The 288,358-nt window shown below is 40.6% G+C and overlaps 1 protein-coding gene and 1 pseudogene across 1 annotated transcript; one reads left to right on the top strand and one right to left on the bottom strand.

The window, feature by feature from the left end:
- Positions 1 to 68,502: 68,502 nt before the first annotated feature.
- On the bottom strand, positions 68,503 to 183,420 carry LYPD6 (LY6/PLAUR domain containing 6). The gene is made up of 5 exons (XM_058664201.1): positions 183,243 to 183,420; positions 94,392 to 94,560; positions 86,341 to 86,439; positions 70,820 to 70,950; positions 68,503 to 68,924 (listed from the first exon to the last, which is right to left on the bottom strand). Exons 2-5 carry the CDS (start codon positions 94,525 to 94,527, stop codon positions 68,757 to 68,759), a joined length of 534 nt encoding a protein of 177 aa, XP_058520184.1. The 5' UTR covers positions 94,528 to 94,560; positions 183,243 to 183,420; the 3' UTR covers positions 68,503 to 68,756.
- Positions 183,421 to 184,692: 1,272 nt separating this feature from the next.
- Positions 184,693 to 224,235, top strand: LOC105942238 (RNA-binding protein Raly-like; annotated as a pseudogene).
- Positions 224,236 to 288,358: the final 64,123 nt, after the last annotated feature.

Genomic DNA, 288,358 nt, shown 5'->3' with positions numbered 1-288,358 from the left:
TTTTTAGATTTATTGATGATTTGAAAGGCAGAGTTACAGAGAGAGGCAGAGGTCTTCATCTACTGGTTCCCTTCCCAAATATCCACAGCAAGTGACCCTGGGATGGGCCAAGATTAGAAGCCTGGTGCTTCTTCAGGGACTCCCGCATGGATACAGATGCCCAGGCACTGAGCCAGCCAGATGCAGCTTTCCCCGGACACGTTAGGGGAGCTGAGTCAGAACAAGAACTAGTGTCCATAGTGCCAGCTTCACAGCAGTAACCCTGGGTCTGGAGACAGTTTTGACTACCCTAACTGGGGAACAGTGTGTGGGGGGAATAAATAATGTCGCAACGTTAGTTGAGTGGACGCCAGTAGCTGCCAGAACATCCCAGGATACAAAGTTCACAGGGCCATGATTGGTCTCAGTGTTTCTGGCATGCAGATTTCTTAGGTGTTTCCTACCTTGTATATTCTGAGCTACATTCCTTTGAAAATTCAGCATTTACATTAACAATTCAGAAGTGCCTTTTCCCTCTAAGTGACCATTCTGTCTGGAGGGTAAGATACATAATGGTGTAACTCCTCATTTTGCTTTCTAACAGTATCTAGAAACAACATGATAAATAGTAAATGACAAATATAACAGTAGAAATTAGTGTGCCACTGTATACTGCAATGTAAAAAAAAACCACAAATATCAGTTTCATCATGTTCACTTGGTCAAATCCCTATAAGCAAGAAAATATTTACCAAGTTAACCATCTTAAATATACTACCTTTTAATATAGGACTGAACCGTGAAAGTGATACTAGGCTTGTCACTGAGACAAAAACAGGTCTTACTATGTCAGTTAAAAAGTTTAAAATTTTGGGCCCGGCATGATAGCGTAGCAGTTAAGGTCCTTACCTTGCACACGCGGGGATCCCATATGATCACCAGTTCTAATCCCAGCAGCCCACTTCCCATCCAACTCCCTGCTTGTGGCCTGGGAAAGCAGTTGAGGATGGCCAAAGGCCTTGGACCCTGCACCCACGTGGGAGACCTGGAGGAAATTCCTGGCTCCTGGCTTCGGATTGGTTCAACTCCAGCTGTTGTGGCCGCTTGGGGAGTGAACCGGTGGACGGAAGAGTTTGTCTTCCAATAAAAATAAATAAATCTTTAAAAAAAAACTTTAAATTTTGAATGAAAGTGTTGAAAGGTGTTTTTCATATCAGCTGATCCACATCCCTCGTTTTAGCCCTCATTTTATAGGGAAACAGGAACATGCATGAAGACATGCAGCTAGTATTGAAACCCGCCACTTAGATGTGGCTGTGATGTGTGTTTGCTGTTTATGCTCATTAGAAATACTGCTGTGTGTCTGACTGAAAATGTCAAAGTTGCAGAATTTAAAGTCGAGGAATGTTAGGGTTAACTAAAACCATGTTTTAAGACAGAAATTCATTCCACTGAACTCTGTGTGCTCTCAATTTCCTTGAAAATTTACTAAGACATGTATTTAAAAATTTAGTTGTAGCATGTCACTTCATGCAATAATTCTCTGACCCAAATGTAAAACCTTGGGACAGGCAAAATCAGAATATTTCAAACATTTGTTGGTTTGGGTTTTTTATTTGATCTGCCCATCCCACTCTTTGTCGATAGAAAAAGTTGTAAATTATACGGAAGATGTAAAGCTTTGTGTGTTTGACGTCCAGTGATTACTCAAAGTTGTAATCACTTAAAACCAAGTCCCTTTTATAGAGAGCATGGAACTAATTGATTTATGACAAAGTTTACATTACAATGAGGAAAGGATTTTTTTTCAGATGTACTATGGGGACAATGGACATTCATACAGGAAAATAATGCATTTTTATTCCTTGTACCTTACACAAAAATAATTTCCAAAGTCTTTATGACTTTGAAGTAGACTTTGTTTTCCACTTATATTTGGCAGATTTTCCATCTGCTGGCTCACTCCCACAGATGCCAGCATATGGTTGGGCCAGACCAAAACCAAGAGCCCAGAACCCAATTTATGTGTCCCATGTGGGTGTCAGGGATCCAATTCCTTGAGCTGTCACCTGCTGCCTAAGTAGGAGGCATGTTAGCAGAAAGCTGGATGGGAAGAGGAGCCAAGACTGAAGCCATATGCTTTCATGTGGATTGTTAATGTCCCATGTGGCGTCTTAGCCCTAGCTTACCTCAATAAGTGTAATATTTTTTTTTCTCGTAATAGCGACCATGTAAGAGGGAACAATTGTCAAATTGCAACATACTGAAACAACTACAAGTGAAAAATAATTAACAAGTGTAAGTATACGTATATCCAGCAATTCAGTAATATACTGTACCCCACAAAGGACTAATTAAAAATACATAAAAACTAGAATCAGAAAATAAAACCAGCAAAAATGAAACCAGAAATTTAGAAAGAATGCTATTGAAAAGGCCAACCAACATGAAATGGTGATATACTGCATCACCAAAAATGTAAATTAAACCCAGAATACCATATCCATTAGAATGACTAAAATGATTTTTAAAAATGCAAGTATTGACAAATACAGAGCAATTTATAATTAGTGTATAATTATATATTATATATAAGTATATGTTATATAGTCATATAAACAATATATGCAAATATAATTATAAAATATAATTGTGTGATTATATATAATTACACAAATATAGATGTATAATATGTAAGTTAGATATGTAAATATATATAATTATGAGATAAGAAGTTATAAATATATAGTTATAAAATATTTTATTGCAATGTAAAATGTTAGAAATATTTCGGAGAACTCAGTTCTAAGGCCTAACATACACTTGTAGACTAAACAAAAATGCAGACATATGTTCGCCAAAAGATTTTAAAATTCTATACTACAGTTAAAAGCAGTAGCCAAAGTAGGAAACTGCTTAAATCCACACTGACTCTTAAATGGATCTCTCAGTTGTGACAGACTCACATAACAGAATGCTACACAGTAATGAATATAAATGTCTTGTGACTGCTTACAACAAGTGAATTAAACCCATGAAAAGCATGCACAAGAGGCCAGATACAAGAGTCCTTCATATATAATTAATATTTACTTAATATAGAATATGAGATGCAAAGAGAAACCTGCTGTGGGAAATTGGGGTAGTGAATTCCGGAATGTGGGTAATTTTTTTTTCTGAATTTCTCAACTGGCCAATTTAGTTGTGCAAACTTACACATTCATTATGACTTGCTTTAATAACAAGCTTTTAAACACACAGCCAAAATCTTACAACATAGCACTGGAAGCTATTCAAAGATAACTGCTATCAGTACAGTCTTTCAACTGAATTCATTTTTAAAAAGAGGCTAAAATATATAGTCAATTGAGGCATTGATGAAACAGTAACAGGTTTTTTTAAATATTTAATTTCAGCTATATGTTAATGCTTCATTAAACAAAACATCAAGTTGGCAAAGTATTTCATTTTTGTTACTATGTTACATTTTATAGCATAATAAAATTTCCAAGAATTTTGAGTCTTCCTGTTAACCCTGATAGGTAAGCCATTCTTTCTTATAGTTCCCAACACTGAGTCATTCTTGTTGATTTCCCCCTTTAATCATTAACTAATTAACAGTTTTTTCCATCTTTTCAATTAATTGGTGAAATGTTACACACATTCACAAGTTTATTTCAGTGTATTTCTATGAATTGTGTAGTCCTTAAATTTGCTTTACTAAAATTAAAACAACCTAACCAGGTAAGATTGCAATGCCATAGCCTTTGGTTTATGTTCTGCATGAAAGTAGATTCCTACTACTTCCATTTTGTGCTATGTAAGATTATACTTAAATTACAACTTCTTACAAATTCCATTATAAAGATTATGTATCATCATCGTGTATCATTAAACTGACACTCGATTTAAGCTGAGTGACAATTTAGTGATACAAAAATAGCCATTAAACTTAAACACTGGCTTTGTACTCATAGACTATCTTGTTAGTATATAGGCCATTTTGCTGCAAATTGAATATTTTACAAGTTGAGTTATTGAACAGTACAAAGCCATTATTTTCACAGAATTTCATGAAAAGGTACCAAATGGTCTTACTTTGTAACTGAAAGGATATCCAAGTGTATTTTCTGTTACATGGATGTTCAGTGGTAGATGCTATGAACAGATGCTGATTAGCTTAATACAGGTTAGAAGCAGAAAATCCAGATAACAGGACCAAACTGAAGGATGTTCTTGGTATCCATTTTAAAACAAAAAGCTGATACAGATCTCCAGTTTGTTTCAGATTAGTTCAACCTGTTCCCAATTTTAGCACATTTAGAACAGTGTATTAATGAAATATGCTCTCCCAAATACTCACACTAAAGAATGTACTCTCCCAAATACTCATACTAAATAATTATTTTTCTGATTTCAATTATATCTTATGATCTGCTATTTTTGTTTGCCAGCAATCTACTGATGCTATGTAAATTACGTCACTGTTAAACAATAATTTTTCAGTGATAAGACTGTAGAAGGACTTTATAGAACTACCAAACTCATTATTAAAAGAGTTCTAAATACCTAGTAAAGTTGAGAAAGTCACAAGCTACTAATATGCCGAACAGTTGGGTTAAACAATGTCTTCCCCTGGCAGGAAGTCAGTCTGTAACCCCAGAATTTTCCCTTTGAATGTTCGTGGTTACTGCTGATTGACTGCTATTATATTTTCTTGATTACTTTAAAAGTGTGTCAAAAATCCTCGAATTTCATTCTCACAATCTCAGTTGACTGCAGAAGGTTTTAAATCCACTTGCATTTGCATACAGAGCATGTGACATCATTTACTTTGAACATTATTTTAAATACTAAGTATTCCAAGTCATGTAATCTTAAATGCCAATTTGCAGGCTGTACAGCCATTCAGACTGAGTTGAAATGGTAGAAAGGTCAAAAGGAAGACTTAGTTCGGCAACTGAAAACAAGCTGGGAAAAAAAGGGAAACTATGTTTACTGCAGTGTAACTAAGTTATAATAATAAGATTAGTTTTATATTAAGCTCAGATGAATAGAAATACTTTTTCAGAGTCAAGTGATCACTCATGGGAAACAGATTAACTTTCCTGGGTGCATGAAATAGTGATCTGGAAGACATAATTAATTTCAAAACAGTGAGCACATGGTTTTTAGGTTACTCTAGTATAGCTTCTTTGGAACAAAAAAGTACATGATTCCACAGTATTTTTTATGTAGATAAGCCAAAGTTCTACACTGATTATTTGATAATAATATCTGCAAGTGGAAAAAATATATCTTAGCATATTGGGAAAAAAAATGGCAGTTTTGTGGTCGTTGAAACAATCACGCTCCTGGGTGAACCAACAATTAGAAGATTCCCTCTTCTTTCCTTCTCTCCTTCCTTAGTTTCCTTCTTTCTCACTCTGTCTCTGTCACCCCACCATTCAGAGAAATAGATTGCTTAAATGAAGGAAGTTAAAGTTGTATGCTTTTGATTTTGCAATCTTATTTATAACTACTCACAGATGTTTGAGAAAATTGGCAGCAGTTAAACATTTGGCCGATAGGTGTCACCATCTAATTACCTAGAAAAGTCTTCACATTAAGGACATAAATGGAAGCAACTGATTTTATCAAGCATGGTTGAACTTTTTCAATTCCACAAGTTTGTTTTGTACATTGCTAATGACCATTTTTCTCTCCTATTGCTATTGCCCAAACACCATTATTTAAACTACTTATAGTCTCTTCAAAATAGGAAATGAATTTACTTACATTTTATTTTTTAAAATTTGAACTCTGGAAAGTATTGGCACAGAGCAATCTAGCATCTTGAACCATGAGAGAAATACTCTCAGCTACTATTATTTTTTTAAAAAAGAGCAGCAAAATCAATATAATAAAATGCTAAATACAAAAATGAAAATAGACATGAGACAGCTGAATAGTATCCTATAGCCATTTTAAGGTGGATAGAAGCCATTTGTATCTAAACTAAAATTGAAATGTCAATGAAGTAGTCACAGGATGTGGTTAAGAACTTGCATTTTCTAACATATCAGTCACTCAATACCATGTCAATTAACTTCATAATTATAATTGTAAACTGTTGTTGACGTTATGTTGTGGCTTTTAATTGGTTGGAACGATATTCTGCCAGTTCTGCCTTCAGACCAGAGATGGTCTCCCCAAGAAACTGTTGAATTGATCTGACCAATAAGATGCTGCACTCTATGCATGGTACATGCTTGCAATGAAGGAATCATGACTGGATTTGAACTGTACTACTGCAACAATGTGGAGGAATCCACTATGAGGGGAGGGTACGGGGAGGGGTTGGGGGAACCTCAGAGCCTATGAAACGATGTCATAAAATGAAATGCAATTTAAAAAGGGGGGCAGCAAAAAAATACACTGTGAGGTAGCCAAATTTTTGTTTAACAGGAAGATAGTCAAGAAATCCTGGAATGGCAGTCATTTTGCCTACTGGTTAAGATGCTGCTTAAAATGTCCATCCCCATCACATAGTGGAATGACTGTGTTCAAGTCCCAGCTCTGCTTGCAATTCCAGCTTCCTACTGATGCACATCCTGTAAGGCAACAGGTGATGATTCAAGCAGTTGGGTCTTTACCACCGAAGTGGGAGAAGAGACTTGAGTTCTAGCTCCAGTCTTCAGCCTAGCCCAGTCCAGCCCAGATTTTGTGGGTAATGAGGAATGAACCAGTTGATAGGAGCTTTGTCTGTCCCTCTCTCCCAGCCTCGCTGTTTCTCAAATAAATATAACTTATTAATTTAAAAAATCCTGAAAGTCAGAGTGTCATCCTTAGTGGGAAGAACCGATATGACCTCAGATTTAAAATTAATTGCCAGCTAATTATGTATTTTTTGGTACCTCTGTCTTTCCAAAATCAAACTGGGTATTTGAAATATTATGAAAACAAAAAGCTAGCCAATTGGGATTTAGAAGTAGTGTATGATGGATTTATAGTCATTAATAATATGTGATACATGAAATACAGAGAAAATTTTAAGAAGAAAAAAAGTCAATTATGAATGTTCAGGGCCGGGCACAATGGTTCAGTGGCTAAATTGTCACCTGAATGTGTCGGAATCCCACATGGGCACCAGTTCCACTTTCCATCCAGCTCCCTGCCTGTGACCTGGGAAAACAACAGACAATGACCAAAAGCCTTGGGACCCTGCACCTGCATGGGAGACACAGACGCTCCTGGCTCTTGGCTTAGGATCGGCTTAGCTCCAGCCATTGCAGCCACTTGGGGACTGAACCAGCGGACGGGAAATCTTGCTATCTGTCTCTCCTTCTCTCTGAAAATCTGCCTTCCCAATAAAAGTAAGTGCACCTAGAAAATTTGATTTACTATGTATAGAACAGGATCTAGAAGAAAATCCAAAATATATCATTATTTTACTAACAAAACCTTTATTCTAATGCTTTGAAAAATAATCTGTATGTGTGAATAGACACTTTCATTCAAGGCTATTGCTCAGTTAATAGCCTTGTAGGCGAGAAAAGGAGAGAAAAATACATTTTGAGGACTCTCAGATATCATCTTATTTTGCCCTTCATTTTCAGAAAACTTCAGTGAACTGGTCTGGTATATGCAGACTAGCTGTGTTCAGTCTTTGAATCTCATCTCTAACTGGCTATTTGTGGTGATTCAATGAGGTGATCCAATAAGATATTCAAAATATCTTATTTTCTATGTAAAGGTAGATTTTTTTTTTAGTACAGGACCTTATAATGTCATCAGTTTCCATTACATGATCATGAATTTGCAATGCATCCTTAATTGGGAGCCTTCCTCACCCCCAGAAGGGGCAATTCACAGTGCTTCTGCTGTATTTGAACAGCTCTGCTTCATTGGTGGTGGCAGGAATGGTAAGAGGTTCTGCTTAATGAAGCTACAAAAAAGTAAACAGAGAAAGGCTAATACCCTTGATACAAGGCTTAAATTTTAAACTTACACATTCACACATATAAGAAACACCTTTTATTGAAATTCCTTAGAAACAACATTATGAATCTGAAACTTCTGTTTATTTTTCTTTATTTATTTATTTATTTTTATTGGAAAGGCAGATATACAGAGAGGAGGAGAGACAGGGAGAAAGATCTTCCGATGGTTCTCTCCCCACGTGGCCATAATGACTGGAACTAAGCCGATCCAAAGCCAGGAGCCAGGAGCTTCTTTCGGGTCTCCCATGCAGGTGCAGGGTCCCAAAGCTTTGCGCCATCCTCAACTGCTTTCCCAGGCCACAGGCAGGGAGCTGGATGGGAAGTGGGGCCGGCAGGATTAGAACTGGTGCCCATATGGGATCCCGGCACGTGCAAGGCAAGGACTTTAACCGCTACGCTATTGCACCAGATCCCTGTTTATTTTTCATTGACTTTCTTTTCTGATCATGCAAAATATTGAAATGACAGGGCTACTAATTTGATGTTGACCAATTATTCAATAGCTCTCTCATATGCAATACAACCCAAGTTAAAAATTATATTGAAACAAACTCTAGTTATTTTAATCATTGTGCCATCTCTATATGCGATGGTCTGAATGTGTGCATGATGCAACTTCATCACCAAGGCAGTCACGTTAAGATGTGGAGTCTGTTTTTTTACAAGAAACTTCATGAATGAAACCATTGCCCACATGTAACAGTGGCTGCAGAGAGCTGCCTTTTCCTTCCATCCTTCCTGCCAAGTGAGGATAGTGGTGTTCCCTCCAGAAGATTCAGCAAGAAGGTACTTTCTTGGAAGTTGAGGCTAAGTCCTTAACAGACACTACATCTGTTGTGCCTTGATCTTAGGCCTTCCAGCTTCTAGAACTATTATAAATACGTTCAACTACTTACACATTCCCAGTTTATGGTATTCCATCACAGCAGCATCAATGGACTAAGACACTGTACAAATCTGAAAAAAAAATTGAATAGTGTTACAATATTTTTAAATCAAGCAGTATCTTTCAAGCGATGTATCCTTGGCTTTGCTCTTCTCAATCATACCAACCACCATTGTATGACCACTCTAAGTTAGTAAAGATTAACATTTTATTTCAATGCCTTTTGTGTCTGTGCCACTTCACAGAAACCAGCGCATTCCTAGAGGCTCTTTGAAAAGATGAAATTTGAACCAGCCTTTGGAGAGCAGGTAGCATTTGAACAGTGAGAAAAGGATATTCCAGGCCCTGGAAAGACCGTGTAAAGAACACAAAGAAGCAAGTGGACTGGTTTGCCTAGAGTTGTTTTGATATTCAAGGAAGTGGGAAATGAAGCTGGAAAGGTAGTTTGGAGTTGGATTCAGAGTTTTCAGTCATAAAAGAATTTTGCCTTATGTGCTTTGGCATGATACAAAATTTTTGAGCAGGAAAACCATTTCATTCGATCAACACTTTAGAAGATTTGCTGTTGGTGTGGAAATAAATTGTAGAAGTAACACGAAACAAGAGGGCTGCTGTTGTAATGGGGGAAGATTAGAAGCCTTCTTCGTAATAGGGTGGTGGCTCAGAGAATGTCACAGATATTCCATTGGATGACATGGAAGGATTTGGTGAGGGACTACCTCCAGTGCCTTGCCCTGACATCCTCCCAATTCCATCAAGCCAAACAAAAGAATACATTTTTCACCCTGGATGATGGGAAACCTGAAGCAGTTGAAGTAGATGTTGTATTCAAAGTCACACAGATAATTACTGGAGATTAGAACACAAGGAATTGAGTTCCAAAAACTAACACCTTTGCTGGTGATCTCATTCACAGTCAGTGGCATGCAACTCTCTTAAACCTCTATGTTTAAGTGGTGAATATGTAAGTGCAATTATGCAGCAAATATTGGAGGTGGGAAAGGAGAATTCTAAGAACAATTAGGCCTGAGTATATGAAATTGGATACCACATATACCTCACTCAACTCAAACATGTGAAGACATCAATTGCTGGATTTGACATTAGAATTCAGCCCAATGATTTTCCACAGCCCAGGAAATGAGGTCAAGTGGAATGGGATTAAAGCAATAGAGATTTTTTAGACCCATTGGAAAGTGTGTAGACAGACTTTTCACCAGAGCTCAGAAATTGTGTTCTTTTTTATCTTTGGTTCTTTGGTAGAGTCTAACAATTTGCTATCTAATCTTGTACTACATTCATTTTCATTTGGTTTTAGGAAATCAGGTGGTTTATTAATATCTTTATGTTCATTTTTTTTAAAGATTTATTTTATTTTTATTACAAAGTCAGATATACTGAGAGGAGGAGAGATAGGAAGTGGAGCTGCCAGGATTAGAACCAGCGGCCATATGGGATCAAGGCGAGGACCTTAGCCACTAGGCCACGCCGCCAAGCCCTTTATGTTCATTTATAAAGTTCCAAACATTACCTGCTGTTTTAGGATCCTGAAGATTTCAACATTACAGCATGCTGTGCAGTCTCATGGTGAGTGCAGGCATCAGAAAATCAAAGGACTGCACAGCATCATGACAGAGAATGGGCTTTCAAAGACACTTGGATTCGGATCTCAGCTCTGCCCTTCATGAATTTTCTTACCTTTGGCAAATTACTTTCCATCTCTGCAGCATATCTGTTGGGAAGTTTTCTCTTTTAGGAGGAATGACATATGCAAGTTTGTTGTTTCTATAGAGGCAGAACAAAATTTTGCTTGATCATAGTTTCACAAGGTACAGGAGGTTTGAGAATGCAGACCAGGATGGGTGTTTGGAATAGTGGTTAAGATGCTGTTGGGAATGCCTGCTTCTTTTATTGGAATCACTATGTTCCTAGAGTTTATGATGGAACTTTCTACAAATTTACTCCCTGGAAGACAACCAGGTGATGGTTCAAGTACTTGACCCCTGCCACCCACAAGAGAAGCTCTTGTACGTGGCTTTGTCTGGTCCCAGGCCAAGCTGTTGTAGGCCTTTGAGAATTGAACCAGTGGATCTTCGTTTATTTCTCTTTCAATCAAATAAACTTAAGAAAAAAAATCAATGACTCAGAGATCCAAGTTTAATTACTCCTTTCTCTGCTTGGGAACAAGGAAGCATGGATAATCACATAGAAGTGTGATTGAACCAAAAGGCAGTAGTAGTGGACAGCAGGTGGACGCCCAACCAGTCCTATCTTCAAATTCTTCTTGGTTCTCTATGCTGTAGTTCCTTCTCGCAAACTTCGGGGGTATACTCTTTCTGCAATGAGGTCTTATAAATTATACTCTAACATGGTAGGTCAAGGAAATATTTTCTTTGCTTGGCCATTAGAAAGGCAGGGGAATGGTAGTGTCATATTTGTAGGTTTTATGGCTGCCTTTCGGGAAAAAGAGGGCTGGTTTCTAAGACCCACCTTGGAAAATAGGAATTCTAGTTTTTGTGTCTTTTCTTGAAAGAGACTGAGCAGTGAGAGATAGCAAGGTCAGACAAGGTCTGAGAGAATGGCTGCTCCTGAGGCTGCTTCTGATGCCTTCACCATAGAATATTCAGACGTTAGTACTAACGGAAGAAATCAGTGAACCTCAACTACTGTTATTAAATGATCAATGAATGTACACAAATTTGGTGGACATTTAAATCGTAAAAGTTACCCCCTCCAAATGCATTTCTCCAAAATGACAGAACACATCTTCAGTGAGAAATATGTCCCTCTAGCATTTAATCTAACCACAACTTTGGAGAAGAAAATAATAACGCCATCACAAACAGTTCTTCATGTCCCAGACAAATGAAAGGAGCACTCCTACTAACTATTTAGATGAACAGCGCTACGCTGGGAAATCATGGGATTAACTGGCAGAGATTTTATTAGGTACTACATGCACAGAGTTGGTGCCAGAAATATTGGCATCTCACATAGTTTCTTTTTGGTAAAGCGGAGCAATTCCTCAACACCTCACACAGAAATGCTAAATCCGACAACACTGCCACTCTGAAGTATTTAGAAACACACAGGGTGAGAGAAGCACATTTTATAAGTACCACTACTAATAGTGACAGATGCTGTGTGTTTATATGGCCAAGTATACTTCCATAATGTGAAATAATTCCCTCAGTGGAGATTTGCCCAAGGTTTGTGGAGGTCAAACTGTTCACGTCTACTGACTACCATATTTGTAAGTTAGTAGGAGAAGAAAATTCAGCCTTTTTTGCACATATATTCCCTGTTGAAATTTGCTTAACTAATTCATTTAGTACTCACAATGGGTTCAGCTATTATATCTCAGGTTTATGCACTGGGAATTGCAACTCAGAGAAAAAGTAAATAGGGGCCAGCATTTGATACAGTGATTAAAATGCTGCTTAAGACAACTTTAGCCCATGTGGGAGTGCCTGGTTTGTGTCCTGACTCCCTTTCTAGTTCCAGATTTATGCTCATGTGCACCTGGTGATACAGCAGGAGATGACTCGAGCACCTGTGTGGGAGACCTGGATTGAGTTTGTGGCTCCTGGCTTCAGACTGGTCCAGTCCTGGATGTCACAGGCATTCGGGTGCTATGGAGGTTCTCTCTCCATCTGTTTGTCTTTTTCTCTCTGTCTCTCAAACTTTTAAATTAATTAATTAGTTAAAGGATAAATAAATAAATAAATGAGTGGCTTTTAAAAGAAAAATTATTTCAGGTGACTGATTTTAAGTAATAGGATAGGAATCCAACCATAGATATTTTCATATGAAAGTTTCACTTTCTTTCCTGTCCCTCCCCACTGCCTCATGCAAACACTGATTTAGTTCCTCACATAAGGAACAGATTGTGGCTGTTTTATTGGAAGGCAGAGCTGTCAATTACAGGGAAAAAATTTCAGTAAATGATTTCATACATACCCAGGAGTTCTAACTGATGAGACTTTACAATAGAAGGGCTCACAAGGAACATGCTCCAAGAATGTTCTCTGCTTTTGTCATTGAAAGTTCAAGAAGCCTTTGAGTTCTGGTGTTAGAAAAAGAATGTATTGGGGCTGGGATTGTGGCATGACAGGTTAAGCTGCCACTTGCGATGCCAGCATCCCACATGTGTGCTCATGGAGTCCTAGGTGCTTCACTTCATTTCTAGCTACCTGTTGAAAGCAGAGGAAAATGGCCCAAGTTCTTGGGCCCCTATACCCATATAGGAGACTATGATGAAGCTCCTGGCTCCTGGCATCAGCCTCCCCCAGCCCCAACTGTTTGCAGTCATTTGGGGGAGTGAACCAGCAAATCTAAGGTCTCTATTTCTCTGGTCTGCCTCTGTAACTTGGCCTCCCGCTTCACCCTTTTCTTTTTTTCATAAAGATGTATTTGATTTTTATTTGAATGACACACACACAGAGTGAAAGGGAGAAAATCTTCTATCAGGTGGCTCATTCCCCAAATGGCTGCAATGGCCAGAACTCTGCTAATCCGAAGCCAAAGCCAGAAGTTTTCTCCAGGTCTCTCCATCGGTGCAGCATCACAAGGACTTAAGCCATCCTCTGCTGTTTTTACTGGCCATTATTAGGGAGCAGGATTGGAAGTGGAGCATCCAGGATTTGAAATAGCATCCTTATGGGATACCAGCACTTCAGACACAGGCTTAGTTTAATATGCCACAGCACTGTCCCAACACATTTTAAATAAGCAAAATAAATCTTAAAAAGAAAAAGAACCAGTATTCTTATATTGACTAATAAAGCCTGGTTGAAATTAAAACTTTTAATATTGTAATCTCCAACATGATTCATGCATAAAATAATTCTTAGCATTTGCTTACATGCCTTAGTGAAATCATGGATATTGTAAGCTTTTTAACCTGCAGTTCACCATTTGTAAAGTGATCACATAAATAAATTAGAAAGAACACACTAAAAGAAATATTAACAGATATAAATGTCTACACTTGTCCTTAATAAAAAAAGATTTTAAAAAAATTATAAGCATTTAATGTCCAGGCATCCAAACATGGAAATACACACAGACTTGTTTATTCTTGGCATTATTTTATCACACTACACTGTTCATATTATTTCGATGCATAAGATTACACTGAGGGAGCCCAGCAGGATGGACTAGTGGCTAAATCCTCACATTGCATGCACTGGGATCCCATGTGGGAATTGATTCATGTCCTGGATGCTCCACTCATCCAGTTTCCTGCTTGTGGCCTGGGGAAGCATTAGAGGATGGCCCAAAGCGTTGGGACCCTGCACCCGCATGGGAGACCTGGAAGATGCTCCTGTCTTCTGGCTTCAGATCAGATGAGCTCTGGCCATTAATGCCACTTAGGGAGTTAACCAGCAGATAGAAGATCTTTCTCGCGGTCTCTCTTTCTCTCTCTGTTAATCTGCCTTTCCAATTAAAAAAAAAAAAAGAATAAATCTTTGAAAACAAGGTACTATGAGGATTTTCTAATTCTTTGAGTTATTTTCATTTTATTTGGGATGCTAAGAGAGACTGAGTGGTGTCGGGCTAAGCTGGGTGAGACCAAGGAGTTAACAACAACCATAGACGAAAGAACCCTCAACAGTCTGGACAGGTCAGGGCAGCGGCACCCGAATGTCCATCCTGAATGGGGTGTGGGGTGTGTCGGGCTGCTGCGTACGCCAACCCATGCAAGGCCAAAAGGAAGGTCGGTCTGCGCCGGGCACTGGCCCAAAACCCAACAGCAGGTGTGAGAATTCGGTCTGGGAAGGGATAAAGGGGAGAAACTTGGGAATTCTCCTGGTGATCTATAGCTCCCACTGGTGAACAGGAGGTCCAGACCTGGGGGTTGGGCAGGCTGGGCAAAGTAACTCCGATTGCTTGTCAATGTATGGAAAGGGGATGGATTGGGCGCCCCGGGCAGTACTGAGCAAACCTTAGCCCACAAGTTAAATTGGAAACCAGGATGGACCACAAGACATGCCCAGCTAGGTTCTTGCACCAATTGGTCTGTGTGAGCCAAGGATGATGAGCCACAGTGTCTAGGGCAGGGATTGCGACAGGTGACGGGCTGTGCCGAGCTGAGCCAGAGCAACCACTGGCACATTTAATACTGGCTGGGAACAGGCCTGGTTGGGGAGCTCGGGGGAGACCCTGGCTGGGTGGAGGTTCCCACCAAGGGGCGCACAGGCTGGAATGGGGCAGCATTCTGGTTGGGATACAGTTGTAGCCTCTCTTGGCACAAGTGTGGATTGGGACTTGGCGCACCGGGCCGGGTCAGACTGCAACACCTTCTGGTGTTCTGGAGGACCAGGGTAGATGCGGGACAGACTAGGCTGGGTTTCAACCCCAACTGAGCCATGTATGTGCTATATGTGGGTAGGGATGAGCCATGGCTGGGCTGAAATATCCAACAGCAAGAACCAGAATGGGTTGAAGATGAGTCAAGAATAGCCACTGCTCCTGCTAGGACAGGAGGTGAACGGAGTAGTGCTGGCACATAGACCCACTGGTAAGCGCGAAACCTGGCATCAGGAGGGGTTCTGACAGAGGAGCCTGAGCAACTCCTCTGACAGGACACGGATCCTACAAAAAAAGCGCAAGAAGCATGGAAGGAAACAGCCCAGAAGAGGTTATGGAAATTGTCCCACTGGCATACAGTTGGCATGCGTTGGGGGCGGACCTGGCTGAATCGGTTGGCGTTGTCCACTGGCAAATCCAAACGCCGGAGCAGAGTGTCGGGCCAGGTTCGCTTGCCACGAAAGCAGTACACAATACAGAATGCCAAGGTGAGGTTGCCTGTGCCAGATGAGACCACAGCACCCAACCAGTACACGTGGGAATCTGGAAGGGAGGGGCAGAGCCGACAGGGGAATAAGGGGTGGTTCCCTTGCTGGATAACTACTCCCACTAGACAGCATGAGCTGGGAGGGGGATGGACCAGACTAGGCAGGGCTGCAGCACCTGTGCGCCTCATGTGGACTAGAACTGGGAAGAGCCAGGATGGGTGGACTATTCCTACTAGTGCTAACAAAACTAGAGGGGATGAGAGCTGTCGGGGCTTAACCGTAGCAGAAGCTGGCACTAGGGGCTAATGCAGTCAAATCCAACCACAGGGCCACCTGGATAGAGCACAATTCGGGAGTGAGAGTGACCTGGGAGCGAAATAGTGGGCTCCTTCCTCTTGGGTCACCACTCCCATGGGAGGGCACAAAATAACTAGCACAGGGGCTGGGTGGCTAGACAGAGAGGAATTCGACAACATCCGTGAGGGCTGGACAGCTGAGCTGGTTGGAAGGAACTAAGCTCCAATACCCTTCGACAGTCACAAGAGCGCAATGGGATAAGGGGCATACTGAACTAGTCTGCTACACATGCTGGCAAATTAGGGCAGGGATGGGCCTGGTTGGGGTTATTGGGGGTCGCTCTGACTAGGTTGCAGCTCCCACTGGTTGTTGTGATGACTGAGTATGTGATGAGCAGAACCAGGACGTACTGCAACACCCATTGGTTCCAGTGGAAGTCGGGGCTGAAGACGAAACTAACCCAGCAATTGCAACCACCAGCTGATCCAGGGGATGGACTATGCCAGGTCCTGTACTTGCTAGTACATATAGGATTCTGGTCTGGCAACACCTCAGAGTTTCTTTAGGGATCCCCTCAACCGAAATGGCAGACTTAGAACCTTAATCAAGAAAAGACGGAAGATAGAACAGGTCGGTCAACCACCACAGCTATATGTTGGCAGCGAAACACTGGACAAAGGGAGACTCTATGATGGAGTATGTCAATCAGTAGATTATTCAACAGCCTCATCGTGTCTAGAGTGGCAAGACTGGCAGCAATGCATAACTGGTGAACTACCGGGACCATTTGAGCAAGGATCTCAGAGCATGCCATACATACGGGACCTGGGGTGGGTGGGAAACTGGGTGGGGTTTCTCCTCAATATTCCCTTTAGCCCTTACAATTTTTACCCTAATCAATAACATAAAGATTGTCAAAATATAATAATAATAAAAAGAGAGAGAGACTGAGACACAGAGATCTCCCTTCCATTCCCATTACTCGCATATGCCTGCCAAGATTGCAGCTGAACCAAGGCTAGACAGAGCTTGAAACTGGGACTGCAATCCAAGTTTCCCACTGAATGTGGCAGGAACCCAGTTCCCAGGACAATCACCTCTGCCCTCCAGCCTCTGTGTTGCCAGGAAGCTGGGGTCAGGAACTGGAGCTGGAGCTTGAACTGAGTCATTCTGACGATAGGACGGGGGGGTCTTTACTGCCAGGCAAAATATCTGCTCTCTATGTTTTTTTTTTAACTACGATTCTGTCTGTGTTTATTGCATCTTAGTATTCAAACTAAAAATGTAAAGACGGGTGAAGCAGATTTGTTCTTTTAAATTATATATTCATAGCTACGTTAATCACTACCTAAATTAGATGCGCATTGTTATACGATTACATGCTATGTTGCTGCACATAGGAGTTTTGATTTTTTTTTATGCCACGGGTCCCTTTTCTGAAAACTGTTTTAAATGCATGAAATACCTACAAAATTTTTAAAAGTCAATTATATTATATTTATTAAAATACCATTTAATTTGTGAGATTTGTCTGTCCTTTTTACTGATGCATTAAAACGTAAAATCTGATGTCAATTTAATAATTACTGTCATTCTGAATTAGTGATAAGGATAAACTATCCTTGGTATATGTGCAACACTAGAGAATGATATGAAAACAATCCATTTTCTTTTTTTTTTTTTTAAAGATTTGTTCATTTTATTACAGCCAGATATACATAGAGGAGGAGAGACAGAGAGGAAGATCTTCCGTCCGATGATTCGCTCCCCAAGTGAGCCGCAACAGGCCGATGCGCGCCAATCCGATGCCGGGAACCTGGAACCTCTTCCAGGTCTCCCACGCGGGTGCAGTGTCCCAATGCTTTGGGCCATCCTCAACTGCTTTCCCAGGCCACAAGCAGGGAGCTGGATGGGAAGTGGAGCTGCCGGGATTAGAACCGGCGCCCATACGGGATCCCGGGGCTTTCAAGGCGAGGACTTTAGCCGCTAGACCACGCCGCCAGGCCCAGCAATCCATTTTCTATTGGTGGTTAGTCTCTTGAGCTTCTAATAACACTTGATTTATTGCCTCTCTTCATATTGGGACAAAATGTTACATTTCAGTTGAATCCTAGTGAAAAAAATTACATTTTTTCACAAGCCAAATGTATTCATTGCCCGAATCCTATGGACTCCACCTTAAATGAACTGGTAATTACACAGAGTGATGGGTAGCCTGGTAATTACGACAGCCACATCCCATGAAGAGTATGTGAGGTTTTCAGACCTGGCTTCTCACTCCAGTTCCCCGATAATGCAGACCCTGGTTGGCAGCAGTGATGGCTCAAAGGGTTCATGATCAGCCCTGTGAGCATTCTGGATGGCAGTGGGGCCCTGGGCTTCAGTCTCAGTCTCAGCTCAGACCCAGCTATTGCAGTCATTTTCAGAACAAATCAGCAGTTGTCAGGGGGTTTTCTCCTTCGCTTCCTCTCAAATTAATTTAGTAATCATTTTGAAGATTTGAATCAGCAATAATCATGCACTGTTATCACATGCTTTAAGGAGTCTACTACAATCATCCTTGTAATATTTAGCATAAAGCAACAAATTGGGCTGACATGCAGCTGAGCTGAGACCCTCAGAAGGAGAGAGGGGATAGCCGCATAAAAGGAGTTCCATGTTTAAGCTGAGTGCGATCAGAAGCCATAACTCTTCTCTATATTCTCAAATGTATAAATTGAATGTGAACATCACGGGAACCTACAACTATCACCTTACAAAGGTACAAGAATGAAATTAGAAAGACAAGTTGCAAGGTTCATCCAGTAATGAGGGTGAGAGGAGACATTACACTTGAGACATTACAGAAAATTGAATGTGTGATACAGGACAAGAAATTTCTGTCTCCTTGCTTGTTTCTACATCCAAGTTTGACCAGAGTCTCAAAAGTGAATGGGAATATAGAATGGTGTAGTATTATGGAAAGCTGCTTGGCAACTCCTCAGTTAAACCTAAAATTGCTCAGACATCCCACAGCTCCACTATTAGGGACTGACACAAGGGAACTATACATTTATGTCCACTTATCCCACAAACCTATCGAACATTATTAGCAGCATCATAACTATAAGCAGCCCAAAGAAGAGCCAACTCAAATATCCATCACATGATGAACAAGAAAAGAAAATGCAGTACCTCCATAGACTGAAATATAACAGTATTCAAATAGAGGAGCATTCAAAATGAATAAAATACTAATTCATACTACAATAGGACTAAACCTTGAAAACATGCTAAGTGAATGAAATTGAATTCAAAAACCAGTTATCACAAGATTCTGTGCACCTGAAATGTCAATGGTAGGTAATGTCAAGGTGACAGAAAGCAAGTTTATAATTCTCAGGGGTTAGAAGGAGGGGGACAGGACTGCAAATGCTGTGAAGGCTGAAAACATTTTAAAATTAGATCATAAACATGATGATCCAACTTTGTGATTATGGCAAAACCACTGAATTGTAAATTTTAAAAGAGTAAATTTTGTGGTGTATGAATTATATCTCAATAAAGATGTTGTTTTTAAAAGTGAATGACCTCAACTCTCCTGATGCAATAATAAGAATAGATGGACATGCGAAGCAATGAACTTAGGAGGAAGATGAGTTTGGGGCATACTGAAGTTAAGGTGCTGATGAAACACGGAGCTGGAAATAGCCATTATGGGCAATACTCACCTGCGCTTTTTCTTTTTTTAATGGTAAACTTTAGTATCAATCATGTAGAAATGAATATAGGAACAATGGAGCTAGATGAGCCTCTGAGCGGGAAAGCAAAAGGCAAAGGGATCCAGGCAAGATACAGTTTTGGAAAAGATTACAGAAAGGAAGCAAGGGAAAGAACAGACTTTCAGAACGAAAGCTATTTGGGAAAAAAAAAAAAAAAAAACAGAAAAGAAAGAGCTCAGAATGTGTGAAAAACTGAAGTAGAAAACCGGTGTGGCAGAGCTCAGAGGTAAGGATGGGAAAAAGATGAGATTGAATGAGTCTTCACAAGAAAATTCATTCAAACTTTATAGTCAGGCCCCGGGAGGCTTGGTTCTTAGTCTAAAAGCAACATGAAATGTTTTAGAATAGCTTTTTGAGGGGTAGTGTGTGTGTGTGTGTGTGTGTGTGTGTGAGAGAGAGAGAGAGAGAGAGAGAGAAAGTCTTCCTCTGTTGATTCATTCCCCCAAATGAGTGCCATAGCCAAGACTGTGAGTCATGCTGAAGCCAGGAAACTGGACCATGCAACCCAACCTGGTTCTACCACGTGGGCAGCAAGGAACCAACCTCTTGAGCCAGCAGAATTACCACTGGGGTGTATTATCACGAATTTAGAAGTGTAACAGAGACCTAGACCCATGATTTTTGATACTGGGTATCATGTAGATGTAGAAAAAGTCCAAGTGGTGTTTTATACACTGGTTCAAATGCTCGCCCTGATACAGAACTACTAACTAGGGAAAATTACGATTTTTACTGTATTTCTAATCTATTACTGTAGCTTATGAACATGAATTAGAGTGGTAACAGTATAGCTAGAGAGATTTGATAAAGATTTCAGAGTTATGAACTTGGTGATGGTGAAATACGAATGATAAGGGAGAGGCACATGTCAAGGACAGATCCTGCTTTCTGCATTTGCTTAAATGATTTGATATGCCTGTAAGTGAATAGAAAAGGAATCAATGGTGAGGGAAAAATGGTGATTCTTCAAATCATAAGCAAATATTTAAGAAGGATGTTTATCACACAGGACTACTGCCCATCTAATAGCTATGAGCCAGACAGTAATTTCGGAATTATTATCGTACAGGCCCTCTTGAAGCCATGGATTAATTCCCCAAGCTCAAACTTTTGGGGGGTATTGTTGCATAATGGGTACAGATGCCACCTACAATGTCAGCATCCCATATGGGTGCTGGTTTGTACCCTGGCTGCTCCAGTTCCAATCCAGCTGGGGAAAGCAAGGGATGGCTCAAGGGTTTGAGCCTCTCCTGCCCACACTAGAGGCCTGGATGAATATCCTGGCTCCTGGCCTCACCCTGAACTCAAACCTCGCTGTTGCAAGAATCTGGTGTGGGGAATGAACAAGCAGGTGGATGGGCTCTCTTTCTCTCTCTCTGTCTCTCCTCTCTTTACAACTTTGACTTAAATAAACAAATACATGCTAGAATAAAAAACAGCATTCAAACCTTTTAATGAGGTAGCAACCCCAAATGATTTTTTATGAACATTTTTGCATGTTAAGAAGAGCTGCTGTTGATGATTAGGGAACTGAAACTTGGGGGCATTCCAAGGAGCTTTAGAAATGAGCCATGACTCAGCCACCTGGAGGGTGTTCCAGAGGTGAAATTTCCAAATCTTAAACCCTGGCTCCTCCCTGCCTAGAATCTTCACCCAAAGAAAGGAAGGAATGCAGAGATGAGCTGGAAATACCCTTAATTTCTGGTAGTTTTTTAAAGCAAAGAAAATAATCACTTATATTGAACGCATCAAACCTTTTGGTCACACACACATACAACTGCATTTCTCAAATGATGAGTTCATATTTTTCTCTTCTCACACACAAATTTCACTCCAACCTACAGAAGTATAAAATTTTATACTCTAAATCTTGTTTGCTAGAGATATAACTGGTCCCCTTTTTTGGGGGTGAGGAGCTGGTTATCAAAATGTGTCAAAATTATCAACGTGTATTACAGCATCACCCAACAATTTTTGCAAAGTTGGCATACCCAGTAATGACTTCAGTGTTGATGGTTATCAGTGAGGTAGGGTAATGTTTTTCTGTTATTTAAGGTAATTCAATCCAACACAACATAAACATTATGAAAATTTATACTTCCAGCTAGGTGTATTTTACATGCATTTGAAAGCTAGCTGTATTTAATCACTTTTTATTACATAAACTAATATTGAGGATAATGTTGTTGATTTTTTATTCTTCTCTTAATGGGTATTTTCAGAGTGAAGCCACATGATAGTCCTCCTAAAATGCTACTAAGTGATATGATCAAAGCCATATAGGCAGATGATAAATCATTCACCAGGAACCACAACCTAGTTATAAGGAAGAAAAAAAAGAGCTGAAAGATAGTTATAGGGTCTCTCAATTGTTCAAGAAACATTAAAACATCTTCTTGTTTGATTGCATATCATTTTAAAAACACTGTGGGTCAAAGTGAGCAACCTAACTAAACTCTTTCTCCAAGTACAATTAACTAAGTATGACTTTCAGGGTGTGTGTACATTCAAATTAATGTACAGTGGGCACTTCCTTTTTCAGAGGTCATAGCTTGGTACTGATGTTTTGAATCTTACAGGCCTTCTCCTTCTCTTTTTCTCCTTTAATGTTTGCACTCTTTTAGAGACATGCCACTCTTTGTTAGAACTTCCACTTGGCAAGGGAGTAGAGAAAAAAACTGAAATTTAATTCATTTTATTTCTTGCTAGCAGCAATGGCAGAAGATTTATTACAGAAAGAAGTTGAAAGCATTAGCTAAAATGCAGTTCAGCGAATGTAGTATATTTCAATAACTTGCACTCTCATTCTATTCTTCAGCCAAATAATCCAGTCTTGTGTGAGCAGTTAGCTCTTCAAGTATAATTGTTCCAAATGTGTGGTGTCCACAAATGCTGTTTTCCACAAATGCTGTTTTCCTCTCTTCTTTGCCTGCTCAATCATTCAAATATTTTTAAAAGTTTTATTTATGTACTTATTTGAAAGAGTTACAGGAGAGTGAGAAAGTAAATGAGAGAGAAAGAGAGAGGGAGAGATTTTCCATCTACTTATTCACTCCCCCAAATGGTTGGGATGGCCAGAGCTAGGCTAGTCCAAAGCAGAGATCCAGGAATTTCTCCTGGGTCTCCAAGCCCTTGGACCATCCTCCACTACTTTACCAGTCCATTAGCAGTGAACAGTGGAAAGTGAAGCAAGCGGAACCCAAACCTGTGCTCATATGAGATGCTGGTTTCACATGTGATGGCTACAATAAAACACAGGTTCCTCTATCCAACTTTGAAAGCTGGACTATGCATCACTACCTCTAGCTTCCCATTGGATTCACAGCACAGTCGAAAAAGTGGTAAATTATAGTCTAGAGGAGACTTACAATGAAACAAGAATTATGTTAATATGTAGGTTTTATATCTGTAGGTCTGGGATAGGGGATTATAGTCTACATTTCTGACAAGCTCTCATGGAATGTTATTATGGCTGATCTAGGAATACACACATTTACAGTACGCAAAGTTTCAGAAAAATACTGTGATAGATCTTGACAAGCAGCAGGAAAAACCCATTCTATTGTTACATAAGGTAAAGGTAGAGGTAATAAAAGCTCTCTATGGTACATTCTTAGTAAACTACAGAAAGACTTCGGGACATTTGGAAAGATGGAATTAAAATATTCATTTCAGTGTATTTTCATAGCCATTCATTTTTTTTCATAATATAGATCTTCCATGAATCTATCGAAGATACCTCATCTATAAAATATACTCTCATGTATTTCACTACACCTCAGTGGGATTCCAGCATGTTTTGTTAACAGAAGTACTTTTAAAAATACTTTTAAATATTCTTTTTTAAAAGAAATATTTTTAGGACTTCAATATATGTAGCAGGGGATGCGATTGAATGAAGGGTGTGCTACTAAATCTTGCTCATTTGGCCTCCCACTCAGCTTTCTACAGCTGGAAATCTCTGGGTGGAATTCTGTTTTCTACAGGACAGCTATGAAAAAGCCATTGTTTTAGGCTATGATTTAGTCACCTGACCAGTGTCATGGGGTAGACTATGCATATCCAATGCATTTTTATTAAGCATCTTTGGTGTAGCAGGCATTGATGGAGCTTATTTCCTCACAGGAAACACCAACAGTAAACCACAAACAGGATGAATACACCAATTATGTGACATATTAGGAAGAGACAAGCGCTACAGAAGAAAATGGAGACAGATTGAATGCAGTCAGGAGTCTTGATGAGGAATTGGACAGGTGAATACACAGATAGGGAATCAGAGGCAGCCTCACTGATACAAGCAAAGAATCCAAGGTGACTGACCCTGTGCTACAGTTGCAGTACATGAACTCATGGTAAATGGCTGCTGCTGAGACCCATGCTACAAGAGCTTGGCCTGGAGGCTAGCTGAAGATAATCCACTGATGGCAATTAACTTGCAGACCACTTTGCCTGACCCATATCTCTCAGATCAGAAGAGGCACGAAACCACACACTGATTTCTGTGCCCTAACACCTTGCAGAGACTAAGATCTGTCAGACAATATCAGTTATTCGTCTATTTATTCATGAGTTATGTGTCATCCATTATGTTGGAAATCAGCAGTCAGCTGGCCGGGAAACAAGACTCAACCAGCTGCAGTCCTATCTATACCTCAAAAAGATTGCCCTTAGCCAGACATATATGTGCATAATGTGGTGGTCTCAAAACAATGTGCTGAGTGCAAAAGAAAGTTATGCACCTGGGTAATGAGAATACAGAAGCTATCAGCCCAGGGCCTGGGGTCGCAGTAACTGTAGTTGCTTGACATAAAGCATGGGTAACCTTCAGTAATGGCAGCCCGCCCTCAATCCTAACAAAGGCACTGGCAGAGTAATTGCCCTCCACGAATCTGAAAGGCTTTATAAACAGCACATTGTGACTCACAAGAATTTTTTTGTCAAATAATTATTAATTGAAGTAAATTGTTACCTTCAGATATTCCTGGACTCCCACATTAGCAAAATGTTTTTCTTTGTTTATAGTATAATTTATTTTGCTATATTTTCATTGCATGTGTCATTGCATGACACTTCATCATACTGAAATGCGTTTTCTTGATTGTGGGTTTATCTAGGGGTAATATATGTATTGTGTATTGCTACATTTTGCAAACTGAAAAATCTCTTGATGGGAAAGACAGAAGACAGTGGGGGAGGTGGGACAAGAAGGAATTATTGGTATACTAAGGGAGGCAAAGAACAAACAAAAATAAGCCCCAGTAAAGGGAGAAGAGCATGCTTTGTTCATATGCTCTAGCATCCCAGCCATGCTTATGTCTAAATCACACAGCATCATTGGTGCCAGGAAACCCAGCAGTCAGCCTGCTTATAGTCATTTCTAACACCTTTGTCCCCACACACGCTGACTAGAAAGGGAACTGGATAAATGGGAAGATACCCAGCACAAGGGATTTGGATTTCACAGGAACCAGATTTCTGAGTTGGGAGATCAAAGAGGAAATCTCAGAACGGAAGCCAGATTTCAAAGGATGTCACCAGAGCTGTGCATGTGGACCGGGGTGATTCCTTTTATGTTCCTCAGTCCCAGCCTCCCTCTTGCAGGAGGTCACGCAGCCTTCCGTCTGCCTGGGGTCCTATGGCACTGTGAGGTTTGTGCTCTGTAGGCTGGCATGTTTTTCTCTCACTTTTAGGAAACACAGGACTCTCTGGCAAAGAAGCTGAGTGTACTGAGGGAAGCTCAAGGTGCCTGTTGTACTTCTTTGCTGTCCAGCTCCTGCTTCCCTGGCTGCTTCGCCTCCCACTCCAGACAGGCCCAGCAGCCAAAAATAGCTGGCAAAGGTCCAATCTTTCTGAACACATCTGAACACAACTTCATCCCTGCAGGCTGAAGAAACTCCATCCGAGTTATGTCTTGGACTGGATCTTGTGGCACAGCTGGTCATCCAACTGCTTCCTGAGTGGCCCCAGGCCTCCCTTATCTGAGATGTCTTTTTAGAGAAGCAGCAATCTATGTCACCATACCTCTGAGCACCTCCAAGCAGGCAGACCCCATCCAGGAGAGCAGAGGAGAGGAACAGATGCTCATTTCCCTAACTGGCCTCATGCTCAAAGCTTGTTTTCATGAAGGGACAATCATATCGGGACACAGTCCACTCATTCTGTATCCTCTTTCTTTTGACAGGGACAAGGAGAGGCAATTTGTGAAAGGCATGGTTTGAAAAACCTTCTCCAAGTTTCATTACATTTTAGCAATAGTCTTGAATGAGAACCCTCAAACGTCTCTTGCTTCCCTGATAATGCATTAGTGATATGTTGTCCATGCATTTCTCCATGCACTCTGTACTACTAATTTTTTAATATTCCACTGCTTCAGGAAACATGTTCCTTGGGATTACTATTCTTACGCTTTTCTTTCTTTGATCTGAGTGTTAAATGGATGTTTTTAATCCCAACTTCAGTATTTGGTGGGCAAAATAACTTTCCAGTTAACTTAACAGACACTATTTTTGAGAAAAATTTTGACTTTTTAATCATAGGTTGCCTTGACAGAGTTGCATTTGTCTTGCTGTTTGATTATCTACTTGTCCGTGACTGTGCTGTCTGACATGGGAGTACAGGTAGCACTTCCCACAGTATGCCAGTATTCTGTTGCAAAGGTGGAATCATAATGCTTGGTTTTTAGTGTTCCTTCTAAAGAGAGTGTTCGACTTTTCGTGATCGTGTGTATAACTGTTTCCCATGCATTGTCACTAGTCACCTTTTGAATTATCCTATAAGTAGGGCCAGATTAATTATAGTTATATCACACCTTTGGGATACTTTGACCCAGTGCCATTTTTTTCCCTTTGATTATGATGAAATAGATTTGACATTTTTGAAAACTGCAAAATCTAGAAAGATCTTACCAACAGGCATAAAATTATCTGAAAGATTTCATCCCATCTTCCCCCCTAAATTTAGGTCAATTCAAAGATCTTCCATCCACTGATTGCATCCCTGATTGGCCTCAATAGCCAGAGCTGAGTCAAGCACAAGCCAGGATTAAGGGGCTTCCTCGGGTCTCTTAAGCAGATTCAGGGTCCCAAGACTTGGGCCCTCCTCTATTGCTTCCCAGACCACCAGCAGGGAGCTGGATGAGAAGTGAAGCAGCCAGGACACTAACTGGTGCCCACATGGGATCCCAGAGCGTGCAAGGCAAGAATTTAGCCACTGAGCCATTGCTCCGGGCTCCAAATTCAACCCATTATTACATGTACCCATAGTTCATTCCTTTTTAATTGCTTAAAGTTGTCTGCTGTATGGATATGCACCTTCTTTTTGCTATTTATACATTAATCTATTGGCAAATATTTGGTTTGTACAGAAATAGTGGTTGTACTTAGCCCCTCAGTAGTTTATTGTTGCTATTGTTCTATTCTTGCAGGATCAATAATGATATGCCAATTTCCATGAGTCAAAAACAAATAAAAAATATATAAAATTGGAAGATAATCATTCTCTTAAGTAAGTGTAAGGAAAAAAATCTGATAAAGGTGGAAATTTTAGTCACAATTATTCTCATTCTGTGAAGTACAAAATTGGTGGTCAAGATGCTGCTCGGAATGCCCACACACCACATTGGAGCGCCTAGGTTTGATTTCCAGTCCCCATTACAGTGAACCCTGGAGGAGCAGGTGATGATGGTTCATGGACTTGGGTCCCTGCCACTTCTGGAAGGTTGCGTTTTGAGCTCCTAACTTTAGCCTAACTGAAACCTGACTGTGTGGGCACTTAAGGAGTGAAACAGGGGTTGAGAATGTCACTGTTTCTTTCCCCCTCTCCCTCTTTCCTTGTCTGTTTCTTTGCTTATAAAATAAAATGAAATTACAGAAATAAAAGTATAAGGTATAAAGACGGTGTTGCACAATATCAAAGAGCTAAAATGCCCTATGGTTTGGGATTGTTGTGTATTCAGATGCTGTGACTAATCTTGCATTAGTTTTTTGGTGAACAAACTCTATAATTATATCTCTAGGAGTGAAATTAACCAATGCAGGACTATTTGCACCTTTCACATTTTAAGAAATTCCTTCATCCACTTCCGTACACTTTCTTCTAGAGAGGACCTCCAAGACTCTGTAAGGGTCAAGGCAGAAAGCTGAATAGTTCCTGCAGACAAGATTTCAGTGAAGAGACTAGCACAAATTGTCATTCAGTGAGTCAAGTCAGAATGCTCGTGGCCATTGCAGGAGCCATCTGTCTTGCTTTCGTCAGAGTGTAGCAGCTTGTTGGAGTCTGTACTGACCAGAGCTGGGTGTGCAGCTCAGATGGTCTGTCCTGCAGCCAGCGCATCTAGATATCTGGAGAGAAGAGGCAGTTGCCCTGATAACTCTGTCAAGTCTTGTGCCCAGGACCTTGCCCCAGTGGACTGTCTGCCACTGCTACTCACTAGAGCACTAAATGCTTCCCTATCCCAGGCTGTGGCCTTGGGTCCTGTGGGTCAATTTGTTTCCCAATTCAGCTGGGTCACTTTGCACATGGTTCATTCTATAAAATGATCCAGTGATGAAAGACATGAAGTTCATCCATGGCTTATGGCTCTCCCCTCAGCACAAAGAGAACACTCACCCCACCGTGCGCTCCTAACAACACACCTCTCATGCTTTTGAACATGATTACCATGGTCTGATGAACTCACCAGGGATTCAGATGGATTTTTGTCAGTGCAAATTTACCTGGGCACTACTCTTTCAGTTAATCCTATCAAGGGTTGTTGGGCTGGGTGTGGGATGAGATTACAAATCCAAATATATTTACACAGATGTCTTTTTCAGTCCCTGCCACACAGAGAGGATTGCATTTACATCTGGTAACAAAATGATCAGAGAACAACCTTGTTAGAAAACTAAATTCAGGATATTGAAAGAGTAAGAGAAGTGGAAGGAAAAAGACAAAAAGTGGGCATTGTTTGACTTGGGGGAGGGAAGCTCCTGGGAAAAGGTCTCTCGAGCAATCTTCGGAGAACAGCCAGGATGCATTCAGCCTGTGTGGTTGCTTTCTGATTAGTCCTGCTTGTCATCTAATCAGATTTTCCGCTCCTCTGCTATCCATTTTATTAGGCTCTTTCTGTATGTGTGGCTTACAGTTCTGTCCCAGTCACAAGATGACTCAAAGTAATGACCAACAAAGCCACTTTCTGTGGTGTAGAATTTGTTAGCTTTATTCCAACTCAGGGCTGTGACTCTGAATAGGCAGGGGACTAAGCTGTCTTTGTCTCACAAAAGAGTCTCCTGACATGTCTTATTTTCATACAAATCTAATCATGAAAATAGTTTCTTGATGCATCAAATGACTTCCCCAAGGAAGAGCCTGCACTGGTATGATTCCTGCAACATAAACATTACTTAAAGCCTACTACACACCGAGCACAGGGACGGTGCATGTCTCTGGGATGATGGGAGGTGTGCCAGACAGATCACTTAGTCTGCAGCTGTTAGTGTTCATGATCTCAACCACAGAAATTTTCTTTCTCAAGTAGGACAGAGACAGGAGGTAATTTTTTGTTTGCCTTTGTTCTGCCAGAGGCAATGCGACATTAGAAAAATAATGCTTCATTTTCTAAAAGAGAATGGGTTACAGTGATCCCCACCTGCCCACTATTTGGAACAGAAGATTCTTGTGAAGTGTTCATGTAAATGACTTCTGTAGACAAAGTAGAAAGATACAAGCTCTTTGCACAATGTAAAATTTGACTATTTGGGGCCATGGGAATGATGCAAACCATCTATAAAAGTATTTTAAAGAAAATGGAATGAAGTCAAAGACAGCTGCTTTTTGCTGGGGTATAAAAGGTAATATTACTGCAGTTTCAATGATGAGCAAAAATATGGCTATTTAGCAGAGGAAAGGATCTCTATCCCAAGGCGAGGAAGAATTTAAGTCTAAATAAAACATGACAAGAGAATTCAACTTCTGCTTACATACCATCTATAAAAGCTTTCTAGCATGCCTTTGGCTATGTTGCAAAATCACATGTTGCATAAGACTTTCTGAAAGTAAGTATGTGTGAAAGCATCAGAAGCCCTTCTAAGAGAGACAGCCTTAGGCATATGTCTTCTGCTTGCTACTCAAACCAGCTCTTACCAGCACAGAATTTCTTGTGATTTATAAAGAAAAAAGATCATCTTTGATTACTAGCGAATTCTTTTTGTTTCTGCTTCTATGCTTCAAGGTACAGGTGTTGGGGTGCTGTGGGTTAAGCAATCGCCTGGAATGCCTTCATTCTATATTGGAGTGCCAGTTGTAGTCCTGACTACTCTGATTCTGACCCAGCTTCCTGTTAACACACCTGGCAAGCAGAGATGGTGTGCCTGCCACCCTCATGGGAGACTTTGTTGGAGCATATGGCTCCTACATTCAGCCTGTTCTGATTCCAGCCAGTTCAGTAATTAGAGGAGTGATCAAGCAGATGGAAGATCAATGTGTGTGTGTGTGTGTGTGTGTGTGTGTGTGTGTGTGTGTGTGTAATATTTCATTTAAAATAAATCTGGGGTTGGTGCCTTGGCAAGATAGTCTAGGCCTCCACTCGCATTCCATATGAGCACCGTTTCATATCCTGGTTACTCCACCCCCAATCCAGCAATCCAGCAAACTGATAATGGCCTGGGAAAACAAAAGAGGATGGTATTTTTCCTTGGGCATCAGGATCACTGTGGGAGCTCCTGGCTTCAGATATGCTCAGCTCTGGCTGTTATGGCTATTTGGGGATTAAATCAGTGGGTGCAAGTTCTGCCTTTCAAATAAGAAAGTAATAATTAAAAAAAACTTTATGCTTCAGGTATATTCCTTAGACACAGCATTTAAAGTTGTGGATTCCATATCTCTTTGCAGTAGAACAGGAAAGGGTAGGGTTAAAATAGCAAGAAACTGATCAGCTTTACAAATCAGCCTTCCAGGAATGGGAAGTTAACATGTCTGTCCAGTTGGCCATCAACCATATAACATCAGTCAAGGGTCTGCTATCACTGTGTGAAAGGCAATGGGCTAGCCTTGGAGCTGCTGGTGTGCACACAAACACTCTCCACTCTCAAAGGGTTCTAATGTCCTTTATAAAAGAGCTTGCATGGCTCTACAGGAGTATACTTCACATCTTCTACACCACTGAGAGGGGACTCCCAGCTTCTTTTTCTGCTCTAATGGGTCTAAAATCTTCTCTAGGTGGTGATCAGAATGCTGAACATTTATAGTGGGTTCAGTTCCACAAACAAAAGATTCAAAAAACAAGTATGACATCTGTCCAATAAGGAGGGAGGCTTATTAAGTCGATTTCTGATGTAGCATTTACAAGGGTCAAATATTCAAAGCATGCTACAAGCTGATGTGAAGTGGAACCCCACTTTTTGTTACATGAACAGTGAGGGTGAGAGTAGGGCAATGATGGGAAGGGGTCAGAAGGCATTTCTGTTCAGTACATCCTGCCTCTCAGCAGTTCTCACTTCTGGCCTGCATGACGCCCTAACTAGTCTTCCAACCCCTGCATTCTTAATTCTCACTCCCTGTGGTAGCTGCCCCAGTCCCAGTGCTTCTGCCGCCTGATTCAGGGCTCTCAGGTTTTTCAAGTAAGAGCCTATCTCCTTTCATCTCTTTCTGCTACCCACCTGCTTCCTATATCTCTATTCCGTTGCAGGGACCCACCATGTGGAAGAGTGGGCTGGTTTCCTCCTGCAGTGCCTGCGTCCGTGTTCATGTCAGTTGAAGCTCCAGCTGCTGCACTTCCAATTCAGCTCCCTGCTTGTGGCTTGGGAAAGCAGTAGCAGATGTCTCAAGTCCTTGGGTTCCTGAACCAACAAGGGAGGCCTAGAAGAGGCGCCTCACTCATGACCACAGGATGGGCTTAGCTGTACCCATTGTGGCCCACTTAGGGAGTGAACCAGCAGATGGAGGTAATTCTGCCTTTCAAATAAGAATATATCTTTAAAAAATTAAAAATCTGCAAACAGCCTGCTAGGTTACCTAACATTTCTTCAAATACTCATATGACTTCCTCTAAAATCTTCTCTGATTTTCATCCTCCATAATGGTGGGGAATCTCTTCAGGGACAAATGTCTCTCTGTTCTATCCTGGACCCTATCACCACGTCCTGAACCAGGATCTGCAAAGCCCTCCAGAAAGTCATCATCACATTGTCTTCCCTCCACAACTGGAGAAACTGCTGGTCTTTGATGTTCCCATCACCTACTGAGGACTTCTGCTCATCAGTTTCTCTTCTGAGCTTCCACTGAGCAAGCATGCCAACATGCTCAGTGATGTCAGTCTATGAATGAGAAATGACAAATCAAATGACCTGGCATATGGTCAAACTCCTAATCCAATCCTCAGTAGGGTAATATAAAACTCATGACAGCAAAGCCAGGCTTTCCATTTACTTTTGAACCCTGATTCTATTCTTTCATAAACTGAAGTCTGCATTCCTACAACTAGAATAACTGGCCTACCCTGCCTTTTGAAGCTGTGCAAAACAAAACAAAACCAAAAACTCAAACCAAACCAAACCAAACCAAACCAAATTGCTTTTCCCGTGTGATAGTTCTTGGCATCTTTGGAAACTTATTTTAAATATTTATCTGTTCTTATTTGAAAGGCAGTTACAGAGAAAGGAGAAACACAGAGAGATCTTCCCTTTGCTGTCTCACTCGCCAAATGGCTGCAATAGCTAATGCAGAGCAGATCTGAAGCCATTAGCCATGAGTTTCTTCCAGCTCTCTCACATGGGTGCAGAGTCCCAGGGAGTTGGGCTATCCTCTGGTGCTTTCCCAGGCCAGTAGCAGGGTGCTGAATCAGAAGCACAGCAGCTGGGACTTCAACAGTGCCCATATGGGTACCACAGACAGAGGCTTAACCTACTACACCACAGTGCCAGTTTCTGGAAACTTATACTGTTATCTGCCAGGACACTCTACTCCAGACTAACTGACTGCAGGGCATTACATTTTGTGAATATAACATACTTTGCAGTTTTTTCTCCCATCCGTATGAACCATCCTCTTGAACATCCCCTCTGTTATGTGAAACAGAACAGTTCACATTGCCCCCACCCCACAGTCTGTATGTGTCACAACACAAGATGTGGTGGGGATTGATGATGTTGAGATTGGTGATCATGGTGATGATGATGGTGATAGATATAATAGCTCTGGTGATGATGTCTATGGTGGTAATGGTAGTAATGGGATTGGTGGTTTTGGTGGTAGTGATGGTTGTGGTGGTAACATTGTTAGTGAAGATGATAATGGTGCTGATGGTACTAACAGTAAGAGTGGTGATTGTAATGGTGGTGTTTGTGATGATGATTGTGTTAGTGGAGGTGCTGATGATTTCAGTGATCATAGAATACTCTTAACTTATGACAATTAAGTGTCTAAAACTGGAAGCTTGTTTTGCTGTTGTTAGGATAAATCTTCATCAGTTTTTCACATGCAGTTGACATTGGGGCCACAATTAAAAACATTAAGGTTTAATGTTGGTAGATATGAAACATTGTATCTATGAAATGAAGATTATTTTATCCTGAATTTGTTGCTATTAGCATTCTTCTAACTCCACATATTTGCAGTTTAATGAATGTATCTTATGATACAAGCTTATGATAAATGTTAATCAAGCACTATTAAAGGTCTATGAAAAGACACCTAGGAGTACCACTAGTAAGATACAACTGTTCAATTCATCAAATTTGATGTTCATCAACTGTTTTTCTGTTTTGTTTCCAAAATTATTCTGAAATTATATTTTTGTTTATATACTGTATTTGTCATTTGTACCAATCTAAAAATGAAGACTGCCTCCTCTCAAAAAAAAAAAACCTTTAATGTGAGTTTTGTCTTAGTCCATTTTGTGCTGCTTCCCTAACATAAATTTCTTACTGAGCAATTAAGGAAAGATTTTTTTTTCCACTTACAGTTCTAGTGGATGAGGAATTTAAGTTCAAGGTTCTGGGATTTGAGAAGACTCCTTTCTGCATCTTGAAGGCTGGGCTCTGCAGAGAGAGGGAATATTGTATTCTCCTACAGCAGGAGGTAGACAGGCAAAGGGGGCAAACTTACTCTGTGCAGCTCTTAAATAAGGGCACAGAATTCCCAAGGGCAGAGAAGTGGAATTCCATCTCCAGACTGTCAACATTCCTCCTCTCCACAGTGCTCTCCCTGGGGAAACAATGCACCCATCCCTGGAACCTCAGAATTCATTAAAACCTCAAGGAATAGAACTTAATCTACCTTCTGTTAGCATTACTTGTATAGACATCACAGTCCCTCTGTCCCAGCCACCAAGACATGTATTTGATTATAAATTCCTTGGCAGCAGGGACATTGCTCCACTCTCCCCTGCGGCGCCGTATGCCATGTGTTTGAAGGGTTGAAATGAACCAAACTGCACAAAGGAAGAAAATTAGTTTGATCTATGCAGTCTGAAAAATCATTTTATGGTTACATCGGATTCTTTTCATTTATCTTAATATCTAATTTGTGCACAGTTGAATCAGTCTTGCAGTTAATCTGATGTGGTCATTAAGACTACTGAAGACAGCAAATTCATTTTTTTCTGATCTGGTGATTTTTAGTCGTATAGTCAGAGCTACTCACACAGAAAAATAAAACAGTAGATTAAATAGGAAACCAATAATGGAATGATGAATGGAATTATCCCTAAGCCCAAAGGCTGTTAGAGGTAATCTAGTTTTTGCCAAATTCATTCATGCAGCTTTGATCTAACACTCTTTTGTTAAGGGGCAATAATAGTTGCCAGTTTTTGAGTGCCCTCTTAGTGCTAAATACCTTATTAAGACAGAATAACCTGGTGGCTATGGATGTAGGATTTCCCTTGTGTCCTGACTACATCGGTCACTACTTATGTGACCTAAGTAAATCCTTTACATGTGAAAAACAAATGTTAACTACATACTTTTCATTCCAATGTATTGGCCTTTGAGTCCTCACAACAACCAAATAAATTTATTCTATTTTTTTCCCTATGTTTTGACTTTACAAAGTACAGATACAGGATGATGATGTAGAACTCCCAGAAATGACCATATGAGAAAAACGTAATGTTTGTCTCAAGGACTTCACACTGAAGGGAAAAAATAACAGGATTTTACATAATGATGAACTACAATTGAACACATAATAAATTAATTTCCATAGTGATGTGATGCAAAAAATGAGATATCCTTTTATTCAAGAGTACTTTAAAAATTCATGAAAAAGTGGAATTGAAAGTTAAGTTTATTTTGATTTAAATTTGTTTTAAATGCCATTCATAACTGCTTCTTAATACACATTTTCCATGAACTTTGGAAGAGTACTCCTAGGAAAGACTTTTACTTAGGACTGGAGAGATTGAATGCAACTTCCAGAATCATAGCAAAAAGAAAGAAAAATCCAGAAGGACAGAACCTATAAACAAAGATTAGCAGCATAATGAAGCATTAGTAGTAAGCAGACAGAGTGTTTCAACCTACCTACCAGTGAAAGAATCATTTTGCTGGTCCGATCATAATTTATGCAAGGAGCATATTATCTAGGAAATGTTAAAGGACATAACATGTGGAAGAACTAAACTTTGTATTGTGGAATGTCTTTTAAATGATGTATCTGGTGACTAGGCTACAATATAAAATGTATTTCTTAGTGTGAATCGTGGCCTGAAAAGTTTGCAAAGCACCCAGTGGATAGACTGCACACTGAAACGTGGAGAGGTGGAGTTTGAGATTGCGGTTGCTATTCTAGGAAACTAACAAGCACTCATGGAATGGTATATTCATATTCAAGGCGGAGTTGGAAGAAGGAAGACAAGTCAGGAAAAGCCACAGCAGTCTCTGCCAGCATACTGCAGTCCAACTCCTGGTAAGCTTACTTGGGGATTTATAGCAGCTAACAGCAGGAAAAATCTTCCCACGAATTCTTATATTAAACAAAAATGGGTTAACACTAAAACAAATGAAACTAAAGCTACAAGGATCTTCTTTCTCAAGGTCCCTTCCAAAACTCTGTTTTGTCTTATCAACTGATACATTTTATTATTTATTCATAAGTTTGTGTTCTTTGTTTTTTCAAGTTCTGTATTTTGGTATCTACCAGATTTGAATAAGCCACAGTTTGTAACTAGATTTGATTAGGTGTACCTTTTCCCCTCACCACAATGCAGATTAAGATATCACTGTGTTTGAATCCCAATGAGACAAAAATGTTATCCTTTCACTTGTCTCCAACTGGCACGTTTTTTTTCTTAACCCTTGGTATCCACTGGCAATTCCTCTTAATATTTCATGGGATAATGAAAGCTGCTTCATGCAACTTCATCATCTTGACACCAACGCATTGATATTTATACTACAGTCCATAGGCTTTAGTCAGTTTTTTTTTGTTTACAATAACAAAGCAGAGAAGAGTTTTATTTAGCACACAGTTGTGGACATTCAAGGGCAAGTCATCAGCACTGGTTTAGCTTTGGTAAAGACTTCCTGGCAAATGGCACATATGCTGTCAGTGTGGGTGGCACATGTGGAAGGAGGAGAGAACATCTCAAGATGGAAAACCAGAGGAATGTGGTGAGTCAGGCTCAGGCTTCCTTTTCCCCTTATTTTCCATTATTTCCTGTTTCCAGAACAGGGCTTCCCCTCTTTTTCTTCCTTTCCTCTTTTCTCTTTCTCCCTTTCCCAATGTCCTCTGCACAGTCCTACAACTGCAGCCATAACTCTAACGTTCTGCTCTTTACATGTGTTAGGACATCGTATGTGTAAGAAGTGGCACAGCATCTAATATCTTTTTTAAAAAGAATTATTTTTTTTGGAAAGTCATATTTACAGAGAAGGAAAGACAGAAAGAAAGATATTCCATCCACTGGTTTACTCCCCCAAGTGGCTGCAATGGCCAATACTGAGCTGATCTGAATCCTGGAGCCAGGAGCTTGTTCTGGCTTTGCGCCATGCTTGGCTGCTTTCCCAGGCAACAAGCAGGGAGCTGTATGTGAAGTGGAACAACTGAGACATCACCCGGCAACCTTATGCTATCCTGGCACATGCAAGGTTAGGACTTTAGCCACCAGTCTACCGTGCCACTAGTCTACCCAGCTTCTAGCTTCTTATTGTCAAGCTATATTGACAGTTTTATTGGGGGTCTTCTTTTCTTTGTTTCCCAGTACTCTGGTCTCCATTACACTGTTCACTTATGAGAATATACGTATGAACTTGTTTACCTAAATTTTTTTAAGATCATCAATCTCCATCCCTCTGTTGGGGTTTTTAGTGTTTTTTAACTTCTTTTTAAAAATTATTATTATCATTTTGTGATACAGTTCCGTAATATTTTTGTTTTGTATTTTGTATGAAGGTTGTCTTACATCATAGAGAACATATGGTATTTGTCCTTTTGGGATTGACTTATTTCACTGACAAAGACTTGCTTGTGAATTCCAACCAGGGTCCTGTGAGAAATACCTTAATCCTTGCTCAGGGCTGCACCTACAATGATTCCAGATCCTTCCTTCAAGACTATACCTCGTAAGGGCCGACCACCTTGAACACTACCATTCTACACACTAAGCCTCCAATATGTCAATGCTTGAAGGATCCTCAAATCATAGACAAACCATAACACCGTGTCTTGGGGGAAACCGGCCTTCTGAATTTTCTCTAATTGAGTTCCTCTTTCTCTGGTGCTCCTATTTCTAGCAGGAGTATGGGGAGGAACAAATAAGTTTATCATTGAATGTAATTTAGTTTCTTTCCATCTAAAAGAATTTTTAATAAAATGTTCTCTTTAGAGAATATAGTCGTGTTTCAAGTTATTTTCCTTTCCCTTGTTGCTTTGGGTAGCCTCTGGACATGTGGAAACTCTAGTGCATTTATAGCAGTGGCAGAGAGGTCTCCGGTCCAGTTACTGTCCTTTGATCCTCCATGGATCCTTGCTAGGGGACAAACACTGGTCGGCTCCTGGCTACCCCGCAGCATCTACAGATGACACCCTGGGTCTCTTGGCTCATCGGAATTCTCATTCCAATCTCAAGCTTCTCCTGAGGCTCTCAACACCTGCATTTCCCCCACTAGGGAGTTGGGAAATTGGCTTTCCACACCTGCAGGAGTAGGTAGTATTGGTGGAGAGCTCTGTGAGGCAGTTTCCAAGTATCTCTTCCAGCTAGATTTCTCTCCCATTCCTGTGCCTAGTTGGGTGAGATCCCTTGTTAAATGGAGGACTTCATTGATAAGATTTCAGTTGTCCCAGGCCATCCACTAGGAAAGTCAGCAGCAGTTCCTCTAGAATCTGTTTTCCGTCCATCTATAAGGGGCTTTCTAATGTGACATACTGCCAAGTCAGGCTTCAACAGGATTCATGTGGCTGATCCTTTTAAACTCTGGCTCATCACTGCTCTCTTGTTTTGCTTGCCTGATAAGAACTTCCTTCACATCACTCTATTCTTTATGGTTTACTCTAGGCAGTTGCATCCATTTCTACAATGGAACATGGTATTTGATACTTAGCCATACAGCAGAAAGTCAGCAAGGAACGAATACCCAGATAATACAAAATTTTAAAAATAGGTAGTAGGGTAAGTTCTTCATCTGCAATACCAGACTCTGTAAGGGCACTGGCTCATGCCCCACTTCCAATCCTGCTGCTTGAAGGATTGGCTTGGGAAAACAGCAGAAGAGCCCTGAATACTTGTACTCCTGCCACCCACATGGTGGACCTGAGTGAACTCCTGGCTCTTGGCTTTGATCTGACCCAGCCCTTGCTGGAAATAAAGGATACATTTCTCTCTCTCGCTCGCTCTCTTCTCTTCCCCCCTCCTCCTCCTCTTCATCCTTCTCCTCTCTGTGATTCAAATAAACTATTAAAAAAAATAAACATAAGTGTACATACATGTAAGCACATGCATACATACCTCCCAATGCTGTGCACTCAGAAAGTGTGGGGCAGTGACACCAGAACAGCAGTAAGGACAGCTCTTGGTTTTTAAACACCATTCTGTAAAAAAAGAAGAAGAAGAAGAAAAGAAAAAGAAAACATCTTAGTGAAATTCATGAGTCCAAGACTGAGATAAGAGAAGATGAAGAAGAAACATGTTTGGTGTCAAAAAGTAAGAAAGTATTCACAAAATGATGGAAATTTATCAGTAGAACTTAAAAGTAAATAGAAAGAGGTCCAGCTAATCAACCCTGGAACTGCTTTAAGATTGAAATAAGTAGCCATTGTAATAAGTAGTTTTCCATTAAATAGAATGAAACTCAATTTTCTGCTCTGAAGTATAACAATAAGTGGACAAACTGGATGTTTAATGAAGAAAGGAACATGTATAGTATAGTATAGTATAGTATAGTATAGTATAGTATAGTATAGTATAGTATAGAATAGTATAGTATAGTATAGTATAGTAAAGAAAACATGAAGATACAACTTGCATCCTTAAAAAGAAACCTTATCTATCTATCCATCTAATCTCTATAAAAGAGAGAGAGAAAGAGAGAGAGTCCATCTGCTGGTCTGGGCCAGGTTAAAGTCAGGAGCCTCCATCGGTACCTCTCTTGTGGGTGACACTTGAACAATTCTCCACTGCCTCCCACGTGTATTAACAGGAAGCTGGCTCAGAAGCAGAGGTGCTAGGACTTGAATCCAGATTCTCTAACTCCAAAAAGAAGGGATGTGGATATTCTAAGAGGCAGCTTAACTTGCTGTGTCACAACATCTACTTCACCCACAAGTAGAAATTTAAAATCTACAAAGGTAATTCAATTCAATCACTGTGGGCTTTCAAGTCAGATAACAAAATACACTATTTCTCATCATTAAAATTGCTTGTCAGGCTAGCATTGCGGTAGATCAGGTTAAGATGCTACCTGCAATGCCAGCATTCTAGATGGCTACCAGTTCATGCCCAGGTTACTTCATTTCTAATACAGCTCCCTGACAATGGCTTAAGAAAAGCAGTAGATGATGATACAAGATGGAATCTTAAACCCACAAAGGAGACCTCGGATGAAGGTTCTGGTTCCTGGTTTTGGCCTGGCTCAGTCCTGGCTGCCAGTGCCATCAAAGGATTGTACCAGCCATAGGAATGATTTCTCTCCAAGTCTGTCTCTCCATCTCTCCTATAGCTCTGACTTTCAAATAAATAAATACATCTTTGAAATAAATGACTGTGCATATTAAACCAAATATGCCAGTCCTGGCATCTTTTATGCATTCATTGCTTTCTTATTATCTTGGTTACCACATTCATTTGTGTCTACAGAATTGTTTTTCTCTCCTTTCAGTGCCAGTTTTGCAGATATCTGCACAAGTTTTTCCATGAATAATAAAATTCCACAGGCCGAGAATAACATCATCTCTCCCAAACCACCCATAAGCCCCATGAACACCCTCTGTACGGATTCCACAGGCTCTCGGCATCCGGGCTGGCTCTGCCGGTGGGTCTGGGGACCATTTTCTGACAACTACATGCCTTCCTGCTCCTCTGCGAGAGTTCAGCTGCGCTAGAGAGGGAAGGAAAAGGCAGAGGGAGTGAGCCTGAAATCTCCCAGCTTGTTCCTGTCAGAACTCATCAGTTCCAGGTCATGTTTCTGCAGCACGTGTGTCATGGGGGAGCCCAGGCTGTCAATATAGGGAACACAGAAGCTCGTTTGACAGTTCTACGTCTGCATTCCAGACCCATTACTTCAAGAGCGCCTGTTGTTACCCTTGAATGAGCTGCCTCTCCCTCAGCTGAGCCTCCCAGCTGAAGCCCGTATCTGTGTCGAGCCCTGGAGGAGACCGTGTCTCAGCTTGTCATGTGTGTTTATAGGACAGAGCTCGGATAGTCAGAGCTGGGATAGGAAAGAGAAAGGACAAACAGCCCAGCTCCCAGAGGGTGCCACCTGTCGTGCCACGTTCTCACCATGTAGCCATCTTCAGCTCAAACCTACATTCGTGAAGAGGTGAGCTTTTAAAGGCTCTGCCTTTTAAGAAGCATTGCCATCCTGCTGAAAGTTGCTGCCCGGATGGGACACAACCAATATTCAGTTGTGTCTCACAGCTCAGTACCCTTGGTTTCTAGTTTCTGGATATGACAGTGCAGAAGAAAGAGGAAAATTCTTTCTTCTTTTTCTTCTTCTTCTTCTTCTTTTATTCTTCTTTTTCTAAAATAAGATGAGAAAAAAATCCTATTTGACAGCAGAGTGCCCTTTGTGTGACCTGGTGTATTCTCCCTATTCTCTCCTATCATTGCAAATAAATGCCTAAAAATATGGGGGAAAATGTAAAATGTTTGCATTCGCTAAAGCTAATATTGATTGTCTCGTTTGCCCAAATCTAGGGGGAATTTTCATAAGGATGATGGAATTGGATGTTTTAGAAATGTTTAAGGGGCTCAGAGTGGTAGTCTAGCAGCTAAAGCCTTCAGCTTACACATACCAGGATTTTATATGTGCTCCAGTTTTAATCCCGGAGGCCCCGCTTCCCATCCAGCTCCCTGCTTGTGGCCTGGGAAGGCAGTCGAGAATGGCCCAAAGCCTTCGAAGCCTGCACCCACATCGGAGACTGGGAAGAGGCTCCAAGCTCCTGGTTTCGTGTTGGTTCAGCTCCAGTGGTTGCGGCTGCTTGGGGAGTAAATCAGCAGATGGAAGATCTTCCTCTGTGTTTCTCCTCCTCTCTGTATATCTGACTTTCCAATTAAAAAAATAAAATAAATGTTTAAAACAAACTTTTTTTTTTAAGATTTATTTATTTTTATTACAAAGTCAGATATACAGAGAGGAGGAGAGACAGAGAGAAAGATCCTCCGTCTGATAATTCACTTCCCAAGTGACCCCAATGGCCGGTGCTACGCCGATCCAAAGCCGGGAACCTGGAACCTCCTCCAGGTCTCCCACGCGGATGCAGGGTCCCAATGCATTGGGCCATCCTCAACTGCTCTCCCAGGCCACAAGCAGGGAGCTGGATGGGAAGTGGAGCTGCCAGGATCAGAACCGGCGCCCACATGGGATCCCGGGGCGTTCAAGGTGAGGACTTTAGCCACTAGGCCACGCCGCCTGGCCCAACAAACATTTAAGGAGAGCCCAGTGCGATGGCCTGGTAGCTAAACCCTTACCTTACATGCAGTGGAATCCCATAAGAGTGCAAGTTCATGCCCCAGCTGCTCCACTTCCCATTCAGCTTCCTGCATGTCATCTAGGAAGGCAATAGAGGATGGCCTAATGCCTTGTAACACTGCAACCACATGGGAGCCGCAGAAGAAGCTCCTGGCTTTGATTCCAGCCGTTGAGTCCATTGGGGAGTGAACCAGTAGATAGAAGATCTTAAAATAAAATAAAATAAAATAAATACAATACAATAAAATAAAATATTAAAATCCTTCTAAGCCTCTACCTGTAAATCTGGCAGCCCCTTTCCCCTACCAGTTTTCACTGTGGCAGCAGATAAGTTCTGAACCAGCCACAGAGAATGTGGGGCTGTCTGTGTGAAGTGGGCCATAGTAGGAATGAGTGACAGCGGGATAGGCCCAAGGACATTTCCTGTGGGAGTAGTAATGTTGCACATTCTTGAAATGCTCAGCCGTCAGAACACCCCGCTGCAGTGTAACTGAGTCACCCTAGATGCAAACATGTGGGAAACAGGAAAGGATCTTGATCTTGGGCTTTAAAGCCTTCCTTCAAGGGCAACATCATTCACCTGTTGTCTGTTGAGTAAGCTAATATGTGCCAGGTACAATTCACAGCAATTCCTTCAAGGAGATTACCTTCAAGAGGAAAGAAAAGCTGCTTTTTAATGTTAAATACCATGAAGAAAATTGATTCTGAATGAGGAAATGGGATGAGTGCCATTTGAGAAAAGACTTGAAAGAAATGCGATAAGAAACCAGTGTGGAGGGGTACAGTGGCATAGTGCACTAATCCTCCTTCCTGGTGCCAGCATCCCATATCAGCACTGATTCCTGTCCAGGCAGGTTCACTTTTAACCCAGCTCCCTGTTTATGATCTGGGAAAGCAATGGAGGATGGTTCAAGTCCTTGGGCCCCTGCATCCATGTGGGAGATCCAGAGAGAGGCTTCTGGCTCCTGGATCTGGTTTCAGATCAGCTCAGTTCCAGATGTTGTGGTCATTTGGGAAGTGAATCTGCAGATGGAAAATCTTTATTCTTCCCAATGTCTGTCCTTTGTGCAAAACCTTTATTTTAAATAAAAATAAATAAACCTTTAAAAACAAAGCAAACAAGCAAAAGAAAGCAGTGTAGAAGTTGAGGACAAGCACTACAGACATGAAGTCAGGAAATGACCTCAGCCAGTGTGGATGGATCAGAGGAATAAAGGGCTAGTGGCAAGGAAGAGGGAAGACTGGCTGCCAGGGAATAGATAATGCGGCTGTGATTTTAGTCTTTGCCTAATTTAGATGATTTAGAAAAGAAAATGATATAATCAGGTATGTTCCACTTAAGGATCATTGCAGCTCTATTTTGTTGAGAATTTATGAAAAGTAAGTAAAATTGGATGAAGGAGAGAAAAGGTTATTGCAACAAGGAAACCCAAACAGGGCAAGCCTTTGCTGCAGTGGCTAGTGATACCAGTTGGGATTACTGCAACTATCTGAGTGTCTTGGTTCAGGTCCCAGCTCTGTTCCCAACTCCAGCTTCCTGTACACAGTGGGAGGCAGTATGTGGCATCCACAAGAGAGACACAGATTCAGTTCAGGGCTATTGGTTTTGGACTGGCCACTGGCTAGTGCTGGTTGGGGCACTTAGAAAGTGAAGATTCTCTCCCCCTTCCTGCTTTGAATTAAATATTAACCAGGCCTATTTTTGAGTAGGTTTATTTTATTTTTATTTGAAAGGCAGTTACAGAGAGTGAGTCGGGGAGAGAGATAGAGAATCTTTTATCCCCTGGTTTACTCCCTGAAAAGTCACAACAACCGGAGATGAGCCGATCAGAATTCAGGAACCAGAAACTTCCTCTGGATCTTCCATGTGGGTCATCTTACGCTACTTTCCCAGGTCATGGACAGGAAGGTGGATTGGGAATGGAGAAGCCAAGGCACGATATACTGCCCATCTGCGATGCTGGCACAGCAGACAGAGGCTTAGTCTACTACATCATAGTGGTATAGCCCTGCCTGTGTTAAAAGTTGCAATATGAAGTTATGAGTGATAAAATTTGCTGGTGGATTGACTGAGGTATGTGAGAGAAACATATTAAAGATGACTTCTTGGTTCTGGACCAGAGCAACTATGTGAGGAGCAACATCACTTAGTAAGTAGGGAAAATCTGGAGAAGAAAATAGAAGACAGACATCTAGATTATGGTCCCAGCACAATGGCTCCATGACTAAATCCTCACCAGGACCCCATATGGGTGCCAGCTGCTCCTCTTCCTATCCAGCTTCCTGCTTGTGGTTTGGGAAAGCAGTGGAGGATGGTCCAAGTCCCTGGTAACCACATAGGAAACCCAGTGGAAGTTTCATGGTTTCTGGTTTTGCATTGGCTCAGCTCAGGCCATTGCGGCCATTTGGCAAGTGAACCAACAGATGGACGATCTTTCTGTCTCTGCTCTTCATAAATTTGACCTGCCTTTCCAATAAAAATAAGTAGATCTTAAAAACTTTTAGATTATGTTTTGTATTTGCTTAGTTTGAATTTGTCTTTTAAGCACGCAGTCTAATTGGGGTGTGTGTGCATGTGTGTGCATACGTGTATGTGTAGTTCAGGGAATACATTTGGGCATGAGATATGTTCTTTGTTTTATTTATTTGAAAGGCATATACACACACAGAGATTGAGCGAGAGAGAGAGCAAGAGTGACAGCAACAGAGATCTATTGATTTGCTACCCAAATGCCCCCCAAACAACCTGGGTGGGACTGTGCCGAAAGCACAAATCTGAAATCCAATCCATGCCTCCTGTACGAGTATCAGGGAATCAAATCCTTAAGCCATGACAAGTTGACTTCCAGGGTGTGTGTGTGAGCACAAACCTGGAATGGAGGGAGGAGTTAAGATTGAAACCTGTACACTCCTATGTGGAATGCCATGGTGAGATGGAGGTTGTTAGTTTTGGAAGGAAACTTTTCAGGCAAGAGTATATCAAAAACTGGTAGCAGTGGGATCCAGAGAGAAAGGGAAGAGGGGAAGTCGGAGTAGCAAGTGCAGATGATCCTTTAAGGATTATTTCCTGGAGAGAAGTGGAAAGTAAGGGAATAGCTAGAGGAAATCTTTTGCTTTAGGTCTATATATTTTTTTCTTTTTGCAGCGAAAGGAGAGGAAGATTGTGTTCTTCCATCTGTTACAATGCATGTCATCTTTTTTTGTGTTAAGGTTTATTAATTGTTATTGGAAAGGCAGAGTTACAGAGAAGGAGATGCAGCCCAAAGGGCCGCAATGACCACATCTGAGTTGATCCTACCCAGGTACCAGGAGCTGCTTCTGGAGCTCATGTGGGTAAAGGGTTCCAACTATTTGAGTCAGCCCCTGCTGCTTTCCCAAGCCATCAACAGGGCACTGGATCAGAAGCAGAGTAGCCAGAACTCAAACCAGTGTCCATATGGGATGTTGATGACACAGGTGGAAGATTAGCATGCTGCACCACAGTGCTGATCCTGATGCACTGTTTTATTACACAGATTCTCATTTTTGCTGTACTCAGATAAGAAATTATAACTGTTTCCATTGCTAGGAAACAATCTGTAAAAGTGAGTAGCACCAGAACATAACTGTGTAACTAGATGGGAGAAAAGCCAGTGGAGCATCAGAAGTTGCTGATGATACAGGACAGAAATGGACAACCTACCAAGATAGGTCAGCTATGGATTTCTTTCTATCATCTATCTATCTATCTATCTATCTATCTATCTATCTATCTATCTATTATCTATCTATCTATCTATCTATCTATTTTTAAAATAAAGTTTGTTGAAGCATCATAACGACCATAAAGCCTTAACTCTTAGCATCTGGCTCTTTGTAGGAAAGTAGGAGGTACAGAGCAAAGAAGTTGAAGTAATAAAAAAAAAAGATGGAATTCAAGGGTACACGTGGCAGCAGTGGCTTTAATTAGCAGATGTGGTGAAGGCAGACAGAGGCAACCGATAATATATATACAAATTTAATAATGGCTATGAGATTGCTTCTTCCGATTGCTGCCTTTTTCTCCATGAACTGCTAAGGGAAGCCATCCACTGACAGTGTGGCAGGAAGACAGAGATGGGTCAGAAGAGATGACAAGCACATTGAGTAGCATTAATGGGAGGAGAATGACATATCAAACAATCACTACACAAAGAGTCCAGCTATCTTTCCTCAGCAGAGGATATGCAAATGCAAAGAAATGAACACAGGACCTCAAACAATCACTGAATATCAAGAAAAATAGAACTTCCTAATCAAGGATTCAGGAATAAAGAACTCAAGATTTAGAGAAATCAACATCTACCAGAACAAAACATGTATTTTCAGTGACACCATAATCTTGTTTTCAAGGCATGGCCTAGTTGAAGGTGTAAAAAAAAAATAGATAATCATGTAAAGACTTTTGCTGCCATCCTCCTAGGAGGAGCAAAGAGCAGATAATAATCCACATGCCAACAGCAATGGTACCAAGTAATTTTTATATGTACAGAGTAGATTTCATTAGTACCAACGTAAATCCTGAAAATATAATGTTAAGAGCATTTAATTTGTCTAAGATGGCATACAGTAACTCATTTCCATGATATTTACATGCATACTGCAATGTTATATATTTAGTAAATATTTATGAAACAAGGAATAGATTCACAAAATTCATGAGAGCAGTTAACTTTTAGAAAAATGAAAATAAATGTGACCAAGGCAAAATTGCTATTTTACTACAACTTTATTGGTAATAGTTTACATCTTTAAAAATTAAGGAAAATATGATATAACCTTAATATTTATTAATTCTGGATACTTGGCACATGGATATTTATCTTTTTAAATTTTTACATTACATTTTTAAAATACCATAATTAGGGGGCCAGCACGGTTGCACTGCAAGCTAATCCTCTGCCTAGAGCACCAGCATCCCATATGGCTACTGGTTTGAGTGCTGGCTATTCTACTTCTGATCCAGCTTCCTGATGATGGCCTGGAAGGCAGCAGAGGTTGATCCAAGATGTTGGACCCCTGCGCCCATGTGGGAGACCTGGAAGAAGCTTTCAGCACCTAGCTTATGGCACACCTGTCTCTGGTCATTGTGGTCATTTAGGGAATGAACCAAGAGATAGAAGAGCTTGCTCTGTCTCTCCTTCTGTCTCTTTCATATAAAAATAAATGAATTTTTAAAAAAAGAATATAATCATCTATTATGCTTTAAAACACAAAAACTAGAAATGAGATTCAAATTTTTTTATTGAATAAATTTTATTTTTGATAACTTTTTACATATTTGATCAGGGTATAAGGAGTCAAGGGGTAGAGGAAAGTGGGTAAGACCATTGTTTCCACATCTCCTTTTTTTCCTGTGTCTGGGGAGAGGGGAGAGATAAGGGGAGAAGTCACACCCAGCCTCCCAACCATCCCAGTGTCCCCATGTCGGGCATGCTCTGAGGATCCTGCTCACATGGTTTTAATAGTTCAACAGTTCTGTGTTGTGGCCAATCTTGCCAATTCAATCAGAATGAAACCTCTCCAGACTCCACTGGCTGACAGAGCCCACTTTAAAGATTTCATTTACCCAGTTATGCACTGCCAACACTTTGCTGGGGAAGTTGATTGATTTGTTCTGTCCTCCATCCTGTTATGGTACCAGGTGTCCTCTGCAGGCTCCAGTGTACCACCATATCCTTCATGTGCTTCTGGATATGCTGTCCACTGCTCTAAGCCACTTAGGAGGCCAACCGTTGGCACATGCATTCCATGGTTAGAACATGGAACCTGCAATTTTCTCTATGGTTGGAGTTCTGAGTCCAGCAATTTGGTTGGGGGGCGTTCCCAGAGAAACTTCATCCGAGGTGATCTCTGACCTAATTCTTTGTGCATGCCAATATAGGGTCTGGCACAGTCTGTCGCCCAACTTGGCCTTTGTGCACACTGTTAATTGCAATTGCTGGGTCAGTTGTCTCCTGCCCTGTCTTCTACACAAGCTAATGGGTGTTACAGTTCAGCTCGATCTTGCCCACCGCTCACTCGACCTGCACACAAACCAGTGGGAGTTGTAACCTAGTGGGAGTGAATTGCAACAACTTCCACCAGGCCCACTCCATGCCCTGGTTCCTGTGCTTGTCGATGTACAACAGACTGGTCCTGTCTGTCCCACATCCCATTCAGCTCTCATATGTGTCAATGGGCACTGAGCCTAGTTCAACCTAACCAGCCCCACTATCCAGTCCCCACATGTGCTGGCAGGTGCCACTCTCTGTTTAGCCATGCCTGTCCCAGTTCTGGTTCTCATGCTCACCAGTCAGAGTGACAACCCAAGAGGGAGGTGCCCACTATTTCCCTAATGGGCTCATTCCCACTCCTAAATCTTGCACTCTTCAGGTGATACTGCCGTTTAACTCTACAGAGTTTTCCCCTGTGCCAGCATCTGCCAACTGATGCTGCAGCAAAACCCAACAAACCAACACTTACACTGGCTTATGAATGTGCCAGTAGTCCTCCGAGCCTGGCTTGTCTCTGATTCAGTTTACATGCAGGCTAACAGGTGTTGTAGCCCTGTCTGATCTGGTCTGCCCCCATCCCAGCTCTCATGCTCACTAGTGGGAATAGTAATCCAGCAAAAGAGCCCCCCCACCACAGCCCCCCTATCAGGTTTACCCACTCTCCCCTGGGTCTCACTTGTGTTAGTTAGGCACTATGGCCCAGTCTGGCATGGCCCATCTCACCTTGGCTTTTGCCAGTGGGTGCTTTAGCCTGGCCCAACCTGGCCTGTCTCCTATCCAGCTCATGCTGGTGGGGAGTATAGCCTAGCCAACCCAACCAGCCCGAGTGTTGGCCCTAATGTAAACTGGCTGATATTGTGGCCTGACCCGGCATGACCCATACACCATTCTGGTTCTTGCAGTTGCCAGAGGGTAATATGAACTGGCCGAGTCTGTCTAGCCCCCGACCTAAGCCAAAGGTAATCCTGTAGGTTCCATAACCTGACCTGTTCTGGGATGCTCCCTTTCTTGGTTCTCATACTCACCTACATGAAATGTGTCCTGACAGAGGGTTTCCCCAAGGTCCTCCATCAGAACCTCTCCCAATGCCAGATCTTGTGCACACCGGTGGGTCCATGGGCCAGCCCTACTTAGTCCGCCTCCTGTCCTAACAGGAACAATAGCCTTTTCTGATTGGTCCTCACACATTCCAATTTTTACTGTTGGGTGCTACAGCCCAGCCAAGCCTAGTCCACAGCCAGACTCAACTCAGCCCATCACCATTCTTATAGGTTTGGGTCCACTTGATCCCCCACAGAATCCATCCTTTGGCCTGGTTCTCTTGCTTGCTGGTAGGTGTCATGATCCAATCTTATGTGACCCATTCCCTGCTCCGATACTCACTGTCAGGTACTGGGATTTAGCCCTGCCAGACAGGTCCCCAGACATAGTTTGAGTGTGCGCTGGCGTGTGGTGGTCAGCCATGTTCCATGCTAACAAGCCCAACCCAGGACTCCCATATGGGCTGGTGCATGAGGTCTGACCTAAAAAGATCTGCAGATTTCTCCCCTCCAAACCACCAGGTCTCAGTCCCCTGGCTTGCCTGCAAGTACAGTGACTTTGTCATTGAGTGTTCCTCATGATTCATTCCTCACCTACATGCACATTGGTCTTATCCATGGATTCATGGACTTCCCTAGGCAATAATTGATACCCTATGACCCCAGAGCTCACTGCTGAATGGCCATTGGGCAGATTCCAGTAAGTTGGCTCATTGGCCACCCACAAGCCCAGGACCCTCCCCAACCCAGCAGCGGTAGATGGGGAGCTAGGATCCGCAGCAGGCAACCTGATGCGGCATCGGTTCTCCCAGCCACAGCTACATGGCCAGGAGAGTAAGGTACCCACTCTACTGCTCAGACTTACCTGGGCTCTGCCCACAAAAAAATTTTTAAAGGATTACTTTAATTTTATGTATTTGAAAGGCAGAATGTGAGTGACAGATATTAAAAAATTCTTCCATCCTTGGCTCACTTCCTAAATGACCACAACATCCAGGGCTAGGCTGTTTAAGTCAGGAGCCTGAAACTCCCAAGTACTTGAGCCATACTCAGTTGCTTTCCCAGGCATATTAGCAGGGACCTGGATAGCAGGCAAAACAGTCAAGACTCCAACTATCACTCTGCTATGGGATGCTAATGAGATGTTACATCTGTCTGTCTGAAACAGGGTTCAAATCGCTGTTATGAAAAGCTCAGCAAAGAGGGTGCTATGATGAGGGAGCTACAGAGCCTGCCTTCTCCCCTCTCCTAGGAAGGGCTCTGCAATTTGAACCCCAGCATGGATTTCCTCACTCACTCTGCATTTCTGGTTACACCTATTCTCTCTGGGAGGCTTTTTGTCTGTTCGGGTGAGAGTATATGCCTCCCGACCTTGCACTGGAAACACACTGTTTGGGTCCCTCAATCTTTTTTTTTTTTTTAAAGATTTATTCATTTTATTACAGCCAGATATACACAGAGGAGGAGAGACAGAGAGGAAGATCTTCCGTCCGATGATTCACTCCCCAAGTGAGCCGCAACGGCCGGTAATCGCCAATCCAAAGCCAGGAACCTGGAACCTCTTCCGGGTCTCCCACGCGGGTGCAGGGTCCCAATGCATTGGGCCGTCCTCGACTGCTTTCCCAGGCCACAAGCAGGGAGCTGGATGGGAAGTGGAGCTGCCGGGATTAGAACCGGCACCCATATGGGATCCTAGGGCTTTCAAGGTGAGGACTTTAGCCGCTAGGCCACGCCGCCAGGCCCAGGGTCCCTCAATCTTGCAGCACTTAGCACTCTGGCATCATTTTCTCTTTGTTTGTTTGTCTCCCTCTGCCACTGCTGGCTGCTTGCAGGAGAGGCACTGTAGAATCCATCAATAGGCTTCCAACTGGCCCTGTTGCCAGCTCTGAGAACATGTGTCCTACATTTGTGCTGAATGTTGTAGATTCTTGGCCCAGATGGGGCACTGCAGTGGGAATCTATGCTGGCAGAGGGAAGAACAAGGTCCCCAACGTTTGGAGATACCAGCAGAAATAGGCGAACAAACCATCTGAAAGCCTTGTGCTGGGGCTGATCTTGGCATTTCAGAATCCTTCAGGTCGGAAGCTGTATTTTCATGAACAACAATAAAAGCAGTTATTTTGGTTTTTAAAAAGGGGCTAATCTTCAAGGCTTGGTTTTTCTCTTATTATCTAGGCACACAAGCAGGGAAATTGGCTTAGAAATCATTTTAAATTGATTTTTTTTTCTTTTACAGTCTCTACTTCCAAATCCCAATTAACACTTTTTCCACATTAAAAAAAAAAAAAAAATCCAGGCCTTAGTCAACCCTACGGAAATCATCCTATAGACATTTTCCTGTTGTTAGAATCCTATCCAATTCTGCAAACAGAGTCACATCAGACCTGCCACCTTTCCCTTTCATAATGGGAAAAAAGGTGGGGGATGCTGTGGATTGTGTAGAGTGAGAAACACACCCTCCATGAAGCTGAGTCCCATTCCTGGTTTTTAAGTCATACTAAACTTGATGCTGCTTGGCTTGAGAGCTGCAAGTCGGAAGACGTCAGAACGACTGAACTTTGAGTCTCTCAGGGAACCCACACACAGTTGTGTCTACGCTCAGGTGGTAGTGGGTTGTGAATTTGTTCCTGATTGCTCACTGCCCCCTCCCACTCTCCACTTGTCCCTGCCATCTGACTCGTTGGTATAGGAGTGAGCTGCTCTTGTCGGCCCTGTTCACAGCACCCAGCCGTTTGACATGCTTTGCTCAGTGAAATACAGCAGAAGTGAAATGTATGCTCTACAAGGGAGTTTTAGGAAACGTTCAGCTTTCCTACTGGCATGTTGATCTTCTTATCTTCTACTAAGCAGCTGTCATATTCCTGCAAATGTATGTGCTTTTACAGACATTCTGGAATGAAGATGATCCATGGGCCACTGAACAGCTGGTACACAACACGAGCAAGGAAGGCAGTAATAATATTTAAATATTCTTTTTTCAGTCAAGACCAGTGTGGTGGTATAGTAAACTAATCCTCAGCCTGTAGAGCTGGCATCTATATGGGTGCTGTTTCATGTCTCAGATCCTCCACTTTCCATCCAGTTACCTGCTTGTGGCCTGGGAAAGCAGTGGAGGATGACCCAAGTCCTCAGGCCCTGGTATCCACATGGGAGACCCGGAGGAAGCTTCCTGGTTTCTGTCTTTGGATAGGCTCAGTTCCAGCCACTGTGGCCATTTGGCAAGTGAACCAGTGCATGGAAGATCTTTCTTTTCTGTCTTAGCTTCTGTCTGTAAATCAACTAAAATAAATCTTTTTAAACATGTTTCTGTTTTAGACCACTAAGATATGGTTGTTAGCTAACCTAGCATAACTTTCCAAGAGACAACAGATACTGAATAAACTTTGACAGATTTTAAACATGCGGTAGGCCCCAGGGTGCTCCTGACAACTTCTCTGCCACCAGCAGCAGGTGCTCTGCAGAAGGGAAGAAGAAACTTTGCCTTGGGAGCTCCAGCTTATCTCTAATGTAGTAAATATCCCTCAGAGCTGACTAGAAGCTTTTGAGGTTTTTTTTTTTCACTCACATATGTAAACTTTTCTGAATCCAAGCTCCAGCATTCCAACTAACTTCCCTAGGAGAACTTTAAGAAATCTCGCTGTTGTAAGCAACCTTTGCCATTTGGGCAGAGCAGCTTGTTTTCTATCTTTTTTGTATCACTGATTGGGAATACTAGAATTGTCCAAATTAAAGTGGGTTTTTTTTTCTATTGATTTTACCAATTGTGACGACAACGTTTTCTTCCAGAAGACCAAAGGCTTTTCATGGAATACTCGTTGGATGTAAGTGAAGTGCCACCCATGCCTGTGGCCAATCTAGCTTACAGGCCCAAGGGTTTCTCCATCGCAGAAGGGAGCAACAGTGCTCAGCAGGGGAATTGCTCCAGGATGCCAAAGCCTGACTAGGGAAGATGATCAGAATGCTGGGAAAATACCAGACACAAAATGAGCTGGGTCTTGTTTCAATTATATTTCAGTAGCATTATACTCAACATACCTAGCAACATCTTGCATGTCAAAACAATTCTCTTTCAAATAGGTATATGCTGCGCAGAATATGGCATGATATTTTTATTTGCTGAGAGTATCATCAGAATGCCTTGTGACCTGGAATAAAGTCACATCTCCTAGAAAGGGGATGCAGATGCAGTCAATCTCATGTACTTTGGTATCAGCTTAAATTGTCATGCCTTTCTAGGGAAAGCTCAACTACATAACTTAAAACATGATATACATCCAACAGTTCCAAATCTACTAGTTATCCTAGAGAACCTCAAGAGAATACACAGATGTGTACCAGTGCCAGTTGCTCCACTTCCAATCCAGCACCTGCTAACGCACCTGGGGAAGCAGCAACAGATGGCCCAAGTGCATGCCCCCAGATGAAGCTCCCAGTTCCTGGGTTTAGCCAGGCCACCTGTGGCCAGTGCAGCCACTTGGGGAGTGAACCATCAGATAGAAGATACTTCTTTGTCTCTGCCTCTTTCTCTCTGTCATTCTCTCAAAGAAATAAATTTTTGAAAATAAAAATACAACATTTAAGATTTATTTATCCATTTGGAGGGGAGACGAAGAGAAAGAGAATCCATCCACTGGTTCACTACCACAAAGGCAGCGAGGATTGGAGTTGATCTAAGCCAATTCCAGAAACCTGGAATTCTGTTTGAGTCTCCCATGTGGGTCCAGGAGCCCAAGAACTTGGGTCAACTTCTGTTGCTTTCCCAGGCATGTTATCAGGGGGTTGGACTGGAACTAGGGCAGCTGTGATTTAAACTTGTGCTCCGATGTGAGATGCTAGCATTGTAAGTAGTGGCTTGACCCACTGTACCACAAAGCTGGACGCAGTAAGCGTTCATGAATATGAATTTCCTGCTCTGTCAATTGTCATTTGTCATTTGCATCTGCTGTAGTTTCTTTTTTCAGAGTCAATTTTCCATTTTATTATTATTATTGACATGGGATTTAAAAATGGCTGATCTCCCTTATGTGACAGTCATTTGGGAATATTAATGCTGATTTTTCCAAAAATTATATTCTAACTTTATAGATTTTTTTAAGAAAAAAAAATCCATAACATAAGAGTTGAAGATTGGCAAAAAGTACAAGAAAGTGGCTGGGGAGGGAGACTTTCTTCTACCTGAAGATGGTGAGTTCGTTCTTCAAGTTGTTGAAGAGGATGATTTCAAAGGTACTCACAGGAGAACCTTAGCCTCTGTCTTGCACAAGGCAGGAGTGTTGATTTCTACTGTGCACTCATAGTCTTTGCAGGCCAGGTCCTAGGCAGTAAAAGTGCTAGTGTTGTAGTTACTCTCAGCCAATGGAATAAAGAGGAGGATGCATAATCGGCCACATTTGTGTCAGTGATGTGTTTGGCTGAGCTGAGAAGCAGTATCCAGCATTGCTGTTTATGATGAGATGCATGGTGCAGCCTCAAACTTTCAAAGAAAAGGGTGTCCTGCAGTTTTGGCCAATGTGGTAGTGTCGAATCATTCCTGGCAGAGCATATCTCTTTCTAAGTAACTCCAGGAAAGGCAAGCCTGGAAACTCTTTTTTTTTTTTTTACATTTATTTATTTATTTTTTTATTCATTAATTACATTATATTATGTGACACAGTTTCATAGGTACTGGGATTCTTCCCACCCCTCCCCAAACCCTCCCCCCATGGTGGATTCCTCCACCTTGTTGCATAACCACAGTTCAAGTTCAGTTGAGATTCCCTCATTGCAAGCATATACCATACATAGAGTCCAGCATCTTGTAAGCCTGGAAACTCTTCTACCGTCCTCTGTGGAGCTGATGTCAATGTTCTTGTTAATATTCTATATGTTAATACTATATTTATACATATTACAGATGATGTATCATATATAATATTATTTTTATAGAACACATTATATATAATGCATTGCGGTAATATGATAATATTCACAAATGAAAAACAAAGCTCTCAAAGATAAAATATTGATGAGTACCAGGTTTAGAGGATGTATGTGTAGGGAGACATCTTATACTTCATTGTCATAGGCATAAATTGGCACACTTTCTGCGGGGTAATTTGGGAACAAAGATACAAAAATTTCAATGTATAAAAATCATTCCATGTCTGTGAGAATTATTTGTCCTAGAGCAATCTCAAGAAGATACAGAAGTATTAATTTCATAATTTTTATGATAGCAATACCCGGAAACAGCGCTAAGATTTGCTAACATAGATCAGTAAAGGATGTTTGAAATATGTTATAATCTGTCCATACAATGGAATAAATACAACCTCTTAGTGCATATACTGACAGTAAAACACATTCCAAATGATTAATTTGCATAGTCAAAAGCATGTTGCAAAACTTGTTTTCTACATGCATATAATAGCACTTCATACAATTATATAAATATATTCAAAATTATTTATGGATGCATTAGAAAGATATAAAAGAATACTCAAACTATTAGTAGCAGTTATTATTGAAGAATGAGAAAAAGACAGAAATAGAAATGGAGGAAGACTATTTTTCTGATTAAAAACTCCCCTACTGAGCTAATTCATATTTCAAAGCTCATGTATTACTTGTATATAAAAATTTTAAAGTTAAAAACTTATCAACACCTAAAAAATAGAGGAAGTAAAAATGATGAAATAAATTATTGTACACTCCTAAATTGTGATCCTAATCAACTATGGGAAATTGTCTCCTACAGCTCTACTTGATGACAGAAAAATGTTTGCATTATTTACTTAATTGAAAAGCAGTTTATAAAACAACAATTTCAAGAGTACCAGTGTGAATAGAATGTGAATTCACTCAAGGATGCACTTCAGCTTGTGTTCCATATCAAATCAAAACCAACATTGTGCCCAGGTTCCCTGTCAAGAAAGGACCGACTCACCTGATGCTTCCCACCTGGCCTGCTCTGTGCTCTTGCCTTCCGAAGTACGTGGCTGATCCACCCATACAGCTCATTTACCCTCATTCTGTGAATAAGGAGACTGAGAGCGAGCGAGAGTCTTTAATTAGTGAAGCCTGGATTCAAAGCCATGTTTGTCTTTCCAGACCAACACATGCATGGGATAAATTAATCAACATATTTTTTTAGATGACAGCATCAGTTACAGAAAGATTACAGGACTACCCTAGATGACCTAGCGCATGAGTGACTGCAAAACTCCAAATTCAGAACAAAATCCTGACCCTATCCCAGCACCGCAGCAGGGAGGGTGGAGTGGTCTCCAGATCATATCAATAGTTTGGATTTCTTGCATTCAGGTATACAACAGGAATTCAGCACTAGAAGGATCATTTAGGATCATGTAGCTTACTCTTTTTCAAACTGAATTGTAACTCATTAGCAGGTCATAAAATCAATGAAGAAGAAGAAAAATCAAGATTTATTTTTAGAAATAAAAACTGGAATAGAATGGAATATAGACAACACTAGAGCATAATAGATATTGCACATTGTAAAGATACATAGTTTTTTTTTTTAATGATTTATTTGTTTGAAAGGCAGAGTTACATGAGTAGGAAAGGGGAGGAACAGAAAGAGAGGGCACGATAGAGTGATCTTCGCTCTGCTGGTTTACTCCCCAGATGGCTATAACCACTGAAGCAGGGTTGATCCAATGCCGAAGGCCAGGAGCTTCTCCTTCATCTCCCACATCGGTGCAGGGGTTCCAGTGCTTGGGTCATCCTCCACTGCTTTCCCAGGCCATTAGCAGAGAGCTAGATTGAAAGTGGAGCTTCTGGGACTCAAAGAACCATCATTCATATGGGACACCAGTATTATAAGTGGTGGTTTTACCTGCCAAGCCACAATACTGATCCTGTTCATGTGTTTTCGTGAGACATATTTAAATTATATTTTATATGCATAGAAATATGTGAATTGAACCACCCCACAAAGTATTAATACAAGTGGCAACCAGTGAAGTCTTGAAACCACTGATTCAATTTCTCCTGCTTCAGCACATGATGGTCCTGGGGTCTGGAGGGACAAAGCAGTTCCACTGAGGCCACAAGTTCTGTATAAACAATCTGACTCCATCTTGTACTTCTTATCCACTGGCATTCTTTGTGTTTTAATATGTCTGTCTTTCTAATTGAGCCAATGATGTGGGACCACCTTTCTGATGCGGCCATTAGAAAAATGAAATTATCTCAAAGTGCTTTGAAAAGTTAAAATGTGTAGAAATATGGGAGTCACACCCATAAGCCTTGTCCTGTGATTAAACACAGGATGAACTGCTGGGCCCTAGCAGCATCCAAAGCAACTGCATCAGTGCCAGGTGAACAGAGCATGTTTCGTGACATGGAAAGTGAAGATTCCATGGCCATCTATGCTGTACTTCAGGATGTTTCCACTTCATAAATGGTCCACAAAGAAAGAAAGAAACACATGGCACAGCATGAGCAATGTAGCACAGCAGTAAGTATTGATGGAGCATCCAGTATCCTCCACATCCCCCAAAACCATTGTCTTGTAATTCCAATTCTGGTCCTGGTTGTCTGCAATTAACCTCATAGGTGTCCTAAATTAATAAGAAAGTTGTCACTGAAAATCAGTCTAACCCCTATTCCATGCAAAACTATGGTCTGTTTTGTACTGGGCAAAACTATTATTCTTCTTTAATCTACTAATGCATCATGTCATTACAGAATTTGCCAACATTCTTCTCTCTTCAACGACATAAAGAGGACCCATCTCTCTCTTTTTTTCAGTAAAAAAGATGTATTTTAATATGAGAAGTAGTTACATGGAGAAAAGGTGAGACATAGAAAGGTCTTCCACCCACTGGTTCACACCCTAAATGCACAGTTTACCACTGCTTCTCCTGACCTCTGAGCCCTTGCCCCTCTGTGTAAGATGGCATCTGGTGGGGCACTGACATAGAGCCGGGGCTATCAGCCATCAGATCCGGGGACCACACAGACCCTGCAAGATGGAAGACTGATGCTGCCCTCCCCGTGGGCTCAGCTCAGTGTGATTAGCTAGAAATGAGTCCACCTTCAGCCATACCTTGAAATCCATACTCTCTGCCCAACTACAGAAGATGGGACCCAGTGAGGCACTGCTAGAGGATTGGGGCTGCCAGGTTTCAGATCTGGAGTCCACACAGACCCTGTAAGACGCGAAGCTGGCACTGCCCTTCCCTTGGGATCAGCTCAGTGCTAACTGCCAGAAATGAGCCCACTCCAGGTTGTTCCCTCAACTCTGCTTCTCTGCTTCTCCACACAAGGCGGCACCTGGTCTCCATGCTGTTAATTCCGTCCTGCCGCTGGTCTACCTGCTGGAGTCTGCTGTTCTTTCTCCACTCTGTCATCCCAAATGCGTCTGCACCCTATGCTACCGTCTTGCCTCTCTACTTAGTAATGTTTTAATGGTGAGAAAATTTAAAATCAGCCTTTTGTTTTATTCATTTTATTATTTGAAAACTAGAGTTACAGAGCGAGGAAGGGAGAGAGAATGACAGAGAGAATGACAGACAGACAGAGAGCTTTCCATGCAGTGGTTTACTCCCCAAATGGCTGCAATGGCCAGGGCTAGGCCAGACCACAGCCAAGACATGGGAGCTTCTTCCTGGTCTCCCACATGGGTGCAGGTGCCAAGTACTTGGCTCATTCCTGCTGCATTCCATCGTCATCAGCAGGGAGGTGGATTCAAAATGGAACGGCAGAACTTGAGCAACCAACGATGCTGGTGTTACATGTGGTAGCTTTACTGGCTATGCCACAATGACAGTCCCTCAAATCTGCTTTTAAAATCAACTACAAATAACAAATGTTCAGCCCCTGCATTACATTATATTCCCACCCAGAGTTTGGGCCTAAGCCTTTTACATACTTGATTGTGTCTTTCAAATAATTCTTGATGGTGGTTTACAACTTGAGAGAAGCAAAAATTCAAGAGGAACTCTAGCTTCTCCTTTCTCTCTCAAGAAATGAATTTTTCCGCATCATTCTTCCTCCAGGGAATTTCAAGTCATGCAGCTGAGCAGACAAGCCCAACAGAACCTTCTTCAAGGCGCAGCCCCAAGAGCACCACCCCCTCGGGGCAGCTGCAAGAGCAAGGTGGTGCCATCATCTGGGTTGTTGGGGCTCCTAGACTAACACATACCTAGTTTGTGTCGTGTCTGTGATCCAACCAGACTTGGCAAGCCTCCATTCTGGAACTCTCCAGAGCCAGAAGAAAAGCAGTAAACTTGAGAGTTCCATGACCTGCAGGCAGTGCTAGGCCAGGGCTTCCTCATGAGCTTTCAGTTTTGCTGTCTGCCCCTAGCTAGCTAGGGTTTTTGAATTAGGATTCTCACCCCAAAGCCATACTCAGACCGGCTGTCCTGTGCACTGGACAGATACTGGCCTGCCACATGTTTGTGCATTGTAGGACATTTTGGGTCTTAAAAAGAAGAGGCATAAATGTTCCAGTGCAGTCCATAAAGGCCCAAAGAAACCCATAAAGGACCTACCATGGTAGGAACAATTCCAGCTTAACTACTCTGTCCCAGCAGGAGAAACTAACCTGAACTAGCCCAAACACTTTCTCAGACTACGAATGGAGTGGTTAGAAGGATGTAGGAGAGCTCACTAAATTACAGAGGGGCTGACAGATGACAAAGGACAATGCTGCTCCCAGGATAAGGGCTGGTTTCTACAGCACTTTAGTGTTTGGCTTTTGTAGCCTGAGGAGACTATTCCTCCACAGTAACTACTCCAGTTGTCAAATGCTCATCTTAGAATATGAATTACAAGTTATTTTGGCACTGTGTAACTTGTTGATTTAGGTGACTGCCCTCTGGTGATGCCAGAGCATATCTTCCTTCTAAGGAAATGCTGAAATATTCGAGGATAAAAAGGATGATGTTTGTAAGCTTCATGAAAATAAATAATACTTATTATGCTATTAGAGAAATCAAAAGTGGCAAAAGTTAAAATCAGTGACTCTTCTGGTAACATTTCTGTATATATGAACTTGCTTTAAAATGGCTTTCCAAAAATAAAATAAAATTTAAAGAAATCTCACGACTGGGACTGATGCTGTGGCACAGCAAGCTAATCCTCTGCCCACTTTCCTAGTTTCCCACATGGATGCCAGTTTGTATCCTGGCTGCTCCACTTCCCATCCAGATGCCAGATGCCTGATGGCCTGGGAAACAATGGAGGTTGGTCCAAGGCTTTGAGGTCCTGAACCCACATGGGAGATCTGGAAGACTTTCCTGGCTCCTGTCTTCAGGTTAGCCCAGCTCTTGTCATAGAGGTCATTTGGAGAATGAAATAGTAGGTGGAAGAGCTCCATCTCCTCCTCTCTCTGTAAATCTTTCAAGTAAAATAAATAAATCTTAAAACACACACACACACACACACACACACACACAAACCCTCATGTTGTCAGGGAGGCCATTTCACACAGTAGTTAAGATACCACTTGAGAAACCCACATTACCTATCAGATATTTAGGTATCAGCTCTGTTTTCTGCTATTGTGCACCATGGAAGGCAGCAGGTGATGGCTCAAGTCATCGGGTTTCCTTGTCTCATATAGGAAATCTGTGTAGAGTTCCTGACTCCCACATTCAGCCTGGTCTACCCCTGGGCATTTTATTTGGGGAGTGGACCAGTAAATGTGAGCTCTCTCTGGGTATCTTACCCTTTCTCTCTCCCTATCATTCTGCTTCCCAAACATATAGAAGTATTTTTTTAAACTCATGATCTCCAGATCCTCTTATCTACTATCAACACAGTTCCAATCACTGTGAGTCCAATGTAGACATCCACAGGGGCTGTGGTAGACAACCAGGCTGAGAACCACGATTAAGGAGGTTGAGTCTTCCCATGGGTTAACTACTACACTGAAGAAGAGCTACTAGGGTTGTAACATCCATTAACTTAACACACATAGTCTTAACCAGTGACCCTACTTATGGTTTTCATTACAAAAGTAATATAACCACATAGCATAAAAATTGAAAAAATATTTTTAAAGGGCAAATAAAAAGTTATGGCTCTCCCTTAATTCTGAGAGTGTTTGTCTTTCTTTTCTCCATGTTTTTCAGTGTACATGTGTGCTTCTCAGACAGTGTAACACATTGAACACAGGCCTTTAGCGGGATTATTTTCATTTGAAATTGAAAACATCTTTACAGCAATCATTTTTGATGATACTGCTCCAAGTGGATATGTTGTTACTGACTTGACTAATCCCCTACTCTGGCACATTTAGGTCATTTCAATTTTTTTTGAACTTCAAATAATGCTGCAAGGAACAAATTTGCTCATAGCAGTGTTTCTATATTTCAGGCCATTTGCAAAAGTAAAATGATTGGCTTCGGATATGTCCATTTGCATAACTGTCAACACATGCAGCCAAATTGCTTTGCAAAAGAACTTTAACAGTTTGTGCTGAAGCCACCAAGGGATGCTAGCTTTTCAGCAGCTGACATTATAAATTTGTAGTACAAATTTGATATGTGAGAATATATCCAAAGCAGGCTAGGGCAAACAGAAGAGCAATCTTAGTTTGAACTCTTGCTCTATCATTAGTTATGGTGCCTTGAGATTGATTCTTCATCTTTATCACTTTTTGAATTTAATCAGCAAATGCTTATGGAGCACCTATGTGTTCTCAGTGCTGAGATCAGTGTTGCATGCTTGGATCCCTAGGATGCAGAGTGGGATTGATTAATGAGTGTTCTAGGAGCCAACACTCATGGGAGACAGTCCACAGTTGCAGGATTCTGCATAGGAAGATTTGGGGCTGCAGTGAAACCATGGTTCCTTGTGCAGTTGTGAAGATGTGAAATATCCCAAGATGGGGTGAGACTGGTGGGCCTTTATATACCCATTTTGACCTGATATAGACCACCCATGGAAGGAGGCAGCATGGTGTATCAGACAATTCTTTCTAATATAATTTATGAGGAACACCAAGTGCTGTCAGCGGGCAATGCAGTGCTCTACAAGTGATGAGCAATGCAGATAGACGTCCTGTGGAGCTTACAAAAAGCCATGGAGATTGGAAGATTAACAGTCACAGACATTGCACTCTCTCTCTCTCTCTCTCTCTCTCTCTCTCTCTCTCTCTCTTTCTCTCTCTCTCTCTCTCACACACACACACACACATACACACACACACTGTAGAGGCAGTACACTTGCTGTCATGAGGAAGGATACCATTCTGGGGATATTTTTAAAAAGGCATTCTTGAGGAACTGATATATTTGATGAGATCTGGAGAAAAACCTGCCTATCAGAGGGCCTGGTTTGAGTCCCAGCTCTGTTTCTGACTAGCTTCTTGCTAATGCACTCCAGAAGTATCTGTGACGGCCATTTTGTTCCTGGCAATTCACGCAGGAATGTGTGAATTCAGACTGGCCTATTTCTGGCCATTACAGGTATTTGTGGAGTGAACTGGAAGATGGGGGATCTGTAATACAAGATGAGTTTCATGGCTATTCTCAATATCTTCAACTCTGGTGTGTCTCTAATATACCACCTGTGCTTTCTCTGAAATACTATACCATTAGCGCTTTCAGTTATCTTTCATGTGGTTTTGAAGAAGGAAAGTGTAATGATACATTGCACTTTGCTATCAAGCTGCCTCCCATCAAGTAGAAAGTACTTTCGCATTCTACTTGGGTGTTTACATTCTACTTGGTATTTCTACATTCTACCTGGGTCTCCCACGTGAGTGCAGGGTCCCAAGACTTTGGGCCATCCTCACCTGCCCTCCCAGGACACAAGCAGGGAGCTGGATGGGAAGCAGGGCCATGGGGATACAAACCTGTGCCCGTATGGGATCCAAGCACATGTCACTAGGCTAGTGCATTGGGCCTGCACACACTTTCTTTTCTTTTTTTTTTTTTTTAAAGATTTTATTATTATTATTGGAAAGCCGGATATACAGAGAGGAGGAGAGACAGAGAGGAAGATCTTCCATCCAATGATTCACTCCCCAAGTGAGCCGCAACGGGCCGGTGCGCGCCAACCCGAAGCCGGGAACCTGGAACCTCTTCCAGGTCTCCCACGCGGGTGCAGGGTCCCAAAGCCTTGGGCCGTCCTCGACTGCTTTCCCAGGCCACAAGCAGGGAGCTGGATGGGAAGTGGAGCTGCTGGGATTAGAACCGGCGCCCATATGGGATCCCGGGGCTTTCAAGGCGAGGACTTTAGCCGCTAGGCCACGCCGCCGGGCCCAGTGCACACACTTTCTTAAGGCATTTTATGTGGAGCTCCTCCAACCTGGTCTCTTCTCAGATAACTTCTCTCCACCCGCCACTGTGTGACACTGTTCTAATCTGCTCACAGTCTTTTTTCGGCTGGGAGAGGCTGCAGTGGGGCTGTATTTCTAACTGGCAAGGTGAAATTGAGCCAGTAGCCATGACCCAGTGAGCACCAGTGACAAGACAGGTGGGGTGTGTTCAAACTCTGGGTACAGGCTCTCCATGTGACACAAATAGTTACCTTCATTTGCAGTTAGAACAGGACACTCAAACGTGAATGGGCTTATTGAGGCTGAGTTTTTAGTTCTTCCTTCTGCATCATAGTAACATTCTGGTGCTATTTTGTTCACGTTGCATCAACTCAACAGAGTTGCTTTTCAGACAGGCCAGGTGGACAGGAAGTCTTCCCACAAGGACTCAGCAGACAGCCTGAACCATAGGCACAGGGCTAACACCACACTTCCAGAGGCTGATTTCTGACACTGCACTTCAACACATTCTGAAGAAAGCAAAATCTGAGCAACTGGAAGCTGCCCTTCGCAACTGTATTCTATTGCCTTTTCCTACTGTTACAGTGTTCCTGGTGCTGTCAAACCCACATGGAGAGAAGAAAGCTCTCTCAACTGTTTCTATTACCCTGGTCTTCACTAGATTATGATAAAAAAAAAAAGAACATCTGAATGAGTTTCAACCTTTTATTCATTTGTTTTAAAGACTTACTTATTTATTTGAAGAAGCAGAATCATGGGGCGGCGGTGAGAGAGAGCTCTTCCATCTGCTGGTTCACCCCTTCAAATGGCCACACTGGCCAGAGCCAGGAGCTTCTGGGTTTATCACAGGGGTAAAGGGTCCTAAAGAGCTGGCTCATCCTCTGCTGCTTTCTCAGGCACATTATCACAGAGCTGAATTAGAAGTGGAGCAGCCAGGACATAAATGGTACCCATGTGGGAAGTCAGCACTGTAGGCTGTAGTTCACCACAGTGTGAGCCTCTATCTTGTCTTTAGCAGGACAGTGTGGTGTTCTTAGAGACAAAGTGATTTGGGTTCCCTGGAATACAACGATTTCTAGGGCCCTATTCACCTGTAACTTTGTGACTTGAGAATGGCATTTTAGTAAAAAGGTGCCAGAGAAGGGTAGAGCTATGTGCATGTCTTTCTGGCAATGAGTATATAACCGAGTCCTAGGTCAGGAATCAAAGCCCTGCAAGTCCAAAGTCCCAGGTGGTGCTCCCTTAACCACTCCAAAGCTTTAGCTGTGCAAGGTGGAAATAAGGTCATGTTGATCCGTTGAAGCAGTATATATCAAAGAGCTTTGAAAATAAAATCATACAGGCAAACCAGGGTTACTTTTACAATAGAAGGAGAACCTCTGAGACTATGTCTCAGGCTCTGGACTTTAGGTCTCTGTTGAAAATATAACTACACACAGAGTCCACCTTTACCTCATGCCATGCAGCAACTGCTGTGGAGTTACCACTTGGTAAAAGTAACAGCAAGACATCAGTAACTCACTGACAGGGGAAGGCATGTTTTAAAAAGTTAACTAAAGAGGGAAAATACTGGAAATAAGGGCTTGATGTGAAAAACATTTTTTGGAAATTCTATTAGTTTTGCAGCACCAAATAATATTAGCAAATAGGACGGTTTTCCAGTAGATTCCAGTGGAGAATTTTCCATGTGGAAGTTATGATGTATCATACTCATCTTTTAGTCCTGCCCCAAGATGATTCTGCAAATCTTAGAAAAATGTCTGAATTTCTAAGGTCAAGTTCTTCCAGTTGCAATGACTAACATTTTTTTCCATCTTTTACTTCTTAGTTAAATTAAAAGAAATGTATTGAAATCCTTTGTGATGTTCTTTAAGCATGGACGATCAAGAAGATATGCAGTCCTATAATATACAAGTCATTGCGTTTTGACTTTATGCCACTATATGCCTACATTTTGCTTGCAAATAAGCTGTTGTAACTCTGTTAGGAAAAGCTACTAATTGTATTTATGAAGTCAAGTCTCCTTCCTAAACTCCCAAGCCAGATAGGCAGGTAAATCCATGTCATGAAAATCGATCTCCTGAAAGCATGAGAGTCACTTGCACTGGCATTTATGCTAACACAGAGTTCTTCTGAGGTTACTGCCAAGAGAGACTCCCATGTAAGTCCCACACCACAGGGACCACCAATCACATCACTGCTCGAGAACCTAACAGAAAACCTCTAGCTTTGGGGAAAACATGTGCATCCCTAGAAATTTCAGAATAGAGTATGTTGAAGAACAACCAGGACCACAAACAAGCTGAGGTTTTTACAAGGTTGCTTTCAATTTCTATCATTTTACTTAAAAGATGTAATAAACTCACTGTCTGGATAAAAATAACAAAGTCCAATATTTGTTTTTTGTTGAAGGAGAAACAACTAATAGAATATGTTCCCTATTATATATACAGATACATTTTATATATGTATATATGCATGTATATATTGTATATCTCATATAAAATATGTACACAAATTACAAATATGCACCTAAAGTATATGTAAATATGTAATAAAAACATATGTCAATATATTTACACATAGTAATTTTCTATATTTCTTGATTTAACAAAGGAAAGTTCAAGGGAAACTGCAGACACAATTGCAAAGTCTGGTAATGTTTTCTTCAGTTTGCTGCAGTGCTGGTCATTAGACATGGGCGACTTGTCTTGCATCTTTTCATGCATGTCTTACTTGTCTGCACAACTAGAAAGTGGGCTCCTGGGAGGAAGTGCCCTGTGGCACAAAGCCCAATGCTTTGTACATAACCCGAGTGCATTAATCATTTATTGACACATGCAATTACAGGAAAGAGACTGGTGAGGTACACTTAAAATGTTTATTCATTGATTTACAAAATGTACAGTATTTACAAAGTCTAGGCATTAATCCCATATTGACATAAATGCTGAGAGGACTCTAAAAATAAATATGTGACACATAGGCTAATATACACGTTGTAGTTCTTCGTACTTAAAGCCGTCACCAATGGTGAGCTTTAATGGAGAGTTTAATGTTGTAGAAAAGTCAGATGGCTGACCAGTCCTGGACCTTGCACATGACTGGTCATTTCCTGGCTCCCCGAGGCTGGGGATGGTGAGTACACTACTTTCCTTCAGCAGAATTAAACACAATCCATTCTGACAGGCACACAGAATGCATACAGCCACATCTGTGTTGTCAGCAGTAACTCCCTGGGTAGTGGATGAATCTGTACCATTGTGGACTTGATCCCTGGACAACAGCCAGGGTGGCTTAGATGTGCTCAATTTCTTGTCTCTCATTCAGATTGCATGCAATACTTGGAAAATGTCAGTGGAACATGACCATGCACAAAAAAGTTACATCTTGATATGTACAGAACCAACTTTCATTGTCTTAAAGCATCTTGAGATGCAAGATCAACTCTCTCCTCTTTCAGCAAGAGGGATGAATAAGGAAGCCATACCTCCACCCCCAAAGAAAAACCATTATCTAGGGACACATGCAAATTGTCTCCTGCAGAAGCAGAACGAAATAAATTCCCAGGATTAGATGGACAAATTCCCATGATGGCAGGCCTGGAAGTTTTCCGAAGAGGGTAATTCCACTTTCCCATCATCTTCAATTCCACCTCACTCCACATAATCTGAGTCCAAAGAAGGTGTTCTGTTTTTGAGCTTCTTTGAGCCTCAGTACCTTCATTAACAAAGGGTAAACACTGGTGCATTCCTTACAGGGTTCTTGTAGGGATTGTATGACCTAACTTATGTAAAGTGCTTAGCATCGTGCCTGGCACATTAGAGGTGCATGATTAATGTTTTGTTTCTTTCCCTCTACCCCAATGATGGATAACATATTGATAAGCCTATCAAACTCTGAATTAAGGCTATTTGATGCAATGTAGATTATTTGTTATTAGAACTACCACTGTAAGTAGATAATGATCCCTGAGGATGGGCAGTGGGGTAGGGGAAGTTGTCTCATTTCATGAGCCAGCGACACTTTTCTTTGTAGGGTGGATACACCCTAACTATAGTGTCTTTTTTTTTGTCAGCCATAAAAAGTTCATTTACCAAGTTTCACACAGACATACCCCACAACCCTCCATGGAAATGAATCAACAAGCATCACTTCCTGATCCCTGTTGGGACAATACCACTGAGGCAACGACGAGCAAAAACTTTGAAGAAAACACATTGCTCTTGCTCATCACATGCTAACTTTTCTCAACACAGATGTCAACTTTATAGATCATTTCCAACAAACATAAGCTCTACCACCACTGAAAAATAATTATGCTAATAATTTGATTGTTTCATTTAAACAATTTTCAGAATATATTTTAGTTTCTAGTTATGTCATACAAAAATAAATAGTTTTAATGATTTACAACAACTAAGAAAAACTGGAACCTGGAGGTACCAAAAATATAGGTAGGGTGGCAAAAAATGTCATCATCTACTTCAAAAGCAGTATCTAAAGAAAGCACAGATTTCCTATGGGGTCTTAATACCTTTTTTTTTTTTCACCTTAGCATATTATGTCTTCATTTGCTGTGTATCTAGAGATAATTTTATGCAAAATCTTCTCCTTAAGGTTATCATGAATTTCAAAAAGAAGGGCTCTCGGGCAAGATTAAATGCAGATGAAGGAAGAGGTGGGCTGAGCCATTCATAGTACCCTTAAAACGCACTAAAGCTAACCTCTAAAGGTTTTCTTTTAATTACAAAGCTCTGGCTTTCTCTGTCCATATGAGCTGTGGCTGAATAGAACCCCACATCCAATGAAAATAATCTCATTTTGCTGTGGAATTCTCTGCACATCATGAATGTAGGAAGAAGTCAGGATCTCAAGCAGCATAGTAGGTGACAAGTCAATCTCCCCAGTTACGTGTAGGGATAAGCACACCCATCTTTTGGCTTTTAATTCCATTAAGTTAGCGAAAATACCTCTCCCACAAGTCCTACCATCACAATGCTTTATGATTGCATTGCAATCTTCCACACAGAGCTGAAAGAATATGATTCCTAGCATTGACAGAAAACATTGGGAGGATTCAATTTCCTACTATTCTTTAAAAAAAAAACTGGTTGGAATCGGCAGGGGGACAGCCAATTTATTTGGGAATCAATGTTTAGAATTCTAAAGCCATAACAGAATTCTGGTTCTGTTTAAGCCATGGATTCTTTACCTTTCTCTCAAAAACACACACAACTGTTTCATTTTCATAAATCTCACTCAGGGTTTTATAAATTATGAGAAGCTGTACATTTTCATAAATTGTATCCCTAATATCTCAGAAGGTCAAGGACCTTCTTTATTGCAGGCAGGTGTTTCAAACCAAGACCTACAGGGCTTGACAGATGTACAGTTGTTTCCTGGAGGGAAAACAAAGAATTTGTGATGTGGGACTCAGCATCCAAACTGGGGGCAGACTGATTCTAACAAGGTCTAGGTTAGACTCAAAATGATCCTACTGAAGTAATGCTTGTTCCTCATGGGAAGTGCCAATGATACCTGGGAATGCTGTGGTCTCCCATGGGTAACTCCTGTCATGGACAGCATTGGAGCATGAGTGTGGATCAACAAGATCCTCAGGGATTGCAACTAAACATGAATGGTGCCACACAGCTGCTATAAAGTGAGTCCTAGCCATACCCACAAGCAGGACACAATCATGGACACACAGTGTGGGTGCCCATTTGTCTGATTTATAGGTGAGGTGGTGGCAAATGTAGCATCAGTTTCATTGCGGGGGAGCGGCAAGTTACAGATATTTCCTTCACAACAGGAAGTGCAGACCTGAAAGAAAGGAAGAGAAAAAAGAAAGATGATGAGAAGGCTGCTTGGGAAGAGGCAGGAGTTTTGAGGATGAAGCCATAGGACAAGGATCCAGTAAAAACTGCCCGCTATCCAGGGTAGTCTCCAATCTCACATTTCTAAGGAATAGGCATATGGATATATTGATGCACCTTTGTGACCTAGAACATCATTAAGTTTGTGACTGTTTTTATTTGTACTTGAAACAAAAGCACATTTTCAATTTGTATGTTTTCCTCCTTAACAAATATTGTACAGATATATGGAAAAAAAAGATAGCAGCTGGAAATGATATAGTCAAATGAAAATATCCCAGGTTAAATTTTAAGGGACGTGGGTTCCAATATTCACCTCCTTCTTCATGACTCATTTATGGTTGTGGCATCTTCCTCTGCTTGGCTTCAGAGACACTGCCCATGAAGGATGGCTTGGGAAGTTGGCTCTTCCTTGATTAAAAAGGCTTGTACTGCCTGCTTGAGGGGCAGGGAAATCCCTCACTCCCTGAATATTCACAGTTAAAGTGGAATGGCAATAACCCACATCAGTTAAAAGTGATTACTGATGTTCATTAGAATGATTTGTAACACTGAAAGGGTTTTCATTTATGCAGTTATTCCTGCTTCATGCCACTCTACCCACCAGATCAAACAAAAGAAAGAAATTCACGGTTGTTGAGAGAATTCATTTCAGTCCATGGCTCCACAAAGGACACACCAGCCCATGTGACATAAACTGGAAGCTCCATAGAGATGCAGAATCCCAATCTTGGTACTTCAACTGTCGCTCCAGACTTAAGGAATGGGCACATCTACTTAAGCCAGACATCGAGTTGACGCATATTTTAGACAGTCATTTTCCTGCAGAGATTTGAGTTTTTGGTTCCAGATTACATGGGCAGGGAAGACGTTCTATTGAGGAGACACTGGAAATCACACATATTTTATTTCTGTCTCTGTCTCTTACCATATGCCATGTCTCTGAGCATATGCCATGCCATCTCCAATTCTCTGTTCTTTTTGGTAAAGAAGCCACAGGAATTCTGAAAGCCAAGCCAAGTTCAGCTGGTTGGAGGAGTCAGAGAAATATCCTTACAAACAAGGACAAGTAGGCAGATTGTTTAATTTTTCGTATATTTGAGAAGTGGCATGAGAATTGGATGTTCACATGAAGACAAAGAATCCCTTACATTGACAGTGCTATTGCAGAGAATTTAAAGGAGTTGTGAGAAGACACTAAGCCAAGGCCAAGGTCTCATATGTTAAGATCACACGTGGAGCCAGCTCTCTGATCAAGCAAGAGAACAGGGTGTTCTTGTCTCCAACTCTGAGTCAGACTGCCTATCTTTGATTCTTTATATTCTTCAAAGCTGTCCCAAAGTACATTGAACTTCTGAATCCAAGCACTAGCTAAGGTTTAAAGGGAACAAATCCACAAGGATATGACTTTCTTGTCACTTATCAAGTGATTTTGGAGCCATTTTCTCCAAACTAGCATGCAAATAAAGACATGAGCACTCACTTCAGAAAAGCTACCAAAGCCAAACTGACTTGGCTCTCTGCAGACAAAAGGACTGCTGGTGCACCCGCAATGCTTTATGTGATAGACATAAATACTGGCAACTTCACTGTTTCCTTCTGAGTGAGGAAAGGTTTAGAACAATTTCCAACAACCTTTTGCAATGTTTGCACAAAGCATAGTGATTGTCCTGTAAATACGCATTTCTTAGAACAATAGAAAAGGAAGCTTCTTTTCACTAATGTATAGACAGTGAAAAGCTGTTCAACTTGGGCCCTAAAGCCCTGTCCTTAGTGTTGGGAGATAGCTGAAGTGGAGAAGAGCTGACTATGCCGACCCGTTACAGGCAGCGTGACCCAGACCTTGTGGCCTTCATGCTCGGAGTCTCTGCAGCCAGTGGACAAGCACTCTTCCAGCGACACGCAGCGCTTGGTGACAGACACACTGTTCCCCGTGACTTCCATCGTGTGCTGAGTGTAGCAGTATCGGGTCTCTGTTAAGAGAAAGAACGTGTTTTAATGATAGCGATACATGGCTTAAAAAGAGAACAACCCACGAATGAAAAGACATAACAGTCCAGGTGTCTGCCTCAGCAGTGATACCCGGTCCCAAAGCTCTCCCCATGGTAGATTCACTCTGCCAGAGTAGGAGGATGGTCTTCTAGGAGGGTCTCTCTGCTGGTGACAATCCCCATAAAAGCAAGACCAGGGGCATCAGGTTTTGCCTCATTCACAATTTTTGGGAGGGATCATTTAGTAGTTAAGAGTCATCACAACTTTCATGAAGATGGAAGGGTAAAGAAGTTTAAAGGACTGAATGTTAAAAGAAGATGGCAGGTGAGAATGGTCCTGACGGGGAAAAAAAAAAAAAAACTATAGCAAAAACAGTCGTGTGTGTGTGTGTGTGTGTGTGTGTGTGTGTAACTCAGGTAAGACAGTGTGATGAAAAATGGATTCGTTCTATCTGGAGACAAAACCTGTCCAAAAGACAAGTGCTCGCCTAAGCACACAGCCAGATGCCAGGATGCATCACGGAAGATGACTACTCCGACACAGAGAATGTTCCAAAGTGAGGGAGCGTTGTCCTCACAACGAGGTTTCTGCCTTTCCAAGAACAGTAGGCAGAGGCCAGCATGCCAGGTACGACCAGGTCCCTCTAGGTCTTCTGAATATGAAAACCTGAGATCTCCTTCCAAATCCTGTAGGGAATGGTTTTACTGGTGATTTTAAAACCAAACAGAAATGTTTGGGTCAGTGTAATTCTTTAAGGTCCCCAGGCAACATTCAGCTTCCTAATCCTGGGGTTTAGGAGAAGGCTCCTCTCCACTTCCACAGTAAAAAAGATGAATAGTTCTTGAGCTATGTCACAGAGCTGTTTTTCATGCATAACTTGGATGCAACTTTGCATGCTTTATACATTCGTGGTATTTAGTTGCTAATATGGAATTATGACCTTCTATCATATTATTTATTAGGCAATAAAAATCCTTCCCCTACCCTTACCAGATTCTGTCATGACTTTGGCAGCTTTTAGCCAAGATGCTATGAATATCTGAAGAAGACAGCTTAGGAATCCCATGCCCTGAGAAAGAGCATGGGCAGGTCACACAGACGCATCTGGGGAGTGGTGGACATGGAGGGCATAGTGGTCTTCTGGACACGCCTGCTGAACAGCACCCCCACATTGCTCTGGGCCTTCTAAGAGGTAGCAGCATCGCCCCAGGTGCAGGCTCGTGGCACAGATCCGCCCGCAGCACTCTTCCCCCACACTGCTCTTCCTCCACATGCTGCTGCTTGGACCCCAGTGCAGGACAGCCCCAGCTTGCTCAGGATCTTTCCAGGTGAGGTAAAGCACATAAAAATCCTTGAGGGCTTTACACTGATTCTCCCCAAGCCCAGGAATAGTTAAAATTAGAGAAATAATTTTTCTTTTTTTCTCAATGATGAGGAGGGGGCAGTGTCTTCAGGTAATACTTTCCCTTCAAGCCTTTGGCAAGTGCTGACAACCAGAGGACAGTGGCCAGGGAGATCGTCCAAATCTTCTGAGCAGGACTAGCTCCCTTCTCTGGTAACAGAATGGACAGCCATCAGAGGTCTATCTTTCCCACCCTCACCCCAACTTCAAATGCTCTAGAAAGCAATAATATCAGGAATGTTCTTATCTGTTGTCTCCTCTTCACACAATGAGGAGTGGCTGCCAGAGGTTTTTATTGCTCCAAATGTAAATCTGAGCAGATAAGATCACACCCTTATGGAATAAGTAAATCACCACATGGCTTCAGGTTTGAAAATTAGGTTTGTTCCCTCAACTAGTGAATTATCTCACTTTAAGTAAGCCTTAAAATAACAGTTGGTGAACTTAATACGACTGCTCTTTGTTCATATTTTTTCCTGTCTTTAGCAAACTCATTAATTTATTAATAGGGATCTCATTCCATGGAACAAATTACAGGTAACAATGAATGGAAATATCTTTTCAAAAAATATGCAAAACTCTGGTACCTAATGAGTCAACTCTTGCTGTTTTGGGGGGAGGGGGAAAAGAGATCAGAGCAGTTGAGTAAGAACTCTTTCCTTTCCTCTACAAAACAAAGACATGGTGAGAATACCACTCTCACTTTCAGTAGTTGAATCCTCAGCTCTGAAACCTCAATCCTCCCCAAGCATCCTTTCTACTTCTTATCCATTGAAAGCCCCAGGTGAGCTGGGCAATGTTCACATGTAGAAAAGTCCTGTGATGAAATAAGTTTTAGAAATGCTCAGGTAAAGTTGAGCAGATTTCTTTACTGGGCAGTTTCTGAGAGCCTCGGACACGTATTGTGATCTTGCAATCTCCAAGGGCAGGTTGGAGCAGGCAGGCAGAATTCTCCAAGCAGAACTCAGTGGACCACATGTGGCTTATCACTGGGCTGCGGCAGTGATAAAAACCAAATTTCTGCCACAGAGCCTTGCTCTCACTGCATCTTGAATAATTCTTGGGTTAGTAATGAGGTTATATGAGAATCAGGCCTGTTGATAACTTCACACTAAAAGGATTTCAAAGGCCTTTATCTGAAAGATAAAAGAGATTTTAATTTCTACCAGGTTAGTTTCAGCCTCTAAAATCTCATATTCTCCAACGGTATGGTATTCCCAGAGGTTGTGAAACAAAGTCTTTTACTGTGGAGACTCACAGGCATTCAACTAGAACCAGAAATGGGAAAGACTTTAATCAGCTACAGAGAGACACAAAATATAATTTTCATGAAACACGCATACACAGTCTATAACCTGGTTCTGAAATTTTAAAATGTTCCAAAGGCAAAATGAGAAAATTTCATTTACTTGGCAATATCCCATTTGCAGTAGCAGAATATTGTATTTAAACAAAATATTCATAAAGAAGATTTGAATTAAAATGTAATATTAAAATGTTTAAAGAGATAGAAAAGCTAACCAATCTATTCTGATATTGAATACATGTATCAAATTACACACTGTGCCCCATAAATATGTGCAATTAAAATAGTAATAAAAATAAATATTTAAAAACACTTATTTACATATTCATTTGGTGGGCAAAGTGACAGAGTAACAGAGACAGAGACAGATGTTCCATCTGCTGGTTCACTTCTCAAATGACCGCAGTGACCAGAGTTGGCCAGGGCTAACTCCATCCAGGTCTCCCATGTGAGTGAAAGGGACCCAGGCATTTGAGTTATTTCTTATTCCTGCCCAGGTGTATTACCAGGGAACCAGCTCATAAACAAAGTAGCCAGGATTTGAACCCACACTCCAGTATAGGACACTGGAGTTGCAGCAGCATTTTAACAGCCTGTACTAAATGTCAGCCCCCCAAACAAATGTTTTAGAAACAAGTGAGACATTACAATGACTAACTCAGTGTTGGCTTGTAATCTAAGAATGAAGATACTCACCTTCCACATAGTCATTGGGTTCAATACTCAGCTCTGATTCCTGAATCTGTCTTTCTCTCAATGCAGACTTTGGGAGGTTGGCAATGATGGTTCTGGTCATCTGATCCCTGTCATCTATGTATGAATCTTAGATTGCATTCTTGGCTCCCACCTCTGGTGTCTTCGTAGTCCTAGCCATTGCAGGCATTTGGGGGAGAATCACTAGATTTTTCTCTCTCTGCTTCACCCCTTCTCTCCCTCACAAATAACAATTAAAATAAAAAGGAGCTGAAAATGCCTGACACTCAGGTAAAACAGCTTTCTCAAAAATCAATTATTCTCTGAAGCTTCACTATTCCTGATTCTTTATAAAAAATGTACAATTAACTTGCTACTAGACAAAAATGCTTCAGATGCAAGAAAATCAAAGGGAGGAAAGCATGTGTAATAATAATACTACCAACCACACTAGCAAATAAAGGGCTAGCGGCACCTGTCTGAGCACTCCCTGACTTTCAGAGACTCAGCTCTCCTATCTACTACATGACTGCCAGACAACGACCATTCCTTTAGTTGTTCATGAACTCAACCTTTCTCCATGTTTGAACTCGCAGCATATCTTTGCAGCTATGGACTCAACTGTGTCTAATCTCTTCCAAGGGATTTCATAACCTGGACTTTAAAATTGTATCTTTCTTTAGGTCCTCTCCTATGCATCTGATCTCTTCTCTTTCCTATTCTTTCCCTGCCCTGGATGTGGATATTCTCCCATGCTCCATTCTTGAACCTTGTCCCATTCAAGCAACCTCGTGGAACCTTGGAAGCATCACCTCACTGTCATGTGTCATGCCCTGCGCACTATCTTCCTCTCATTTTCCTCTCCTCACATGTGCCTGGCTCAGGAAGCAGCCTGCTGAGACATGGTGACTTCATCTCCCACCTGGGTCTTGCACTATAAACTGTGCTGTCAGCCCAGACTTTGGTACCTAACCTGGGTACCTAACATCTGAAATATCCCCATCATGCATCTAGTCTTCTCTATGCTATTCTTCATTTCTTCAACTCAAGACCTCATCTTTCCTGGGTTTCTTGTCTCTGATCCCTCTTCTTTCTAATGCAGATATTGGACACCATCACCTACAAGAGCAGTCGTAAAATGTTCATGAAGATTCACATTATGAAAAATACCATTATAAATGTCCAAAAAGATGCACCAAAATAACTTAATTTCATTTTCCACAAACTTAGCAGCTCTTTCCTACTGATAAAACAAAAGGTCATGCCACAATTCATCTATGGAAACATAAATGACAGCAGATTTTCTAAGAATCTTGATTATTTATCATTAGGTTGATTTGATCTGACAGAGCAGATGGTAAGCCATTGGTCTCTCTCTCTCTCTCTGCTTCTGAAGGTGTGTATCAAGAGAATACTCTGCTTTCCTTGGCTACTCACAGATTACATTACAACTCCAAGCTTGACTTTGGAAACAGCATTTATGACTCAGGGCTCCTTGATCAAAGCCCCACGAGGGGTGGGTGTAGTGGCAACAGAGTTAGACTGCTGATTGTGTCAATCACATCTCCTATCACAGGGCTGTTTTAAATATCAGCTATTCTGCTTCTGAGCCAGCTTCTTGTTCATGTATCTATGGAAGCAGAAAATGATTCAAGTGCTTGGACCCCTGCCACCCTCATGAGAAACCTGGATGGAGTTCTGCGTCCTTGGCTTTAGCGTTTCCCGGTCCTAAATGTTGGGATCTTTAGGAGCGTGAACCAGCAAATAGAAAACCTGTCTGTCTCTTCCTCCTGTTCATCTCTGCTCCCCTTGGTTGTTCTTTCAATTGAAAACAACCACTCTGTAAAGAAGACAGAGCAGTTCACTAAAGCATTCTATATGCTCTGAGACATCACATTAAATCTTTTTGTCTCTTCTTCAAAACCAAAACTTTGGTGAGTCAGCTGGGTCTGAGGACTATTAACTTTTTTACAAACTGCCCAACCTGTTTTCATTATTAAAAATTGTATCTTTTGAGATAATCCTAGATTCACATGCATTTTCAAGAGCTAATACAGAGATCCCCATACACCCTTAAGGCAGTTTCCCCCAACGGTGACATCCTGCAAAAGTGTAGAGCAAAACCACCAGCAGGATATTGACATCACTATGTGGCTATTGCAAAGAGCTCATGGAAAAACATAATTAACTTTGGGCCAAAATAATTTTGGAATCCATACAGAATTTCCTCCTAATACACATTTCCATGAAGTTTTTTTTTTTTTTTGAAGACTCCTCATATGCTCAAGTTGTAGAATATTTACATGGCCTAAAGGATCACTATAGTCACATCCTCTTCCCTTCTGTGTCCACTCATTCCTTAACCTCTGGCATCCACTAATCTTTACTTCCTTTCTACAGCTTTGCCATTTTGAAAACTTAATACAAATGAAACCACATACTAAGTAATCATTTTTGATTGGTCATATTGACTCAGTCTAATTCATTGGAGAACCATCTGGATTATTCTATGTACCAACAGTTTAATTTTTATTGCTGAGCAATATTCCACGGCATTGATGTACCAAAGTGTAGTAGACATCAGTGCAATTTTCACAAAGAACACCCACTTTGGAAACGTATTTGCTATGATCTACTTAAACAAGAAAGCATGCATGTAAATGTTATGAATCAGAAATTCCACCCTTGAATATTCAGGAGAGCATCAAAAAATTTATGAACACATATATCATAAGAAAACTATTCATAGATCTCAAATTTTTCTTTCACCAAAACAAACATATCATTTAATTACATTTTCCCAGGAACCTTTTGAAGTCATGTTCAATCCTTTAAATATCCAGCAGACATGATAAATCTGATAATGCTCAGGATTTTTCTATATGAACAAACACTGCCACATATATAATGGCTCATTATTGGTGGAATGAATAAATAAATAAAGATGACATATATTCACATAAAAATGAGAGTGAATGGTCTACAAGCTGATTAAACTGTGAATAAATTTCACATAACACTGAGTGGAAGTTAGACACTCTAGAGCACAACCTGTATGATTCCACTTATGTACAAAGGCCAAAAAAGAGACAAGATAAATCCTCCCTACTGGAAATCACGATGGTAACCACATTGGTTTGCTTGGGATGCACAGAAAGTTATCAGACTGACAGATCCTAACAAAAATGTTTGGATAGTTCTGGATGCCGGAGTCTGGAATCAAACCACTTAAAAAACATGTTCTCAGAAGAACATGGGCATCTTCTGAGGCCTCTTTCCTTGGTTTGAGTAGGTACATTTCTTTGTATCTTCCTGTGGCCTGCCCCCTGGGTCTGTCTGTGTTCAAGCCACCTCTATAAGGACAGTCAGACTGAATTAGTACTTACTCCAATGACATCACTTCATTTTAATTACCTCTTTAGAAATTTAACCCCAAGCACCATCACATTGTGAGGTTCTAGAAGTTAGGACTTTAACACATGAACTTGAAGAGACATGACTCAGTATCTAAGAGTGGTCCTTTGTGGTGGGAAGTTACTGAAAACAGACAGGAGGGGGGCATTGTTGAGCTGGTGGACATTGCTAATTTTTTTCAGCTGGGAACTGTTTATGTAGTATGTTCAGATTGCAAAAATCCAACTCAGCTGTCCACTCATCTGTATATTTGCTATTTCTCAAATTTAAAAGTTCAGTGGAATTGAAAGAAAAAAGAATCCAAAATAAAAGAAAACAGAAAGTGATGGACTAGAAACTGGGCTGTTGATAAGCTGGATTAATGGTCACTACATATTCACTGGCATGCAGGCATCAGATTCTTTAGGCTTTCTGGCTCCTATCAATGGTTCTCCATGGATTCCTTACAAAGATGAGTTTTCCTCTCCTGTCCAATATAAGAAATCCCTCATGGTAGAAATTAAAGATCAACAAATGCTCTTCAATTTCATTGAGTCATTATTGATTGCCTTTATCCAGCAGTCAATACCTCTTGAGGCAGCTGTCCAACAGACACTTTCTATTTTGTTTGTTCCAAAACAACTGTCATGCTTCTAAAGGAAAAGTGACACCCTCACATGAGGAAACTGTTTTCACACAAATCAGTGAAATTCAGATCAATGTGCTCATTACCAGTTAACAGTTAAAGACAGGATGTGGGAGGATATAAGGATTATGAGGAGAATTCAAGTTCTACAGAAAATACTGGGAAAAGAAAACCAACATGGAAGAGGATCAAGGGATGCTTCTTGTCTGAAGCAACCACATTAATAGACAGTAAGTGGACATAGACACTGTACATAGGAGTGAAGTTAGATGTCTTGGTGCACAAGCGTATCTTACAGAATACAACAGAACTTTCATTTAAAAATTGTGAGAAAGTACTAAGGGAGAATTTGTGAATTATAATATTACCTGAGATGAACTGGGTTGTATTGCCAGTAAAAAAGACAACAGGAAATTAAAACAGTGAATCTAATGAAAACAACACAAATCTGTGTATAAAGCTTAGGTGAGAGCTAAGTAGGAAAGTTTATTGAGTTGAATCCAATGTTCTATACCCGGTTCTCCTTCAAAGCATTTGTTGATTTAAAAGTGGCACAGGTCGAGAGGCTGAGAAATGATGCAGAAAGCCCTGCTACACGGCAGAGAAGTCAGACAGAGCATTTGTCAATCTCGTGGGGATTCAGAGCAGAAACAGGAATTCAAAACCAGCAGGGCAGCCAGCAGCTGGAAGGTCCAGAGAAGTGAGACTGATTCTGACAGTATCGGGACAGGGTTCCAGCGTGGCAGTAACTTACCTTTAGTAGTGTAAAATGCATGTCTAGCTTCTATTGCTTCTGTCAATATTAAGTAACAATTGTGCGACAGTTGCTACTTGCATGCACCATGAGTATAGTTGGTACATTCAGTAGTGTATAGTAGAATCAACAAATACACTGTGCGTGACAAGCAATTCCACTGCTGGGATTGACACTGAAGAATACATAGAACCATGTATTGAAAACATGTATTAGAATGCTTGTCATATTAAAAAACTGGAAACAATCTAGCTGCTCAAAATAGTGGAAAGCTTCCATTTTGGTGTATGTACGTGCTGATCTACTGCACAGCTCTGGAGAGAATGCTTTTCATAACTTGCAAAAAAAAAATTGGGTGAACTGCACATTTATAATGTTGCTTGAGAACACAGAATTCCTTGCATCTGGTTGCAGTTTTAGAAGGCTGACTGAATGCTGTCAGAATAGTACCACCTTTATGAAACCAGAGTGTAAGGATTGTGGACCCCAGGAGACACTTGGGGTTCTATTGTTTCACATGGGTGCAGGACACACAAAATGTTTACTTTGTGGAAGTCCACAAGTTGTGCCTTAAGATTGTTAAGTTCCGGGCCCGGCGGCATGGCCTAGCGGCTAAAGTCCTCGCCTTCAACGCCCCGGGATCCCATGTGGGCGCCGGTTCTAGTCCCGGCAGCTCCACTTCCCATCCAGCTCCCTGCTTGTGGCCTGGGAAAGCAGTAGAGGACGGCCCAGTGCATTGGGACACTGCACCCGTGTGGGAGACCTGGAAGAGGTTCCTGGTTCCCGGCATCGGATTGGCACGTACCGGCCCGTTGCGGCTCACTTGGGGAGTGAATCATCGGACGGAAGATCTTCCTCTCTGTCTCTCCTCCTCTCTCTGTATATCTGACTTTGTAATAAAAATAAATCTTTAAAAAAAAAAAAAATTGTTAAGTTCCCAGGATGTATGGTAAACTTTAAAACCACTTAAAAAAAATAAAGCCCAAGACTTCCACCTAGTAGTATGGCAGTAACATGACAAACCAGATAACCTGTTAATCATGACATGATGTAGCAGCACAAACTGGCAAATAAGATACTACCAGTCCCTTATACTCTGTGAAAGGAGCAATTCTTGGGTCCAACACTGGATCAGGTATGGATTTCTCTAGTCTGGGACTCAGGTGAGTGGACATTAAAAAATAAACAGTGGCAAGACTTTGCGTCTTCATGGTACTTAGAGCTAAAGTCTTGAAGGTCTATAACCTAAGTGTAAAATCACCTAAAAGAGATAAATCAAAAGGTTGTCTCAGCCAGGTTTTGTCCACAATTATTTTTAAAAAATAAAGAATAAAGAAGTTTTTCCTGAAAGTGTGTGACATGGGCATGACGTTAGCTGCTCTTGGGATTGTATTGATGTTTCCTGCTTGTGTCAGGAATCCTCAGACAATCCTGCTGGAAAGAGCCATCAAGGGACATATCTAGGCTTGTCTTCACTTTCATAGAAAAAGCGCTGAGCAGCACAGAAGCTGGAACCGAAAGACTACGTGTCCTCTCTCTCAATGCTTTCTTCTGATTCTATGTCAGTCATAATCTCAAGTGAAGGTTTTGCCTTGGAGGAAAGCATCTGTGTTTCATAATTAAGAAAGAACATAATATCCTGGGCTTAGGTGTTCTCCACAAAACACGCCTCTTTAAAAGTTGTAAAGTTTCTGATTTGACATTTAGTTCCATATGCTCAAGAAACATTTATACAATCCCATTCTCAGGGGGTTTTTCAACCTGTAGCACAGAGAAAAGTTCCAGTCAAAATCACATGGCTTGGTCCATGGTCGCAATGAAGCAACCGTGACTGGTTAAGATCTGTACTACTGTAACAATGTGGAGGAATTCAATGTGGGGGGAGGGTTTGGGGGAATCCCACAGCCTATGAAACTGTGCCATAAAATGAAATAAATGTAGTTTAAAAAAAATCACATGACTTGGGACCTGCGGCACTCAATTCATGTTTGACCTCACCAGTTCCTGCAGCTAGCCCCTCATAGAATATGATTTTCTCATTCAAGGAAATTGAGCAGATTTACAATGAGCATTTGATGAAATTAACATTATTGAAAAGAAACCGCACAGGGACAAAACACTGAATGGAGTTTCAGCAAGTGAAGCAAAAAGGGATGGTTGAGCAAGGCATCTTAAATGATTACTTCCAGGGAGGGAGAATGGTGCCAAGAGTCTGTGTACACCACAGGCAAAAACAAACGTCATGGAGAAGGAAGGACTTACTAGCACTTTCTAAAGAGAGGAACAGAGCAGAAGCTGATGCCCCATTGTCACAGGAATGAGTTCAACCAGGGCAGGGCTTTCTTGACACTTTTTCAATCAAATAGTGGTTCACAAGACTATGGAGTCCATAAGGATCAGCCACTAAGATATACCATAGCATTCTCTTTCTACATTCATGAGACTGAACAGACCTTTCAAAAATTTTTTAACTTCAGCTGGTCCCTAAGCAATCTGATATGAGAGTTTATCCCATATAGATCAGATAAAATGCTTACACATATTTTTTTTCACTTTCAATCAATTCTTTTCACATCATGTAACTCAAGCAAAGCCCTCAGTTTCTTGAATGAAGATACTCAAGACTTCAAGTCCTAGTCTCCCAACCAACTTCCCCTAGCTTAAATCACTGACCCCAGCTGACCCTACAAGATTCTAATCACCAGACTCACAAGGCCATTTTGATGACCAGTGCTATCTTGAAGGGTTTGCTTACAAGAATTCTATATCTGGGGCAGAAGGAACCACTTGCCTGTGGCCCCCCCATGTACTAAAGCACACTTGGCCATCATAGATACTCCTTCGAGAATATAGTTTTGGTCACCAACCAGGAACTCAGACATGAGATGAACATGCATTCAGACCAGATAACCACTATCATCATCATTATCAGCTGGGTGCAGGCCAACATGCAGCTGTTCTAGCCTTTGTTCCTCTTATTCCTGACTTCCCCTTTCTTGTAGCCTCCTTAAAAACTCCCAAACGCTCTCCTTCAGCAGGGAGCAGTTCTTGAGATTCAGAAGTCTGCTACCACCTCATCTGTTGACAAATCAAAATTTCTCTTTCCTTGAACATCAAACCTTGTCCTCATTTTGACCTGACTAGATACAGACCAACCTTTTGATAACATGATGAATAAAATCAAGCTAAATGGGTCACAAAAATAAACACAAAATCACGACTATCTCAGAAAATCAGGATGCCTTCCTATCATAGCTTCTGAGCTGCCCACTAAAACTGTTCCAATTAATGATAAACAGAATAAGCAAATCTGAGGTTACTGGATGGATTTTTATGCTAACATAATAATAAAGTCACAGCATAGTCCATTGTTAGAAAAACCTGCAGGAAGACCAGAGGGAAGAACAAAAAATTCTTGGGAAATAAAAAATGTGGAGCAGGTGGCTATATATAGCATGTTCTGAAGTTATAGCTTACAGTTCCCACCCACTACCTGTTGCTCAGGGTCTCAAAAAAAACCAACTTGATTCCATCATTTGGCTCTGAGTATTCTCTAATGCAAACAGGTCAGTAATCCCAGGTCAGGTGTCGCCCCATCCCGATTGTACCTGAGGGCTCCTTGCTCCATGCCTTTGTTCTTAGTGGCATCCTGAAAAGGGTGCTTTTCTCGATGTCCTAAATCCATTCCCAGTATTCAGAATAGTGATGATGGATGGTGGTGAAGGATAATTAGAATAAACTTATCAAAAATAAAACAAAAAAAAAATACTGTGGACTTCCAAGTGGGTAAGGCAACTAGAGAGGCTCAAGTCAACCAAGGCTACTCACGCTGTGAAAACACCCTTCTGTCTGATCCATGGAGTTAGCCTGACATTTTGACAAACTTAAACTGCAACTCAGCAAATACCTGCTGCAAGCTATAAGAGGAATAAATGTGCAGCCACTGTAAGAAAATTATCCACCTCCTCATTATCTGAATAACTAAGAATCCACTACTAAGAATGTAGTAGATTTGATAACAAGCCTATAACTATTACCAAATAGCCTTTTTTTTGGTTTTTAATGTACTGATAACCATGACACACATGTGTCTTATTTAGTCTGACTCAATGCATTTACCAGCCCTATAAGAAAAGTACAAGATCTATAACCAATAGGATCTTGTGAAGCAACCAATACACACAGTTTCAGACTGAGGCACTTTGGCTTTGGGAAGAAACTCTTCGATCTTCTAAAGAGCAAACAAGCAAGTAAGTAAGCAAATCTACTTCCAGTTGCAAGGCTTCCATCTTCCTCAGCACACAAAGCTTTCCTTAGCCACTCATGCCACAGTTAGCCCTTATCCCCTTCAATTCCCACAGCACTTATACCAAATGCTTACACCAAGAGGTCCATTTGACCCTCACATTTGTCCTGTTGTCTTTGACAGTGATCTGTTCAGATCCTACCTCCTTGACTAAACTGCCTAAGCCTTGAAAGGAGAAACCAGATTCCTATCTCTCACTATATAATCCTCCAAGGGCCTGACACAGTTGCTCTGTGTCTTGAACTTCAATGCTTGCCTTTCTCTTGATCCCTATACATTTAAAGACACACAGAGGAAAATGGAGGGTGTGAAGAGGAAAAAGGATAAGTGTGTAAAAGACCATTCTGGAATACTTTTAGGACTCTGTACTTTGCAAGGTTAGGTTTTTGGCCTCAAAAAAAAGCATCAAGGTTGAATTTATTTTCCTTGAATGGCATCCAGCAGAGGGCTTCCAATCACTTGCTTCTTCTTTGTGACAGGAATAGACTTGTCCAAGCACACTTCAACAAGTTCATGGAAAATATGTGTGTTGTTTTCATTTCATGCTTCTCATGAACTTTCTGAAGTGCGCTCGTATCATTAGACATAGACTGGGCCTCTGTGGAGTATATCCCAGCACCCACAGCCCTCCTTTGCTTGGCATCATCTTAGCTAACACATCTCAGAGCTAAGTCATTGCCAAAACAAGTATAGTCACATTCTGTCGTGGACTGAGCAGGCTCCATCCCTCCAAGAGTCTATGTACAAATGTGTACATATGTACAAAACGTTGGGGCCTTTAAGTGGTGGTGAAGTTATGTTGGCAGATCTCTCAGGAATGGAACTAGGGCCCTTATCAAAACCATTGAAGGAGTGGGCTCATTCTCTTCTTCTGCCCTCTGTGTTCTATGTGAGGCACCAACAAAGTGTCATCTTAGATACAGAGAGATAAAGTCCCCCTTATGTAATGAGCCTGATGGCCTCTTGATCTCAAACATCCCAGATTCCAAAACTGTGAGAAATTTATTTTAAGGGTTTATGAATCACTGAGTCTAGGCGCAAATTTAGACGCTTCCTGTACACTAGTTCTGACCTGTGGCAAGAGTTTCAAAAGCTAATAGGCCAGTAGGAATCAGGTTACTGGAGACATAAATGGATTGTATTGCTTTTGTCTAGAGCCACTGCTGACAATAATTCCCAAACTTGGCTGCACATGATAACCACCTGGGGAGCTTTATAAACTACTTCTGCTTAGCCATACCCCATGCCAGTTAAATATGAATCTTTGAGCATGAACCTAGGCTCCAGTGGTTTCAAAATCTACCAGGTGATTTCAATGTGCAGCTACGCTTGAGAAGCAAGTGTTCAGTTGGGTGCATCTGGAATGTAAGCTTTCATCCTGTAAGTGCCATCTTAGGAAACAATGCTTTGGAAAGGAACTGTCACATCAGTAGGCAACCTGAACAGGATTTTACTCTAATTAGCACGGTGGTTGGTGCCTAAGCCACTTCAGTGTGTCTCCATTTTTTCTCTGCTCTGTGATCCTTGGGACTCCATTAACAGCTCCACCTAAAATTGAAACCAGAGCAATCTAGAAATGGCAACACCACACTTTCCTGTGAAGTGGGTAGAGGGGTCCCCAGTGCTTCTTGCCTTCAAGTGCTCATTGTAATCACCTAGGATATTATAAAACAGAAAAGCAAGACCTTGATTGCTGAGATGCTTGTTTTCAAGGCATGCAGAGCTGTGGTTCTTGATCGGTAGTCTCCAGACCTGCAGCCTCTGCATTGTCTGGGAATGTTGTACAAGTGCAAATCCTTTGGGCCCATCTCAGAGCCACTTGGGGAACTAAGGAGTGGGGTGGCAGCAGACATCTGTTTAATAAGCCTTCCAGGAAAGGCAAATCACACTGAAACTGGAGAACCACTGACCTTAGCACTGTTTTTCTGTGACTCTGAAACATCTCACAGTGCTTCCACTGGTCCAACTCCCATGTTGAGATTCTGGCGTAAACTGTCCAGGCTTGCATGCCTGATATCTACCTTTTCATTGTGGTATCTATGTTTCTTAGTTCAACAGTGCACCATTCCTTGGGCTAAGGATGGAAGCTCTGGCCTCACTGTGGGAAGTGCTGAATTTGTTGTTGGTGTGACCATTTGAACAACAGAATTCCATTAGCAGCAAGGCACACTACCATGCATTCAAAAGTGCCCTGTCCTCATCTAGCCCCAGCAAAAGAAGCAAATTTTCACCAAAATAAAACAGCCAATTATCAGTGACTCTGCAGCTAAATATACCCATCCTTTTTATTCCATAGGATAAAAGAGATTTGAATTTGATGGTTCTTCATTTTAAAATGGACCTTTGGGTCAAAACTTCTTGCTTCAATCACGCTTCTATCTCATCCTTCAAAGAGAACTTAATAGTTTAAAAAAGTTCGGGGTTTTCATTTGTGCAATGATGACATTTAGAATTCTAGCTTTCAGGCTGTACCAGGATAGAAGTCTCCAGCAAAATATGCAATAAGTGGAATCTTTATATGAGTATTGATTCATTCTTTACATGAAAGAGGCTACTATGTAGCAACTAATCCTTCAAAGGATGGTAAACAGGCAGCCATTCTCTTTCTGATCTACATTTGGCTGGGCCTAGGGGGAAGCAGCACTTACCTCCTATAGAGCTCCAAAGATATTTCATGAGAAAAGGGGCAATCCTATGGGTCAGTTTATGCCTCTGAGAGTCTTTGATGATAAATTATTAGTGTGATAAAAGAAAAAGTTCTACTAGTAGCCTTAGAGAAGAAGAGCAGCTAAGATTGCAAGCATGCACCCAGGTCTACAGGGCTGTTCCCTTGTGGCTAGCTCCAGGACACTAATCTGACGGAGAGCTTACCTCGAGGGCAATAGATGTCCGGCGCCCATCGGTTGCATTCATAATTGTCGGCTGCCTTTTCACAGGTGAAACATTTAAATCCTCCAGGATATGGTGTGGCTACAAAGGGGATCAAGAGAAAAGACTTTTTCAGACTGAACACAGAAACCCATAGACATTTTCAGGCTTTTAAAAGTATTCTCAGGAGAACCCGTCAGTTTCTAAACGACAACAGCAAAACTAACCATTCAGCATCTACACAACAGAACAATTTCATCCTTAGGTGTTCCTCCTCTAAAAGAGAAACACCTGTCTTTATTGCAAAATCTGTATTCAAATGCCCACAGCAACATTAGTTCCATGGGCACAAACCTAAAGACCAGCCAAATGTCCTTCAGGAGGGAGTGGTTGCACAGTGACACAGCCGCATTACGGAATTCCAGTCATCAAGGGAAAGGATTGGACTATTCATATACTCAACAACTCAGATACATTTCCAGATAATTGTTCTGAATGAAAGAGTCAATCCCACAAGTTTATATACCAAATGATATTATGCACATAAAGAAAAACAAAAAAAAAACATTTTGCCAAGGGTTAGGTATGACTCTGCGTGTGTGTGTGTGTGTGTGTGTGTGTGGAGGGGTGCTGGAAGGGAAGGTGGGAGATGAGGGGGTATATAATTCTAGCAGGTTCCTGTTTTTGCTCCCAACTCTCCCTGCCCTCTGCAGTGACTGTCCACCGGGTTCTTCTATTCTTCATTCAAGTGTGAAGGTGCCACAGGTGCATCACACACTGGAGGGCGCCCAGCACTCCCGGGCCCTTTGCCAGCGGACAGACAAGGATCAACAGAAGTCTCTGTCCAGCTCACCAACGTGCTTTTAATTGCTTCTTTGCTCTAAACATTTGCTTGTTTTACTATTTAGAGTTCTGCTTTCCATAAACAAGCTTTGGCTTTTTTTTAATTTGTGAAATTACCTGGCCTATTTGAAAGCTGCAGACACTCAAACACTTCATCTACAGAAACCAACTGCTCTCCTTGCAGATGGCTGAGCCTGCATTATCCCACTGGTGGAAATAATCATCTCAGGGTAAATTGCTTTGCCCACATGGAACCAATTAAGTATGTTATCTAAAATAAATGAAGGAGGAGGCAGCAGCTTAAGGCCAGAATTATGGGCCAGATATAACTTTGATTTTCACCTTGCCCACAATAGCTGCTCATCCATGTACTTGCTTAGAATACATCACATAGCTCACTCTGACAAAATACAATATGATCAACAGTCCTAAACTGGCTAAAAAAGATGAGTAACTGCACTTTTTCATGGGAAAATTTGAGAGTTCTATGTTCCTCCAAGTAGCTAGTGATGCACATTCATAAAAGCAATAGAGCAAATGCATGGGCCTTCGTAGAAAATGACAGAGAGCAGTTGCTACACAGACATCCAATCACCTCATTCCAATGAAGAAACTTTACTCTGAAGAAAATACTTGTCTGTCATATAACTACAATGAAGCCAGTCCTTGCTGAAACACACAAATATTGTGATGCATCAAACAGTTTGTGGAAAATGGAATGAAAGGCCAACTTTATTCGGTTAAAAAAAAACTGAAACCCATGTGCACCCAGGGCTTTCAAAAACTTACTGGAAATGCGGGTTATGAAAAAATGTGCAAGGATTTCATTTTTTTTGCATCAAAAAACTTATCTTTTAATTGTATCTTTCTACCAGGTTTTCGAAGTACTTTCATCTGTCTTCACATCTCACTATTTCAGAAAGTAGGTGACACTGGAGTGGAAAAGATCACATTTAATGAAGTACACATCTAAGGAATTTAAAGCAAGAGAATTTTCAATTTTCAAACCTATTTAACATTCTTGTAGATATCTTAATTAGCTATTTTTTAGAAATATCCTCAGAAAAACCATTAAAAGTTTTTCAGGAAATTGTCCTGACTGTGTACATTTTAAAATAGCTTGCCTATTATTGTTAAAATATTTACTATATAAACAATTTCAAAATATGAAACTTGAAAAAACAGCTTGTAAATGAGGTTTTTGGGGTAAAAAAGGATTTGTCAATGAACAGTATTTCTCAAAAAAAAAAATCACCATAGTCACCAAGGTTTATGACTGTAAGCTAACTACATTACTTCAGTTCGTATGATTAATTCTCCTGAGTATCCAATTTTATCTGTCTGTCACTGCAGCCAAAAAAAATTGGCTGGAATGTTGCATTGGTTATTCCTGGAAACTTTCCCATCAAAGAGATAAATTAAGAACTTTGAATGAAGATTGACGATCCAACTGTTCCAAGAACAAACTGAGAACCTACCACTAATAAGCTGTAGTGTTCCCAAACTTGGATTATTTAATAGACTTTTCAGAATGATCTTGTGCAAGAATAGTGACATTCTAAATTTAATACTGCCACTTCTTATATAAGTAAGCTCAGACTCTGAAATTAACCCAAAGCATTCATATCAAAGCTTACACACAAGTACAAGCTTATACACTGAGACTAATTAACCTTTATTTTAAATCATTTGTCTCTGAATGAGTTTGTCAGCACATATTATTGGCAATTAACCAAATGATCTCATTTGGGTGAGCCTTATTTTAAAATCTGAAGCCGCATGTCTGTGTACATTCACAATAGCTACAGTATAATTTGCTTATAGGAATATTTATGACCACATGACAGGTGGTACTGGCCAGTGAATAATCACACTCTGATAAGTGATAAATCTCTGCAAACAGACTCAGCTTTAAGTGGCTAATTGCAGCACAATACCAAGTAAAAGGTTAAATTCTTCCTTCTGGAAATATTTAGCCAAACATGGAGGCTACAAATGAAAAATGATCTCCACTAGCTTGTTAAGTGATACTACATCTGATAAAGGGATCTTTTTTTTAAAAGGACAGAAAGAGTTTTCTAAAAGATGTGCCATTTTCTTCTTTGTTACTTCAAAGCACTGCAGAGCAAGCAGAGTTTTGCAACTCGTGGCCTCAGCTATGAATGAATCTAATTTGGCTCTTGATCACAGAGTTAATAAGCTTAGTCCTCTATATTTCAGGACCTAAGTCCTTGGTCCCTCAAGACAAGGTGATTGTAAAGAAAAAAAAAGTGCCCAGTTACTTCCTGTAAAATAATCTGTCCATTAACTCTCATGGTCAGCCGTAGTTCAGCCTACCATAATTCATTTGTAAGGGTATCAGAAAAGATTTCGTCTTTGTTTCCACCTCTTGGAGCTTTTGCCTGGACAAAGGCCTTCAGTTTTGAAAACGTGGTGAGAACAGACTTGCCTTGAAACATATGCAGACTTGCCTTGAAATGTATGCGTCAAAAAAATCTTTCTTCTCTTCTTGCCAAATTAATTTATATTGCTTCTGGAAAGCATACATGAACATAAAGTGTCTAGAAATCCGATAAATTTGTTTCTCAGTCCACTTGGCAACAAAAAATTGTCAATCAGTATTAATAAGAACATATTTCTGACACAAATGCTATTTTTCTGGTACCTGTCTTAAAAAGTCCCTTTACTTTCATAAGACTTGGGTAGTTTAGGATTGAGTATAAATTTAGTTGGCTTTCTTCCTGAGCATGACCAAGTCAAGCCCCCTGTATGGATTTAGCACTTTGGTGCACTTGATTAAAAAAGCACTCAAAACATGCAAGAGGAGAAAACTAGCAAAGTTTCTATTCTAAGAAGGGAAATAGCGGCCAAGGGCAGTTTGCAGTCCTTTAGTTTGCTAAATCCTAGTATTTGATGTACTATTTGGCAACTAAATAAGTAGCTTCATTTTTCCAAATGATAACTCTTGTGTAGAAGGTTTATGCTAGACATCAGTGTCTTAGTCACAATTTGGAAAGAAATTCATCATTCTCACCTGAAAAAAGGTAGGATAAAAACCATATACATATTATATTGAGGATAGTGTCTCATGTTTGAAAGCCATAAAACTATTTCTTTGAAAGGCTTAGGAACTTTAAAGATGAGAGAATAAGACAGCAGAGATTAGTCACGGGGGGCGGGGGGTTGAATTTTCTCAATCTGGGTTCCAATCTCACTCCAGTTATTATCAATGATATGTGCTCATGAACCAAGAGAAATGAGTTCATGTTTGCCTTGGTAGAAAACTTGTATACTTTCTCCCACTTCTAGTATTACTACATTTCTCCCTAAACAGTCTGAGCTTCTCTATGTAACATTAATTGAAGCTGGCTCACGCACTGACCCCAAGGAAAGTTGTTTGTGCCTTTGTCTACAAAGTGACGTGATTATATAAATAATTCACCATCATACTAGTCCGGTGTGTGCTTCATATATTTTTTATGTTTTATATTCAACAGAAACCTGTCTCTTTGTGGAAGATCATGCAATCTAAACATAGTGTGGTGCTCAAGGGCACAGGACCATGCTATTTAAACAATCAAAGTGTAAAAATAAACATAACCACCAACCTCTAAAATAGCTGAGAGAATTGGAGAGTTAACTCAGATTTCAAGTGGCAGAACAAAGTTTTGGCCAAGTAGGAGACAACCATGGTAACTTCAGTAAGAGTTTATCCTTTCCATGATCCATGATGGTAACGCTGTAGATCAGAACTTGCAGATCTGGCTCCAGCAAGTGACACAGTGGGTGAACGCATCACCCACAATGCCAGCATCCTTTATGCAGGCAGGTTTGTGACCCAGCTGCTCCGCTTCTCATCCAGCTCCATGTTAAAGTATTGGGGAAAGCAGTAGAAGATAACTCTGCAACTAACTAGTGCTCTGCAACTCATTTGGGAGACCTAGAAGAAGCTCCTGGCTCCTGGTTTCAATGTGGTTCAGCCCTTGCTATTGTAGCCATTTGGGGAGTGAACCAGCAATCAGAAGATGCTTATTTCTCTCCATCTTCTTTTTCCCTCCCTTTCCCTTTGTGTATGTGTATGTGTGTCTCCTAATTTTTCTGGAACTTTGATTTTCAAGTAGAAAGAAAAGACTTACAGATTTTCTCAGAACAATCACCTACTTATCACTAAAGTTTAGGCAGAACTTCCTTCTCTGTATTTCAAAATCATAACAAAAAATGCTACAAATGCAATCTTCCATTATTTATGGTGAGTTCCTTCCAAGCAGGCCGTGGTTCAAAAGTTCATGGAAAACACATAAAATGAAAACTCTGCATGGGTTTTAAACTTCTTTTGCAACAACATACATTTATTTTTTAAAGTGCCCTATTCCACAATCTTTCTGAAGTACCTTCATTTTAATGAACACAGGTTACACAAGCAGAACCTTGTCAACTGCTTCCAAAGAGCAGATGTAACTTCTCTTGTGGCCTAGCACCCTTCAAAGACCCCATTCTGAAAGCAACTTTCCAAAATGAGGCCTGCTCAACTTGGACGAGGATTACCACCCTACTAAAGTGGAAGCTGGATTTTGTCTTGGTTTGCTTGAACGCAGTGACCTCCTGTCTCCTTCCTACTCCAGGTAAGCAACCACAGAGAAGGTTAACAGTGGGCCTGCTTCACAGCAGTGACTACTAGATCTCTCCCAGTTCTCAAAGAATGGCACAGAAGCCAAAATCTTAGCCATCAACCCTAGGAGCTGAAAGTCTTATGGATAAAAGAATAAATGCATCTAGAAAAACATAGCAAGTATCCCAGAGATTATCAAAGCAAAGAAGTACCAAAAGAAGAACAGATAGGTAAGTTTTCCATACAGTTGTCCTGAAGACATCAGATTGTACTAGTGAGAGAATCTTCAGGAATAAATCCACACACATTCTATGTTGCCCATCAAAGGCATATTTAGGGGCTGACGTATGGCTTAGCGGCCGAGATGCTGGATAAAGTGCCCGCATGCCTCGTGAGAGTTCTATACCTTGCTCTAGTTCCTGACTTACTGGGAAGCAACAGGTTATGGCTCAGGAATTGACATCCTTCTGACACAGGCAAGGAGCTAGCTAGCAAGGAAGACTGGAGGTTGCTAGCCCCTCCCAACAATCTTATCTGCTCTACCCAAACCTTGCCCTTTTTCTGGTGTAGAAAACCACTGTTTCCACAAAACTGCTGCTCAGAATTGATGCCAGCCAAAAGTAACCAATATAGAAGTCAAATGTGTCCCAGTAGTGACTTTCAGATAATTGTAACAGCATTTCAGCAAAATTACCATGGCTGACACTCCTGCTCTTAGCATGCACCTAGTGGCAGAATATGTCCAAGATTTCCCAGAAAGGGCTAGAATATGGATATCAGTCAAATTCTGCCCCCAAACTCTGCTCCTATGAACATTCAATTAAACCCCACCCCGAGAACTGACTTGCTCTGCCTCCAGAACATAGAGTGACAGCCCTGAACCTCATTGAGTATAATTCATCTTTATACTCTTTTGGGGTATAGGCAAATGAATCTTATTCCTCTGCTAATCTTCTTATTAAAAGATTTACTTATTTTTATTGGAAAGGCAGATATACAGAGAGGAGGAGAGACAGAGAGGAAGATCTTCCGTCCGATGATTCACTCCCCAAGTGACCACAACGACTGGAGCTGAGCCAATCTGAAGCCAGGAGCCAGGAGCTCTTCCAGGTCTCCCACATGGGTGCAGGGTCCCAAGGCTTTGGGCCGTCCTCAACTGCTTTCCCAGGCCACAAGCAGGGAGCTGGATGGGAAGAATGGCCGCTGGGATTAGAACCGGCGCCCATATGGGATCCCAGCACATGCAAGCTGAGGACTTTAACCACTACGCTATCACGCTGGGCCCCCTCTGCTAATCTTTACTGCTTCTTGTCTTTCTTTGAATTATGTCTTGTGTAGGAAATTAGAACTTGGCCCAGCCATCTCACGTTACTGCCTCCCCTATGGGATGCCAAGACTGAGGTTCTGGTTTCAGCCTGACTTGGCAGGGGATCACTGCATGCATTTGGGGAATGAACTAGTAGCTGAGAGTTTCTCTCACTCTCTCTCCCCCGAAACTAGAAAATCAAAATCAAAAAGGAAAAGATTCCTCTAACATGGCTTTCAGTACAGTATTTTATTTAATCTTTAGAAATCTAAAAAAGTTAGGTAAAAAGGCTACAAAGCAACTGAACTAACTGGTTGCAAATCCAGGGCCAGGTGGACGCCCAACACCAGTGGGTCCCCTCCACTATCTGTAAACCAGAAGGTGTGGACATTCAAGATTTCAAAGAATCCCTGTCACGGCCCTTCTCTGTCAGTTCTATGATCCTCAAACACAAGGAATATTGCATTTGCTCGTGTACCTGTCATGCTAATCACAATGCCAGGCACACAACGGATGCTTCAGTAATACTTGCTGAGCAGAACATTTCAGCAGGAATGGACCCCAGGCAAGAGTTAAAAGTCAGAATGCATAAAAAAATAGCCAGCCATCAATGCCAGCATGGGATCTCACAAAAGATTCACATAGAAATAAGAGAAGCAAGATCAATACAGAGATGGAGACCAGAAGAGGAAGACCAATCACTATGTTTCCCCAAAATGGGGCTCTTAGGGTAGCAGCAGCAGAAATTTTAGGTAAGAGCAGAAATCCACAGCCCCAGGTACATGCAATTCAGGAACTCAAGGGCAGGGATCTGGACTTTTACACTATTGTGCACTCCCTAGATAATTCTTAAACACAGGAAACGGAAAAACACAGGGAGTAGGAAGTTGTGGAAGGCAATTAGGCTGGAACTGAAAATTAGATGCAAAGAGAGGAAGGCCAGCTATTATCTTACCGATGAAGGATTGATCTATTACAAACAATCCTCCCCCTGGGACATGGCGGTCTACTTTGATGACTGAGGACTGGCATGAGTAAGAGAGACGGACATTCAGAATTAGAATGATTGTGTGGGGAACAGAGAGAACACATCTAACAGTAAGACTATATAAAACAAACCCTGCAAGAATATCAGGACAACAGAGAAAGCATCTTTGGTTAACTGTTGTATCCTTCGGTTACATTGCAGGAGGCCTGCCCTGCTCTGAAGGCGGCCTTCTCCAGGCTGTTTCTCCAAACTGTGTTTTATTCAAAGCAAATCGGTGCTTCTGCAGCCAAGAAAACCAAAAGTCTTACTTGAAGGATGGAGGTAGATGATGTCTTTGACCGTGAAGTCTCGAGACTGAGCAGCTTTCAGGCAGTCGGCCAGCAGGCTCAGGAGCAGGAGCCAGGCCAGGGCGGGGCCAGGTTCCATGGCAGACCCAAGTGTCATTCATGCAGAAGGCCCGGGAGTGGGGACACGCACCTGAAACAGGAAGACAAATGCACGTCAGTGTCCAGCTCCAGGCTGCTTGGCTTCGTGGGGACCCTTGCCTTAGTTTCCCGTGGGGATGAAATGGGCTGCAAAGGGCCGAGGAAGTGGGGAGACACAGACAGAAACTTGGTCATCGGTCATTTTAGAGTATTCAGAGCATTCCAGCCCAAATCTCGCGTTAATCAGACTGCTAAAGCTCCGCCACTAGCAGTCTCTACTCATAGCCAGCAGAGATGGTATCAGGAGAGATTGAATTTTAATGAAATCCAGCTATTTTTGCAAGGAGGCCAGGGGATGACTGCCAGCCAGCAACAATAAAGAAGTCAGGTACAAAAGCTCGGAAGCCTCTCCTTGACAATGGTATACACCAGGCATGGGAGCACACACGTATGGGTTCATGTTGCCCATGCAGACCTCAACAGGATAGACTTTCAGATGTGGTGGGGAGCGGGTAGAGGATTAAAAAAGAAGAAGGAAAGAAAGAGAGAGTGAAAGGAAGAAACAAAGAAAAAGCAATATAGGTACGATGACCTCCTCCTAGCCAAAAAGTGGCACAACAGCATAAAATCCCCTTAACGTAACTCATGTGTGCTGGCCAAGTACTATTAAAGCTTTTACACAGAGCGATTTATTCTTGTAACAGCCCTTTGAGGCAGGCACTTGGATTTTGAGTAACTCGAGGTCCATCAGATAAATAGAGGAGCTGATCCTAACCCAGGCAGTTTGACTGTCAAATCTGCAGCTTAAGCACTAGGCAAAGCTGTGTTGGTCTTAAGTCTGATTTGAGTTGTGTAACAAAAACTGCTAAGATCAGCTTAGGTCTGTGGCGCTAAGCACTTGTCTCTATGCCTTATTCATACTTTGTCTTTTTCCTTCAAAACTGATGACAGTAAAAGCTGGCAACAGGGTTGAACTGTCCAGCTTTCTTGGAATGCAGAAATATCTTAAATATAATATGAGGTTACTTCAAAAAAATCTGTGAAATAATTGAATTAAAAGATGAGTTTATTTTGCTGCAAATAAATTGGCGATTATCATTTCTTTAATATACACATTTTTCATAAACTTTTTGAAAGAGGTGCAGGAGCATTCCCCTCAAACTGTTCTCAAAATCCCTAAAGCCCCTGGGCTTATCTCCTGCCTTTCGTCTGTTGTTTTTACCAAGTCTTCCTAGGTTTTGCTGTAAGAGATAAATGATCATAAAAAAAAATCATCACACATGTTGAGAAGAAAAAAAACCCAAGTACAATGGAATATCAGGTTAATCCTCCATTTGCAGTGTCAGCATCCTCTATAGGTGCCAGTTCAAGTTCCAACTGCTTCACTTCTGATCCAGCTCCCCGCCTACAGCCTGGGAAAGTGGTGGAGGATGGCTCAAGTCCTTGAGTCCTTACACCCAAGTAACAAATCCAGAAGAATCTCCAGACTCTCAGCTTTGGATCAGCTCAGCTCTGGCCGTGGGAGCCATTTCGGGAGTGAATCAGAGGATGGAAGATATCTCTCTGTCTCTCCTTCTCTCTGTAAATCTGCCCTTCAAATAAAAAAGTAAAATCTTTTAAAATAATAACCCAGATCAATCCTTTAGAATATAGATAATTTAATATGAACTCATTTATGCTGTCATTGTATCACTTTTATGACCCAAGTGATTCAGAAGAAAAGGAGCTATGCACAAGTGATATTTTAAAATTTACCAATAATATCAAGAATAAGAAAAGTGATCTGCACGATAAAGTAATTAAATAGTAAAGCAAACTCATGGTAAACTTTCATTTTAAATTGATGAGGCATTACTATGTCAGAATTTTTGTTCCAGTTATATTTTAAAAAAAAAGCAAATGACTTATAAAACTACATGGCATCCCTTCAATTTTTAATTTGCTCTCCCACTGCCATCTCAAGCAGCATTTTCCAAATCTGCTTTATGCCTTCTGACAGCATGCTGAAATCATCTAATAAGCTTCCCTCCCTCCCATCTAACTGGCATTTGCAAACATCCAAGGGTAGATGTGGAAGCCAGCACACTACCTCCATGATACCTCCCCTGAAATTGGGTTGGAGGGCAGGTGTTAATTGTGTCTCACAGATCACTGCTGCTAAAGGGCTCAGCTATAGAATTCAGGTTCAGTTTCTCCCAGGTTTACAGTGAGGTGGCCTGGGTTTGCAATCTATCTCCAATACTCCTTTATTATGTGGCCTTGAGTCAGTTCACCTAAGCACCATGAACCTCAATTTCCCTGTATATAAAATGGGGACCATCACGTTATCCATCTCCCAATCTTTTTTTTTTTTTAAGATTTATTTATTTTATTACAAAGTCAGATATACAAAGAGGAGGAGAGACAGAGAGGAAGGTCTTCCGTCTGGTGATTCACTCCCCAAGTGAGCCTCAACGGCCGGTGCGCGCCAATCCAATGCCGGGAACCTGGAACCTCTTCCGGGTCTCCCACGCGGGTGCAGGGTCCCAAATCCTTGGGCCGTCCTCGACTGCTTTCCCAGGCCACAAGCAGGGAGCTGGATGGGAAGTGGAGCTGCTGGGATTAGAACCGGCACCCATATGGGATCCCGGGGCTTTCAAGGCGAGGACTTTAGCCGCTAGGCCACGCCGCCGGGCCCATCCATCTCCCAGTCTTACCCTGAGCATAAAATGAGGTAACCAATGTGGAGTCTTGTGCATGGCAAATACTACATGGTATTTTCTAATATGAGGGTTCTTCAAAAAGTTCATGTCACATAATACAATGTAATTAATGAAGTTAAATAATAATAAAATAAAAAAAAATAAAATAAAATAGGTTTATTTTGCTACAAAGCAATTTTGAAATCCCCAAAGAGTTATTTTCAAGACAGACATTTTTTCATGAGCTTTTTGAAGTCTTTTTATAGACAGATTTCAACTTTTTTGAAATAAACTATTTTAATTCCATTTCCATGAACTTTTGAAGTTCTCTTATAGTTTTATCATTGTCATTGTCCCTAATCAGTAATTACAGTTTTCTAAGTAAAAGTACATATGATGCAACTAACTTTGTTTAACACGCAATTCACTTTCCTTAGCTCGGAAAAGTATAGCAATCCCTAAAAATTAAGGATGATAAATCAAGATCCATAAGCTTCCACTACACAAACATCTGCTCCATGGATACCAAGGAAAGGAAAAAAAACCTGTGGGGGGAAAGGGGCAGTTGCCGTCTGCTAACCAACATTTAATTTTGCTGAGGCTGACACAGTTCCATGTGACTTCCTGCCATTGGTCACCCAGGAAACAAATACAGGGGTACTACCCATCACCATCTTCATCATACACCCCCAAGGACGGATGTTCCACTCTGTGCCTCTTACATATATGTTCTTTCATGATGCCTTATTTGTAAAAACCAAGTTGATATGTCAAGAACACATGGCCTGGAGATGTGTTCAAGCACACAGCTCTCCTGATGGAGCTGAAGATACAGCAACTACTTCATGCATTCCTTACCACAAGAAAAGGCAATCTGATCTTTTGGGCACAAGTATTCAAACTGAGGGACAGCAGAGCCAAGTAACGTTTCAACCATGAATTTTGTGTGTTTAGTGGAGAATTCTCCAATTCTCTTCCCATCTGCTGGCAACCCCTGTCTACTTCTTTCTGTACATTCATCTATCAGGATCATTTCATGCAAATGGAATCACACAATATGCAGCCTTTTGTATTGGACTTCTGTCCCTTAGCAAAATATTTTCAAGGTTCACTCATGTTACAGCATTAATTAGCATAACATTTCTCTTTATGGATGAATAGTATGTCATTGTATAAATATATTTGTTTTTTTCATCAGATGATGGGCGTTGGGTGGTTTCTACTTTTTGGCTTTGTGCATTATGCTGCTGTTAACACTGCTGTACATGTCTCAGTTTTCTTAGCTGTGAAGCTGGGACTGCAAAGGCTGAGGCTTGCAATGATAACTAGATACTCAGCTTCTTGAGGAACTGCCCCATGGTGTTCCACTGCAGCTGCAACATTTCATATTTCTGTTTCCCTGCATGCTTACCAAAACTTTTCTTCCCTTTTGTAAAAGTTATAGTCTTTCTAGGAAGTGTAAAGCGTGCCTCATTAAAAAAAAAGATTTATTTCTGCATATTTGAATGGCAGAGAGAGAAGGGAGGGAGAGAGGGAGAGATCTTCCATCTACTGATTGATTCCGCAAAGGGCCACAGCAAAGCCAGATACAAGGAACTCCATCTGGGTCTTCCACATAGGTGGCAGAGGCCCAAGGACTTGGACCATCTTCCACTGCTTTTCCAGGCACATTAACAGGAAGCTGGATAAAAGTAGAGCAGCTGGGACTTGAACTGACGCTGCAATATGGGATGGTGGCATTATAAGCTACAGCATAATGCGCTATATCACAATGCTAGCCTGTCATTTTTTTGTGATTTGTTTGTTTGCTCAAAAGTTGGTTATAGAGATGGAGATATCCCGTTGGCTAGTTCACATCCCAGAAAGCACCAGTGGCCAGGGCTGAACCAGGCCAAAACCATCTATCATATCTTCTTTACAGAGAACTATATCCAAAATATTTGTTCACTTAAAATGTGTATATTTATTTGAAATAGACAGAGGAAGGGACAAAAAAGAAAGAGCGAGAATGTGTGTGTGCTTCATGTGCTGGTTCATTCCCCAAATGCCAACACAACTAGGACAAACGGTCAACATTCTGGTATCCCATGTGGGTGGCTGGGGCCCAAGCATTTGGACCTCTTGTACTGCCTTCCCAGATGTACTGGTAAGCAAGGAGTTCAATTGGAAGCAGAGTAGCCAGGGTTTGAACTAGTGCTCCAATATGAGATGGTGGCACTATAAGCGGCAGTGGCTTACCCCACTGTACCAAAGCATCAGCCCCCAGCCCCAGCCCATTTTTCAATGGGATTATTATCTTTTAATTTATGAGTTGTAAGAGCTCCTTCTATATTCCAAAGCTTTTTAAGATATAGCATTTGGAAATGCTTTCCACTCTCTGTATTGTTCTTTTACTTTCCTAATGATGTCCTTGATCATGTGAAATTTTGGTTTTGATGAAGCCAACCCTTTGGTTTTTATAAATATAATTTTGTTGCCTGACAAAAGTCCAGTGTAACACAGCATTGAAAAGAACAGCTCTGCATGCAAAGCACAGCAAAAGAACTTGCCTGCTTCTAACAGCAAAAGCTGTATTTCCCACATCTTTTTTCATGAGAGTAAAAGGATAGGCAGGACTATTTATTAAACCATCAGCTTATATCCCTGCAGTCACCAAGCACCAACCATTCCATTAGTGTTTTCTAGGAACTGAAAACTGAAATATGAGTGACAAGAATCCACAATTAATACAGCAATAAATGAAACAGAGGTTATTCCAGAAGGGGCATCTATCACCTTTAAAATTTTTACTACCTATTTACTTACTTATTTGTTTATTTGGGAAACAAACACATATTTATTTAAGTGCTCATTCACTGGTTCACTTGCCAAGTGCTTGCAACAACCGAGGCTGGGTGGGACTGAAGCTAGCAAATAGGAATGGAATTTGAGTCTACCATGTAGGGATGCAGGTACCTAATGACTTGTTACACTGCTGCTGTCCAGGGTCCGTGTTCGCAGGACCCAGAGTCAAGCACTCCTACACAGGACATGGGCGCCTCAGCAGGTAGGCTAAATGCCCACTCCTGGGCTGACTTTTCCTCAACAGGTTCTCAGTAATTGATGGGGCTTTAAACCCTAAACTTCACAGATAAAAAGTTTCAGAGTATGGACATGCTCAGGAAGCACAAAGGGTTTTTCTAAGACTCTGCTGCCTTCGCCTGGAGTCTATTGTGCCTTTGGACTGTTCCCAGACATTCAGAAAAGACTTGTGTTTCCATTGCTTTTTGAGTGTGCACTGCAGATCCCATCCCAGAATAAAATTCTCTTTATGAAGAAGTACACTCTCATTTTCACAGCTCTGTGACCTTTCATTTGTTATTTATGAGCTTTTGCAAATCTAATACCACTCTGACAGATTTAATTTGTGCTCTAAATTACCTTTGCATGAGTTACTAAATTTCTGGTTTTATTCCAATGGATTAGTCTGAAATCTATTGTACTTTCTCTACTTGTGAGAAAGCTGAGAAGAGGTACATTCTGAATTTTCATTCCATGGATGGTGGTTGATAACAGGCAGGAGGATTCTTATAATAGACAAAGTAATAGGACCATAAGTGAGTCAGGTTCTATAAATCCATATCCTAGGCACTATTTCACATAAAGCTCATAAAATACTACATTCCTACTCCTTAAACTGGTTACCAGTTTAAAAGAATGAAGCAGTTCTGCAAGATACATTGACTACACCAAAGAACAATATTTTCAGTACTAAATTAATATATGAGCAATTGTGAAGCAGAAAGCCAATGCAAGCTTAACTGTGTTTCATTGCTGTTCAATTTTGTTCAGTGATGTTCAAATTGAACTTTGGAATGCCTAATGAGAACAAAATGCAGTTCTCAGACCTCAAAGATCATGACATGTAGGTATCATTTTTAAGATGTATTGATTAGTGTCACTGGTATTTTATTGACTTGAAAAGTTCAGATCCCAAAAATATAAACTAAAGGCACATGTTCACAAAACCAAGTCTGGTTAACTATATCCTAGTGTATTCATTGCAATTCAAGAATTACTCAAAACACATCTGAAATTTCCTTGACATGTCTCCCTTAAGAAGTGAGGTCCATATTATTGTCTCCCCTTGATTCTGGATCACCCTCATCAAACAGCTTGTTCAGAGGTCGGTAGAAAGGACACTAAAGAACTCTCACTCTCAGGGCTAGATCATAGAAGATGATGGGACCTGGTGCCTGGAGTCCTTCACACAGAAGCCCTGAGATGCCATATTATCAATCTGAGTGTTTCGAGGTTGCCGTGCTGTAAGGAGGCCCACGTAGCCCACATGGAGCCCATGAGACCTCACAGAGAGAGGGTTTCCAGTCCAGTCACTGCTACTGCAGTGGTCTCTCTCCCCTCTGTACTCCAATTCCAGTCAGTCTGATTGCAACTGCACACAGACTCCTAGAACAAGTCCAGGCAAGACTTCCTCACATTATTGACCCACAAACTATGAGAGATAAAGCAATCATTGTCACTGCCTCCTGTTACTAATTTTTCTGGTGATTTCTCAAGCAATAATAGATAGCTGGAGCTTCAGGAGGTATAGCAAAAGAGCCAACTGGAAAGGATAATTAAACTCATGAAAATAACTGCACTTTTCAAAGGATGCAAGTTTCAGGAATCCAGATCTATCAGGTTGTATCAAAGCTGAGACTGATAGGGAAGTGGAAGAAGTATGCTATCTCCTAACCCATCCAACGTAGACGGAGTTAGCGGTTTATGCCCATTTTCAGGGATTCTCATTCCTCAACACTGTTCTGCTGTCTTTTGCCTTTAGTCCGTCAGGTTCTCACAAGCAAAAGCCACTGGAAGCTTCAGAAAGAAACTCAGAAAATTTCTTTCTCAGCTGTTCCAGAAAAAGCCCCATGTTGGGAGGTCTGTTCTTAGAAGCTGGAACTAACTGGGCATGTGAATGGTGGGGATTTGACATCTCAAATAACAACAATCTGTGTCACTGGAACGAGACTATAATGTCAGTATTACTGAAACCACATGGGGATGGTAAGGGAGGATATGACTTCCCAAAGGAAAACCAGGTGCTGCCTCCTAAAGAAGAAAGAATGGCTCCCAGGATAATAAAATCACATCTAGGTTCACTACAATGACTAATACAGAGATGGAACCAAACTCATTAGCCTGTTAATGCAAAGTAAACTGTAGCTCAAAAGAGTACTGCTACAAATGCAAGAGGAGAGACTATTTAACTATCAACACATTTTAAAAAATGGAATGTCGATTCATTAACTTTTAAAATTAAAATATAAGACTGAGTCAATGAGAGTAGCTCCAGAGGGCATTTGGAATAATTTCCTCCAAGTCCTGTTTTCTTTTGGGAACAGGTCTGCCATGGACATCAGTCATGTGATGACTGTTGGGGAATATTGTTTGGCCACTACAGCTTGGGTCAGACATCTATGTCAAGAAAGCAATCTTCTTGAATATTTTCCAAACTAGCATGAGAAAAAGAAACCCTAAGATGTGACTTTCAGGAGCAGGTCATGCCAGTCCCCTTCCCACATCTAGGAAAAGAAAAAAAGGCACTGGTTGGAACAGCCACATCCCATTATCTGAGTGCTTGTGTTTGAGTCTGCTCCATTCCCAATCCCAACTTCCTATTAGTGTGCAACCTGAGAAGAGGTCAAGGGATGGCTCAAGGACCCAGTGATCCCTGCCACTCATGTTACAGACACAGATTGAGTGCCTGACTCCTAGAAAACAAGTTGGTCTGGCCCATACCTGGCTATTGTGGGCACTTGGGGAGTGAAACAGCACATGGGGGGTATCTCTCTCTCTCTCTCTCTCTCTCTCTCTCTCTTTCTGCCTCTAAAATAAATGAATAAGAATTATAAATATGTGCATATATTTGTGAGTGTATAATATATGTCTATCTACATATTCATCTTCCAAATCTCTTATTAACCAGTGCCTTGAGTTACAGACTACATACTTCCTGACAGCTCAGGAAGTAGGATTTCACTTTTATGAGAGGATATTGGGGTTAATTAAAAATCTCTCAACTACGACTCGATTTTTTGGACACATTTAGTTAATTAGCATAATCATTTAGAGGGTGAATTAATTTCCTCACCCTACCTTTGAAAACAGAGGAATATATCAAATGGATCCTACACTATCATTAGGATAGAAGTTCTTCCACTGTAATACATTCTCTTCATTTAAAAGTCTCCATAACTAACACTTATTTTTAAAATGTATTATAGCAAAGCAAAATATAATAAGATTCTAGAGTATTCATTCAGGCAGAAAAAATACATAAGAGTTATTAATAAAGGGCTTGTCCTTGGTAATAGAAAAAGTTTTGTCTTGTATCTAACTTAATTTCCTTCTTAGGGGGAAAATAGTAAGTAGCCTCTTGTGAATAAAGAACTGTAGGTGTCTAAGCGGACCCCCATACTATCAATACTGAAGGAGTAAGCAGATATTCCTCTTCCCTCCTCTTTAGTACTGAGCTTTCCTGATTTGGTTCCTTAACTGCCTCCCCTGTTTTCTATTTTACTATTCACTCATTTAATAATTCTGTTCACCATCCTCTTTGAGACAAGCATAAATAATATTATCTGTTATGTGTTATGGTTAATAGCTCCAGCCTAAAATCCAAATTCTTGGACTCTGTTAATATAATCATTCATATTATTCTTAAAATGAAAGTTCCTACCAAGCTGGTTAGGTATGTAGGAGGAAATGCTGGCCTGCCTAGAACGCTAGGAAGAGATGAAGAGTCAAGAGTGACCATGGTTTAATGTTAATCTTTACAATCAAGACCATGCATTAGAAAGGTGTCAAAGTAAATAAACCAGATAACACAACAGTACCAAACCTACACAGACTGATGAGACCCAATCTACATTCCTTCCTGTCATCCAAGATAGCTTATGTGGAAGAAGGAATAGACAGAGAGACAAAGATGATGTATCACATTAGTGGCAGGTACTGGCTATGTGATGTCCCCAGGACCCCCTGGTTTGATGTTATTCCAGCAAAGCTTTCCAGACTTTGACAAGACTCACCCCCAGGCCCAATGCTGGCTCCAGGAGAAGCATTAAGAGTACAGATCTTTAGAGAGGAAGGTGCATATGCCAATGAATAGCACTGGGGCAGGGTAGTCCACGTGATTACTTCATCCTCTCACTCCCGCACTGACTTGTCAGTCTCGAATGACAGGATCACCATGCACAAGGAACCACCAGGCTCCAAATGCACCATGCATGTCACTACTTACCTGATGCCTTAGCTCCTGATGTCCCTGTTGACGACCCCTCATTCCACAGTTAAGGTTCAGCTTAAGGAGACACTCTCCCACCCTGCAGTCTCCACAAGATCAATCGGCAACTACCTTCTTGGCACCTGTGGCATCTCTTGTTGTTGTTGTTGTTAAGCTGTGGTATTTAAACGCCTTATTTCATAAGCAACAGACTGACAGATTTAGGTTTGGATACCATCTCTACCAGTTACCAAGGATGTCACCTTGCAGAGTTCACTTTCATTTCTCATCACTAAGTAGAACTGATAACACTCATCCTGCAGAGACATGAGATGAATTTGTTTACCATATCGCTAATTACTATTTCATTAATTATAATTATTACCAACTTCTATTATAGCTATTAAGGTGATTACTTCTGTTTCTAGACTGTGAGCTCTCCTAGGTATGGATTTTACAGGCATCATCTGATTTATCTTTGGGTTCTCATTACTTACAACATAGTGGGTAACTAATAGCATATTTATTGAACAAATTAATTCAATATAGAAACAATAATAATATAATGATTGCTTCCTCTAACAGAGGTGTGGAGCGGGACATTGTGCGTACTGACATATACATTCGTGCTACAGGAGTTCAGATGAAGAAAGCAGTAGAGATTTTGGGGTCAGGGGAGGGGAGAATTAAGAAAATTTACCTTGAGAGGATTCCATCTTCCAGCCTTCAAGAATTGACTTATTTTAACTGAAAATCCCATACCACACAAACATTAAGAAATGCCATTTATGTATAATTTTTTTCTCTTAGGAAAAATGACATTGCAGCTTTTCCTAGGGATCTATGGTAGCAGATGCTGGCAAGGGAGTTAGCTGATCCCAGAGAAGCTGAGACCCCCTCAATGTACCAATACATGTGTCCAAAAGTAGGCAAAACCAGCCAGCAAATCTTCTCAAGCCATCAGTGACCAGCCTACCAGGTGGATTGGATCCATAAGTGGCTGAGCTCCACATTTCCCAAATCAAACTCAGTCAGAAGAAATACTGTATACAAGGTCTTCCTTTGGTAACTCCCAACGCACACAGACATCTTCAAGACTCTGAAAAACACAGCTGTGAACCAAGCTCCAGTGTTTTCTACACAATGATATGGACAATGACACACTCCTCAAAAAACCTGAGGTTTCTGTTCTTGTTGTTTTGCCTTTTAAGTATCTATCAATTGGTCTACTTTTCTGGTGAATCGTTTGGGAAACCAAAGGATCTATTCAAATCGTGCTATTTTATATATGAGGAAACTGAGGCACTGAGCATGGCAGCTATCTGCCCACAGCCAAAAAGCTGACAAGCAACAAGAGCCCTATGCATAACCATTCCCCAGCCACCCTGCTGGGATGCTTTTTCACTCCAGTATGCAATATCACAGTCAGCAGAGTCATTCCGCACTCTAAATCTTGCTGAATGGGACAGACTATCACCTCCTTTTGTACTGTAAGGGGTGGTTAAAATCTATATCTGCTTCTCAAAATCCTGTTCCCCTCATAAGATAAATCAACATAGTCACCAATGAGACACTTAGGCTTGGATGTTTTCTTTTACACCTTAAAGACCCCTGGAAGGTGACTTTAAGATGCCTGTCTTGAAGGTGTCCGATCCACATCATTCCTGGACTTCTGCGTCATGTCAGAGATCCAGCTGCTGCTAGCTGCCCCTCTGCCTCAAAGGGAGGCAGAGCCTTGAGATTTGAGCACAGCCAGTGCAGCTGCTCCTTCTGCTGCTGAGGACACACCCTTGCCTGTGGTCCCCTTCGGACACAGGTGGTTATCTGTGCTAACATTCCTTCCCAACTGAACTATTGCCTTTTATAAGGACCCAGATTTGGCCCAAGAATCAAAGAAATTCTATTAAGTTGGTCACTGGAAATTAGAGGGATGAGGGGGAGGAAAAGACATTAAAATTGAATTCCAACATGAATGATTCTGAAGAACATTATGCTGAGTGAAACAAGCCTGGCATAGAAAGGCAAACATGGCATGATATCACCATATGTGGAATCTAAAAAGTGTGAATTCACTGAAGGTCAGGGCAGAATGGTGCTTGGCCAGAGTTGCTGGCGAGGGGAGCAGAGAATAGAGAGGCATTGCTCAAAGGGTACAAAGTTTCAGTTAACCAGGAAGAATAAGTTCTTCCTGTACAGCATGGTAACTACTGTTTTAAAATATAGCATACCTTACCCTAAGAAATTACTAAGAAAGTTAGTCTTAAATGTTGTCTCTCCCCCACCCCCCAAAAAGATAATTTTGTGAAGTTATAGCTTGACATAATCATGGTACAATGTGTAAATATAAAACATCATGTATACTTGTGAATATTTTTGAGTTAGTAAACGTTTACTAAGTAATAGGGGAAAATCAGGTGTGTATGTGTCACAGAATTAGAGAATCGCCTCTTTCAAGGGCCAACTGTAGGCCCTGCTTTAATTTTGCATTCTTTGCCTTAAGAAGTGTTCTATTCTAAAAACCTGAACTATATCCAGAATAAGGCACACTCAGTGCTTATGGTTAACAGTGGTATTCTCTTGGAGAGGGGTTAGGTCCATAAACATAGATATATGTCATAGAGGGAAAGTCGGCACAATCAGAAAGTCAAGCCTTCTCCAGCCAGTGCAACTGGAAGGAGACCTGGAGAAAGCTGTCCAGCAAATAATCCCTGTCCCCTGATCCTCCTCCAGCACTGGCAGTGGGCAAATCACACAGGACCACTCGAAGCGGGAAAGAGGACTAGCACCCCAAAGCCAAATAAGGTCAAGACAAAGGCCCTGGCTTTAGATAACCTGTGTTTTTCAGCTATTCTAAGAGAGCTCAGAGAAACCACTTTATCTTTATCACCTGTGGAGAAGCAGAGGCTGGGGCCATGAAAGAGGCCTTGTCAGGACAGCTCCACACCACACCCACCAGCCACAGGCAGGGCTGACAGCAATGACTTGGGGTGGTCTAGAGCAGACAGATCCCAGGCCTCTTTCTCCACCTGCCAGGATGTCAGTGAGGACAAGCCCACTGTGGAGCACCACTTCCTATGGTGCAAATCAAATGCCTGCCCTATCTGTCAGATGTCCAAGTTGGTACCAAGCTCAGAGAAGTGTTCTACATAGAGCATAAAAACACTGGGTAGATGAATGAAACAAGGGAGATTAGGAAAGATCTAGAGTGGCACTTCTGCAAGTTGAAAAATTCTGTATGCTTAAACAAGAAAAATGACTTATAGATAGACCCCCCCTCTCCCATTCCTATTCCTTCCCAATGCTAATTAATACTAATTATCATGATACTTCCATAAACACAGAAAACCAGAATCAAGCTCCTTATGCTTAATACTCATAGATAGCTTTAAATCTAAATGAAAATTATAAAATTACATTCAGATCAAATACATTCAGTGAAATTGAAAATAACAGCAGTGATGCATATTCATTGATCACTTATAATAGGACTGAAGAGTATAAAATTTGCCACTCTCCACCACTTTTTACTTATAAAGCTATTGATTTCTCATGGCTCAATCCACTTTGTGCAAGGAACTATACCAAGGGCTTCCGTTAAACCTCACACATCTCTGTGCAGTTATTACCATTAGCATCCCATTTAATAGGTGAGAAGACCAAGGCACCAGGAAATGAAAATACAGTTTTGAATCTTCTAACAAAATGGCAATGCCTGAGGACTCAGATGCCAGTGTGCAGGAGGAGACGCTGCTCCGGGAAAGCACTGACCTAGGAGGAAAAATGTGCTCCAAGAATGAGATGCAGGAAAAGTCCAACTCAAGTAAGACTTCACGGAAGGGGCTGGCGCAGCGGCACAATGGGCTAATCCTCTGCCCATGGTACCAACATTCCCAATGAGCACTGGTTTGTGCCCCATCTGCTCACTTCTGATCCAGCTCCCTGACCTGGGAAAGCAGTGGAGGATAGCCCAAGTCCTTGGGCGCCTGCACTGATGCAGGAGACCCAGAAGACGTTTCCAGCTCACAACATCCTTACTGGGTTTCTGCAATGCTCTAGCTCTAAAGCTTACACGATTCTTTCTACTTCTTTGGCAATAATCTCCCCAAAAAGGACGCTGTCATCTGAAAGAGTTGGTCCTTTGAACTGCTTCAGGGTGAAGTGCACTCTACCTTTCTGACCCAGCACTCTCAACTTTAAACCCTGAAAGAATACACGTTGAAGCCTCTCCAAGGACAAACACAAGCTCTTAAGATGGTCAATGGGATGAGCAAGGATTCCAGCATGGAATCACAGGTGCCAAGATTTTCAGAGACAACATGCCATAAAAGCAAGAGACAGCATTTGCAGACCACAGACTTGAACTCTTACTCTATTACAAATAATCATGTGAACTTGAGCCACAAAACTTCCCTGCAGCTCAACCTCTTCATCTGCGGCAACACATGGAGATGTCTTCAGTTCACACTGACATCTCCACTGTGAGTAACTATGTTATGAGAGATAAGCCTTGATTAGGTTACTCCTCCTCCTCCTCAGAAGCGACACATTTTCTAACTTCTCTGAGACAGTAGTGATTTGTTCTGATGTTATTCATAGTAGGAAAGCAATCAGGTCTGGAAATACAGAAACACAAAAATGCAATAATAAAGGAATGTGGATTATGCAATCAGAAATACAGAAAAAGTAAAGAGACATTTGTACGTTCATCCTAATGTCAGTCTATAGTCAGGAAGATGTCTCCGTAGCAACACCATGCAATTGATATAACCACACTGCTCCCTGAAGCATCTTTTCTTCATATGGGTGGAAAGCAAAAAACACACACCTGGTCATATACTGTAGAGGATTATCCTACAAAAAGGACAGGTCTGGAATTTAGACTAACATTTAAAAATAACTGAGATTCAGGCTGAAGTGGTGACTGGTTGCTCCAATCCCTCTGTCTATGCCTCCAGGACTCTGAAGTCCTCAGCCAGCTTGCCTGCCAGCCAGGAGTCGAGCAGGTAATTGTAAGTGCTACAATGACTTGATGTCCACAGGGCATCAAGATAATGGATCTAGGTGAACCCTGTAGGTTGAGCTATCTGCATTGATGGAAATGCTTTCTGTTGGTGCTGAGCAACCTGAAATGTACTAACTCTTGAGTGATTGAAAACTGTGACTGAAGAACTGAATTTAATTTTATCTAATTATAATTTTAGTGAAATAACTGCTCATGACCAATGGCTACAGCATTACATTGCCAAGTTCTGAATTAATGATAAATGAATGAGACAGTTGCTTAAAGTTATACCTCATAACCAATTAGGTCTGGCATAAATTAAACAATTATTATCCAGCTAAATATCAACAAATCTATGTAAACTATATGAAATCAGAAAACAGCACGATACTACTTCTATGGGACATACTCTGGATCCTCTCACTGGGACAGGAGGGGGCATGAAGGAAATGAGAATGACTTAGATGTCAGAATGGCAGGAGAGGCATAAAGAACCACTCTTTTTGTCTCATTTTCTTAGCAGATGGATTAAAATGTAAGCTTATTACATGACAAGCAACATGCTACACCCTTTAGTTTTGGCTCTATCAATTAACCAATGAGGTAGATTATTATGTTTAATGCCAATTTTTATCAATGATAAACTAAAGAAGAGATTGGGTAGTTGTCAGCTAAATAGAAAGTATGGAGTCACAATCTAAATTAAGGCAGTGTGGCCTCACACACCATGATTCAAAAAGCATTAAGTCAGCTAGGATGAGTAACAGAATGGCTCTGATAGGAAGCTGGCTTATTCTGGGTTGCTTTAAAGGACATTTTCTGTTACTCTGAAGACTGGGTACCTCTTAAGGAGAAGTTCATGTAGCCAATGGTGCTGCAAGCAGGGAAAACGAACAGCATATTACCAATATCTGGCAAGGACCTTTGCGCTATTTCCCATTGTGACAGAAAAGCAGAAAGGTTAGTGAATGCATGCTCAGAGAGTCCATGAGGGACAAGCATGCGGTTAGACTGACTGATCTCATCATAACCACAGGAATCCAGGCCGGAGGGTGCAGCCCTCTTAACCTCAGGGCCCCCATCCCCTAAAATCATCACAGTGGCAACTGAAGTTCAATGACAGTTTTGGAGGGGATGTTCCAACCAGAGTGAGGGTAGTAGCAGCAGCAGTCATTTCAGCTGTAATAAGCATAATGAAAGCACGCAGACACTGAAGTCCAAAGGAAGAGAGCACACGGCACAGGCAGCCGCAGAAACTGCCTGTTCTAGAAGGCTCACTTTGCTAACTGGCTTTTTTTTCCCTAGGCATTCTAGGATCCACCTGCTGCTTCTCAAGCCATGTAACTCAGGGGGGAGACTGTGGATGATGTGGAGAACAAAGCACATCTTGAGAAAATCAGAAGAAAGGAGTGTTTCTATCTTACACTGGAAATTAATTTCTGTGAATCCAAATTGCTCTAACTATAAAATCTTTATTTGGACAGATCAAAAATCAGGAAAGTCTGTTTAAAAATTTTTTATTTATTTGGAAGAGATAAAGAGAGGTCTTCCATCTGCTTGTTTGTTCCCCCAAATGCCTGAAGCAGCTGGGCTTCAATCCAGCTGAAAAGCTGAAACGAGGATCCTAGAATTCAATCTGGGTCTTACAGGTGAGTGCCAGAGACTCCAGCACTTGAGCCATCACTGCTGCTTCCCAGGGTGTGCCTTAACAGGGAGTTAGAATTGGAAGGGTAGCCAGGACTTGATCCCAGACACTCTGATACAGAACGCAGGCATTATAAACAGCATCGTAACACATATCCCAAGATACAGTTAATTCTTAACAGGCTATGTCCCTCTATTCCAAACCATTATTGTCCATTTCAAATGATTCTATATTTCTGTGTTTTGGCCAATGATGTGAACAGCATCCTTGCTTCCACATCACAGTATCCATTATTTTTTTTCCAGAAAGACTAAATAGAATAAACTAGGGAGAGGAGGTGGGAGTCCAGACTGCAGGACCAGGGCTTACACCAGTTGGACCAGTAAGAATGCTGGGGATATTCCCTTTTCTTGTGAAAAAGCGATGAAATAAGCATTGTCAAGGAGCGTTTGTTTCTCCTACTGCACTCAAGAATGAAAGAAGAGGATCTGTTTCCATTCTTTCTGGCTCTAGGATTTTATGAAACTAAGAAGACAAAATCCAGGTAAATCATAAAAACATCTGAACTGCCCACAGTTGATTACAACCAGTCTATACTTAGCACAAGATTGTAAACAAGGCATTTCTCCTCCAATATTTATTGCAGTGCAAGTTCAACATCCCCCAATGATCATTCAATGCTCATGGCAAAAAAAGTATCACAAATTCCAGATTAATGATGGACAAGTTGGGAGAATTCACTAGTTTAATAACTATTTACTGTGTCTAATAAGTTGGGTATTGCTTTAGTTTTTGGGATTATAGAACAAAGAAAAGAGATGAAAATAACATTTGATGTACTGGTTCAATATTTTTCTTCTTTATCCATATTCAGTAGTTTTGAAAGAAAATATGATTCAATAAATATTAAGATCAGGGCTCAAGTCAAGATGCAACTGATTAAATATAACTCATTATCATTTTTGGCTCAGCCAAGATCAATTTTATTTTAATAGTACGGTCCTTGAGAGTGCTTTACTTGAAAATACAACAGCAAGAATTCAGCACACAAAATCCTTCTGAGCTACTCTGCTGATCCCAAAGCCTCAGAGTTATCCTGGATACCTTCTTCTTCCTGACATGCAACTTCTTGGTTTACCCGTTCTAGTTTCAAATGTTTTCAACCCAGTCCCTTCTTTGTCATGCCTGTAGCCAGAATTTCAGTTCAGAACTCTCATTTTTTTCCCTTGGACTATCACAATAGATTCTCTTGAGATCTTGCCCCCAACTTTTCTTTCCAATCTTTCTGTTTGTGGGTTTTTAAATAGCATTTTCAAAAATATTTTTAACCATAACCTTGATGTTTCCAAAGAAACATGTTAATGGATGGTAAGTCTTGTCAGTATATAAACATACATAGCACATATTTTAGAAATACAATAGTGAGCCATTTTCAAAATATTAATAACCATTTAGTAAATGTTTTAGTAAGACTTTAATAAAACTATTTCTAAATTGTAGCTTATCTCCACCCTCTAAAATTTCTTTTTCTAAATAGTGGCACAAAGCACAATTTGAAGGGAAAAAAATCACAATACAATCTCCTTAACTGAACACTATACTACAAATGCTCCATGACTTAAAACTGTATTTTTTTAGATGGCAATTAAAAAAAAAATAAACAGATGCAATACCAACCAGTTTCAGGGTACTTGGCTATAGATTCTGGCAATCGCCAAAGACCCACCTGTACATTGTGAAGATGTAGCTGCCACCTCTTGACATAATCTCTAACTTAAGCACATTCGCAGGAAACTGCAAAGGTTGTAAATGTGTCATTATTGTGTTGTACGGTGCAGTGAGTACATAGAGCCCAGAATGGAAAATTGTTGCAAGTACCTCCTCTATTTTTTTCTCTCCAAGCCCATAGGCATAGAGCAAGCCAACTGTCAAGTACACTGGTTCACAAAGTAGATAGGTGAACTTCACTTTCCATTGACCCTGAGCAACACTTCAAAACAAACAAATTGAAACTGTTCTGTGTCAGTGATATTGGGAGAATTTTAACAACTGAATTAAAAGACCAATCAATTGGCAAATCCCCAGGGACAGTGTTACTGCCAGAGAATAGATTAACTGTTAAATAATTTCATGAACAAATGGCAAGTGCAATTCTCACAAAAATGAGATGGTAAAGGAGAATAAAATAGGTGAGCAATTGAAAAAAAACAGTCAATGGAAGTGTGATAGATCTTTAACATTGTAGAAAGATTTTTTTTCTCATGCTTTTTTCTTCTCTAATCAAGTTTCGTTTTTCTTTGTTTTTTTTTTTTTAAGATTTATTTATTTTATTACAAAGTCAGATATACAGAGAGGAGGAGAGACAGAGAGGAAGATCTTCCATCTGATGATTCACTCCCCAAGTGAGCCGCAACAGCCGGTGCTACGCCAATCCCGAAGCCAGGAACCAGGAACCTCTTCCGGGTCTCTTACATGGGTGCAGGGTCCCAAAGCTTTGGACCGTCCTCTACTGCTTTCCCAGGCCACAAGCAGGGAGCTGGATGGGAAGTGGAGCTGCAGGGATTAGAACCGGCGCCCATATGGGATCCCGGTGTGTTCAAGGCGAGCACTTTAGCCACTAGGCCACGCCACCGGGCCCCATTTTTCTTTATGAAAGAAAAAAACGGGGGCTGGATTATTCTCTTCATCTATTTCCTGTCTAATTTTTTAAGCAATCAGAAGGTAAAAATGTAGCCAATATTAGGGAATAGAAAACAAGAAGGTAGTCTGTAGGTTATTGAGTGCATTTTGTAACTATTTGCATTTTCTTACCATATACAAATAATCAAGAACATGTATGAGATTTCCTGTAAGATAGGTTTAATTCTATGTCAGTTTCCTCCACCTTAGCAAATACTCTCAATTTCTTGAGCAAATATTCTCAATATCAATCACTGTGAGAGTCAGTCAATTTATTTCAAATTATATCCCATTCCATGCTGCCAACCCGCTTACTAGCAAAATGAATATAAGGAAGCCTATAATAAAAGATTCATAACAGTTCTATTAAGTAAAACAAGCAACAAAATTCATGGAAATAATGAGGAAATTTGAAAACCTAAGCAAATATACTGATTGTGAGCAAGCAATAAGTACACTTCCAAGTGCCCTCGAAGGAAAAGACAGAAATGGAAACACAATGCGTAATGTCAATCCAGTTGTCTTGGCAAAGAGCTCAAACCTGTGTATCAAGACTTCACCAAGAGCTGAACTCTTTCTTTGTTATGCAAAGCACTTTGAAAACATATTGATTTTATTGCTATATGTAAGTCAATGGATCTCAAGGTTGACCCTGGGCTTGTTCAAAGTGAGGAGTTCTCAAGAGTCTGGCTCAGTCTGGGGTGGAGTCAGGCTCTGCACTCTGCACAGGTTTGTGGTGATGCTGATGGTAGCGTTATATCATGGAGAATTTAGACCCACCATCCCACTCCCTCACATTCAGTGACTTCATCAGTTGGTCAGCTTAGACCTGAAGATACTCCTCACATAAGCATTTCAGTAAAACATGGTCATGAGACCCAGCACAAACACTGATAAAAAGAATGAGGCCAAATCTGCAGCTTCTCCATGGTCTAACCAGCAAATAAAGATGAAACTTGAAGACAACCTTCCATTCAAAAGTAATATACATGCCTTGGCCCTTCTTAACACAACATATTATATCATCTGTCCTGACAGAGCTGAGGCAGGGGCTGTTCATGCAAATTCATGAAATTCTGACTCATATCCACAATAGCCTCATTTTACCCTCACAGAAGGCTGGTCTCTTGCCAACATCCAAAATACATTAGAATTCAATTCCAAAATCAAGAATCAATGACCTTTAAACAATCTGCACTTGTTTTTTTTCCTATATTGACATGGGGAGTGGAGGATTAACTACCGGGAATTAACATTGAATCTTTGTCCCATTCTGTGGAGAGATGAGAGTCGCTTTTCATTTAAAGAAAAACCACATTTGTCTCACTGGAAGCTAAGCTGCACCTTTTCATGGTATTGAACACCTATGTCTCCGGCCACAGTGTCCAACCTTTCCTGGGCTCATAGCTGTCAAAAGCACCTGATACCACAGAAAATAACAAGTGTATTTAACAAACTGCACCCAGACACAACTCTCACACAGAAACACAAACACACATATATGCCCCAAAATAAATTCATGCTTTCAATTACATTTCTCTAATTTGGAAGTGTCAAATTTATTTATTTTCCATTCTATAGTTATTTGTTTGTGCATATATATACATATATATAGAACTTGTGTATATGCTATACATATGTATGTGCATATACAAATAACAGAATAAACAATAGAATATGCATATAAGCCAGAAAACAAAATATATATATATTTATAAATTTTTATGTCTACTATGTTACTATCTTCACCAATTTACATAATTTTATTTATCTATTGTTTCTGAATTTTGAGGATTTTCTCCCCTTTCTCTATTAGGCTAGTATTTCACCTCATCAGTGACATTTTTAAGGGCATGAATCCTTCTGGAAGTCTAGTGAAAACTACGGAGTTTTCACTAAAAGTTCATAAAACCTTTTGAAAACGTTTTCAAAACAGCATTTGAACTTGTGAACATTGGCTGGAAGCAATTGTTGGGCAGACAGAGACATAAACTGAAATCCACAGGACTATCAAAGAAATCAACTATATTTAAATCTCAGCATCAAAAAGTCAAACTATACAAGCGCCAAGAAAACATACCATAAGGATTCTTTAATAATGACTTAAATCCCAAGCTCTAGCACATGTACTGTCAATTATATTTCAGGTAGTGGGGAGTATAAATGATGTGCCAAGTGTCTGTAACAGCTGTCTTATAAGAAAACATTTTGATTTGTAATAGGATAAGCAACAAATAGTACTAATACTATTACTGTGGATTTATGAAAAGATAATCAAAATAAATATGCATTTTTCTTTCTAAATTAAATATTACATTATCTTATAATTCATAAACAGAAAATTTTACCTGGTCCTAATATCATTGCTGACCCACTATTTTCAGACCCCATTCCATTCTCCATTCTACCACCTACATAACTGCATACAGTCATCACAGGCACAGTAGAAAACATCAATGATAAGACAGTCATATTCCCACACTGGGCCCCCATTTGTTATTCTCTAGGCCCCTTTCATGAAGACAATTACTGTTAGGAATCTCTTGGATATCTTTATACATAATAAATATTTCATTATACAAATACTTAACCTAAATTCTAAAAAATTTTGCTTTGACATTTAATCAATTCATCATTCTTCTCCTTCACTTCAAAGTGCCAGCATCCTTTATTATCTGCTTATTATTTTCCATGGCTGTATCTCTTTATGTTGGTTTTCATGGCTTACTCATCACTCTATTTGCACTCCAAGTTCAGAACAAGGTGTTAGAGTTATTGAGCAGTAGCCATCCCAGGGAAGGGTCAGGTTGGCTAGACAGGCTGCTCAAGGTCTGCTGTCGAGGTCATCAAGAAAGTCCCTCCACCAGGCAGCCTCCGCAGTAGTACAAGAGAGAAGTATAGTACCCCATGCAGTAGCCTAGTGGCTAAAGTTCTCACCTTGCACATGCTGGGATCCTAAGTGGGCACCAGTTCGTGTCTCAGTTGCCCCACTTCCCATCTAGCTCCCTACTTGTGGCATGAGAAAAGTGTGGAGGATGGCCCAAAGACTTGGGACCCTGCACCCACATGGGACCCCTCAGAAAAGGCACCTGGCTCCTGGCTTCAGATCAGGGCAGCTCCGACCATTGCAGCCACTGGGGGAGTGAATCGTTGGATGGAAGATCTTTCTCTCTGACTCTCCCCCTGTCTGTATATCTTTCTAAGAAAAGTAAAATAAATCTTTAAAAAGTAAAGAGAGTATTCTGATACGAGGGAGCGGCTTCCTGTGAACATTGGCTGGAAACAATTTCAGGGCAGACACAGACAAGGCAACACACACACACACACACACACAGAGCCATCTGCTATTCCATCAGATTATAAAACAAAGGACAACTTTCCAAATTAGGAAAGCCAATACTTCATAACAAAAGGACACATCTGCCCAAGAAGAAGCGGGTTGGTATGTCACAGTCATACAAATAACCAGAGCATGGAAATAATAGAGAAAATAACAGGAGAGAGACAACAGAAGAAATCAGAGGGAAACTGTCCTACTTTGCAAAAAGACTTCAAATGGCAGAACTGGCAAACAGTATTTGCTACAGTAAAGAAGAAAAGACATTGTTTTGGAAAGCTTATCTCATAATCATTCATTTCCCCATATTCTTTTCAATTCTGGTTAGGATTTTTTTGTTTTGTTTTTTTCCCCCTTAATTGACTGTCTTTGAGTTTCCTAGCAATAATCAATACACACAGGAAGTTCTTTTTTTCCCCAATAATTACCTCTTCCTTTTCTCGTTTTCCAAAACCTTTAACATATGATAATAAACTGTCTTGTTTTTCATTTTAATTAACAACATTGAAAGTTTCTAGATAAAAATAACAACTTACCTATAAGGGAAAAAGAAAAAAGACTGACATGAAACTTTACCTGTACATTGCTGAAAAAAAAAAAAAGATTTTCTGTGCTTATACAAGGCAACTCTCAGCATAAAAGGAAATGCTAAAGACCACTTAATAATGCCAACGATATCATTGAGTTGATACTTATACAGCACTTTGTTAGGACCACTTCTGTTCTAACTACTTCCCTCACTGCAAGAGTATGTGTACTAAAAAGGCTGCCATTCATTCTTTCTCTTCCTCTTCATTCATGCCACTCTTCCAACTCAGGATACAGTGTGTTTCCTGCCTCTTAGATTTGGGTAGAAATAATGCCTCATCAGTTCTAAGCCAAGACATGGGGGAGACAAGCAGTTTCTTTCTTAGAGACCTCAGCATGCAAGCAATGAAGCTGCTCTGATGGAAAGGCTCTGCAGAGGAGGACTGAGTCATGTGAAAAGTTGGCTGCAATATCCATCCAGGCAAACCTTCAGATATCCCACCCCTGCTGTTATGGGACTTCAATCACATCACAGATCCTATAGAGAAACTTCCCAGCTATCTTTAGCCAATCCAAAGAAACAGGAGAGGCAACGCTAAATGGTTGTTACCTGGCTCTTTCGAAGTAGCTCATTATGTAGCAGTAGAAAACCAGAAACTTCACTCATCTGTTTAAAAATCTCCTGAGGTAGTTCTGAGTACTCCATTCTAGAGTTAAGAAGACTGGGGACCAGAGAAGGGAAATAACTTTCTCAAAATTAAAGAGCTAGAAAGAAAAGCCTTTAAAATATGAAGACATTCAAAAGTAAACTTCATGGTTGATTTAACAAAATATTGAAAAAAATCGCAAAGCAACAAAAAATGACCCAAAACAGAGACTTCAGAATAGAGAAAACTGGAAAGAGAGGAAGAGAAGAACACCTTTCAAATATATTTAAAAATCTAAATGAACATATGACTTGAATAAAAAATGTCTGAAAAGACAAGCTGCAAGGATATGGTAATAGCTGAAAATGGAAGAAACCACACGAGTTGGAAAAAGGAGAGAACAAAGAAAAAAAAAACTTACTGAAGTTCTTGGAATAAATTTCCACAAGACAGAGTTGAACAAAACTCGCTCGACAAGAACTGAACAGACCAATTTCCACAGCAGAGATTGGGGAAGTGATTCATTTTCTACTTTCAAGAAAGAGTGGAAACAGATAATTTCACAGCGAGTTTCATCTCACAAAGAATAGAAATGTTATTTTAATGACCCAGACTACAGAAACATGGGAAAAATCTAAATCTAAATCTATTCTATGAAACTGGGCTTACTTTAAAACCAAATTTGATAAAGCTAGTACAACAAAAGAAAACTGCAGAGTACTTTCATAAATACTTGCAAAAAATCTAAGTAAAATATAAGCACATAAATTCTAAAAGCCTATCCAAGGACTGTTATAAATGATCAAGTGGCGTTTATTCCAGAAAGGCAGCTTCCATGTCACCAAATGCATTAACATCATTAACCACAAGCATCAACAAAAGCATTAGGTGAAACCCAACAACCATTTTAAATAATACTCCAAGGAAAATATAAAGGGAAAGAAATATCTTGAGTATGAAAATACCTAATTACAGGAAAACAGTTGCAAACATCATTCCAAAGAATCAAATGTAAAAAGTAAGATGGGGTAACTGCCATTGGCATTACAATATAAGAACAAATTGAGGACCAATAAAAACAGTTCATATTGAGGACCAATAAAAACATGTACACTGAACAACATAGAGTAATGATATATTCCTAGAATTTACAACTCTTGCTAAAAAATAAGAACTACCACAGCCTAGTGTGATGGCTCAGTGGCTAAATCCTAGCCTTGTACCTGCCTGGTACCAATGAGGCACTGGCTGTGTCCTGGCTGCTCCACTTCCCTTCCAACTCCCTGCTTGCAGCCTGGGAAAGCAACAGAGGACAGCCCAAAGCTCTGGGAACCTGCACCCATGTTGGAAACCCGGAAGAAGCTTCTGATTCTTGGCTTCAGATCACCTCAGTTCCAGCCATTGCAACCACTTGGGAAGTAAACCAGCAGATGGAAGATCTTTCTCTATATATTTTTCTCTATAAATCTGTCTTTTGGGCCCGGCGGCGTGGCCTAGTGGCTGGAGTCCTCGCCTTGAAAGCCCCGGGATCCCATATGGGCGCCGGTTCTAGTCCCGGCAGCTCCACTTCCCATCCAGCTCCCTGCTTGTGGCCTGGGAAAGCAGTTGAGGACGGCCCAATACATTGGGACACTGCACCCGCGTGGGAGACCCGGAGGAGGTTCCAGGTTCCCGGCTTCGGATCGGCGCGCATCGGCCCGTTGCGGCTCACTTGGGGAGTGAATCATCGGACGGAGGATCTTCCTCTCTGTCTCTCCTCTGTATATATCTGGCTGTAATAAAATGAATAAATCTTTATAAAAAAAAAAAAAATCTGTCTTTTTTTAAATTAATTATTTTGCATTATGTGACAGTTTCATAGGCTCTGGGAATACCCCTACCCTTTCCCCTCCCCTCCCCCCCTGGTGGATTCCTCCACCTTGATGCAGTATTACAGTTCAAATTCAATCAAGATTCTTTCCTTGCAAACATATACCAAGCATAGAGTCCAGCTACTTATTGTCCAGATGGGTTGAACAGTTTCTTGGGGAGACCATTTCTGGTCCGAAGTTAGAGCTGGTAGAATATCATCCCAGTCAATTAAGAGTCCCAATATAACATCAACAGCAATTTGCAATATTATGGAATTGACATGGTTTTGAGTAACCAGTATGTTAAAAAAAAAAAAAAAAAGCAAGTCCTAACCACAACCTATGATTAGCTCATTGACATTTCAATTTTAGTTTATATTCAGGACCGTCTAGAATGAGAGAGAAAGAGAGAAAGAGAACTATTAGAATCATTGAATGAATCTGACCAGTGGCTGAAAAGATTTAGTCTTTTCTGAAAAAAAAAAAAAAACAACTAATAGTATTAAAAAAGAATATTCAAATTTTGGTAATATTTATTCTGCCAACAAATGAACATGAAAAATGCTTCCATTTTATTCTTATTTCTCTGTTTCTTTTATTAATGTTTTGTAATCTTCATCATAGAGATCTTTCACTTCCTAGCTTTAATTTATCCCAAGGTATTTAACTCTTTGTATATTGTGAGTAAAATTGATCTTGCAAGATTTTTCTCAGAGCACTGTTGGTGAATAAGAGTGTTATTTATTTATGTGTGTTGATTTTATACCCTGTAACTTTACCAGATTCTCTTAGTTCATACCATGTAGGTGGCATTATACTCTTACTACTTTCATTTCATGCATTTACAATGAAGAAGAAGGAGGAGGAGGAGGAGAGGAAGAAGAAGAAGAAGAAATAATAATAATGGTGTAGAATAGTGAGGACTCATAGGGTACTTGTAACACTTTGTTCTTAATCTGGGGGTTGGTTATGCATGTGATCAGAACAAAAAGAAATACTGTGTGCATTTCTTAGCATACATACTATACTTCAATAAGATGTTTTAAAAGTCCTCATACACATATTGGAAGAGACTTCCAAATCTTTAAGTGGCTACATCATATTTTCAGATAAGATTAAGCACCCAAAGCATTTGAAAAAGAAAATTAAGATTCATATAAGACATAAATTTGTTAGAAGCAAAGCCTGGCACAGTGATAAAGAACAGAACAGACTAGTGCTACCACATATAAATTCCAGAACTGCTCTCTTCTGAATGCTGTGTCCCTTCATAAATTTATATGTTGAAATCCAACTCCAACACCATGATTTTAGAATGCAGTATCTTTAAGAACTGATAAGGTCATGAGAAATCCACTCTCAAAAATGGAATTAGTTATTTCATAAGAGTCCTCAGAGAGGCATACTTGCCCCTTCCGCCATGTGAGAACATGGAAGTCACTGTCTATGATGCAGGCGGCTCTCACCAGACAAAAGCTCATGGCACTTTGATTTTGGATTGTCCAACTTCCTAGACTCCAACACAGGGAGTAACGAACTTCTGTCATTTGTAAGACATGACATTTCTTTGACAGTGTTATGGTTCATTGAGGAGAAATGGCTCATTGATAAATGACTCACACATAATTGCTTGTTGTATGAAAAAAAATCATAATTATATCTCCTTTGAAGACCATTAGAGTGAGTTAGTCCTACACCACCTCAAGAAGGGATAACTGAGCAAGGAAAGTAACAGACATAGAATGTTATAATAATCCCCCTATACTGGAAAGTTTTTCTCCACAATTTAAAATTATAAGCAAAGGCTCCTGGGCCCAAGGCTAATTTTGTTTTGGAGGGAGCATGACTTTTCAATCAAATAAAACCTAAATATATATGATATATATGTTTGCACGACTTCATAAACATAGAAGTGTGGAGTGTAGGCACCGTGGATGTGAAGGGAAGGAGATTATTATTGTTATAAAGCATGTACAATAATATAACATGACATAGTTTTAATATATTATTTACTTCCCAGACATAAGCATATTTATATTTATATTTATATGGAGGAAATTTTTTGTTACTACTATAAAATAATTGAGATAAGCCACTTGTGAAGGAAAGAGAAGTTCATTTAACTCACAATTCTGGAAGCCAAGATTGGGCAACCCCACTGCTCTGGCTTCTGATGAAGGTGGCTGTGACAGAGTGTGGAGTATGGGAGAGGGTGGGGAGAAAAAATGAACAGGAAAGTCAGGAAGCAGGAAAATTAGGTGGAGTCAATGTAGCTTTAGTAGCCAATTCTCTTAAGGGAACTACCTTTCCAGGACCTGCCCACACTGACTGAAGGACTTCCCATCAGGCCCAAATCCTTCAGCATAACTAGATTCTACTCTCTTATATCATTAACTAATGACTTTAAATTTTAAATATCTGCACATGTTGAGGAACCAAATCTTGTTGAAACCATAAAAACTACCCCCCCCCCAAAAGGAGGCACTGAAATGTTACTTTTGGTCACCAAGGAGGCATTCAATTTCAGATGATTTTTACATTACCATATTCAGAAGAAATAACCTCATTACCAAAAATACATCCAGAACTATGAAATATAAATTTAGGACTTCCGTTTAGATTGAAAGTATATTTGAAAGGGAAGACAAGTGGGGGTGGGGAGGAGGCTTCGTACTGATTATTGTGAAGTTTAATTAAGGAGAGAATGAATGTTCACAGCACAGTACCTGACGCACAGAACAAAGAGCATAGATTTTAATATTTTTTCCAGAAGTTCACAATTTTGTCTAGTTACAGCAAAACTCGGATCCAGGGAGAATCACAGAAACACTAGCAGCTCTAAAACCACACCTAACCAAAGAAACAAAGAACATTGGCTAAGTTCCTTGATCTGACTGAAACAATGACATGATTATGAGCCCAGAGTAGAAGCAAACATACTCACTTCTGACTTTCAATACTATGGATCTTGTGTGTGTGTGTGTGTGTGTGTGTGTGTGTGTGTGTCTTTAATCTAGTAGTCACCTCTACATTTTTTGACTGTCAATCCACCCAATTTTTTATAAAACATATTTTTACTTATTTGAAACAGAGACAGTGGGAGAGAAAGATTATTCACCTGCAGATACGCTCCCCCAAATGGCTGCAATAGCAGGGTCTGGGCCGTACCAGACAGAGCTGGCCCACGTGAGTCTCAGGGATCCACATATGTGTAGCATCATCTGCTGCCTTGCAGGGTTGTGTTAACTGGAAACAGAATGGAAGCAGAGGCAAGACTGAATTCCAGGTAGTCCAATGGGATACAGGCGCCAGAAGCAGTGACTCAGCCTCCTGCCCCAGAGTACTTGATTTCTAAGCAGGCTTTGTGCAGTATCCCCTTACCTCCATGGTCAGGGCTGAAGATACCTCTACAGTTTCAGTGAGAACCTTGGTGGTCAAAGTTCCCCATTCCTCTTGCAACCAGTGTTTCAAAGCCCCAGGACCTACTAGATGCCAACAGATTCCAGGATAATTTAGAAAACCCTCTGGTTGTAATACTTAGAGTATATCCAATCTTGCTAGCTGGGAAAGCTCATTTCATCTCTCACAGTACAGCAAGTCCAGATCCCTTAATCCTCTTCCTGTTTGTACATAATGCCTTCGGATGTTCCAGCTGATATGTTCAACAACAGTCCCCAAGCACACCTGGCATCCAGCTGGCCAGCTGCCTCCACAGGACAAGCAGAATCACCCTCAGCTTTCAGCTCCTCATGGTGAGGATGTTTACCTTCCATTCTCTACACCCATTACATCAGCAAGCCTTCCCAAAAAGCTGGCTACTTAGTGCCTTCTGATATCTTGAAAGAGCAACTGGGAGGCTATTTAGTTTGTTTTTTTTTTTTCTTTTTTTTTTTTCTTTAATATTCATTTATTCATTAATTACATTGCATTACATGACACAATTTCATAGGTACTGGGATTCCCCCCCCTTCACCCCAAACCCTTCCCCCATCATGAATTCCTTCACCTTGATGCATAACCACAGCTCAAGTTCCGTTGAGATTCCCTAATTAAAAGTTTACACCATACAGAGTCCAGCATCCCACTTGTCCAGTTCAAGTTCAACAGCCTCTTAGGGGGGCCCTCTCAGGTTTGTAGGCAGAGCCAGCAGAGCGTCACCTCAATCAATTAGAAGCTCCAACATATCATCAGCAACAGTCCAGGTATGATGAGGCTGGTGCAGAGTCCACTGATTGACATAGTCCGTCTTAGGGTTTCCCCTTGTCCAGTTTTCCGCTGCAAGCATAAAGCTGAGGTGGTTGATTCATCTACTCCATTTTCCATCTTTTTTTGATTAATGCTTTGATTCCTCCATTTTGTTCAGGGGAATCCCCCTAAAAAAAACTTTGAGGCATTCCCAGTCCAGGCTCCTACATGTACTACTAGTAAGCACAGTGCCCGCCACCGTCCATCACTCCGATCAGCTGATGGTTTTAACCCCTGGGTTGGTTTTCTTCTGAGCCCCGACCTCTATTGGAACCAATGAGTATCGCATCTCTCCCCGGCTCTGCCCATCACACTCTCGAGGCTATTTATTTTGGAGCTGCATGCTGCCTACAGTTAGGAGAAGAAAATGACACTTTTATCTTCAGACAGTGAGGAGCTTGGAATTACCACATTCACCTGAAGTCATTTATGACCAGGCTGACTTGACTTGCCTTGCTGTTGAAAATGCTAGAATCACAAGAATGGATTTTAAATGGTACCTCTTCAAGCTAAACCAGCCTTCAGAATAACTTCTGATGGCATCTATTTATGTGGAAGCTAGAAAAGCCATAGAGGCATAAACATATTCAGTTGCCTGATTATAATTACCATGAAAAACGGCTTTTATGGTTGTCACTGAATCATTCTAACTTTGGAAATAAGGAAAGACTTACACGAAGCTTCACTCAATCAGGTGGGTTTTTGCAAAGAACATAAGTCGGTTCCCTCTTCAGCACACACTGCAGCCCAGGTGTGCAGGTTACGCTTTCTGATAGGGTCATTCTAGCAATACACTCTCAGTCAACAGACACGTTCCTAGGGATTTCTTGCATTTCCCCCCCTAAATTTGTAGATTAAAAAAAAAACAGATTATTTGATGACTTTTACAGCACTTTTGTATTGCAGGCTCCTGCTTACGTAAATAACAGTAATATGAAAGTGTTGTCATAGCTTCCCTTTCTTCAGGCTCTAGCATGGCACTGTGAGCTAAGCTGCCTCGTGCAATGTCTTATTCCATATAAGCTGGTCCAAGTCCTGGCAGCTCTGCTTGCAACCAAGTCCTACTTTATTTAGTGTGCCCAGGGAAAGCAACTGAAGGTGTGGAAAATACTTTGGTCACCAACACTCATCCTAGAGAACTGGATTGAGCTTTGGACTCCTGATGTTGGCCTGGACCAGCCCAAGCCATCACATTCATTTGGGGAGTGAACCAGATAACAGAAGATCTGTGCATGTGTGTGTCACTGTCCCCTTCAAATACATAAATAATTCAGAAAAAATTAAAATTTGTATTATTGGTGAATCCAAAATAGAGTTTAAGCATAAATCCAAATTACACATAGTACATGATGTCATAGCCTCTTTACCATCTATAAACTTCTTTGAGCAATATTTCTTTTTAATCAACTATATACAGTATTATGTGACCTAAAGGATTTTAAGATTTATTGTTGAATATCAGCACCTTATAAAAATGAGAAGATAGAACTGGCTCTCATAAGGTCTCAAGGCTTGAGATTTACACATAAGCTGCTTGGGACAAGCAGTGGAGGCAGGGATGCTGCAACAATTCCAACAAGCCATGTACTAAGGAATTTTCCAGAAAGTCAGAAGTCTGTTGTTCCTGTGTGGAACCTCTAGGCAGGGTGAGAATGACCGACATGCAAATCTGCTGTGACATGGAGCTACTACAAATACTGGACTAGCAGAAGATAAAACGCATGCCTAGAGAGGCCTCCCTAAATACCAAAACCCAGTGAGAACCCAAGAGTTCTTAGCTTCACAGCTGCAGTATGTGGGCACAAGAGTACCTACTTCCCTTTTCAAAGAATGGACAAGGAAATGTTCAAAATACAATGAAGTAAAGAGATGCTGATGGTAAAAAGCCAGGAAGCCAAACCAATGGTAGGGCCAAGGGACCTACATTTTCAACACTGGCCAGGGCCTTTCTCAAGGTCAATATATAGCATTCCAAAGATTTCTCAGGATATAAAATATGAATGATATTCTTAGATAGAACACCTCCCAATAGGGAACTGAATGCAAAATAATCATAATCATATCTGATCACTATATATTATACAGTGTTTCTCAATGTGTGTATCAATAAATTATTCCACTTGAGGGAATGGCAAGAGGCTGAATAGTAAAAATTCAAGAGCCATGCCTAGGCAGGGCTTCTGTTCACATGGTCCCAAGAAAAGAAATGCCAATTTAGTCCTGGAGTATATCCCTGCTACAGTTCTGGGGGAGAAGCAAGGATGGTTTGAGGGTTCCATCCTCAAAGGACTTGGGCAACCTGCAGCAGGTGGAATGGCTGGCTGACTAATGAGAAACACTCTGAACCCATTCACCTCTGCTCAAGGCTTAGCTCAGAAAGAGATCAACATTGCGTTGAACAAAAGACCTTGCAGAGCAAAAAAAATATATATTAAACCTAAGTCCATTGCCATGACAGATTAAAAGAAGTAATGCCAATGACCCTGGATATCACACTAATTAGCCAGTGGAATGAAAATGCCCTTGGAGTCAGTTTGTAAGCCAAGAAGCAGGCAAGCACAGCTGTGCCCTCCATTCAGAGTCATTCTGGCTCCTCTGTTTCTAAGTTTCAATTTTGTCTCATTTGATTCTTATCCTCCTAAACTAGACTAAGTCAATCATTTTCTCTGAAGTTGGTTCCATGCTTGGCTTCAATGTTCTTATGGCATCAAATATTCATTTCCCCAGGTGTCTTCATTTCAGTAAACCAGAGAAAGCATTAACAAATCAACTGAGGGAGAAAAGTGCAGCCCCTTCCATTCTTCCCCTTCTTGTGTGGCTGGTCTAGATTCCCTCAGGCAGCCACTACAAGGTGTTTCTGCCCTGCAAGAGCTTCTTAAATTAGGGAAATCATTAGCAGAATGGAAATTAAGAAAAGTGATTAATCAAAAGCCCCAAAGAGACTATAATTTGATAAATTCTTAAAGGTCAAGGGTTAGGGTATTTTTCTACCTGCTGGTCACTCACCCTTTCCTTAAAATCACAGCATAACTCACCTTCCAATCCTGTGTTGCAACTTGATCTGATGATGTCCATTGTCAAGTTTAACAAAATGTGCAGTGCTAGACTAACCCACTCTGTGAGACAATGACTTTTCTAGTATTTTCCTATGCTCAAGAAGAGAAATAACATGAGCAGCATTAGAAAGGGTGAGGCTCACAGACATAAGAATTTTAAATCTTTTTTTAAATTTAATGCAAGTCACAGTACTATTAAGTTGAATGAAAACAGGCTTAGATGATCAGCTCACAAAATACTAAGAGGGAAGGGGAAATAAATTCCGATTTCAGTGAAGCTAGAACTAGGTGAAGGGCAGGTTTTTAAATGTAGCGAATCATCTTGCCAAAAGTCAAAACATTGGAACAATAACTACATGATTCTCCGTCTGCCTTATCACATCTGTCCATCGCCAAGTCCCCTCATCTGCACTGTTGAGTTGTGAATGCATACCAGGAACTAACCAGTCCACAGTTTCACATCCTCTTAATGCTGCACTTTGCTAGGGATTCCTTGTGTGAGGCTTTGCTGCACAATAGCTCCCAGTGCTTCTCAATCTTCTCTTACTATTTCCGGTGGTACAAGGGCAGGTGTCTCTGGAGGATCCCAGAAATTCCACCCAGTGTAGAAAGTGGAAATTTCCTGGATGCCTCCTGTTTGCTAGTAAATCATGTGTCAACTGGATTTTATGCCAGATACATTAATTTCTTTTCATCTAATCGTAATATATTTCTGAATATATATGAATGACTCAGAACATAGCACAAGGTCAGTGCAGTGCCCCTGTGTGTCTGGCACAGTGATGTTTTCAATTTACAGCATGTTCTGTTGCTGTAAAAATTCACTCACATCTTTATTGGTTTCTGTCTCTGAAGACCAAAATTAGACACAAGCAAAATAAATAAATAAATAAATAAATAAATAAGCAAAGGAAGGTAATCATACTGAATTATCTAAATGATACTTAAATCATTATTTAAAGCACTCAGGAGAATTACTATTTTACTTTTTCTTCTTTCGTTCAATCCCAATCTCTAGGGCAGAATACAGTAGCCAGAATTTTTGACTACTTTCCCGGTGCCTTTCCTTGCTACTTTCCCTTTGTCAAGTGGGAATCCCACCCAAAATAGGACAGAAAGGTAAATCACACAAAATCGGTGAAGGGATGTGACCCAGACCTTGATGAAATATCCATCTTACCTACAAATGTTGGCTCAGGAATGGGCTGTGGTCACCAAAGGCTAACTAGAACTTTCTGCCCCCTAGGGGTTAACAGGGATGGAGTCTCTCCTTCACCCACATCACTATCACCCACATCTAACACAATGCCTGCTGCCATGCAGTAAATCTTATGCTTGTATTTAGTAAATAAATGGAGGACTGAATCAGTAAAAATAACTTCTATTAGTCAGTACTAGAAAAGGTATGGTGTGAAAAGAATGGAATTAGATGCCAATTTGCTTCCCTCAATCTGGACCAAGGACCTTTCTCTACTACTCCAAATGATTTGGCCTGAGAAGGTTATCAAGAGGATATAATTCATAGAACTAGACATATTAAGGCATTTGTTTCCCCTTCCCACTAGGTGCATTCAATCCCAATGTCCCTTTTTCCATTTATTATTTTATAAGAACTATATTATTCAGATGGTCACATGTATTCTCCACTTCATACAAAACTAGAGGATCTAAACATCAGAAAGGATTTGACTTTCTGGGAAAGCACCCCTCATCGCTCCTGGAAGGAACAGTGCCACACGGGATGCACTGAATTTGTTTCCACCTACTCCCATCATTGAGCACCACAGTGCGCAGTCTTTCTAGGACACACTGTCCAAGGCTGTGATGGAAATCGCAGACACACCACTAGGCTTTCATTATTGGGAAGCAGGACAGCTGATCTGTGATTCCTGATGTGTGCACTCCACGTAAGGGTAACTAGAGATATGCCATCTTAATCACTAACACACATTTTTCATCTAGTTCCTTGTTTCTACTCAACAGATAGTTCATGTACATGAGGATCCCATGCAGCCGCTTGCTGCTTAGCTCTAGGCTGCCACACAGAAAGGGGGCTCACAGAAGCGCCTACGCAGGGTTAACTACAGCACCCCTCAGATCCAGTCTCTCCCTTCTCAGCAATTCCATTAGCCTGCAGATACGTGCTGCTTCCCAGGGTGCTGTTTTTTTGATAACTGAGAAGGCAAGCTTCTCCGTGGCCAGGCTCACCGTGTGCTCACTGCTCCCTTGTTTGCAACCGGTGGGAATATGTCTACAAGTGAGGCTCTCTTGCATTCTCCAGCTGGCAGCAGGTAACAGGCACTGTCTTATTATCATCCTGCCCCCAAACTATTCTGGCGAAAATAGTTTGTTGTCGCTGAAGGCAAAAGGAAAAGCTCAGTAAGGAGCAGGAAATTGGGACCTTCTATGCCAATAAGCATCCTAAACTTTAAAGCACACGACAGATGAGAAATTTGGAACTCATCTTCCAGAGAGAGAAATGCTCATGCAGCTGCAATAGCAACAGAAACATTCTTGTGAGTGTGACAGAAAGCAGGGACGATTGCCCTGCCATTACTCTCCTAAAGACTGTCTTGTGATCACAACCAAGTTCAAGTTAGTCTTCACATTTTAAGAAAGGAAACTTTCCCCCACATGCCATTTACTCTTTTACAGAAGATACAAAATGCTAATGTAGATGGCTTACATTTTAAGGACATTTTTATTTTGGAAATATAGGCAGTTAGAGTGGTTAATTATAGGTGGCCGGCGGGATTCCTTATCTTTCATCAAGATGTATCCATTTAACCCCACCTGAGCAATAGTGGTGAGAAGAACCAAGAGCTGCCTTGATTGCCCAAGTCCTAGGAAAGAAAAACACCCCCACTGCATCTCACAGCAATCCACAAAGCAGGTAGTTCTTGTTCATTCTTTCTCCCTACCCCGCCTCCTCCACAAAGACAACTATGTGGGGATTTTTCCCCCAGAGGCAGAGAAAAGTCAACCCTTTTCTTTCCCTTTCCCTGTAACTGTTGTGTTCTGGAAAGAGCACAAACAAGACTTGATTTCTTTGTTAATCACGGGAAGGGAAAATTTTAGAATCTGTACAAAACCAGTCTAATTGCTCTTACTGAACACATGCGGTCACTGCAGAAAATAAGTCTACCAAATTGCCTGGTTTAGGAAAGCAGTTAAATTCTGCAATCCTTTTTTTTTTTCTCCCTAAAGTATTTGCTTGAGAAGGAAGGAGAAGGAATGGGACAGAGAAAAGGAGAGGGAGAGACAGAAATGAAGAGGAAAGAGGGGTGAAGCAGGGAAGCAGAGAAAGAAACACTCCATTAACGAGTTGAGTCCTCAATTTCCTGAATCACCTGGGCCTAGGGCAGGGCCAGAGCTGGCTTCAAGAATCAAACCCAGATATTCCGATTTGGGACACAAGCATCCCAATAATGCCAAAGTTCCTGTGTTCTTAACAAAAGTGCACCAAAGGAGCCTTGTGCAGTCATAACTGATACTGGGACTGATACTTTCCTAAATTCCTAGTTTCTTCAGCACATCTTAACTTGTCTCTGGCTACTGTATTAAAGGTAAATAAATCTAATATATTCTTGCTGGTTTCACTCTTTGAGGGACTCAAGAAGCATGCCTTTCAGAGGCACCTGCTGAGTATACTGCATACTGAAAGAATGGTCCCAGGCAAGAATGGCTGAGAGGTGGGCTAAGTTTATGCACAGTGAATAAAACCAGGCACTTACAAATATCCCAGTCTCATTCATTTGGACTCTGTCAACTAGAATTTCAAGAACTTTCCTCCAACATAGAACAGGAATCAAACAGAAAGTCAATGGAAGGGAGAGAAGATAAAAGCGAGGGTAACGTAAAGCCACTCAAAGGTAGAGGGCTGTTGCAATGCTTATGAACCTTCACAGCAAGAGAGTCTAACTGGATAAATACTGGTGATAGCCTGAGGTAGGCTGATTGCATTGTGCTAGTTCATCTGCCATGCCATCACCAGCACCCAGCTGGGTACAATCACCTTGTCAAGTGGTCCTTCAAGTGACAGCTCCCATGCCTGGAATTAACACAGGACCTTCACAAGTGAACAAAGCAGAGGAAGCAGACATCATACTCCAGCACTGATGACCTGGAATTCACATGTCCTCTGTCAATGTCTTCACAACTCCCATGACCAACTCAGATATCCAGCAAATTCTATCGGGAATGCCATCTTGACTATTTTTTGGTCACTGACAAATGCTCAGGAGTTCGCACTCAGAATACTGTGCCTGTCATATCACAAATGGAACTGTCTGCTACCTCAAAGCAGAAAATTATCTTAGTAAATAAAACAACAAGGACATTATCAAAAAATGAAAAATCTTGTGAGGATGCTTAGATTAGTAAGTTAATTCAGTCATTTGGTTACTGAAGAAATATTTAATTTCTGCTGTGCTAAGAACTACCCTAGGAATACAACCAGGAAAAAACATAACTCTTATCCTTCAGAAGCTTACTGTATAACCCCTCTCCCCCAAAGAGATAGAGAGAATACTGAAGGTCATATTTCCTGTACCATGGGTTTTTTTTTTTACATTTATTGATTGGTTGATTGATTTGAAAGACAGGATTACAGAAAGGAAGAGACAGAGGCTGAAAGCGAGAGAAAGAACTCTTTCATTTATGGGTTCACTCCCTAAGTGGACACAACAGCCAGGGCTAGACACTGAAGCCAGGAGCCTAGAGTCACAGCCATGAGCTTTTTATGGTTTTCCCACATGCATGAAGGGGCCCAAGCATTTGGAGCTATTCTGCTGCTTTCTCAGGCACATTAACAGGGCACATAGAGCAGCCAGCTCTCAAACCAGTATCCACAGTGGATGCCAGAGCTTCAGGCGGCAGCTTTACCCACCATGTTATAACACCATTCACCATAGACTTTTTTTTAATAGAATATTGTTGAATCATAAAGGAAAATTCAGTTATTGTCTATGAAATTGGGGCATGCTCTCCAAAACAAACAGCATTTGGGACGGGCACTGTTGTGCATTGAATTAAGCAGCTACTTGAGGCATCCACCCCACAACAGAGTGCCCAAGTTGTAGTCTTGCCTCCACTTCCAATTCAACTTCTTGATAATGAGGGCTCATGGAGGCAGCAGGGGATGGTTCAAGCACTTGAAGCCCTGCCACCCATGTGACGGATGCTAATGGAATTCCTAGCTCCCGGTTTTGACCTGTTTTAGCCCTGGCTGTGTCAGCCTTCTGGGAGTGAACCAAGGGAATAAACGTCTCTGTTCCTCTTTGTTTCTGTCTGCCTATCTCTTTCTTTCTCTGTCACTCATCCTTTCAAATATGTGAAACTAAACATGAAAAAAAAAAAAAAAAACCCAGAATTTAAATCCTTAATTTAAGCATTTTGTGGATAGAGAAAGAGGTGTGGGTTGTATGAAGCACACCAGAAATGGGGAAACTCATTTACTAAGAAATCATCACCACTGAATGCACTGGCACTTTAACCTGAAATGCCATGCGTCATTGCAAAGTATGCTCAATTCACTGGAACTTATAAAACTGGCTCCTTTCTGTGGTGTTCAAAGAGTTCACTGAAAGCTTTGACCCATAATGACTAAGAAAGATAAAAGTTTCTCCCTTTCTCATTGCCATGCAGTGCTTCCGGGAGTCATCTGTTATTTGGGGTCTCTTTAAAGGGAACTGACTTTAATCTTGGAACGACACATGTGGCAGCACACATGATCATCAAGCCTCTTTGATCTTCAACGAACAAGATGCTGAGTTTAATTCTGTGGTACTTTGATAAAAGAATTAAAAGACAGCTCATGAAAGCCATTACCTTACCTGAAAAGCCACTTTTTATCAATAATCAACAGGCCCAAAGATGTGGTTAAACTCAACCTCAAACTCAAATGGCCATACTGTAAAATGAGTACTCATGTTGGACAGCTCTTGACCCAAAACACATTTATTGACCTAGTAATACTCAAGGTGTTATTCAAAAAGAAGCAACTTAGATTTTATTTTCATGTAATTTAGGAAGCTCTAGGAAGAGATTTTAGAACTAGAGTCTAATGATAGTTGTATAGCATTATGCATTCAATTAATGCCAATGAATGCTACATTTCAAAATGGTTAAAGAAGACAAGTTCTGCATTACATACACTTTTATCACCTAGAATTTGCTGATTTTTAAAATACAAAAAAATACTTGTTAAAATATTTTATTTATAAACCAGAGTGTTGGAATGCGAAGTTGTTTTTATTTTCCCTCTTGGAGACTATTTTAAGTCATCATCAAAACTATAGATAAAACCTGCCACCTTATATCTAAGCCAAACCATATGAGAAACTGAGAAGTGGTAACACTGCAAGAAAACACCTTGTCTACCTTAAGAAATCCAATCAGAGGACACACCATAATACTTCCAAAACAGCTAAATCAAAGTGCTAATAGCATTGTAGTACATAATTTGGAATGTCTTCAGACATTCCAAAATTATTTAAATTCCTGAAGATTTCTGTATACAGAATTTATGCACAGGTTAAGTTATTCTGACACTAACTAAATCAAGATTGGGATCACACTGTTGACAGATTCAGAACTGTTGGGATTCATGGTATAGACACTAATAAACTAGGATGATGAGTGATGCCAATGAGCGCCTCAAAGCTATGATTTAGGGCCACAGAATCAGGTCCAAAAGAGGGAAAAGAAATGAGCAGATACTCAGAGGATGGAATATATTACAAAGTTCCTGCTAAGAGTAGGCCTTTGAAGGAAAAAGACTGCATTTTAAAGTATTTAAACTACTTCTAATAGAATAGGGGGATAATCAATTTTACCTTAGAATTTCTAATCATACCTAACAGCAAAGAAGATGTCTTAATGCAATACCACTTATGCACATGGCACAATTAGCAATCATAGAAAATGTGACTGCAAAGAAGAGTAATTTCATTTACCTCATCCCTATTTATAATAATGCTTTTGCACTTAAGGAAATTATAACTTCTTATGTTAACTTCAGTATTTCTAGAAATGTATTTATGATTTGGAACACAACCAGAACTTCCATTAACAAGGCTATGTTTTTCTTATTAAGCAGATTTCATTTTTAAGTTCTGCAAGGATTTTCTCACCGTTAAATTACTTGCTATATACCTTGTACTATAACTTAAAATGATGAGACTGAACTTTTAGTAGTAATGGACAAAGAATATTTAATCTAATCTTTTCTCCCTAGCAGTATTGAGAGCAAGAAAATACAGGCAGGGCTGAGGGTAGTGTAGCAGAATGGAGATCCTACGAGTACTTTCATACCAGAAAATCATCACCAACTAAGAGGTATTTAAAAAAAAAGGTTAAAAGAGGAAAGGAATTCTACAACCAGAATCCAGAAGACCAGGTTAGAGAACCACACTTCATTCCAAGCTGTGTGACCTCAGAACACCACTATTTCTGCCATCCCATAGGACAGTAACATTTGAGAAGGCACTTGGTTCATGGAAAAGCACTGACAAAGGTAGTTTAGCAAATATAACCACCACCATTAGAAACGAATCTGCAATGTCAGACCTTACTCCATCCACGCTCCTGTTCCTCTACGTTGGTCACTGTTACATTTCCCTTCTCCTTTCTCCTCAGATTTATACCAGGTTCTGTTCTACTCATGCATCATTCTCTACTAGACACCTGCTTTCTGCTTTCACTAAGAAATCTGAAGAAACCAGAGAGTATTATCCTTCCCTGTCATGCCTACTCACCTGCCAGAGTCCTGTCCATGCACTCCACCTCTCTCCTATTAGAGTATCAACTGCCCGTATTTGTAAAACTGGTCATCACTGTCATAAATCCCAAGTCTTCCTACCTCTTAACACCAGCATGAAGTGATTTCCCCATTACCATTAATACATTTGCTCTCTCTAGACAGTGTCAGTAACAAGCCAACATACTGCTATTTTGAGTGTCTATAAACAAAAATAAAAACAAATAACAAAATGGGAAAATCTTGAGTAAAGGTGCCAGACCATGTCTTTTCATCCTTTTACAAAAAAACTCTTCTCACCTCAAGTTCTTCTCCTTCAGAGTATTTTAAACCTCCTGTAACAAATTGGTCCCACAAATTAGTTCCAATCAAGATCATCAATGAATCCCAAGGTACTGAATCCAACAGTCAGTTCTCAGGTGTCTCCCTACATGACCCATTCACAGCGCTTGACACCAATGAGTGTATCTCCATCATACCACTTTTTTTTTCCTCTTGTTTTTTAGGAGGCCCATTTGGCCTGGTATGATTTTTCTTCTTTCACAATGTTTGCATTTTTCTCACCTTCCTTTGACATTTTTTCCTTGTGTCTCAAAGCTCAGAACATTGAGTGCCTGAAAGATAGGTCCTTAAATGTTCTCTTTCTATCCCTCCTTTCTTACCTGTGAGATCATATCTTGGAGACATCATCCAGGCTGACTTAATATATGATCTATATGATACTCACCTACACATTTTCATCTCAGATCTCTTCATTGAGTTACACACTTTCATCTACTCAGCATTCCCTCCCAGATGGTTAATACACATAGAAAACAAAATGTCCAACACAGAACAAATCTGTCTCAAAAGTCAGTGGCCTGAGTTCAGGGCAGCTCTGTCTTCCCAGTTTTCTAAGCCTCCAAGTTTTTGGAGAATCTCTGACTTTACCCCTTTTCTCACATTCACATCTTGTCTGTGTACAAGTTTTTAAAGTGTACCCAGAATCAGACCACTTCACTGCCACTACCAGTTCTTATCTGGAATACTTGCCAACTGAGCTGCCTGCTGCCACAATTTGCACCTCTACAGGGGGTCAGCACTGACCGTTTCTAGATCTCTCATTTAATGCTTTGAATCTGCTTAGATCCCTTTCATGGCTCTCTTGCTCTTCTCTCTCCCTCCCTCCTCTCTCCCTCCCTCCCTCCCTCCCTCTCTCTTTCTCTTTCTCTCTCTCTCTCTCTCTCTCTCTCTCTCTCTCTCTCTCTCTCTCTCTCTCTCTGCCAGAGGTATTACAAAGGTCTCCAAGCCAATAGATTTAACTCCTTATTACCCTTCTCTTTTTAAAGAATTGTTGTTTATTTATGTTGCTTGTTTAAAAGGCAGGCAGAAATAGACAAAGTGACAGACACAGATTTCCCATCTGTTAGTTCACTCCCCTAAATGGCCATAACAACTGGGGATGCCATTAGCTAAGAGTTTAATCCAAGTCTCCTATGGGGGTGATAGAGACCCAACCACTTGGTAAATCATCACCTGCTGCCTCCAAGGGTATGCATTAGCAGAAAACAGGAATCAGGAGCAAAGGTAGGACTTAAGCACAGGTTCTCCTATATGGGATGCTAGGGCCCCACCTGCTGTACCAAATGCTCATTTACCTCTTAACTTCCTAGCCTCATCTCCTACTACTCCGCATGGGACACTCTACTACTTTGTTTTTCTCGGATTTGTCAACAAGCTCCTTTCCCACCCCCAGGCATTAGCAGCTGCTTTCTCCCCTGTCAGGAATATGGTCTTCCCCATCAGTCCCTCCCTCATTCCATTCATTTTTTGGTCCAAAGTCATTTTTCCTTTTTCAGTCAAAACTGCACATTTTTCCCTATCCTCTGTTCTGTTTCTAGAGCATTCTCCACAGCACTACATTTCACGTTTCAATACCCAGCATTATATATTGAATGTTTTCTCTTACTCTGTGCTGTGACGATACAAATGGAAGGTTCTCAAGGGTAGAGACTGGCTTATTCACAGCCGCACACCCAGCACTTAGGACACTGTCTGGCATCTAGAAGGTGATGTCTGATAAACACTTGCTGATTTCATGGATGTAATCATAGATTCTCAGCTATTAGTTTTAAAGGATTTCACAGACGTTTGTCAATTGCCTTACTTGGCGATTCTTAAGGAGTACATCTGACATGGGACAGAGCCAAGCAGAGGTCAGTGCTCCTTCCAGCCTGAACTCCCTGTGAAACAAATACACAGAAACATGGCTGCCAAATGAATCACACAGAAGCAAGGGAATTAAAGTGAAACAATGGGACAAACACCAGCTCTGAAAGCTTAATCATGTACACTGCCTTGATTTTTAATATGAATTAGACACAGCTAGGAAAGTCATTCCCAAGAGCAGGTGAAACTAAGCATCCCCTGCTTTCAGGGGTGGATAGAAAAGAGATAAGTGTACATGTGTATTGTGTTTGTCTGGTTGGTGGATCCCCAGGGTCCAGCACCAGGTGTGATGAGTGGGGAATGCTCAGCATGATAATGACTATGGTACCACAGAGAACTCCAGAGCAAGAATCAAATCAGCAAGCAGAGATGATGATCTGAAGACCCTCACATAATTTTCCTTGTTTTGCTTTTCTACATTCCCAGGATGCCCTTGCCTGTGACAGTCCCTGTGTCCTCAAGTTAGAACCCACGTCTGGGAGAAGTGCTCTTATCTCCTGCAGTAACCCTTGAAGTCAGAGAAAGCAGCTCCTGGCAGTGCTGCCTGCTTCAACCCACGACTTACTCAGCAACTGTGGTTTTCTGAAGTCATTAAGCAAAGCAGGCAGGTTCCTGTGCTGTCTCTTGCATCCAAATCTACCAACAAATCACAGATCACATTATTCAGGATTTTCCCCAAAGATGAAGAAAAGAAAGGAGAGAATGGAGGAAGGAGAGTCACATAATCTAATTCACCACAGAAAAAAATCACTTTCTAAATTCCAAACAGAACAGTCTTCACCTTCCTTGCTAGACAACACATTTTAAAGAGCATTTATACATTCACTTCCATTGTATTTGAAAGAAAAAGAACAAAACAGAGACCAAGACTAAGATCTTCTGACTATTGGTTCACCCCTCAAACACCAGCAACAGACAAAGCCAGGAGTCAGAAACTCAGCCAGGTTTATCACCTGCATAGCAGGGACCCCAGTATTTGGGCCATCACCTGCTACCTCCCAGAGTGTGCATTAGCAGGGCTGGGATTTCAATGCAGGCATCCCAGGCGGCATCTTAACCGCAGCCCCAAATACCCACCCCTTCCACAACAAACCAGAAGCCATTCATTTTCTTGCCAGCAATAGTCCAAGAGCAGGTTTAAAGGGAGGAATCCTGAAGTCAGGTGGCTCATCTATGCACAACAATGCACAGCAGAAGTCTGATGGAATACCATCTCCTGGTAGTGGTGTGACAATGCAGTTAGGAAGGCACAGTGCTTGAGGACTCTTTTGTGGAGAGTTTATACAGAACCATGAGAGATGAACAGAAGTTTAGACTGTTCCACATCTAATTACAGGTATCTAGTCAGTATCACTCCTACCAAGTGCCAGAACCCCCAATAGGAGATAGTAGCCATGATTACACATGGGCTCTGATAGCAGTTCTGAGGATTTCAAATGCCAGTTCTACTACTCATGAGCCAACTGACCCCGGGTTAGTTGCTGATCTGAAATAAGATATTGCTTATAAAACCAGCGTAACAGTGGGTAGGGTGTGGTGAGCACCAGGTGCTATGTGATTAGGCCTTTTACGGCATCTAATGATAATAGTACATTTTTATATTACATTACAATAATAAAAATAATTGCATTTAATTCTCACAGCAACCCTGTAAAGTAGTTATTATTAGTAGCATCTTGCAGATGAAGGTTCGGGTTCCTCTGACTCAAGTCTTTGTTCTCTAACTCCTCCTCTAGAACACCCATGCACTGGTTTTTCCAGACCAGAACGACACAACCCGCTGTGTGGAATTCAGAGGCAACAGAGGAAAAAGTCCTGGGTTGGTGTAGCATGGAAGCAGGACCCTTATGTCTATTTTAGTAGTATTCAGGTGAAATGCAGGGCATACAAATAGCTACGAAGAAAACTCTCTAATAATGCCAAGTTACAGGGAGTTCTTTCATTTGTGCTGGTTTGGGGTTGCAAATCTGGAGAATTTATCTCTGGGGCTGTTTACTCAAGGCCTCCAAAGCAGACCCAGAACAGCCCACACATCTCCAGCTGACATTGTTAACTGCAGCTTCTGTTGTTTCAGCTCAGACGCAGTTCCCATGCCAGCGTGCAGCCCTTTTGTGTTTTTGCAGCTCCATCCTGGGCCACATTTGTTTAGGTGCATTTACTATCTCTAGTTCACTTGCCTCCTCCCAGGCTAAAATAACACTTGGCTTAGGTACTAAGAAAACGCTGCTGTTGTCATTTTGCAGTGGTAGCATTCTGGGAACTTGATGCCCTGTGCTGTAAGCTTTGTGTACTCAGAGCATTGACCTCATTAGCTATATCCTGTACCGTTCCATCTGCATCCCAGTCCCTCTGCCTGATGTCATGTCAGCCACACTGACTTGGAGACATCTCCACCTTCCTCTCTCAAACCCAGTTCCTTGCCATTCTGCAATAATGGCAACAGCAAGGCAAGAGTCATAACAATAATACTGGCAATAGCCTCTTCATAGCCTTTGGGGGGGAATTTCAGATATGTTGGTATCAACTCTCTGGACGCACAATGGGAATGGGACGTATGGTAAGAGGGCAAGGAAACACAAAAAGCATATAAACAGCAAACGATGGGAGAATTCCAAGCATTTTCTTGATTATCACAGAACAAAACACTTTCAAAACCTTCAGACATCTTAGAGGGAGGACCACATTTCTACATGTGACCAGTAAGCTGTAGGCATCATCATCATCATCATCATCTCACCCTCAGAAGGGTTAAAAAAACTCATTCACATTTCTCCTCATTCATACCCACACCCTGGCTCCATGGGCAAACTAATATTTCCCTGTATTAGATCTATTTAATTTCATAAGATCTGTGTATCAAAAAATCAGCTGGCCACACACATAAGCAATCGCAGTGTTCTTTTCATTACGATGAAAATTGCTCAGGAAATAAGAACAAGTCCTAGTCTGACCACTTCCAGAATAAATTCATTCATACCCCCATCCCAGCCAAGAGAGATGTGCAAAGGCCCTGTGATTCTAACCCAAAGTGAACCCTCAGTCTGTGAATCAGCTCTTTTGTTGATTCACGAAGACTTCTCTCAAGAGCCTTGAAGACTCAAGTTCACCTAGAGCAAACAGGACATCCGATCTCCCCTAAAACCCTGGCTTACTCCCAGAACCAAAGAAAGGAGCACCAGTTAGGTGGCTGTCTTCACTACTTTCTTTCTTAATCATACTCCCATCACACTCCCTTACATCTCCAAAAAGCAAACCAGGAAAACCCAACAACAAACTTCTTTCTTTCCTCTGAATTTTATTACAACATATTATTCTGCAAAAATTCTGCAAATAAAATCAAATTTATCCTAATAATATTAACTTTCTATAGTAAAAGCCTAACTGCTGCCACATTCCCATCAAGTGGAATGTTACCATTGCCATTGATGTTGCTCTACAGGGAACTTCACCCCAGATTTGACCTACCTATTCTTAGAAGAACTTTCTTATGGCATTGGAAGGAGCAGCTTAATCCAGATTGTTTCTCTTCGGAGCCTGAGATTTGGAATGGAAACAAAGAAAGGAGTTTGCCAGGAATGGATTTTCCCTTCCGTGTAACTATGTTTACTATCACTTGGGCACCCAATTCCTTGCTGTGCCCTTTCTAGGGAATATTAAAATAACTGATTTAATTTGCAGAATTGTGGAATATGCAATGTGTAAGCCAAATATCACTGCAAGTCCCCAGGATGTAGGACATCTACTGTCCTTTTTGATGTTGACTACACACTGAATTGAAATTGAACAGAAACATGTTTCAAACAAAACCTTAACATGCATCATATTCCTTTTCCTACCGTGAAGACCTCAGCATAATTTTGAGAGTTTTGTCCCTGTTTCTTTTTATTCACTCTGTATTTAAGTCAACAAAATAGTATTTTTGACTTCTGTAATGATCTGCAACAAGTATTCCTTGCTCTTGTTTCTTTTCATTACTGGAAATTCTGTGATACGTTTAATGAAAAAAAAAATCTGGTCACATAGCCTAAGGGAATACTTAGCCTCAGTATCAACTGCAGAAATCCAACATTTCCCAGGAAATTCACTCAATAATGTCCTTAAAAGCAACATGAATCAAATATCTCGTAGTTCATTTTAGCATGGGTGGTAAAAATGGCCCATTTAGTACCCTTTTTAAAAACTCCATTAAGTATCTGTACTCTAAAATGATTTTCCACAGCATTTTCTAAACTCAATGTCTTTCATTAAAATAATGATAGAAACCGGGGCCCTAAGTAATCCCTTTACTTGTGCTATGGAATTAAACTTCAATTTAAATGATACACAATTAGATGTTCCATAAAGACTTGATGTTTTGAATACTACACAGTGAAAGCAGTAAGTATCTCACAGAGAAAAACCAAATCTACCAATGGCTCCCTCCAGGTGGCTTCTCCCACCACTGGCTGCCATGCCAGGAGGATTTCAGTCCACTTACTTAGGTCCTCAGCAGCCTTCAGCACAGCTGACTACACTCTTCCCTTCTTAAAACACTCTTCCCTTAACCACGGGTCAGTACAGTCTCCTCACTGTCCTTCTGCTTCTCCAGTTCACCTTCTCAGCCTCGGATTCCAATGCCCCCCCAACTGACCTCTAGACGTGGCAATTCCTCAAGACACTGTCCTGGAATCCCTTTTCTTCCGACTTCATACTCTCCAAAAATGATCTCATGCATTTGCAGGTCTTTAAATACTATGCCAGCAACTCCCAAGTTTATAACTACCTCCCAGATCTATGTCCTGACTCCAGACTCATCTGTTTAATTACTGACTTGTCATCTGTAAAGATGGCTCCCGGGCATCTGCAACTTGACATGTGTCCAACTGCTCTCCAGGCAATGGCCCCTCCATCCCCAGCACTGCTCCTGGCACACTCCTGGTAGTCACCCTGAACGGCTCCTTCTCCTGCAGCCCCTCCATCATCCCATCCCTCCCTGTCCCTCTCCACCTCTAATCCAAGGATGCCAGATCTTTTTATGGACCACTGCATAAACTTTCCAGCCTTTTTCAATCTTTCTCCACCACCAACAGGAGACAGTTCTCACAACACAAATCTGAAAATGTCACCACACACACAATCTCAAAACTCTCCCCAGGTCTACTTGCAGGATGTCTAACAAGAGCCACTATCCTTAGGAACAGTGACAAAAACTCCCAAATGACACTTTGTCTTCCTTCTCACTCATGTGAATCTGCATGAACATTTGTACTTGCATGGCTCTATTATTTCTACCCAGAGCAAGACAGAGAACACTCCCAGCTTTGCAAAAATCTCATGCTATGCACCACCATCTTCGTCAGAAGTAATCATTGTCCTGGTCTCTCTTCAAGAAATCAGTTTTATTTCCTTTGGGCCATCATACTCATTGGCTCATAGAGGTTTCAGTATTCAGGTCTCAACCCTGAGCAGTTTAATTCACAAACGAGAACAAAAACGCACATAGCACTCTGGAATAAGTTGTCTCTCCAAATTACTCCTCAGTGTTTGACTACACAGAGATGATTACTTCTACCAACCAATGGGTTTTGAATCAAGTTGGATAATGAGTCAGGCAGGCAAACGTTGCCAAAGAAAGTCATCTTTTGATTCAAGCAGGGACTTCAAAAGGACAAACACAAAAACAAAAACAAAAACAAAAACAAAAACCAGCATGAGCAAAGTGTATGGTCACAGTCTTGGCCAAGGACAGAGATTAACACCTCTTCAGGAGAGATGTATCATACATACTAGCAATTGGGGCCACTGCAATGGTTTGACTGGCTAATCCTCCACCTCCAAGCACCAGCATCCCATATGGGCACCAGTTTGGGGTCCAGCTGCTCCACTTTCCATCCAGCTCCCGGCTTATGGCCTGGGAAAGCAGTAGAGAATGATTCATTGCATTGGGATACTGCACCCAAGTGGGAGACCCACAAGAAATTCAAGGATCCTGGCTTCAGATTGGCTCAGCTCTAGCCGTTGCAGCCATTTTTGGAGTGAACCAGGAGATAGATGATCTTTCTGTCTGTTTCCTTTTCTCTGTAAATCTGCCTTTGCAATAACAATAAATACATCTTTTTTTAAGTACTAGGGATTGATGACAGGCTGTATTAAGGCCATGCCAAGCTTAACAAAGCCTATCTGCCTTGATTCAACACGCCACCTAAAAGCAAGGTTGTTACATCTCTGATTCAAAGCAAAGTCTTTGATTTGGTCCCTCTATCTAAATGCCTATTCCAATGAACAGCCTAAGAAACCCAGCCCCTGGAATGCCCAGTCCCTGGTGGGAGCTTGTTCTGCTACTGTAGTCCAAAGAGACATCTCACAGTGGTGTGGAATTTCATAACCCTCTCAGAGGAGCAAAGCAGAGGTCAAAGTGTTCAACAACCTAAAATCCAGAAAAGAAATTTGAAACCTAAAATCAATATTGCCTAGGAGTATTTCAGGTCCTTCAGCCGAGTGTGGAAAAACTGACAAAGCTATTGTCACAACGTCACTGCTCCTAGGATGTCTTGTCCTCTACACTCTTTGGTACCTCAGTCAGACATCTGCTACACATATTGGCTACTGTGTCTCTTGATGCTTGCTAAGTGCCAGGCACAGGTGTTGGTGGCACAAGTTCAGGCACATACAAGGCACTCAAAAACTGAAGATGCCTATTGCCATGAAGGAATTTCAAGAGAAAAAGAACTGCTCATTCTTGAAGTGAGTGAGAGTTTGAAGTATTGGAAATCTGAGTAGACGCAGAGTATCAGAAATGAATTGGAGGGGCAGGCTTCTGACTCAGAGGATAAGATGCAAACTGGGATGCTCTCATTGCATTTTGGAATACCTGGGTTCAAGTCCCACTTTTATTCCCCATCCCAGATTGCTGTTAATATGCATACAGGGAGGCAGCAGGTGATAACTCAAGTCCATTCCCACTACATGGGAGACCTGGATTTCACTCCAAGCTCTTGACTTCAGCCTACCCGAACCCCGGTGTTGCAAGGTTTTGAGACAAGAATCAGCTAATGAGAGATTTCTGTCTTGATGTGTCTACCTTTTAAATAAGTAAATGTTAATAAAAGAAGCTAATTAGCATGAAATCAGCCACATTTCATGCTCATTTTTTGATTAAGCCAGAAAACTTTAGAGAAGAAAAAAAATATTTCCTTAGAATATTTAACCACATGTGAGTAAAAGTCTACTTTCTCTTCCTTATTATTCCTGAATTTTGCCTGAATTCTATACTAGTGAATCACACTTAATCTGACAGAAAAGAAAACCTTCCAGCTCCTCTGGTAGATGAACTGACTGATGTGAGAGTGACAACCAGGGCCAGTGCTTTGGAACTTGGCAAGTTCACCTAAGACAGAACCCCAACCCTGAACTGACCTTTTATAACCCACAGTTAGGCTGAGGGAGGAGGAAAACTACAGTGAGGACACGAGGGAGACAAAGTTTCAGTGCCCCATCCAGTGATATTGCTATTAAAGTCATGTTTTAATGTTTTATTTTCATAGGATATTCTTGGACATATTTAGGAATTATCTTATTCCATGTGTGCTGCCATAACAAAATACTTACCATAGGGACAATATACAAACAACAGAAATTTGCTTCTCATATTTCTGCAGGATAGAAGTCCAAGATGAAGGCACCCATGTCCAGAGAGGGTTACATTCTGCTCCCAATGTGGGCTCCTGTTACTACATCCCCACAGAATGGAAGGGGCAGATTCCGTGTCCTCACATGGCACAAAGTGTGGGAGGACAAAGGGGATGGCAAACGCTAAAGTGGATGAACAGCTCCTCATTATTTTATAAGGTCATTCATTTTGACCTTTTATAGGGTCATCATCCATCTTCATGTCTTAATCATTTCCTAAAGGTACCACCTCTTCAGACTGTCACATGTATGATTAAGTTTCTAAGTGTGAGTTCTGGAGGAACACCTTCTAACCCTGGCAGGAAGGCACAGGCTTCCACGCTGGATGGGGACACTCCACACACTTGAGTGGAGGCTCCCCGTGTCAATTACTTCCTGATGTAGGAAATACCAAGTCTTTTTTGCTGGCAAAGACTTTGCCACTGCTTGCTTCAGCATTTTTTCACTATATTCAAGCAGCAGGGTAAGAACCTGAGGTGACTGGATATCTTGGTAGTCTATCCACTTCCTACATCTGTGCCTTCTTTCCATCCCACATCAATGAAAGCCATATCCCAGTCCTGTCTGCTCTGGATCTCTGCACCTGTGCTTCCTCCCACTTCTTCCAGAATCTCCTCTATCAACCATGCCTTCTTTCATCTACATTTTATACAGTACCAGTTTAACAACTTTCCTCTTCCATTTCTATAAGGAAACATAATTACGTCTTTCCCATAATAGAAAAATAAATCCAAGAAGTGGTTTCCTTCTTATTGTCATAGACTTAGCAACTCTAAGCCATCAACTTACACTGCTCTTCCTCCTCTATTCTATCTTTCTGTGGGATGTGAGCCCACTTGGACATGGCAGGCTACTTGACATCCTTGAAATGTCCCTCACACTCTCCCTTCATTTGTCTTCCCACCTTTGCAGCAGCTCACAGTAGATCTGATTCTTACTCCACCCCTGTTTCTCTAAGAGCTTTTCCCAGACAGATAGGTCCTAATCGGTCATAATTTGTTCCGTATGGCTTTATAGACAACTTACCAAGATGGGAAAGCTAGATTCACTTACTTAAAAAACTGGAGTTGGGGGTTGGGGTTGAGGTTTAGAGGTAACCAGACACATAATCTCAACATAGGAGGTTTACACTTCCAAGCTGTGAGCTTGTCACCTGCACAGAGCAGCAGAGGTTGGTATGTGGGTGCAAAAAGGGAAAAGCTTTGCTGATACGTAAGGACCCATGTGACAGAGTACCTCTTTTTCTTCTCAAAATTTCCCAACTCCTAGTTGCAGAGTCTTTGGTGCCTTAAACAGCCTACTCATCTTGTAATACATTCTAGAATATTAAATATTTCCTTCAAGTAGTAAGTGTTGGCGTCTGTGATCTACACCCCTAGGAGCCTTTGTCACCAGGCTGCTTCCTTCTTCCATATGCTTCCGAATGCATCTTTTCACTGCAGGTAGCAAGAAGTACAGAAGCTTCATATTTTTTCTCTTCATGTCTGCATACTTTACACTGGTGATATGTTCCACATGCATGGCTTTAACCACCATCTCTGGGCAGACAACTCCATTCTCTTTCCTACCATTCTAGCAATTGTAAGTTCCAAGGAACATTGTTAATCTCTATGTGGATATTCCACAATGCCCTCATAAACACTAATTCCAAAACTGAATTCAAACCTGGCAAAGCAGTAAATGCTTTATCAATGCTTTCTTAACTGATGAATCATTACCCCCATCACCTAAGTCAGTCTGAATCAAGTTTCACATCTTTCTCTACTTCATCCTCCACACCCAGTGCAATTGTCATGTTCAATGACATGCTTTCCTGAACTCATCCTCTGTTCTCCATTGGTCTTCAGACTTTTTCTTCTGCTTGAGGGACTGGAACAAATAGAAGACAAAGATATTTCATCTCCTGGCTTACTCCCCAAAGGCTTGCAACATCTGAAGCCAGGAGTCAAGAACTCAATGAAGGTCTGCCACCTGGGTGTCAGCAACTCAACCACTTGAGTCATCACTGTGACCTCCCAGGGCCTGTGTTAGCAGGAAACTAAAAGTGGAAGCCACAGTCAAGTATCAAACCTAGGAACTCTGATATGAATTGAGGAAACTTCACTGCTAGGTTAAATACTGTTTAACCTTGTTGTAATTAGTTTTCATCACTTAATTTGAATTCTACTTGCTCTTCCTGTCTCCTAACATTCCTCCAATCTTTCTCTACTTCTAAAACATAAATCTGGTTGGCTTATCATCTGATTCTCTCAAGGATCAAACTTCCTAGCACTCTGATGATGACTGACCCCCACTATCCTGCTACCTCACACATTTTACCATTTGCGAAGTGGCAAAACTCAATCATCCATACTGAAGAAATTGCCAAAACCTGAGGTCCTGAATCCTGCTCCTGACCTGGCTTTTTCTGAGGCTTCACATCAGAAGTTCCAAGCTGCCCAGCAAAGCCTACTCACATTTCTTCAAAGACCAACTCCAATTTGTTCAGCTCAGCATCACCTTCTCAGAACCTTTCTTGAATGTCACCAAATACTGATTCACTCGCAATTTGGGATCAGGTTTACAGCCTCCATATTCCCACATTCTGACTGCATAATTTTTTCCTTGGCCTTTTGATGACATTCAGTAATTGCTCGCTACCATTTGTGTCCCTTCCACAAGACTATAAATTCCTTCAGGTAAGAGATGGTGTCTTTCTTGTAGTCATGCATTGCTTAATGACAGGGATAACGCAACATCAGCCAATTTTGTCATTATGCAAGCATCAAACATAGAGTGCACTTACACAAACTGAGATAGCTATGATGTCAACATAATCTTAGGAGACCACTGTGGAATATACACCATTATGTGGTGTATGAGTGTATTTGTAGTCACCGTGCTTGCCACTCAGCAAACATTTTTAATGGAACTTATATTAGAGCACCTGGCAGGGACTTAATGAGAGAGAATACCGAAACAGTTCCAGAACCAGAGCATATTCCTTTTCTTCTAATGCAGCTTTGAAAATGAGAAGGTAACACAAATGTGCTTTTACCACCTTCATTTTGCTGGGGTCCTGGAACATTTTCTTCCTCCTGCTGTGGTTCCTATAGGAGATTGTCCTGTATGTGTATTTATTCAGAGCGGCCTTACCATGCCCTGCTCAATGCTACTGCAGGCCTGCAGAACATATTTCAGAAAGTGCCAGCTTCCCTGGAGAAAAAGCTCTAAATTTGTTAAAGATTTATTTATCTTATGTGAAAGATTGATGGAGGGTAGGGGAGCGGGAGAGAGAGAGAAAATGTTTCATCTACTGGTTCACTTTCCAAATGGCTGCAATGATTACAGCTGGGCTAGTTCAGAGCCAGGAGCCAGGAGCTTCTTCTCAGTCACCCACATAAGTACAGGGTCCCAAGGTTTTGGGCCACCCTCTTCTGCTTTCTCAGGCCATTAGCAGTGAGCTGGATCAGAAGCGACTCCACCAGGGAGCCAGGGACTCGACTGACACGCATATCATATGCTGGTGTCACAGTTAGAGGATTAGTCTATAATGCCACCGCATAGGTCCCTCTAAAGATATTTTAAATCAGAAGAAAATCAGTCATTTCCCTCAGTTTAGACCCCAAAGACTTGTTGGAATGGAATTGTATATCTCCTTGCATTAGATTGTAGGATACCCCCAATCTGCTATTGTGTGATAACCTTGTCTAATCTCTTTTATCATGAGCTTCTATAGTGACTTTGCAACTAACAGAATGCAGTAAAGGTAAAAGAATGCTGTAATGTTGGGCAAACCTGTCAAGAAAGAACTAAGGGTATCCTGCAGAGAAATAGTCCAAAAAGCCCTTCTGACACTGAACTGTGCAACACTCCTAAGATCTTGGGAGCGTTTGCTGAACTGATCCCTTAGATAACATCCCAGCCCTGGCTAACAAATAAAAGAGATCCTGCTGCAGAAGATCCATCTAAACAGTGTCTCACAGAAAAGGGGAGATAATAAATTACTGATTTTCTTGTGATAGTTGGTTATGCAACCATTAGACAACTCATACAATTTCCTTTAACCCTATGGAAAGTCTCTAGCATCTGGAAGGAAAATAGCTTTGTTGTTTTCAGTTAAACATGAAGCCCTCCTCACCAAAATGTTGAACTAAAAATGACTCATCCTCTAAAAGCAGGCTTTTAAATTACTTTAGTATTCCAAAAGATGAGGCTGAAAGAATCTACACAAGATATTGAGTAAAATGAAGCAGGTGGCGGTAGGAAACAAAGTTAAAACTGATCAAGGGCCCCTGGAAAAAAGCTCCAGGCTCCATTGGTTTATTTAACTTTTAGAATTTATTAAATTTGCTAGACACATGTTAACATTCATGGTTCATTTGCTTTTATTCTGACTATTATAAATAGGCACTCTATGAACCCTGATAAATGACTCAACATCTTTGTGAACGCCAATAAAGGAATTAGCACATTCATCTTGAAAATTTCACCTGAAGAAACAAATGAAAGTCTTTTTTTAGGACCACCTCTACTCCCTTCAAAAGCAGGTGCCCCAGTCCCTCCACCCCGCCCAGCCACTCATGCTTTTTCTTTGGCTCTGTGTTTATAAAATCTGACTGGCTTCCCTGTCAAAACAAACAGAAGCTACCTGGGGCTTTTTATTCCAGCTCATTTACATTCTTTCCATGCTAAGGGTCAGGGCATGTCAGAGTTGATGGCAGCCAGTCAAGCCTACTGCTGAGAGGCCCTTATCTACCCATGCAGTGTCTTCCTGCCTCTCAATATGCAAGTATTTATTTCTCTAAAAATCTAAATGAAAACATAACTAATCACACAAATCTGAGACTAAAACTAAAGTTGAGCCCAGAGCTGTGGCCACCGATAGACAAAAGCCCACTCAACAATCATACAAATGTGTAAGATGTGAAGTATAATTTATATGATCTCTGTAGTAGATGGAAAGCAAAGGAAAAATTGAAATTCCACATGGTTTAATCATGCAAATGCATATGTAAATAATCAACAATTTACATGAAAGCATAGCTGGTTTATAGCTTTCTAACAGCCTTCTAACAAAGGGTATTATCAGTATCACATGTGTCCCATGAGCTACACATATATGTCAGCCAAATGCCTCTGTACATCAAACAACTCCCTATCTCAGCCTGACAACTAGGGTTAAGGCCACTTAAATGGATCTGCCCATTAACCATTTTTGAGCTCCCAAGAGTAAAACTGGTTGTTGGAAAGAATAAAATAGCTTAAACGTTACAATAGGCTATGGTCCTCCCCAACTCAACCCTGCCCAACAGGATGTTACTCCTTAGCATTTAGTTTCTATTATCGGGAAGAATTTAAATTTCACTTTATTTTTCTCCTGGGAATACAGCAGTGATGATAAAAAAAAAGTCGACAAACGGTTTCCTAGACACTTATAATTCTAGAGAAATATATAAAGAAATGTATGAGCATGAGAAAGGCATGGTAAAATCCAGCAGACACTAAACAAAATAACTCAGATGGCAATCTAATAAGTGATCCATTTGTGTATTGAAATAAGCACAGAACTAAAGAAATCCCAAAGGCAAATCAAGACCCAGAATTATAGACTCTGAACTGGACATCAGGGGACCCTCATGAATCAACACTAAGAAACACACAACAATCAGCTCACCCCTGGGTGAACAGTGACTTGTCAGAGTTCTTTTTTCCTTTTCCTACGAAGAGAATGAAAATGTCTAATTCACAGGATCACTACAATAGTTAAATGAGACAATACTGGTGAAATGTTTTGCTCCTTGGTTGAAAAGTAACCATTAGGGCCAGCATGATGGCATCGCAAGTTAATTTACTGCCTGTAATATCAGCATCCCATATGGGTGCGGGTTCCTGTCCTGGCTGTACCACTTCTGATCCAACTCCCTGCTAATAGCCTGGGAAAGCAGTGAAGGAAGTTTCAAGTCCTTGGGACCCTGCACTCATGTGGGCGAACAGGAAAAAGTTACAGATCTCTGTCTGTAATTCTGAGTTTCAAGTAAAAATAAATACTCTTAAAGCCGTAAAGAAAAATAGCCATTGGCAAAATTACTTGAATGTGAGGGAGCATCACACTAGCCAGAGATTTTTATCAGTAAGTCCAGGGCTGACCTTACTGAGTTACTGCTTTGAGATGGTATTGGATTGTGAAGGGACTGTGTAGGAAAAACCAGAATGCCCTAAAGAGACTGGTATACGTTAAGGGAGTAGTAACAGATATTCAGATCACAGAGAAGTAAAAGAAAAATCTCCTTTATCAGTATTTCCCTATCAACAAAACCACTGGCTCTCAGCTATATTTCAAATCACCTAGGGAGCTTTTTAAAATGTTTGGAAAATGTATGAACCTTGAAGACCATGCAAACTCCACAAATTGTTTTAGAGTATATGAGCACTAGAAGCCAAGCAATATGAGGGATTCTCCCACACCGCTGTTCAGAGTGAAGATCCCTACAACTTTAGAGGAAGCACTCTATGAATATGTACCAATGATTTTGTTTGATAAGGTTTCAGTTCTTTGTTTCAGGCTAATATCTTTATTGAGTAACATGAATATCTAAGAATCCATCATAAGGAAGTAAAGAGAAGAACAAAAATATATACAAGCAATATCTTAGTTCAACGTGTGTTGCTACCATAGAACACCATAGGTGGGGTAGTTTATAAAGGAAAGTAATTGACATATCATGTTTCCGTAGGTCTGGAAGTCCAGTATCGAAGTGCTGGCACCAGATGACGGCCTTTATGTGGTGTCACCCCATGGTAGAAAGCAGAAGGGCAAGACTGTGCCCAAGATAGGACAAAAGTCAATCTTTTAGCACAGTATGCTTTCATGAAAACTAACCCACTCTCCTTGCAATGATGTTAATGTCTCTTATTAGCCTCCCTCCCCCTGCTGCCCCACCAAACACACACACACACTCCTCTATTACACTGAGATAAAATTACCAACACTTGAAACATGGAGAGGCATTCAAGTCATAACTCTAGGAATATTCATCACAGTATCTTTTTTCTGTCTGGATGCGTCACAGCATTCAGGATTGCTTTTAACATGTACAAAACATTTATACTCTGTGGACCCATGTTATAGATAGGGACTTCTGAAAGAAAGGCAACAGAGGAAAAACGAATCCAAGATGACGCAAAAATTCATCTCGGCCAAAACTTATTAACTTTTCAAAAAGTCAAGAACCTGTTAATCCTTCCAGGTCTGACCAGGCCATGCCTCAGCCTTGTGTAGTTCTGGTGACCTCTCCTCACAATCAAAAGGCAGATAATTAGTGACTGAAGCTTTAAGGAGGGACAAATAATGCTTCGGGCTATGGCAGGATGGGCAGAAGCAGAACAAAACTAACTCTGCCTTCTTTTTTTAATTATTATTAAAGATTTGTTTATTTTTATTGCAAAGTCAGATATACAGAGAAGAGGACAGACACAGAGGAAGATCTTCTGTCCACTGATTCACTCCCCCAAGTGGCCTTAATGGCCAGAAGTAAACCAATTCAAAGCCAGGAGCCAGGAGCTTCTTCCAGGTCTCCCACATGGGTGCAGGGTCCCAAAGCTTTGGACCATCCTTAACTACTTTCCCAGGCCACAAGCAGGGAGCTGGATGAGAAGCGGGGCTGCTGGGATCAGAACCAGTGTCCATATGGGATCCCAGCTCATGCAAGGCGAGGACTTAAGCTGCTAGGCTATCGCATTGGGCCCTGACTTTCTTATTAAACTCTCCATCTTCTTGAGTCAGAATTCTACAGGATTAGCAATGCAGCAGAAGTCTAAGATCCTCTACCCTAACTGATGAGCATTCTCAAGAGATTCTTGTTTGTTTAAACTCTCACTGAAAAGCTGCTGAAATGACTGCAAATATTCTAGAAGCAATTCTACCTTTCTATGGGTTACAGAACAAAAACAGTCTCTCAGGATACAGTAAGTAGTGTGTCTGGAAGAGGGCAGGGAAAAATGAAGTCTTACGCAGGAGAGTAAGTTGTAAGCTCCTGGGTCTTTGGTAGATCCAAAATGTAGAAAAGATAGCAAGCAGGCAAAAGACCATTTTTTTAAAATCAAATTAATGTATCACCATATAAACTGAAAATATCAATGTATACTGTTAAACTACTATCCCCCAAATAAGTCAGACATCAGTGCATTGGCTAAGTAAACCTAGTACCAGGTATCTGTGGATGCTACACATGCAGCTGAATACTTGATAATCTTCAAAGTATTTTCATGCATGACTTATCCTGATATTTGCATGTTAACACCATGAAGCAAGCAGAAAAAAAAATTTTAATCAGATAGACACACGGATCTAGGTTAGCTAACTATCAATATTTACAGAGCCCATATTCAAGCCTCCTTCTCCAGTTTTCTTATCACAACATCCCCTTAGGAGAACACATGTAAACTTTATATACAGGAACACTGTTGGGCAGAATAGAGGGCTGAAAGGCCCAACACAACTGTTCAATCAGTTAATCCACCCCCTTCACGCATGCCAGGGACAGTGAGAATGGATTGCAGCAGGCAGAATTCAGCCCAAAAGCTGCTTCAAGAGCTGGCCATTTGTTCACACCACTGTCTGCTGTGCCTGTTTCCCATGAGTGCCAGTACAAGTCCCAGTTGTACCTTTCCCAATCCATCTTCCTGCTAATGTGCGTCTAGGAAGGCAGAAGACAATGAGCCAAGTGCTTGGACCCCCAACACCTACATTGGGAAACCTGGATGCAGTTGCTGAACATTGGTCTCAGTCTGACCCAGCCCTGGTCTTTGTGACCATTTGCTGAGTGAACCAGCTGATGCAAGATCTCTCTCCTTCTCTCAATCTCTATCTTTGTCTCTAATTCTGCATTGTAAGTACATAATTTTAAAAAAGCTACTTCCAGGGCCAGTACGAGACTCAAAAAGCCAATCCTCCTCCTGTAGCACCGGCATCCTATAACGGGCATGGTCTAACCTGACTGCACCACTTATAAGCTAGGTTCCTGTTTAAGGATTAGGAAAGCAGCAGAGGATGGCCAAGGTCCTTGGGCCCATGAAACCCCATGAGTGACCCAAAAAGAAGCTCCTGGCTCCTGGCATCAGATCAGCTCATGTCTGGCAATTCCAACCATTTGGGGAGTGAACCAGTGTGTGGAAGATCTCTCTCTCTTCCCCCCCTTCTTTCTATAAATCTTCATTTCAAATAAAAATAAATAAATTTAAGGAAAAAAGACACTACTTCTATAGTTCAGAGGGAAAAAAGATGAAAGACTAAATCAAGGAAATAATGTAAGACATAAAAACCACATAAAAGTACTGCAGGGGTCCAGAAATAAGGGAAGTTATTGACTAAATTTTGAAATCTTTTTAAGAATAATAAGTTGAGAAAGTACTGCAATGAGGTCACTGATATAAAAGATAATATTGGTCCCCTCTTAAAATGCTTTAGTAGCTTCCAGTGCCTAAAGCAGGGGAGGTAGGACCTTATCTTTATAATCTTGTGGGATTTTGAAATTACTAATGCACACAACTCTTCCATCCCACAATACTCCTATGATCCCTTATGTTAACATAAGGAAATCACAGAAGTATGCATACTCTTCCTAAATTTGGGAATCACTAACAAAAAGATTTTAAACTATTTCTATATAGAATAAAAATTATATTCCACTAGGATATCAGACTGAGTCATGATTGTTAGTATCATGCTTATCGTTAGGTATTGGGCTCTTGCCTAGCTTCTCATGTTCCACTTGTAGTTATCCACTTCCTGGCACCCTCTACCCTCACCTTACTTCAACATTTACTTTCCTCAGTTCATTATGCTGCTTTCATGCTCCGAGTCTTGTCCCACATTCTTCCTTCCTAGCCTCTCAGGCACACCTATTTAATGTCATCTTCTAGTTAATGCCATCCTGGAAGTCCATTGGCCAGTTCCTAACTTGTGTCCCATTGTACCTTTTGTAACAATTTCTCTAACTACTTAAAATGGATTGTGTTACAGCTACATTCCATACTAGATTATAAGTGGAATCACTTGATGTTTATTGACAAAATGAATGAATATTAATAATACAACAGGGGAAGTAGCAAGTAGATTATTTATATCTATCAAAGGCATGAGCATATTCAAAATCCATTTCTAAGTCCAGAAAGAATGATGTATTTATTTAGTATCAATAATTAAAGGTAGGAATTTCTAAAGATGAAACTGATTTGGAAATATAATCCCATGATTTAAGGATTAATGACTGATCATTGCACACAATATGATCAGTACAAAACAAACGATCAAATTGATAAAGCATATTCTTTATTCTGCATTATGTTAATTTTTTAAAAGGAGTAAACTAAGCCACGACTATCATAACTTTCATGCTGTAGTAGAACTTCAGGGACATTTATTTTTGTTCCATCTCTGCAGAAACAGGCTCAGTTTTACCCTTCAGGGATGTATTTATGGCAATATCAGTCAACAAGCCAAGAGAAACAACTCCTAGGGAACGATCATTACTGATGGTAAACAATCAAATAAATGTTAGCATGTGCCAGCTAGTGATGCACCATCTATGAAATGGAACCCTGGGAAAAGGTGTCAGGGAACTGTGTGTCCAAATTCTCCCTCAATCTGAAAACACAATGACTTCCTGACCAAAAAAAAACCAAAGTGCTTCAGTCTCAAATATAATGTAAACAAATCAGACTGTGATAGTAGCACTTGAAGTTAAAGCTCATAAAGCTCTCCTTACTAAAAGAATAATCTCATTCAATGGTTAAATGCCAATCAAGGTGGGATAACTAGGCAGGAGCTGAAAATACAAGATTTAGAAATCTACTACAATTCCTCTGGGAATGCATTACTATTGAATGGCTGTCAGAAGCAGAACTTAAGAGAATCTGCACCAGTAACTTGAATTTTTAAAATAAATAAAAATAAAAGAATGACTCCTATTTAAGCGAACACACATAGAATCTCGATGATTTTTTTTTGAAGATTTGCCTGCTAAACATTTTTGGAAAAATTTTTATAGCCTAAAATCGCATGCAAATGAATTTAGATAATGGAAACAAACTAGGAAACAAAGAAAAAATTTTCTAACCATCACTGATATGTTCTATACACAGAAAGAATCAAATATTCCCCAAGGTAGGTTTGAAATTTTGGACTCATGATGGATCTACTCACCCTGAGAAAACATTTAGCCTTTGGAAAAGGGCATTATCTCTGGGGCCAAATGTGGACAGTGAGCTTTATCATTTGACCTTTTCATCAGCCTCCTCCTGAGCTGTTTCCTCTGCATTCTCAAAAGAAAGATGAGGGAGCTGAAGTTCCAAGGGAAAGATCAGATAATACGGTTCTAATGCACCAGTGCAGGAGCTTTCCTGTTTACAGTGTCTTTAAAAAAATTATTTGTCTGAAAGGCAAATGAGAGAGAGAAGGAGAGGAAGAAAGGAGATAGAGCTCTATCTTCCATCAACTGGTTAAATCCCCAAATGGCCACAACAAAGGCCTGAAGCCAGGAGCCTGGGTCTCTATCCTGGTCTCCCATGTAGGTGACAGGATCTCAAGTCCTTGGACCTTCTTCAGCTGCTTTTCTAGGCATGTTAGCAGAGAGCTGAATCAGAAGAAGAGCAGCTAAGACCTGAATGTGGAGTGCCAATATGAAGTGCCTACACTGCAGGCTTAACCTGCTAAGCCACAATGCCATCACCCAGTTTACAAAATCTTGCCCCATGTGCTTTATCAAATCATTAAAAGAAATAACATGCAGAATAGAGGCAACAAGGGAAAAGGAAGCTAATATGGAAAAGGCCAGCTAGTCAAATGGCTGGGAAGAGAGAGGATACACTTGTGTAAGAAGAAGAAAAACATCTCAGATACAGTTTCTTCAGTCCATGGGGATTCTGTGTCATTTTACAGAGGGAAGAGGCCAATGATGCCAGCTTTGCACACTGCGGTCCTACTCCCAATCACGGTTGGTTGGTTCATGTTGATATTTATTCCAAGCAGGGCAAGTGAATTCTCTTTCCCAGGACTGTTCGGCCTGGGACAGGACAGAATATGAGTTCATCCCATGTGGTGGCATAAACCATAATGTCTGTATCTCCGGAGCAGCTGAGGTAACTGCTGTGATGTGCAATAAGAAAGAATGAAATCAGCAAGCGAGAAAAAGAAAGAGGGCATGCTGCCAAGTCCCAGCTGATAAGGCCCAACAATGTTCTTTCAGAAGCTGGAGAATTGGAATCTTCTTTCATTTATTCTACACTTAACAAAGCAAGAGAAGGTCAACATAGTGCATCCTCAGAAAAATTGACTCAGCTAATCACACAGACCAAGAGTGCGAAGATCAATCTTCACAGAGTCTACAATGGATAACTGCAGGAAAAAGACACTCTGTCCCACATGTGAGAACATTGCTCTAAGCTCATTTCCCTAATTTGAGTACTTTGTATTTACAAATGCAAGTAGAAACACTTGATATAAAAATGACAGGATTTCACACCTAGGGACCTACAAATATAACAGGACACCTAGAGGGATGACCTTTGAGAAGCAAAGATCTCCCTGATGCTGGCCATCTGAAAGTGTGCAGTCCTTTGTCTTGCCAATTGAAGGATTCTTAGGAAACTGATTATTTATGTGGAGGAATATATGTGCACAGTGTGTGTGAAGGACTAGGATTCATAGGCCTTTTCTTCACAGTAGAGAGGAAAAACATCTTTTCCTGATTAAATGCTATCTCAATATAATATGAGATTATCAAGGAAGAGTACCCGAAACAATTTTGCCATCCACATATGAGTTTTGAAATTTTATCATTTTCTAAAGCTAGAATGCAACATTTTGCTGAAGCATATAAATTGCATTTAATGTTTGTGTGATCAGATCAGTTAAAAGGCCGCATCTCTTGGATCTGCTGTTTTGGCCTAGTAATTGATTCGTCCAGGTCGTGAATGGGAGTACCACAGTTTAACACTTGCATCCAACTCTTTACTCCAGCTTTTTGCTAATGCAGTCCAAGGGAGGCAGCAGATGATGGGAATGAATCAGAGTGTGAGAGTGTGTGTGTGTGTGTGTGTGTTTACCTCTCTAATTAATCATTACTTATTTTTAAAAGATAAGATTTGATGCAAGAAATTAGTATTGATACTTGAACACAGATTTAATTCCTATCCTATAAGGTAGACTTATACCTTATCAAAGGTTATGTCACCAAATATAGCAAGAGGATATTAATAAGTTTTAATGTTTAGAGATGGAAGGTTGAAATTCATGGGAGTTTTGTTGGACGCATCTTGACAGACTCTTCTAGCAACCAGCAATATTTAAAACACCCTAAATTAATATTTAATATAAGTTTGAAACACTAAGCCACTTATCAGGAACAATTCTTTTCTCACAGAAAGAAAATACATAATTTGGCAACTTTTTTTGAAGGGCAGAATAATAGAGAAGAAGAACATGGGAGGGGTGCTCTTTCTTTCTCTGACTTACTGCCCAAATGACTAAATGGCTGGAACTGGCCCAGGCTGAAGCCAGGAGTTTCAGGAGTCTCCCACATGAATGGTAGCAGCTCATGTACATCAGCCATTTTCTGTTACCTACCTAGGAGCATTAGCAAATTGTTGAATTGGAGGTGGAATAGCTAGGATTGGAACCAGCACTCCTCTATGAGATAACTCAACCAGATGCAGCAAAATGTTGCCAGACCTAGGCCACATCTCATTAAATCAATTAGAGTTCACTTCATAATAGGGATCCAGTGGCTACTTCATAAACAAAAGCACAAGGACTCTACACCTACAAGCCTATGGTTACGCAGGCCTGCTAAGCCTTTCACGTCTCAGGATTCAGCAGCTGCTGAGGCAAATAACTCTGCACACAGTGAACAAACACAGAAGACATGATTTTCACCTAGCCCTGCCAAAAAAATGCCAATATTTCCAAGGTCAAGTCTCTTCCCCTGATTCCACAGGTCACTGACATTCCTGACCTTCAATGCAAGCTGAAAGAATATCTGCTTTTTACAGAGTAAAAAGTCAGTTGCATTCCCAATGCTCTAAAATTGCAAGATAAAGGAAAACTGTCAACTTGGCTGATTGAACGACTCACCCGGTGGTTTTACAATAACAAGAGTTGCATTAAGGTGCCTTCCTTAATACAGACTGAACAAAGCGACTATGGAAAGCCGCTGAAGCCCCATCTAATTTCTTGCTCCTTTAGGCATTGATGTGCTATGCCTCTATTTGATATGATTTTGTAGGGCCCAGTGCAGTAGTCTAGCAGCTAAAGTTCTCACCGTGCACACACCGGGATCCCATATGGGTACTGGTTCTGATCCCAGCAGCCCCGCTTCCCATCCAGCTCCCTGCTTGTGGCCTGGGAAAGCAGTCGAGGACGGCCCAAAGCTTTGGGACCCTGTACCCACATGGGAGACCCAGAAGAGTCTCCTGCTCCTGGCTTCAGATCAGTGCAGCTCCAGCCACTCTGGCTGCTTGGGGAGTGAATCAGTGGACAGAAGATCTTCCTCTCTGTATATCTGCCTTTCCAATGATTTTTTTTTAATCTTAAAAGAAAAGAGAAATGGTTTTGTAGCTCCCTCCCTAAACGCTATAGGAAAGAATATAGCAAGATGGCTCAAGCTATCATACCAACTGCCACAGCCACCATCATCACCAGCTCCACCAGCCTTATCTTCCAGAGCAACCTGCCCCTAAAATGCTTCACAAAACGGATTGAATTTGGAAGAATGGAAGCATAGTACTTTGCATCTCTCTGACAGCAGTGCCTATCCCTGATTATATCTGTGCCAGACATCAGGCAAAAACTAAAAAAACAACAAAATGCACCATTCCATTTGCATTTGGGTTTTCTAAGTGAAGAGCTAGCCCCCTGGAAGGCAGTAACCCTCCTATGAGACTCCTCTTTAAGCAGCCATCATGATCAAAAGTCCCACCACCATCACCTGACTGGTACCAAAAACTTCTGATTTCCAAATCAGAAAGTCACAGAGAAAAGAACCTTTAAAAAGTTTCGATGTGCTAATATTTTTTTAAAAACTTATTCAGGTTTTATGATTCAAGTTCAAAATGCAAGTCACAGCTGAACAATTTTTACAGGGGGAGGAGTAACCGGATGTTCAAATTCATTTGCCTCCCATTTTGCAGTCATCCATCTTTAAAATTTCTGGGAAAATTCTACCAAGTTGCTCAGAAAACGGCAGCAACCATCTGTAAGTAAAAACAAAAGCTCTCTGTCGTATATATCACAGGTTCCAAGCACTTTGGCATCAGCAGATTGAACACGTTATTAAAAGAATTTAACTGCAAGAAGAGCTACCATAATTACACAGCAGCTGGTCTAATGTTGACAAAACAACTTTTAAAGGCTTTCAGCAGCCTTAAAGGCTAATCAATTAAAAAGGCATGAATAGTAATATGCATCCTATCCTTCTCACTGCAACTTGCATCTCCTGCAAATAGAGGTTTTTTTTTCTTTTTTTTTTTTTTTTGCAACAATCATGTCTTGCCTCCTACAATTAAGCCAAACATGTGGATAAATTTTAAATGTGTCTAGGTGAGATGATTATACTTAAAATAACTCCATAAACCTCAACTGAAACATTGAGCTTAATGAACATCTCCCTCTCAGAAAAGTTGTTATCAAAATGCCAACAGCTCATCCCAGAATAGGTACTGTCTGCCCGAACCAACCATATGCTGCAGGCACAGTGAATGAATGTCAGAATAAGACTGCACACTGCATTCAAAGAGGGAGTTCACGCTCTTGAGACCCGCCTCAGTGGGCTAGGAGGAACGGCTTCCTCTCACAGGATCGGCAAGTTCTTCAAGGCCCAACTGATGGCCACTTCTTGCAGGAAGCCTTTCCTAGACTTCCCAGAATCTCTATCATGTTTCCTTCCTGAATTCCTTACAATAAGAAAAGTAAAAAGGCTTTTATGGATCACTGGATCCAATTGGCCTTAAGGGCCCAGGGAACCTTTTCTGTACAAGGCCAGGTAGTAAGTATTTTAGGCTTCATGGGCCATTTCATCTCCGTCCCAAACATTGCACAGCCATGGTAGCCACACACTATACTGTGAAGGTGGATACCATGAAGATACACACAGCCCACTATCTATGTTGCCTAAGATTAATCTTTTTTAAAAAAATATTTATTTTTTATCAGAAAGTCAGATTCACTGAGAAAAGGAAAGACAAAGATCTGTCCACTGGTTCATTCCACAAGTAGCCTCAATGGCAGGAACTAAGCTGCTCCTAACCCATGAGCCAGAATCTCCAATGTGGGTGCAGGGTCCCAAGACTTTGGGCCATCCTGGACTGCTTTCCCAGATCACAGCTGGATGGGAAGTGGGGCAGCCAGGATTAGAACCAGCACCCAAATGGGATCCCAGCACATACAAGGCGAGGACTTAAGCTGGTACACTATTGTGCCGGGCCCCAGAATAATGGTTTTTCAATCAGTAATACAATATCTCTGTAAGAAAAAAAGACCCTTTTTAAAATTTTTTTTATTTGTTTAATTAATTATTTTGCATTATGTGACAGTTTCATAGGCTCTGGGAATCCCCCCACCCCTCCCCCTCCCCTCCTCCCCTGGTGGGTTCCTCCACCTTGATGCAGCATTACAGTTCAAATTCAATCAAGATTCTTTCCTTGCAAACATATACCAAGCATAGAGTCCAGCTACTTATTGTCCAGATGGGTTGAACAGTTTCTTGGGGAAACCATTTCTGGTCCGAAGTTAGAGCTGGTAGAATATCATCCCAGTCAATTAAAAGTCCCAATATAACATCAACAGCAATTTGCAATATTATGGAATTAACATGCTTTTGAGTAACCAGTATGTTGGAAAAAAAAAAAAAGCAAGTCCTAACCACAACCTATGATTAGCTCATTGACATTTCAATTTTAGTTTATATACAGGACCGGCTGCTATATACCTTAAAATGGCTATAAGGTACCATTCAGCTGTCTCGTGTCTATTTCATTTTAGTATTTAGCCATTTGTTGTGTTGAAGTATAATTTTGCTGATCTTGGCAGATTTTAGGATAATCTAGACTGGTTTGTAACTCTAACAAGACATTTGTCAACATTTAAGGTGCAGAACATTTTTTTTGGGGGGGTGTGCAGGAAAATCCTCAACACCATGGTGAGGAGTAACTAATCTTTGTGTCCCACCCAACGAGGCATGAGCCAATCCACGCCAGCTCTTTCCTGTCAGATTTCAAGCTCTACTTTCTGTTGTTTGTCTATTTGTTTTAGGTTTTTTTAGTTTGTATGATTGTTTGTTTGCTGTGAGGGGTTTTCGAAGCGATCCTGATGGTCATTGCGAGGGAGGGCGGGGGTCCAGAGGTGGAGCCAGGCTCAGACCAGAGAAAGCTCTCCTCCCTGGTCCCGAAGGACATTTATTGTTCTTCTGTGTCTGCGGACTGCTCAGGGCTTCTGGTTGTCTATCCGATGACGTTGGTTTCTGTACGGTAGTGTTTGGACTTCTTCCATCCCCTGCGGAAGCTCCGATTGGGGGTGGGTGACCTCAGAGTACTCGGCCTCCGAGGGCATCCAATTCCCTGTGGTCTCCTTGGCAGTTGGGATATAGTCCTTGTTGCTCGTATTAATAGTTTGTGGTGAAGATCTGGGAGTCTTCATGCTTGGGATCCAAGCTTCCTCCTTACCACCTGCTCCACTCTGGAGTGCCCCCCTGCTCCACGCACATGACCTCCTGTTAAGAGATTTTCAGGATCGCACCCGATTCCCCCCTCATGCATTGGTGTAGTAGTTTTACTGTTGTTTAGTGCCGCTTTGAGTCTGTTGTCTATGAATTACCAGATTTGATCTTGATAGGCTATATTGTAGTTTTTTTTTTAACTCTGAAAAAAAAAAGAGCCTTTAAAATCAAAACAGGTCCAGCATTATGGCACAATAAGTTTAGCTGCTGTCTGTGATGCCAGCATCCACTATGGGCATTATTTTCAGTCCTGGCTCCTGCACTTCTGATTCAGCTCCCTGCTAATGTACCTAGAAAGGCAGCAGAAGATGGCCCAAGTACTTGGACTCCTGTCGGTCACCCGTAAGACTCGCATTGAGTGTCAGGCTCCTGGCCCAGTGATGGCCATTTGGGATCTCCATTTCTCTCTGTCTTCCCCCTACCCCCTATACATCTAACTCTGCTTTTCAAATAAATATTAAATCTTAAAAAGAGACCATCACAATGACCTCAATCTCATTTAACTTCCTTTCACCTTCGATAGTTCTTCTTATAGCTTCCCCAAGCTTCTCACTGACATCCACGCTACAGTCAACACTGACACTCAATTCCTGGATACAGACAAGAACATGAGGGAGATGTTTTACAAAGTTCTGTGCCATATGCAGTTACTACAAATAACTGAGGTTGCAATGTCCCAGTACAAAAGACCTTCATCAGAGCGGTGGGTTGGCTGACAGGAGTAGCGTTGGCAATTGTCCCTACCCCTTCCCATGCTCCAAAGAGCCAGACACAAGCTGGCAAATTGACCACACTGGTATTACACATTACAGCAGCAGAAATTAGTAGTGTGTGCTTACCTAAACTTATATTAGTTAAAATAAAATTGAAAATCCAGTGCTTCAACTGCCTTAGTCACAGTTCAGTGACTCAGGTTCTCCCATATGGGCCAGTGCCTACACTATATTTGTCACCATAGAATATAAAATTCCGCAAAGCACTGAAGAGTTCTAGGATTCTTCCTAGGTATCCTGTGCTGTTCATGGATTGCTATGGTCCAAAGTCCATTCATGAAGCTCAACAGATACAGATGCACTGTCCAATCCTGGAGTCAAACTCTACACTACTGGAACCACACCATCCCCTCCAACAAGGAGACTATGGAATATCACAGTCAGTGATTCTAAGCAATTTTCACCACATTGTTCTAAAAACATTCTTTAAGGACAATGAACAGTAAAGCACATCATTTCGTCTTCACTTGGAAGCTCTGCCAAAGTCTTCAACTTTTACAATTTCAAGAAAAAACTTCCTCACAGAACAAAAGCAAGACTTGATTTTCATCTAGATTCTAATAAAAAGTGAGAGCAAAGAAGAGACAAAAGGCAAAATGTCTCTAACTATCTGTTCTGAAGCCGGCATTCTTTGTATTATTTTATGAGCTTCATTTTGGCTTTAATTATCACTTTGCATCTTAAAGGAATGAGGGAGTGGCTTTGCTTTTTCCTTTTCAAAAATATGATTCTATAGTTCCTCGGGAAAGCTTTAAAATATTTGCATGCCTTAGAGTTGTCATCAGGCAAGTAAAGTTATTCAATAATCTGCCTGTAACATAGCATATACTTTTTTAAGGTTTATTGAAATTGTCATCTCCTAAAATCTTAGAACAAGAGAAGTGACCACTAAATTTGAAATTTTCCATACAGTTACCTAGGAGAACATGAAATTATGAGAGGGACTAAATTCAAATTCCAGGCTGCTTCTTGAAAGATGAGATGACCTCCTGATAATGTATAAAGTCTGTAAAACATCTGTTTTGATAGCATATGTACTTAAAATTCCCCACATGTCAGTTTCAAGTTACCTAGCAATATAAGGAGGCAGCAGCTGCTGGGATAAGGAGAAAAGGCTGTAAGCAAAGTTCCAGGAAATGTTAAGGATCTTAATGCAATGCAACTCCCTCTATCCTCTGCATATCAGGATCCTAGGAAACTGACCGAACCAAGAGTCCAATCTCTACCATTTCTACACGTTAGAAAATTCTATTGTGCTCTGCTATGCTTTCTCTTACTACCTTCCGACACAGGAGTATGTGATTTCAGCACCCTCCCCTTATCCTCTCTACTCTTTTGCATCCTAACCCTCACCAGGGACCAGGCCAGTTCCCACACTTTGGACAGAAATTACTTCATCTCTTTTATACTTGTAGGCTGCAAATTCCTATTTCTCGATGCACCCACTGAGAGATAATCCCACAATGGCAACTTAATCATCCTCTCTCCATCTACCACAACCACCCGATCACCTCTCCTGTATGAATTTGACCAAGTTCAGGGCTTTTAGCCAAGATCATGAGGCTCCCAAAATTATACCTTCAGCCCAGAGCTCCTGAGCTCATAGCCGTATTCTCAGCCACCTATTTCCTTTCTCTACTTGGAAATGTAGCAGGTATATCCAGTGGAAGGTGTCCAAAGCTAATCTTGCTTTCTCCCAGAGCACTCCTCTTTAGTCTTCCCAGCTCAGTAAATGACACCCCCAGCCTTCAGGCATCAGAAACCTTAAAATGATCTCAGCTGCTTCTCTCATTCTCATCCCACACTTTATTTTTCAATCAATTTTATATCTTCTACTCATTCTGCATGGATGAAGAAATGACTTTTTCACCACCCTCCAGTGCCAACCACTATGATCTAAGCCAACATCCTCTGATGACTGCAGCAGCCTCTTATCTCCCTGCCTCCAACCTTGCCCACCTGTTATCCCATCTCACAATGATTTTTTTTTGAATCATGAACTGAATCAGGACATCCCTCAGTCAAAATCCTCCCAACTTATTGAAATGAGAGAGAGAGAGAGAGAGAGAGAGAGAGAGAGAGAGAGAGATAGAATATGAATGAAGGAATGAATGAATGAATATCATTGGCCCTAACCTCTGGGTTTCTGGGCAATGAGTGCCTGTACCTTACAACTTTGTTGTTCAACTACTCTCCCTATGGTGGACTACGCTGCTTCCACTGGAGTCTCGGGAGCACCACATACTTTCTCTTGGAGGGATATTACCATGAAGATCTTTCTTCTACAACCTGTGATATCTGTGATACCATCACCATGAAGTCTTCCATTAGCACCACAAGTAACCTTAGCAGCTGCTCCTCCACATGCCTACATTCCCTCTTGGTCACATTGTTTCCCCACCCCACTTTTGGCATCCCACATTTTACATGCTTATTTTCCTCAGTGTCTGCCTCCACGCCTCTAGCATGACAGCTGTTTGACTACAGGGATTTCTATGATTTTGGCTCACTGATTTAGCCCCAGGGACTTATACCTGTTTCTATGATTGGCATGAGCTGGCCCTCAAATATTTAAACATAAGGAAGAAATCCAAATCCAAGTTCCATGAGGACAGTTGTCATGCCATACATTTCTTTTGTGTGTCCACAGGTAGGGCCCAGAGAAAAGTGCTCATCACCTAATTGTTATGATCTTTACATTAGTAAACAAAAAATATTAGGTCATTCAAACCACTGGACAAGTTTACATGTAGACATCATGTTGGTGTGATATTAAAAGATCTAAATACTTAAAATCTAAACACTTAAATTTATTTTATTTCTATTGGGAGGGCAGAGTAACAGAGAGACACACAGAGAGAGATCAATCTTCTATTTACTCTCCAAATAGCTGTAACTGCCAGAGTTGAGCAGATCTGAAGACAGAAGCCAGGAGTCTCCTCTGAGAATCCAATGTGGGTATAAGGACCCAAATATTTGGGTCATCTTATGCTGCTTTCCTAGGCCATAGCATGGAACAGGTTCAGAAGTGAAGCAATCAGAACACAAACCAGCACCCATATGAAACGCCAGTATGACAGGCAGAGAGCTTTGCCTACTATGCCATGGCACTGGTCCCAAAAGATCTAACTATTTTTAAAAGACTTCAAAGGTATTTAAACTCAAGCTCATAATCTCTATGCAACCAGAATCACCAGTAAGAGACAGTTTTTAAGTGTTGCCAAAAAAGTGACAGAAATAGTTGCTTAAGAAAAACAGAGAAAGGAAATTGTAATGCTATCATATTTCAGGGAAGATCATAGCAAATAAGAAACAAATCTTACTGTGAAGTCTCATAGCATGTAAGGTGAATTATTTTGGTATTAAGCTTATTGTGTTCAATTAGAATGGTTCTTCTACAAATCAATTGCAATTTCTCAAGCAATGATATTGGTTACTACTTGGTCAATTTATTAAAGAACAGGGGAAATTGAGAGAATGCCACACGCATACAAGGAACTTTTTACCCCCTGACCTAAAAAAAAGAATGGCATGTACCCTGTGCAGTGAATGTTTGTGCCTTCTCATTCACATGGGGGACTTTAATTCCCATCTGATGGTTTTTGCTGATGGGGCCTTTGGAGTAACAAGGTCATGAAGGTAGGAACCTCATTAAAAGTATTAGTGCCCTTACAAAAAGAGACACAACAGAGTTTGCATCTTCCTTTTGTGTCTCTTCCAGCTCTCACTATCTGTCATGTGAAGATACAGGAAGAAGGTAAACATCAACAAACCAAGAAGACCTGCAGCAGATATCAGCATCATGCTCTTGGCCTTTCCAGACTCCAGAAGTACTATGCATAAACACTTGTTGAAGCAACCCAGTCTGTGACAGTGTGTTACAGAAGCTTGAACCGCCCCAGATTTCCTGTCATCTCACAAGCAAATTCATTTTTAATAACAGAGACTCACCAATCAATACATCTGAGAAATGGCTAGGAAGCCTCAATCTTTCTACATATCCAAAGCTTTGCCTATAAAGCATCAACAATCAAGTACAGACCAAATGCAAACTAGATTCTAGTTCACATAAGACAACTTGAAGGTTATACAAAAAGCTTTATGGAAAGCCTTCATCCATAAAATGCTCGAACATTCCACAGGGGAGATACTATAACACATCAAAACAAACCCTTTCAAGTGGTTTTACAGCAGTTGTGTCCAGTCTCATTAAGATCATCTCAGTCCTACATGAGAGGATCCGCTTCCCTTCCAAATTCACAGGGTTGTAGCAGGATAGCGCCAATCACATGGCACAATCAATCTGCTTTGTGAAATCTACACAAAGCTTTCCTTGCAGTACTCTTTTACCTATAAATCTTTAAAATATGTAAGGTAACTGAACAGTAAATACTAATTAGCAATACACTTGTGAATTACCAAAAAATCCTACTTTCAATTGTTAAAAAAAACATTAGATGTCAAGTAATGGATACACTACTACCATGAAAGTGGAACCATCACAAGCCCTACTCATTAACTGATTGCTCATCCAATCTTTACTGAGCAGCTCCTGTGTGCCAGCTCCTGTGAGAAGTGAAGGACAAACACATCAGTTGTATGTAGAAGCCAGTAGGAAGGGTGACCTTTAAAAATGAAAGACAAAATTAAAATGCTGGTGGTTTACAAACCTTTACATGTCAACTTAAGGACACTGAGCAATGACAAGACCTCTAAACCAAGCCAACATTATAACACAGCTTATGTTAATTGGGTGAAAGAGTTATCAGTTGTTCACTAAACTTCAAAATGTAATTTAAAATCTTTAAAACATATGTTAAGTATTTGTACATAATTAAATGTATACAACTAGTTCCAACTTTTCAAACAAGACAAGTAAAGTTCAATAGGAAAATTCAGATTTTATCTGAGGTAAGTTCGAATTCAAATAATGGGAAATTTTACAAAGATTCTTTTACACTGAAAACAAGGGCAGAGGACAGGAATCAAAACTTCTGCAATAGTGAAACATGCATGTTTCAATTAATTGTAAAATTGAAATTTTCACCAGATCTTGGCTGTTATATTCAAACATTTCCTAATTTGGTATTTATATTAAAACACACAGAGGAAATCAGAGTTACAGGCCACTGTGAGAGGTATGCCACCTGCAGAGATGGGGACAGATTTCAGAGAGTTCACGGAGCACAATGTTTATAATGTGAAAATTATCAGTCTGAATTTTCCTCATTCTTTCTGGCACAGGAGATTGTAGATTGTCACCTGTACGCTTTCATACCGAACAACCTCTGGAAGAGGAGCTATTTCCTTAGGAGCAAACACAATCCAGACTCGGCCATACTATCATCCTGCCTCCACACCCCTACAAAACATCCCAGCTTTTATCAGTTCCACACCAAGTCAAGGATGAATCCAGCAGAAATTAAGTAGATTGGTGTTGGCATGTTGAAGAGCTATAAGCATGAAACATCTATAGCAGTCCTTAAGATGAAGGGAAGAATAGTACCCACTTTGTATATATTCAGTGTTCATCTATGTGCTATAGCTGTGTGACTAATATGACTGCCTTGTTCAAAAATACCTCTATCAGAATAAAGTCTGGCTTTTTTATGTTTTTCTTTATGAAATATTATCCTCTCTATTAGTGTAGATGTTTCAAAATTATCGCTAGGATCTGTTGTGTGTGCATGTGAGCACAAGAATAGGATATTCACTATTTCTGTTTTGACTGCCTGTGACTTAATGTAGTATAAAATGAAAAAACAGAGGGGAAATGAGCAACTTGCAAGTTTCCACTACCTCAGTACACATTTCTATTAAAGTAGATGCATAGATTTTCCATCAGAGTACATTTTTGGTTACAAACTCTTGCAAGGAGAGCCAAAGAAGTAATTCAGACAGAAATAGGAAGACAGATAAACAATCACAGAATTTTTTTTAAAAGACATCCAAGAATACAATATTTGTGTTGCCCCAAATGCTGATGATAAATATAAGCTCTCAAAATCAGTATCATTGTCAAACAAGTTTGGGATTCACTAAGTAGCATCTTTTTTCAAACTCTATAGTGTACATTCTGTAACTAAATTTCCTGAAAAATCCTGTAACTTAAAAACACAGAAACATGATCTAAATGTGTGCTTCCACATGTTCCCCGGTGATCTGGACTTTGGCATCATGCACAATGTCCTCCTGTAACACCCACCGACCCAGCGTCTCTCCTTGCAGATCTGTGCTGGAAGTGCTGATTGTGCAAATCATTTGTAAATGAGGAAAGTGAAGCTCAAAGTTGTTACATCACTTGGACACAACCCAACCTCCTGTAACTAATTGGTAGCTGATAATTCAGCAAATAACATGATGAGTGTTTATACAAAAGTGAGAAATAAAATTCCAATGTCTTTTCTTTTCCACCCACACCTTTCCACAAAAAAGTGTTCTCTGTGTCCCTGGCTGAACTCTTTGGCTTGCTCTCATCTTCTACTCCCTCAAGTCCTTTTGCCTGCTTAATCAATCCATTTAGAGCTTGGATTCCCTACAGAAAGCATTTAACAGTGACTTCTGTCCTCTAGAGTTGAGACAATGACAGGCCAAGAGAGGGATGGCTTTATTGGTGAAAGCTTCTGGGAGCTCCCTGAAGGCTGACGCAGCTTTGTGGTTAGCCTCAATTGTATTTCTGTTTATTTTAGAGATCTCCCCAATAGGGCAGGAACCAGAAAGGTTTAGAAAGTTTTCTGGTACTTTCCTTACTATACATCCTTAACGCTGTCTTCTCTGAACTCCTTCCCTCTCCGTTATCCATATTCAGGCCTCTCTGGATTTGGTTTCTCCTGGACTGCCCAGGAGCTATAGAAAATGAAGCTGTCGTCTGCTCACCTGCTGTGTCTTGTAGACACTCTAACTTTACCTTCCTTCAATTAACATGGGCTTGCTGAAAATTATCCTTATGGCGAAGCTCTCTCCACACAGTTTCCAATCCAAGAAGAAATCACCATTACTAGCAGTACATTTCTTTAAACTGCTATTGTATTCTATAATACACATTGTCCTCCATTTCGAAAGTTGAGCTTCTAAATACTTTTTCTGGAAAGACATATTTTGTCTCATGTTAATTTTCTCTTGTCTGCCTTACCTATGCTAGTGAATAACAACAACAAGAGAAGTTGGGCTGTAAGTGGAAGATGATACAGATCCAGTCACAATTATCTTGGTGTTTCTTAAAACACTTTTTAAGTACGGTGGCTGTGATCCCAATCTGTGGCAATGAACAGGAAGAACATTGGCCATTAGAGACTACAAAGATATAGCCTTGCATAGTTTTCTCCTTAAAAAATACAAACTTTAACTATGAACACAGTTCTATAAACAGTGGGCCTGTGAGAGCTCATGAAAGTATTTTCAATATCACCAATGACAGTACATATCTTTACCTATATATGACAAGTTTGCTATGCTGTCCCCTTTTTATTCAAAAAAATAAGGATCCAAGATATCAACAGATGCTATATGCATAAGCAGATAGCCAGCATGTGATCTAGAAAACAAAACAGTGGATAAGTGGTAAAGAAATTACATGTGAAATGGCCTGTGCCAATAGGGAATGCAGCACCCAACCAGCACACCTCCCACTGGTTTAGGTGAGGGACGAGTGTATGATGGGCAGAGCCGGGAAGAGCTGCAATACTCATGGGTTCCAATGGAGGTCGGGGCTCAGAATAGAACCAACCCAGGGATTACAACCACCAGCTGATCGGAGTGGTGGACTGTGGTGAGCACTGTGCTTACTAGTAGTGCATGTAGGATCCTGGACTGGGAACACCTCAAAGTTTCTTTGGGGATTCCCCTGAACAAAATGGAGGAATCAAAACATTAACCAAGAAAAGATAGAAGATGGAGTAGATCAATCAACCACCTCAGCTATATGTTTGCAGCGAAAAACTGGACAAGGGGAAACTCTAAGATGGACTATGTCAATCAGTGGACTCTGCACCAGTCTCATCGTACCTGGATTGTTGCTGATGATATGTTGCAGCTTCTAATTGATCGAGGTGACACTCTGCTGCCTCTGCCCTCAAACCTGAGAGGGCCTCCCTAAGAGGCCGTTGAACTTGACTGGACAAGTGGGATGCTGGACTCTGTATGGTGTGAGCTTTTAATTAGGGAATCCCAACGGAACCTGAGCTGTGGTTATACATCAAGGTGAAGGAACTCACCATGGGGGAGGGGTTTGGGGTGAAGGGGGGAGAATCCCAGTACCTATGAAATTGTGTCATGTAATACACTGTAATTAATGAATAAATGAATAGAAAAAAAAGAAATTACATGTTAATATTTAAGTCTGGGTGGTAAGAAAACTTTCCTGATATGTTTTTGTTTTTGTTGTTGTTGTTTGTTTGTTTTTACCTACACATGTTCAAGAGCATAGTGCGGTCTAATACAAAGGTGTAATGGATCCAAATTTTCACTTACATATGTGAAGATATTGCACCTGCCACATCTAATTCATGGGCAATTCAGGTCCTATAACCAGTTTCACTGATTCCCTGAATCCCTAAAAGGATCTCTTAAGATAAACTTGACAGCTTACCATATTTATTTGTTCTTCTTGAACACTGAGAAAACAAAATTAGGTAACAGTTGTAATATAATACAAAGTCTATCCCTTCCATCTAAACCAATCCTTTGTGATTCTTCCTGGATTCTTACAGCTCTTCTCTACAAAATATTTTTTAAGGCTTACTCTGTACAAGACAATATGTCTGTGCCATTTCTCCAAGAGAAATAACACCTTATGTAAATAATAAGCATGACTTTTAATAGTTATATGTCACTACAAAAGTCTAAAGAATCTTTAAAAAGTTCACAGAAATGTGCTTCAACTTTATTTTCCATGCTTTCTGAAGTCCTCCTGTAGTGGTAAAAGAATAAAATTTATACTGAAAAGGGAATCAGCAAAAAAAAGAATTTTTGGGAAAGACTGCATGGAACCAAGCCTTGAATGACCAGAGAGGAAGCTTGTCAACTGATAAGTAATGTATGGAAAGACACCTCCTAATTAGAGATACACCTGAGTGAGAATGACTCAGAACTGCTGCAGGAGCTTTCATGAATTCACTTGGTAAGATGATTGAAAATTTTAAAAATTCCATTAAAGAAAATTCTTCTGTGAAGTTATAAAGTTATACATATGAGAAAAACTATGTGATTTCAATACCATTCCTTTGATCTTCTATGGAAAGTCACTGCATAAACACAGAATATTACTTCTATTAAAGTTAGTACTTTTAAATGTTAGCATTTTAGAACACTTGAAGCTGAGTTTTTTAAAGAATTCTAAGAAATTGTATATATTGCACATGGATAGTCAAATCAAAGAGCAAAGATCTATGCAGTGAGAAAAGAACAAATTTAGGCAACATGTGTCAGACCTTTTATTGTAAAACTCATGCTCTTAGAAGCCAAGAACTCTTATCTACTTAGCTTAGTTTCTTCTGTATACCATATTTACTCCAGATAAGAAATTGACAATGTTTATTTGAAAAACAGAGGAATAAGAGAGCCAGAAAGAAATAAAGAGAGCTTCAAGATCCTGAATTGGACACCAACAACTAGAGTTTGGCCAGACTAATGCCAGGAGCCAGGAACTGTACCCAGTCCTCACACGCTGGCAGAAACTCAAGTACGTGAGTCATCATCTGCTGCTTCCCAGGCACATTCATGACTCTACCCAGAACTCAGATATGGGATGTAATCATTCCAAGCAGCAACTTACCACACTAATGTCCAAACCAATCAAAACTGTCTTACTAGATGATGATCAACAGCTAGCTCTAGATGCCAAAAAAACACAATAATAAAGATATTTTTACTCATCTGAGAATTCAAAATTTAATGAGGACAACTCCTTTAATTTTATAGCTTAAGCAAATGATGCCCAGACAGTGGGTGACTCAGCCAGCCAAAAGTCAGTCAGTTAGTTGATAGTAACCAGCTAAACTGGAGAAAAACAATTACCTTGCCCAAAGTCAACAGGCAGCATCTGGTTAGACTAGAAACACAACACACAAGAGCCCTAACCTTTACTCCACACTGTCTCTTTGCTATGAAAAAAAATAATAATTTCTCATAACAAGGTGAAGTCTGTGAATAAAAACCACGCAAATAAAAAAGAGCAATAAATGTTATTTTATATGCAAATAAGTACACTCTATCTAAATTTCTTTAATAGTATAAAAACCAAGTATTTCCGGATGTTCATGAATGAATACTTACATGGTTTGTGCAAGTGCTAATCTGTTATACTACTTAGCAGTGATTAAAAAGAAATAAGAAAATAATGCAATTATCCTCTACTTTTTAAAATTTACAAATTAATATACTTTTTAACATGTCCACTTGAAATCTTACCAAATGTATTATGTAAACTTCATTATTATTTAGTCATTTGGAATGTTTAGAGACACCTGCTTTAATAATTCAAGTAGGTCTCAATTTTTAAAATTATTGTTTCTTTTATTTTTGATGATTTTTACAAAGTTGATTAGGGTGATTAGAGTCAAGGGCTATAGGAAGGTGAGTGAGATCACCATTTTCACATTCTCTTTTTGCCTTCCTGTGTCTGGGGGAAAAGGAGGAGACAAGGAGAGAAGGTACACCCAACCTCCCAAACTTATGCTTTTGCACCCTGGGATGGAGGAATGCCAACTGACAACACCCCAATGTGGGGCATTCTCTGAGGATCCTGCTCATAAGGTTTGGATAGTTCAACAGTTTCAAATTACTGTTTCAAATTACTGCCACTCCAAGCATGATGAAATTTCTCCAGAATCCACTGGTTGACACAGTTCACCTTAGAGTCTCTGTGTGCTCAGATATTCACTGCCAACACTTGGCCAGAGTAGTTGATCCAATTTATTCAGTCCTCTGTTAAGGTACCAGGCGTCCTCTGCAGACTCCAGTGTACTGACATATCCTCCATGTTCTCCTGGATATGCTGTCCACTGCTCCATCTAAGCCACTGAGGAGGCACAGCTTTGACACATGTACTCCACGATCAGACCATGGAACCTGCAATTCTCTACCTGGTTAGAGTTCTCTGAGTCCAATGATTCAGTTGGGGGAATCCCCAAAGAATCTTCATATGAGGTGATCCCAGACTTGATTCTTCTGTGTGCATGCCAACACAGGGGCCAGCACAGCTAGTAGCGTGGCTGGGCCTGGCCCACCCTCAATTCCAACTCACACTGCTGGGGACTACAGCCTAGCCCAGCCAAGCTGACCCCCAAGACATGGCCCTCATGTGAACTGGCTGGTTTTGTAACCCAATCAGGCCTGACCCACACTCTAGTGCTCAGAATCTCCAGTGGGTGATATGAACTGGCCCAGCCTGGTTCACCCCCTACCTGAGCCAAATATATGCCAGTGGGTACCGTTCTCTGGCCTGGTCCAGGCTGTTCCCTGTAGTGGTTCTTGCACTCACCTGCAGGGACTGTGTCCTGACAGAGGAGTTGCCCAGGCTCCTCCATCAGAACCTCACCCAGTGCAAGATCTTGTGCACAATGGTGGGTCCATGGGCCAGCCCTACTTAGTCCACCTCCTGTCCCAGCAGGAACAGTGGCCTTTTCTGACTGGCCTTCACCTATCCTGGTTTTTACTTTTGGGTAAAGTACACACATCCAGACCCAGCTCACACATGCTCAGCAGGTACAGAGATCTAGCCTAGCCTGTCCTATACCTACCCTGGTTCTCATGAGCACCAGTGAGTGCTGGAGTCTATCCCAGTCCGGTATATCCCAGATCCAATCCACACTTGTGCCGAGGGACACTGAAGCCATGCTCAGACTAGACTGCAGTCCCCACTCTGGCCTTCACACTCACCAGTTGGAACCACAAGCCAGCCAGGGCACCTTTGCTCCCCAACCAGGCCTGTTGCCAGCCATATATCTTACGTATGCCAGTGGTTATTCTGACCCAGCTTAGCATAGCACTAGCCTTGGCCTTTGCTTTGGATATTGCAGCCTAGCCTGACCTGGCCAGCCCCCAGTCCCAACTCTCAATGGCAGGTGCTGCAACCTGGCCCTGCTCCCATCCCTGGTTCATGCAAACCTGTAGGTGTGACAGCATAGCCCTGCATGACCTGCACTCCAGCCTGGTTTCTGGACTTGCCAGTGAGATAAGGTTTTCTCAGCTCTGCCTGGTCCACCCCCTTCCAAAACCAACCCACACATTAGCCAATGTTGGACCTACCTTGCCCAGCCTGCCTGACTCCCAGGCCTGGACCATAAGCTCGCCAGTAGGAGCTATGACCCACCAGGGGAGTTTCCAAGTCCCCCCCATTCGGCCCACTCCCAGACCCAGATTTCATGCATGCCAGCTGATGCTAAGACCTTGACTGGCATAAACCACTCCTCCATCTTGGCCTAGCATGAGCTGGTGAATGTTGTGGTCTGGTACTGGGATTTAGCCCTGCTAGACAGGCTCCCAGTCCTAGCTTTCTCATGGACTGGCATGTGGTGGTCAGCAATGTCCCATGCTAACAAGCCCAACTCTGGATTCCCATATGCAATGGTGCATAAGTCTGACCCATACAGATCTTCCAATCTCTTCCTTCCAAACCACCAGGTCTCACTCATCTCGCTTACCTGCAAGTACAGTGACCCTGTCGTTGAGTGTCCCTCAGGATTCATTCCTCATCTACAAGTACTGTGGCCTTATCCATGGATATCCCTAGGCAGTAATTCCAGACCCTCAAAACCCCACAGCTCGCTGCCAGGTAGCTAGCAGGCGAAACCTGGCTCCACTGTCACTTTGGCCAATTGCAAACTATAATATGACTGTGTTCATGAGATTTTGATCTACTTAGTTCTTCTATTGTACTAACTTGATTAGAGAAAAAATGTCAACCTAAAGAGTAAAAATACCTTTGTACCCAGTTACACTACAATCCCTATTTGGGAGAGAACTCAAACTACCTGAGGGATCATGATGTTTGTGGCTTCTCTCTGAGACACAATTTTGGACACTGGGTACACTCCTTATGTAATTTGGAAGTTTCCTCCATGGAGCTGCTATAGGAGATAGTGGCTCCTTCAGCCATTAGACTTCTAAACCAGGATGGCTCCTATACCTATCTGATATGAATCTTTCTCACCACACAAGAACTGTGCTATGGGGAAAAATTTTTAAAGACTCCTACAAAGAGGAACACTTGATGGCAACTGGGAATTCCTGTCCTATAATGCTCAAGTTATTAGTAGCCCATAAATAGGCTTACCATAGTTTTGCAATCCTGTTAGTTGAACGTAAGATTTTCTAGATTTTCTTCTTAATGTTTAGACAGGACCCTGCCCCTTAAAACTTTATCTTTGTAAGTCATGGCCCTTATCTTTACATTCTGTCTTCCTTAACAGTCACTTTCCTCAGTCCTTGTTCACAATCCTGGGTCCTGGCTTCATCACTAGAGTGCACTTATCTGATTCCTTCATATCTGTCTTTGTTGAGGACTGACATTAAGAGTTGCACATTACAGCATATACATAAAATTTCATAAAAGAACATGATGTAATCTTTTGTTGATTCACTTGGATGCTCTCTGACAGTATCAGGCATATTCTCCAATCTTTTCATACAATTTATTTATTTGTATTATTTTGAAAAATAGAGCAACAGAGACACAAATCTGCCATCTGCTAGAACACTCCCCAATGCCCAATACAGCCAGTGCTGAGCCAGGCAAAGCCAGGAGTCAGGAACTCCATCTAGGGTCCCACATGGTTGATAGGGACCCAAGGACTTGAGTTACCATCTGATACCTCTCAGGGTGCCCGAGGGAGGAAGAAGCTGGGTCATAAGTAGAGGCAGAACTCAATCCTAGGAACTCCAACACAGAATGTGCTGTCCCCAATGACAACCAACCTTAACAGCAACTATTTATGGAGCGGATGTTGGAAACAATATAGAGATTCCTAGACTCTTTAGGACTGGAGTTAATACTAAGATTAATATATTAAAATTGATATAATACTAAAAAACAATAATGTATTTGCCTCAGTCCATTCCGGCTGCCACAACAAAACCTCTCAAATTAAGTAACTTGAAAACAGCAAAACGTATTGTTCAATGTTCTAGAACCTGGGAAGCTTAAGATGAAAGGACCAGTAGACTTGGTATCTGATAAAAGTTCATTCTCTGCTTCATAGATGGTACTTTGTAGCTATAGCCTCCACTCTGCCCAAAAGGCCAAAGCTCTTTTTAAAGAATTTATTTATTTTATTTGAAAGACAGAGTTACAGAGGGTGGGAAAGATGAGACAGGGATATAAAAAGATCTTTCATCTTTTGGTTCACTTCCCAAATGCCCACAAATACAAAGGCTAGATCGGGCAAAAACTCAGCCACTGGAACTCCATCCAGGTCTCCCACATGGGTGACATGGACCCAAGTGCTTGAGCCATTTTCTGCTCTTTCTTAGGCTCTGTATTAGGAAACTGCATCAGAAATAAAGCAGTAGAGGACAGTGTGGTGACTCCACAGTATAATCCTCCACCTTGCCATGCTGGTATCCCATATGGGCACTAGTTCATGTCCCCACTGCTCCACCTGCAATCCAGCTCCCTGCTTATGGTCCGGGAAAGCAGTGAAGGACAGCCTAACTGCTTTGGCCCCTGCACTCACCTGGGAGACTCAGATGAGGCTGCTGGTTCCTGTCTCCTGGTTTCAGATCAGCTCAGTTCCAAACATTGTGGCCATTAGGAGAGTGAACCAACATATGGAAGATCCTTCCTTTCTGTTTCTCCTTCACTTTGTAAATCTGTCTTTCCAATAAAAATAAAGAAATCTTTAAAAAAGAGGTAGAGCAAGACAGGACTTGAACCATTGTCTTATGGAAAGCCAGCATTAGAGGGGGTGATTAACCCACTGGACTATCACACCAGTTCCTTGCCCAGATCTTCTTACTATCACGTTGGGAGGCTGGCACTGTGACAAAATGGGTAAGACACCCCTTGCAATGCCAATATCCCATATTGATTAAGTACCTGCTGTCCTACTTCAGATCCAGCTTTCTGCTAATGTACCCAGGAAGAAAGCAAAAAATCATCCAAGTATTTGGGCACCTGCCACTCAGGTGGTAGGCAGGATGGACTTCCTGGTTCCTGGTTGCAATAATTTGGGAAGTGAGTCAGTAGATGAAAATCTCAGTCTCAATCTCTCTTTTTCTAACTCACTTTCATGTCCATTCTCTCTCTTTGTAACTTGATTTTCAAACAAATAAATAACTATATCCTTAAAGCACACTACACCAAATTGTATAGCAGGTTCCACAATGTGATTTCAGAGCTGGAGAGAACACTAATTTTCAGACCACAGCCACATTCAGTTTTCGATATTATTAAAAGCTTTGGGGGTATAACCTGCTTCTTTTACAAAGATGCCTGCTCATCAAAAAAATAGTATAAGCTAAAGAAATCACATGCAGTAAGATACAGTGGGAGAAAAAGGTGACCAACTCAAGTCAAGGCTTGAAACAGATAAACCCCAGAGCTAAAGAAAAGCATAAAACACCAGACCCAAAACACAAACAAACAAACAAACAAAAAACAAATGATACAAATGCAAGTGACAGTACCTGGATCCAGAGTTGAAAACCAGCCAGAGGATGCCAGATGCCCAAGACAAACCATTTTCTGAGGCTCACAGGTCATGTAATAGAAGGAGTATCAGGACAATTTGCTGACATACACTTAAATTAAGGCTTGAGTGAGTCCTAGGGCCTCAGAAGACAGAAAGGCCATTATGTACAATTACTGTAACAACATAGGTTTTCTTCCTTCAACTCTAAGGCATCATTGCCTTTTTCTCCAAAGTAAGTTGTTAGTTGTTGTCCTCTGTGTTTGCTGTGAATATTGACCTAGTTACCAGACAAGGATCTGGTTGGACAGCCCAATGGTGCTTCCTAAAGCAACTTCACCCCCAAAGAAACCCCCAGGACACCAGCCAATAACCCACCATGCCCTGGTGGGCTGCCACTGACCAAACACTCTTTGGCAGAGACCATCTGATCCTCCTGGTTTCTCTGTGCTGAACCCGTTGATTACATCTGGTAAATCCTGAGAACTCGTTAGGTGTCTATTACCTACAGTGCGCTTTCTGCTGGAGAAAACAGGAATGTGGCAACATAACTCAGCAAAACAAAAGTAAAGAAGTCATTTACACTTCATTCTACCCATGACTATTCGTTAGGCAGGATGAAAGCCAAGTGATTCTGCCATCCTCATTTCACTCTGCTTAAGAGGATTCCGTTACTGTTTAAAAACTCACTACAAGGATTTTGGCATTCATATTTGGCTACGTTATTTTCTAGTGTGCCTGGGATCCATCTCCCTTCACAGGCTCACTTTAATAACTCAACCCTTGAAACATTCCTTTTTTCATTATGTGTATCTAAGCATTCTTTCTTTCTTCCTGCATTTTTTTCTATGTATTTAGCAGTTTGAGAACTTTTGTACAGTAACCTTATTTTTCTTATCACATGTGGGTGCTCCCAAGGGAACTAATATATTTCTCCCTTTATTTGGGGTAATTTGATTTTTAAGTACTTCTTTCCATTTTTTCCCTGATCTTTCACTGAATTCTTTTTTACAGAATGATTATATATTTAATGCATTTTTGAAGTCTCTTCTCCCATTAGAATACTTCATTGAAAGTAACTGAAATATATGTTATTCAGCATTACATGCTCTAATCTGTGTCATCTCAGGTAACATACTAACACTGAATAGTGTAGGATCTCAGTTAGAATTTCTTGTATGAATGTATAAAGCCAACAGCTAACAATTATGGGGTACTTACTAGGTAACATGTCCCATGTTAAGCATGTTATATGCACTAAATCATAAGATCTCAGGTGTTCGATAGTAAAATTCATCTGCAAGGAGTTTACCCTTTTGTCTCCAGTACATAGAGCAGAACTGACACACAGTAGGCAGTTATTAAATATTTGCTGCATGAATACAATGAAAAGACTGCATAATGCGGGGGCATGATTTATACTTTACACATGAAGAAATTGAAACACAGAGATTCAATCATGTTTTGTAGCCCTAAAGGTAGTATATGTGAATCCAAGAGTTGAACCCAAAGCCCATATTTAACCAAGACTCAGTAGTCAACTCAATATTTAGCTGTATTAATGCAAACAAAATTAATCCCATTCATTTTTAAAAATATGCCATGTCCCAACAGTATACTGAAAACAATTACTTTCCAAGACAAGATTAGCAAATGATGGGCCTGTAATTAACAATCATAAGTAGTTAACTATAAGATTCTTAGTGTTAATTACAAAAGTGGAACCGTGATTTTTCTTTAATCAACATCATCTCTAGAGCTTATGAAGAGTTTCTGACTACAAAGTGGGAAATGTAGGTATTCCTCAAATATCTCTGCTACAACTGCTCCCTGGATTTCCCTGAAACAAAGAGGTAGGCATTCAGTTACATCCATTATAACATAAGTCTCTTAAGTCTCAACTACTTGTTCTTCAAGAACCTATTAGTTAAAAGCACTTGCAATATAACAAAAACCATTATCAGCTTTCTCCTTAAACTTTTTCAGCCCAGACATTAGCAGGAACTAACTATTACTAATTATTTAGCAGACAGCAAAGCCTTTGGGGAACAGTGGTCCCTGAAGTCATGGGCTCACCAGTAGAAAGAGGTGCAAAAATTGGAAGTAGGTACACAACACAGATGTAGCCCAGCGTAAAGGAAGAAAAGGGGGAAGCAAGGAAGGAGAGGCAGAAGTTGGAAAACACTTGGCTTTGAACTCCGCTCCTCACTTTGGAAAAATCAGTCTCTAAATCTCAGTTGTGCCATCTGTAAAATGGAAGTGATCAAAATCTGACCTCTTCACTATAATGGATTTCAATGTGCCTTGTACATTTCATAGTATAATACAATATTTGAAACTTTTAAAGCTTGGTATTTAGGCAGTCTGTGCTACAGCATTCATTGCAATAGCTTCAAAATGTAGCCCAAGTATTGTGTCTACCTTTTTTTTTTTTTTTTTTTTTTGGTCTGGAAGCATTTCTGATACATTTTTTTTTTTTTTAGAAATCAGTTCAGAGTTGTTAAAAGGCTTTGTGTGCTTGTAGCTCAGAAAGCTCCCTGCATGCTCTGCGAACTAGCATTCTGTAAAACTCTGTTTAAACAAGGAAACCTCTTTTAACTCCTGTCTCAGTCTGCCGCCTGGTTGAGGTGGAAACTAAAATTGAAAACAGATATTTTACATTTAAATGGATTTAACATAAATGTGCAGTAAGCCATTTCTTGGACGACTGCACAAATATCTTTTGAAAACTTGGAAACACATAGGCACATATACAGTCATCCACCACGTCTTCTAGAGAAATATGGTGCAGACCTACAATTTTACAAACCTACCTCAAGTTTCTCTTGCTGGAAAGAAAATGTAATGGTTTGAAGGGAATTGCTCTAATAATATCCAGGCATCTGCAATGGCTGGCCAGAGGAGAGCAGAACCGAGTATGAGGTGCCGCAAGTCAATTGAACAAGAAATAAGCTTTCCCCTAGAGAATCTCAACTCCCTTGCCTCCCACAAAGAAAATTGAATTTTGGAGGTCACACCTTAGGTAGGTTACAAGAAGGAGACGTTTAATATTTCTTAAGTCACATACTTCAGGTTAATGCTAGCCTGCCTACACGTCTCTACCAATGGTCTCCGCATGCCCCCTCCCCCAGTAATAACTGATCTTTGGAGTCCCTATAAAGTGGCAAGGGGCTGTTACATTAAAGATGCCAGAAACAGCCCCGCGTTCAAGTCCTAAACCTCTCTGGAAGGAGTAAGGTCATAAGGTAGATTCCTAGGACAACAGAGGATGGAGAGGTACCCAGAGGTTTGGAGACTATGGTGGGTTCAGAGAGAGTCGAGCCAGACCAACAGATACAGAGCTTTAGGCTGAAATTCAGCATTTAGTCCAGTGTGAAAAGATACCATTGCTGTTAACCCGAGAGGAAGAAAAAAAGGGGGGATCCCCAACTCCAGCCCAGGGCAAGTCCTAACCAAGGGTGGGTGGTCGAAGGAACTACAAGCAGTTCCAAGGCGACAGGAAGCCGCCACGAGTGCACAGCACTCCCACAGGGGACTCTGGTAGGCATAGCTGCCCCCCAATTCCGGCCCCGCAGCAACATGTGGGGCGCTGTTACTCCACCACGCCCAGGACTCCCTGCGGCCAGAGTTCCTGGTGAACGCACAGTTGGCTCTGGGAAGCTACTAAATTACTCCAGGGAAGATTCCTGCAACCTTGAACTTGGCAGCTCCTGACAAGTCCATCCCACCCTCCGCGTGCCTGTGCTGCACACACACGCGTACACACGCCCCTCCGAACCTGCCAAGGCTGCGGGCTGTGTTCTCTACCCACGCCTGGCCAAAACAGTGGAGCGGGGATTGTAGAGGCTGGGACGCCCCATTCTGTTGGCGCAAGAGAGCTGTCCTCCTACCAAAAGGCAGTTCCAGAGACTCAGTCCACTTCCCGGGCTTGGCCCAGGGCCCGCACCATCAGGGGCTGCTGGCATCAACCCGATCCCCTTTTGTGCTTTCCCGGGAAGCCCACTTCTACTCACCCGGGCTGCACGCGGATTCCGGCCGCCAGCGGCTGCCCGCTGCCCCATCCCACGAACACTGCGGCGCCCCCAGAGTGTGCAATGCGGAGCCCCGCCAGCGCGCGGCCGGAGCCTGGGAGCGCTGGGAGGGAGGCGGAGGAAGGCGGGCGCGCAGCGGGGAGGACCAGGGCGGCGGGGGGCGCGCACCACTCCCACTCGCACCCCACACCCGCCGCCTCCCGCAGCCGCTCCAGGCCAGCCTCGAGTGCCGCGGGGCCAATCAGCACGCACGGGGGAGCCGGAGCCCTTCGCCGGATGCGCTCATTGGCCCGGAGAGTCGGCCTGAGCTCTAAGTCTGCAAACTCCAGCCGCTGCAGCTGATTGCCCAGCACAGGTGGGGTCCGGCTCTGGCCCACCAAACTCGGAGGCTCTGGACCAGCCTGGACACCTGCGCCCCGGGAATGCCCAGAGCAAGTGGCTGTTTGCTCAGCTTGTACTGACTGCTTCATGCGCTCCAACCCCTGAGCCTGTCCCAATGTGCGACGGGAAGCCGGTCTCGATCAGATCTCACTCGCTGCCACGTCTCGGGTGAAATGGCTGGACTTAAAAGCTGGAACTGATAATCTGAATCGATTTCCAAATCCAGTGTCACCATAACGGTACTTGACGTTTGTAATAAAGGTCCATAGAGCGGGGCCGAAGTGGCACAGAGAAGGGAGGGTGACATGGGGGAGGACCCTGGGAGCAGGTCTTTGTTTGGAAGTAGGAATCTGGTTGTGCGTTTCAGTGGAGGAAAGCCCAGGGTATAATTCTCCCACACTCCGCCAAACTCCATCCGCAAGGAAAGCCGACTCTCTCAACCCTCTCCAGGGGTATTGATTTTTTGTTTTCTCTTGCTTGTAAATCATGTTGGGAGACACTAGATTTTTTAATCTGGGGCCTGGAAATGGAAGCGGAGCCTAGCACTATCATCATCGCGAAGCAGTATTGTCAGAGCGTGGGGAAGCTGACAGAGAGGCAGAGTGTCCAGGGAAAATCTGGAAGAAGGACGGTGCGGTAGCCAGGAACTTGGCACTTGGCAAGCTCCACTTCTGCCCAGGACCCGGCCGGCAGGATTTGCGGACTTCCCCATCGACCACACAGGTCCATCTTTGGGGCCCCTGTCCTTCTTGCATTGTTCACTGGTTGGGCTGATTTTCAGGCCTTCTTTCAGTCTCCCAAGCTCCACCCGTCTCCTCCCCACCCACCAAATCCACTACATGTCAACGAAAAAAAGTCACATTTGCTATATAAAAACAAACAAACATAAAGACCACTGGCCCTCTATTTGGAAGGGCCTAGAATAGGGTATTTCTATCAAGAGCTCAGGGACCTCAGAAAGTTGTCCTCCATTTATGTGCACAGGTTTACACAAGCCCAAGGTTCATGTGGCTAAAAAATACTTGGCGCTCCTGTAGGACCTTTAGCTGCCATGGTGGAGATGGCTGTTGCCTTGCCTTCCTGCTGGGCTCAGCACGTTGAATTCATTAGGTATGAGTTAATCAAACTGAACCTGGAAGCCTCCCTCAGCATCTGGGCAGGTAACTTCTGTTGGCCAGCTACTGTGACTAATGAGGGCATGTCATGGTGTCCTCATTGCCACTCATTTAGTTTCCAGAGAAGAAATGACTTTTTTTTTAGCACTTTCTGTCCATGAACTCAGTTGATTTCAACAGGAAAAAAATTCATTGCATAGTTTAGTCAATATCCAGGTTCAAAATGAAGTTCAACATGTTAATACAGTTCATGAGACCGGTTTGTGGTATAGAAGGAATCTTTAGGATCTGTTTTCAAAAAGAAAAAAAAAAAAAGTCTTTTAAGAGGAGGTTATGTTCTTTTGAAAAATGCCTGCTCATTTCCTTGTTTCCTTGGCCCATTTCTTCACAGGGTTGTTTTGCTGCCGTTGAGTTTTCAAAGCTCTTTGTAAATCCTGTGTATTAGTCCCCTATCTGTTGTGTAGTGTGCAAAGATTTTCTCGCATTCTGTTAGTTGCTTCTTTGTGCAAATGTGCTTATTTTGGCTTTGCCTGTGCTTTTAGTGACTTTTCTAAGTTTTTATTAATGCCTGCATCTTGTGGAATACTTCCTATATTTTTCCCAAATAGTTTGATGGTTTCTGTGTACAGATTTAGTTCCTTGATCCTTCGAGCTGATTTTTATACAAGGTGATAATTTGGGGTCTTGCTTTTTATTTCCAGTTGTCCCAACAGCATTTGTTGAAGAGATGAGGCTTTTTCTCTGGGTTATTTTCAGTTCTCTTATGGAAGATTAGTTGACTGTACATGTGTGGGTTCACTTCTAGGGTTTCTATTCTCCCACTTTATATTTATTCTTCAGGATAGCTTTGGCTATTCATGGTCTCTTGTGTGTCCAGATGAATTTTTCTATTTTTAAGAACAATGTTGTTGACAGCTTGATTGGAATAACATTGAATCTGTATAATACTTTTGGTAATATGGACATTTTGATTATGTTGATTCAACCAATTCAGAAACATGGTATGTTTCTTTATCTTTTAATGCCTTCTTCTATTTCTTTTTAAAATGCTTTTTAAATTTTCATCATGGCATCTTTAGTTAGGCATAGTCCACGGTATTTAAATTCAAATGGCTAGCTTATATATGAAAAACTTCTCAGGCTCCTTAGCTATTAGGGGAATATACATCTACTCCATGGAGTTTAAAAAGGAATTTAAAAAGAATGAAATTTTACCATTTGCAACAAAGTGGTCCCAACTAGAGACCATTATGCTCAGTGAAATAAGCCAACCCCAAAAGGACTAATACATGTTCTCTTTGATACAAGGCAATTTTCATGCAAAATACAAATAAATATATGTAATGATAAATATGTATATACATATATTCTCATAGATGAACTGTGTAATGGAGACTATGAAGATTCATTGCAGTATGCATCTCTATTCCCAAAGAACTCCATATGAAACTGTTCAATATATCTTGAGAATAGGATACTAGACTTTCCACCGTTGCCTGTACCTACAATGCCATGATACACTTAAGTAGCAGAATGCTGGACTTGTGATTATTGCTGAAGGACTGTCCTAATATGGAGAATATGTGACAATATGGAGAAAATTATGGAGGATGGAGAATGAGGAAGGATAGGTAGAAGGGGGAATCCCTATACCTACAAAACTGTATCATGGAAAATAATACAAATTTTAAAAGGAGGTTATTTGTATGAAGTGTTGGCAATTGTTAGAAAAATGGATGAGTTTTTATTTTCTTCTTTATAGTTTGTTATATTTTCTGAGGCACATCTGACATTAATTAGAAACATCTTTTTAAATATATGTATATATGCATATATATATATTATATGTATATCACCAACAAACAATACTGCTGAGGCATCAGAAAAACCAAAAAGTGAACTCTTGGCTTTGACTTCACCCTTTCACTCTTCATCATCACCCAGCACAATAATTCTGTCTCCTAGGACAGTCAGCCTTAACATCTACCCCTCCTCAGCCTCTCTATTGCCAGTGCCAGACCCTCATTATGTTTTACCAAGGCTGGAGCATCAGCCTTGTCCTCACTTCGACGATCTCTGCAAGTACTGGAGAATCACTAACGTGCGCACATTACCAATCAGGCTGGAACCCTTCCAACTCCCACTGCTGCTCTGATGCTTACACTTCCTGGCCACTCCCAGCCCAGTCTTCTGTGGCAGCCTATCTCCTGTCCCCACACTTCCTTCAGCAGAATGGCACTGCTCCACCTGCAGCTTTTGTCCATGGCCTTCACAAGTCCATGTCCAAGACCTCTCGGAGCTGGAATGCTGACCTTTTCTTCCTTTACAAACCTCCCCTGCCTACAACAGCCAGTTCCTACAGCTGCTTCAAATCTCACTTCAAATGGCAGCTTTTTAATGAAATCCTCAAAACTGCCAGGGGGCAGAATTAGCACTTTCCACTGTGTACTTCAATATTAAGCATTCTAGTTATTCAATGACTATCAATCCAGCTCTTGGTAATGCCAGGCACAACAATGAAAACGTAGAGCATACTTGTGCTAATGGGGCTCACCATGAGGCAGGCCTTACACACACCAGTCCCAGTTCTTAACACATTGTGTTATCATCTGTTTTCTAATTTATCAAAGTCCCATATCCCATCATACTTCTCTGTGTATTCCCATGTAGAACTTGGTGCCTAGTTCATATTAGCTGTTCAGTAAAAATTTAAAAACAAATAGGTATTTGCAACATCCATGAAGTGTTTTACTTCTTGTGTTTATGTGCTGCTCTTATACAAGACCTAAAAGACTTTAGTTCTGTGTTTTAAAAGTTATCATTAAATCCTTGTCTCTTCATTCTTAACTCTCATTTGATTCTTTCTGCATAAACTGTCTGAAGTCTCTTATTTAATTTCAGTTAGGAGATATAGCTAATGTATTATTTATAGATAATCTATTATTGCTAGGGGAAATTTCTTTTTTTACAAAGTTTAATTTTAACACACAAATATCCAAGGCTGAAAAAATTACCATCCATAGCCAAAAGCATAATCCACAAGCAAAACAACAAATGAATTGGTCTTTGTTTAAATTAAAATGCTTATTCCACAAACAATTCTGCTAAGAGAATGAAAAGATGGCATGAACTGAGAGAAAATACTTGACACAGAGTTTCTAACTAATGTATGCAAAACATGCTTGAAACTTAGTAATAAAAGAATAACCAAATATTTTTTAAAGTTTCTTTTACTTAAAAGTCAGAGTTACAGAAAGAGAGAGATCAATATTCTATCTGCTGGTTTACTCCCAAATAAATGCAATGGCCAGTGCTGTGCAAGTCTGTCCAAAGCTGGAAGCCAGGACCCAAAGATGTAAGCCACCCTCTATTGCTTTCCCAGGCCACTAACAGGGAGCTGGAGTAGATATAGAGCTGGATTGAATTGATAGCCATATGGGATTCTGGCACCGGAGACAGAGGATTAGTCTGAAATACCACCACACAGGGCTTACAAAACCTTTTTAAATTGACAAAGAAGTTAAACAGATAACAATGAGAACATGAAGTGAGGCTCAGTATCAGTAGTAATTAGTGGAATTCTAATTAAAACCACAAATAGGTACTACTATACCACTAGTGGAAAGACTAAATACACACACACACACACCATCCCAAGCAATACCAAGTGGTGATAGGGATGCAGAATAACTGAAATGGAAATGTTCATATGCTATACGACTACATTAAAAATAGTTACTACCCCCACACATACACATATATACACTTCTAAAAATAAACACACTTTCACAGTTTTTATATAGCTCAATGCACACCTAACTACTTAACTCAATAATTCTACTCCTGGTTATTTACCAGAGTGAAAAGAAAGCCTATGTTCACATAAAACCCTGAAAACAAATAGAGGAGCTTTATCACCAAAATCTTGAGTCTACCAAAACTCCCTCAACTGGAACAAAAAAAAAATAAAAAAAAAAAAACACAAAATTTTAGTGTATCCATAAGACAGAATTCTACACAATAAAAAGAATGGGCCATTGATAATAAACAACATTATGTCCCTCAAATAAGTTGTGCTTAGTGAAAGAAAACAGACTCAAAAGGTTGAATACATACTGTACTTATATCCTAATTGAGAATAGCAGAATGGCAATGGAAGAAATGGAAGAGGCTTCTGCCTGGCTCAGCCCTGGCCTTTGTGGCCATCTGGAAAGTGAATTAGCAGATGGATACAAGATTCTCTCTTTCTCTCCCCCTCTCTCTCATTGAAATTAATCACTTAATTAACTAATTAAAATATGAATATTCCCTACAATCTATTAGTACTACTTATATGGCTATAGTTAAAGGAACTTGTTAACTAGAATGTACACCACACCTTAAAAACATAAAACTAGAAACAATCCAAATGGTATAAGCAGGACTTTGAGTGTTCTGTTTCTGAACAGTTAAGTGACATTGGGCAGTTATTTGCCCACACTAAACCTGAACTTCCTCATCAATAAATGAAAACAGTGGTAACTACAAACAACAACAACAACAACAAGAGCCAAGCGCAGAGCACAAGAGGAAAGTGCTCGAGGTCATTTAGGATTACAGAGCCACTCTGAGGCCTGACATCTTCATGTACACAAAGCAATGGTTTAAATCACTTCGAGCTTCCATTCACACTGAACTAAACCTCATTTTACCTTATAATGAGTGTATGAGTTACCATCGAATGGAGATTCATCCAGATGTGGGTTGTGGGAAAAGAGAAATGGTGACTACTTCATGCACTGAAATATCGTCATGCCTCTCACAATGCTGCTTTACACAGTGTGTACTCAGCACATTTCAGCTCAATGAGTACAAGGATAACAACCGAGAACAACCCAGAATTTTGCAGAATGTAACAAAATGTTATGTCCACATAAATGGGTTCACCTTCAGAGTAACTGCGTTTTTCATTACTGTGCTGCTGCCTCCGTTGCAAAATATATTCTCTTTCCTCTTTCTGCATACTAAAATATTGCTCTATCTTTAAGGAAAATTGTTTCCCTTAATGAGTTATTTGCTTTGTTTCTTTCTCTCAATGAACAAACAATAAATTTACCATGTCTTAACAGTTTACTCACTTCTCAACTTCCCAAGTAGTGTCTCATTTATCTTTTCTTCTAACAAAGATAAGTTTATTTAACAAACACAGAGGAAAGATAAAAATCCCAGAGTTTATGCAAAGCTGGAGAGTTTCTAACCCCCACCCTCCCCAAAAAAAAACCATCATCTTTGCAGATGTATCACTAAAAGCAATTTTCATCTATTGGACACTGATGGTTGACATTAAGCTCTTGAAATATCATTAAAATATTTCTGCTCTAACTAGTTTGCACAGTCAAGTGACTTTTAAAAAATCGTTTTTAGCTAAGCTGCAGTTATGGAATTTATTATAAGAACTCAATTTTCTCTACCAGCTTTTCTACCAGGAAATAGTAATTGTGGCTATCATCAGAGAACTCTCAGTTGCTTTAACACATCAATCAGTCTGAAACCTTTTTCTGTCAAGGATCACTCTGTCCACACATATGCCATCCTACAAAGATAAGACATTCTTCTGATAAACAAGCTTGTCTCCTAATGACCATATGACAATAAAAAGATTAGGAGTTAAAGAGAGGAAGTTGAGATATGTCTGAATTAATATGACATTGTAAGGAATGGCTCAAAAATAGATTGTATTACCCTAATTTCACCCCGTTTTCATTAGTGAACCTGAGAAAATCAAGTACTGATTGAATTTCCCCCGGGTCTTATTTCAGTACCCACAAACACAAATGATGAAATGGCTATAATTTCAAACAAGTGGGTTTCCATCAACTTCTTCCCTTGTGTCCCTATTGCTAATACCTGTAATTCCCTTAGCAAATTTCTTCAGTCACATGACAAAGAGAGTACTGTGATTTGAATGTGTCCCCATCAGAAACCTGATCTCCAATGAAACACTATGAAGAATTGGAACCTTGAAGATAGGGGGCCTGGCACCATGGAGTTTAAGGTTAAGTTGCTGTCTGCAGAACAGGCATTCTATATGGGTCCCAGCTGCACCTCTGGTTGCTCTGCTTCTAATTAAGCTCCCTAGTAATGCACCTGGGAAAAAAACCATCATTTCTGGAAAGAAGTGGAGGATGGCCTGAGTGCTTAGGTTATCTAAGTCGGAAACTCAGATGAAAGTTCTGCTTCCTTAGCTTTGGCCCAGCCTCAGACATTGTGGCCATTCGACCATTCACAGAACGAACCAGCAGATACAGCATCTCTCTCTCTCTCTCTCTCTCTCTCTCTCTCTCTCTCTTCCCCCTCTCCTTCTCTCCCCCCTTCTCTCTTACTCTCTCTCATCCCATCACCTTCTATCAGATGATACAGTGTGTAGGTACTCACTTTTCAACCTTGATCTTCTCTGTCTCTAGAACTACAGCAAATCTCTATTCTTAATAAATTACACAGTCACAGGTATTTTGCCATAGTATTACAAAAGAGACAAAGACTGAGGATTTACCTTGAACTGAGAACCAACCTGAACTGTGACCATGCCTGCCTGAAACACTGTGTTCACCAGGATCGTGAAGTCAAGTTGATGAATCAGTTAGCAAACTTTTATCAAAGAACAGCAATGATACTTCCACCTATAAACATGAGTAGATCTTGTAAGGTATCTAGACAAAATTACTTCTAAGGCTTAAATGCTAAGTTTGATTTCTAACCATGTTCGACTTGGGTACATAACAGATCTGTGAACCAATTACATACCTTCCCTTCTGAGGCTAATTTGACCTCAGCTGTCTTCTCAGTCAGTATACTACTCCTCCTATCCACCACCAACAAATCATCGAAACAAAACTAAAAAGTAATTTTTTTTATCTCAAGTCACAGGATTAATCTAGGCTTAGCACTCTGTGGGGGCAACACAATAGGACATCGTTTATAATACTGAGAACATTATTTAAGTGACTGACCACATTTTCTAGATAGGGTTAAGAAAGGAAAAATAAGGGAATGCACTTTCTCTTATTGTTAGTAAGTTCTTTCCACCCCTCGGTTTGTTAAACGTCACTGAGACCAAACAAATAGCAGCATTACTCTTTGCTCTATATTGCTCTTGTAAAATAAGACAGTGTTCCTACTAAGATGGTTTATGTCTCAAGGGTAACAGCTGTTCATTAATTGAGTACTGCAAGATTCTCACCTTGTTCTGCCTTCCAATCTGAAAGTAATATGACATAAACTGCCCATTTCAACCAGTCCCTGCTTCACAAGAACTGCCTCAAAATAACATAGTTCAAGCTTGAAACCTTTATAAATAAGCACAGAGAAGCCACCTGAGAACAAAAGCTGTTCATTCTATGCTTGCTGTGCCAAGGGAGTCAGGCACCAGCACTGGCAATTGGCAGAGACTAAAGTCAGCAGGGAAATGACAAAACTACACTAACTTTTTTTTTTAAGTTGGAAAGTTCTGATTTTTACCTGATTGGAGGCTTTTGGCATGGAGAAGTTAGAGGTAAACCAGCAAGAAGCACTATTCTGGGGCCCAGCACAATAGCCTAGTGACTACATCCTCATCTTGTACATTCTGGGATCCCATATGGGTGCCAGTTTTAATCCCAGAGGCCCCACTTCCCATCCAGCTTCCTGCTTGTGGCCCGGGAAAGCAAAGGGTCCAAAGCCTTTGTGGCCACTTGTGAGTGAACCAACAGATGGAAGATCTTTGTCTCTCCTTCTCTCTGTATATCTGCCTTTCCAATAAAATTAAGTAAATCTTGGGGGAAAAAAAGGAAGAAAGAAAGGCTCCAATATGATTGAGTTAGGGAGCATATTTGACCTTCTCTGGTTGATCCTGAGTTCAGGTGTGGCAAAATTAGATGAGCTGCCTCTCACTGGCCGATGGCCTTGACCATTTGGAACCAAGTGCTACATGAGCTGTAGTTTGCTCCCTGGGCTGATGACTGCAAAAGCTGTGAATGATGTAATTTGGTTTAACATCTGATCTGGTACATTCAGTTCCTCATGCCCTTCCTTAATTTTCCTGTGTTGAGATACCACAGAGGCTTTATACAAAAATGTTGGCCATACTTCAATAGACCTAATAAATGTACATTTGTTTGACCTACCAGTATTCCTGTTATTTTTGTTCAGGACTCAGAAATTAATACTTATAATCCATATCTAATAATCAAGCTCAGATTTTGTCCCCCTTTTCCCAATGTATAATTATTTTCAACAAAAATGCTAGATGCCTCAGTGATTGTATAGTTCTTGGGCCACCTGTCTCTGCTCAGTGCCCTTGTATTGGGTCTGGCTGTCACACTCTAAGAGTTCCTTCAGTGTCACAGGACTTAGAGTTCTGGAATCCTCCAGGATTCCAGAAGTCAGTCTGTCCTTTCTGGTCAGAGCCATAAGGTGCAGTGTTGACCCACTAACACAAAAGTACCACCTGTCAATGTTCTCTTTCACTCATAGCCTGGGAAATGTAGGTGAATCATGGAACTGACACTCAAAGTACCTAGAATAATTAGACCTGGAAGTATTAAAATTCTTTGGAACCCCATGTTCACAGAACTGCATTGACTTTTGCTGACAGCACACACTAATTCACTAAATGTCTATTTAAAAAAAAATATGTACTATAAAATAAAAAGTGATGAGCAAAGCAAAAATATAGTCCTAATTCTTTTAGTAGCTTATTTCTATAGCATGAATAATATTTCTCATTTATCTAACAATATTCATGAATTGAAGTTTTGTTACAAGTTCACATATGTACAAACGTAGTATAGTATGACACTAGCCTCTCCACCTAGCTTCTTTAAAACTCTAAAAGTGTTAGCTGTAAACCCAGAAACAAAGGGTTAAGTAGAAATCTTTTTCTGAAACTGAGCTCTCAGCCCCTTTGCCTGCTTAGGTAGGAAGCCCAGGGAACAGCTGACCCCTAGACAAGTTTCACAGGGTTTGCAACAAAGTGAGTGCCTGAATACAACAGACATTTTCCTTCTCACCTTCTGGAAGTTAGAGGTCTGAGAGTAGCATGTCTGTTCTGAGGGCTCTGAAGGAGAGTCTGTTTCACACTCCTCTCCCAGCTTCTAACTTTGGTATTTCCCTGGCTTGTGGATGCAACCCGGTCCCAATTTTTCTCTTCTCATAAGGACTATAGTCATTTGATGATGTCACTACTTAAGCAGTATTGTCTCTTCCTTAATGAATTATAAATACTGTATTTCCAAATAAAAAGTAGAAACCCAGCAAGCCCTCATCTTAACCCTCTTTCCAAAGTTATATTCTAGTACACCAAGGGTTAGGACTTCAGCCTCTTTCACAGGGATACAATTCAACCTACAGCAATTTGCCTTCTCCCATCATCCCCTATCTCATTGGATTTTGAATCACACTCTCCTAAAAAAAAATCCACACCAAGTCCTGTTCTACCTTTCAGGATTGCATTATCTTGGAATCTGATACTTCTGGCAAACATATTCAACAGTATTGTTTTCTGTATGTGAATACTCTCATACTCATTATTACACAAGGTGCCCATTCATGGAAAATGCATATTACAAAAAATAATGCATGAGTATCAAGACAATCTTTATACCAAAATAAACATTTTTTGATTCTTTCAAAGAACCTAAGTAATCTTGTATTTCTATTGTATTGACTAGTCAGTTGGAAACATAAACAAAAGATAAGCAGCATAAATTCATTTTACAATACACTATTCCTGACCCACACTTGTTTTTAAGATCTACTAGTCAATTTTAAGCCAATTTTACATGGATTAAGGAATGCAGTAACTATCCAGCTTCTCTTTGGAAACCTATGCTGAAACTTGAAATGCAGAGTATGAAGATAACCTTTCAATCACTTAACAAATTGTGTTTTTGTTACATATCCTGCATTTCTCACATAAATGTTTTACAGTGGATTCTTCTAATTATAGTCTTTGTGTCTCTAAACCAGGAATTGCACATGTACATGAGTGCTTAGTGGTAATGGTGGCCCTTTCTCACTTCATAATTAAAATACAAGTTCCACTGGGTGGGTAGAGTTCTGAGTAAATTGCCTTTCAAGAATGAGCCAGATTTCTACTATTGTGTTGTCAGTAAGCCTGTTGTCTATTGGAAAATACAGAGTCGCTGAAGTGCTTGCCTGTATTTCTTCTGCAGATGTCACACCTTGTCACTAGTTACCCCCGCCATGGTGAGAACACCCTGCAGGCATCTGTTCCCTTTAAGTAAATGCCACCCTCTTTTCTGCAGGATAAAACATGCTGTGCACAAAGTCCATTCTTGATGCAGTGAGGGGCACAAAGAACATTCCTCTAGGAGGTAAATAAATGATCTGAAATGTAGAGGTTACCACATTTTGCATTTTTCCCACTGGCTGCATCTTATCAAAGGGAAGATTCTTATTGCCAAATCATGAACAACCAATGGTGCGCATTAGTTAATTTACTGGGTCTGCAAAGAAAAGAGAGGAGAACTAATAAGTGTTTTGGTCTGCAGACACGGGAGCTTTTCCTTCTGGTGTAGTTTTAAAAGCCTGGAAAGAGATGTATTTTTCTGTAATTCTTCACTCTTTGCCTGCGGCAGTGTAGCCTCTGTCTTTGAACAAGGTCAGGTGCATTGTGCATGCCCACTATTTGAAGAGCATTGAAAGATTCTTGGAGGGGGTGTATCCCCAGTAACAAATGGTTTTGTGGGGAACAAGAAGGGATCCCACACAGGTCGTGTCTTTCTCTCACAAAATAGGTGCCCTGCAGGCTCTTAACAGGCTGGGATGGGTTAACACCTGCTTCCAAAAGAATGTACTCAGGCTCTCTGGTCACAGGTAACTGACTTTCTGATGGGCAGGGCTGGAGGCCCCTTTGTTGGGGAGTTTTTCTCTCTCCATATCATCAGAAAATGGATTATAGACAACTGTACAATGTTTTCTGAGTTGAAAGGTCAAAAGGCATTAAGTCTCAAAGCCTGTGACAAGGAAAAGCAAAACCCTGAAAATGTCAAATATGTAGACATTTGTATGTTGCACACAGCTGTCTGTTTTTGGATTTCAACATAAACTTTCAATCAATAAATGTTTTTGTTTAAATATTTGATTGGATAATTAAGGAGAGTTGAGATTTGTGCAGTAAATCAATCTGATAAACTGATGTTTATATTGAGGCTTGTTGTGTGTTGCTACCAGAGCTGATAAGTCATTTGGAGAATGCCTTAATGATGATAAGTCATGGTCTCCTCTTCTGAATGGTCTGTAGATTATTGAGAAAATAAGACATGTCCACACGACATTTCTGACAAATCAGTAAGTACCAACTTGCATAATATACTACAACTATTAATAGAAGATATTAATGTTCAGGATCTGTCAGACTGAGGAATAATAAGAGCCAACAAAAGTGTCTTCCAAAAGGATTTTTACACTGTTGTAGAGAGTTATCTTGGTCCACAAACGTAGGTTTTAAGAAATGGCATTTATTCACCATTTTCAAATAAACTAATGTAGACGTTTATAATGATGAAAAAGCTTAATGTTTACTTTTGTGCTTGAGGTAGATAGCAATGATGGCTGAAACATTCAAAAGTAAGCAAGAGTAGACAGAAGAGTATGAGGAAGAGAAGGGAAAAGAATGGCAGGAAGATGGAGTCAGGCTCTACTACAAGATAAATATTCCCATGGACCAAAACCAAAAGGAAAAAAAAATACATCCTGGTTTGTGTGGGCTGTGGGAACTGAGAGTTCAGACCCTTTCTGACATCAGTTCTACATATGAATGAGACCTGGAGCAGAGCCAGGGGTGGGCTGGACTCTAGGATGAAGACCAAAGTGTGATTCTGAGCAACTAAACCAACTACAGAGAATTCCATAATGGATCTTCCATGTCCTACAACTTCCCCCAGGGGAAGTACATACGAACCTCAATTAAACCTGGTTCTGATTAAGGAGTAGGAGGCTTGGGCTTAGTAGAAATCATCAAATTCTTAAGCAGAAAAAGTTTGAAAAGGATGTTCAGAATGAGCCTGTAAATCAAAATTCTAAAATATCTAATGAAATCAAATTTCTCAAATGATAGCCAAGAAACAAAAGACTTGGAAGAGTAATTCACTCCAAGTGAAATTATTTTAGAGAATCATCTGAAAGATATTAGAATAAATCTGTGGGAGCAGTCCAGAGACAAAAACAGAACAATTTACACATTCAAGAAATAAATGATGAGACAGACATAAGTAGAGAGCAATGAAAATGAAATAAATAAAAATCACAGCACAGTCCTCTTGTTCCTAGAAGCACTGGAAACAAAACTGGTCAGTATCTGGCTCTTTCATCTAGACAGGAAGGCAGGAATCATCCGTGAGACTTATATAACATTAAAAAATAAATGGAAGATTGCTGTCATTAGTCCGTCTTGATCTTTGGCCAATATCCTCATGGCCTCAGCCTAATGAATTGCCCCCGATAACCAGAAGAGTTATGATAGGCATCAATTTTCTGAAGCTGTGAGCTCTTCTTTCCAGAATTGGGCCTTCCTAACTTGCAAGCTTTTAGAAATCGATCCCAGAACAGACGTTGCCAAGGAGAACACTTGTCCTGCCTCTCTCAAGACATGCCCATCGCCTGAGAAATACTCAGTTCCTTCCCAGGAAGTGTCATCCCCCAGATCTGGGGCACAGCTTGGAACCGAATGCTTCCAGCAAGCTCCCCTTGTGATTCTTATGCAGTAGGTCAGTCTTTGTCAAACACCTTATGTTTTAGCAATGAAACCAGGCAGGATTAGAAAGAATAATATTTGTTCACATCACATGGCCAACCATTGCCATACAAAAGCCCAATCCTTTCTTCTGCCTTTTTTGAGTTTAATTTTCTCTTTTTTTTTCCTAGTTTCTTTGGTGGAGAATGAAGTCATTAATTTGAGACTTTTTTTCTATTTTCAGGCAGGGATTTATTATTGTAAATTTCCCCTCCCATACTGTTCTAGTAATCCATAGATTAGATATTTTTGTTTCCATTTTCATTCAGTTAAAATACTTTTTAATTTTCTTAGGAATTTTACTTTGATATTATGCATTGAGAATAAATGTGAAAGTTCTTTTCCTAACATTTTGAGGATGTCCATGTATATTTCTCTCATGGACTTCCACTTTAATTCCTTCATAGTCAAAGAATTCACTGTATATGACATGAATTGGTTTCAATTTATGGAGACTTGTTTTAATGGTCCCAAATGTGGTCTGTCTCAAGTAAATGTTCAGTGTCCCTGGAGAATAATATCTATTCTGTTGTAGATGGATGAGGCGAACTAGTCTATGAATGTCAGTTGGGTGTAGAGGTTTGGCAGTAGTGTCCAACCTGGCCTAATTGATTTCTTTTTATTTGCTGATATATATAAGTTATTGGGGAAAAAGTAATGAAATCTTTAACCATATTTGTGAATTTGTCAGTTTCTCCTTGGAGTTCTATCAGTTTCGGATCATTCATTTTGAAGTTCTGTTATCAACTATGCAATATTTAGAATTCATCTATTTTCCTGACAAGTCCTTCAGCCATCTTCCACTCTTTCCCAGGTCATAAGCAGGGAGCTGGACTGTACATGGAGCAACCAGCACAACATGAACAGCTAGAACACAAACCAGAGCCCACATGGTATGCTGGCATCTCAGGAGGCATCTTCTACCCACCAAGCTAAACTGGTTTTCTTGAGAGCAGTACCTAATTTGGTCTTGCTTGTTTTATCCAAATTGATCATATTTATCTTTTAATTGAAATACTGAGTTGCTTTTTATTTAAGATGCTTATTGATAAGTTTAAAGCATATACTCTTGCTGTTTGTATTACATTTTAGTATATCATGGCAAAATTTAAAAAAAAATAAGAGGAAGGAGAAGACAGGGTAGAAGTAATGGAGACAGACAGACAGAGGAGGTAGGGTGGGAAGTATCATTCTCTTTAAACTATATATATGAAATACATGATTTTTTTCTCTTTACATTCTTAAAAATGTTTAAAGAGATGCAGTGATACACACACAAGTGCTTAGTAAGAGAAGTAAAACATTTATTTTCTCACTATGTGCAGTATTTTTGCCGATATTTCATTGTTCTCAATTATCTAAGCCTTCCAATCGAAAAAGATTCCCCAGAGGCTGGCATGGTGACACAGCAAGCCAATCCTCCTTCCTAAGGACCCAGCATCCTTTAGGGTTCATGTTCCCGGTTGCTCCACTTCTGATCCAGCTCTCTGCTTATGGCTACAAAGGCAGCAGAGGATAACCCAGGCACCATGTGGGAGACCCAGAAGAAGCTCCTGTCCTCAGATCAGCTCAGCTCTGGCTGCTGCAGTCTTTGGCGGGAGTGAACCAGCGAATGGAAGATATCTATTTGTCTCTCCTTCCATCTTTGTGAAATCTGCCTTTCAAACAAAATTAATAAACCTCTTTTTAAAATGATTTCCCAGAAGTGTGTGGCAAGCACAGCTGATTCAAATGCTGCTTGGGACACCTTCATCACATATCAAAGTTCCAGGAGATGTCCCAGCTATTCCACTTCTGATCCAGCTCCCTGCTAATGAACGTGGGAGGCAGTATATAGCGGCTCAAGTATGTGGGTCTTTACACCCACATGAAGAACTTGGGTGGAATTCCTTGCTCTTGACGTGTAGCTCACGTGAGCCCAGGCGTGAGCTTGGGCTGTTGAGGCCATTTAGAAATGATCTAGCACACAGAAGGTTTTTTCCTCACCTACCATCTCTCTCTCTCTCTCTTTCTCTCTCTCTCTCTCTCTCTCTCTCTCTCTCTCTCTCTCTCGTTCTGATTTTCTTTCAAATAAATAAATATTTTTGGAAAAGTTAAAGTTTCATACTTTGGTGTTTTTGTTGTTTTTGTTTGGTTTTTGTTTTGTTTGCTTATTTAAGAGAGAATGAGAAAGCAAGAGCAAGAGTGAGAGAATTTCTATTTTTTGGTTCACTCTCCAAATGCTCAAAACATCCAGGAGCTCAGCACAGGCTTTCTACATGAGTGTCAGGGACTTAACTACTTTTAATTACCATCTGTCTCCAAGTGGTGCATTAGCAGGAAACTGTGTTCATAAATGGATCTAAGAATTGAACCTGGTATTCAGGAGCAGAATGCCACAATGTTAATCACTGGAACAAATTTCCATCCTGATTTCTTATCTTTACAAAGTATAGCTGACCAAATGATAAAGCCTTTGCATTTAAAAGCCATAAGCAACTAGCCATTTCTTCAATTTATTTTTCATTATAGTACATTTGTTCAATATCCTTATTCATACCTCAGGGACCAGATTGTTTGCATTCCTGCCACTGAAATTAAATAACTTCACAGTTCAACTGGGATGGAAAGGGTTGTTTGATGTTAGGTGAGGGACTCTGACACTGGTCTAAGGTCGTCTCACCTTGTAAACTCTGCTATTTTTATGAGGAACAGGAGGACAGGCCAGATGCCACAGAAAGCATACATCTGACTACTAACTCTCCATCTGGACAGCTCCTTGGCTCCATTGTGTACCATCAGTACAACTGCCTGGGGCCTTCAAGATTTCCAAGGCTCTGCTGAAATGTTCTAGATGTAGATGAATAAATTGCTTCATTGCACTTATGAAGAAGAGGAATCACAAAATTCAAACTAATGGTTTCATTTCTAAAATCATAATGTGAGAACCTGCAACTTATCTGTAACTTACATTTCCACACGTATTTAAGTAAGTGCAGATTGCCAGTTTATTCTAACATATTTTATGTAACATCATCAGGATGTACACAGGTAAAAGTGCAAAGGGCCACTGAAGGGTTTTTAAATACCCTATATTCTGTTTCTGAAGTTCCAGAGATATTTTCAGAGTGTTGTTGAAATTCCAGAGACATTCTTTAGAAACAGTGATGAATTCCAATAAGTATATGGTTATTTTTAATTTGAAAAAATAAATATTAATTTTTTGTTCACCTTAAAGGCAGGCAAAGAAAGAGACAGAGAAGAAGCTCCCCTTTGCCGGTTCACTCCCCAGATGCCAGCAATAGGCTGGGCTGGGCCAGGTCAAAACCAAAGAGCCAGAAACTTAGTGAAGATTTCTGTGTGGGTGACAGGGAGTCAATTACTTAGGTCATCAACTAATACCTCTTCTAGCGCCTGTTAGCAGGAATCCTGACTCAGGAACAAAAGCTAGAACTCAAACCTGGGCACTCTGACATGAGATCCAGACACCCTGAGCCACAGCTTCACCCCTGAACCTGCACCTGCACCAATAAATACGTTCAGCTAAGAATTTTCTTTGTCCCATTTTATCAATTAGTACTGTGACTTGGGTAACTCTTAGTTGCATTTCTGATTGTTAAGTTTCATCTCTCAAGCCAGTTCTCAACTGAATCTGAAAAAAAATGCATTGATATTCATATTCCTTAATTTTTCTAAATACACAGCTTCCCACACCTCTTAATGAGAATCGGTGAAGAGCTTGCCTATCAGGACCACATTGTCACTCCTGTATCTGACAAGAATCCCAGATTGAAGTCAAGAAAAGTGCAAAATAACCCAATGGGAATGGAGTGTCTGCCTTGTTTTAGAAGGATACACGGAACAACTGGTAGCCCTGACAGTTTCCCAAGCAATTCTCCATGCTTCTACTGAGCTCAGTCAAGGGTCCCTTTCTATAACCCTAAAGTCTATGTTTTCTGAGTATCAGTTTCATAAGTCATTCCTATCTGAGGTTCTGTCACCTCTAGGAAATACCTACCTGTTTCCTTTACCAAGTTAAAGAAAAAATGTGTGTGTGGGGTATGTGAATCATTCCCGATGATCAGTCCCTGGGATACAACAAAAATTATCTATTCAGTCCCTGCCCCAAGTTCTTGGTAAAGATCTCCTCAAATCCTTATCATTTACTAAGTGATAAAAAATAATTCTTTCTATTGGTCTCAAACACCTAGAGTTTATCTTTGATCCTGGCTTATGATACAGCTACTAAATCCATTAAATTTTCCTTGGGGACAGTAACATCTTTTGCTCTAAGGATGGAACTTTAGATGGGTTTCTGGGTGGCTTCATCTTGGGGACTTCTCACAAGACAGATCAAATCACAGTTAGAATCTGGAGGAAGGGGCATGCCCAGTGCAGTGGCTCAACCAGCTCACTTCCTCCCCTGCCTTCCTTCAAGTGCCAGCATGCCATATGGGCGCTGGTTCATGTTCCAGATACTCAGCTTTCCATTCAGCTCCCCGCTTATGGGATGGGATGGGATGGGATGGGATGGGAAAGCAGTGGAGGATGACCCAAAGCCTTGGGACTCTGCACCTACGTGAGAGGCATGGAAGAAGCTCCTGGCTCGTGGCTTCAGATCAGCTCAGCTCCAGCCTTTACAGTCACTTGGGCAGTGAACCATTGGGCAGAAGATCTTTCTCTCTCCTTCACTCTGTAAATCTGATATGGCTTTCCAATAAAAATAAATAATAAGAAGAACAACTTTGGAAGCTTCAGGACCATGCGCCATCCTTCAGGAAGCAAAGAAATGCTGGAAATTGAGTTAGTGATTGGTCATGATTACATAGTGAAGTTTCCATGAAAATGCCTGGAGGATGAGGCTAAGGAAACTTGCAGGTGGTGACCACCACATCCCTGTACTGAGAAAGGAACAATCCTCAACTCCACAGGCACAGGAGCGCCCATGCTCAGGACCATTTTGAATCTTGCCATAAGCACATCATCATCTGAATGTTCATTTGTCTTCTCCATTGTATCATTTATAATAAACCAGTAGGGTGCAAGTTTTTCATGTAGTGGCTAAGATACCACTATGTATAAAGATACCACTAAGATACCCATAACCTGTAGCAGAGTACCTGAGTTCAAGTCCTTGTTTCTTTTCTCCTTCCAACTAATGCACACTGGTAGTCAGCAGTGATGGCTCAAGGACTGCTCGTCCATAGGAGACCCGGATAGCGTTCCAGTGTCCTAGCTCCAGCCTGGTCCAAGCTTTGTTATTGGAGGCATTTGGGGAGTGAAGCAGTGGATGAAAGATTGTCTCTTCCTATCATCTATCCATCTATCCATCCATCAATCTATCTATCTTCTATCTACCATCTATCTTCTGTCTACCATCTATCTCTGTCTCTTTCTGCAATGAATAAAGGAATACATAAAATGGCAAACTTAAGTTAGTATCTCCCTCAGTTTTGTGAGACTTTATAATAAATTGGCAAGTTGGGCAGAAATATGTGTAACGTGGGGACTCATCCACTGTGGGGTGCAGGTTTGTAGGCCTCAGTTCTTAACCTATGGTATCTGCACTAACTCTCATAACTGTGTCCTGTTTGAACTTCAGGACAAAAATCACATCTGGAAAATGGAGAAATTAATAAGAAAACAATCTCCTTACCCCAATGCTAAGTGTCAGAAATGATGGAATAGTAGAAGAAAATGGTTTTTCCTCTTTAGGTCCTTCTGTCTTCTATCCACAAAGGACCAGGTACCCATCTTGTTCTCTTTCCAAACAGTACAACCAGTTCCCCAGATGAACCTAAACCACTGCTTTTCACAGCATGGTCCAAAGAATGTTCATGGTCCATCTGATGATTTGCATGCGCTTTTATACTTTCAGGTAAGAAAATTTTGCAAGCGATGATATTTTTATCTGTATCACAGGAGAGAAATATAAGATTACTCATGACTTTTACAGAAATTCCATTGGGTCCTCTGTGATAAGCAAGCTTAACAACCAATCTCTGACAGGATGGAAGCCTGAGACAATAAGACAACATATGCTTAAGAAATGACTAGCATAGAAGATATGTCATTGTTGGCTTTATAGATAGCATTAAACATTAACGTGAACTTTGCAGAGAAGATGCAAGGGTCTCTTCATGCAATGTCACTTGTAATTCTGTCTTTTGTCTTCTTCAACGTCCTCCATATATGGAGTGCAAAATAGTTGAAGGTGGCTCATTATTGCCCCACAGCAAATATTAACACACCGGGGCTCTGCATGTATGAGAAGAAAAGCCTAGCTTCATGCCACATAAAGTAATTGATGGTAAATGAAGTCAGCTTGATTTAAAAGTCCCCTGTCATTAGTCTTCTTGAATACTGTTAGGCATTTTTGCAAAAGCTTGGACACTTTTTAAGAATGAAGAATTAATTAAACCAACAGAATAAAAGCTACCTGGTAAAAGTTTAAACTGGCACCCATGTGCCTGTGATAAATTTGCCATTAGCCCTCACATACAGCATGACAAAGTATAGCAGTGTTAGTACATTCATTTTCTCCCCAAACATAAGTCACCAATAGAATCTGCTATTAGAAATCATAAACAATACAGTGCAATACAACCAAGAACCAGATTTCTTACTTCTATCTCCACAGTCATTTCTTAATAAAGCTGTTCCCTACTTATTTCAGTAACAGTGTCTGTTTTCTAATCTGTACTGTGCAATTAACACCAACTTCAACCCCACTATGTTCTCTGCACTTTACTCTTTAGCACTTTGTTTACCACCATAAAATATTGTTAATGATCACAGTCTTTCACTAATTGCTATTTGAGGTGATCTTGTTTCTCCAACTAAATTTTAAACTTCTGGTGAACAAAGAGTATCGAAACTAATAGATCTAAGTACCTAACAGCTACACAATTATGTAATCGATAATTAAATTGACTCAAACTTAAGCCATGTATTAAAAATAAGATAAAACTGAATTCTTATTTTTTCCTCTATGGAACATGAAATGATTCATTAGCAGCCCTATTTTTCTTTTAAAGATTCCTTTTATCAAAATGATTAGGGAAGCACAATACTCTGGACCAATGGGGTTATCATAGGAAAAGGAGGCTAAAATCTTAGTTATTTTTAGTGCTAATTTAAGATTTACACTGGATTAATCAGATTACAAAGGAGAGAATCACTCTTCAGCCCCATTTGGAAAAGCTAAATTTAGAACAGGAAGCACACTGGAAAGACAAAGACACAAGAATTGGGTCAAAGGTCTCCCCAAGCAAGAGTCTTCATGACTGTGCTAATGAAACCCTTACTGTCAGTCACTACGTTCAAAGCACAGCATTAGCACCCCACTCAGAGCAGGATGCTGCTCCTATCTGCCCTGTGATTAGAGACAAGATCATTGGATTGCTGCCTGATGACCCTCATTGCTGACTGAAGCTGTCTGGCTCACTTGTCAACATGTGAGGATTCTTTTGTGAATAACCAGAGTTCCTTCCTCCCCTTCCTGTCTGGTTTGCATCACTGACAAATCCCACTTCTCCTCTCTTGAGACAAACATTCTTCCCCCATACTGCCCATTGGGAAGGGTACATTCCAGCCTTCAATAAGCAACAATTGTAAGTGCGTGAGATAAACCATCCAAGAAAGCCACTGGAAGTAGGAAAGGCAGAAACAATTTCTGCTTTCTTACGGAGCAATCCTCCCTGACCATCAGCTAGAAAGGATAATCTGGGACACAGCTTACATTTTCATCCAAATGGAGGAGAGTGTGCAGCAGTCCAATTAGAAGCAACAACAATAAGATATTTTTCTCCCTGGTCCTTTCCACTGGACAGGCTTACATTGGGCTTCCAAGTTCTCTCTCAGCCCAAATTCAGTGAAGTTGTTTTCACCTCTTTGATTGAGCTGGAGCTTTTGGAAGAGCAGTGAAGTAACCCGAAATGAAATTGCCAAAGTTATGGTTCTCAAGTAAATGAGATTTTCTCTAATGCTTACCAACTGTCACCAGATCAGATGGATTTTTCTGCTTCAAGTCCCTTGATGCATTAATTTCTCTACTGTCTTGTGATTTCCCTCTGAAAGTAACCCCAGCAGCCAAAACAACATAAAAAGAAAATGTATGACATAACTGGTACACAAAAGGACAGTTAGAAATACAAAGTGAGGATAGGGCAGAAGAAAGGTCTTTGGACGAACATGTGGTGGCCCAGTTTTCAAGCTGGAGGACAATGCACACATCGCTCTACTCAGACCTATCTCAACATGGCATACTATGATAGGTTTGTGTTGGCTGAACCTAGAAATCCGAAGGGTACTCTTTTCTTGATTCATCTACTATCCTGAATTTTGAAAAACTTTTTAAGGCAGTAAAATTACAATATAAAAAGCAGCTAGGGGTTCCACATTGTAGCATAGCCATAAAGCCACCTCCTGTAATGCCGGCTTTCCCTATGGGCATGGGTTTATGTCTTGGCTGCTCCACTTCTGATCTTGATTACTGCTACTGGCTGGGAAAAGCAGCAAAAGTCAGCCCTGGTACTTGCAGCACTGCTACTCATGTGGGAGACACAGAAGATGTTCCAAGACTCTGGCTCCCAGTTCCAGCCATTGAGGCCATTTGGGGAATAAACCCGTAGATGGAAGAGCTTTCCCTTTCTCTCCATCTCTCCTTGTTTCTCCATAATTCTGACTTTTAAATAAATAAGTAAATCTTTTTTAAAAAATCAGCTGAAAGTGGAACAGTATACTGAGTTAAGGTTTTTTGTTTGTTTGTTTGTTTGTTTGTTTCCCTATAGGGCTTCACCTTCCTTCCCATGACAATGACCCAGAAGAGCCTCCAAAAAGCTATAGGCATGGAGGTACAGAAGTCACCACTCAAAGAATTCTTAGTGATCCTGAACATGGAAGCACCACAATTTAATTTCTCTTACTACAAATACCTGTGACGTAATGTGCAGAATAAGAAGGTGCCTTTTGGTTCTCTCTAATGTATTCTCATGTTTTCTCATCCTTTCTGGTTTCTTAGGCTAAAAATGAGTATCATTTTTATAGATACACATAGATACACATGTCTTGTCACTCACCATCTCACTGCCCTCATCTCCCTTCCTTCAAAGAACATTTCAACAGATGTTTTTGGATGTTTTTCTTTTACACATAAGGCACTGTCCTGTCATAGAAAGATCGATAGCAGCAAGAATACTGGCAACATTAGCAAACACACATATATCATTACCAAAGTGCCAGACATTGTCCTATTCATCTTATGTTTAATGAGTTCCTTTCACCTGTTAAGTCAGCCAATCATCTAAATAATACACTAGGGAAGATAGGATTTTCAGTTCTGACATACAGATGAGGAAACTCAGGCACAGAGAGGTTAGATATTTTGCTCATTGTTACTTGTTTGTGAAGTAGCAGAGATCTGAACCCACATATGCTACAAAAGTAGTCTGTGTTCACAGATCTTTCAAAATCCTTCTGACTTTTAAAACTTAACAAAGGGCTATGAGCAATCTGTATTTGAGAAATACATCTTTCCCTCCAAAGTCATCCATCAAGTATCTTTTTAAGTCATTTTCTGGTGATTGTTTTTTACAAGTTACAAAAACCAAGGATTCAAGGAATTTATTAACAAATAAATTATTAAAACAAAAAAGGTAAGTGCTAGTGTCTGACCCATACCAGTCTCACTACCAAGTGCAGCTCCTTTATACTTCCCTCATGTTGTCAATCTTAGCTGAGACTATGAAGATAGTCAAAGCTGCACATTGGTGCCTCCAAACACTATTAATGCCAGAAGTTCCTTTGTCCAACTTTCTTCTATACTACTTTTTCCCCAGATAATTTTTTTTAGGATTCATTTATTTGTTTTGGAAAGGCAGATCTACAGAGAAGAGAGACAGTGAGAAAGATCCTCCATACACTTGGTTCACTCCCCATGCACCCACAAAACTGGGTCAGACAGAGTTGTACTGATCCAAAGACAAGAGCCAGGTGCAGAGTCTCAAGTCCTTGAGCTGTCCTGTACCATTTTCCCAGGCCACATTCAGGGAGCTGGATGGGAAGTGGAGCAGCCGGGACATGAACTGGTACCCATATGGGATCCTGATACCTGCAAGGGGAGATTAGCCTACTAAGTCATTGCATCAGACTCCCCACCCCCAGATAATTTTATACTTTGCAAAGAATATAAGCAGCATTTCATGTACTGACCACTAGTCATCTAAAGTGTGAAAAGTGAAAGAAGGCAGCTTCTACTGTCTTATTTCAAAAGTCAAGAAAATCATGTTGAGTTTGGTGACTTGGCTGCTCCAAGTTCTGTGGTTCATCCTGAACCTTGAGCTCCAGTCTGTTCAGAAACATCCAGGTGTCTGAATATTTATGATCCCTTTCACTCATCAAAATGCAACACAGAGCTTTGATGACTTGACTGAAGCTTACAGGAACTGACAGAGCCAGGTCCCACCAGGAGAGTTAAGTTAGTTTTGGAAATGGTCAAGAATGATAATTCTGTCTCAGTTTTCGATGTTGTTCTCTTTGCTACCAAAGAAGCAAATTAGCAGTGTAAATAACACACACGAAATTAAAGAACAAAATGCATTTGTCCTCTTCTGGTTTCCTTCCTTGAAATCAGTGGTCCTTTGGAGTGAGGGCTCAGCCACTGGGTGACCTAATCCATAGGTCTGTAAACTCAGAATTGCTTAGTAGTTCCCTGGGAACCCAGCTACACCGTCATGTTTCACCTGGTCACTTTCGTAAGAACTCACAGCACTTGTCACACTTCTGGGTATTGTGAGTGACATCATCACTGGGTTTGCAGATCTTCCCATGGCTATTGCACTGACAAATAAAATCACTAGTAGTACACGCAGAGGTTCAAAAAGTAACATCTTGGGTGGGCAGGGATTCATATGCTGCTTGGGATATTCACATCACGTATCAGAATGCCTAGTTTTGTATCCTGGTTCTGCTTCCAAGTTCAACTTTCTGACAATGTAAATCCTGGAAGAGAGCAGTTGATGGCCTAAATACTTGAGTCTCTCTCACCAGGGCTTTGTCCTGCCTTATCTCTACCTGATATGGGCATTTTGGAAACGAACCTACAAGATCATTCATTCATTTTCTCTGTCTCTCTCATTCCTTCTCTTCCTCACCCCCCTCCCATTTCAAGTGTAATGAAAATCAACCAATCAACCATTTTACTGCCTTTATAAAGACAGATAAAAATGATATTCTTGACAGTTGTCATTAGTGTCTTGTCTAGGCTGGCTATGAAACCATTCAAATTGGGTGTGGGGTTGAACACGACTTTCTACAACTCTCATGTTTTCTATGCATAAACCTCCTGCTGTATATATTCAATGAGTTTCTTAACTATACTACAGTACTCAAAGATATTTGAAACAGACATCCACTGATTTCTCTTGATTTTTGTGAGACCTTGAAGAACTATATCAAAAAACTTGAATTCTCTTTACAATGTAACTTCAGATGTTACAGACCCATCAGATGTATTAGACAGCCACGAAAAGAAGCAAATTATAACAAGTATGGGAAACAGGCATCTGATTCAGTGGCTAACATGCCTTGTGAGATACCAGCATCCCCTACCTTGCATTGCCTACATCCTACCTCAGAGCACCTGGGTTCAAGTTCTAGTTTCACTTTTGATTCCAGCCTTCTATTGACACACACCTCTAGAGACAGTATGTGATAGTTCAAGCAGTGAACTACCACCCACGTAGGAGACCTGGAATGAGTTCCCAATTCCCAGACATTTGGAAAATGAATTCACAAGTGGGACGTCTCAGTGCTTGTCTATCTCTCTGTTTCTCCATTTCTCTTTCTATCTTTCTGGTTCTCAAATGATAAAATAACAGATAAGCAAAGTATCGAAACTTTCAAAGAAAAGTGAAAAGAAAGAAGTTATAAAAGAAACTGAACTCTAAGAGAAAAGACATGTTGAGGAAGCTTACACTTTAGATCTGTGTGGGGATTAAAGTACTCACATGTTCACTTAGACATAATCCATCATGATCCCAAAATGTATGGAAGCCTTGCAAATGGGAAAGACAGAGAGCAGAGGACCCGTAACTCTGACATCAGAAATAGTTATAACAGAATTGATCATACTTCCTTTGCAAATAGTAGGGGAGGGAAGCAATGGCGACCAGTGGGTTACAGAAGGTCAGGATCTATGTGAATAGACACCATGGGGCAGCCTGAAGCTCTGCCATCCTGACGGCAGGCTGAGCATGGCCCATGGAAGGGCCAGTTGGCTACAGCTTGATCTGCTTCCTGTGATTTTGCAAGTAGGCGTGCTGGCAGTGATCCAGGTAGTCACAGGGAAGTGTCCAGTGGGTGAACAAGTGATAGAAGAGAGATGAAAGTGGAGACAGAAGCAGAGAAGCTACAAAGTGACATAGTTTGAGGCAGCATCCCAATTGGGACTTTTCCAGGGTAGTAAATATTTTGGAGTCCCTAATTCCAAAAGAAGAATTAAAGAAGGAGACAAGGACATTAAGGCTCGCCTGCAAGCATGTCTACCATCCTTACTCTCATTGAATAGAGGATCACAGAAGGAGGCCAGACTTACTGAGTCAGGTAGGGTCTTTTGGAGTATTGAGATTCAAGCCATTGCTAAAAATACAATACACATGACTGTGTTTACATTGGAACTTACAAAATATGTAACATTGGAATTGTAGTCTTAAGGAGGTTTCAATCTCTGTTATTTGGAGAGGAATGCCCATCATATGTTTCTTTGAGGGCATCTTAAGTTCTTATTCTTCCATCTCTCCTAACTCAATATTTATTGAATATGTATTATATGTAGGAAATGTTGAGAATATAAAAAAAAATGTTCTAGTAAAAATGGTATTATCTATGACCTTAACAACCTCACAGCTGTGTCATTGACCTTCTAACAATAAATGTGTTGTTAAGTGGTAAGTGCCCCAAAACAGATACCAAATGTAGGTAGACACACACAAAAAAAGGCTATGGAAAGTTGAAGCAAGCACAATAGATGAACTCCACGTGCCTGTTTTTATTATTATCTGAAAGGTAAAGCTACAGAGAAAGAGAAGGAAGAAGAGAGAGGGAGAAAAACTGTTCTATAAACTGGTTCACTGGTTCTTTGGTTCACAGCCACAACTGTGGAGCTGAACCAGGCCAAATCCAGGAAGTTCATCTAGGTCTCCCATGTGCTTGACAGTTGCTCAGATATTTGAGCCATTTTCAGTTGCTTTCCCGGGCGCATTAGTAGGGAGCTGAATTGGAATTGCAGGAGCTACAACTCAAACCAGGGTCCATCCGGGATGCTGGCATTGCAGGCAGTGGCTTAACTTATTATGGCTCAATGATGGCCCCGAGATCCACAAGCCTTATTAAGTGAGTTGGCTCAGACAACAAATGGAAGACAGGACATTGAGTCTGGAGGGACAAGATTAAGTGCCATCTCTCAGGCTCCTTCTTCCTGGTCTGTATTCTGAGCGTTTAGTTCCTCTGTACCAAATCCTCTCTGATTTTCTCCCTGATTTTTATATATAAAGAGTTTGTGCCAGCAGGGATTATGAAGACAGGAGAAAGAGAGAAAGAGATGTCTATTCCCTCATCTCTCTCTCTGCCCAGTTAGGCAGTAGCTGTGCTCCTCTATGGAAGATCACAAAGTGTTTCCAAGTTCCAGCAGGAGAGAGGAACACTTATTCAAAAGAGATACGTACAGCAGCTTACTGCTTGCTGGTTCTGTGGTATACACCTTCCTTACTGGCTTTGTTTTGACCCTTGTCTACAGAGGAGACCCTTCATTTACCTGTGTTCTCTCACTTTTCAGAGTTACCATCTGCTCCCCACCAAGCCTCTGCAGGATGTTGCTTCTAAGCATCATCATGTATGCATAGGAGATGTGAGCTAACACAGCTCATTTAGAGAACTGCTGGAAGCAGAATTCAAGATATAGAAACAGGAGCTCCCACTGGAAAAGATGTAAAGGACCAAGTCACATGGAACCTCCAGTATTACCTGTAAGAGATTTCCCCAAAGTCTCTGCTAATACTACTTGGGGCTATGCATTCAACTTTTCTGGTGATTTCCTCGAAGCTACTTAGAATTTTGTATTATCTATGACTTTGCAGGAAATTTCTCAATCTCTTAGTGACAGGATAAGCCTTTGAAATAAATGAGGTGAGACATTGCAGAATACCCTTTGTGTTATCAGGAGAACACCAATTAGCAATGAAAATACAAAGTAGAGTTGAAAAAATATGTTTCCTCCATCAATGTGGACATATCTTAAAGTACTCATTTACTGGTGGACAATGCAGAAATGACTGATCCCCAGAATTAAGCATACATGTTGTCCTTCACTTAATCTTTAGCCTAATCAACCACTGAATAATCTTGGGAATGTAAGCCAGGTAAGAGAGTCATTGCAAGCCCAGTAACTGATCTCAGAATGCATATTCTTTCCCAATCTCAGAGCCTCATACTAGCTGAGATCAGAAGGAAAAAACAAGGGGAAAAGAAAGCAATTTTGAGTTTAGCACATTTAATAAAATACCACACATAATGATGTTCTCCATCCAGTCCTGCATGGACAGATATATTAGGTGAACTAACCTATACCCATTCCCAATCTTTTTTCCCCTTGTCAACCTTTACTATGAACCGTAGAAACTTAAATATTCATTTCACCCATTTTCTTCACAGAATGGTCATGTGATTCAGGCCAATGAATTCTAAGTGCAAATCTGCTATGGGTTTCTGGGAAACCTTTTCTTTTCCGGTATACAGAACAATCAGAATTAGCATCATCATGTTCCCTTTTCGTCCTAACTTACACAGCTCAGTTCTCAGGAGCAGCAGCAGCCATCTTTAAGCAGAGATATCAATGAGGAAAGAGAGGACACAAAGCAATCAGGTCCAACATGGCAGTTGCTGAAAACGAAAGGGACAATAGCAATGAACCCGCTCTTCTTATGTCAGATGCTATTTAGGCTATTTTTACTGCATGTTCTGCACTTACAGGTAAATACATTCTTGACTAACACAGAGAAGTTACTGAAAGGTCACTGATAGTCTATGTCTATCATTTACTTATTAGAATCAGGGATTTTATATTTTATTTTGATAATTTTATGTTAATGTAATTTTAATGCAAAGAAAACAGGTTCAATGCAGCTCAGAATACAATTCTAGTGCTTTCTAAACATAATAGTACATCTCATTACTAAAGAGCTGAATACATTTTCCAGGATGATCTTGGTGTGTCTTGCCACAAAAATTAATATTCCTATCTGAATTGGCATTCATTTGACAGGAACAATGTTCTCTTCCTTTGTGGTCCAACACAGATTCCATAGTGATCATCAAAATAATTTTCTAAAAGACCTTTCCTTGAACTCCCAATAAAACAGCTAAAAATATCTTGGCAGTATGTTTTCACTTTCTACTTTTGTCTATACCTACAGTGCCATGATACACTTAAATAACAGAACTTGTAACTGTTACTAAAGCACTATGAGGGGAGGGGAGATTGAGGAGGAAGGAAGGAGGAGAGGTGGGAATCCCTATACCTACAAAATTGTGTCATGGAAAATAATAATAATGTTTTTTCTTCTTTAACCCCTTATTATTCTGTCATACTCAGTGGACAAAACTTAAACCATAAGAGAAATTCATTCATCACTTTCCTGTGGGCACCTAAGCTGTTAAATACTACAGACTGGTTTCACACTAAGTCACTAATTAAAAATTGCAAAAGAACCCTCAGCTCTGTCCAAAAATCAAGCCAGGTATCTCTAGGGCTTACTTCTCCAATTTTTTTCTTTTGTCAAATTTCCATTCAATCTTCTCCTTCCTCACTCTCATAGATTACTAATACACTAGACACTAGCAGTGTCAGTTACACATCTCGGGCTCCCCTTCCCTCATAACTGGAGAAACACCACTTCTTTAAAGAAGGGGGTGGAGTCCCACATACTCTCCCTCTTGCTACTCAGAGGGCTGTGGGTCCAACAGCATTCACAACAACTGATAAACAGCTAACATGTCAAGCCACAGTCCCCAAAATGCCTGCAGAATGTGACTCTTCCATTTAACACATGCCCCTTGAGTTCATGCACTTCCAACCACAATCATTTGAAAAGTACTACTCCTGAAGAACTTTACATTGGTCCTTCTCATTCTCATTCTCCTACATCTCTATCTGCTTTTTTTTTCTGTTGATAACAATGGCTCATTCTTATCAGTAACTGACACTATTTAATATTTTCTGAGAAAATCAAAATCCTCCCACACTCACATTGTTCTCCAATGACTATTCTCTTTCCCTAAATCCCTTTCACAAATTCCTGACAGTCATCATGCATGTATTAAAGCCCCAATTTATCTTCTATCAATTAATAATCTACCTGGTATGTGTAACCTCTCTTTCGCCAAATGACTCTTGGTCAGTGGGGTTCAGAACAGGCTATTCTAAAATAAATATGAGTATTTTGGGATGAAGAAAGTTGAGAAACTACAGAAGCGGGAAAGTCACTTCTAACATCCCCTTCCTTTCCTGAAACATCCTAAGATCCTCACCAGCACCTGTATCTTCGGAGACTCATGAAAGAATCTGTAAAAGAGGCCTCCCTCAATTCCACCCAATATGTTGCTATCAGACCAAACAAATCATGTTCATCAATTCTATTTCTGCACAACTGTCCACTCTGTCAACTTTCTCTGCTTTGTATCTTCTTTTCTGAAGATTCCCCTGTCTTAAGAAACTTACATGAAATAACTTGATTTGCTTCCTTCTCATTAATCTTTTTCCATAGTGTCTCAGTCACAAACCTGGGGAAGGGTGAAGGGAAGCTACTATTTTATCTTGTGTATGAGTATGTTTTTACACCAACCATTACTTAAATAAAATGAAACAGTTCATCCTAGAATTTTGAAATCTGGATGGATGAAAGTTAGACAAAAATGTCTTCATAGTTCTTAAAAGTTGTCTTGCTCGAAGGTAAAAAAAAAACTGTTCTAATCTCTAGAGGAAGACAAAAGTTGGTTTGTTTTTAATGTTTTGTTTTGATTGTTAAGAAAACTTTTAGAAGGGCCCATTTACTTGTACAGAAATAAAGTTGTTACCAATTCCCCCCGCCCTTGGAGGTGGTACATAAACTTTGAAATCCTCACTAACCTATACATAAATGTTTGAGGCTGGATGCTCAAGGCTCAAAATAATATGAACCATTGAGTATAATTCAAGCAGTGAGATGTCTGCAAATATTATTGTTTTTTCCCTTTCTATGGGTTAGAAAGCGAGTGTTTAAGCTATTGCACTTTGTCTGCCATGTCTCCTGTTCTGCAGAAAGCCTGAGTGCATCTTTTCAAGTAAAAATTCATGGAGGTATCATTGAAGCAATGCAAAATTCATCTCCATTTTACATGTGAAAAAAAACTAAGATACTGAGTGTCTAAGTAACTTCCAAAATGGGATACAGCTACTTAGCAGCAAAACCCGAATTCAAACGAAATTCTAAGCAGCATTAAGCATTATAGGTTAAGTAGTGATCATCATCTCTTGCTAGACTTTCACAGAAACAACTAAATAGGACTGGACTGGACTGGTTCTGTCCTGAGCAATGTTTTATTGAAGGCTGAATACATTGTTGGTCAATATGTACTGAGACGTTAGCCTGTTGGTTCAGTGAGAAAAGTAGACCCTAAAACTTTTATGGGTGTAGTAGAAGTTCCTTACAAGGAGAAGGCATTTTCAACATTCACTGTCTTGAGTTGCTTTTATAATTGGACAAGAATGTTGAAAAGATAGCCCTGAGACTGGAGGAACCAGAAATAGCATCCTTTCCATGGGCCTTGGTTCTAAGGATAGACATGCTTGGAGAAACTGGAACAACCTAGCTCCTGGCTCTGTGGTCAAGCTGGGAATCAAGCAGGAAGGATCTGGCCCAGGAGCTATGAATTTGTCAGCCTAAACAGTTGTGAAGTAAACTCTGCTCTCAGTTGTTGTGCTCCAACTAAGAGAGGTTGTGATTCATTAATCGATCATCCATAAGAGACTAACTGCATGTAAACAACTGAGATTGTTTAGTGTTCCTTTTATCACTGCTATTGCTACATCCCATAAGTAACAATGTTTACTGTTTACTGTAATTTCTTTAGCACCACATGAGTCATGTCCTGGCAGCATCTATTCCTACATGAAGGTCATTGATATTCTTTTCACCACTCTAACAACACATTGGTATTTTTGTTGCATGTTCGTTAACTTCACATTGATGAACGTTTTATTTTTCTCCCTCTTGTGAACTGTGTACACTCGCTCTGTATTTCAGGGAATGCATAATGGAAGTGTAGCGGAAACTGATATGTTCAGAGGTGGAGAGAGACAGCAGTATGCCTCTACACATACAAAACAAGGATGGACTCCCAGTGAAATGGTTGAAGATGTCCTGACAATAAGATGCTGGACTATCCAACATTGTCCATGCCTACGTTGTTGGGAGACACTTCAATGGCAGCATGATGGACTTATAGATGTTCAGGAAAGACACCCATTATAAAAATAAAGGGGAAATGAGTGGGAGGGAGGGAACATGGGGAGGAAGGATGGGAAATTCCAGTGCCTATTAAAATGTGTCATAAAACAAAATAAAAAAAGATTTTCTCTTACTTAAGAAGCAGTCCTAGAGTGAAGATGATGCAGCAGACTGACGGAGACATTGTTCTGGCAAAAAAAAAAAAAAAAAAAAAGCATTGCTTTTGAAACAAGCAAAGATCCAGTACATTCTGGAAAATACATGATAGATTAATAGAAGCACCCAATGTTTTGGGTTTCTGGAAAGTAGAGAAATGTATCTTAGAACTGATACCCTAAGATCCATGACTAAAGATGAGGTCATACCCTTTAGTCCAAAGGTGGGAAAAGACTATTTGTAGGCTGGCATTTGGAATATAAGGCAGAGATTTTCAGTTTGTCCTGTCCTATTCCCTGTAAATTTACTTTCTATCCAGGGGGCCAATAGTTTCAATTAATCTTAGTCCTAGGCCAAAAGTGCCCACATTCACTGAAGCAGATTGTTGGGGTTCTATACATGATCAAACTGATGTACATGTTTAAATGTAATGCCAAAGAGGCCAAAAAGAAAGAAAGAAAGAAACATGTTGGTGATGATACTGAGATATAATCTGACTCCAGAAGTCTTTAATAAAACCAAGTCACTGTATCACTATATCCCTGGCTCAACTACCTGACTATTTAAGATAAATATCTGGAATCAAGGCTTATTTCAAAAACCATTAGCAATTTGTTGTCAAGCATGTAAGTGTCTTTGTTTCAAAAGCTCTTAAAAATAGGAAATGGTGTGCAAACAGGGAGGGATCCACAAACAGCATGCGAGAATTATTTGGAATATATTGCAACTAATTATCACAAGACCCTGTACTTAGGATAGTAGCCTGTGGTGAATCCCATGGGCACAGTACCATGGAATTCTTCTGGTACATCAGGATCACATCACAGAAGAATGGTCCCCATAACTTCAGCTAAAGGACCTAAAGAAAACTACAGTGTGTTTTCCTTGTTTCCAGTCATCCTCCTCCTTCTTTGGCAAGACCCTTTCCCACAGCCATTTTTCAGAATGCTGGGATCAGTTCTGATGAGCTCCTCTATCAACTGATAAAGCATCTAGCAATGGGAAAAGAGCAAGAAGTCTTGAAGAGACGAGGAGTGTGCATGAAGCTATGGAAGTGAAAGATAATAGGGAAAGTGTAGTTGTTGATTTCTTACCCGACATTACTTGGGATTAATCAGTTCTATAACAAATCACCAAAACAATTATTTCATCATAATCCCTGTTATATTATTTCCTAAGTGCCTCATCTTTCCCTTTCAAGAGCTGGGGTACTGTATCATTTGGTTTTAAAAACATACTAATAAATACCATATATTGCAAACTTATTTTCATCAACCATGTCTTGAAATAGCTGTTTACTATTTTTGGATAAAAGAATTAAATACACAAACACTATATTTAATAAACATTAAATCTATAGCTTATTCTGGTGAGAGTTGGGAAGCTCCAAATTTATCATGTTTACAGTCTCTGCTGTTGAAAAAAAAATTCTGCATGAAGAAAGTAAGTTACATGAGGTTACAAGCCTGGTTTTCCTTCTATTAAGTAGTGTGGTACACTGGAAATGAAAAAAAGAGAAGGAATTTGGGAGGACTTACAATATGTTTCCACATTTTCTTCCTTACTGAATTCAGTATTCAAATGCCAAATTTGACATGAGGTGTCAGAGGCTACTAGATGTGTTTGCAGAAAAAGGAAAAAAGAGCAGTGGTTAAAAAAAAAAAAGTGTTAGATTTTTTTTCACTTTCTAGAGTACCCATTTTTTTCCTTCATCAGTTGCTGTCTCCCTACCACCTATAGGAAATTGTGGGGTCATTCTTGTTTTCTGCCTCTTCCATTGGCTTGTCTTTGATAACCTTTTGTCGGAACATTTCCATTCATCTTACATGGCAACTGGCTGGTAAGACCTTTGATATGTCAAACCCCATCTGGTTTATAAAAAGTGTCTCCCAACTGGTCATCTATGCTCCAATATTTTTGCACCAATATTTGCTATGTGTGCTATTAAATTAGCACCACTTTGTTATTTATTTCTCTCCTACTGCTCAAATCCTACCACTATACTTCAGACTCTTGTTTCTGGAATTCAAATTTGAATTATGTTTCTATGCTGCTCTTCTTTAATTCTGCTTCAAAGTGTTCCAAATGTTTCCTCTACCTTTACGTCAGTCATCTGACTCCATTAACCCCTTTCTCTACTTGATATGTTAGACTTTTGGCATGAGGAGCCAGTGGTGGTGGTGGCAGTTGATTTGTATAATGTTCTATAAAATATCAAGAGAGATCTTCTGGATTATCTTCTGCCATAGTCCTGTTGCCAGACTCTGATCTATTACAGCTCCCTACACCAGGTGATTGGAAACCACTTTTGATCTTATTGCCTGATGCAGCCCAAAGGATATATTCATCAAATACATAGGCACATATCAAGTGGCTCTGTTTGATATGTTCTAGAAAGGATGCTCGTCCAGCTACATGAGTGAAGCTACCACTTGCCTTCATTTATGGTGGCCTACCATCATTTATCATGGTTCACTGGAATTTTTTACCAGCTAGATTGGAGAATTAATTTTTTCCCACTTTACTGAGAGAGAGACAGAGAGAGAGAGAGATTGAAGTCAGGAGGTGGAACTCAATCTGTGTCTCCCATATGACTTGCACCTGCTGGCTCATAGGATTCACAAGCTGTATTAAAAGTGAAGTAGCCAGGACTCAATTCAGGCACTCTGGTAAGGAACTTGACCCCTGTACCAACATCTTCCCCAAACTGATGTATTAAATGGAAGAAACCAATATAGGCAACATTTACAGATCCCTGAGTATATGCTCTGGCTCAAGCTTGTCTGCAAGATCTTTGAAATATCTTTGGAGATAATAGAAATGAAAAATTGTTCTCCTTTCAATTACCAAAAGTTGGAGACTTGGATCTACATTGATGGCTTGCTCTGGAAAAACCACCACAATCAACCACTGATCCATGTAAACGATAAACTGTATATTGCTAAAGCATTCAAAAATTTCCTAAATTGGGAACAGAGATTGCTGAAGATGTGAATGGCCATGACCTCAAATTGCAAAACAAGCATAGTACAGTCAAGTATTATGTACTTCCTCATGACTCACTGCTATTCATGCTGTCAACTTCAGAAGTAATTTGTCACTTTTGGACCAGTCTGAATATAACTTGACCTTGGCCAATGATGTCCTTCCAACACATGTCTTGGACTCAGGACAAAGACATGCATGTACTTTGGTATCATTTTTCTGGTGGAGATCAAAAGGTAGAGTTGGGACTTTCCCTGGAGGACTGATGGCTTCCCATTCTCAATCATCATAGGAAGTGTCTGCTCCCAGAACAGTATAGATTAGAGATAGGCATTTAAGTAACATATACTTTGGGAAGATAAGTACATAAACAAACAGCTATTAAAATAAGTAATTATAAGCAATAGCAGAACTGGATTATCATTATTTTCATCATAAATTTAGTTGCCTAAACTTGTTTAGTCTGAAATCCTATGACCCAATTCCACAGAGAAAAAAAAAACATATAATCTACATGAAGGACCTTCCTAGCTATAAAGAGACTGCTTTATTCTGAATAAGAGTTTCCAAGTTGGTAGAAAGAATCCTAAGTTGAAACAAGTTAGAGACTAGGATGAAGAGCCCAGTCAAAGGGAGAAAAACAAAAGCAGTAATTGTTTTTACTCTCAAAATCTTTCATGAAGAAGGCCAATCTAAACAACAGTGAAGTATGTGTATTGATGCAGCTGGAGGCTCTTGCAGGTGTTACATGGCAAGTTATTATCTGGCCAGCTCAGGGTACTTCTTCAAGGGAAGGTCTGTATCTGATGCTTTCCCACTCCTGCTGCTCAAAACATTCACACGGAGCCTGCACTAGTTATCAGATTTCCATTACCACATCATCAAAATGCGTACATTTTCCTCCACAATCTGTAATAATTTTACTTTTTCAATTTTTATTAATTACTGTTCATATTTATGGTCTTCACTGTGATAGTTCATCACATGTACATATTGATCAAAGAAGGATGATCAACATTTCACCTTCTTCAATATTACCTTAAGGTTGGAGGCTTGGAGTTTCTCTAATATATACTAGGGTGTTGTGAACTATAGTCTCCCACTGTGTGATGGAAGCAGGGACCTTATTCCTTAAATCTGACTTTGATTTGTTACCCATCATTTATCTATTTTGGTTATCTTTAAAAAAAACAGCTTTCCATTTTCTTGATCAGTTATGATTGTTTTTGGTTTAGATTTTATTGATCTCTGTTCTGATTCTTATATTTCTTGCCCCATAATTTCAGGTTTCTTCTTGCCTTGACTTGTATTTTAGTTTTCTTTTTTAATTATGTATTTTTATTTGAAAGGTAGATTTTGACAGAGAAGGAGAGACAGAGAGAGAGAGAGAGAGAGAGAGAGAGAGAGAGAGATCTTTCATCTGATGCATCATTCCCCAAATAGCTGCAATGGCAGAGGTGGAGCTAATCTGAAGCCAGGAGCTTCTTCTCAGCCTCCCACATAGATGCAGAGTCTTAAGGCCTTGGGCCATCCTCTAATGGTTTCTCGGGCCATAATCAGGGAGCTATACTGGAATTGGTAAGCCAGGACACCAAACAGCACTATATGGGATGCCATTGCCTGCAGGCCAAGGTTTAGCCTGATGTGCCACCATGCCAGCCCCCCACCATTAGCACTCTATGAAAGCTTTGTTATTCTGGTTACTCTGTCTATGGTGAGTCCCAGGCCTCTCCATTTATACATCTTGGATCTCTCCAGGGAATCTGATTTTGCAACATTATTTGATTCCAAGGCAAATAAATCCACTAGTACTGCTTAGGAAACCAACACCTCCTACAGTGACATAATCACCCCTAACTTTAGGGCAGGGACTCTCGGAAAACACTTGGTTTTGTTCTCCCACCACTGAACAGATCCTAATTGATGCCAGGTCTGTAATAACATAAAATAATTGTATTAGTCCAATATTCAGACCACAAAAGCCTGCTAAACATTACACCTGGGGATTGTTACTTTCATTCCACAAATGTGTCTCTCTTTGCCTTTGCTCTTGTTGCTGCCAAATGTTACTCTCCCGTCCAAAGCTAATGGATGATGGTTCCATTTCATCTACTCTCAGCAGCTGTGGCCATCATCTAAATGAATACATGAATTGAATTAAAGTGCAATGAGTGTCCACAGTGTCCTGAACTATATTAAAATTGAGGATTGATGGCCCTGAGGAATAAGTTCCTATTTTCTTTGAAGCTCAAAATCTGTGCAAAGAATAGATTAAAATTGTCTAGTATGTAGTTCACCTTCCCACTGTGAACTAGAAAGATGACTAATTCATAAAAATATTTTACTTTGGTTTCAAGATTTGCTTGTGTACAAAACTGTACAGGTGTGGATGGAATGTTGGAGAATTCATAAAACCTCAATCAAAGCAGCAGTCACTATGTGATACTCAGACTCCGTCAGGAAACGTTCAGTATTTGCTTCATAGTTTATTTCAGATTGAAGAGGGTTATCTGTGTCAGGGTAAGAGGACCCACAGGACATAGAAGCCATGCTCTCGGGGTCTTACAGAGATGGGAGTGACTGGACTCTTTCCTAAGGCAGCAGTATGATCAAGGAAAGTAAGAGCCCAAGTGTAAAATCCCAGACAGTGCCAGCAAAAGTCATTACCAGTATGAGATTGAGACGTGATTAGCAGGTGCATGTTAACTAGAGTCAGCTGATGCCAGAAAACTGTCAATGGCTCAGCTAGGAAGGAGGGATACTGCCACTGCTGGAGCCATGAAGTTGAAAACAAAGGGAGAGGAGAAGATTTACACTGAGCACTCTCCTCTGGCCCTTCAATCAGGAAAATCCAACGAAATCCCCAAGGACAGTGCAGCCTACGTGATGTAGCCTGTAGGCGCCATGCCAAAATGGAATGAGAATGAATGTGGAGAAAGGCCAGCATCAAGGACCAGCATCATCATTACCTGGATCGAGGCAAAATACTCTATTGAGTTCTTTTCTTGCTCTAAGACATACTTACCAAAATGCTTTCCTGAAGAGGCCACTAGATTGGCGAGTGGTAGGAAAGAATTACATGTGCCTAAATTCATTTTGGAAGAACTGGATGGGGCCCAGCATTGTGTCATAGAGGGGAAAGCCACCATCCATGACACCAGCATCCCATATGGGGGCCGGTTCATATTCCAGCTGCTCCACTTCTGATCCATCTCTCTGTTAATGACTTGGGAAATGTTGCAGAGAACAGCTCAAGTGCTGTGGATCCCTGGCATTCACTGGAAAGACCTGGATAAAGATCCTGGCTCCTGATATGACCCAGTCTAGCCCTGGCCACTGCAGACATCTGAAGAGTGACCCAGCAGATGTAAGATCTTTTTTTGTCTCTTTCTCTCTTTCCATAACTCCTTCAAATAAAAGAAAATTTTTTAAATTTAATTGGATTAAAATATCAAATTCTGAATCAACACCTTAATAAGTCTCATTACTCCAGGAATTATTAAAGCTACAATATTTGCACAATATTTTTTTTCAGCCAATGACTGGGGAAAACTACAAAGAACACAGCCCTGGCCAGGTGTTAGGAATACTGTGGTGAATTGGACAGAGGTCTATACCTACAGTATAATCATCCCTAATTATGGGGCTACATTCTGAGAAAAGTATCACTATAACATCAGAACGTATGCACAGAAATCAGGATGTTATGGCTTACTACACACCTAGGCTATGTGATCTAGCCACCACAATACAAGGCACATCATTGGCCAAAACATTGTTAGCAGCATATGACTGTGCTTACAAACAAGTAAGGTGTCAACAGCCAAAAAGCAAATTAAGTACAGTGTTTGTGATGAATCTTCAAGATAGAAATAAAATCCTGCTATTTTGCTTTGGAGATCTTTGCTTCTGAAAAACAGTTTGAGCAACCTTCTGGAAAGAGCACTCTACACTTCTCTCAATGAATGGCTATGTATTTTGATCTGAAACTTACATAATTAGCTGCTGATTACCTAGTTTTTGAAGACAGCTTTTCACTCTGGTGACCCTGGATAGTTTCATCCAAGAATAAATATTTCTGATATTTATGCAAATGGGCAATGACAGAGTAACATAAGAAAAGGGAAGTACTATTTTAGCAAGCTAGCATTTTTTCATACAACAGACTTTTTTTGGGGGAATCTGTCCATAAGCAAGATGATTCTTTAACTGAAATGACCATTGGGCTGGACATAAGGGAAGAAGATAAACTTGCTTACCAGGTTTTAACATTCACAGTGGGTAGAAAAGCTGATAAAAGAGGAGAAATTCTGTTTGGAAGGTGCAGGTGAGGATAATTTATTCAAAATACACACTTCCCTGAATTTCTGCTACCAAGTTTTCTTGTTTTAACAGAAAAATGCGTGCCCAGTGATTGCAGTTGCTATGTGTTGCACCTCCACCTCAGTTGTCCCAGCTTACTCAAGGGGCTAACAAGAGCCGCATCTGCCATATACATACAGTGGCTATAGCTTTTATTACTACTGGGATGACTTCTACAACAGGCTCTTTGACTACCAACACTGCCTATTGCCAGTGTGCATGCCCAGGGCAATCCCAGTGAAGCGACGCCAGATCACAGTCCTTTTGGTCCAGTGTGTTAAAACCACTATACCTGTGAAGCTCTTTGTCTACTCCACAGCCATTGCCACCAGCTCAGCCAGGATCAAGTTAAAGAGCAGTGAACTACAGACCATAAAGACAGAGCTAATGCAGATCAAGCCCACCATCAATGCCCTGCTGGGACACTTAGAGCAGATTGTGGAGGAGAAAAAGGCCAACTCACATGGCAAGAAGAAGGGCAGCAAGCAGCACTGACAGATAGTGGCAGCAGTAGCAGCAGCCAGCCGCTGGTCGCCCAAGAGGACCCAACTTCTGTGGTGGGGACACCTTAGAGAGAAACCCAGGTTCAGGATGCCAGTGATGAGGAGAGATTGCTGATGCCTAGTGAGAAAGGGCTGGAGTACAACCAGGACACAGACGCAGAAGACACAGCCTTGCAGTAAACAGTCTGACAGGAACAATGACTACCAGCAGAAAAAGGGAATCACTGACCCAGACCCCAAGCCAGGCACCCATTCCTGAATGCCAAACCCCAGCAGGTACCAGAGGAAAGCTGGCAGCAGGCACCTCCATCCCCACACACATGCCAGCCATGTCCTCTGCAAGTGCAGCCCCATGCCTTCCCCATTCCTCCTCCCAGTCAGCACTGCGCAGGCCAGAGTGAAGAGCACAGAAGTTTCCCCACACTCTGTCTCCCCTCCCCAAGACACTTCCAGCCTTGGGACTCTCCTGTTGGTTTGGAGGTGGGGGAGTCCCAGGGAGAGGATCCTGACAATAAAGACATTGGATCCAAACCAACAGGAAAAAAAATTACGTGACCCCAACTGTTGTGAGGGTAGTCTGCTAATGACGTCCCGCTGCTCCTTCCGAGCCCCACCCCTTACTTGCACTCCTGAGTGATTTGTGCCAGAGATCCTGTAAATTAAGCCAAGGTCAACTTCATCTAAACCATTCTGCAGCCTCTCTCTTGTTTCCCTCAGCCAGTCATGAACTCATCCTAAATAGCCTTTCCAGAGTTGTGATTCTGTAGCTTCATAGAAAACTGGGAATCAGAAGGAATCTGGAAGAAATCACCCAAGTTGATGGCAGAGGAGGAAAGATACCATCAGCCTCTGTAGTGCTCTTTCCACCAATCTTCCCTTTGTGCCCCTCTGAGAACTACCTGTATTAGCTCATTTAGAAGTCTTCATTTTCAGAAAGGATGTATGTGTAGAAAAGCTCATTGAGTTAACTCTTTGTAATTCATATGCAGAAGATGATAAGCTTTTATAGTCATCAATCTCAATGATCCTCTGTTCAGCATTGATCCAAACAACAGCAATGAATATCTAGGAAAAAACCTAAACATGTGAGTTTACAAAACCAGCACTCCAGTAAGATCTTTAAAATGAGAGCAAAGGATACAATTCTTAGAGAACTTTTGCCATTTGATGGGAATGGTTAAACATAACATTGAATATTATGGTTTTTACTACACTGTCATTTATCTTTATTTATCTTTACAGTAAACCTTTGGCCTGAATAAAATATTGGGAACTCTATTTTATCAATAAAGAAATTGAAGTCCAGGAATATTAAGGGTCTTGTTCAATGTCTAACAGTTACTAAGTTGTATCATGAAGGCTTGATAGCTTTCTAATTGGCAAGTTTAGAACTTTTCTACTTCATTGTCTATTTTACCTACTTCTTCACATTTTATTATTTCTGAAATTATTAGACTTTTAACATTAATTTATGGCCTAGTCATCATAGAACTCTATAGTGCCATTTATATTCTAAAACATAGTGTCTTCTAGAATTTGTTAGATGACAAAACAAGCTACAAAATTAAACTTTTATTCCATTTCTATAAAGGTGATATATAAGAATTTTATTTTCTGCCACATGTTATAAATTTGACCTGTGGTCTATAAAACTTACATCCATTGATTTCTTGAAAAACTGTATATTCCATACAATGAGGGTTTGGTTTTTGGAAGGACCAAATAGTACATCATTACTGATTATTGTCTTTCCTTAAAAGCTATTGAGAATGTGGATCCTCTCCTAAATGGGCAGTCAGATGTAACACTTTAATTCATTTTGAAAATTCATACTGTGCCTTAGCCAAATACAACATAGTCTACTTTCAAAATATCAATGTATTTTTTCAGTCATAGTAAATGCCAAGTAAGAAAATATTACTCCAAGCATTAGCTCTTATAGTGGCTCTGTCTTCATGGGAGAGAATAGACGCTGTCTTCCCTCCAGGGCTTAAAAGAATATACCAGTATCTCCTTGAGTTTGTGCTTTCCAAAATTACAAAGGGAAATACTGGCAAGCCAGAAGGAAAATACAAAGTCACTGGGGGGCACAAGTTCATCTTAGAAAACATCATGCCAAATGCTTTATGCACCTATTTCTAACTCTAGGCATGCATCAAACAGCAGACCAAATTTCATGTAATTGCCATATTCTAAGGGTTTCAGAGGGAAATTAGCAAACATAAATGGGAAACTCAAGTAACCTCAGGGTCACACTAAAACAGTTCTGGACTTGGGTTGCAAATTTAAAATTGGTGAGAATGAGTAAACAGTAAGGCCATCGGGGTGAACTGAGCAGCCGCCATTATAATTAAAGACCCACATGCAGTCAAATAACATCATCTACCACCCTGGGAGGGAACAATACTTACCTACGCGGGAGAATTTCTGAACTTCAGGTGCTTATAAGTCTTTAACATACAATTCTGTCTTTAAGAAGGCCAAATTGCTACAGTATTGTTGATGAACTGATTACTATGGGAAGTAATTTTAATTACTTTTTAGTCTTTAATAACATGTTATCAAAGGTTTCCTTTAAACAACATCCCATGCCTATCAAGGAGCTTCAGGCACCACATCTGTGTACAGTCACCTCTAATAAGGCTAAAGAAACTTAACTCCACAAGCTCCAAACAAGCATAACTTGTAAGTTGATCAAACTAATCAGAGCCAGAGATCTGATCATTAGATTCTTGAGAGGTACAATCTTCTTTGGAAGGTTGTTGTAATAACAAGATGAAACAAGATCTAATAGGAAACAAAAAGCACATGAGGAAGTAGCTGGACTCATGAAGATGGCAGAAAGAATATTTGATGAAAAGTGTGAATAGAAGTAAAACACAGAACCAATTACAGGAAAATAAAATCTTTAAGTTTAAATTATCGGATGAAAGTGGCTGACAGACATTAGTATTCAGCTTTGATTTAGATTAGAATTTTGTTTGCCTGGGAGTTTTAGCTTTATCTGCATAACTGATTCTGATTCCATCTGCCTGTTTTTAGTGGTAACAGATCAGACAGCTGAGCCTTTTTATGAATTCCTGCAGAACCTTATTTAGAACTCAAGATTGGGCTTGGCACGATGGCTCAATTGTCTATCCTCTTCTTGCAAATGCTGAGGTCCCATACAGACACCATTTCGTGTACCAGCTGCTCCACTTCCCATCCAGCTGTCCTGCTGGTAACCTGGGAGAGAGGCTGAGGATGGCCCAGGGCCTGGCAATCCTGCACCCACATGAGAGACTCAAACGAGGCTCCCCTGATGCTGGCTTCAGATCAGCTCAGCTACAGCCATCGTGGCTATTTGGGGAGTGAACCAGCAGATGGAAGATCTCCTTGTCTCTCCTTCTCCCTGTAAATCTGTCTTAACAATAAACATAAGAGACAGCTTATAACATTTTTTCATGAGACAGTCTATGACATGTTTCTGCTAAGATGCCCCAAATGCAAGGTCAACAACCACCTTCCTACACAGTAGGTTCTGCAACTTTTAATTTCTGCCAAAATCTTCTATGGCTCTTTAAATTAAGGCTTTAAAGAATAATAATGCTCTACCATTCTAGTTCTAGAGAAATGCATTTTATTCTTTTATAGGTAGCCAAAACCAACAATAAAAATAGGAAATGACTCATTTCAGAAAAGTAAAGCTAGGTCATTTGTATTTGTCTTCTTATTTTCAATGATTGATGGGTACCCTTTATTTTAAAAGAATATCTTTTTTGTTTGTTGAAGTTAATTTTATATGTTCCAGATGTAATGCTTTATTTTCAATTAATCTAAGACCTGAAAACATTAATTATTCCAGCCTCAAGTCAAACTAAAACACTGGTTACAGACATTTAAACTTTGACCCTAAAAAGTAGTTACTCTTCAACATGATTCATTTTGTTTTTTCCTTCAGTAGTCTAATCTTTCAACCCTTTCCAGACAACCTATAATTCTGCTGTTTTGCCCTCTCTAAAATTACCCAAGTGCTGTTTGCCTTCAAGGAAGAGTTATTGCTCTAATGGCAGAAGCAGTGAAGGTCAGCTGAAAGCTTCAGGTCTGATGGCTGGGGGCAGGGGATTCCTGACAAATTTCAGCATTCCCTGAAAATAATGATTGGTTTCAGTAGCCTGATGACAAGCAAACTACTATCCCATATAGCAAAGAAGGCTGTTTCTCCACTGGGAAAAATTCATTTACACAGTGTCTGTGGACCTTGGTCATAACTAACTATAGGGAAGATGAACAGGAATGACTAGGTAACGCCACAGACAGGACATTAAAAAAAGCAGCTCTAGGAGTTGGTATACTGGTTACCATGGCTCCGCTTTAAGTGCACAGAGTGTTTGTTCCTCAGGCAAAATCTTTCCCTGGCTTTCCTAAAGAATGTACAATGCAGGTGTTTGTGTCTAATCCATCGTGAAATCTCTTTGGACCTGCCTGCCTAATTTCTCTTTGAAGATGTATCACAGAGGCCAGCATTGCACAATAAGCTGCCACTTGCCACTCCGGCATCTCATGTTAGAGTGTTGGTTCAAGTCCAGTCTACTGCACTTGTGATCCAAGTTTCTTCTAGTTCAGCTGGGGAGGCAGTAGGTCCAAGAGCCCCTGCCATCCAGGTGAGAGAGACTAGGTGGTATTCCTGACTTCTGTTTGAGCCAGATCTGGCTACTGAAGTCATTTGCAGGGTAAACAAACAGACTGAAGATACTGTGAGCGCTCTCTCTTTCTCTCCCTGCCATCCCAATTTTCAAATAAACAAACTAGGTTCATACATTCTTACATTTAGTGATCTAGAAATTCACTCTGCCATCTAGGAACAGTTCCATTACCTGAGAGCTGTATGCCTGTGGTTCTCCCTGCTTCCCCAGGTGGATCATCAAAAATCAGGAACGTAGATGGGACTTGGGGCGAGAATGAGAGGTACCAGAGATTGGTGTGTAGACCTTTGGCTCGATGTCATTTCCACAGCAAGATCAGGGCAGCCTTTCCTTCAGTATTCTCTAGCTTCACTTGTGATTAGTGCTTCAGCATTTTACAGAATTTCCCCCTTCTAATAGCATGCCTTAAAATGCAAAAGTGAGCTTCATCATGGGTGTGACACTGTATCTGTGGATAAATTCACAAATGCCTGTCAATATGGCCCTCTTAATCAATTTTCAGACTCCAGGGAATAAAAATAAGGAAAAGAAGGAGTAAAGGGGCACTCAGCAAGGATTTAGACTATCATAAATGTGACTCCTGAGACTTTGTAGTAGCCATTATAATAATTATTCAAGTAAAGGAGAACAGGAATTTTATCTGCTCTATGCCATCTAATTTCAATTTTAATTTCAATTTCTGGAGTTACAACTGTTCACAAAGCACTGACTGATCACCCCTGAACACCTATAGATTGCTATCAATGAGAAATGATTTCTGCTCTCAAGGGGTGTAAAAAGTGCCCAATTCTCCAACAAAACCTTTACAGATCTATCTCTCCATTCCTTTGCCCCATATGCCTTTTCTTGGGGGTGACAAAGGCTATCTTGCAATATTTGTGTGAAATCATGGTCTCAACTTTACATGTCATTCTTTTTATGTTATTTTTTAATTTGCTTTTTTCATTTTATTTGAAGACAGTGAGGGAAAGGGAGAGAGCGTCTCTTTCTTCCTCTGGCTCACCGCAAATGTCCAAAACAGCCAGGGGTGGGCTTGGCAAAACCCACAAACCTGAAACTTCACCTGGAAGGCAGGGACACAGGTGTTTGAGTTAGTACCTGCTGTTTCTCAAGATGCACATTAGCAAGAAACTGGATATGGAACCAAGGAGTCAGCACTCAGATTTGGTACACAAGTAACTAAAGTGGAAACTTCACCACAGTGCCAAGCTCCTGTTCCCAGAAATCTCATCTTATTCTTAGCAAATGTCTTCAAAGAATCATTCCTTCTTAAGTTCATTTCCAATCTTCCCTATTTCTCTTCTGTTCAACTTTTCTTATTTCTACATCCATCCTTTATATTTCTCAAATGAAACACATGGACAAGTTAAATGATTTATATGTGCAAGAGCTATTTGGCTTAATTTTTTGTCCTCACCTTTAGGTAAATATTCTGTTCAACAATGATTTACTTTATAGCATTGTGCTGGAATGTATATGCCCAGAATGCACACAAAGACAAGTTATTTTTTTTAAATACTAGGTCATTATCTCACTAATTGCTATTCTTATTTAAAGTGACTTCTGCAGACTTGAAGCTCATAATTTAGCCTGACTTTCTTAAATAAGTATCTGTCTCATTTTTCTTCCTTTATTCAAACTTGCTTTGTCCACTTCTTCATCCTTCTGTTTATTAATCACTTCTCCTTGCTTTCCTTAAACTTAGATTAAATTTCTTAGTAAAAATCTTCCCAATACTAAATCAGCACTTTATATGGGCCAAAAGACACAATTATTCACTTTGTGCTGAGAATTTGCCAACTAGTCACAGTAACATCTGCTTCCAAAACAAAGTCAGACATTATGTTTTTTATTTTTATATTCTAGGTTTTGGCTTCCTCAGAAGCTCCAGATTTATGACCCCATTACTATGATTTGGTCTCTTCTTCATCTTTGTTTTGTTGACCCTTCCATTTATTTGCTGATACAATTACTTGCCTTCAAAAATAGAAATAAATCTGCCCAAACTTGGGATGGAATTATAATTTATTCCTTCAGTTGACTTCCTTGATTAGTTTCTCACTTTTCTTTAAGAGTGGAGGATGACTTCACAGCATCTCTTTGTCCTTGCTTGTCTGGTAGAGTCAACCTCCTTCAGTAATTTGCTAAGAGTTAAATAGCATTGGCTCCACACATTTTTCAGACACCTCATAAATTCTGTAGTGGTTCCCTAAGGTTTATTCAATGACTAATCACATGAACCTTTCTTGAATTTCTGAAGAAAGATATCTAGCCATTATTAAATCACATTAATTCATCTAATTATTGCCAGCAGACTCATGCATATGTACTACCATCACTATTTTACAAACAAAAAATTGACCAACTTACAGGTGAAGCAATTCTACAAATTGCAGAGCTGCTAAACATCCAAGACAAAAATAGTGCCCAAATTGACCTGACCTTAAAGTACTGTTTTGTCCATAGAGTATTGTATTTTCCCGTCTTTAAATAAATTCTGTTCTTTTAAGAAATAGAACAGGACCCACCAATCCGCTTTACCCCCACGTCCAAATAATGGGTAAATAATACTTTCTTTGTAAATAATCACCATGTATCACTATTTCTGTCAAGAGAGCTAAAACAAGTAAGCATGCCATGAATATTCATGCTAGAAGGACCTATAAAAGCATGTTTTCTTTAATTCCTAAAATATATTTAGATCTCTAGCCAAACTGCCTTCAGAATTTAATATTACCACTAACTAGCTCTAATATCTAGAAAAAATGTATTAGTCTGTTTTGCTGTGTTGTTGATTCTGAGTATGCATAGTAAGCTTTCTGAAGCAGCAATCAATCATCAGAAAGCAAACATATTTATATTAAATATAAATGTGTAGCTCTTCTAACACTAAACAATTAAATATGTATCTTAGAACATCTGGAGTTCCAGCTACATAGCATCATTTTCTCCCAGTTGTTAGGCATTTAAGTTCTGTCTGTCACCATCCCTGGTTTTTTTCTTTAAAGTATTTCTTGGTGGTACTTATTTCTGTTTATTCCTATAAACGTGGTCGATGGATTCTTTCATTCCTTTGTTGCTATACAGCCTTGATAAATTCAGTTTCTCTGCCTCTAATGCATCCAATATACCATAACAGCAAGACTAATCTTTTAAAGTTTTATTTTTATCCTTTTACCCTTTTTTTTACAAACATTTCCAGTGGTTCTATCTATATAACCAAATACATATTTTTTTCCCTAATTGTTGAACTCTCTGAAATCAAGCCCTACTGCCACCAAACTCCTACTTGCTCCTTTCCAGCACAGAACCATCACCCTGCTAAAGCCAGTTGTCACTCTGGGTTCCTTGGGCATTTGATTGCATGGTCTAACCCCTAATCCTAAAGCCATATGGGAGCCTTAATCTGGAGTTTTCTTCACAACCTATTCATATTGTGAAATATGAATGTGGAAGGGATAGAATGAACTGCTGGTAGATAAAGACCAACATGGCATCAGGGAAACTGTAAAAGATCCAAAGAATGGCTGAAATTTTGCTACCACAGGAACTGAATTTCAGGAAACGACCTAGGAGGGCTGAACAGGAAGAGAGCAGAAGGATAGGAAGTGATAAGTAACACTTAAACCTGTGTTCTCTTTCCTGGAACAAGAGTCTCAGAAAAATGATTCATGACATTATGTTTAAAATATTTTTGTTTCAGTTTTATTTGGAAGTGAGAGAGAGATCCACTAGTTCATTCCCAGAATACCCACAACCACCTGGGTTGGGTCAGTCCAAAGCCAACAGCCAAGAAGGTTTAGGTCTCTTACATGGGTGGTATGAATCCAAGTACCCAGGTGTAGATTAGCAGGAAGCTGGACAGAAAGTGAAGGAGCTGGAATTTGAACTAGGCACTTAGATAGAGGATGTGAGTTCATGACTTGCTGTGCCAATCACCCACCCCATGACACCATTTTTGAGACTTGGACAAGACATTGGAGATCATTCAGAGTCAATGAATTAAAGGGAGGTTTTCTAATCTTTTTATGTAGAAGCATTGACTCTGGGTCCAAAATCCAGGATACACTACAGGTGCTAATCATGAGAAAAAGTGGTGGCCAACACCAGTCATGTAAATAAGTTCTTGGAGCTACTGTCTTCAAACTGACCAATCTCAAACCCACAAGGGAAAGCCTAAGGGACAACATCCACTGACATTAACAAAGATGATTCTGATACTTCATGTATGCCACCCATGGAGTTTGCTCCCTGTTGTTTGCCTTTGAATTTCTGTTCTTATTCCACTAATGCCTTTAATCTCCTTGAATGGGTAATACATTTTTTTTTATTTTGTGCATTTTGCTTCACTTCCTCATTGGGTTTCATAGTCTCTCCTAGAAACTATTTTTGGCCTATGATCACTCTCAAAAGAAAATTAGAAAGTACCTCAACAAAGACATGAAGGAAATGATGCAGGAAATCATGTAGAATTTAATTGTAAACAAAGAGACATGTAAGCCTGTAATGGCTCTAAGGTAAGCCCTCACTTGCCATCACAGAGTGGCAATGGGCAGGAGGACTCTATGAGCAAGAGAGAATGGGGCCATCGGATATAAAGATAAAAGGTTTTGTAGAATATGAAACCCATTTTCAGGACCTTGACTTTTCCTCTGGGCTCACAGGAAATCCTTACAATGTTTTGAGCAGAGAACTGATTTAAGTTTCCAAAAGTTCTTGAAATTCCAATGATTGGAAGCAGACTCTGGGTCAAAATTAAAGACAAAGAGCAGTGTAACATCAAGATGAGAGGTGACTTTCACTAAAGAAGGGTCATATTCTTCATGTATTTAAAAGTAGACATGCAGGTGAAACTGTTGTGGGGTGCAAGAAATCTTAAGTGTCATGACTCCAAGATTCTTACCCAAATGTAAGAAAAATTAAGCTATGGAAAACCTGAGATAGGAAAGTTTTAAAGTGGAAGATAGAACTTTGTGTGGGGATATACTGAGCTTGATATGACTATCAAAATTCTGCCAAAAGTTCATATGATGGGGCCAGCATTGTGGCGCCCTGAGTTACATAACTATTTGGGATGTCAAGAACTAACACTAGAGTCCCTGAGATAAAGTCCCATCTCTCTTTGCAGTCCATCTTCCTACTATTGTGCCTGACAGGCACCTGATGATAGCCATGTACTTGGATTCCTACTACTCATGATGTTCATATAATTCCTGGATCCTGGCTTCAGTCTGGCATAGCATCTGCTGCTATGGGAATTTAGAGAATGAACAAGCAAGTGGAAGGTCTCTTCCCCTACCTCTCCAGCTCCCTCCCATCTCTCTCTCCCTGTTCTCCCTCAACCACTCTGCGTAAATGAAACTTGAGGAAAAAAGAGTCAATTAATCAATCTTTGGAAAAAGAAAAATATACACTGCTTTTAATTTTCATAAACATTTTAAAGCCACCTCATTTTAGATATCCAAGTGACAATGTCAAGAAGGGCATTTGGATATCTGAGTCTAGAGTTTTGGAGAAAGATCTAGCAACAATCCCTCACATTTAACAATAAAAATTTTTTGCAAAGATACGTAAAATTTTTCTACAATAGAGAAACAAATATCTTTCCAACAGATGTTCTGAAAGTGAATATCTATGTGGAAAAAGTAAGTCTAGATGCCTATCTTACACTCTACCTACACATTAATTTGAAATGGATCATATAACTATCATAAAGATTACAAGAGCTAAAAGAAAACATTGGAGGACTTCTACAATGCTCAGAAGTAAAATAAGATTTCTCAGATCAGAAAACAATTACATGGGGGGGGAGGAAAGATGACCAACCGCAGAGAGTTGGTGTAGGGTGGAGTAGGGAAAGACGGGAACCAATCCAGCAGAGAAACAGGCCAGGAAACACAAAATTGTAGGGAGAAGAGCGGGAAGGTCACTGGAGTTCACTAACGCAAGAAGATCTACACAGCGTGAAGGAACAGCCGCAAAAAGTGGGAAAGAAAATACAGCACGCTGCGAGAAACTTGGTGAGTCACGATCCCAGGCAGGGGGAAGGCGGCAGAGTCTCAACTATCCCAGGGAAAACAGGCAGCTGGAAGGATAGGCGCCCACACCGACAGCGGCACCAGTCTACTGGAGGGCAGGAGCCCCTAGAGGAGGCTACTGGACTGATCATAGGGGGCATCATCCCCTGCAGAAGTGGAGGACAAGCAGGGGAGATTTCCCAGAAGCTTGCCTCCCAACTGCTCAGCAGCTTTGAGAAGGTGCAGAGGGAACTGGAGTGGTGCTGTGGGACTGGGGCTCAGAAATCCCCATATCAGCTCCGAACAGTGGACTGGCTGCTAGAGAATCCAGTGGATCCTATTGCTGGGCTCAGCCTGAGCTCCAGAGGCTGGGCAACACTCGGCAGAACCTCACGACCTGGGCAGAAGAGCAAACTACTAGGGGCACGGCTGCGTGCCCATCACAGCTCTGTGCCTCTCAGGGCTCCGCTTCCACAGTTGAGAAAGTGCAACTGAGAAAGTAGCTTCGTATAGGGGCCAGGGCTGTGAATTCAAAGCAGAGAACAGCCACTGCCTCAGGTAGAATCCCCTGCTGGGCTCAGCTGGAGAGGCCAAACCAGAGCCGGCTCAGCAGAATCAGTCAGACAGGTTCTCCCAGCAGGAGCCCGCTCAGAAAAGACTGCCTGCCTGGTGGCGGGAGGCGGTGTTGCACCTTTCAGCAGAGCAGCATTTCTGAGTGGGAATTCCAGAGAGAAGAGTTCGGCGCTAAGGCCCGCAGAAATTTCCAACCCAGCCCGGGGTTGGGGATTTCAAGTTTCGAGCAGCAGAGGCCTCTGCTGCGCTAACTTCAAGCCCTGAAGGAGAGTCTCGGCTAGGCACTGAGGCAGAAACCCCCACTGTGCTAGCCTTGTTACCCAGAGCCGAGGTGCGGCTAGGCAGAGTGAATCTCAGTGGGGCAACACCTTAGAATGGGAGCTGCAGGGGGAGGGGCCCGGCACTAGGGTTGGCCCACAAAGCCTCCTGACCCAGCTCGGGGCTGTGATCTACAGACCCTGAACAGCAAGTAGCTGGTGACTCAGGCAGTACGCCCTGCCAAGCTCAGCCAGAGACCACAAACCAGAGCTAGCTCAGCAGAATCAACCAGACAGGTTCTCCCAGTGGGAGCCCACTCAGAAAAGCTTGCCTGCCCGGTGTCAGGAGGTGGTGTTGCACCTCTCAGCAGATCAGCACTTCTGAGTGGGAATTCCGGAGAGCAGAGTTCGGTGCTGAGGCCCGCAGAAATTTCCAACCCAGCCCAGGGTTGGGGATTTCAAGCTTCGAGCAGCAGAGGCCCTTGCGGTGCTAACCTCAAGCCCTGAAGGAGTGTATCGGCTTGGCACTGAGGCGGAAGTCCTCAGTGGGGCAACGTTTGAGAGGGTGCCGCAAGGGAAGGGGCCTGGCACTAGGGCTGGCCCACAAAGCCTCCGGACCCAGCTCAGGGCTGTAGATTACAAACTCTGAGCAGCAAGCAGCTGTTGACTCAGGCAGCACCCCCTGCTCTACTCAGCTGGAGCCTCAGAGGTGCAACGCCTTTGAGAGGGATCCGCAGGGGAAGGGGCCTGGCACTAGGGCTGGCCCACAAAGCCTCCTGACCCAGCTCAGGGCTGTCGATTACAAACTCTGAGCAGCAAGCAGCTGGTGACTCAGGCAGCACCCCCTGCTCTGCTCAGCTGGAGCCTCAGAGGTGGTGGCGCATATAGGACAACTCCTAACCAACTAGCTGCAACGGAGCCAGGTGGCAGAAATATAAACCCAGGCACAAATGAAGCAACCCAACAACAACCCCACCATCACCTGCTGTCCCCAATACAGTAAGAAATATAACGCTGTGCCAGCACCCCATACAGCAGCAGCTAGATCACACCTCCTACAGATTACAGCACTGAGGGCAATGGCTGTGGACAAACAAGTCAGACGCTAAAATCCCAAAACAACAAGAAGCAAAAACACAATGAGGAGAAGTATCAGAAAAGCAATGACCCAGAAGAAAGATGAAGCACTCCCTCCCAATATAACCAAAAACTAATCTCAATATCTGAGATGCAAGATGAAGACATAGAGGAAATACCAGATAAGGACTTTAAGAAACTAGTGATGAAATGCATCAGAGACAGTGAGAAGCACTGGGAAGAGTCCAAGGTATTCGAAAACCATGTCACTGCAGAAATAAATCAAGTCAAAAAGGGAATCCTCGATATAGAGCACAAAATTGAAAGCCTAACCAACAGAATGAACACAGCAGAGGACAGACTATCAGAACTGGAAGACAATCAGAATGAAAGGCAGCAGCTCATCAAACAGTTGGAGACAAATCTACAGAAAGCCAATAGGTCCATACAGGAAATGGAAGACAACCTCAAAAAATCAAATATTAGAATAATAAGCCTTCCCGAAGGAGTGGAAAATGAGACAGGCTTGCGACGGGTGCTCAATGAGATAATACAAGAGAACTTCCAGAACACTGGAAATATAAATCCAGCACAAATCCAGGAAGGACAAAGAACCCCCAGCAGATTCGATCCAAACAGATCCTCACCCAGACATGTGGTCCTCAAGCTACCTTCAAGTGAATACAAGGAAACTATTCTAAGACAAGTAAGAAAAAAGGATAAGATTACTTTCAGAGGAAGGCAAATCAGAATCACAGCCGACCTATCAGAAGAAACATTCCAAGCAAGGAGAATGGGGTAAAACCTATCAAATCCTGAAACAAAACAACTGCCAACCAAGAATAATGTACCCAGCAAAGCTCTCATTTGTATTTGAGAATGAAATCAAATACTTCAACAGTAAAGAGAAACTCGAAGAATACATCAACACAAAACCAGCTCTGGAAAATTTCCTCAGGAAGGTGCTAAACCCAGAAAGAAAAAATGAAAACCAAAATCAAAGAGGGCAAATGGGAAGACCTCCCCACTAAAATCCATACAAGGAAAGTCAACCAATCAGAAACTCTAATAGTCGCAAATACACACTTGCACACTTACACACACTCATGGAAGCCCAAAATCACACCCTTTCAATATTGTCTCTAAACACAAATGGCCTAAACTCACCAATCAAAAGGCAAAGATTAACGGAATGGATCATCAAACAGCACCCCACTATATGTTGCCTACAAGAGACACATCTAACCAGAAAAGCCTCTAAGAAATTTAAAGTGAAGGGATGGAAAAAGACATTTCATGCCAATGGACGAGAAAAAAAGGCTGGCGTAGCTGTCCTAATCTCAGATGACCTAGACTTCAAGCTGACAGACATCAAAAAAGACAGAGAAGGACATTATATATTGGTGAAGGGATTGATCCACCAGGAAGTAATTACAATCGTGAACATATATGCACCTAATTCCAATGCACCTAGATACGTGAAGCAATTACTTACAGACTTAAGGGGAGACATAGATATACACACAATAATAGTGGGCGATCTTAACACTCCGCTAACAACTATAGACAGATCAACAAAACAAAAACTCAACAAAGAAACAACAGAGCTAATACAAACATTAGAACAACTAGACTTAGTAGACATTTATAGAACTTTTTATCCTAAGACCACAGGTTATACATTTTTTTCAGCAGTGCATGGCACCTTCTCCAGGATCGACCACATGATAGGACACAAAGCAAATCTAAATAACTTCAAAAAGACAGGAATCATACCATGTAGCCTCTCAGACCACCACGGAATGAAACTGGAAATCAGCAATTCAAAATGCCCCAGGAAATACAGAAACTCTTGGAGGTTGAACAATATGCTATTAAACGAACACTGGGTCAGAGAATAAATCAAAGATGAAATAAAAAAATTTATGGAAACCAATGAAAACTCTGACACAACATTCCAAAATCTGTGGGACACTGCCAAAGCAGTGCTACGGGGTAAACTCATCGCAATTGGAGCTCATGTCAAGGCCCAAGAGAAGCGCCAAATACAGGAACTAACCACACACCTCCAGGAATTGGAAAAGCAGCAGCAGATGAGCCACACACACAACAGGAAACAAGAAATCATCAAAACAAGGGAGGAAATCAACCAGATAGAAATTTAAAAAAATACACAAAATCAATGAATCAAAAAGCTGGTTTTTTGAAAAGATAAACAAAATAGACACCCTGCTGGCCCGACTGACAAAGAAAAAACAAGAGAAAGCAAGAATTAACAGCATCAAAGATGAAAAAGGCAACATAACAACAGACATTACAACCATTAAGAACATAATTAGAAATTATTACAAAGCACTGTACTCCAACAAATCAGAAGACCACCAAGAAATGGAAAAGTTCTTAGACTCACACCACCTGCCAAAACTTAGCCCAGAGGCAACAAACGAACTGAACAAACCCATAACTGAAGCAGAGATTGAATCAGTGATTAAAGACCTCCCAACAAAGAAAAGCCCAGGCCCAGACGGCTTCACTACAGAATTCTACAAAACATTCTGAACAGAACTGACCCCAATCCTCTACAAACTCTTCAAAACAATAGAAAAGGAAGCAACCCTTCCAAACTCATTCTATGAAGCCAACATTACCTTAATCCCTAAACCAGACAGAGATCCTACAGAGAAAGAAAACTACAGACCTATCTCTCTGATGAACATTGATGCTAAGATTCTCAACAAAATCCTAGCCAATAGAATTCAAAAAATCATCCGACAGATCATTCATCCGGATCAAGTAGGATTCATCCCTGGAATGCAGGGGTGGTTCAACATAAGGAAATCCATAAATGTGATACACCACATCCAAAACTGAAAAACAAGAATCACATGATAGTATCAATAGACACAGAAAAAGCTTTCGAAAAAATCCAACACCACTTCCTGCTAAAAACCCTAACCAAGGTAGGCATAGATGGAAAAATCCACAACATAATCAAAGCAATATATGAAAAACCCAACGCCAGCATCATACTGAATGGAGAAAAACTGGAACCCTTCCCACTGAGATCTGGAACAAGACAGGGATGTCCACTTTCTCCACTGCTATTCAACATAGTCCTACAGGTACTTGCTGAGGCCATAAGACAAGAAAAAGAAATCAAAGGAATCCAAATGGGAAATGAAGAAGTCAAGCTTTAACTATACACAGATGACATGATTCTTTATATAGAAGAGCCAAGAGGCTCAACACAGAGACTCCTAGAACTTATACAAGAGTTTGGTAGAGTGGCAGGGTATAAATTAATGAACAAAAATCAACAGCCATAGTGTATGCAAACAGCCCCAAGTTGGAAAAAGATCTAACCAGCAAAATACCATTCAAAATAACAGAAAAAAGCATAAAGTATCTGGTAATTAACCTAACCAAAAATGTAGGAGACCTATTAGAGGAAAACTACAAACCACTTAAAAAAGAAATTGAATAAGATCTAGAAAGACGGAGTAACATCCCATGCTCCTGGATAGGTAAAATCAATATCATTAAAATGTCTATACTGCCAAAAGCAATATATACATTCAACGCAATTCCAATCAAATTGCCAAAAACATTCTTCACGGAACTGGAAACAATGATCCAAAGGTTCATCTGGAAACACAAAAAAACCATGAATAGCCAGAACCATCCTGAAGAACAGGAAGTTAGCAGGGGGAATCACAGTCCCAGACCTCTGGACATACTATAGGGCAGTAGTTATCAAAATAGCCTTGTACTGGCACAAAGATAGAGAGGAAGATCAATGGAGCAGAATAGAAACACCAGAAGGAAACCCACACAAATACAGCCAAATAATATTTGACAAAAGGACAAATGATAATCCTGGCAAATGGGAAGGTCTGTTCAATAAATGCTGTTGGGACAACTGGTTGATAGCCTGCAGAAACAAAAAGATAGACCCACATCTCTCACCATACACCAAGATCAAATCTAAATGGATAAAAGATCTAAACCTACATCCAGAAACCTTTAAACTGTTGGAAGAAAATGTTGGAAATACTCTGCAATTTCTAGGGGTAGGTCCCTACTTCCTAAAAAGGACTCCAAAAGCAATAGAAATCAAGACCAGAATAAACAAATGGGACTTCATCAAACTAAGAAGCTTCTGTACAGCAAAGGAAACAATCAATAAAGTAAAAAAGCAGCCCACAGAATGGGAGAAGATCTTTGCACACTACGTAGGTGATAGAGGGCTAATATCCAGAATATACAAAGAACTACAAAACAACCAAAATGTCAAAACAAACAAGCCACTCAAGAAATGGGCACGGAAAATGGGCAGACACTTCACAAAGGAACAAACCCAAATGGCAAATAAACGCGAAAAAATGCTCAAGTTCCCTGGCAATAAGGGAAATCCAAATTAAAACATCAATGAGGTACCACCTAACGCCAGTAAGACTGGCCCACATGAATAAAAGCACCAACAACACTTGTTGGCGAGGTTGCGGGGAAAAGAGAACCCTACTCCACTGCTGGTGGGGCTGCAGGCTGGTACAGCCTCTATGGAAATCAGTATGGAGAATATTCAAACAACTCAAAATCAACATACCGCATGATCCAGCAATAGCACTCCTAGGAATATATCCAGAACACTTGTTCTATGAGAAACCAACATGCACTCCTATGTTCATAGCAGCACAATCAGTAATTGCAAAAACATGGAAGCAACCAAAATGCCCATCAGCAGAGGATTGGATAAGAAAGCTATGGTTCATCTACTCCATGGAATACTACCCAGCTATTAAAAAAAACAAAATGCAGTTCTTTGTGGCCAAATGGGCCAAACTGGAAACCATAATGCTAAGGGAAATGAGCCAATCCCAAAAGGTTAATACCACATGTTTGCCTTAATTTAAGATGATATGATGTTATGTATAACATGTTATGTTATGTATGTTATATGTTGTGTATAAACTAAAATTGAAATGTCAATGAGGTGGTCACAGAAGGTGGTTAAGAACTCGCATTTACTTTTAACATATTGGTTACTCATTACTATGTCAATTAATTCCATAATGATGTAAATTTTTGCTGATGGTATGTTGGAGCTTTTAATTGATCGGGATGATACTCTGCGGGCTCTGTCTTCAGACCAGAGAGGGTATACCTAAGAAGCCGTTGAATTTGACTGGACAATAAGATGCTGGACTCTATGTTTGGTATATACTTGCAATGGGGGAATCTCAACTGAACTTGAACTGTGGTTATGGAACCATGGTGGGAGGGTTTGGGGAGGAGTGGGGAGAATCCAAGTACCTATGAAACTGTGTCACATAATACAATGTAATTAATGGATTAAAAATAATAAATAAATAAATAAGAAAACAATTACATAGGATAGGAAAACTGATAACCAAACTTTATAAAGATGTAAAAGGCTCTGCTATTAAAAATTGATAACAGCTTAACAGTCTCAGGATAAAAAAAATGTAACATTGATAAAAGACATTTTGCAAAATAAATAAAGATCTCTTAAAATCACTAATAAATTGACAATTCAATTTTTAAATGGGCAAAAGTCTTAAATAACCATTTCATAAAAGAAGATATAAGAATAATCAACAGGAGTCTGAAAATGTGCTCACTAGTTATCAGGAACATAAAGTTACAACAATTACAGGGTACAGTTTCTAACCTATTAGAAAGGTTCAAATCAAGTGGGTTAGAAGACACGGATGGGGAAAGAGGTATATTGACAAAAGTATACAAGGTTATGGTTAGGCTTGAAGAGTAAGCTTTATTGATCCATAGTATTGTATGGTGATTGTAGGTAAAGATATTATAAGTATGCTTCAAAAGTCCTAATATATGTATACGTATGCTTCAAGATTGCTAAAAGATTTTTAATGTTTTCATTATGCATACACAAAAATGTAAGTGAATGAATATATTAATTAGCTTGATTTTTTTCTAAAATGTGTCAAAATGTTACATTGTGCCCTATAAATATATGTAACTATCATTTCGGAATCAAAAACATATTTAGGGCATATATTTGATCTAGCAGTTATGTTGTCCATTTGTGCACTTATATCCCATATTGAAGTGTTTGGGTTCAAGCCTCTTAGCTCCCTACTCAAGCTTACTGCTCACTAATGCACATCGGGAGACAGGAGCTGATTACTTTAATATTAGGGACCCTGCCACCTACATGGGAGACTTGGATCATGTTCCTAAGCCCTGATTTCAGCCCAGTACGGCCCTAGCTGGTGGTAGACCTTTGAGGAGTGAGCCAACAGATAAAAGTGCCTGCTCTTTCGAATAAATAAATAAATAAATAAACAAACAATGTAAATGAAAATATCTTCAAAATAATTGTTGAGAAATAAATAACTTGATGATCTCATCTACTGAGAAAGATGTGGAACTAGAACTCTCACAACTCCTACTCAGATATCAAGATACCCCATTGGTGGATATCATGATGGCAGTTTATTTATCTCAACACATCCCAGCTCTTTGACAGCAATCTCGTTCTCAGGTGCTTACTCCAGAGAAATGAAAACATATCCAAAATGACATATGTGAAAATGTTCACAGCAGCTCTTATTCCAATAACCAAAATCTTGACTCAAAGGCTCATCAACATGTGAAGGTACAGAAGCAATCACAACATGCTGATCCAATGAAATACACTCAGCAATAAAAAGGAACAAACCATCAACGTAGAAGACTGCATGGATGCATATCAAAAATATTTCACACACTGAGAGACACCAGACCCAAAGAAAACACATTTATATGAATTATGAAGGTCGAGAAGAGTAATCTATAATGTTGGAAATCCAGGCACAAATTCCTCTCTAGTGAGGTAGGTTGACTAAACGTGACAAGAAGAAATTCTCTGAGGTAACAGAATGTTCTGTACCTTTATTTGGATGTTGGTTACACGAGTATTCATATTTGTTAAAGCTTACAAAGCTAATTAAGATCTGTTGGGGCTGGCGCTGACATAGCTGGACATGTTAAGCTGTCACAGATGCAGTGCCAGCATCCCATATGGGTACCAATGCAGCTCCCTGCTAATGGCCTGGAGGGGCAGTGCAGAGTGGCCCAAGTGCTTGGGCCCCTGCACACACATGGGAGACCTACAAGAAGCACCTAGCTCCTGGCTCGCGGCTTTGACCTGGCCCAGTGTCAGCCATTGTGGCCACTTGGAGAGTGAACCAACAGAAGGAAGACTTATTTATGTGGCTCTCCTTCTCCCTCTCATCTCTCTCTCACTCTCTACCTCCATCCCTCTTCCCCTCCCACTTTCTGTAACTCTGCCTTTCAAATAAATAAATCCTTTTAAAAATCAGCACACTTTATTGAATGAAAAAACTTTCAGAAAACCATATAACTGAAAATGGGTAGGCTCCTCCTCTTCTATGTGAACAGTTAGTTCCCTAGTTCCCAAGCACTGGTAAAAGATTTTCAGAACAATCAGAGCGTAGAAAGCGAATGGGTGCTTTTCAGTCCCTACTGTGTATCGCTAACAATCTTAGTGTTATAATAGGGGTGGTGCGGGGGGACGAGTGAAGAAGATATTATATAAAAGGTAGAATTCATTGTTACAGACATATCAAAGTGAAGTTCTTTCAGGATTTCGGTTGTCCCATTTGTACTCAAGGTTAAAATAACCTGTTCAGTAGTTGTACGCTGCAAAGAAGTCTGTACAGTATCTGAATGTTCCCACAAGCAGTTTTCCAAAGGAGTGAAAAATACATGCTTGCCAAATAATTAGTTCAACTATTTTCAGCACTTATTTAAATCTTTATTCCTTTTCATTTCCTCTATATTTTGCAGATATCATAAATAGGGACTGAGATTTACTATATAACATCCAGCTGGCAGCATAGGGTCTGAGTTGTCTCCATACTTCACCATGACCCAGTTCAGTCCAAGAGATACGCTCTGACTGTAAGAATAAGTAAATATCTATTTTTATAGCCTGAGTTCTTTATGAGTATCAACCATTTAGTGTACATCTCAGAGCTTTCAGAGATCTTAAAGGAAGTTTCACTTATATCAAATAATGCCACATAAATTTAGTTGAATTTCCAAGAGTGTTTTGTAGTGTTTTCTGCTTCCCATCTTCTAGATATGCTGACTATAATTAATTTTTGATGGATTCATGCTCCTTTCTAAAAGCTTCAAGTCTGCTTCTTGCAATTTGTTAAGAGCCAGAAACTAGAAATCCAACTTACTATTGCACAAATACAAGTTAAAAATCCAGTCTGGAATTGCACAAGTATGTGTAAATTAAGGGCTGTCAAATAATAATTAGACCTAGGATAACACTGATCAGAAACGTATTAAATAAATTGCAGAAAAATATAAAAAACAAGGATTTCAAATATTTCAAACAAATGGAAAAGGATGGATTATTCTCTAAATGGGTACTATTAAAACACTAATAATTTGAAGTGAAGAAGTCTCCCTTTAGTTTTATAGTCCCAAATTGAAATTACTTCCAACTTGACTAAAGTTCTAAATGTATCACCAAAGATATTGTAAAAGCAATAGAATAAATTTAAGGCACATATCAATATATTCTTGGGCTAGGGATGTACTTTTTAGCATTTTCAGAAATAATACAGAGGAGAATTGATTTTCATCACATGGAGCAATAGTAATTTTATATGCAAAGAAGGAATAAAATCACAGTGCAAGTAACAGATAAAAATAGCTAAAAATTTATGCAAGAGTAAGGATTAGTACATTTAAGACATGAAAACTTTCAATTTAAAAATCATGGGCCAAATATTGTAGTACAACAGATCAAGCTAACCCTTGTAACACCTGTTTCCTAAATCACAGCGCCATTTGTGGGTCCTAGCTACTATACTTCTGATCTTGCTTCCTGCTGGTAATGCACATTCTAAGAAGAAATGAATGATAGCTCAACTACCTGAGCCCTTGTTCCCCATGTGAGAGACCACGATGGGTTCTTGGATTGGGCCTGGGCCATTCCTGGCTGTGCAAGTTGGAGAGTGAACTAGTGGAGGAAATCTCTCTGTTTCTATCTCTGTCTCTCACTTTCTTCAGCAGATAAAAATAAATTTGCAACGCGAAAACTTTAAAAGAACACCTAAATTAAAAGAATGTAAAATAGGAATTCGTGAAGGTACTTTGCCTACCAAATAATAGTTCAAACTTCTATTGGGACTCTGCTAAATAAAGAGCTACATAGATACAGGCTTTACGACTGCCCTGGGTAATTTGATGGTCTCCCCAGCCCCCATTATTATTACTGTTTCCTGAATGGTTAAATTTGCCAGTAAGTGTGCAGTAAAGAAACATTTTCACTGATAAAGTCATATTTTCACCAAGTTTTCCTTAACCTAAGACAATATGTACAAGGTAATTATCCTGCCTTAATACAGACTGTAAACATGGAATAGAGGTTCCTTAATTATTGTAGTTCGGACTCTTATCAATTACTGCTCTTTGACATACACATCCTAAGTCCTGGCAATAAATAGTCCTAAAAATTGGATATATGTGTGTCCCCCAAATTCATTTGTTGAAATCATAATTTTCAGTGTGATGATGGTAAGAAGTAAGACCTCTGGGAACAAATTTGACTGTGAGGAATCAAGCCCTCCAAAGTGAACTAGTGAAAGACGTGCAATAGAGTTCTGCCACCCGCTGCCAGTCCCGAGGGGCGTGGCTGCCATCCAGGAAGTGAACCCTCACCAGAACCAGGTCACACTTGGACCCTGACTTGCACCTTGTACTCTGGCCTCCAACATTGTGGTAAAGAAATGTTAGTTGTGTAAGCCACCCAGTCCTGAGCAATGTTAAAGCAGTCTGAACTGAATGAGACAAATAGCCCATACGTAACTGGTTTTGCACCTCACCATGGTGGGGAAAGGATGTGTCGAGGTAGTTCAAGCAGAGGTGTCAAAGAGTAGAATCTGGATTCTTCTAGGGCCACAGCTACTTCATTTTTTTTTAAAACTTGGCTTACAACCTACAGAGTTCTTTATATATGTAAGGCTTATCTCTCTGAATGTATTGTAGGGGCACCAATAGAATATACCTTGTAAAGATGTCATGAATATTTAAGAGAGATTGTGCTTGTAAAGTACTTAGCATTGTGGCTGATAAAAAGGAACTACTCAATGATTGACAGTTGTCTTCATTATGTGCAAAGAACCTTATTTCTATCTTCGGAATAAAAATGTGCTAGCACACAATAGGGCTAATCATGTGGACAGTAATTTGGTAACATGGGAAAAGTAGGGTGTTTGATATCCGGAGATCTGATTCTACTCTCAGTTTTGACTGTTAACTATTCTGAATCTTGATTTTTCCCATTTGTTAAAGTTGTTGAGCTACATATTGTTAATGTTCTTTTCTGCCTACTGTTCTTCCTTAGACACACAAAAAGTGCCGGCAAATCAATGTCTTTAATAATGGTTTAACCAACCCTAGGATAAATTAGAGGTTTTGAGTCATAAGCCCTTATTTTTGAAGGGCGAGAAAATGCAGGCATTACTTGGCTAACCAGTCAAAAATATATTCATCTCTTATGTCATGACAATCAGAAGCTCTCATTGGCAGTTAAATACCTTTGGTAAATTTTTTAAATTACCTAATAAAATGATGTTACTTGGTGTACTACAAAGCCTGGAGCACTCAGTAGCAGTGACAATTTTCCAGACTCCTGGTCGGTATGATTGTTATCAATGAAGAGATCCCAGTCACAGTTTCACAGGCAAACTGAAGCCAATTCTTATTCCACAAGAGTGTAGAGCAACAGAAGCATCAAGTCCCCAACTGTGTGGAGCATTTTTGTGAGCCCACAACTGTGCAAATCTCTTTACATGGATTATCCCCTTTAATCCTCTCAGTAATTTGTTTGACTTCCATTTCTACAAATAGGAAAATGGAAAGTTAGGAATGGGATCTTCATAGATGATTCTCTAGAGCTGTGATGTTTTAAGAATCAAGGGATTTACAAAGACATTCCATGTTAAAACCCTCCATTGTTTCAGGTAAGGCATGGAGAATATGCACCTCATAAATAGCGTGGAACTCCTATCAAAGTCCCAATTTTTAGTGAGGTTTAAGTTGCTGAAAGGAATTATTAATTTTCAGGAAAATTAAGTATGGGTGGATTATTCAGCTAAAATTATCATAGCAACATTTTTAGTTTATTGCTAATATCTTCTTTCACTTCAGCATCTTCTAGGTTTTTAAATTCACATAATTAGTGTGAAATTATTTTTTAAAAACTTTAGTATTAATTCAAGAAAAAGATAATTATGGAAGTAATTCTATAGCAGAAAACAAGAAAATCATAGATTGCTTTTGACATCTAGAAAAATGGCCTTTTGATTTTCTACTATAGGATCCTGTTTATGCTTCCTTCTCTTCTTTTAATTATTTATTCCCTGAGTATAGAGAAACCACAATGTGTACAGGAATATGACCCTGACTCAGAGCAGTCATTGAGGACAAAGATGCTGAATGGATGGTGAACAACTATTAGCATGATTAGCCTGAGGTTTCCTTCCAGAGATGTCCTTTGACCTACAAGCACACCTGCAAAAGTGAAGAGAGAAAAGTTTGCCTTGGTCACATTCAGGTCTTTGTCTTTTTTGTCTTTGTCTTTAAGTCTCACAACTGGATGCCAGTCATACAGCTGAGTCTCACCTTCTTCCAATATTGTCTTAATCTCCCCCTAGATCCAGAGGTCACTTTGAAAGTGACTCAAGCAAACTCTAAATTACTAAGCTTACTTGCTGTTTCTTTGAAAATGACTTTCACATGAAAATGCTTCAGAGACATAAAAGTTAATCACCCCCTATCATTACTTGCATCCAGCAGCAGGGTAAAGAGGAAATTAAATTCTTCTTCATTCTTCCTTACAAAATGAATTAGGGCCTCACTCAATCTTCTCCACATTATATGTGGAAATGAGCACAACTCAATGCAAAAAGCAGAAGGTAAAACAGAGAGAAGTTGACTTCTCAAAGTCGGAGAGGAGTTGTGGCTCTCCTGGATGTATTGTGAGGAACTGCAGGTACAAGCTAAATGAGAATGTAACTCTCTAGCAAATGGGATGTGACATATAAGGTTACATAGAAGAGTTCACTGAAAGTCAATTTAAAGATAAGTTTACATTAATGGAAAAAAATTGAAATCCATGCCTATAGGGAAACCTTAAATATTTGTAGAAAATGTATATCATGAAAAAGCTAAACATGAATTTAACATTTTTTGTATCCAAATAATGCCACTGTTCTATGAAAATTGGGAGGTACTCTCAAGTTCATATACTCAACACAAACCAGTGAAGACTTTAAGAGTTCATTGCTGGAGATATTTTATTTTTGGTATTCAGCAGATTCCTTATATTTATTTTTAATAAAGATGCCCAATCTCAAACTTTCTCTTCTATTTGAAACTTTTTCATGGAGGTCTGCTTGTGAAATGGAAACTCCAGGGTGCTCAGCTTGAACTCTATGAATAACATATGACTCTGGTCATTAAAATGTAATAAAAGCTAGTACTTTGAAGTCTTAACCTAAACAAGCTTGCTCTCTGATCACGAGGCAAACTTCAGCAGTTCTCTCAGCAGGCCCTCTGCAGAAAGGCTGGGTCACCTGGAGACCACTGCAGCTCTCCAACCTGTGACAGGCACGACTCAGCACACAATCAAAATCCTTCCTGCACCAGGGCTTCCACAGCCCAGTGCTTCTCCTTGATTTGTGACTTTCAGGCTGCCAGACTCTTTCCACTTCCTGCCAGAAAGAACAATACAGCATGAGCACTTAGTGCTGCTGCTAAGACATCCCTGGCAACCTGCGTCCAAGTGCCTGCTTTAAGTCCTGGCTCTGCTTCTGGTTCCAGCATCCTGCCAATATGCCTCAAGGGAGGCAGCAAATGATGGATCAGGTGCTTGTGTGGCCTAGTTCCAGGCTTCTGGATTAGGCGTGGCCCAGGGACTTGGGCTGGGAGCCAGCAGAGTGGAGTCGGCCTGGGAACTCCCATGTATGTTTGGGTCCCAGACAGGCAAATGTGACAGGGAGGATAGGGCTGTTGCTAGGGCCCCAGGCTGTCATGTTGGTGTGGTATGCTGGTGTACTGGGCTTGTTGACTCATTAACATGCTGGGGTTCTACCTGGGTGGAAGAGTCATGTCCCAGATTGGCGTGTGTGCTGGAGAGCTGACTCATAGATTCTAGGTGAACAGGAGTTTTAGGCCAGTGCACCACCCTGCCAGGAGATCAAGTTGGAGAACCCATGTATTCTCAGGAATTGATCATGGAAGGGGCTGGGATATGTGGGAGGGGGCACTGCTTGAGGGAATATGTCATAGGTGAGGAGGGACTTCTGGGGGTCTTCTGCTGGCCACTGTACTTGCAGCTAACTAAGCGGGCTGAGGCCCAGCCATTTGTAGGAGGGAAGCTGGAAGATCTTTCTTGGTCATTCTGATGCACCTGCCCACATGAAAAACCTGAGCTGGGATAGTTAACATCAACCAACACTAAGACTATCTACTGGCACACAAAACTTTAGGGCTGGGGCCTACATGGCAGGGCTAGATCATAGTACCCACCAGTGAAAACTGGAACAGGGGGTGGGTAATATTAGGCTGGGCCATGACACTAACCAGCATATGAGAGAACCAGGTCTGGAGGCAGATTCTGTAGAGGATATGTGGGCTCACCCCTGTGGAACTGCAATATCTGCTGGTTTGGTCAAAAGCTGGAGAGGGTGATGATCTGATCATGGAACCTTCAAAAAACTCATGGGTACTGGAGTTGGGAATAGGCCAGGCTGGTCCAGGCTGTAGCACCTCCAGGTACACCCAAGAACAGGGTGTGGGGCAGGCCAGGTGACAGCATCCACCAGCTCATACAAAGACTAGCCCAAACCAGGCCAGGTTACAGTACCTATCAGTGTATGTATGAGTCAGGACTGGGGATAGGCCAGGCTGAGCCAGTTCATGACACTTACTGGCAGAGAACCAGGAAGGGGCTCAGGACAGGCCTGGATGGGCCACACCAGCCAGTTCACATAGGGGCCAGGACTGGGGGCTGGCTGGGTTGGGTTAGGCTTTAGCACCCACCAGCATGAGCCAGAACTGGGAACAAGATGGGCCAGGCCAGGCTATAGCACTCAACAGCAAATGCTGAGGTGTGGTGTGCCATGCCAGACTGGGTTATAGCATCTACAAGCACATGTAAGACACAGGGCCAAGGGGTGAGCCCAGTAGGGGGTTAGTGAAGTTTCCCCTGCTGTGCCACTGTTCTTGCTGGTGAGCGTGAGAACTTGAAACCAGGGGAAGACCAGGCTGGATGGGGCTATAACACCTGTTGGCCTGCATGGGAGACAGATTGTGGGGAGAGTCAGGCTGGGTTGACCAACTATATCCACTGGTGCATGCATGAGCCAGAGTATGTGCAGGCTGGTTGGGCTTTGCCACAGCATCAGCTGGCATGTGGTCCAAATGGGGGTAGGTCCTGTCAAGCTAGATTACAGATACACCTGGAATGTGCAAGATCTGGGGCTGGTAGTGGGCCTGCAGCTGGTAGTAGTGCTGCAGCAACTACTTGCGAGCATGAGAACCAGGGCTGTGGGTAGACCAGGCAGAACAGGAGTATGGGCTGCAAAGTGGGGTCAATTGGGCTGAGCTAGACTGCAACACTCATTGCTATGTGCCAAAGCCAAATGGCATGGGGGATAGACTAGATGAGTTTGCTGTACATCCCGGCATATGTAGGCATCAGGGCTAGTAGCAGGCCTGGTGGAGGTTTTGGGGGGCTTCCCCAACTAAGCTGCATTTCCCACTGGTGTACATGAGGTCCAGGAGTGTGGTGAGCAGGGTTGGGCTGGGCTGTAGCATCCATTGGTTTGTGTATGATATGGAGCTGGAGACAGAACTGATCCAGTAACTGCAACCACCAGTGTGTGCATAGGCCAATGTGGGTGACAGGCTGACACATATAGGAGTCAAGTATGGAGTCACCTCAGACTAGGTGTTTTTGTTTTTGTTTTTGTTTTGAGACTGTCCCACCAACTGAACTGCTGGACTCAGAATTCCAACCATGTGGAGAATCACAGAATCTATAGTCTGACCATGTAGTATATGAGTCAGAACTGGGCTTCCTCAGTTGCTGAAGATGGCATAGTGGACAGCATACCCAGATACACATGGGGGATATATATCAGCCCATCGGGGCTTGCAGAGGACATTTAGTACCATGGTAGAGGGTGAAGGGTAGAACAAATTGGACAACTCTTTCAGTAAAGCATTGACAAAAATCATCTGGATGAGTGGGGTCTCCAAGGTAAACTATGCCAGCTAAGTGACCTCATCCTTGGATCAATGAAATCAACATTTCAGAACTATCAAAACCACTTTAGCAGAACCCTCAGAACATGCTCCACCTTAGGGACCCTAGGATGACACTGAGTGGCTGTTCCCTACCCCCAGGTCCTGATATGGTTAGGTTGCTGGGTGCAACTTTTCCCTTTCTCCACCCCTTCCCCGTCTTTCTGAGGTCCGTGCAGTAGGTGTGGATGACATGAAGGTGTGAAGAGAACAGCTCCCCTGTTTGGCAGGGCCCAGGGGAGCTTCCAGCTGTTAGGCAAGGCCCGGCGGATGTCTCTCTGACCACCTTGACGCTGTTTCACTCCCTGGTTGCATGGACACTCAAGCACCCCACTAAGAATTCTGTAATCTATTGAGGCATTGTTGTTTGCCCCTGTGAGACGGTTTTTGCAACCGATGTGACCATGAGAGTTAATGTCACTGATAATGTCTTGGTGAGTGGGTCTTTGACAATTTACACACAGGAGCACAATTAAACCCATGCCATTTTTGGACACTTTATTGGGTACTTAACCATTGCCTCAGAATTTGGCCCAGACATGTAGCACTCCTTCTGGGAAGGGGCTTGAAAATATCCTAAATATTAATGCAAGTGATGAGAGTGGGGGCTGAAACTGCTATGGCAATAAATATAGTTATTGTTTTCTCAAAGGCTAGCCTGTCTTTGCAATTTTTCGAAATAAAGAAAATGTAATTGTTTTAGCCACTTTTATAATTTTAGCTAGAGGAATTAAGGATACTTTCATTAAAGAAAAATGCTTTTGATTAATGTTTCATTGTTTATGGGGTTGTAGAGTCTATAGTTGTAGAGGGATTTTATATTTGAAATTTCTGTTTTAGATTTTAGGTTTTTTCCCTTGTAACCTATTTTCCCATTAAATAATGGACAAATTGTAGAAATAGAAATGTGGTAGGAATGTACTACTAATTAGCAGGTAATCACATGTGCCTTGGCCTTGGAGTCCTGGCTGTTGCTCCATGGCTACTGTTGAAGAATAAATAATGGCTTGCTTTGAAGAATATGAATACAGTATTTTGCAGAATTACATTTAGGGGCACCTGCTTAGCCTTGAAGTGCAGACGGAGTGACCAAATGTCTGTACATGCCCCCTTAGTCTTGAAGTGAAAATAGAATAATTAGTTGTTTGTGTAGTAGCTTGTGAGGTGTCTGAGTAAATAAAAAAGGCAGCTTTTTCTTGGGCTGTTGTGAGAACCCACCAAGTGTCAGTGTCTGTCTGTCTTTATCGCCGACTCCACACACCCTACCCGAGCGCCGAACTTGGCTGTATTTGGACTCTGGCACCGTCTCATCCACTTCCCTCTATTCCTCGGCCCCTCCCACTCTAACTGGTGGTCCACATGGGCATACATCCATCTCAACTATGTAAACATCAAAAAAAGAAAATCAGAAAAAAAAGAAACATTAGAGAACTGGGAAGTGAAGATAGTTTGCAGTGTGCATCTCTACTCTCAAATAAAAGGAGGACTGTCAATGAAACCATTAAACACAACTTGACAATATGACACTAGACTTTATACCATTGCCTATTCCTACAATGCCATGATGCACTTAAATAGCAGAATGCTACACTTGTGACTATTGCTTAGACTATACTATTACAATAATATGGGGTGGGGGAAACAGTGGGCGAGAGAATAGTGGTGCGAGGAGTAAGAGGAAGTGCAGTAAGGAATCCCTATACCTGTAAACTGGATCATGGAAAATAAGTTTAAAACAAAAAAGAAACAGAGAACAAGCACCAGGCATGGAATAGGCATGTGTGATCCCAGACTTAGTAGAAATGAAGTTTTAAGTTGAGTGGCCATTACTTTTGTCTAGCAAGAATCTCTTTGTGGAAGAAAATGACAAGATGACTTTTCAACCAAATCCTTCTTAAAGGGAAAAAGCAAGATTATTTTATATTCAGGAAGATTGGCCAATGGGAATGAGAGAATAGGCCCTCAAATAACAGCATGGAAACCGCACACCTGGCATCAAACTGTGCTCCTGGAAATGCTTTTTGAGTGCAGCAAATGTGACTGTACAGCCACAAGTGGGAAATAGCCCAACCTTGTTGCAGCTGCACCAGGCTGTCCTAGAAAGGATGATGAACACCCAGAGAGAGCTTGCCTTAAGCCCATGTTTCTGTAAATAGGCAAAAAAAAGCCACTTTCAAACTCACAACCCAATGAAAGTCATTTTTCTATTTGAAAGAACACAGTTCAAGATTCCTTCCTTATTACCACAGCAAGGACCAAAAACACAACTACCTGACCAGAGGACAAAGGGATCTCATTGGACAGAAATGAAAAAGAAAAAAAAAGGAACTTCAGGTAACATGTAACTAACAGATTTTTGTGACACTTTTCAAAACAGGCTAAAACTCAGAAAAACTGGTGATTGAGCTTCTGTACTTAAACTGGGGGCAATCAAAGACAGTGAAAAAGAATTTAGAGTATAATTTCAAAATCATATGTTGTAAGGGTATGAGCATATAAAAATGATGAAAATTTATTCTATTGGCCATTATTACTCATAGCACATAACCAGCAAGAGGGGAAAGGTGACCATACACACATACACACACACACCCAAGGAATGTCTCCATCTGGAAGCTAGAGTCCATCTATGATGTAACACTTGATATATACTATCCTTAGATCTGAATCACTGTTGATTACATTTCTAGTTGAGAGATTTAATCAATAACTTGAATCCTTGAGACATCAAATCATCAGACAAGTGGGGCCAGGTGCTATTTAGACGTAATACTGCCAAGTGCTAAACTCAATGGAGGCATTTTTCTTAGTTCCCTAGTACTCAGAGTGTGCCAGAAGAGCATATCAATCTAATGCCAAAGATACACTGATAGCTGGGAGATGTATGAATCATTCAGTTTTTCTTTCATTTATGATAGAATCAGGACAATTGGGCTTTACACCCCACTGATTCCTTATTTTTATTTGCTGTGCTTCTGGCATCTGATCTAAAATATCTTTTGTCATTTCGATGCCCTGGAGCATCCCATTTGATCATGATGAATAATCTTGTTAATATGTCATTGGATTTAACTTGATTGTATATTTTTAAGAAATTTTGTATCTGAGTTCATCAAAAATATTAGCCTATACCTTTCTTTCCTTATGTTCTTGTCTGCTGTGGTACCAAGACAATGATGGTCTTGTTAAATACATTTGGAAGAATTACCTTCTCATCTCTTTGGGGCATAACTTAACAGTAATTGGTGTTAGTTCTATAAATTTTGATAGAAGTCAGAAGTAAAGCCACATGATCTTGGACTTTTCTTTAGCGGTTGACTTTTTATTACATTCAATCTCATTGTTCATTATTGGTCTGCTTTTGGCATTGTTTTTCTTCATGATTCTATCTTGGTAGGTATATAGCTCTAGGAATTTATCCATATTTTCTAGGTTATCAGATCTGTCGTTGTACAACTATTCATGATCATCTCTAATAATCCTTTGTGTTTCTGTGTTTTTAGTTATAACGTGTCCCCTTTCATGTTGTATTTCATTTGTTTGAATCTTCCCCCTGTTAATTAATTCAGCTAAGAATTTGTCAATTGTATTTATCATTTCAAAGAACCAGTCATTGATTTTTACATAGCTTTGTGGTCTCTATGTCATTCTTTTATGCTCTGAGCTTTATTGTTTATTTTTTTCTACTAGTTTGGGGTTTGTCCTTGTTTTTCTCAGCCTTAAGATGCCACAATTAGCTGAGCTCTTTCTGCCTTTTTCATCTTAGCATGTTTTCTCAGTTGCAGGGCCATCTACCACTTCAGCACTAGGTGGCGGACTAAGCTGAAGATTCATGTAAATTAATTACTGTTTTGCTGTCACTGCCTCAGTGATGCCCTGAGCTCAGATTTTGTCCTCAGTTAGCTTGCCACTCAGAATAAACCAAGAGGCCTGAAGAAGGTATGGTCTGTCTCAACAGTCTTACTCCTCATGAAAGGGCAAAACCAGGTACTCAGTTTAATAATTATCAATGCTGCAAAGCTAGATCACTCCCAGGGCCCACAGCCCACTCAGGATGGAGCAGCACAGAAAATAGGACCAAAGCCCATACTGGACTCTCTGTCCAACGCTGAAATGGACTCATATAGCCATTTAGTAGTCGAGGTGACTTGGCCCATGGATAGCTCTGCAAACTGGTGTCCTTGTGGCAATGTGGTTCATGGAGCTTCTTTCTTTGCCAGTATCTCATTATGCCTCCCTCCATGTTTTGATTGATCCCAGTCTATAGCATGAAATATTTTAACTAGTCCACATAAAACCCAAAGAAGAATCCTTCTGGCCTGGGTAGAGTAGAGGGGACCTTCAAAAAAATGCATGGAAATGCTCATTATCTTTTAATTACATTCTTTCATAAACTTTTTGAGGTATTCACATAATAATCCCATTACCTTAGGGAATGTATTCAAAATGTTTAGTAAACAATCAGCATGGATCCATGAAGGCTGCTGAATCTAGGACTAACCCTTTGGCTATTATGTTCCCAGCAAAAGAGCAAAGAAAACAGTTAGCATGGAGCTGAGAAAACATGCCAATTCAGTGTTTCAATTGTCACTACAATTACAACAGCATTAGTTCATCTTTGCTGAATGTGGAAGTCAGTAGCACATAGATTTTAAGTCAGAAGAACAAGAGTTGTAAAAATTGAAGGTCCCTAGAATCAAATTGTTGTATGCCTAGTTTAATACACCTGACAGTCAATCTCAGCTAAAGTGTTCTTCAAATTTTTTCTGACTTCTCTAAACCCTTGGCACTTACTCATGAATGCCTCATATTTTCTTTATCATTTATCTCCTAACAACTTGACATTCCTATCACCTTTTCATATTTTTATTTTGGTTTGTTCCCATTGTTGGTGTTTTCTCTTACTCTTCTGTTTCTCTTCTTACTTCTTACTCTACCCCAAACATACAATGTCAATTGTAATGATGCTTTTCTGTAAGTTGTTGTGGTTCACTGCTTAAAGACTATATGTGATAAAGTACCCAAGCAAGGAAGTTAAATGAAAAATAAACTTGTATGCAGAAGCGACTCAACTGAAAAATACTAACTTTTAAAAAATTCTTCCATCCACTGGTTCAATCTACAAGTGGCCATCATAGCCAAGCTGAACCAGTCTGAAGCTAGTAGCCAAAAATTTCTTCCAGGTCTCCTACATGGTGCTGGTGCCCAAGGACCTGGGGACATTCTCTGCTGCCTTCTCACTGGGAGATGTTGGCTGAAGGAAGGGAAAGACCAATGTGTTTCTACCCATTTTCTTTATGACTATTTCTTTTCTTCTTTAGATTGAGCCCTGGATTGGAAATCCATCCATTGTATACCTACTATTTCAGCCTTTTCTTTGTTATCAATTACCTGAATTAAATTCCTTTTGCACACAGTAGTCTCACTGTTTCTGGTTGAGACTTGACTGATATATCATCTTAGGCTCAGGCCCCTTCCTAAAGTACACCACCATTCCTGCCTCCCTCCACACCTTTAACAGCATTGCCTCACATCACACATGTGTTCAATTGCCACATACATATCTGCACCTTCATTTTGGTCATTCTAGTTATGAGTCTGTCATTACAGGAACTTCAGACTGAAATTTCCTCCTTAAAAGTAAATCTAAGAACAGAGTCTGGGACCAAGAAGGTGTATATTCACACCCCAACGCAAGGAGTTGTTAACCCAGCACCAAGTAGAGGGGCTTACTGCAGCCAAGTCCCAGTAAATTGAGCAGTCAGACAAGAAATGCTTTCCCAGAGTTCCCTGGATACATGCCACAAAACCAGAAAACCCCAGGAGCTGGCATGTGAGATCTGATTTGAATGTGTATGTGCTTTGTTTTTCTTGGGAGGTGCCCTATTTATTTTACTGATTTCTCAAAGGGAACCCGAGCCAAAACCTCGGGAAGAGGGAAATGACTACATCAAAGTTTTAGTTTAAGCTTCTACATACTGAAAGATACCATCAACAGAGTGAAGAGACAACCTACAAAATAGGGGGGAAAATGTGCAATATATGATAAGGAGTTAATATCTGGATTACATAAAGAACTCCATGACTCAAAAACAATAGCAAGAAAAAAAGCCAGATTTATAAAATGAAAGGATTTGCTGACATTCTTCCAAGAAGATATACAAACAGCAAAGAAACATACGAAAGAAAAGGTTACCATTACATTGTCTAGGAAAATGCAAATAAAATGAGAATCCACTTCACACCTGTAAGATGTTAACCATCAAAAATTAGATAAAGCAAGTGTTATTGATGATGTAGAGAAAGTGAAAACTTTTTATACTGTTGGTAGGAATGTAGAATGTGCAGCCACTATGAAAAACAAGTATGACAGTTCCTCAAAATGTAAAAAATAGAATTACCATATGATCTGGAAATTCATTATATTGAGTATATACCTAAAATAATTGAAAGTAAAACCTTTCAAAAAGATATTTGTATACCCATGCTCAGAGCAACGTTAATCACAGCTGCCAAAAAGTGGAAAAAGTGGAAGCAACCCACGTGTCAATCAACATGTGAGTAGATGAAAAGAGCACAGTGTGTGTGTGTGTGTGTGTGTGTGTGTGTGTATAATGGAATTTTACTCAAAAGAGATTCTAATGCATGCAACAATTGGGAAAATTTGAAAATGTTATGCCAATTAAATCACACATTTACACACACACACAAAAAAACAAAGATTGAATGATTCTGCTTATTTTAGGTACCTGGTATAATCAGATTCGTAGACTGAAAGTTGAGTGGTGATTGCCAGAGTTTGGAGAAGAGGTAAACCAATAGGTAGTACCTGTGTCATGGATACAGAGTTTCCCTTTTACAAGATGAACAGAGGTGAAGATATCGGCTACACAACAATGAGAACAAATATAATCACATTGAACGAAACACTTAAAATTGCTATTATGTTAAATTTTGTTATAAATATTTTATCACAATTAGTTTTTAAAATGAAGAATTTAAAACCTCCTAGATACTTAAAAACTTGTCTTAAAGTTCAAAAGGATACATTAAAGAAGATTGCATGCATGTCCCATCACATTTTTTATTCTTCACAGTTTGATTAGCTCGTTGAATTGATGTTTTCTTTGTGCGGTTCAGAGATGTATAAGCATCCAGAATTGCTCAGGTCAAGATGGCTTCGAAGAGGTGACTTGAAAATGTTAATTTGGTTTTTGATTTTAGCAGGCACCATGTGCCAAACAAGCTTATTGCTGTACAGCTAATACAGCTGGTTCTGCTCTGGTGAAAAGAAAGCAACCTGAGAGGCTGAGTGGAACGTTAAAGCTGGAGTCAGCAAGCCTGGGCTTGAGCCCCTGTCCACCACTGTGACCTCACACTGGTCTAACAACTCCAAGCCTCAGCTGCTTCCTCTGTAAAATGAGCAGATTCTCCCTGTTCCTCTCTTTCCTAATGAAGTGAGGAAGTGCCAATAGAAAAATATATTCAAATACACTGTGCAAACTTTATAGTTAAAGACAAGTGAGCCAAAAGAAGGTATTAGTATAAGATCCTTGGTTTATGCTCTCTCTCAATTATATCATTTTTCCATGTCAATACATTGTTTATATGTTCCATTAAGTAACTTAGTACAAAACAAAAAAACAATAAATAATCAAAATCAGCCTTGTGTAAACTATCTTCTACCGAATGAGAGCACACATCTCTCTTTTGTAATTAGCTATTGCAAAGTACTATCTTATGCACTTATAATCAACACACAAATAACATACCATGTGAAAGAACTGTTAACTTCAAACTTCAACAGACTACAGTTTGCAGTATCTTTTCTAAACAGGTCCTGATCTTAAAATATCAACCAAAGGGTCAGCCCAATGGAATGGCCAGCTGAAATATCAACCAAAGGCCAGAGGCATCAAAAGGGAACCTGTGTGGTAGACTTACCCTTGTACAGAAGTGTCAGGCTATAATCTGATGGGGCTGGGATAGAAAGGCATTATCAGCCTTTTTGGCTGAGAACTCTGAAGCAATAAGCAAAGCAAGACAGAAATGATGAATGAGGGGAAATGACAGTCCTACAGGAGAGAGACCTAAAGGTTGCCAAGTCATTAACCAAGAAGCAAGACTAGATTTATCCTAAGTGAAAGACCGAAGCAGGCCAGGAGGGAGTAGGAAGACAAAATGACCCAAAGTAAGCAAGAGAGTCCATGAATCTGAGTTTTAATTTGAATTCTGGCAACCACTGGGGTCACTCAGACATCCTTTGGTAGGATTTTTTATTATCCTACAGCATGTGTTATGGCACATCAGGTCAAGGTTCCTCTTGGCTCATCTACATCTCATAACAGAGCTCAAGTGCTGGTTACTCCACATTTTCAATCCAACTTGCCTGGGAGACAACCAAAGTAGCCCAAGTTCTTAGGTTTATGCCAACCATGTGGGAAATCCAGATGAAGTTCCTGGACCCTGGTTTTCATCTGGCTCAGCCCTGGATATTGCAGGCATTTTGGGAATGAAAAGATATCCCTCATTTTCCTTCTCTCTGTCACTGTATCTATCAAATAATATAATAAATCTCCATCGTCTCATCTATCCAAGAGATAACAACATCTAACTCAAAATTCACTGGAACAGCAAATATAACACATTAAACACCTAGCAAGTGCTCAAAAACTGCAGATATAAAATTAACTTTGGTATGTATCTGAACAGATAGATATGCCAATTATCCTGATCTGATCATTATGCACTCTATGCCTGTACTGAAACATCAAACAACACTCCATAAGTATGTACAATTACCACGTGTCAATTAACTGCAGTTATACATTTCCACATCTTAGATACACATACTATAAAGACTTACATGAGTTCTTTCTAAACTGTTCACAGCATATCAGTTTTGTCGGAGTTATTACTCTATTCCCAAATAAGAGATGTCAACTGAATCCCTTGCTAAAGAAGTTAACTGGTTTTTGATTGGTTGGTTGGTTTGGTTTTTGTTTGTTTGTTTGTTTGTTTTTTATGTATTTGAAAGGTTGAGTGATAAAGAGAAAGGAAGACACAGAGAGACATCTTTCATCAAATAGTTCAGTACCCAAATGACTATAATGACCAGCGTGGTGAAAAGCTGAAGCCAAGAACCTGAAACTCTAACAGCTCTCCCATATAGGTAGCAGGGGCCCATGTTCTTTGGCCCTCATCTGCACCTTTCCCAGACACATATCAGGGAGCTGGATTGAATGCAGGGCAGCCAGGACTAAAACTGATGCTGATATGGGACTCTAGCACTGCAACTGGCTGTATCTCAAAGCCAGCCCTGAAAGCTAACTGCTTCACAAAATGAACATTTCAGTTGCCTTGATATTGTCAGTGAAAACCTCTCTAAATTCTTGACTGTTCCCGGGGTATAGAATAATGTTTACTTCCAAAAGTCTGAGAATCTCACATTCATAACAGCATTGGTAACTTCAGTTATAACTCATGCTTCATTAGTAATACTATCTGTTAACAAGGTTCACTACTAGACATTATAGATCTCAAAGGAAGAGAAGACATTTTTCAAAGCTGTTATTGAAAAACTGATTCATTCACATGAGAAAACGTGCCCTGTGATCTGAGCAAGACAAATGGCATAAAAGCAGTAGGAGTGTCACAGCTGTGATATGCAAGTTAACCAATTCACAGTTGAATCTCCACTGCCTGGCCCATTCCCCTCAGAAGCCAATGTCTTGCTGCTTAACAATCCAGGGTTAGGTTTCAGGCACCTAAAAACTGCCCCTGTAGTCCAGAACCCTCAGAAAACATTCAAACCAGGGGCTAGTATACTAGCATGATATGCAAAGCTCCTGCCTGCAATGCTGCCATCCCATGTGGATGCTGGTTTGTGTCCTGGCTACTCCACTTCTGAATCCAGGTCCCTGTAAATGCACCTGAAAAAGCAGTGGAAGATGGCCTAAGCTCTGCCCCCACCGCACCCACATGGGAGACCTGGAAGAAGCTCCTGGCTTCAGATTGGCTTGGTTCTAGCTGTTGTAGCCATTTGAGGAGTGAATCGGTGGATGAAAGACTTCTTTCTGTGTTTCTCCCTCTCTTTCTCTTTAACTCTGCCTTTTAAATAAATAAATCTTTTTTTTTTTTTTTTTTTTTTTTTTTTAGCATCAAACCAGCCCATCCTAACCTATTCACCCTGCCCTACCTGGCCAGACCTGAGGAAGCCCCAGTCAGTCCAGTAGCCTGCACATTCCTCTTCTATATTTTGTCTCCTGATCATGCTGTTGGCTGTCCCATGTGTCTCTATATGCGGCAAACTCGGTTTTCCTGAGCCCATCCTGGATCTCCTTTATGATTATCACTGACAACATGGATTAAAAAATAAAACACACCAGAAAATTACTTTATTGACTAAGACTAATGGACAATTCAATCTAATTTTCTCAGAATGAAATCAAAAGACATACATTGGCATTGCTAAGCATGGCCTCATCATTAACGTAAATGGCCATGTAACCTGTTTGGAAGCTCTACTGTAATGATTTAGCATAACTTCTTTAAGACAATGTTATTATTTATTTGCTATACTTACTAAGTTCCATATATGCAATGCTGCTGCAAAAGGTATTTCCTTTTTTATATACTAAATGTATTTTTTAGGCCTCAGGGAGTACCCACTCATGTCAGGAGGCCCAAATTTAATCTACAAATCCATTTTTGTACTTCATGCTTTTGTCAGTGTGTTTGGTATAGTCACTCCTAATTTCTGTCTCTAGAGTCAACAGCTCTAATGTTTCAGATTCTGTAGACAGAAACTCAGAGGAAACTCAGAAGTCCTTCTGGCTACCTCACCATTTTAGCTACCTGAGTCCGCATTCACTCAGTCTTCTCTAAGGTCTCAACCTACAATGTTACATAGGAGACAAACTCTGCATGGATAGATCATGCCTTCCTCTCATTCCCAGCCTTTCCTAGCATCCTGGGCTCCTTTAAGAGAGCAACTGCTGTCCTATCTGGTTTGGATCAAAGCTATTAGCTCCCCTTTAACACGTGTTGTAAAAAATGGCATTGTCTGTGTTTGCACATTGAAGATCTTTTGTGCATTTTCAGAACAGTCACAGAACCTAACGCTAGCTTTCCCAAATAAGTGACTATTAGAGATTCTGAAATTTTCTTGATGCTTTCTGCATAGCTGGCAACTTCTGCAAGTATTCCTTCCTTCAAAGCAATTTGATAACAAAGAAAGCAATATAAACCCTGCACCATCTTCTTTGTGCCCCACATTAGCCTTGCTGATCCATAGAAGTCTCTTAGTAGCTCTTGAAATTTTCTGGCATCTGAGTGGTTTCCTTTCTTTAATAAAATGATCTGCAAGGTCTATTTTTTTTTACATTTATGTCAGAAACTTTTTAAAAATGCAATTCATGTAACTTCTAGTTTCAGCATTAATGTGAACAATGACAGCAATAATAGAGCAAGCATAGACCAAACAACTTGATAAGTGATTATGTGATCATTTCTGCATTTATCCCTTCCTATTCTTTCAAAAATCCCATGAAACAAGCCCTGTTATCATTCCAAGTGTAACAACGTGACTGGGGTCACCTATCTCTCAAATGTAAATTTGTATAGCCTGATGCTGGTCAGTATCATGGCACATCAATCCTCCTTTCACCTTATTTTCCTTAAGGAATTGAACTCCTTACTCCATATGGTGTGAAGTATGCATCTTCATTACTCAGTATTAAAATTAAAGCACCAATGTGCATTTCAAAGATTACCTTGTTTTTAAGTTTAAAATGCTCTTAAATTGTCTGCCCCCCTTAGCAGTGTTTGAATGTAAATAGTAACAACTTAAGAAACAGTTGGGGAAAAAAAACTTGGCCCAAAGTTTTGGTGCAAATAAAAGAACAGAAAGAATCCTCCTTTAACATGACAGCACGGCTGCCCATGAATGTGAGTACACTGCATTAAAGCAATTGCAAGGAAACAAACAAGCAGGCAGAATTCGCTACTTTATATTTTTCCCATTCTCCTCTAATCTCAAGGGAAGACAAAGAATTGAGTGTGCCAGTCACTTATTTAAAGTCACTAGTAAAAACCATACTTAAATTAGACAGCCATGACAAACGTCTAGATCTCAAGAAAGTATTCCCTCCTAGACAAAGTTAAGGACCCAGGAGCCCCTGAGAACATTCTATATATATGTATATGTTTATGTTTATGTATATGTTTATGTTTATGTATACATATCTGTACATATACACACATACCTATAAACAAAGTCCACTAACCTGGAAGCTTTGAACTTAATAGGTAAGATAACTCAGGGTCACCATGAAAGTGTTCCTCTATGATCGTGTCTTTTAAACAGGCTCAAACAAGGACAAGCAGATTTTAAAAGGCTTCGTTTGAAAAGAACTACACAAAGAAGTCTGATAATGAAGAACTCTGGGCAGAAGAGAACTGCCAAGAATTTTACTTTAGAAGTACTTTTATACTTCATATCATCAGCTCTGGGACTGAAGAAAGAATGCTTGAAAAAATTAATTGCTCTACTATTAAAAACAATGGAGATAAGCCAATGCACACAGGCCAAGGGCAGGCTTGTTAGCTGAGCCTGTGAATGCAGATGCTCTGAGATCAGGTAACGCTTAGTACAGTCACCTTTAGGGATTGGGCAATGAAGAACGAGAGCTGATGGGACTTGAAAGACATGAATTCATTTCAAGTCTAACCCAACTTCACCAAGGTTGAACTACCTTCTTAGAAGTGATAATAAAATACTTACCAGGAATAATCTTTTCCATCAATAAGAAAAACATAGCCTGAAATCTCCTTCCTGTGTCTCCTTTATCTGTCCTAACTGCAGATGTAAAAAGGAAAAAGAGAAGGATGGAGAAAGGAGAAAGGATGGTTGAGAAGAGCAGCAAAGGACTACTATTCCTTCCTGATCTAAAAGCCCAGTGAGGTGCAAAGTGCCATCCAAAATACCCTCTCCACTGTCTCATTTTATCCTCCTACCCTGTTGTATTTTTCTTCATAATGCTTATCATTTCCTGAAATCAATATATGTTATGTATTTACTTGCTGTTGGTCCTCTGCCATGTAAGCTTGATGTAGCCAGAGCCACTACATCACTGCACTGTTCCCCCAGCTTCTAGAACAGTAGATATTCATAAACACCTGTGGGATGTTTGCACAGATAGGCAGATTGATTAGATGTCTGAGAGTTAACAGAATATCTGTATTCAAACTATGAATATCTAAGCTTCCTTTCCTTCATCAGTCCTACTGACATGGAGAAGGAGTGGGGCTGATATGACACACACACAATTTCTATTTATGCAAAAAAATCAAGCTTAAAGGAGTGTGTACCATGGCACAAGAGAAGATGACAGAAACAGACTCTTCAATAAATGAAATCACAAAAATATAACTTCTGTAATGATTAAAGAAAAATGCTAAAACAGAAATGACATGCTGGTTTTTAAAATCTGGTTTTTAATAATTTGGGGCCATTTGGATATAAACAAGTAGTAACTCCTTTTACAAATGTGAAGAGAAATAAACACTTTCATATGCTTCTAGTGGGAATGTCAAGTATTAGACATCCTCTTCATTTCATGCAGTTTGGGCGAGGCTGTGAACCATAATGTCCGTCCTTCTGCCATACAACCACCCAAGAAAACCAAAGAAAGATATGAAGACTCATCTTTTCATTGCTACAGATCACAATGGATACACAAAGATGTTAAACTCATTAAGTTAATCAAGGATCCAAGGGATGAGCCTTCACTCTTCTGCTGAGCAGTATCTTCTATGGACTCATAGAGGGGAGAGAACACTGTCTTATTTAGTTGTTAAGATGTTGGTTAGGATAGCTGTGTCCTACTTCAGCATACCCAGATTTGATGTCCGGCTTTGACTCTTGACTAGACTCCTGCTAATGTACTCCCTGAGATGTAGTGACAGCACAGTAGTTGAGTTCCTACTGCTCCTGTGGGAGACATGCAGAGTTGATAGCTCCTATTTTTCACCTGCTGACCATAGTGGATGTTTGGGGGAGTGAATCAGCAAATGGCAACTCTCTCTTCCCCTATCTATCTCGTCTCCTCTCTCAAAAACAACCAGGAAGACTGTAACAGTTAAAATAATGAAAAGAAAATCATCCTAGAAGTGTGAAGTTCCCTTCAAACCCAGATTTCAAAGAGCCCATCATTATTTAATAACACTGTAAAGAAGCCAGTAAAAGAGGCAGCACTTCATTGATCCACCAGCCAGGCACAGTGTTGGGGACCATATTGCTTCCCTACCTGTAAATGTTTCTTCCTTGAATGTTCACAGCTTTGCTTTACAATAGATTATCTAAATATGTCTACTGAAGGAGACCTGAACAAGTTAATAATTGATGGCAAAACACAGGAATATGTGTGTGTGTGTGTGTGTAGAATGAGTTTCCATCTACCTATTCATATACTGAATGTAAAAATTTGAAATGCAGGCACTCAAGCTGTTTTCAAAAAATTCTTGGAAGGTGTACTACATGTGGATTTCAAGACTTCTTGCACCAAGTTAAACTTATCTTTTAATTCCATTTTCCATGAGTTTTTGGGAATACCCTTATATACTCACCCCACTTACTAGACACAAAAGACTATTCCAGAAGCTCTGGGAGTTTGGAAGGAACTCCCTTTCCTGATCATGTTGTCAATCAAAAGGCCTTCTGTCAGCAGGGAAGTTAGGTTAGCTGCTGAGTAAGCAACAAATTGCATCTGCCACGATCCCAGTCTTCAATTCAGGTCCATGATAATAAACCTGAATTTGCTCTTCATTCAGGTCTTAGAGAAGGCTGTCTGCCTTTCTGAGAAGACACCTGTACCAGAAGGAAGAGCTATGAAGATGTCAACCATCCTCCCTCCTGCCTCAGATCCTCACAATCCCACTAAGAGATACAAAACTTGTTGCTGTCCTCAGTGAGCACTCTCAAAGTGTAGAAGGTGTCCTTTAGCTAGGGAGCGCCAGCAATTGGTTGTTCATTCCTGGATACAATGCATGCGCATGCAAGTGAGAATGCTCATAACAGGAGACACATTTCAGTGAAAGTGTCAGGTTAGATGGCATTTAAGGTCTCAAATTCGAAATTTCCAGAAGAAATGTCTTGAGACTCTATTCGCATTTCACTCTTCAAGTCATAATGCTGAAGCATTGCCTTTTATATAATCTCTATCCATCCCATTTTTTAAAAATCACTAGATGCACCTAGAAGCCAAAAAGTCTCAAGTTTTGAAGGTTACTGAGAAGGCTGGCAAGCCATCAAGCAAATGTGCAACGAAACTCTTTGTTACCCTCTTTTTTTTAAAAATGACATCTGAGCCATCAGAAAACATAAAATCAACATTGTTTTCCAAGACTTTGTCTCTTCAGGAACAGACACACAGAGCACCCCTTAAAAACTAAACCTACCTAAAGAGAAATATTCACTTCCAGGTCTCAACTTCCCCTCACATTTATCCAGTATGATGGCTAAGTTCCAAAAAGATCTTTTTAAAAATATCTTTTTAAATCTTTTTTAAAAAGATTCATTCATATTTACCGGAAAGGCAGGTTTACAGAGAGAAGAGAGACAGAAAGAAAGGTTGTCTATGCACTGGTTCATTTCCAAGTGGTTGCTGCAGCTGGAGCTGAGCTGATCTGAAGCCAACAGCCAGGAACTTCCTCCAGGGCTCCCAAGTGGGTGAGGGTTCTCAGGTTCTGGGCCATCCTCTACTGCTTCCCAGACCATAAACAGGGAGCTGGAAGGGAAGTGGAATGGTCGAGACATGAACCAGCTCCCATATGGGATCCCAGCACACGTTAACACAAGGATTTGGCCACTGGACTATTGCACCAAGCCCTAAAGATACTTTTAAACCTTTGTATTTCTGTCATTAAATCTTTTCTATATGGAACAATTGACAATAAAGAGTAGGGATGAAGATAAACTACTTTATAGTTGCTTAATTCTGGTTCCTGATGGAAGTAGGGATGGTGAAAATGCAAATCTGTGCTAGGACACCTGCTCACACTAGAAGACAATATAAATAGAGTGTGGCACATGCACATACAGGGGGCACAATGCTGGCCTCTTAAGGTGAACTCAGAGTCAACTGCTGTCCCATTGAAGCGACATTTCCAAAAGACCCAAAGATCAAAAATTAACCAACCTACTTTTTAACTGCAGTCATTCCTCACTAAACTTGAGTGATTGGTTCAGGATTCCATACAAACACTAATACTCCAGAATACTCAAGTCCCTCACTCAAAATGGCACAGTATGTGCATATAACCTTTAGACATCCCCATTTAACACCTACTGCAATGTAACTGCTAAGTAAATAGTAACCACACTGTATTGTTTACTGAATAATGGCAAGAAAAATCAGTATATGTCCTTTCAATACAGATGAGACTTTTTCCCTGAGCATTTTCCAGCCAGAATTGGCTAAATCCACAGGTGCAGCAGCCATGGAAACAGAGAGCTGATTGCACTGCTCCTTCCAGCTTTTGAAATACTGAAAATAATCAAGTAGAAGAATATGAGAATCAGACAAGATGCTATTTTTCAAACAACTGTAATTCCTTGCCCCTAAAGTAATGGCTTCTACTAAATTTTTGGTGTGCATCAGAGGGGTATTTCCCTTTCTATAAATGTATTGCATGCCCCCCCAAAAGAGAGACTCAACTGTACCTTAGTTTTTTTTTTTTTAAGATTTATTCGTTGAAAGATAAAATGAGAGAGATGAAGCAACAGAGAGAAAGAGATTTCCCACTACTTGGTTCATTCCCTCAAATATTTATATCAGCTAGGCCTGGGCCAGGCTGAAACCAGGACTTAGGACTCCTTCCTGGCCTCCTACTTGGGTGACAGGGGTCCAGGTACTTGCTCCATCTTTCTCTGCTTTCCCTGGAACAATGACAGGAAGCAGGATTAGAAGCTGAGCAGCCAGTCAGTACTGGAGTTCCAGTATGGGATGTTGGCAACTCAATGTCTGGTTTAACTTCCTGTGCCACAATACCAGCGCTCCTAACTGTATTTTAGACTTTTCTTTTTTGACCATTTTCCCTAGTGGATTGTACTCTCTGGCATAGCATCCCAAAAGATAACATCCATTCTTTCCTAGTCAATTTAGTTCATTTTCATTCAAATACAACATACCGTATGACCCAGCAATAGCACTCCTAGGAATATATCCAGAACAACTGTTTTATGAGAAACCAACATGCACTCCTATGTTCATAGCAGCACAATCAGTAATTGCAAAAACATGGAAGCAGCCAAAATGCCCATCAACAGAGGATTGGATAAGAAAGCTATGGTTCATCTACTCCATGGAATACTACTCAGCTATTAAAAAAAACAAAATGCAGTTCTTTGTGGCCAAATGGGCCAAACTGGAAACCATAATGCTAAGGGAAATGAGCCAATCCCAAAAGGTTAAATACCACATGTTTGCCTTAATTTGATATGATGTTATGTATAACAAGTTATGTTATGAATGTTATATGTTGTGTATAAACCAAAATTGAAATGTCAATGAGGTGGTCACAGAAGGTGGATAAGAAATCGCATTTACTTTTACCATATTGGTTACTCATTACTATGTCAATTAATTCCATAATGATGTAAATTTTTGCTGATGGTATGTTGGAGCTTTTAATTGATCGGGATGATACTCTGCTGGCTCTGTCTTCAGACCAGAGAGGGTATACCTAAGAAGCCGTTGAACTTGACTGGACAATAAGATGCTGGACTCTATGTTTGGTATATGCTTGCAATGGGGGAATCTCAACTGAACTTGAACTGTGGTTATGCAACAAGGTGGAGGAATCCACCATGGTGGGAGGGTTTGGGGAGGGGTGGGGAGAATCCCAGTACCTATGAAACTGTGTCACATAATACAATGTAATTAATGAATTTAAAATAAAATTAAAAAAAAAAAGAAAAAAAAAAGCATTATTTAAATATTATTTTTCAGCCAAATCATACTGGCTGAAAACAATAAGAAATCAACTTCTAACGTTAAAATAAATATTCTGTGTATCATGAAATGAAGAAAAAGGATAGTATGGCATTTTTAGTGATCCCTTATGTAGCTTATTTCTTTTTTATGGAACAACAAAGGAATGGTGTCATTGCGAAGATATTAATTAGGAAAGCACCTTCATGGAAAGCAATTCCCTGGACATAAATTATTGACAAGGTGAACAAAAGAAAAAAATAAAGAAGTTGTGTACCTATCAGGCAAAATGATTTTCATTCCACACATTGCAAGGTAAATTATTCCAACTTCTTGCTAAGTCTCAGATTGAACTCCAGTATCACTATATAAAGTCCAACCTTCGAAGACTGTCAATTTCTTTCTTTTGTCATCCAACACACAAAGATTGCACATCAAACATGTCATCCCAGCAACAGCACAGAAGTAAATGCAGTCTTAGGATCCTGTCCAAGTGTATGAGGGATTTGACAAATAGGCAAACAGAAGCAAGGGAAATCATTCCTCTTCTTCAGTAATGGCCTCAAACAGCCACTGGAGCATGTTTTGTTTGTTTGCTTTTCACATGCCTCATTTAACCAGCCTAAAACTGTGAGCAGCACAGCAAACTGGCAGGTAACTTTGGTCTGAGGACCAATCTCATCAGTTTCATCAGATGACTGGCCTCCAGCTTCCCAAGCAGTGGTTTAGCTTCACAGTGGTTCTCAGTAAGGGTTCTTTGAAGTCAGGAAGGCATCCAAGGAGAAAAGTTAGGAAATAAAGCAATCCCACTAATGAACTTTTCATTCCCTAGTACCTCTGAACTCTCATTTAAAAATACAGATCTTTAAGTAAGTAAAATTGCTTTCAATATACAAGTTCACTGTATCTTCTGGATGTAAATCAAGTCTCTCCTAGAGGATTAAAGATAACATACAGATTGGAATGCCTTGGGCTCATGTCTTGACTATTTATGTTCTCATAGGTAGGACACAATTTAAACTCAATGCTATTGAAATAGAGCTCCTCAGCTTCCATAGGACTCTTCCACTGTGGAACTTGACAACTCCTTTCACCCTAGCAGACCGATGTGAAATAATGTTCATTTTTAAAAATTAGATAGAAAAGCTGTAATGCATAGAAACAAGACCATGACATGATAGTTGTTGTTCTTGAGTTATTACGCCATGTGTGAGGCTATTTCAAAATGCTAATGGAAAACGGAATTCAAAGATGACTCAGGCATTTGGGTGTATATTGAAGATGTCTCTTCGGGTGGCTGCATTCCATATACGAATTCGTGTGTCACACCACTTCAGATTCCAGCTTCCTGCTCATGCACACCCTGGGAGGCAGCAAGCAGTGTCTCGATGGTTGGGTCCCTTGTGGGAGACACGGATGGGGTTCCAGGTTCCAGACTTCAGCCTAGCTCAGCCTGTGCTATTCCAGGCATTTGAAGAATAAACAAGTACATGGAGGTTCTTTTTGTCTTGTAAATAAAAATAAACAATTTTAAGTAATGAACATTTCCCATGAAATTCTGAATTATCCTTATATTTCTTTCTACTTTTAAAATACTCTTATTGGAGTTCTCCATTAAGTGGATATCATTTGCATAGAGAAATATAAACGCAAGCAAATCATTTGGGCAATTACCGTGTTGACATTGTTACTTTCTGAAATAAAGCATCTGCAATTTTCTAAATGCAAATTTCACTTAATTCTCTTTAGCAGATGTATTTCCTTTATAACATCTTTCCTCATTTTAAAAAGCTCATTAGGAATTCCAGGTTTCTTTTAGGTCAGCAAGGGGCCTCATTGGTTTTCTTTAACAGAACTTATACACATTAGTTGGATACAAGCAGACTCTACGCACTATGTTGAAACATATAAATACATTCCAAGTCCTTTGGCACTGTTCCTTTACAGATAAATCTCTTGAGGATAGGAAATTACTTAGACATGAATTGTATACAGCAGGAACTATGAGGGCATAAGCAGAAAAATACAGACCGTTATTCTCTTATCTAAAGGAAACATATTTTTATTCACTATCTATGTAAATATTTCAAGAATTAATCAGTCCATGTTCTGTCTCTGGAGTTCTGGAAGATTAAGTGTGGAAGAAATGCCCTAGATCTGAGGTTCAGAGGGCAGGCTTAGCAAATGTCTTCCTCTCCAAAACAGAACTTTCATATTATTCAGTAGCAGACATGATTTTTTTATTAATTATTTTGCATTATGTGACAGTTTCATAGGCTCTGGGAATCCCCCCACCCCTCCCCACGCCCCTCCCCTCTGGTGGATTCCTCCACCTTGATGCAGTATTACAGTTCAAATTCAATCAAGATTCTTTCCTTGCAAACGTATACCAAGCATAGAGTCCAGCTACTTATTGTCCAGATGGGTTGAACAGTTTCTTGGGGAAACCATCTCTGGTCCGAAGTTAGAGCTGGTAGAATATCCTCCAATCAATTAAGAGTCCCAATATATCAACAGCAATTTGCAATATTATGGAATTGACATGCTTTTGAGTAAACCAGTATGTTAAAAAAAAAAGAAGTTCTTAACCACAACCTATGATTAGCTCACTGACATTTCAATTTTAGTTTATATACAGGAACGGACCGGCTGCTATATACCTTAAAATGGCTATAAGGTACCATTCAGCTGTCTCGTGTCTATTTCATTTTAGTATTTAGCCATTTGTTGTGTTGAAGTATAATTTTGCTGATCTTGGCAGATTTTAGGATAATCTAGACTGGCTTGTAACTCTAACAAGACATTTGTTGACAATTAAGGTACAGAACATTTTTTTGGGGGGGCGGGGTGTGCAGGAAAATCCTCAACACCATGGTGAGGAGTGACTAATCTTTGTGTCCCACCCAGCAAAGCATGAGCCAACCCACGCCAGCTCTTTCCTGTCAGATTCCAAGCTCTACTTTCTGTTGTTTGTCTATTTATTTTAGGTTTTTTTAGTTTGCATGATTGTTTGTTTGCTATAAGGGGTTTTCGGAGCGATCCTGATGGTCATTGCAAGGGAGAGTGGGCGTCCAGAGGTGGAGCCAGGCTCGGATCAGAGAAAGCTCTCCTCCCTGGTCCCGAAGGACATTTATTGTTCTTCTGTTTCTGCGGACCGCTCAGGGCTTCTGGTTGTCTTTCCGATGACGTTGGTTTAGCAGACATGATTTTTAAGGAAGACTGCATCTTAATGAACCTTGCAGAGCAGTTAGCTACAAAATGTACTTCCAGATATGTCATTTAGCTAGCCCCTCTAATGCACTCCAAGTTCCCTTGTCACAGACTGGTCATACTGAAGCCAAGGTATTTACTTACACCTTCATCATCCTGGACATGACGGTTCCAGGGCTATAGAAAGCATGTAACTCCTCCTCAGCCAGTTTTCATCAGAGGGCTTAGTTTATCATCAGTAACTATTAAATATTGTTCAGTTACTCACCTAGCAGTGTATTCATGATATAAATTAATGGATGAATAAAGCTAATACCCAGAAAATGCTTTTTAAAACAAACAACAAGGACATGTCTGTGTGATTAGCCGAGGCGTAACACCTCTGTATCTCCCCATGTCCAGGCTTCCTCTCCTTCTGTTTCTTTCACAGCTATCGATTCCTAATTAGCACCCTGGACTTCAATGTCTGTTTCAGCGTCTGTACCCGGGGAACACAATTACAAGTGCCAGGAAATCAAATATAAAAGAAGCCTTCAAGGTTCTGATCAAATGTCACATGCTTAAAGAGGCCTTTGTCTACCTTCCCCCAAAACAGGCCTCCTTCCTCACAACCGCTCCAATCCTCCTCATCCCCACTCACCATACAGCCCTCTTCTTCTTTCTAGCATTCTCTCTGTCTCCCTGCGGACTGTTCTTCTGCACTAGCAAATCTATTCTGCTAAGCATGGATGCTGTTCACTGCTGTCTGTTCAGCACCTAAGAGCAGACTGGGACTCCAGGAGGCATTCAACTGACATGTATTGAATGAATCAATAATTACTGATGCACAAATCCTGAGAAAATAAAAATTTGAGGCAGATCTAGCAGGACCATCATCCATCTATCCCTTTTACTGTATTTTGGTTTGGTTTCCAGGTCATCTTTTAAAAGTTTTGTCTTTTTTCTAAGAACAAACATCAAGGGTCTTTGTTCCAGGAGGATTTCATTCTCTTTGGTAATAATGGGAGACCACCACAAAGGGAAAACACAACAGCCAGGAAAGGAAGGAGATGACTTTATCATATGTGGACATAGCCTGTTCATTAATTCACTTTAAAAATATGATTTCATGGGACCTGGTGCGGTAGCCTGGTGGCTAAAGTCCTTGCCTGGCATGCACCAGGATCATACATGGTCGCCAGCTAGTTCATGCCCAGTGGTCCAGTTCCCTTCCAGCTCCCTGCCTGTGGCCTGGCAAGGCAGTAGAGGATGGCCCTTGCACCCATGTGGGGGACTCGGAGGAGATTCCTGGCTCCTGGCTTTGGGTCAGATCAGCTCAGCTCCAGCCATTGCGGCCACTTTGGGAGTGAACAAGCAGATGGAACATCCTTCTCTCCGTATCTCCTTCTTTCTGTAAATTGGACTTTCCAATAGAAAAATCTTTTAAATATATATTGTAGCATAGTAAGTTAAGTCTCTGGCAGTAACACTGGCATCCCACAGAGGCACCAGTTCAAATCCCTGCTACTCAACTTCTGATCCAGCTCTCATATAATGTGCCTGTGAAAGCTTTGGAAAATGGTCCAAGTGCTTGGGACCTGTACCCACATGGGAGATCCAGAAGCAGCTCCTGGATCCTGATGTGGGCCTGGTCCAGCCCTAGCCATTGCAGCCATTTGGCGGGGTGAACCAGAAGATGAATGATTTCTTTGTCATTCCTTCTCTTTGCATCTGATTTTCAAATCAAAAACAAAAAAAATTTGTAATGCATTCAACTTAAAGCTATGTATTTAAATGTATAGCAACAGAGATGACTTTTTTTCCAGATTTATCTATTTCCATTGGAAAGCCAGACACACAGAGAGGAGGAGAGACAGAGAGGAAGATCCTCCATCCAATGACTCACTCTCCAACCAGCCACAATGGCCACAGTTGAGCTGATCTGAAGCCAGGAGCCAGAAACTTCCCCCAGGTCTCAGACGTGGGCCTTCCTCCACTGCCTACCCCCGAGTCAGGCCACAAGCAGGGAGCCGGACGGCAAACAGGGCCACTGGGACATGAACTGGCACCTACATGGGAGCCCACAGCATGCAAGGTGAGGATTTTAGCCAGTAGGCTATTGCATCAGGCACACAACAGAGATGACTTTTGGAAATAGATCACACCATGGAGGAGATAATTTAGAATGTGCTTCAACCCTGGCTGCTTAGCAGAGCTGACCTTGGACATTTCACCCTCATACCTTGTATTTCCCACTTTACATGTCCTGTTGCCCATTCATAAATTTATAATGTTACAACAGAATTATTCTCTATCATTTTTTCTCTCATCTTATGTCTTTATTGCAATTTCTTTTACTTCTATATTATACACTATACCTTAAAATATTATTTTCATGTGGTCAGACATCTTCTAAGAAATTTAAAAATGTACAAATGAAAATATCTGTTTTATGCTTACAAATTTACCAGTTCCCTGATCTTCATTCCTTTGCATACATCCAACTTTCCTGTTTATTTCTCTCAATTTGAAGCTTCTGGTTTCACCTTTTCTGCTTTTGCTTGTTTGTTTTGTTTGTGGTATTTTTCTGCATGTATGCTTTTGGACACAAAATAATTGTACATATCTATGGAATGCCATATGACATTGCCATAATTGTAAATAACATGCAATATTCACATTAGAACAACTATTATCCATTGCCTCAGATTTTTATTATTACTTTTTGTATTAAGAGAACTCAAAATCTTCCCTACACTTGGGGCCCAAAATGGTAGCATACGGAATATGCTGCTAAATACAATGCTGGCATCCCATTTGGGTTCTGGTTGTTCCACTTCCATCTCATCTCCTGCTAACACATCTGAGAAAGCAGATGAGGACGGGCAAAGTCCTTAGGCCCCTGCGCCCATTTGGCAGAATGAGACAAGCTTCTGGCTCCGGGCTTTAGCCTGGTTCAGTCTTGGCTATTGTGGTCATCCAGGGGTTTAACTAGCAGATGGAAACTCTGTTTCTCTTTCTAGCTTTCCTTCTCTAACTCTGCCTATCAAATAAATAAAAAATTTTCAAAAATCTTTCTTCCTTGCTCTTGCTACATGTGTAATTAATCATTGTCATCCCTGTTCAAACACACCTCTGTGCCCACTAACCTTCCTCCTCTACCCAGCCCCCTCACTCTTCCCAGACTCTGGCAACCATTCCTCTTCTCTGCTTCAGTCAGAACAACTGTGGAACAATCTTTCAACTTTTCTTATGGCACAATTTCAAGTATAAATTGTCTCACCTCAATTTTATCTGAAAATGTTTTTAACCCTCATTTTAAAGTGCTTAATGTATTCACTTTAACAACATAGCAGCCTTTAAAGAAAAAAAATGACTCCCTGTTTCATAAACTGCTTTTCTGTTGTATGACCAAACATAATTCTGATTTTCCACCTATTTCTGTGTCTTCCCACATTTTGCTTTGAAATTTTTTTCAAGTTAGCCTGACCTCAAAGTCTTGTCAATTTTGTCATCATTTGAAAATAAAATACTCACTAAAGAATAATATGCAAGGAAAGTTAAACTCACTCTTCCTGTGTCCCCCTTTTACTTTCAAGTGTCCTTTCATTGCCTTTTTATGTCTTTAATGGAATGTCTAATCACAAATCTCCCTATTCTCCAGGTCATATGACATTATTCTCGGGCTGCTTTGAAGATTTTCAATTATGTTTGGATTTCAGTAGTCTGGCTGTGATGTGTCTGGATGCGGTTCTCTTTTTGTACATTTTCTGCTCAGGTATCATTCAATTTCTTACATGTCTAGGTTGATGTTTCTCACCAAATTTGGGAAACTTAGATCATCACTTCTTACATCGTTTGTTCCACACACTCTACCCTTCCTACTCTTCCTCCTACTTCTGCTTTTTCTTGAACTCCACTTTCATATGCTTGATGCCAATTGATATTCTCAAGATTCCTCCCCAAGACTCCGTTCATGTTTGTTCATCATTTCTATGTGTGTTTTTCAGACTGAATACTCTTTTATTAAAAAAAGATTTATTTATTTATTTTATTGGAAAGTCAGATAACACAGAGAGGAAAAGAGACAGACAGGAAGATCTTCCGTCCACTGATTCAATCCCCAAGTGGCCGCAATGGCCAGAGCTGAGCCAATCTGAAGCCAGGAGCCCAGAGCCTCTTCTGGGTCTCATATGCAGGTGCAGCATCCCAAGGTTTTGAGCCATCCTCAACTGTCGCTCCCAGGCCACAAGCAGGGAGCTGGATGGGAAGTGGGGCCACTGGGATTAGAACCGGCTCCCACATGGGATCCTATCATGTGCAAGGCAAGGACCCCAGCTGCTAGGCTACTGCACTGGGCCAAGGCTGAATACTTTCCATTGATCTGTCTTCAATTTCATTTTGTTTTGTTATCTGCAATCTACTCTTAAATCCACCCGGTGAATCTTTCCCTTCAGTTAATGTAGTTTTTAGTTCTAGATTATATATATGTGTGTGTGTGTGTGTGTGTGTGTGTGTGTGTGTAGTACATAGCATTGAAGAAGAGATGTGGAATGTATAAGAGAGGGGAAATGGCATCTAGTAGAAAAGGGGAGACATTTATTCTTCATCTATAATGAAAGGAGGAATTAAAGACATTTGGGGATGAAGATCAATTTGTAGGTTCTGTCCTGGGAGATTACAGAAAGCTCTTCAACATCCTCTGACTTTTCAGTGAGACATAAAGCATATCGTTAGAGGAGACTATGTCTGAGAAGTAAGGGGAGGGCTTAAGGAGACAAAAGTGAGTTGTCTTGTTAGAGAAATAAACACAGATTGTTTGGCGTTCTCACATAAGAACTCTTTTCCAGAGTTGCTCACAGTATAGGGCTGTATGGATGGAGTTAACTGACAGTCTGGTCTAGCAGCTGTGGTGAGGAGATAGATCGGCAAAGCATGGAAGCAAACCCCTATCCAGGAAATGTTGAGTTAAAAGATGGAGAGGAAGGAAGGCACAAACCACCTGACCACTAGTGAGAATGTGTGGGGGTCTTTAGGAGGAAGGTCATTATGAGTTTGAAGTTTTGTGGCAGTGACATCAGATGCACCAATGAAACTTCAACAAAGTTGGGAATGAACAAAGGAAATATGATGCTTCAAAGGTGGAGTTCTAACTTGGCCAATTTTCTAGCAAAGAAAGATTTACACTGTAAATATGATGAAATGATCTAGGAGCTTACATGTCAGAAAGCCAAATGGCTAATAGGGCTCAAGGAGGTAGGAGAGGAATGAAGAAACATACAACCCAGTCTGTAGGAAAGAATCACAGTACTGGTGGATGCCCGGGAAAGAGGGTGAGACTTCGAGAGGACCTGAAATACACAGGGTGAAACATGACAGAATAAGTTTTGAAGGTCTCTTAGAGGAGAATTCAGTTGCAGAGTTATGGAACTGAATATTTAGCTACTGATTCTTCAAAGCATTCTGGCAGCCAAGTGATTTGTGAAAACTATGTGCAGTTCTTCTGAAGGTCTCTGACATAGGCTTGGGTATGTTGAAGATAAACTCCATTTCAGTGCCAATATCTAATCTGCCAAAAAACATTTTTGTATAACTGTCATACATCTATCTGGCTTTGAGCTTCTCCAACTATCCCAAAGCAGGTCAACCTCAGAATTTTCATGAAAGTACAAGTGGAATTTTTAACTTAAAAAAGTTAGTCTTGGTATTATTTTTATCAATCAGAATACATGTGAGTTGTTTATGAACAAAGTGGAAAAATGAACCCAAGAGGCTCTTTGGCAATAGGATCACCAAATTTGATCACCAAAATTTAGTTCATAGTCGGTATGAACTTTCTGTACTCTTCATATTTTAGAATAAATTGATGTTGAATAGGAGCAAAACTAGATCTAGGCATGTCCACCACACCTTTCTCAAGAAAATATCCCAGTCCCGTTTATGTTTGCAAGCTAAACAGCACATTGTGGAACCCAGAGTGGTGGCCTAGCGGCTAAACTCTTCGCCTTGAACGCGCCTGGATCCCATATGGATGCTGGTTCTAATCCCAGTAGCCTCACTTCCCATCCAGCTCCCTGCTTGTGGCCTGGGAAAGCAGTCGAACATGGTCCAAAGCCTTGGGATCCTGCACACATGTGGGAGACCCAGAAGAGGCTCTGGGCTCCTGGCTTCAGATCAGCTCATCTCCGACTACTGCAACCACATGGGGAGTGAATCATCAGATGGAAGAATTTTCTTCTCTATCTCTCCTCCTCTCTGTACATCTGCCATTCAAAAAATAAATAAATAAATCTTTTAAAAAATAACATTGTGGCATGGTTCTGTAATAAAAAATTTGTTCATTAACAAAAGTAACACCATCAGATGTCTAAAAATCATACGCATTTGTCTAAAATGATCCTTTGAAGGTGAAATTAGTCATATTTGCCATATGATAGGTACCTATCCAAGAACTCTTTGTTTAAATGCATTCTGATGACAGTATTCTCTTTGCTGTTCCCTACTACTCTTAGTGTAGGATCCTATGTCCTCATTGACTGATATATAAGACAGATACTCAATAAGGATTTGTTGAGGGAGTTGATGATGTTGAGAGTCAAGACTACCAGTGTTGCCTGACAAAGAAACTAAAGCTGTTAACTCCCGGAACCCAGGATCTATGACAGAATAAGTCTTCTTGATTCTGTTTCACATTAATAGGAAGAATTAATAAGATGTCATGAGCAACACAATGGTGTGAATCACTCTTTACACTAAATTTTGAATGGCAGTGCCCCCCAGAAAGAGGTGGACAGAATGCTTATGGGACAGAAAAAAATTACTGAAGAAGATCCAATAACTCACCAAAGCATGAAGATGAGTTGACTAGATGTCAATATTATAAAGTTCTTGCAGCATTCATAGAAACATGCTCTTTACTGAAACTAAATTGAACACAGGATATCTTGACATCCAGTAGGGATTCACTCTAGGACCACAAATAAATCAGAAATACTGTAGTTGCACTAGGTTCTAGTTCATGCTCCACATGGCTGTGGGTTTTGGGGGCTGCAAATACTAAGAACTTCTCCAGTTATTCCAACTGAAATAGAAATGGAAAAATCATATCCTAGTTCAAGAAGAAGAGTTAAGTTGGTAAAAGGTGACTTAAACACACAATTTAAAAAGAAAACATATAAATCGGCACATTTGATAAATAACCACTATATCAGAAACCTTAAAGGAAAACAAACAGATTTTGCCTCCAGGACTGATACTGCTATTTTTTGCAAATAGCAGCAACTCTATAACACTTCCTGGTCTCATCACATACTTGTAGTTGCTGAGCTCCTCCCTGCACAGCCATGGTGCTTTATATTGGCTTATGAATTTCCTGCAAGGGCATTAAGATCTTTTCACATATTTGAATGTCATTTTTCTCATTCAAGATTTATAAAGGGATGTACTTCCTCCTTTTCTTTCTCTTCTAAGTCTGTGCCCTTTCTTCCATCTTTGAAAATTTGCTCCAAGTTTCACTTTAATTCTGAGTAAGTTCCCTCAATCTGTACGTCTCTACCCACTTTTATTAGCACAGCTCTACTCCCATTCTTGTCTCCTGGGCTGCTTTTGGATTCTACTGAACAAAAGAAAAAACCTTCTATGCTGAAGGGACAGAAAGAATTAATCTTGGAGACCAGGCAGGCACTAACATAAATCAGCACTCCTAGTTTTCAGTGCTTCTTTATGAGCTACAGAGCCATGCGAAGAGATGATGGTTTACCTCTAAGGAGTTGTCACTCACATGAGGCAAGAAAATAGGGTCAGGCCCAGGGACTGGAGATTCAGGGACCAGGGCAGATCTTGAGGGCCGGGACATGGAAACAGAACAGGAAGGAAAAGGGCTCATTCTAGACAGAGTATGAAGCCAGAATTGGAATATGGTTGATCTGTCTTCCATGACACCAAAGGAATGCCTGAAGACTAGAGGAGGGCTGGAATTGGGATGTAAAACATTGAGTTGCTGTTTGCAATGGAAGATCCCATTTCAAAGCCCCAATTCCAGTCCTGGCTGTACTGCTTTTGATCCAACTCCCTTCTGATATTCCTGGGAAAGCAGAAGTAGATTATTCCAAGTGCTTTTGCCCTTGCACCGATGTGAGAGACCCAGAGGGAGTTTCAGGCTCCTGGCTTCAGACTAGCTCAACCCCAGCAGCTACAGACATTTAGGGAATGAACCAGTGATTGAAAGATTGATTCTCTCTTTCTCTCTCGCTTTGTCTCTCTCTCTCTTTCTCTCTCTCTCTGTATTTGATTTTTCTAAGCTTTATTCTTATTGGAAAGACAGATTTGCAAAGAGAATGACAGACATAGAGAAAGATCATCCATCTGTTGATTCACTCTCAAATGGCCACAATAGTTGAAGCTGAGCTGGTCCAAAGCCAGGAGCCTCTTTCAAGTCTCCCATGCAGGATCATGATCCCAAGGCTTTGGGCCATCCTCTGTTGCTTTCCATCACCGAAAGCAGGGAGCTAGATGTGAAGTGCAGCAACCATAACATGAACTGATCCTGGAGCTGGCAAGGAGAGGATTTTAACTAACTGAGCCATTATGCCAGGCCCCCCTCTCTCTGGCTTTCAAATGAAATGTAGTAAAATCCAAAAACAAAAAGCAAAACAGATCCCAGTTCTGTAAAAGCTTGGAATTACTTTAAATGGGCAAATTATTGAAGAGAAACTTTTAACCTCAAGCCCAGAATAGGAGGTTATGGTCAGTGGCCCTAGATCAGTAAAAATGTCTTCTCTTGCTGACTTAGATCATCCCACTTGCAAGTTACTGGGTTTTAAAACTGCACATTTTACCCACCACATAACTACAGGGCTTCTGGCCATGGGCTGACATGGCATCATGTACTACTTCAACCGCATGAAGGCAGCAGCTATCAAAGCCATGAGTACTATTGAAAGACGGAGCAGATTTCCCGGATTTCTGTCAACAGATTAGATCTAATCAAATTAGATCATGATTTGGAGTAAAAACTCTCCAAATTCCTGTAGAAACCCCTAGAAAGACAGCATCATGCTTGGCAGAATGATACTGCAACAGACAGAATGGGGCTCTGTGATATTTACTGTAGGGCAACACTGCTCTATAATGGGAGCTAAAGTGGAGACTGCCCAGGCTCCAAGACCAACATCCCCAAGACCAACCCAGAGGTCATATACAGACAATCCTTGCATGCACCAATGCTTCTGGCAGCTCTCTCTTGATGGAACTATAGTGACACTGTTCTGCCAGTGCCCAGGGCTGCAGCAGAGGGATAGGGAGTGACCGTGGGCTCGTGGGGATTGGAAGTTAGTGACTAATCAAAATTCTTGCTTCTCAAAGAGACAAGTTTGGGTGTGATCCAACTCTCAGAAGCTTTACAGAGATCACCAATTGCCCAGGAATCACTTATTCCTTAAATCCTTTCCTCCCTGCCCTGTGTTACTTTCCCATATCCTCATAGTGCTTCCTAGGTCTAGTACTTTTTTCATCTATGAGAGAAAAGGAGTTAAAAATGAATCACCTTGTAATCAAATCATAGTTTCAGGCTCTGCTTTTAGGGGACCAATATTTAAGCAAATAAGCAGTGAGGAGGGCCAGTATCTCTAATCTTTTTGCACATCTGGCTTCTCCCTACAGTTGACTTTTTTTGAGAAAGAGATCCTGTATTACCTGCACCTGTCATACCTTGATATTTATTCGATTTTCAGATGTCTTCTGAATAAAGGAAAGTCCATTAAAGCAACCACATTTACCATCTTAAAACAGCATGATCAGTTGGTTGAATAAAAGAAAACAAGTGAGAACTATTGTATGAAAAGTGGTATGCACTTCTTAGAAAGATGTTCATTTAGCTTTCAGTATAAGGTGAAGCAAAGATTACTACCTCACAACCTAGGCCTACGAAAATTTTATTGAAAGTTTATTTAGCACATGTATACACATGAATTTTCCAAAGGCTGTAAGGAACCACCAACACTAGATATACTGTGAAGAGATATACCATAGCTAAGATTAAATAACTTTATTCTATGTAAAATTATCTAGCAAAACCCCATGGAGACTGGTGAAACACATTTAGGGAAGCAACTGACAAACTACTATTAGAATAGAGAAATACTGAAGAGCCAATTTTGAAAGATAGTAGCTCCAAACATCACATCAATCTTGTACTTTACTCCCTAAATTTTGTACCTTTCCTCTCCTCCTATCACTCCCCCCAAATATCTACATTTCTAAGAAGTCAATGACTGAGCATAAGTATATATAGTCTTTTTAAAAATGTTTTAGTTGATACAACTATCATCTAATCATTTTTGAGGGAAAGGTAATAATGTACTACTGGGGTGGTGACAGGTGATCTACTGAATGTATCAGAAATAAAAAAAAAAAAAACAGATGCCAAGGAGGAAGGTTATGAATCAAAAGAGAAAAGAAATTTATCTCTGTGCTAGGTACAGTTGGATCCACAAAACAATAAAGCGTTACATGTTTGATAGATTATCAGTGTTTGGGAATTTCATGTGGGGAATGGAGAGTGGGAAATGGGAAAGCTGGCTACTGGTCTAGGGAAGCAGGCCTGAGGGGCAAAGACCTCATAGATTAGTGATGTGTGGCCACTTCAAGTTTAAGTGTACAGTTATTCTGCCCTCTACCTCCTCTCCAACATGACCTAACCTTCAGTGAAGTCTGTTTAAACCTTGTCATATGACACTTAGAAGCAGATGACAAGAGGGGATTAATGCAGAATAATATCATGCTCTGTTTTCTAAGCCCTGAGTGGCATGAAGAACAAGCAGTAAAAGGGGAGGTGAGAATGTGCCTTAATCAGGGGAAAGGCGATGGAGCAGAAAAATATAAAGGGAAATATTTGAAACAGGTATCAGAATTCCAAGGGAGAGTTTGGAAAAGCTAAACTCATTGTTTAATCACTGGTTTTCAAGTCCCCTCAAAGTGGAAATATGAGAACAGTTCATAGAAGACCTCAGTTACCTGCAATAGGGATTTATTTGTTCTGTATGAAATTGAGGTCATCAGAGTTCTCCAAGAGACTTCCTCTACCATGCTAGCATTAGTGACCATACCCTCTCTTGTGCTGTCCATTGCAAATATTTTCCAGACATTTACCATCTCAAAACTATTTGGTAGGAAAGAACAAATACCATTTATTATGGTTCAGATTCATTGCAGTGACTGGGGTTAATGATCTGTTCAGTTTAACCAATACGATGTGTTTACATAATCTTTAGTGTCCAGTAGCAAATTATAAGGAAATTGAATTTTCAAACATCTACTTGAATTTCTCCTTGATTTTGGCATGTGATAAACATTTATCATTCTGCAAACTCTTTTCTGCCATTTGAACATCAGCTTGTTTGACTTTGCCTTCTATTTTAAATCTGTTAGGGTTAATCATTGAATGTTAAGTTCTAATTCTTCTATACAATAATCTTTGGAGTCTTTCTTTATACCAACTAAGACAAAAACCTACAAATAGATTACTGATATGATTAAAAATGGAATGTAGAATCTATGTTTCTGAAATTTTGAGCTTGGGGTATTTTTCTGAAAAAGCTGTTACACATATGATCCAGATCTTTTGACCTTCAAGAAAGAGAAAGACAACCCTTTAACCAGCCTTTAGCCTCATTGAGTTGAATCCCAGAGTTAACATTATTTATGAAAACATAAGTGATTGGTTGGATGAATGCCCAGCAGCCTTGGTATTATAGGTACTTCAATAAATCAAATTATCCAGAAAACTGGTATTATGTGAGACTGCCACTTGAACTGCCATTGCCCCCAAGCGCACTGGCAAATCCAGATGACAAGGGGCACCATTGTCCATTACAAGGCAGAACAGAGCCAGGCACAGTGAGGGAGTGCAGTCGGGCATGCACAGTATTTATCAACACGGGGACCTTGTCATATCACAGAAGGGTGCAGAAAGGGACCACACCCCCAGAAATGAAAAATGTTGCTTAGATTTTTTTCTGATGCAAACTTGACTTCTAAACTTCAGTCTGTTCCCCAGTATCTTGCCATGAGGCATATTTGCAATTTTAATCACATTTTAGTTTTTATTAATCCTCTGATTTTGCTAAACACATTTACTCCGGCTTCCAAAAATCTGGCTATCCTATAGTCTAAAATGCTTCTCAGAAAAATAAATCTTACTTGAATGTATTTAAAAATAGAAAGCCTGCTGTGTAAAAATTCAGGATAAAGGCAAAAAAAAAATCTAATTGACTATTGACCAAATAAAAGCTAGCTTGTTTATTCCTTACTTTGATGTTCTTTCTTCAAGTGAATTTAAGCACTCTAGCTTTTGTGCTAGTAGACGGATCTTCCAGTAAGATCAGCAGGAAATTGGAAATGCTGCATTAAGATATTTAGACAATAAATCTCTAAAGCTGGGACCACATCTGCTTGCTGGTTCGATATGGATGCTGCTGGTTTATTGGAGAGACCAATGATTGCTCTACCAATGATTACAATGGCAGTACAAGAAGTTGTGTAGTGAATTCCTGCTGAAATGCTTTCATGATGGATTTGACTTGCTCAAGAGTTAATTAGGAGTTCTGCATATAAATCCTTCTATCATTCAGGGTCAATAATCTCTTGCTCTGCTTCACAATTAGGTGTTAATTTGAAAACTAAATGCAACTAACAAAAGTATCAGCCCCAAATGTAGAGCAAGCATCCTGTCACCTCTCTAACCTTTGTGCCTTTGTGGCTGTGATCATGTTATAAACATAGCTACATTGTACACAATTTCAGAAAGAATAATGTTTCCTGTTAATACTCTAAAGCTGCTGAAAATGCTATAGCTGGCAAGCCATGGTCTTGTGATTTTGAAAATCAAGTGGTGGTGGAATAAATTCTATGTTAAGGAACACTGGAAACGGAAGCCAAAAAGACCAAAAGAGAAAGAGACCCCCTATTGCATGTTTTGGGGGTGCATCCCCACATTACATTTGTTGGGGTGTTCACCAATCACAGCACTCAGGCCATCCTGGCTACTCTTAAAGGAAAGAGTCATGCCAAACTGCATGCAGAGAGGAGCACCAGAGATTTCCAAGCTCACCTACTGTGAACCAGGTGACAAACCCCACTATGACAGCAGAGTTCCCTGGAACAGGGTAACTGATCTAGGCTGCAGAGGAGCCTGGGAGAAAGGCTAGAGAGGAAATGTCTGTGAAAACAAGAAAGTACTGAGCAAAGCAAATTGTGCAGTAGGAACAATGTAGAAAGTTTATGAGACAAAGAAGTGACAGAAGTCCAGAGTGCCAGAGTCAGGAATGGCTCAGACAACAAGGTCAGCAGAAGCTACACTACAGATAGAGGGTTAAGAAGCTAGTTCCTAAGAAGCTAGATCAAAATGAGATGCACCTAAAAAATACACTTGAAAACGCACCTTAAAAGTTTTCCAATAAACAGGCAAATCCACATTCTCCTATTTACTGATTCCCCAAGTGGGCCTTTAGTTTTAGCCTCAGAGAGAACTGACTAAACCAGGTTCTATGGGCCTGGCACAATGGCTCGATTGGCTAATCCTCCCCCTGCAAGTGCCAACATCCCATATGGGTACCAGTTCATGTCTGACTACTCCATTTCCCATCCAGCTCCCTGCTTGTGGCATTGGAAAGCAACAGAGGATGGACCAAAGCCTTGGGACCCTGCATCTGTGTGGGAGATCCAGAAGAAGCTCCTTGGCTCCAGGTTTCAGATCAGCTCAGCTCCAGCCATCGTGATCATTTGGGGAGAGAACCAGCACATGGAAGACCTTCCTGCTGCCTCTCCTTCATCTATAAATCTGGTTTTCTGATAAAAAAATTAATCTTTAAAAAACAATTAAACCAGGCTCTGTTGCATCCTGCCGGCCCACTTCCCAAACCATCTTGCAGCGCAAAGATTCCTTTTTCCACTTATGAAAACGAAAACTTGGATAAACTGTGCTAATGCATACTGGTGGGCACAGTACAGTGCCTTTATGTGACAAGCATCAAGGGCAGTGTAGGAACACTCGAGATGAATTTGCTTTAACTGTCAGGTGTAATAGAACTGCTACCCATCAGCATGTTGAAATGCAGGGGAAAGAATGATAATTACACCCAGCCTTTCAAAGAAGCATCATTGCAAAGGTTACAAAACACTGCAGTGTTGCCAAGCTAGGTGAAATCAATTTCCATTTTGTTCCAGTATGTGTCATGCAGAGATTACGGAAACCAACAAAATGAAAAGCATTGATAATTGGTATTAATGGCTTGAATAAATTAATTTGCTTATTTTCCCAAAAGAAAATTAGTCAAACAAGTCATTAAATGGAAGCCCTGCACATAGCATAATATAAAGCATACACTTCTCATTGTTTTTAAAAACTGAAACATTTCAGAGTGAAGAGAACTGACTAATGAAAACTAAGCAAACTCTGTGAGAAAAATGAAGTCAATTTAATGGGGTAAAAAAGGAGCCTCTTAGTGACTTCAAAACCATAGAAAACATAAAGGGTAGCACATAAAACCTAGCTGCCTTGAGAGAATATGGAAATAATGTAAGTTTATATTCATGTGAAGTTCTTGCTGACTAGCAAATATTTTTAAAAGTCATTGCTCGATTCTCCCGCAATGCCCAGGAGGTAGGTAGGGAATAAATAATAAGCACAAATGAGAAATCAAATGCTGGTGAGGTTAAGTACTTTGTGAAAAGTATTCCATGGATTCATTACAAGTGATATTTGATGCTGAGCAACATTTATGGTTTCCCTGTTGTTGGCCCTGGTACAGAAATTGGAACCAGTCTTGTGGGGGGAAGAACTGAAGATTCTCTATGTTAAGTTTGATGTTTATAATAATCTCTTATACCAGGCTCAAGTCATGTCCACTTCTTCAAGGACTGTTTTATGATATGAGAACTTTTAGACTTAATACTCCTCTCTATTCCCCTCTCTCCTCACAACCCACTTGCTTATTTTTTAGCAAGAAGTCTAGCAGAGGTTTGTTCTAACTGTCCCATATTAAAGATAAATACATCAGAAGTTGGAGACAACTATACAGTCTTGGAAGCTCATCATGAAAACGTAGGACTCTAGTAATATGGAG

The sequence above is a fragment of the Ochotona princeps genome, chromosome 5 (assembly GCF_030435755.1).
Source record: "Ochotona princeps isolate mOchPri1 chromosome 5, mOchPri1.hap1, whole genome shotgun sequence".
In the NCBI taxonomy this organism is placed as follows: Eukaryota; Metazoa; Chordata; class Mammalia; order Lagomorpha; family Ochotonidae; genus Ochotona; species Ochotona princeps.
Note: the sequence above shows the minus strand (reverse complement) of the source record. Positions and strands in the feature narration are given on the sequence as shown.

Excerpts from the sequence above, each read along its gene's own strand:
- LYPD6 (XM_058664201.1), bottom strand. The coding sequence starts at position 94,527 with ATGACACTTGGGTCTGCCATGGAACCTGGCCCCGCCCTGGCCTGGCTC. Across the intron at positions 70,951-86,340 it reads GGACATCTATTGCCCTCGAG|AGACCCGATACTGCTACACT; the intron begins GTAAGCTCTCCG and ends TTCTCTTAACAG. Across the intron at positions 68,925-70,819 it reads CCGAGCATGAAGGCCACAAG|GTCTGCACTTCCTGTTGTGA; the intron begins GTCTGGGTCACG and ends CCTTTCTTTCAG.